General features: G+C 41.0%; 2 protein-coding genes across 5 annotated transcripts; one reads left to right on the plus strand and one right to left on the minus strand.

The window, feature by feature from the left end:
- Positions 1-21,867: 21,867 nt before the first annotated feature.
- Positions 21,868-209,804, plus strand: FBXL7 (F-box and leucine rich repeat protein 7). Of its 4 annotated transcripts, XM_035318059.1 has the most exons (4): positions 21,868-22,242; positions 68,542-68,631; positions 199,535-200,146; positions 206,718-209,804. In XM_035318059.1, the coding sequence occupies exons 1-4, from the start codon at positions 22,206-22,208 to the stop codon at positions 207,452-207,454; spliced, it is 1,476 nt and encodes a 491-aa protein (XP_035173950.1). In that variant the 5' UTR covers positions 21,868-22,205; the 3' UTR covers positions 207,455-209,804. The 4 variants fall into 4 exon arrangements, with proteins under 4 accessions (XP_035173950.1, XP_035173952.1, XP_035173951.1 ...); XM_035318061.1 differs by lacking the exons at positions 21,868-22,242; positions 68,542-68,631 and adding an exon at positions 115,139-115,342; XM_035318060.1 differs by lacking the exons at positions 21,868-22,242; positions 68,542-68,631 and adding an exon at positions 188,778-188,837.
- A 36,373-nt stretch (positions 209,805-246,177) lies between these two features.
- Positions 246,178-275,937, minus strand: MARCHF11 (membrane associated ring-CH-type finger 11). The gene is made up of 5 exons (XM_035316279.1): positions 275,797-275,937; positions 275,617-275,730; positions 274,875-275,030; positions 253,992-254,184; positions 246,178-246,945 (listed from the first exon to the last, which is right to left on the minus strand). Exons 1-5 carry the CDS (start codon positions 275,935-275,937, stop codon positions 246,623-246,625), a joined length of 927 nt encoding a protein of 308 aa, XP_035172170.1. The 3' UTR covers positions 246,178-246,622.
- Between the last annotated feature and the right edge of the window lie 12,421 nt (positions 275,938-288,358).

Genomic DNA, 288,358 nt, shown 5'->3' on the forward strand with positions numbered 1-288,358 from the left:
CGCTGCTCTGCACTGAAGCAGGTGAGTTTCCTGCATTAGCCACACCTCATTCCCTCTGCCCTTGGTTCAAGGTGTTCTCTGCAGCTTTCCCTCCCAGGGTCTGGATGACAGCCTCTCTCTGTACTGCAGCTCCTCGCAGATCAGCCAGTCTCTTGCCCCTCCTAAGGGCAGGAAGAATGGCTGCTTTACTTATGAAGGTGATAGGAATGGAAAGCAGCTTCAGTCTCCCTGTATTACTCCTCTGTGAGAGAGCAGAAGGAGGACTCAAAATTCTTCAACACTACATGGGGGAGCTCTAGGTCTCAAATATTACCCCATGTAGGTAAGAAGAGAACATGCAACTAAAGTGTGTGATGGCCAAACCCATAATTCACCCTGTTAATGCCATTTATTCCGAGCATTGTACTCTTCCCTTTCTCATTTTACCTTCTTCCTGTCCCTCCTTCTGCCAGCTATAAACCACACAGGCAACCTATTTCAGAAGTTTGGCTTTGTCTTTTCATTTAGTGTGTGCCAGAGCTGAAAACGTGGCTTCTTCCAGTGTTTCATTGCCTCAAATACTGTTGTAAAATGACTGAAGCCACAACTGAAGTCAAACAATCCAAGCAATGTATTGGGGCTATTTTCAGTTGTTTTTTTTGTTTGTTTGTTTGTTTGTTTTTGTTTTTGTTTTTTTTCTTTTTTTCAGTTTTGAATCAGCCAAGGCAATCTATCACAAAATATGCTGCAATGGGGATTTTTGATTTGCTTAAAAGTGGCACAGCAGTATCCAAACCAACAAGAGAGGTTGCTTTGAGGGACATCTTGAATTGGGTGGACCACTGCTCAAAAGAGAATTAAAGTTATTAGCAAAATATGGTTTTGAAAGCATATCATTTTCAGTAGTGCTTTTTCCCAGCTCTCTGTTTTCTTGCACTGTAAGGCGTAATGAGAAATAAATATCCTAAAACACAGGCCCATCTACATCTTCAAAAAAGTAACTAATGTGAAAAAACAGTAACCCCAGCTCTGTTTTTTTTTTTTTTTGTGTGTGTGTGTGTTGTTTAAAACCCTACATAAATCAAGAGGAGGCCCGCAAAGGGAAGACTGTTTGGTTTCAGGGACTGGTCTTGATTTTCTGCTTAGGATAATCAAGATCAGGAATCCATCTCTAATTAAAGGCAAACAGAAAATATGCAGGATTTTCACATACATTCTTTTCATACTCGTAGTTTAACATGTTATGTATACAGTATTCTTTTCCTTTAATTCAACTTTCTCAAATTATGTGCAGACAGCTTCAGCTGCAGGGAAAGGTGGGAGTATTTAGGATATTCAGAATTTAACTGTTTCACTCCTACTACAGAAAGATCTGTTTCTTTATCAGAGGTATTCATTGGAAACGTGGCCTCCATTTTCAACAGAAAACCTTAGTGATTCTGGTTTTGCAGTTGTTTTTTTTTTTTTGTTTGTTGGTTGGTTGGTTGGTTTTTGTTTGTTTGTTTGTTTGTTTGTTTGTTTGTTTAGTGAGTAGATCCTAGTGGTCTGACTTCTTTGAAGACAGACATACTTTCAGGTTTAGCAAACATAGTGCTTTTTCCTTGTCCACTTCTGTTGTAGTTCTGGTTCTCTTTCCAGTGATTTTCCATGGAAATGTCATTCAAGGGAATGAAATTGAAGCAGGATGTGGGCTTTGTCACTTTGATGGTGATGTCGTTTCTCACATGTAAGTTTTTCATTAAGAAATTAATATTGGCAGATTGGGTATTACAGTAAACTGAACAAGCTCGAGTATGCGGTAGAACCACATCGTTTTGCATGGCGATGTTCAAGTTCTCCTCTCTCCCTGCACAGTGAAGTCTGGGGTTGATTTACATAAATTCTTAGATTTCTAGCAGCAGCACCCCATAAGTTGAACTATTCCTCATGCTTTTGGCTCCCTTTCTGAGACATATTGCTGACACTTCCATCACTGAGTCAGTATAGCCCCATCAATCAATGTCTAATATATAATTTTTAATCGAGGAAAAGGTTTCTGATGATAGATGTGGTTGCATTTAATTCTGTAGCAACAAGATGGATGAACATTAAAATTTGGCTGCAATAGTTCTACTCTGAGGTTCTCTTCACCTAACACCTGGAGAACCTTTACTCACACAGCTTGATTTTGTCCATTAAATGTGTCTTTCATCATTAAAGCTCTGTGTGTTGAACTGGATGCTGAGGGCCAGCACAGCCTTCCCTGAGGCCAGTTGTCCAGAGTGGTTTAAATCTTAACCTCTTAAGAGAGGCAATGCTCTGGGTAATTTCCAGTCAAGGTAAAAATTCAACATCTCCAGCAAAGCAGCTTCCTCAGGGAAAGAAAAAAGGCATTAAGAACAAATTTTCTTGAGAGAAAGAATGAATGTCTTCCTTCCCTGATGTAAGAATAATAATCACTGCAGCATTTTTTGGTAATGACTATTTATTTCTGTGAGATCTTGGTCCAGTAGTTATAGGCATTCTGTAAATCATTTATATTGGTCTGGGTATTTAGTGGATATGTATTTTTAACAAGTTTATAAGAAAAAAAAAAAAAAAAAAAAAAAAAAAAAGAAAGAAAGAAAGAAAGAAGAGAAACATGCACTGCTCACCTGGTTAGACACCAGTGCATCCTCGGTTCTGCTTTTTCCTTCTCTTCTGTGTGTCTGGGTTCCACCATTTACTCATGAAAACCTGCATGGTAAGAGAAGGCTGAAAATGGAGAACTGGGAGCTAGAACTAAAATAATTCATAAGGACATCACTGCAGGGGGCAATTTGTGAAATAAAATAAGCTGGCTGTTCTTCCAGCAATGCTGGGGAATTGTGCCTCCTCCCCAAGGCCCAGTTCCTTTTGCTGTCTGCCTGTTCCCAGCCCTGCAGCCGTGTGGCACACACCTGTTTGTACTCAGCTTTGCTGAGCTCCTGCAACTCACTCTCACCAGGGTCTGCTCTCTGCTCTGCACTGGGGGCCCCTTTGGTCTGCCCCGTAGTGCTGACCTCGCTGCTACTCCTCCTCTCATTTTTCCACCCTCTCGCCTGCTTCCTTCCAGGCAGCAGGGGCTCCCTGCAGGCTTTGCTTAGAGGTGCTGATGGCGAACAGGGCTGCTTTCAGCTGAGCTCTGCTGCTGTTCTGCTCCTCGCCTGCCCGGGTGGGTGGATGGTTTACCTTTTGGCAGAGTGGGACACAGCAGAGCAGGCTTACAGTGTCACGAGGACCACATCTTGAGCAACCCACAGCTTCTCCTGCAGGGCCAGGAGGGGTTAGGCTGTGCTCACCCACAGGCCAAAACCCCCCAGGGGGTTTGGGCTAAGGGAGGCCACTGAATGTGCCACTGGCTTTGGTGAAAGTAAATGCCAGTTGTGTTTGGCTTTCCAGAGGTGCGTTTTATAGCTTGTGGGTTTGATCGTAATATTCAGGAATATGAAATTAAATTGGAAAACAGGTAGAATTGAGCCTCTGAAGGATTTTTACATCTTAAAACTGACTCTAATCAAGTATCTGGTTTATGTACTTGGAGAAAGAACACCCTCTAACTATTAATGTATTACAGCTTTTACATATAAGGAAACCTATTAATATCTCACTCTTTTTACAGATTTACCATAGTGGAAAAATTTAATCTAAAAATATGTAAGAATCCTTTTTCTACTATAACTTTAAAATTGGCAATGAACAACCACTGTAACTTTGAAGTAGCTATTTTGTATTTTGGAATTGTGGCAGCTTTCCTCTATCAGCTGAAGATTATTTTTATATTGTCTTTTTTCCTGTTTTCACATACTGTAGAATACTGTGAACAGATCAGATTTTTCTGCTTCTGTATTACGAGAAATAGTATTTCATTCAAAGAATAATTTTAAAAAGAGACCTCATATGTTTATCTTATCACTTTCTTTTTCCAGTTTCTTTTCTGTATTTTCTTTCCTTCTTTCCTTCTCTTGTAGTTTTTGACTCTGAGAATGATTTCCGAGCGTCTTAAAACCACTTGTTCCATGATTGTTCCTGTTTTCCAAACAATCATCAGTGGTTTCCTAGGAACTTTGCTGTCCCAGTGCCATTACTGTGTTAATTGCAAGGTTTGGGAATTTCGGTTTGATGTGTACCAATCTGCAGTCCCTCAGTGTGAGGTCGGCCATCTTCTCTTTCCACAACACTCTCAAGTATGCTTACTGCCTCTTGTTTAATCTGGACAATTTGCTTACACAACTGGGATCACAATTTAGTCTTGAGTAGCTAAAGGCTTCATGAAATCAGTCAGAGTCTGCTGCCTATTTCCCAATAAGAAAGAGGTAGTTACACATGAGGACTATACTCCTGAGGACAGGCAAATTTGGTTTTTTTTTGGACATGAGGGCATGCAGGATGTGTGTTGTCCTGTAGAAAGTATCCCCATCCTCTGACCTGCATAAGTGTGAGAAGGAAAGAGATGTTCATGGTGTTTGCAAACTGTCGAGCTTCAGTATGTTGATAAAATAAAGAAAAAATAAAAGCAAACCATGCAATTTTGAGTCATCTGCTAACTGGCTATAAATCTACAGCAGCCAGTTTATCACTTCCACCAAGGCTGCAGCAGTTTCGACAGGCAAGGGAATGCATCTGCCTGTCCCTGTAGCAGAGCCTATAGGCAGGTTAAAAGCTATATGGAAATCAGCAGCATCAGGCTGCAGCCCAAAATGCAAATCCCACATGCTGGGGGACAAATGGGAGCGGTGCCCATGTGCTACACAGGAGGGTCCTGCTGTGGGAAGTTTTTCACTTGGGTGCTGCACCCAGTGCTGGGTGCTGCTCTTTGAGATGCTTACGGACTAAGGGGGGAAATCCAAGACCACTCGTGAGGATGAGGGATCCTGACATTTCTCACAAGGAAGGACCGTACAAAGTGGGGTTTTCTATCTCAAAGGTGGGAAGGCTGAGGAGGAGGTACGATAAGTGAGATCACGTGTGACCACTTCATGTCTGCAGCAGGTAGAGCAAAATATGGCGAGGTGCAGCAAGGAAGCTTCAGGAAAAAAAAATCTCATGACAAGCATATGGACATGCGGGGTAAGTGCATTTCATCACCTGAAGACCTTGGAATTGAACTAAATAACCATGGGTCGGGAACAGTCTATGTATTCCCTGCCTTTCTTAGGTGATCTTCTGGGGCTTTTAACAGCCTTGAGATTTCTGTCAGGAGACAATCTAAGTTCATCCTTTCCTGTATCTGAAGAATATAGAAAGTTTGGTGGGTTTTCTTTCCTTTTTTTTTTTTTTTTTTTCCCTTTTTTTTTTCCCCAAAAAACTTGCAGTGAAATATTAAAGTGTATTCCACATAGTAGGTCAGGCTGATGGTTGGACTTGATGATCTTGAGGGTCTTTTCCAACCTAGACGATTCTACGATTCTGTAATGCAATGGGATGGCCTAAAAACCGTGGTATCTATTTAAGCACCCAGTCCTGCTGCAATTTGTTAACTGGTCAATGTTGTTTTTATATGACATTCTAAATTTTAGAAGAATATTATACATTTCTTATCTAAAGATACACAATCACAATTTTTAGCAACATCTCCAGAAAGGCTTGGAGCAGAGACAGACAATTCTAATAAGAAGAAATGTGTCTCTAGGTGTAGGTGTAGCTTTTCAGGACATGACAGTCCTGAGACAGCTTGTGAGGTCAGTCACTTTGTCTCCACCAACCTATCTGAAATAACGAAGCACTTACAGAGAGCTCTTGACATGCAAGTCTGAATATTTATAGTCCCTTGTGCTTTTCTAACTGTTTCAGTTCAGACTTGTGCTTTTATTTTTCAAGGCAAAAGAGCACACGTACTTCAAATTTACAAGGATGCAATAATAAAGCTGAGTTGTACCACTCTGATAAACACGGTGTGCAAGCGTGCAGGGTTAGGAGCCCTGGGGTATTTGGAGAGCACTGCTTTACTAAACTGCAGGGGCCTCACTGTAGGCTGATAACTCAGGGTGCCAGGTCAGTGGTGAGATATCTTCTTTAAGTGCTAGCCAGAATTTGTTGGCAGGCAGTAGGGAAGTGGATAGAGGACTCAAAGGTCAGATGTTTTTCCAAGTTTGTCACAAGCACGCATTAGGGAACAGCGCTGTGGGGGTGGACAGGGCTGAGACGCTAGATTTAAGCAGGAGACTGGTGCCTGATACCACCATCTTTGCAGACAGGAGGATGGATAAAAGGGCACAAAACTATGATGCTGTTTTTCTTCAAGCTTCTGAAATAATGAAATAACTGTGGGGCTGCCCATAATATATCAGTGTTAACCCTGCTCTGTTCAGTACAGAAACCGGGATGGCACACTTCAATGGTTTTGAGGTGTGTCTGCAAAATGTTATGTAGATTCCTGGCGGTGCAGTTGCAAGCAGGACAGATTTTAACTGCCTCAGCAGGAGGACATAAATACTCTAAATGCTCTACAAAATCAGACCAGTGGGCCATCTCATCCAGTGCACTTTCTCCTCAGCAACACAAATGACTGTAGCTGCTATGTAGTGAGACTGTGCAAACTTAGTCACTTCCTCTGGTTCATTCCCCTTGCGTTCCCCCTGACCCAGCACTGTTGCATTCGAGATGTTTTAGGGTACATTCACCCTGCTTTCTTTCTGTTTATGGACCTACCATCCACAAAATCTGTGGGATCCTTTCTGAATCCAATGACGCCATGTATCTCCACTATCTCCTGGGGCAGCAATTTCCACAAAATGTGCAAGAGGTGTAGTGAGATTTTTCATAAGAGGGACCCCTTAACCTGCCTTTCTGATTCTCTTTCTAGGAAGATTTGGTTCCTGCACCTTGGTCACATCAATATAATAGCTTGGATGCATGGACAAGGGGTGCAGTTTTCCCTCTGCCCCTTAATTTGCACATACTTGTAGACTTTCTGCTGGCTCCTGGTGCACTCCCATCTCTGTGGCAGGAAAGGCTGCTGGTGGAGCAACCACTGAGGCTTTCTGTGGCTCTCCCAGGTCCTCCTTGCAGAAGGATTTAAGCACATGAAGGTTTCTGTTGATAAAAGGTGAGTACAGCCCAAGGCATCCAGTGATTTCCAGGTAGCCCTTAGATGGTGACAGGCTGACTTCATCCATCAAAATGTGAAGTTGGTCTTTCTTCCCCTTGGTACGTGTTGACTCAGAAATGCACCCTGCAGACATTTAGCCATGCTAGATTTTGTATTATGGGAGTGAAAGAAAAGGAAAAAGCCTTTCACCTTGTTAACTGAGAAAATTGAATTTTCTGTGGCTGGCAATACCACGCCTTCTTCATGTCATTTTTGCAATACCTTTCTGACTCTAGCTACACTGTAAACTATGGCCAGAGGTGCATTTTCAAAGCTCACATCTGGAGCTTCTAAACAATTTCTTTATTGAATTTGAGAGTGGTGGTGGTAGCTCACCAGGTACTGCTGCAGCCAGAAAAGAGGTTCAGTCTAGAAGGAAACAGAAAAAAAAACTTGCATTTGGGTGGGTTTTCTTTGTTTGTTTGTTTTTTTCTTCCCTGCAATGAATTTTATTTGATTGATCTGAACAGATTTGTATCTGGGTTTGGGAGAGGCAGGCTCTTTTTTTTTTTTTCTTTTTCTTTTTTTTTGTCATTGTCTGTTGTGTTTATAGTTTCCAAGAAACAGTTGTCAAGAAAGAAAACGATGTATATTAGAATGGTTAGAAGGTTGATCTCTTGGTTTTTTATTATTATTTTAAAAGTATCCTTGAACTTTCATTATGGATTTATGCTTTTTCTCTATAGACAAAAACCTCTCAGGAGCCTGGAGGGTTACAGAAGCTGAGATGAAACATCTTGATTCCTTCAGGTGCAGCAACATATATTTGGGGAATTTTTTAAAGTATTTCTTTAAGTTTGTATGTATTCAGAGGCACACACACACCTTTAAACTGATATATAAAAATTCTAAAAAAAGTATGTGTTTGTCTGCCATACATGCACATCTATTCTTATGCATGTAAACAAAACCACATTTTGTTTAACATACTTGTTGATAACTGCCTAAGGCCGAATGGCTAAAATCCTGATTTGTTGCACCCCTGAAAGCGACTGCTGGGCTGGAAGGGCTGCCCGTGCAGATGACAGCCTTGCTTTGTCTCGGTGGAAATGGTTTGCAGCGTGAGGCATGCCTTCAGACACGCTCTGTACCGTTCCCGCTGCCCCCCACATCCTTCTCCCAGCCTTCCTAAATGCCTGTCCCTAAATGCAACAGGGAGGGATCCCGTGCTGAGGATAAATGCACAGCTCCACCTATTTCCTTTCCACCTTTTGGTTTTACTCCATTTCTGCTCTTCAGGGCTGTTTAAGCATAAGATGCAATGTACTGCACAAACGGCAATTCATCCAACACTGCCTTAAAAGTTAAGGTATTCAGAAGCAAACTTAATGCTTTCTTTTGCTCATGTTCCTACCGGACAAGTCCACGTAAGATGCAGCAAGTTTGAATTGTTGCCATATTGAATAATTTTAATATGTTATTCCAGCGAATCTGCTTTCTCCACTTCTTAAATTCTTCAAACTTATGAGGAGAGTTGGAGAAAACAAGGAAGTGTGTGATATCTGTTGCATTGCTTATTTATGGGCTCATTGTTTATTTTATTTTATTTTATTTTATTTTTACTTGCTCTCTCCTAGTTCCTCACTGAAATAGCAGAAACATCTGTCTCCCTTCATTGAGGAGAATCATTTATGAGTCCCAGATTTACCAACAGTATCAGTTACATCCAGCAAACCTCACTCTTGGTCTTATTAATTACTTTCCATCTGCTTTTCCCTCAGGCATCTTGGTTAGCAGAAAAATGCTGACAATCAACAGTAATGGCTTCTTAAGTTAGTTATTTATTGTCAAGCCTTTTGCAGCTACAGTTTAAATAAATACCTTCTCTCTCCCCCCCCCCCCCATTTTTTAAAAAAGAAAGAATAATCTTTGAATTGTACCTAGCTGAAAAATAAAAAGGTAATAATTCCAGGGGTTGGCTTTCTTTTTAGATGAAAGAAGCCTCATTTGGATGCTGTATTTTCATTCTTGACTCAAGGAGAAGTGGAGCTCCAGAAACTGCTGTGGGAAGCAGTTACTGTGGGCAGAAGGAGATGGTCCTGCTAGGGCTTGGGGGTTTTGCTCATCTTTTTGTGTTGTTGTCAAAGTGAACATTTATATTCTTCTTTTCCCATGACTTTTCCCTCTTTTGGCTAGGTTGCTCCCTTGGTCCCCTACTGGGAAAGCAGCATTGAACTTGCAGTGCTGAAAAGATGATTAATGATAGGCAAAACTGTACACAACGTGCAACTTATTTGGGGGTGGTGGGGGGAGGAGGGTGCAGTGAAAATCCGCATTGGAGAATTCTGGGCAAATGGTGTGTGAAATTGTTGACAAATTGCCCTCATTAAGCTCACTAAGAGAATGCTTTCATGAGAACATTGGCTTGATATCACCATGTACGTTGTAACTTCTACTTGAGATTGCACGTGGTGCTATTCTTATCATTTAAACCCTTGTAGCAGCTTTAATGTCCCGATAAAGCCAACCGCTGTAGCTGTCTTCACTGCTTGCTACATGAGATGTGAAGGAAAATTGCCGAGCAAGACTTCCATGAGTGGTTCTGAATTATTCATTAATTTATTCATTATAATGAACCATTCTGAGCCCAGCCCCCAGAGTTCATAAATGCCAGGAAACTGATTTAGAAATGCCTTAAGTTCCTCAGCCTTTAACTTGATCCCTATCAATGAAAGGGGCTTTTAAAAGATGACAGTCACAGAAGGCTCCATTTTAGAAAATGCAACTTTGGATACTGTTAAGCCTTGCTGGTGGCAGCAAACATTCAGAGGGAAAAATAATAATAATAATAATAATAATTATGATGTTTGATCATCCAGTACATTCATTGGCATTCAAGTAAGGCCAGTGTGCGCTACAGACTTGCCCTACCAAGTTAATTTTGGCCATCAGCCCAGATGTGCCCTGCTGGGCAAATACTGAGGTGCGAAGCCATCACTGGGGGGATTGCACAGACTGCTGAGACCTTCAAAGATGCAGGTGAGGCCATGGGCTAGTGTCAAGGCTTGTGCCACATACAATATGTGTCTGCTACCAGGTTTTATCACAGTAGTAGGGAAAGTATCCACGCAAAAAGAAGTTTGTAGCTAATACGTCTTGCAGCTCCCTGTTATTGAAAAATAATGGCAACTTGCGGGCACGGGAGGACAGGCTGGGGTTGTTGAGGGATGGAGAGAGTCAGGTGGAGTTAGATACCAGTGTGAGCTGTTTACCTTTGATTAAGCTGTTGCTTGAGTTGCTGCAATGGAGTAAGAGATGGTCAACCCTCATTAAAAGGTGATCCATACAAAGAAATGTTGAAAAATCACTGTCCTAAATGAAATGTATACCATACAGAAAATGACTTGAGCACAGACATAGGGCTGTCTTTGTGGTGAAAACTGCTGGTAATTTTGAACAGAAACCATAGGATAGGAAGAAAAATGAGTCATGAATGTATTGTCAACCAATGATCTGCCTGGGGTATAAAGAGATGTAGCTGGTGCTTCTTGGAGGTTTTACTGCAAGGAGACCCTGGCTGGAAAAAACAAACAAACAAACAAACAAACAAACAAACTGCCATACAGGAAGAAGAGGAAAAGCCTGTCATGTGAGTAAGAGAACAGGAGACTGCCTTTCCCTTAACTTTCTCCTCTGTCACAGAGGATGACTTCTCAACTCAAGCTCTTGGTGGGCTCCAGTAACCACCTTTCCTCTCATTATGGCTAGATAAGCATGGGTCCAAGAACAGCTGGGAACTTTGGGAGAGATTTTCCTTTTCTAAATTGGCTTTCCAGTATGGGGAAGGGTGGGCATGATCAAATTACTTTGATCTCCTGTGTTTTGAGCTGCGCTAGAAAGCTGCATCAGCAGCTCCAGGCAGGGAAGGGTTTGTGTGGGTGCTCTGTAGTTGGCATCAGGCAAAGCCTGGGTTGACCTTAGGGTACTTGTGTGAGCTTTAAAGCTCCCTTTGCTGATTTTAAACTGAAATGCCTCATGGAATGGGCATATGATCCTGTTCAACAGTGACACTGAGGATATGAATATAACTATGGTAAGGAAGCTGTTGGGACAAACAGTTGGTGGCATATACATCTGTCTACATTTTAGTCCAAGTAAGTTAAAAATATATATAAATAAGTAAATTTAGATTTGTCAAACTGCCATACAGTGGATTATTGGGTTTATTTTTTTACTTGGGGATGGGTGTGAACACATTTTCCCCACTGCCACAAACTATGCAGTCCAGTTCCCCACATTGAGGAGAATCTCAGATGAGCTCCATCATCCTAGTAGCATGCTTCCCTGAAGATGATTGTCTCCCTTGCTGTAAAAACGTACATATTCTGTGGCTGTGATGTGCTGAGGGTAAAGCCTGGCTGAAAGGTGCATCTGGGATTTGAACTTCTACTGTTTACTAGGCAGGAACTTGAACCCACTAAGCTATTCTTGCAAACAGCTGTACAAACTGTGTCCTCGCTGATCACCCTTCTGTCCAGGAGAGTCTGGAGTGACCTCTCCACTGGTGAATGGTGTCACTGACTATAAAGTGTATTGGCTCTGAAGTGGGTTTTTGAGTCCTTTAGAGAGGCAGTAAATGGATTATCAGCTCTGAGCATCCTGTTACCTCATAAATGGAGTACATAAACTGTGTATCTGATTTCATGTGGGACAGGATTTAATGCTGGTCATATAAAATAATTTTTCTAAGACTGGGACATCCAAGCTTCTTCTCTTTTAGTAGTGATACTAGAAAAAATGACTTAAAAGAACTATAGAAAATCTGCTGGTGACTGCAGCCAAGTGCACCATCTGATAAATTCTAGAATTAGCAGGTTACAAAATCAAGGAGTTATAATAATGACTACATTAACCCATTGTGCTTAGTCCGGGTGTTAAGACTTGGTGGGAAAGAGGTCAGGAAGGAAGAAATAGGAATTGTGAAGAACATGGAGAAACGATTCACATCTGGGCAGGGCCAGAATCTGTATTGAACACGAGGGACAGGTACTTCACAGTCGGTACTGGGAGCCTGTCTTCATGAGCTGCCTCTCCTGGGAGGTGTCCCACAAAATACCATGGATTATGGCTCCAACTGTTCAGCTGTTCATGAAGATGGCTAGCAAACAGGGTAGTAAGAGTGGCTTTTTTGTAGGCATCCCCAAACCTTTGTTTACACAGTCTGAGACTGGAAGGGATATAAAGAAAATCCACAACCTCCATAAGATTGTGCTTCCAAATGCGCTGCAGGATGTGTCGCCCTGCAACAGACCTTGTAGCAGCTTGTTGTGGCTTTGTGGAGCAACAGGTAGTGCTGCCAATGTTGCCAGGGTCTGGAGTTTCTCTGAGCCCTGGCTGACTGAGGGCTCAAGTGCTCCCTATTGTAGTAGACCTTAGCTGCTAATGCCGTGATGGTCCACCACTTCTGCAGAGAATATCTGCTTTAAAGGCATTATAAGCTTGTGGTTTTGGACGAGTTCTTGTGATGTGTATCTTAAGTATCTTGCAGTATGGTGACCTGAGGGAGAAAGTTGAAGTTCACTGTTCCTCCTGTCTTAGAAGCTGCCTTAGGTTAAGATTCTGGCTTGTGTTTGCCCAGCAAAGGGCTGTGGTAGTTTAAGATCCCACTTAAGTCCTGCACTTATCTGCCGTGTTCATCCCTTGCCCCTGAAGCTGGGGTGAAGCAGAAGGGGGGTTTGACCAGGTGCCTGCCATTCCGGTGTGCTCAGACAAACCCGAACTTATTAGTGGTTTAGTGAATACCTGGCACCTTGACCAGACATGGCTGAGGAGTAGTGCTCAGATTTTAAGCCCTGCTGGCAACAGAGCAGTGACTTCTCAGATGGAAGGGGACACGACTTGGGATGTTGAAAATCCAGCACTTACAGAGCAAAATCTACCAGAAGAAATCTGCTAAAAGCCTTCTAAACAATTCATGGCAGTTTTTAGTATGTGACCAGTGGATGCAATGTGCCAGATTTGAAAATGGACTGTGTAAGTTGATGCTACTAATTTTGATATTCCTTTAAGAGGTATAATGTCAGATTTTTACATACAAAGAGAAGACAGTTGGGTGGAAGAAAATATCTAAAGAGAAAATATTCAGGGCCTAAGTGACAGACAACAATTCAATGAAGGATCTACAGTTTTATGTCAGAGGCTCCTGTACCGATTGCTACCGCTGTCTGCTTGATCTATTTGATCTGCCTGTGGGAAAGGGACGAGTTAGGTACTTGATCCCAACTTCTGTAATCTGCCAGTTGAGATGAAGGCCTGCTCTTTACTTCATTCCATCACACCCTGAAGAAAGGACCTACCCTTGCCTGTCACACTCTTTGCACTGTCATCAGGTGTTCCTTTCAGCTCGGATTTGTGGCAATGAAACAGGCAGAGTGCTCCTGGGGCAGTGAGCGGCACGTTGTGCTCTGAAGGGCAGAGTCTCACAAAACAGAAGTATCAATGAAAATAAAATTGAAATAGTAATGCCTCAGCTGTTGGCTCACTTCATGATAAGATCTTTGTAATAGTTTTCTTAACTATGAAGGACATGTGCAAGTGATTTAATATGTATGAGCAAAAATATTTAGAATAATAGATCTGAATGATAGAAATGTAGCAATGACACTTTATTTCCCAGAAGCAATTGGCTGATTTTAATTAAGCCAGAAATTAGCCTGCAAGATGATGGCTCATAAAATGTCTGGAAATATCAACTTCATGCTAATTGTGCTGGCTTTACATGTGGACACTGTCCTTATGGTAAATTTCCAAATTAGTCATGGACACATGGGACAAGGCAGGCTGTTTGCTGGGGGATGAGCACAGGAGGAGGCAGGGGGCCTTTTCGCTGAACCTAGATGCTCTGCGTGCTAGAGCCGCTCTGCTGGAACATTTGCCACAGGCAGAGAAAACGTGCTCTGCTATTACTTGAAAAGCCTCCTAGCAGAGCACACAAACAAGACTGTCCTGTTGTGCAAGGGGAAGCAGACATGCTCTTTGTCCCATTGCACTGGGACAGCTGCCGTCAGTGTCCTCAGCATCCTCTGGCATTCGTACCTTAGCCTTGTTTCAAAAGCTACGTGCTGATGGTTGTGTAGACGCACACTTTTCCTGCGTTGTAGCCCAGTAGTCCAGGTTGCGGTACTGAAAGAGCTTCTTGTTAATGCTTCTTAATTTTTCTAACAGCATCATACTGTTGATAACAAATGAAGTTCTGTGCAGGGAGAGACACTGCTGAGGGAAAATGAGGCATTTTGGCTGCAGGCTGGACAATTCAGGTGCAATGGTTCAGAAAGCTCCAAAATGGAATAAAACTTTCTGAAAGAAACTTGGTGAAACTCCTCTTTGTGTTGCTAAATTGTGCTGCCTCTCTTTATGAAAGGAAGAAGAATTGGGAGGGAGCCCATCAGGGCTGAACTATTCAAGAGCCACTGCCTGTGAATTTTGTTAGGATGTTTTGTATTAACATCAGTCTGAGGCAGAAGAACGGAACTGGGGGTGGTGGATGAGAGAGGCCATGAGAAGAAAATAGTTGCTTCAGGGAACAATGATAAAGCCTGAATACACAGAGAAGTTAGTGGAGATCGGTGCTGAGGAGAAAAATCCTGTGGAAATCCAAGAGGTTACTGTCTACCACCGTGGGAAGGAAGACAGTACAGGAAGGAAGCAGGATGGGAAGTCCAGCAGAGAGGAAGGGAGTTCTGTTGAGTGAGGTATCTTGGGATAAACAGGGCCCGAGAAGCTGAGACTACAGCTAGCTGTGAAGAACAACCTGTGAAATGAGGCACCAGCATGTGTGACCGTGGCACTGTTTGTACCAGAGGCGGACCAAAGTCAAAGTAGAAGGAACTGTGGTTATAGAGATAGTCAGATAAAAGTTGGCTCTGATGTGGCGTCCTTTGTCCAGCAACCCATGTTCCAGCATTACCTGCTGCTTCTTCGGAGAAGGCACAGATCTCTAAAACTAAGCTTTCTCTCTCCCCAGTGTTGATTCCTGTAGGCTGCTTCTAGATGGGGGTTTTCAATCTGTTCAAGTCCCTCTCCAGGGAGTGTCCACAGTGTGTCAGCTCAGGCACAACCCCCCTCACCCTGCCCTGCTTTTGCAGAGAGGAAGCCTGGCCACAGCAGCTGGACAGTGTGCTGCAGCTAGGTTCCCAACGAGGATGGTGTAGACATAGCCATGGCACTCAGAAAATCTTCTGTTGCCATCACTTCTTCTCTTAGTCCAACTAACAGCAGTCTGTTCTGCAGAGCGTAGGTTTCCAGCCCTGCAAATGATTGCTATAGATGCCAATGAGATGAGGCAATGTATCTCCACGAGTTCATTCTTTGCTTAGTTCTTGGAGCTTGCACCAGCCAACCCTGTGTTTCAAACTAAACAAAAAAACCCTACATTAAAATTGCAAGGTCAGACATAAGCTATGAAATGTCAGGATTAATTTTGCCTGTACAGCCCTACTATGTCTCCATTGTGCTTATGCATTATAATGCCATAATTTACATAATCACAAACTGCTTCTGGGAAATGAAGTGGTTTTGCAGTGTTGGCTGTGGTCCCCAGCCTTGTTTGTTGTGGAAGGTGTACTGCAGACAAGGCAGGGGAATTCAGGATGGTGGTTCTGGAGTCGCACACAGTCTTCATTCTTGTGTTTTCTAACACTTCAGACTTAAGAGCTTGACTTTGCAAGCTTGCTATTCTTTTCAACAGATTTTACGGGTAATGTAAAACATGTTTCAGCACAGTCTGAGGTTTATTTATTGCTTTTGTTGTTGGAAGAAGGGAAAAATCAGGTCCAAGTGGGGATTTCCTCCTGTAAAAATGAAAAATCAGCAAAAATATCTTAAAATCTCATCTGGGTTGAAAACTTTTTCAGATTTAAATTAGGTGAACATCTGAAAAGAGCTTCAAATAAAACTAGATCGCTATTTGATAGAACTGCCTGTACTTCATCTGTTCTGTGATTCCATCAGCACCAATCGTACGACAAACTCTCAAGTCCAAAGTGTCCTAGAACTGGAGCAACACCTTGATTTAATGCATTTTAATGAAACCTATCGAAGTCACTGTGGGAGCAGAGCCCTTGCATGGCTGGAGCAGCCTGACCTCATGTGAGGATACGCTGCGAGAGTTACCAGCCAGCAGAGCAGACTCCACCAAAAGCCCTGCCTCTTAAAATACAACCCAGCTATCATTAGAACCTGCAGCTTCCTTGCCATGTAGCTCTCATGTTCACTCAGCTCTGTAGTAAGGCTACTGACAAAACAAATGACACATAATCTCAGGTCATATGGCAATGGGGCCTTAACTTTTATGTGTAACGATGAAGATAAGCTAGCCATGTCTTTCCTTCAGGAGGTAGGTAATATTCATGGATCATTTTGTAGTCAATAAAACAATATGCTTTTGATAATTGCTTTAAGTTGCCAGTAACTTGTTAGTCAAATTTCTTTTGGATTCTTTTTCACTTTAGAGTGCCCAAAAGCAGTCAACACAGATATTATCATGGAGTGTTCACAAAATATATGCAGCCATATGAACACGCTGATGTAAAAGTAGAATTAATTAGAAAAATACTACTTGGCTTCTGCTGTCTTTAAAAAAATACTGATATTTTCATCATTTTATTTAAATACAAAGTGTGAAAATAAATGCTTAAAATGTTTCAAGTGTGAAAAATCAAAGCTTACTACACAAATAGGAAGCTAGTCTTAGAGAAAACTAGTCTTAGTTTTGTTGCTGAAATTTGAAGTCCTGGGATACAAATGCCTTTTCAACTGAAGTTCAACATAAAGCTAGTTGAAAGTAGCTGGAAGTTTTTTTTGTGTGTGTGTTTTTTTTTTTTTTTAACCTTTTTTTCTTTTTCCTTCTTTCCTTCTTTCCTTCTTTCCTTCTTTCTTTCTTTCCTTCTTTCTTTCTTTCTTCCTCTCTCTCTCTCTCTCTCTCTCTTTCTCTCTTTTTGGGGGAGGGGTGGGATTCAAAAAGGAAAACTTAGGCTAAAACTGAAGGAAAAGAAATAAACAAACAAACCACCACAACTATGGCAAAAATTCCAGAGCCAAAGTATTTAATCTTGGAATTGCTGTGATGATGCCTTATGGAAATAGTTCAGTTGCTTTCAAATTTATTTATTTTTCCTTTATTCAGAACCCTTTCTTTGGCTACTTCTTCCAAAATCGCTGTGGTTTTATTCACGGAATAGAAACATGGTGCATCATGAGACATGTAATGCACCACAGAGGGAGGCTCATAATGAATAGAGATGTAATGCAAACACTCTTAGGAAGTATTGTAGCAACACATCCAAATAGAAACATTTTGGCCCATCGCTTTTTTGTTCTTTCTCAGCCCTATTCATTTTTAAATTCCTTGAACTGGGATGGGATACAAGTCTAAGAAAAAGGCATTGATGTCTCCTCATAAAGAAGGAAAATGGCACTATAGGAAGACACATCTCATATAATGATAAATCTTTCCCACTCTTGTAAGAATAGCAATTGATAGTACTCCATCTCTTCCCCTTTTTGATGGTGTGGTGGTTTTACCATGCTAGGCAGTTGAACACCACAACCGCTCTCTCACTCCCCCTCCTCAGATGAGGAGGGGAAGAAGTAAAGGAAAGAACAACTCACGGGTTGAGATAAGGATGATTTAATTAAAGAGAAATATATATATATATATTATTAAGGAAATATTATTATTAATTAAACAATTCAACTAAAGAGAAAAAAGGGAAAGGGGAAGAGGGAGGGGGAAAGGGAATAACAAAACAAAACAAGTAAAGGCTATGTGGAAGTGCAGAGGAAAGAAATTACTCTACTTCCCACAAATGAGTGATGCTTGACCACGTCCTTGAAGCAGGGCCTCAATGCATGTAGCCGGTGTTCGGGAGGAGGACAGACGTTTTCTCAACGAAAGCCCACCCCTCCCCTCTTCTTCCTTTTTCCACCTTTTATTGCTGAGTGTGACATCATATGATATGGAATATCCCTTTGGTTGGTTTAGGTCAGCTGCCCTGCTGATGTTTCTTTCTCACTTTTTGCCCACCCCCTAGGAGGGTCAGAGAGAGTCCTGATGCTGTGCCAGCACTTCTCAGCAGCAGACACAACACTGGTGTGATACCACTGCTGTTCTAGCTACAAGTGCAGAGCGCAGCACTGTATGGGCTGCTGCAGGGAAAGTTAACATCCCAGCCAGACCCAGTACAGGTGGGTACATACTGCTTATATTAAGAGACAACAAACCACAAAGATGTTCTTGTCCTTATGGAAAGTACTTCCTCTCCTTTTGATCGTTGAAAATGTGGCAGAACTGACGTGCTTTCAGATCTTTTGTACCATTTTGAAGGCTAGGGTATCTTAAAGGGTCATTATAAAGACTTTTGCAAAGGAATTATATGTGGCTCAGGGAGATGAGCTCAGTCACAGCCCAGAGACTCCCACCAGTCTGCTGTATTTATGTACAAATATACTGTATTTGTAGTTTGAGCCAAATAAGTAAGCTGTTCACAAACAAGGTATTGACCAACTGGAAGACAAGGATTAAAACAAAACAAAACAAATGGACAAAAAGAAACCAACCACAAAAGAAAAAGGCTACTCGGTAACTTTGTCAAGACAGGGTGAAACACCTCTGAAACCGTTAAAAAAATATATTCTTAGGTCTCATCCACAGGCACCATAATAGCCCTGAGCCCCAAACCATATGCCTATGGATAATAGGCCTCCCAGGCTCCCACAGTGTATCCCAGAAAGAACCAAGTGTTTAGTAAATACTGGATGGCTGTAAGATGACTCAGCCCTAGCTAAGACATGTAGGTCCTCTTTGAACTAGCATTTCCCAACATCTCTGGGAGCTTTTGGGCTTATGAAGCTCCAAGATTGACTGTCCTAAATGCCTAGCGCAAAAGGGTTACCCATTTTCAGTAATATCATCTGTGACAAACACATTTCTGCTGAGAGTTTTATGTCTTTGTACCAAAAGGAGTTCTGTTCTTTACTGCTTCTCCACATGCCCTCCATTTCATTCTCCTCTGGAAACAGTGTAATGGGATGTACAGCAGAAATATTCAGTCCTTTATCTGAAAGCTGCTCCTAAACCAAGATCTCCTAAACCAAGATGTTCTTTCCTTGCTCTCTCTCTCTCTCTCTCTCTCTTTTTTTTTTTTTTTCTTTCCTTTTAGTTCTGGTCATGTCAGAATATTCCTGGGCTTTGTGCCATAAACTTGATGGAGTGGTAATTTGTTTGTCTAATGTCTTTATTCTTTACAGGGCTCCCTTGACAGCTGAACATGTCTCACAAAGCATCATTCCATGCTGTTCTTAAAAATGCTTCTTGACAAAGGGATTCATTTCAACTACGTTGCATCATATTTTGAGTTTGGAGGGAAAAAGCCGTTTCTCCTCACAGCAGCTCTGTTCTTTCTGAATAGCATAACAAATACTTAAGTATAGCTATGAACTTGGGTCTATGTGTGTTTATATATCCTATCAGTCTAAGAAATTTATCTCATATACAAGAAAGGCTGCTGCAACCAGTGTACAACCTTCTGGGAGTTAGAAGAAGGACTTTTGGCCTTCCTGGCCCTATGAACCCTGCAGGAAAGTTTTCAGGTGGTTGACTACCACGGGATGCACAGCACATGACGTGACGTGAGGAGATGAGAGGTTGCCTAGGGAGCAGTTTGCAGTGGCTACTCCCGCCACTGCATTTCAGGATAAGATTAAGCACAGCTGGACTGCACATGGAGCTGGGACACATGCTGGTTTCAGCACAGCTGGGGACTAGCATTGCCCTGCTGCGCCTGCTCAGGGGAGGATGACACAGCAGGCACGGCAGCCGCAGCTGCCCATTGATGACTTGGAGACGATGGCTTGAGTGACAAGGTAGGCTGCTGCTCTGCAGAAAACCATGGCTTTTTTTCTTTAACTCTGCCTGGATGAATCTTTATCAAGTGTTTGGGAGGGCTTTTTCGAACCCTACAAGCCATACTGCAGGGGAAGGAATACTTTGCTGGCAGGCTGTGGGCCCATATGTAGAGCAAACGTTAACTGTGCACCGCTGTCTTTTACTGTTTTACAGATCTGAAGGCAGGTTGCTTCTTCCCCATGGCCTGAACAGGTAACGCTCAAAATGTATGTTCAAAGCAGACACTTGCGCCAAAGCCTGCCTGCCTTGGCACAGGACAAAGTTGGTTTAATATTAGTGGTTAGAAATTAACCTTTGAGTCAAGAAAACTATATATTTAGGCTAATTCAAAGGAAGCTCAGATGTTAATCTAATGAGTCTGGCCCCAGAAGGCATGATTTTCCTAGTCATTCACTGATTTGTGAGAACTGAGGGGTGTGTGTAGGCATCTTGAATCAGGACCAAAACTTCTCTGCAAGAAGCCTTAATGACCTGTATTTGATGGGATTAGAGTATAATTAAAGTTGCCTGATGAATTCTCGGTCATTAGTACTAACAGCACTCATTTCAGCTTCAGGTAATTAGCTCACCTCTTAATGAAAATGCATATTCATATATATATTCAAGTTAAATACCCACAAAACTTCAGGTTTTAGAAACTTTATTCATAGTGCTGTCAGTGTTTATGTTTTAGGCTCTGCAGTTTCATATTCATATTTCATATTAGATGTAGAGCTTAGGGATATGGTTTAGTGGAGGACTTGTTAGTGTTAGGTCAGAGGTTGGACTCGGTGATCTTGGAGGTCTCTTCCAACCTAGACTATTCTGTGATTCTGTGATTCCATTTGCAAATGCTGACAAAGACAGTATTTGCTCAAAATTATCTATACATTATCTATTGTCTAGTGTGTATTGGGATCTGTTTTTGGGTCCCTCACTACAAGAAGGACATTGAGGTCCTAGAGCATATCCAAAGAAGAGCAACAAAGCTGGTGAAGGGTCTAGAGAAGAAGTTTTATGAGGAGTGGCTGAAGGAGCTGGTGTTGTTTAGCCTAGCAAGAAGGAGGCTGAGGGGAGACCTTTTTGCTCTCTACAACTGCAAAGAAGGCTGTATTGGTGTGTGTGGGGGGTCAGTCTCTGCTTCCCAAGCAACAATTGATAGGACAAGAAAATGGCCTCAGGTTGTGCTAGGGGAGGTTTAGGTTGGATATTAGGAAACATTTCTTCGCTGAAAGGGTTGTGAGGCATTGGAACAGGCTGGCTGCCCAGGGAAGTGGTGGAGTCACCGTCCCTGTAAGTATTCAAAAGACACATAGGTGTGGTGCTTAGGGACATCCTTTAGTGGTAGACTTGGCAGTGCTAGGTTAATGGTTGGACCAGATGATCTTAGAAAGCCTTTTCCAACCTAAATGATTCTGTGACATTTAGGAAGATGGGCTCTTTCCCCAGGCCGCGCAGGTTACAGGCACCCCTCTGCTGGGGCTGTGGGCTCCCCTTGCTCTCCCGTCTCGGGTGTGTGACTGCTACGTGGGCTCCCTTACGGTGGCACTAGTGGTGCTGAGCACGCTGGGCACCCTTCATGATGGGCGACGCTCTGTTAGGCACAGTTGGTGGCGGCAGCTGGGACCCCCCAGCAGCCTGTCCCCTTGTGGCTAAAGAGCATGGGAGCGCCAAGAGAGGAGGTTCCCTTTGGTAATTAACGAGCCTGAAGGTGCACGACCAGCGGGAAGGGACCGGGGGTTTAGGGGGGGGTCACCGGGCCTGAACGCCGGGGGCCCACCGGGGCAGCGCTGAGGGAGCTGCCTCAGAGGCCCGGCCCCGGCCTGGAAAAACGGGGAGGCTGGGCCGGGGGGAGGCCGGGCTTCACTTCTTTCCCTCCTCCCTCCCTCCTCTCTCCCTCTCGGCGGCGCTGGGCGCCGGGAGGAGGCGCCTGCCGCTAACAAAAGTCGGCGGCGGGGCTGCCCGTCCTCCCTGCGTCCCTCCCCGGCAGCAACAAGTGGCTGGCGGCGGCTTCCCGGGGGAGGCAGCCGGGCTGCGAGGAGGAGGAGGAGGAGGAGCGGAGCCGACCGAGGCCGGAGGAGCCCCCGCGCACGGCGGCGGGGCCCCGTGGATTACAACTGGAGCCGGCCAGGAGCTGGGGAGCGCCGGGCGGCGCCGCGCCCCTGCCCCTGCCCGCGGTGGCCATGGTGCGCGGCGGGCAGCGGCGGCAGCAGGGCCGGCGGCGGCGGGGGTGGCGGCGGGCATGAAGCCGGCGGGATGGGCGCCAGCAACGGCAAGCAGTACGGCAGCGAGGGTGAGCCGCGGGGAAGGGGCCGGGGCCGCGGGGAGGGGGGGAGTGTTTGTTGCCGAAAAGCCGCCTTTTGTGAGGGCTTGCGACTCGCCCGCGGAGCGCAGGGCTGCTGTGTGGCTGCTTCCTGTCTGAGCAGAGGGGAGAGAAAAGGGGAAAAGGAGCCCCGGGCAGCAGGGGAGGGGGAGTTAATGCGCTCCAGCTGCTAGCCTAGCCCCGTCCTCCCGCGATTCCGCCGGGTTTGGTGCTCGGTATGCGGGGCCCAGCCCGTCCTGCCGGAGGGAAGGAGCCCCTCGGTCTGGCTGCAGTCGCACGGGTATGGATCTCGGCCCATGGCGAAGGAAAAAGGGGCCAGCGGAGGCGGCAGCCCCGCAGCGAGCGCAGGAGGCGCGTCCTCTGCCCCGCGGCGCCCAAGGCTTGCCGCGACCCCCGGCCGTCGTTCGCACGCCTCAGCCCGACGGCATCCGTGGGGCCGTGTGGGGCACGCGTCCTGCCCTCGTGGTGCTCGGGGTCACCGCCTGTCCTGCCCCTGCCGTGCCCCTGCGGCCGTGTGGGGTCACCCACGCGTCCCCCTTCTTGTGAGGGTGGAGCGAGGGGGGCGGCCCGGCGACCTGCTGGGTTCTCCGGGGTCCGGAAGGCGACTGCCAAAGAATACACCTCTCTCACATCCAAAGTATGCGGGGAGGTTGTGGAAAAGGAAAGGAAAATCACCGCTTCTCCAACAGATTCTGCGGTTCCTCTCGCTTGGTGCCAAACGAGCTCTGCTTTCGGAAGAGCTGAACAAGTCAGGAGCTTCAAGCTCAAGGCGTTCTCGCTGTTGCGTGGTTTGGCTCACTTGATGCCAGAATAACCTCTGCGTAAATGGGGTCAGCCTGGAGGCTGCGATCAAAGCCTCTTTGGGCTCCTCCTGAAAGGGGAAATCCTAGGTTGTCCCTGGAGTTGAGTCAGTGTCTTACAGTTCTTGGTTCTGTGCAGAAGTCATTGCTGAGGGGTTTTGGCACGATGACAGGAAGGCACGGCTGTGGCCCTGAGCTTTCTTGTGGATCCATACGAATGCTTGCTTCACAACATTGGGGATTGAAGTGATGGGTTAGGGTTGTCTTCTGCAGCCCTGAGCGAAGTGGAGGAGAGCGTTAGTGTTCTCAGACAGCCCAGTAGTAACTGCAGGGAGGAGGCAGATCGGTGCGACTGGGACGTTCCCAAGTAATTCACCTCTTCCCTCCATTCAGAGTGGAGTGGCGGTCAGCTCCTGGGAAGGCAGACTGCTCCTGGCACAGGTGGCACAGTTGTTTATGCAGCACAGAACATTACCTGAGTTGAAAAATAGTAGGCATTATATTGGTTTAAAACCAACCAACTGGAAAACAAAACAAAACAAACAAAAAAACAACAATGGAAAAACACACCCCACAAACAAAACTGTGGTCCATGTTTTGTTTTTTCAATTCAGGTCTCTTGTTCCACCCATCAGCTTCTGTACAGCATCAGCCACAGTGAGACTTAGAGACAGTGTTGATCACTGCTTTCTTACTCTTGATCACCGCTATCTTTCGGGGTGATGGGGAGGAGAGCAAATCTAAGTCTGATAACAGGAAGCTTTTGTTTTTTGTAAGGTACTCTGTATTCCCAGCTGGGGCTTTTGGTACCTTTACCAACTGAACTACCCAATTGCCATAAAAATTGCTTTTAACAGGATGTGATTGTGATCCCCAGTGGAAGGGTAGCACTGTGCCTACATCCAGTTCTTCTGTGCCCTAAAAGCAACCTGAGTATCAGTGTGTAAGCTGATAAAGTGGCACTTGTAGTTAAGTATGTTACTTTAAGCTTTGTGTGCTTTGTAGACCAATGTATTGCAGTGTGCTGTTTCAGGGACTGAAACCAAGTCTTTAGGGATGGAAGAAGGTACCTTTGCTTAGCTAAAGCTAAATGCTGTCATCTTGCTTACTGCTTGCTGATACCTGAACTGAGATTTCAAGAGGACAACTGAAAGTTATTTTTTAAATGGATGCTTTCTTCTAGTCTTCCCACTTGCAAGACTGTGGAAAATTGGGAACACGTCTGCTCAAGTTCCTTCTAAAATTGAAGATGAGGAGATGCATTATGGCAAGGATAACTCCCACACAAGAAAGCACTAGATAATATTTATTAGTAGGAAATTATGTTTTGCGTGGACTACTACATTTTGTTATGCTTATCAGAACTAGACAGTTTTTCAAAATCACATACATGTAAAATCTCAGGCGGGTATCCAAAGTGTTTGTGACTAATCACATAAGCTACACTATATTTCCTTTTATTTTTTTTATTTTTTTTTCTTGTCCAAGGCTTTATTGAATAGAATTTTATTAGAACCTACAAATTGGCATGCTAAGTAGACAAGAGAGCTGGATGCTTGAATAGTCTAAAATAATTTGTTGTCAGAATCTGAGTAAATAGTTCCTGGCACCTCTGATAAGTATATCTGTTTTCCACAACTTTAATTTTGAGACAGGAGAAAACTGGATCACAGCCAATCTTGAAAGTCAGTAGGATCGCTTCTCTGAAAATTCATGAACTGCAAGTGGGGTATGAACACAACTCTTACTTTCAAAGGGAAAAAAACAAATTGTAGAATACCAAATCTTTATCTACAGGAATTTACCTGGCTTTTAGAGTAAATTATTAAATAAAGTTTATTTTTCTAGTCATCACTTGGTCTTTTCAAACATTTCCTTAAGGGAGATGGCTTATGAGAGCTTGTTTCCCTAGAAAAACACAGGGCTTGAGAGTTTAGGCTTATCGTAGCGTGCGGTAGATCCTGACTAAGTGTTAACGGTTAAAGCCAGTCCTTGTGAGTGTGTCCATCAGTCAGGTTTCAGCGGCATGACTGAAGCCAACAGGTTACTGGAGCAAGAAATCCATTGGAGCAGTTGCAGTTGAGCATGGCTTGCACCTTTGTGAGGGTGCCTGTTGTTGTTCTTTGCTTTCTTGCCCTAGGGGTCAATGCTTCACCTTTCTGTCACTGGTGTAATTCTCCACCTGATTTTTAAGTAAGTGGAGATCTGCTGAGCTTATGTCTGATAGTGGAAGGAGCAGCCTGTTGTAGAAGCTATCGAAATCCGGTTTTTATATTCAAGGATTTCTGTTTAAAATATATTTTTGAGGAGGAGAGTTGCAGCTGAATAAATAAGACATGATTTGTCGCCACAGATGAGGGGGCTGAATTGCACTACCCTTTAACTGCTGCCAAGTCGATTAGACACCTAGGCAGCTGCTGTCTGTACCGTGCTGCTCGCTTTCTGTAACCATTCCGTGCACCTAAATAGCTTTACGTGTGCTCGGTAGGGGTCTGGACTGGAGCCTGGCTGCAGGGCCCAGTGGGGAGCGGCTGAAATCGATCCGCTTTCTTTGCGGAAAGGGCACAGAGCGCTGAGCGTACAACCTGAGACATCTTTGCACCCAAAAAGCGGAGGGGGAAGAATTAAAAACTGCAGGTTTCTGTTTTGTGAGGCAGTTGGGTTTGTGAGATGAGCCAGAAGAGCAGGCTCTGTGTGCCCTTATGTCCAAAGGAAGCCGTGGTGTATGGGTGAAATGTCAGACTTGTGGAATAACGACAACTTTCCAGTTCTTGTCCTCTTCCCAAATGACTGCTGCATTAAGCTCTGAGACTTTGGAACCAGCCAAGTTAAATGCAGTTAAATGGTGTTACAACATGCAGCAAATAAGTGTTCAGACTGTATATAGGGATCTCTTATTAATGAGTCAGCCTTCTACACCGCTGAAGTTGGTCAGTTGTGGCTGCAGTTGGCCACCTCCTGCCCCTTCCCCCTCTAGAGAGGGCTGGTGACAGCCTGCAGCAGGTCTGGTTGACCTGCCACAATGTGTTGTGGAAGACTTGGTGCAAGAAGGAAGGCTGGTGCTGCAAAGAGCAGAGGATGGCAAGGGGAGAAAGAAGAAATGGAGGCAAGGAGATCAATGTCCATCCTCAGTCTGAAGCCTTGCTGACAAACTGGTTACATGCTCATATCCAAGAAGAAAGAAATAATTTGGAAAGACTTAAATGGGAACTTTCTGGGAGTAACTTTAACCCAGTTCTGGTTTTGGAAATGTTCCTTCTCCAAGCTTTTTTTTTTTTTTTCTGAACATTCTCTGTTCTCAAGCTGCTTGGTGGGTGAATTCCTACCTGGATCCAAGTGTCCTGGAGACACAAAGTGCCAGTGCAGAAGCCTGTCACAGGATGTAGCTGCCCCAAAACATGGGCAGCATGCTTCGTGAGGGTGGCTTTCACTGTTGATGCCATGTGAGCTGCCCTGTGGCAGCTGGAGCTTTCTAGGAATTGCATCGCTTGCCAGCCTGTAGCATTGTGGCAAAAGAGGTCAGTCTGTTTGCTCTCTTAAATCCTTCCCTTCAGGAGGAGGAGAATGGTTAAAATCTGCTGCACAGGCCTCTTTGTTGAAGCTGCAGGTGGACACTGTCTCCTTGTGAATGCTACCATTTGGTTTACAAACTAGATTTTTGTTAATTTGGGGCTGGTGAGGGTTCTGACACTTGAGATGTTGCACATATAAATCTTTTACTCCAAAAATCCTGTTATTCAGGACCTATAGGTCTGTTAGGATTTGTTTCCTCGTGCATTGTTAGTAGATTAACCTGACAAAAAATGCACATCAGGTCTGAACAGCAGTATAATGCAGCGGTTTTGTGCTAGAGAAGCTCTATTAGTGATGGGTAGGGTATGTTATTGAAAGAGTGAATTTGTAACAGTTTATCAGATTTTATTGTTGGCTTATGTTGGTTGTTAGAACCTGAAGAGCATCACGGGATATTTTAATGAGGGTAAGGGAATGGAAAAAACAGTAAATCAGTTCGTATTGAATTAATTAACTATGAAATTGTGACCTCCCCTCTGAGGTGTCTTCTCCGTGCACTGCATCTTCAGCAACCAGGGCAGTTTTTGAGCCTGGTATTTAACCTTTTTCCACCCCATGATAACCTTTTTCCACCCCAAGCTCACAGACTGAAGTAAAGAGCTAGTTAGGTGCAGGTTAGGTGCTCAGTGGTTCCTAGGCTGTGCAATTTATTCCTGCTTTGTTTCGATGTCTGAGTTGCAGTTACACACAAACACCTGATGTGAAGTCTAGCACATAGCTCTTAGGGCTGTCCTGCTTTTGCTCTGATCCTTTCTCAGCAGATCTGCTGAGATGCTGATCTTGCTGTTCTTTGATCAGTGTTTTTGTCCCAGCTTAGGTTCTCCTCTCTTACACCTCCCCAGCGTGTGATTGCTGCCATTGAACCCTAACACCCTCCGTAGGACTGCTGTGAATATCACGGTGCTGCTCAGTGGTGCTTCTTGTGTTGTGCTTGCTTGTCTTACTGAGCCTCACTCAGGGCTGGTTCTCGCATTTTTGCCTCTGGCTGTTTTGCTCTTCTGGGATTCAGGGAGTGATGGGTTTTGTCTCTTAACAGCAAGATTTTAACAGGAAAGATAGCCAAATTCAAAATATCAGTCCTGCAAGCAGCACTGATTTTTTTTTTAAATAGCGAATTCCCAGAACTTCTGCTCTGACAGTGGCCAACTGCTGCCAACCTAAAGTAACCTTTGTGAAGGCTGTTTATGATATGATTTTTTTATGCAACTTTCAACTAAGTGATGCAAAAGGATTGTGTTTGTGTTTACTCAGTTTGTCTCCAAAAAGCAAATCCGCTGTAAGCTGCGTGCTCACATTACTGCTTCTTCTCTGGATCCCATGGTGCTGGGATGCCTGCTGCAGTTAACTGAGCTGCTGCCCTGCTTCCAGTTTCTCATAATACAGTATTTTCTTAAACTGGAATTCTGTGTGTGCATGTATATTTATACATGCATGCACAAAAGGTAAAATATTTGTGGTAGATCCAGGCTTTAAAGTTGCTAATGTTACCTGCAGCTTTCTAGAAAGTAACAGCGGCTTGTGTGTGTTATCTCATAAACTGTTGCTCGTTTCTTAAAATCCTTAGAGGAGGAAGGTAGGGTCTTATATCTGTTAAAAATAACAAATAAAAGATAGCCAACTGTACTCTAGGATGGTTGTTTCAGCCCAGTGCAAAAGTTACTGGACACTGTTTCTTTTGTATATTTGCAAAAATAAAAAATATTGTTTGGATGCCAGTGGAAGGCTTGAGCAAACTTTGGAGCTGATCAGCAAAGGTAGCAGGGGCCCAGGATTTGCACATCCTAGTCCTTCTTTACCCACTCCCCACAGGTGAGGAGGGAAAGGAGGGTGCTTTGGTACCACTTTTGTAGTCTTGTCAAGCTTGTCCTTCTGCCAGATTGGACTTATAAAATCCAAGCTGAAGCTGATGCTGTCATATTACTTGTGGAAAAACACTGACATACATCTGAAATTGGCTATGTGCTTTTAAGACTTAAGTTTCTACTCCAAAAATCTCCTCAGAGAACTTAGTTTTTTGGCATTTTCAGTACTTCAGCTACTTGTGGATTCCTTGCTTCTGCTAACAATTCCTAACTAGGAGTTGGTTTGGTTCTTTGTGGGTCTTGTTTATGCTGGGGAAGTGATTGGCAGAAGGCAGGGGATCACACTTGAAGGCTGAAATGAACGAGTGGTTTATTTCTGCTCTTTGTTTTGTAGCAAGTTATGCCTGTACTCTTTAATACAGGATGTGCTTTGTTGCATTAGAGCACCTTTAAGGAGTAAAAACCCTTCAGAGCTTTAAAAGTGGATGGTGGGTTGTCAGTAGAATCTGCTCCTCCTTCATATGAAAATGAAACATGCAACACTTTCTAGGAATAGAGGTGTTCGACGTGTGACTGGATAGATGTGCTATTTAGGGTGAGTGCTGGTAGTACTGCTGTAGGTTACCTCAGGGAAAAAGTTTTTACTTCTGTCTGATGATGTCCTGCACTTCAGCTACCAGTCTACCCGTGTGTCTTTCAGCAAAGATAGCACGTTAAGCACAATTTTACAAGATCTCCTTGGAGGAGCTGAAGCATGGAGGAGGTGCTGTGATCTTGAAGTTACGTGCTGTAGACCATTAAAGAAGTTCCCATTATCCTAGATTGCACCCCTGGTATGCTTGCTGTTGTGGTGTTTGTAGATGTCTGTTCATACAAAGGAGAACTTAGCAGAGACCATGGCCGTTCTTCTGAAGAAGTTAGCAAAGTCTATGTATTGACCAAAGGAAGGGTTGTACTTCCAAGAAACTCTAAAGCAGAAGCAAGCAGAACCTTGTTTTGCTGACTGGAGAAATGCACTCAAGTATCTTCTATAAGGAGGTGTGAAGAAGTGCTGCAGTTGTGGCTGTGCCACATAGGCTGAATTGTAGGAGAGCTTGGAATGTGCGCAGTTTCAAGTAGTGCCCTAAAGGAAGACTTGAGTTGGTTGTGTTTGACTGGATATTGAAAACTTCAGCTTGGTACCAGTAGCCAAGCTCAACAACAGTCATTCCTTAGTAGTGGAATAGGTCTTGCTACCCTACGTAGTTTTGTGACTTCTGCTTTAAACAAGTAAATGGGGAGAAAAACTTGCTGGTTATTTTTTCATGTGTGTTTCCCCTAAGCCACCAAGTTGAAATCTATGTTAAAGGCTGTATTTCCATGCAAATTGATGTTTAACACATGGATCTGTATGTGAACTGGATAAAATTGCAGGGGTCAGCATGGCATTGGAAATTTTTCCTTCCTGTGCTCAGCTAGACTGCTGGCTGAAAATGCAACCCCCGATTTTCTCTCTCCTCCTTTTAAGCAGAGTAATGTCAGTTGTTGTGCTGATCTTAGATGATCTTTGCTCAGTGCCATGAGCTTGTTCTAACACATCTGTTCTGAGAATTGATGTGTGAAAAAACGTAATGGTTATAGCAACTTGCCTTCAGAAAGGGGTGAGGTAGTGACTCTTCTGAGCCCAGGAGTCATGCGGTTAGACTTCTGTTGCCATCATGTCCTTGTTCTAGTAGTGTTCGTGTTAGCATAGTACTTAACCTGGAGCTCAGTGCTGCAAAGCATTATTAGTGGCACGCTGTGGCAGTAAATCCTTCTGAAGAACCTTCTTGGAGTAAAGAGAGAAACAGGAAGCTCTCGTTCATGCTTGTGTTCTGAATCAGGAAATTCCTGTCTACAATGCATAAATTTGTCATATCAACATCTTAAATCACGTGATGCTTCTCTTTCTCAGGGATTTGTGTACAAATGTGTACGCTAGCTGAAGGAATACTATATGGAAGTTTTCTGAAACAGCATGCTAACTTGGAGGTCGGGGTTCTAATAATCTTTCCCAGTGAACGTGTTCTAAAACTTTTCTTCCTCAGTTTCCCTCTTTGTCCCTCCGAGCACACAAACAAAATTTGGAGGTGATATACTATGAAATGGGCAGTCACGAGCTCAGATGCCTTGTTTTAAGAAACAAAAAAAATCAGGAAAAGGTGGAAAAGTTGGTATAGCATCAATGATAGCTAACTAAGAGGAACCCTTTTGATCAAGAGTCAAACAGTCAGGTATGGTGGTGAAAGAAGAACTTGGATCAGGTCTAGTTGTCACATTACACGTGTAGTCTTGCCTGTATGGGGAGCCCACACTTCTTTGGCTTGTGTTGCTGGCTGTACTCTGAAGCAGACTGTTTAAGGCTCTTGTATTTGTTACCAGATTGCATGGTGTATGTGACTGGATGGGATGGAGGGGCTTAAGAGTTTTGTTCTTAAATTGTGCAAAGAATTACTTGAACTAGTATTTCAATTAAATCCTATCCTTGTGAGGCTGTAAAGCTATTGTGAGAGTTGATGAACCGAAAGTGTGTGCATTTGAGGGTTACTTAAAGTGCTCATGAGCGCTTATCATGAAATATGTCATTGCTTTCTCACTGTGCAACAATGGTAGTACTTGATCTAACTCACTGCTGGAGTGCAAGGCTAAAGACAACAGCTGGTTGCCAACAGAAGTACTGAACAGATGATCTTTTCTGTAGTACATAGTAAAAACATATTTCTGCTCTCCATTTTCCATTTGCCTTTTCTCTGACAGTTTATAAGGAAATTGCTTGTGGCATCAACATAACTTTTTTTTCTTAGACTAAGATGATGGAAACAATAAGCTATTGCTGAAATATGTGGTGAAAATTGTTGATATTATACTACTACGACTCATGCTTTTAGAATTTTTGGAACCTCAGGATTTACTAAAAGAGGTATAAATAAAAACCTCAGAGCAGAGAGATCTTGATTCCAGTTAGCAGTGCTAGCATTAAGTTGAAACTAACAATATGCTCTTGTATGTCAAGAAGATCTAGTAGTTGACCTTCCTTCTTGAGTTCATGTTTGATTGTGCTCTTTTGTAGCCAACAAGCTTGAGGGCCCTCATCTGTTTTTTAGCAGGGTTTGAGCACATAGGTGCTCCTGCTGCAGAGCCTCTTGCTGAGGAATTGTTTTCTTGATCTGGATTGTTACAGTGCCAGCGGGGATCAGTACAGGCAGTAAAATTACATTAAGACATTTTCCAATCAACTCCTGGCCATATCTTGATGTACACTTTAAAGCCTGAAGCTCTCAGATTGGAAATAACATCTCTGGAGATGTCTGATCCAACCTTCTGCTTGAAGCAGCGTCAGTTAGAGTGGGCTGCCCAGGACCACATCCAGGCAGATACTGAGCATATCCAAAGCTGGAGAGGTGGAGACGTTACAGTGTCCCTGGGCAGCTCGTGCTCGTGCTCGATCACTGATCGAGAAGGGGGGAGGGCAGGATGTTTTCTTATATTTAAATGGAAGTGCTTGTATTTCAGTTTGTGCCCATTCTGTCTTGTCTGTTCACTCGCTATCACCTGAGAAGAATCTGGTTCAGTTGTCTTTACACCACCATCTCTCTCTCCCAAGTATTTTACACATTGACAAGACCCCTACCTGAGCCTTCTCTTCTCCAGGCTAAAGTGGCCCATGTCTCAGATGCTCCAAACCCTTCATTGCGCTGGAGCAAGTCTCTCCTGTACTGGGAGTCCCAGCGCTCCAGGTGTGGCCTCAGCAGTGCTGAGCAGGGGGGAAGGATCACCTCTTTCCACCTGCTGGCAGTGCTCCCACTAGTGCAGCCTGGGATTCTGCTGGCATTTTTGCTATGAGGACACATTGCTGACTTACGTTCAACTTGGTGTCTACCAGATCCTTCTCTGCCAAGCCACTTTACAGCTGATTATACCTCCCAGGATGCAGGACTCTGCATTTCCTTTTGTTGAACTATGAGGCTCTGTTTGGCCCATTTTTCATCCTGTTGAGGTCTATCTGAATGGCAGCAACCCTTTGGTGTATCGATTGCACCTCCTGGTTTAGTATCATTGCAAACTTTCTGAGGGTGCCTTCTGTCCCATCATCCAGATCACCACTAGTGACTGGGCTCCAGGTGTACTTCATGTTGCTCCTCCTGACAGTTTGAACTTGGCAACATCAGTCATTTTTCAGTCTGTCTTACTGTCCATTTAGGCGGTCTATACTTGATCAGTTTATCTACGAAGATGTTGGGGAAACCAGTTGGCGAGTCTTACATAAAAGTCAGAGGAAAATATATGTGCTGTACACCTCTTGTCTATGGAATCAGTTATTTCACTGTGAAAGTCCATCAGCTTGGTCAGGCATGGATTTCCCTTGTAAATAAATACATGTTCATGACTTCTGATCGCCTTCTTGACTTTAATATCTTTGGAAACAGTTCCAGAAAGCTCTGTCACTTTCCTAGGACTAAGGTGTGGCTGGACAACCTGTGGTCCTCCAGGTTGTTCTCCTTTGCCTTGTTGAAGATAGGGCTGCCTTTTGCTTATGCCCAGTCCTCAAGAACCTTTCCCACTTCTGATGACCTTTCTAAGATAATTAAGAGTGACTTTGCCACAGCATTAGCCAGTTTGATCAGTGCTGAGAGGTGCATCTGGTTAGGTCTCATGGATTTGTGTCTGTTCAGGTTGTTTAAATGTTCCCCAACTCCATCCTCCTCTACTTGTACTGGCTGCTTACATTTACAAAAGGCGCTGCCAGGCTTTCAGAAAGAGCATTCAACTATAGCAAGTCCTGGCAAGCGCTAAGGATGACTCAAAGGAGCTGATCTCTAAAATTGCTCTGTAAACTTGTGTCTGCAGCCGGTTTGGAGGCTTTCAGCTGTAATTTGTTTTTACATGATGAAGGTAAAAAGAAAGCCATCCTTTTCACTGTTAAAAGGAACTTGCACTTCAGACCGACTTTGTTTTCTCTGTGCAGAGAACAGGTAAAGTAGAAAGCTCCTCCTAAGACTTGTGGTAGAATCTGGCTCTGTTTTTGTTGTTGTTTCTGGCAGCATGAATGGCCTTCAGGAAAAGCTGCTTCTAAGTTTTGCCTGTTTTAGAAGTAATGACTAGCCCAGGTTCGTGTGTCTTACTGTCCTAGAAAGCGGAGATCATTGCTTTAATGAAGAAGTTACTTCTGCATTAGTCATGGTAGGAAAAAAATTCTGCAGTTCTCAAGTTCTTCCTAGCCATGACTTCATTGATTCCTGGTAGAAATACTGGACAGTAATTCTGCTGGAGTCAAGATTTGCTTCTCTCCACTTATTCTGGTATTGGATCAAAAAAAAAAAAAAAAGACTGTTTAAATTATGGTGATGTGTAGGTAACTTTTCAAGTTTAGAAGAAGCAGCATGTTTTTCCATAACTGAAATTATGAAATATTTGTCTAAAATTTTCTACTAAAACCAAATGAGCAAAAAGAGTCGTCATGAGAGGATGCAGTTAATTTAGCACTATAAAGTCCTAGGAGATCCTTTTCAGCTTAGCATTTTCCATTTAAACTTGAAGTTGTACACAACACAAAAGAACATGTTTTGGGTATTGGTACTACTTGGCAATGAAATTTGCATTGTGATTTTAGTACCAAAAAGCTACCTTTAGGTTTAGTTCACCACTTGGTATTATCTATTCCTTGAACATTTGTTATTTGTGGGAGGGGAGGTAACATTCCAGTGAGATGGAAGGTTGGATGTCCTATGCCATAATCAAGTCTGTGAAGGTCGTTGGGATCAGAACTGTACTCAGTGTGTGACTTAAGGTTCAGACATGAAAAATGTCACCCTTAAATTCTTTCAAAATAGATTTTCTTTACATTAGTGTGTGTATAGAGTATACAGTGTAGTCTGATGTGAACTTTTCTTTGACACTGTGTAGGCAGCGGCAGAGTATTTTGCTTACGTCTTCATTTCTCTTGGGGAAATTACTACTATTTATTCTTCTGTGGGTGTACGCCTTGTCGTGCTGTTTGGTAGTATTTATGGGGAAACATGAATGCTTGTTGTGGGTATTTCTCTTCTCTTGCCAGGAACCACTGGAACAAAGGTGAATGTGAAACTTCCTCTCTCTCAAACAATTACTGATCTTTCCAGCTTTGACTCTGGTTCCGAGTGGCTGCATGCAAGGGTTTTTCTCACATCTGAGAAAGTACCCAACTGTGAATGGGCTTACAGCTTATCGAGAAGTCAGACAGGAACTGGGAGTTAGCGGAAGGGTTGGTTTCTGCTTGGTTGTATACAAATTTATAGATTTAGGTATTGTGTTTTAATTTAGTGCTTTGGCAGTGATGTCGTTTGCTTCTCACCATGGAAGTCCACAGAATGCCGAGCTGTATTTCTGTTTACAGCAGCTGAGGTGGAATTACTGCCCAGCACCTTAAAACTGAACGTGTTTTGCTAGCTATGGGCCAGCAAGCAAGGTGGAGTGAAACCCCCCTATTGCTTACTGGCATTGAGCACAGGAAGCAATGTTGGCAGCAGAAGGTGGGCAAAAGTGAGTGCCACAGACTTTCTCCTTTCTGGGTTTCCTGCATTCATTTGACAGGCTTCATTTGCTATTAAAAAATTCATGCCTTTCTGTGGATAAGATCTCCTGCTTCCCCTTGCCAACCACCACGTCCTTCACTGAAGTGTAGGGTTTCTTAATTAAGTCCCTACATGAGCAGCAGCATTCCTAGAAAGTGAAGTTCAGCTTCCATAGGATTAGCATCTAAACCAGAACAAGTCTGGTCAGACACAGGAGCCTTTCAAGCAGGAGTGCTGGCAGTTAGTGGCTATGTGGTTTGTCTGTTTGTCCCTTTTAAGCACTGATTAATCCTATCCATGTTTTCCTCGATTTTCTTCCTAATTCAGGTATCAGCACTTGGCTGAAAGTAACGTGGTAGGTAGGACGCAGAGGCTGGTCTTTCTGTGAGCTGAGCCAGTTAATTGGCTTGTTTCTAAGGATAGCCATCCATGGTTTTGAGTGACTATGGGAGGAAATGTAAGACAAATTGTGAAGGATTCTGAAAATTTAGGAGGTACTTTGGAGCCAAGACTGGGTTTTTAACTGTGCACTTGAAGAGGAGAAGAATCCTTACACATCCTTGCTTTAACCCTGTAAATGCTGTCTTGTGGATAGCAAGTGGAGTGTGGACAAAATGTCGATATAACCAGTAGAACTCATTCTTCTAAGCACCTCTTTTGATAGTTAAACAAATCCCATATTTACCAAGGTCTGGAAGTGGTGGCTCTTAGACTTGAGAGACTCTCCAGTGGCTGCTGGCTCATTCTCAGAAGCAACCATTTTGGACATGATGGGTAAAGTCCTTTATTTTCCATGCTAAAGTATTTCAGTGGGTAGTGTTCTCCAGAAATGATGACAACAGTCTAGCACAAAAATCTCTGTAACAAATAGGAGAGACCAAGCTCACTCATTGATATGCAATAATCTAGCCCTGCAGTCCCAGGTGGCTGGTCAGGAAGCCTGTCTAATGTGGCCAGGTAAGGAAGGGCAGGGTGAGTGCAAGGGTGGTGTCCTTGGAGCTCCTTAGTCTTTGACACACATCCTTAACTTGTAGGCAGCACGACCAAATCTAAGCAGTTGTGCTGTGTTGTATTTTTTCAGTCATACCTGACAAATCTGCTTTTGGTCTCTGTGTTTGTAACATGTAGCAATGTTAAAGGTCCAGGATGATTGATGTAAGAGCTCAAAGTTCAAGGAATTCTCATAGTTACTGATTTCTAATCTGCTTTGATTTAGTGTACTCTCCAGAAACTGTAACATAGTATGCAATGATGCTTTGCATTCAACACATCTCAAACTGCTCCTGGAGCCCTCCGCAATTCCTTTTCATCTCTCTTGAGCTTTACTTTTCTACAGAAGCAAAAAATATGCATAGTTTCATCTTAATTGTTTTTGCAGGCGCTATACTTCACCCGGTTGGGATTTGATCTGTTTGGGTTTCTATAGTGTCTAATTAAAAAATCTTTTTGGTTAAAAGCAAGAAGAGCTGTTACATATTTACAGTCCCCATCAATTTGGATGCATGTTCCAATAAAGATGATCGATACCTTAAATCAAATAGGGTTGTAGGAGAACTGGGGACTGGCGTTTTGCTGACAACAGCTGGATGTCAGAACCAAGACTAACAGAACTGTTCCGCCTTCTGTCCCCCACTTTACAAATGGTAGGTACTCTTAAGTTCAAATGAACATGAAGATTACTCTTCCCCAGCATTTATTGTGTTGTAACAATATACGCTGGTCCAGTCAGTTTTTTTTGTAAAGCTTTTTTTCTATAGACTCGACAAAAGGAGCTTTCAAGAAAAAGTTCAATATAATCTCAAGTACAGATTTTAGAGTCTTGTGAGTCTTACAGCTAAAAGCACAGAGAGGTGTGGTTGCAACAAAAAGGGTATGTTTATGTCAAAGGTTCAATTTTTTTCTGGACTACACAAGAGAGGTTCCTGCTAGATTCCTGCTGAACTTAAATTAACAAAAATACTGCTTGGATGAGTGCCTTACAGATAGTTCAGTCTGTTTTACGAGTGAATTATCAAGTGAACCACGATGTTCCTGTTTTTAACTATGCACATGTCTGGATGATAGAAAATGTTGGAAGATTAGCGAATGACATCAAATGTTCTTTGCCACAGCAATTTTGAAGCATAATTTGCTTCAGTTTGAAGAATGGGACCTTATCTCGTGGTATAGCTGAGCCTATTGTGTTTCAAACGAGAGACTGCTTTTTTCAGATGAATGCTTTTTTAAAAAAGGATTTAACTTTTTTTCTTCTGATTCAACCTTCAAGATGGAGCTATGAAAAGATTCAAAAAAAAAAAAAAAAAAAGGTACCTTAACATGCTAATTCTTGAATTTAGGTTTTAAGTTTACCTGCCAGACAGCTAAAGTCCTATCTTAATGATACTGGGAGTAATCTGGATAATACATCTTGGACTTCTGCAAAGCTATGTGACAGAGAACAAAGATACCTGAACAACAACAACAACAACAAAAAATCTCTTTAGGAAACTAACCTTAAAATTTGAAGTTCTAAAAGGTCAATGTATGTAACGATGTTGTGCATTCGCAGCGTATTCTGTTGTTCGTGTTCTGTCCTTTTAGTTTAGTAGTGTAGTATTCATAAGAAATTGCATTCACAAGTTGCTTCAAGCCCCTAGTTCTTCTTAGCCTACCTGCTAAATTAATGTAACTTACAAAATTTGAAGCAATAGACATTCCAGTAAGAATATTAGATGCTTTGGCTTTGAGGAGTTAAGGCTGACAACATGATTTTCAGTGTACTGTGATCAGCTTTGACTTTTGCGATATGAAATGGATGGCTTGTATTTGAAATACTTAATTTAAGTAATGGAACTGCATTGTTATTTTTTATTTTTTTAAAGTAAAATACATTAATATCCTAATAGGGACACCGAAACATACCGAGTCGTGCATTATGGGTATGTGGGGGAGAGACTCAGCACAAGTGATAGAAGAACAAAACGTGTTGAGGAGGCTGGAAACCAGACTCTCAGTACTTTCCTTGAGACTGTCTATCCCACATCAGTTACACAGGAAAGTCATTAAATTCTGGCTGTCTTCTGAAATGCATCAGCTGAGTACTGATAATTCTAGTTGCCAGCAGACCAGAAACCAACTAATTGCGTTTTTCATAAACAGTTTACCATAATGTATTTGGTATTCAGCAGAGAAGGAAAGGAAAAGATATGCCCCCTGACTTTTCTGATGTGAGATTGAGTAACAGAGAAAACATGGCAAAATCTGTGCTTTCCAACAGATGCATTTTTCTTCAACTCTGATGGACTTTATGTAGAGGTGTTTGTCTCCTCACCAGTGTTTCTTGTTTTTTAAACAAGTTGCTTTCACCCTGCACCAAAGCAGGGTGAAAAGAAAGTGCATTAAAAGCTTTAAGAATATCTTTATTAAAAGCAGAATGTGACTTCCATTCCAATGCATACAAACAATGCTAACACTAATTGTTTTGCACTAAGATATGTTAATGCAGTGGATTTAATCAACCCAGTGAACCATGAGAGCCGTGGTCTCTTTATGTAAGCCTATTCTTTTTGGAAGGTTGTGGGTTAAAAATATTTCACTGATGTAATGCGTTCCTTGTTTGCTGCTCTTGTGATGGAGATGAGATGAGACACCAGATGTAATAAGCTGAGTATTCCCCTGGGACTTCTTGGTGGGGTGTCTTGCACTGATGGAAACAGGGATGCTGCATCTGGGCAGTGGCAGAGTAACTCCTGCAACGTGGGGCTGTGTGTACAATCATAGCTCTTGTAAACTTAAACAAATTTGTAGTTCTTCTCCATTTACTGAAGAACTGACTTTCATCTTTCTTTTCCCAATATGTGGAATGAGTTAGAGTAGCTTAGTATTATCTTTCCTGTTTGGTTGTAGTCTGAGAGACCTCAAGGATCTGGCACGTCAGACAGTCCTGAAGTGTTTTTATCTAAGTCGGAAAGAGTTTTATCAGTTTAATTTCTCTCATCTGAACAGATCATATCAGTTGTGAGAGGTAAATGAACTTTTATTATGTTTTTTAGTTACTTTGCCACTTATATGAAGGTTTATTCTGAAGTATAATGGTTTTATGCTTTGATAACATTGTATCAAAGAACAGCATTTGCTGTATCAGAGAACAGCATTTAGGTAGTGACATAAAAACTTTCAAAAAGCTTGTTGTTTTGCTTTTATATATATATATATATATATATACACGCATATATAAAAGCTTGCCACTTTGATTTACTTCCTGTGCTACCTTGATATGTGAACTGCTAAAGCTCTGGAGTTAAGATGAGGTAAGAAAGACATTGTCACTTTTCCAGGTAGGGCTTTGAGTGTTTGAATGATGCTGGAAAGAAAATCATGTAAAGAATCCATGCAGAAGTTCTCAAAGGAATTTAAGTTTGTGTTCTTGGGTCAAATCTGATACTGCTCTTTCAAGACCTGGCTCTCAAATTGTCTGTTTGCAGCTGAAAGCGAATGTCAATCTAAGATTAGTCTGGACTCACCCGACTATATTTTGAGAGCCAGACATCACTGTCTGTCTCTGATTCTCTGATCCCTGGTTTCACTGTTCATTCAGTTGCCTTTTGTGAAGCTAGACAACAGTTCTTCACAGTTCAATGACAGCCTGCAAAGCAAATAAAGCCTTGGCTATGTCCCTGTGTGACGATGGTTGGCCGACTGCAACTGCTGCTTGACTCTGCAGCTCAGGTAGTGTTTTTCTGTTCTGCAGTCTGAAATACACTGTTAATGTGTAACATCCTGAAGTAATACCCCATTTAGACAAAAAGTAATGGCTGGAGCATTTCTCTTTATTGTCTGTGAGAGGCACAAGGAAATAAGAGCGAGCAGCCAGCAAACTCCTCTGAACCAAAGGAAAATTTCAGAGTGTCAGAACTGAGCCTTGCTGTCCATTGGGTCTCTGTTGTATGTTGCTCATAAAGCTAGTGACAGAACTAGGTCCACGCTTCTCCACTTCAGAAAACCAGAGGGGGAAAATGAAGCCTGAAGTTCAGAGCCAGATTATCAAGTAGAAAAGGGAGAAACCTCCCCTTCTCTCCTCCAAAATCTCCCAGCTCTGCAGGTGAGTTCTCAAGGAAGTACCAGATCTATGGGCAAGTCTGCAGGCAGGATTTTCTTCCACTTCCACTTTCACTTAGTAGAGTAAATGATCTTGATTTCCTCTTGTGATAAAGGGTTGAAGATGATAGTGGAAGATGCTCAGGACTGATAAGCCATCTGAATGTGAGGAAATTGATGTAGAATACTGGATGATCTATATTGCCTCAACTAATTGGGAATCTCCAGTTGTGGCAAAAATTCAGCTACTTTTCTGTAAAGATAAATGACCTGCCAGGTTTGTTAAGTTCCCTTGCCTCAAGGCGAAGTTGTTCATATTTTCTGACTTCTGTTTTCTTGCAGCTGAAACTGTTCAGTCTTTAGGTTAAACAGAAGCATGCAAAAAATTTAAAAATTTAAATCTGGGCATTTGGCCATAGTAAACAGATTAGGAGTTGCTGCTTCTCTGAATGTTTAATGACAATAAAATAAATTGTTACTAAGTACTTTATGCCTCATTTGTAGCAAAGTACCACTTTTATCTCAAAGTGTTGTTTGCACATGTGTGGTGTGTAAATGCTACTTAGATTTGAATGCCTCTATTTTTGGTTGACACTAACCTCAAATGGTGGTTGGTTCCTTGGGATTCATTAGCGTGCTTTCTGCTAACCCAAAACATGTACTTGACCTGTGAAAGTGTGCTGCTGCTGCTACAGGGACTACTTGTGTTCTTCTGTAATATGTTGTGGTCTTTTGAGTACTAGCCCTTCAGAGCGATGCTGTTCTGTCGGGGAGACACTCAGTATGTTGTGCTGCTTTGTTTCATTTTTGGAGTTTACTACTCTTTTTTTTTTTTTTTTTTTGCTGTTATCCCAAGAAACATGTATTGACTATGCAGGTGATATTCACATCTCAAGGCTGAGAGCTCAAGGTTTGCATAGAAACTCTGTGTCCATTGATTAGTGTTTTAAATTGAAGTCTTGCTGCAATTGTTGCCGGTGGCAGTGGTAAGAATTTGAAGAAAAGGGCTGCATGGGTGAGATTGCTCTCTGCAAAGACACTTCTGGAAGTACCTTTGCAGAGAGCCTGAGAATGCAATGCACATCAGAATCTAAGCTAGAATATTTGTTAGAGGTATGACTGGTATCTGAAGGAGGAATTTGAGATACATACAAGTGTGCTTTTTTGGTTTGTTCTTAATTGCTCCTTATTTGTATGACTACAGCTAAAGCAGTTAGATGTGTGAAAAGCTTCGGTCATATTTTGTATTTAAATATCGCACGTTGAGATCATGCATTTCCTACAGCTATTAAAAATGTTTGTTTCTGACACCTTGTGGTTGAGCCCCACAGCAGCAGCAACAGGAAAATCTTCATTAGAGAGGAAGAGTCTGTTTTTCCTTGCTGTGTAATGCTGCTTTTCTAGCTCTACTCTAAAAGTGCAGCCTTGTTGTGTCACAGTACGTTAACCTAGTTGCCTATACTATTCCTTTCTCCTTTCAGGAAGAGAAAATTAACTGAAGCTCCATGAATTTGTGTTGAACTATGAAGGACCCTTCTAGGGTTCTGGAAATCCAATTTTATCACGTGTATAGTACATCCCTAACTATGGGATTTATGGACTATAAGAAATAAAGCTGCCCTTTCCAAGCTTTTTATTTTTCCTGCATAAGCATTTTTATTGTTCATCTGTTTTCAATAGCTCTCAATAAGGGATGGGTTTTATAAAACATTTTTACAATAAAAGCTTTGAAGCGTATCATTGCTTGAGTTCATCTTACCCTGAAATAGCTTTTTTCCTCAAATACTTTGCTTGTATCACATGCGACTGCTGTATCTCCAAGCCATGGCTTGGACTTGTTGGGTCCAACTGGGATGACTTTCACTGAGAGTGACTGTCTGCAAGTGTAGCCTCTAGGTGCATGCAGAAGGTGTGCTTTGTTCTTCTGGAAGTCTCTGCTCTGCCTGGTAAAAGCAAGACAGCCTTTAAAACATTAGTGAGACAATCTGCCACGTGACTGAGTCAACAAGGCATAACTGCAAGTCCTCATAGTTTGTTTGGCTTATACTGGGAAAAGGACATTTCTGAATATAGTGTCTAAAGGTTTCTTCGCATCTGGTGAAGTACCCTTGGAGAGTCCTTACATTGCTGGTACAGTTGTTTAAACTGAGATCCCTTGTCCATATAGAAGCTTTGCATAGGAAGAAATGTTGCTAATGGACATCACTACTTCAGCTAAGGTCTCTATGGTTGATCAAGCCTGTGAGTTTCAAATAACTTGTACAGAAATCCTTTATGGACTTGAAACCATTCCAAAGGTTTAAAAGGATTAGGATTGTTGGGTTTATGTATTCTCTTTGGTACGGACAGAAGACAGGCAAATGGACACATTTACTATATGTGATTATTGGCTGAATCTTGCAAAAAGTGGGCTTTGTAGCTTGATAACAGCTCTGATTCAAAGCTGCATAACTTGCATGTGTCTCTGCAATTATCTAATCCTGTTTAGGCTTAGGCTTTCTTTTCCTCAGTACTAGTTTCTGTATGGCGAGTGCTTCCTGCAATACAGGACTGAAAAGGAGTTTTGAGAGGTTCTTTCCCATCACAAGGTAGGATGCTCCGTATCTCAATAAATGTGGTGGTAATGGTTGAACTTTTTCTGTAGGTCAGGTTTCTCTTTAGACCCAATAGGGTCTGTTACTCTCTCCTGGACTGTACTCTTAAAAGAAGAGTGCCAAGTACTCTAAATACTTTAAGTACTTTACTAAGAGCTGAACACTACTAGCATCTGCTGCTCTTCTTCAAGGAGTACTCTTGTTACTGGTCCATTTGTCCATGTTTTGCATTACCTGTCAGGAACAGCTTCTGGTAGTTGGATGTCAGATACCTGCAGGCATGTCAACGTGGCTCTGCCTCCAATCAGGGCAGTCGGTGTTAATACTCCAGCTTGAAGAGAGTAGCTGGTGCCTGGAAGCTCCAACTGTTCTACATGCCCTGGCCCTCCCCACGTCAGATTAGGCAATTGCCTGTAATAGGCAATTCAAGCTGGGGGAAACGCACTTCAGGGAAATGTGTTTCAGAGCAGCATAACCAGAGAGGAAACTTAGTCCTGAGAAATCTTTTTGACCTGCATGTGTTGAATTTTAGGTGTAATGTTGATCTTGTAACTCTGGAAATATAAAATCCATCTTTTGTTTTCTGCTTAGGTATGCCTTCTGTTATTGGGTCTGTGAGCTAAGGCTTGCTCTTGTCATGAGTTTTCTGTTTCTGTTCATATTTTCTTCCAGACCTTCAGGGGATCTGCAGCAGGCGCAGGACCTAGAAGTTAAAGCAGCATGTCTAGGCTGTTGTAATGCCTCTGCTGTTTGAACTAGCAGCAAGTCTATATTAAGTTCTGAAAATAAGTTTTGGCTAGTAATTATGGTTGTCCCTCTTCTTTAATATGGTTTTGCCTGAAGATCAGGAGGTGATATAGGTAACCACACAGAACCCAAGCATTTACATACAAGATGAAGCTCTAGTCTAGTAGTACGTTTTTCTGGAGCACGTCTGTGATGCAGTCAGAATACTTCCAGGGAACTTCTAGTATTCATTACAACAGTTTTCACTTCTACGTGAGTGTCCTATGGTAGCTTTTAATGCAAGAGGTGTTGCAGAGCTCCCAAAGGATATACAGATTGTGTGTTTGTGATAGTACTTAGAATAATAGGCATATAGTAGCCCGGTTATGGGTTAGAAAGGTCTGGTTAAAAAATACTTTCATTTAATGAAGTTCTGACTTGAAAAACAAGTATATAATCTCTTTATGTTAAAAATAAATGAATCTTGACATCCTATAGGTAGGTGGATTTTTGTGGTGAATTTTAGCCTCCCTTTTTTGTAAATGTCTGTTGCTTCAGAGTTAAAATGACAATGTATATAGGAAACTAAAATCTGATATGTCTCATGGGATTAAACTTGAAATTTAGTGTTTGCTACTGTGTCCTATATAGATTCAACTTCGGCATCAGAACAATTTACAATACCATACTGTAGTTATTGTATACAGTGGAAAAACTTTCGAAAGGTCCCCAATTCCTATAAACTTCCATTTGAACATGAAAAGTGCTTTTAAAGTTGGCGCAACTTCACATCTTCCCTGTAAAGTACTTTGTCTGGAAACTGCTTAAAGAGTTCTCATAGGCAAACATGCAGACCTTTTAATGTGTATGAAACACTGCAGTGTTTGTACCCAGATTAGGTGTTATTGTAAAAAGGGGTTATGCTTAAGAAAGTAGCTTAACTTCCATAGCATTTCAGCTATTGTAGCTGTAGGTATTAGAGCTCTTAATGAATATCATGGGAGCTCATGGAATCATGCAATTGTTAGATATGGAATTAAGTGTCTAAGAAGTTCAAGTTCATTTTTATGGGGCTTGACAGTAAATCAGGACCATGAGTCCTCGCTTGACCTTGTGTTCTTGGTGGCAACTGTTATAATTTTTATACTTTTTTTTTTCAAGATGGGATTAAAAAGAGTTTGATAAATGGAGAGGAGACCTAAAAATAGATCTGCCACACTCAGCACCTTAATTCTTTCTTTTCTCTCCAAATACAATCAAAGAGTTTAATGATTGACAGTTCACAAAAGCCTTACAGATTCCTATCTGTAACATTTGTAGTAATGATTGTCATGTTGAACATGATGCTACTGAGTTACATTTTCAAATTTTGGGGTCAACCTGAATATTAGGGAAAGAAATATATAATTATCAAAACCGATGTCAGTGCTTTAAAGAAAAGAAACTCAGCCTTAGTTGGTCTATGTATATCAGGCTTATGTGGCAAGGTTTTGGCAGTGGTGAGCTGCAGGGATGGCCTCTCTGAGCAGAGCCTGGCCTGTGTTAGGTAAGAGCCAGCTCCAGCTGGCTCCAGAATGGACCTGCCCATGACAAGAGCTGAGCCAGGGAGTGACACTGAGTGGGTCTCTGGGAGAGAAGATTTAAGGAAGGGGAAAAAAACCTGCTGGGCAACAGCAGCTGGGAGAGAGGAGTGAGAAAATGGGAGACAACCAGCCTCGCAGACCCCAAGGTGAGTGCAGCAGGAGGGCAGGAGGGGCTCCAGGCAGGCAGCAGCAGTTCCCCTGCGGCCTGCGGAGAGGCCCCTGGTGGAGCAGGCTGTCCCCCTGCAGCCCAGGGGTCCCACACGGAGCAGATCTCCACGCTGCGGCCCATGGAGAGCCCCCGCAGGAGCAGGCCCCGGGCCGGAGCTGCAGCCCATGGAGAGGAGCCCACGCAGGAGCAGGGGTCTGGGGGGAGCTGCCGCCCGTGAGGGACCCGTGCTGGAGCAGTTTGCTCCTGGGGGATGGACCCCATGGTACGGAGCTGTGTGGGAGCAGTTCTTGAAGAGCTGCTGCCTGTGGGCAGCCCCCGCAGGCTCAGTTGGGGAAGGACAGCATCCGTGGGAGGGACCCCACGGGGAGCAGGGGCAGGGAGTGACCAAGAAGGAGTGGTGGAGATGAAGGGTCAGGGACTGACCACAGCCCCCATTCCCTGTTCCGCTGCACCCCTTGTGGGGAAGGCATAGAAGAGGGTGGATAGGGGGAAGGTGTTTTTAGTTTGCTTTTTTTTTTTTTTCCACTGTGGTAGCCAGCTAGTGATAGGCAATAAATTACATTAATCTCCTTATGCTGACCGTTTTACCTGTGACAATAACTGCTGAGTGATCTCCCTGTCCTTATTTCAACCCTAAAGTACTTCTTTTTTCATATTTTCTCCACTCCCTCCTTTGGGGAGGAGGAGTGAGAGCAGTTGCGGTGGAGTTCAGCTGCCCAGCTAGGTGAAACCACCACACCATGTTTAATACCTGCTTCAGAAAAGGCACATGCCTTCCTAATAAGTGTATTTTTGTGCTAGCCAGAACCTGCAGGGTCTCTGCAGCTCTTTGCTGCCTAATCTGTTCCTCCTCTTTCACCAGTAGCCCTTACAAACCTGGTTCCTGGGAAGGGGCATTGGCCTCTGAACATGCAAGTGCTGTAACCTTGACAGTCTGAATCCTCTCAAGTAGTGAGTCCTGCCTTTGGAAATCTTGCCCATTGCAGGCCTTTCAAGGACTTGAACTAAGTGTAAATTTTTATTTCTTTATCTGTGTAACCCTTCATCCCTCTTTCAGAATTCTCTTCCTGCCTAGGGTGGTAATCCTGTTGTAGAGACCCAAGGGTATCTTCATCGTATAGAGCTTTATAGTGGCATTGTGCCAGTAGCCTCACAGGGTGAGGAGCCAATGGTAGCAACCTGCGTGGAGAAGGGAGAAGAAATTAAGTGCTGACAGGAAATAACTGATTCACATCCTTTCTGGTTCTGTGCATTTTTTATTTTTTATTTTTTTTGGAAGCAAGAGGATCAAGCACAGGAGTTTATGTTTAACTCAGACAAGAGACATTATCTTGGCATAGGTGGGTTGTTTCTTCTTGAAAAATAAGACAACTGATTGCATCTACTGCATTAGACTTACCGATGTAGATTTAATTAAATCCTCTGGTACAGCTTCCTGTTGGGGGGAAGAAAAAGGCATTGAAATGAGAATCGTCTTTGAGTGAACAAAAACTTGGATGAATTGAAGAGTATAGTAAGTTCTTTTCAAGGGGGAATTTACACAATGGAGACATTACTAATGATGTTTCCTCGGAGACCTATCTTGACTAATATTTTCACTATTGACTGTGAACTAATGAGTTCTAGCAATTTGTGAATAACAGTGGTGCAATGTTCCTACTGCAAAAGGCCTATACAATACTACAGTAACACTGCACTGTGGAGTAGGAAAGTAGAAATGACATGAATTCAGTGCTACAAAATGCTGAGTTATGCATGGAGACCACCCCCAATAAAACTTTTACTGGGCAGCTCATTGATTGGAGGCAGCTGAGAGGGATCCAGAGTATGTTGCTTGAGTGTAAACTGACCGTGGATTGTCAGCATGGTATAGCTGGAGGCAGGGAAAAGACTACTGTGTATCAGGGAGGTATTTTTGATTAAAAAATAAAATACTAGAGGCTCTCTGAAAGGATCCTATTTAGAGGGCTCAAATGGCAGTTTGATTTAAACCAGAACAGCTGGCACAAAGTGCTATTACATTGCTTGGAGAGAGTGGCAACTCCACCTTCCATGTAGACTTCCTTTAAGACTGTGGTGTGTTTGGGACTGTGAAATGAGAAATGGACCTTGTTTCCCAGAGGCAGAACAAAGCTCAGAGTGGGTGTGCTTATTCTGTGTGTGCTGCTGGGAAGTCATCCTTGGTTCCCATTTGAAATTCATGGGGATGAAAATTAGTCATGGAAAAACAGGTTGAACACAGTTGAACAGTTGAAACAGTTGAAACTAGAAGTCATAATACCCAATTACAAAAATGAAGTTTTAAATTTTACCTTTGGGTAGCAGAAGGAGGGATGCTAAGTTAAAGCAAGAGGTCTTTAAACCATTATCATGGTGCTGACCTTTCTGTATAATCTGAGGAGAAAGTATTTTTTTTGAATAAAAATGCCTAGAAAATCCTAACCATCGTGCTTGCTATTTCATTGTCTTCCTGTTGGGCGTTAAGTTTGTGTGTAGGGAAATGCAGCGGCATGGCTACTGTATGGACCTCTTCTCCTATGAGAAGGAAATCTGGATGGATGTAGACCACCTCTCCCAGTGCTGGCTGTACAGATCACACTTGCCAGAAGTCAGATTCAATACAGTTTTCACTGCTCTTTGAAAATGTGAGTGTCTCTGATAGTCCTGGCCATAGATAACCCCCTGTAGCCTGATTTAGGCACCCAGTTATCTGCAAAGTTACATGCCTGGTAGAGCAGGGCTGCCCCTGAAGTCTGTACTATGCCACAGCAACAGAGCTGTTAAGAGACGTGGGATTAGGCCTCTGCATCTCTTGGTCTGCCCTAACTGTGGGCTTTGCTTCAAAAAACAACTGCTTAATTAAATGTCAGGACTACTGCCAAATTCCAGCATGATGTAACTGAAACATTCTCCACAGGCAAACTCTGACCAGGCAGTCAGTGTTGATTAGAAACCTGATGCGTCCTGGGGATCCTGCTCTCCAGAGGATATTCTTCAATTCAGATGAGGACTGGAAAGGGATGAACAGATGGGGGGAGCAAATGAGCTCTTCTGCAGTACTGAAAGGCTTTCAGTGAGCTGAGTCCTTTTCTCCTGCACGGGCAGGAGGAAAAGTAAGTAGCTATTTGCAAGCACGCAGCTCAATTGTCTGTCAGTTACAGATACTTCTGCATATTTTTACAACGCTGCCACAAAAGCCAGCCGAGTTCAGCATGCTATATCAGTGAAGACTTGTTAGATGAAGAGAGTGACATGACCACCTACTTCATCCCATGATTTTTACAGCTTTTTTTTTTAAAGGAATAAATCGTTGTGGAAGATAACATTTATCATGACCCTGCATTCCTCTGCAGGGATCCTGTTACATGTCACTTGGCTGTTTGTTTTACCCACTGTGGTGGGTACTTGATCAACTTGCAGAGAGGTTTTAATTCTCTGCTGTTCTTTTCAGCAAAGAATTAGAAGATTAACTGTTTGCCCTTACCAGCAAAGAGGAGAAAAAGCTTTTTATGGTCTCTTCCAGAATTGAAACATTGGTTGGGTTGGTTGTTCCTGCTGCTAGATTGCAGGGAAAGAATAAAATTCCACTCTTCCGGATCTTGTTGCTGTGAGTGTGTCAGATGGCTATAGAAAGACAGATTTAAGGAAACAAATAGCATTTAGTACTGCATGACTTAGTAGACATTTGCTTGTCTGCTGGCAGACTGTTTAAGTCAAGGACTTCAGCTGAGAGACTTGAAGGGGGAGGTAGCTTTGAAGAGATTTCATGGGCTCGAAGGGCATCGTGAGAGTGACTGTGCTCTGGGAATGTCACTGGTGAGTAGGTGGACTTGAAGACTGTGGAGAAAGATTTTTGGTTATCATGTTATAATAAACTGAATGAGTCTAAATCAAATAGTGGCGCCCCTCCTTTGTGCACTGTGTCTGGGGATAAATTCTATTGTGTTTATTTTTAATGTGAATAGTGCATGCAGTGTTAGTTCTTACCTTAAGTTCATTTTGGTGGTGTGAAACAATACTTATTTTGGAAATGGAGACTGCCAAAATGCGTAAGGAAGGTTATTCCACACTGCTGTAAATCAGTGGAGTGGGATAATGAATGCTTAGGCTGAGGCTTATCCCTTTGCACGTTTTGCATAGAGAAGGGTCACCATGGTGACAGATCAAGTTTTGCATAATGAATTCCTCAAAAATATTCATTTAAAACCAGATATTAACAGTTGTTATTTGGCTTTTAGGTAAGAAAAATGACAAAGGTGTGATGGTAGTCCTTTCTGGAAGAGGTGTGCTTTTCTTCATGGTCAAACATGATAAGTGTGCCAAAAGGGTGTCTGCTGTCTGGCATTGTCAGCCAGAACTGTGAGACGGCCTGACCTTTCTGTCTGACCCAGTCTGGTGGACGCATGTGCAGTATCCATCTCTTCCTTTATGTGCCAGAGGTATTTTGGCAAAGGATCTTCAATAGTAGTGTACATTTTTAAATGTTGTAGGTATTAGATTCTGAATGTATGCAGTCATTTGTGAATGAACTGGCTTACCAAAGATGTTTGCACCATTAATAGATGCCTGTCTCTAGAGTTTCAGATTTGATGGTAACGCATTCTGAAGCTGGATGTTAGTATTGTGGCTCAAATTACTCTCTTTAACTGAAAATGCAATGGTTTACAGAAGAAGAAGTTATTGCCACATCTTAAGAAGCAACCAGTGAGATAGTTTGCTGTGAGATGTTCACTGACATTGGAAATACAAAGCATGAATTTCAGAGAAGTAATACTGGTGCAGTTGTTGCACTGTAAGACTTTGGTTTTTGAAGAGTTTTAAAAATTGAAATGCTATTACATTTCTCGTTGTTTGTATGCATCTGCATGTGCATGTTTATATGCAGAAATAAAGTCCCTCACTGAGTTTTCAGGTCAGCATTGGTCAAATAGGATTTGCTCTTGGGGTTATCTATGAATCGTTGGATGTGCCATCCTTATGTATTATGTGCTGTGTCTAGTAAAATGGTTGCAGAATCTTTCTAGAAAATGAACAGTGGTGTTTTTGCAGTCTAAAAGCATAATTATTTTCAGTTATTATCCTACAGCAGCTTCCCCTGGTATATTTTGGTTTATTTCAGAGGTACAGTGTGATCATTCCATTAGTACAAACATCTGTTCCACGTTGTTCAAAGCATATTTTTTTTAGAAAACATCGCTTATATAATCTCATCTCTGCTACCCTACATTTTGTGTATTATATTATATTATCCATATATTAATTTATTATATATATGTTATATTATACATAATGTTTTAATATATTAATAAATTTATATATTTCTACTTGTTGTCTGGCAATAGACATAGGATAAGTTTTTCTTGTATTCTTTGCTACTTCTTCCTTCCCCTACAGTCAGTGTGTATGTTTCGAGCAAGTAATATCTAATAAAGCTTGTGCTCTTTGACAAAAGCTATGGTAGACAGTGTAAAACAGCTGTGATGATTTTTTTAAGTATTCTTGCTTTCTCTCAGGTCCTCTGGTAGTGTATTTAAGATGAACATGCAGTTATTGGTTCAAAAAAAAAAAAAAAGGCCTTTTTTTAACGCTACTGAAGTTGGCTTGAGCTAATGTAGAGGATTTTTAATTAATTTATTTTTTTAATTAAGGCTGTCATTTTTTAATTAAGGATGTCAAGATGTCATCTGCTCCATTTGTGTTGCAAGCACTGCTTAAAATCAGCACAGGTAAGGTAATAACTGAAGACAGGGTAATCAAACGTGGACTGCTGCTGCACCAGGACATGGTCAGGGTACTCAGTATGCTCCCTGGACAGAGTTAGTGGGCTTGATTGTCCCAGTCTGATGTAGGGCTGTGGTGGTCTTCCTGCAGCTGTAGGGCTTGTACTTAAAAGTTTTAGAAAGTTTAGAAAAACATTAGCTTCAGACTTTCTTTAGTGAAGGCACTACTTAAGGAAATATTTAGATAATGTTTAAGTGAGAATTTGCTGCTTCACTATTAGCTTCAGTATCTTTTAGAGTTTTGTAGAAGTCAGCTTTAGTAAATGTGTGCTTGTGTTTCGGTATTAATGCATATCCCATTGGCAATTACTCCATGATACATAGGATCACTTTTACAGTTCAGTTCAGTTATGTTTTATCTTGCATACTGGTCAGCTGCTTGAGGAGTATCTTAAAACTTCCTGAAGGCCCTTCCTTTCTCTTTTAGATTGGTGGAGTAGCTCTTAGATTTTTCACCAAATGTAGTGTTGAATAACATGGTGGAGAACCAGGTAAATCAGCAAAACCTCTAATTAAGTTGGACAAGATGTATGGCTCCTTATTGTCACAGTACAGGTGGTTTTTGAAGAGTAAACTTTATGAGGAGTAAGTCAAGTTCTTGGCATAGTATGCAGCATTTCTCAAACTGTAATTTTATAGTAGCATTTAGTTAAAACATATGTTAGAAAAAAAATCGCATGAGCAGTTAACAGCTCTCTTAAATGTAGTTAGCAAAGGATAAGCTGTTCTTTTAAAAGGATATTGTGGAAATGAACACTGGAGCAAGCTTCCTGCACCTGTGTCTCTTTGACATCAGCTATGTTTTGATCTGATGTGCAGGCATGGGCATATGAATTCTGAGATGCAGGTGTTTCCCTCTGGCTCACGTAAACTCTATGCTTCCCTGGAAATTAAACACAGCTTGCTACTACCTACAACTACAAGAGTAGATGCTTACTAATTAAGGAAGTGCTTAGGTATATAAGGTGCCAAATGGCCCTAGACAAGATTTTTTCAAAAAGGAGGGACAGGGAGGAAATGCGCAACTGTAGTTAATTCCCAGGACCTAACTTTACTGCTCTGTGCTCTGCTTTTGAATGCAAAAGTCCTGACTTGCTCTGTCTCCCACCAAAAACTTAAAATTAGCAGTTATGTTATTGAATTTAGTTGCTAGAAGTCATCAGACCAGTTGGAGCAAAGGCAGGAAGATGCAGAATAAATTCTGAATGGCTAAATTGTACAGCATTTCTATTCCGCACTTGAAGTTTGCTATGAGACTGTTTCTTGTCAGTAGGATTGCAGTCGAGGAGTAGAGTACTTCTCACAGAAATGCTTTACCATGGATGACTGCTTTCAGCAGAATTAAACTAACTGGAGAGACTGAAAGAACTGGAAGAAGATGCGTTGTATTTTGTTCAATGATGAAAGTACTCATACTTGGATACTCTGGCCTAACAGGTCTGCCGTAAAAGCTGTTGTGGACTCTGATTCATTTCATTTGTTTCATCAGGTGACGTCTTTCCAAGTCGCAAGGAACAAGGTGCTAACCCGTAAACAGAGCCAACTGGGCCATCTCCCTTCATTGCACTACTTAGGGAGCATAGTCGGTTTCAGGATGATGTGAAAACCACCACAGTGAATAACTGAGTGGCAGATTTTGTAAGGAAAGAACCAGAAGGAACTTGCAGATAACATGCTTGGACTTTAGCCTATAGACCACAGCCTGGTCTGTGCTTTCCATTAGCTTTAGTTATCAAAATGGGACTGTCAACTGGTCTAGTTTCATTGCCATGCTATGAGACCTTTTGATTTTCTTTTTGTTTGTTTTCATAGCATTTTGTCGAGATAATGAACTGTTTCCTCTGTACTTGTTGCTGTTATGTTGCCATAGGCAATTGTACCACTTTATATGCCATCTATGCACTTCTCAACAATTTTCTGTTACTGTAAAGCTCAATGTTTTTTTCCATCTGTTGGGTCACTATAGAGAATACTCTTGATATTTATCTTTGGTGTGGCTTTTGTTCATTTTTTACGAGTACTGCTTAATTAAAACCTGTGTAAGTAGGATCGAGAAGCAGAGACTCACAATGGTGTGTGCGCACTCTGAAATGCTCGGTGTAACCTCAGTAAGACGACGTGAAGATCTGGTGTTGAATAGCACACCCCCCTTCTGTACAGATGAGGTGGGTCTGAGAAGTAACTTGGCAGAAGTTAAATGAATATTGTAGGAATCGGTGGGGGCTGGAGCATGGCCTTGTTGTGCCCTTTCTGGGGCAGGGCCTGGTGTGGGGGCCTGGGCAGGTGGGAGAAGGGAGGCCCGGTGAGGGGATGGGGGGGAAAACAGGGACAGACGGGAGTAACAGTGCCCTCAGGGCTGGGAGGGGAGTGATTTGTCCTGGTATGCTTCATGGTTCCTGAAACCATCCAGTCAATAACATCCTGAGATGGAGACTGTACTGACCTGTGTAATAGTCACCAGCATACCTGCTGTATATAAACTTGGCCAATGCCTTTGGCTTCCATGTGACTTCACAGACTCAATCTACTTCTCGTCATCTCTTTTTTTGTTTTTGCCTTAAACGTAAAAAATCTAGGCTGGTTAAAGTAGAACAGTGTGAGCTGCTCTGGCTGCACTAAACCAAGGTTAAGTAGTTGCTGTCCTTAGCCTTCTTCCAGCTGCTTATCTTGGCTCCAGCTCTAAGTGGCTGTCCAGTTGTTTCTGTTCATTCAACTTCTACTGCTGAAGTTACCCTAGTTTCATTTTTTTTTCTTTCTAATGAGGTGCTAATACTGAATACTACTGAAGGAGTATGATTTTTTTTAAAGCTTGCTTTTTTCATTCCTAAGGACAGAATTATTTCTTGTCCATACTGCCAGAAAGAAAGAAGTGAAGAATGTCTTTTCACAGAAATGCTAGATAAACACTTCTGAAAGTAGTGCCATTCCGAAATTCTTACAGAATTACTTAGCTCAGTCTGAGCTTCATGGATATACTTCAGAAGGGATTTTCTTATCCTCAGGCTATAACCGAACAATCTTTATGTCAGTAGCACATATACTGCTACCTAGTAAGAATGGAAAACTTACCAATGAACAGAACTGAATTACTGATTAATCAACAGGCTAGATGCTAGCTACCTTCATTTTGTCTTAATGTGTCCTTCCCATGTTGAATGCCTGTCTGGGTTATAAATAACTGTGCCCTGGTGAAGGTAATAGGGCAGGCTATAAACTGTCCTTTGTCTTTTTGTTGCTAGACTGTTGGGATACCTTTGAGTAAACTGTGCTCAAAATAGATTAGGAAGTTCTAATGTATTGTGGCTGATACGTTTGCAGTTAACTCTTGGGAGAGTTTCCTTGCCATACTGTGTTCTCTGAAAAGAAGGTTTATGTGGAAAACAGCTGAAAAAATGATAATACTGCAGAGGAAACAAAAATGCTGAATTAGCCCTGGAAGCTGTTATTTCAATGGAGAATTACTGTCCTGTTCATATTATGGGGATAGATGAGCCTCTGTTTTGTTCTGGATAAGCATCTACTCCCAAGTTAGTCCTAGTATTCAGGCAGTGACCACAGCAGCAACTTACATAGCTGTGTTGCATGCAGGCTCTGTACAGAGTTAAGGCCAAAAGATGATTGTTACGCAATTGAAACTGAAGTTTTCAACAGGAATAATGTAATACTTCTATTGTAATAAAATAATCTGTTATAATGCAGTTTTACATTACTGGCAGCTTGCAAACTGTCTTTGATAGACTGATAAACTGATGCTGAATACTTTATTAGTTGAAAATGAGTGTAAAAATAAAATATTCAGGCATGTTCTTTTTAAAAGAATGTTTAAATTTTGTTTGCTAATGTTGCCAGACATTCTGTGGTTATGGCAGACTTAGAGCTTCTTTAGGTTTCTTTTTCCTTTTTCTCTGCATTCTGAAAATTCGAAGTTGATAGTCATATGTATAGTGTGAAGCTTTGAAGTTTGATTCATGATTCATATTGCCACTGGAAGCATTGTCGCTTGTATTCTTACTGTTTTTAATTCAGTTATGCTGATGAGTTGCTTCCTGAACCTAAATGTGGCTTTTAACTTTAGTAAGACTTGATACCACAAAAAAAAATTAAGAGATTTCTTAAGTGTGCTAATCACCTTTTAATTGCCTTTAAGATATCACTTAGTATCACTATACCTTTTTAACAAAACTCTTACTTAGTTTTCAAAATCCCATAATTTTTAAGGTCTCCCTCTACTTGCATTCTACTACTCTACTTACATTCTACTACTTAGCTACTTCCCTTTCCCTCTCTTCCCCTCCCTATGTCCATCAGTGAAGAAAAGCTGGAAGTGACTGTGCTTATCTAAAGCAGTAAAGTGATCCTTGTCTGTTTCTCCTCAGCTGCCAGATTCCTTTGTTCTTCTCTACTGTATTTAAAAAAAAAAAAGTTTGGGGCTTTCACATTGTACTGTGATGTGAAAGCCTTTTGCACTGCTTTTCACTGTATACATTGATGCCAGAATAATTTTTCTGTGCTGTCTTGGTGGAAGGTATTTCACTTCCTTGTCTGTTTTTACCCTGACTTAACCAGCTGTCAACATTGCAATGGCTCCCAAATTTCCAGTTTGAAAGTTAGTTGTTTGGTGTTATTATGTACTATGCCAGAAGAGCCTCTCTGACAGTACCACCACATCAGCTACCTCTAACTGTGGGTTCCTTGTGCTTCCAGGGTATCTGATTTAGCAGTCATGAAGTTATAGGAAGAATCTAATTAGCTTACTGATCAAGTTTAGGGCTAAGATAGAGGGAAAAAAAATATCTATCTAGCTATATATTCAGATTTGCAATTTATGCTATACCTCATTTTTCCATTTTAATGTTGGACCAGGAAATCAAAACACCTTTAGCAAAAGCTTCTGTGAACGCTTTCAGTATGGTATCCAAACTTTGCTAGATTTCAGATGAACATATTGCAAGCTGAAAACAGTACTCGAGGTACAGCCTCACCAGTTATATGTTAATAGTATTATTGTGGAAGATAACAGAATATTTAGTGTTTTCAGTTCTAGACTCCTGAACAGTATGTTACTACCAAATGAAACTCAAACCTGTACCAAATGCCTGATGCATTCTAGTGCAGCAGTAGGTTCTGCAGCTACTAAGAATCTTTGCTGGAGCTCATCCTCTCAGATTTTCTCCAGTCACTGGCATGTTTTTTACAGTAATGTACAAATGAAGTCTGCTGATCTACTCTTGGCATTGAACTAAACAGCTCTTGCCTTTTCTGAATACAAAAGGCCATAATTCCATTGAAAATTGGGGGTGGGAAGGCAACAAACAATCAAATTCAGTGGAGATCTTGGCAATGAAGTGACAGCCTCAGAGATAGTACTATATATATATATATATGTATATATAGTACTATATAGTATATATATATGTAGTTGGATTAAGAGTGAGGTTAGGGTTAGGTGGTGCCTGGGACATGTGTACTAAGGAAGTGTTTTTAAGCAAACTTTAGAACAATATATCATGAGTAAATACCCCTCTCAAAATATTTTGGTGATTGGAAGACAAATTGCACTGAGAAAACCAACACTGAATAAATGAAAGAGCTTCCTACAAATCACTGAATTTTCTTAGAAGGACAAAGTTGTATTTCCCCATTTCAGTGGTGGAACAGAAGGCTACAGAGCAGGACTGGCTTCTAGAGTACAGGCAGCTAACCTGGTGTGGCCGCTGCTGAGGCAGGCCTGGCATCTGATCTGCACCAGGATGAAGGCAGCAACTTGAGGGACACCGAGGAGGGGAAGCAAGTTACTGCATGGAACCAAAAGAGGAGCCCCTGTCTGCCCACTAAGCGTCCACTGCTGGATGGGTACGAGGCTCTGGGTATGTGAAAAGAGGGAAGAAGAGGTATCTGTGCAAGCTTGCCCTCCAGGGTCAGATCAGCCAAGGCCTTGCAGCAAGTGCAGCATCAAGAGCAGTGCCATGAAGAAACGTCAGCAAGTTGCAGACAGTGGTGGCTCCCTCCTCAAGGGAAGGGAGGCTCCCACCTGCAGGCCAGACCCTCCTCACAGAGAAGTCTGCTGTCCCCCTGGGGCTTAGATCAGGAGTGTAACCAGCAAGCTTTTGAGCACAATACAGCCTTTGGACTATTATCCATTCCTCCTCTTTCAAGTGTGTATCAACAGTGTAAGTACAGGAAGCCTTAAGTCTATTAAATGAGATTTCAGGGCCCTGGGAAGACAGCTAGAGGTTTCAGGAGCACAGGTAGTGTTTTTCTCCATCCTCCCAGTAATGGAGAGAGACAGAAGGAAGTGGTCGAGCCCAGGTCATCAATGACTGGCTCCTAGACTGACTTCTCCACCAGAATTTTGTGTTTTATAATCATGGAAGAGTTTTTGAGATGGGCCTAATGGGACCCACCTGTCTCAATGGGGGAAATGTTCTTGGTCTGTAGTCTGGCAAGAGTGGTGAAAAGGGCTTTAAACTAGGATCAGTCAGAGAGGGGGGTACCATTAGGAATCCCAAAGTTATGCCAAGGGAAGGTGCAGCACTGTCTGAGGGTGACAGGGCTAATAGGAGCATCTGTGCTGCTCCAGGGAGCACTGCAGGTTCAGGAGCACGTCTGAAATGCTTGTATACCAGTGCATGCAGTCTGAGGAACAGATGGGATGAACTGGAAGCTTTGGTCCTTTCCCAGAGCTGTGAAATCATTGGTGTTAGTGAGACTTGGTGGGATGAGTCCCATGACTGGAGTGCTGTGGTGGAGGGTGGTTGGCTGGAGGGACAGAACAGGTGAGGTGGATGTATTGTGCTGCATGTAAGGGAGAGATTGCACTGTACTGGGGGTATTAGACTGATTAGACTTACCATTGGGGATGTTGTGGCAGGGAGCCTCTGGGTAATGGTTAATGGGATGGATAGCAAAGCAAATGCTGTCTTGGGTGTGTACTATTGAACACCCACCCAGGATGATGGCACACATGAGCTATTCTATAGGCAACCAGGGGAATTCTTGTGAGTGGTTGTCCTCATCCTTATAGCAGACTTCAGCTTCCCAGACATAAACTGGGAATATCATACTGCCATAACAAGGCTGGGAAATTCCTAAAGCCTGTTGAAGATAACTTCCTGTCACAAGTGCCCAGTGATCCAACTAGGAAAATAGATCTCCTGGACCTGTTGTTTGAGAAAAGGGAAGCTTTTGTGGGAGAGGTGATGGTGGCTGTCTTGGCCACAGTCATCATGGATAACTTGAGTTCAAAATCTTTGGTGGTGTGGTGGCTTTACCTAGCTGGGCAGCTGAACTCCACCACAACCACTCTCTCAACCCCCTCATCAAAGAAAAAGGGGGGAGAAAATATGAAAAGCACTCAAGGGTTGAGAAAAGGACAGGGAGTTCACTCAGCAGTTACTGTCACAAGCAAAACAGGCTCAGCATAGAGAGATTAATGTAATTTATTACCTATCACTATCAGACTAGAGTAGTGAGAAACTAAGAACAAAGAAAAAAAAATCCACCTCCCCTCCCCCATCCACCTTCTTCTGTGTCCTTCCCCTAAGCAGCACAGAGGAACAGGGAATTGGGGCTGTGGTCAATCCCTAATGCTTCGTCTCCACCAGATGGATAAACCATTGCCATCTTCATGGTCACTCCCTGCCTCTGCTCCCCGTGGGGTCCCTCCCACGGGATGCCGTCCTTCCTGAACTGAGCCTGCGGGGGCTGCCCACAGGCAGCAGCTCTTCAAGAACTGCTCCCACACAGCTCCGTACCATGGGGTCCATCCCCCAGGAGCAAACTGCTCCAGCACGGGTCCCTCACGGGCGGCAGCTCCCCCCAGACCCCTGCTCCTGCGTGGGCTCCTCTCCACGGGCTGCAGCTCTGGCCCGGGGCCCGCTCCTGCAGGGGCTCTCCATGGGCCACAGCCTCCTCCAGGCCACATCCACCTGCTCCACCAGGGGCTCCTCCATGGGCTGCAGCGTGGAGATCTGCTCCATGTGGGACCCATGGGCTGCAGGGGGACAGCCTGCTCCACCAGGGGCCTCTCCGCAGGCTGCAGGGGAACTGCTGCTGCCTGCCTGGAGCACCTCCTGCCCTCCTGCTGCACTCACCTTGGGGTCTGCAGGGCTAGTGATCACTCCTTGCTCTCCCAGCTGCTGTGTGACAGCAGTTTATTTCTGGCTTTCCATTATATCTGGAAAATGTCTTTGCTGTGAGCATCGTCAAACACCGGAACACGCTTCCTATCAAGGTGGTTGATACCCAATGCCTTGCAATGTTCCAGGGGTATCTGGAACGTGTTCTCAATAACATGCTTTAACTTTTTGTGAGCCCTGTAGAGGTCAAACAGTTGGACTAGAATATCTTTGAAGGTCTCTTCTAACTGAACTATTCCATAAGTTTTCTACGTTAATACTTATTCATAAAATTAGTGGTGCTATGTGCTATTCATTCCTCTGTGTTGTGAAATACTTTCATAAGTAATGATAGTACATGCTATCTTCAGAAATTATAGCGATTTCAGTATACTTTCCCATTTAATAGTTTTTAGTTAAGAAGTCCCACAGTAAGCATTTCAATTCTCTAAGAAAAGGGTTCAGTATCATCAGTTATATTGGAGAAGCAAAGTCACGGGAGTGAGACAGGTTATTTAAGAAAACTAAATTAAGTGCCCTGCCCCTTTAGATTAGATTACATGAGTCTGCTTAAAGACTTCATTAAATAAAGTCTCTAGCCATTCTGAAATCATAGTAAGTAACTTGGCAGTAAGATGTTCCTTAAGGAATTTGAAACTACAGTCCAAGTAGGCTTCCATCAAGGCCTAGAATCTCCTAGAGCTGGTTAACTGTCTCTATACCAGGAATCCTACTTACGCTTTACATCTTTAATCCACCCTTTCTGAACAGGTTTGCCTTCCTGGCAAATAGGCACCACTGCTAAACACTTCTGAAAAATTGAGTCCAACACATCGGTTTTTATGTAAGTTTTCAAAGCATTTTACAGTGTAGTGGATAAATCATTGCCTTGCTGGATGTAGAACTTCCACAGTTGTATTTATATTAGTTAAACCAATCATTATTTCCCTTGTTATTACAACTTCACCTTGCAAGTGGTTTGTTGAATCTTGTTGTAATGTTGGTTAGAAAAGGCAGTATTAAGAAGCTGTATTTCAAGACTTAGCTATTCTCAATTGGTTGTAAGTGTTGTCCAATTCTTGTATATTTTTTAATGCTCTTTTTGGCCAAATGAATAAAGTACTGCCAGCAGATGCTGTTCACAAGAGTGAACCGAAGAGTGGTTGTATAGAGGTTGTTCAAGGAAAGCTTGCGAAGTGCATGGAGATGAACGATAGGAATTGTGAGCAGAGGATACTGCTTTTTGATTTCTGTTAATACAAGAGGGTTGAATTTGAAAAACAGCTTTTTCATGTCTTCTGATGTGAAAAAACAGTGCAGTGATAGAAATGTTGTGCTTTCTGGTTCTCAAGCGTGTGCTCTGTTGGCTATAAGTAATTTCTTATCTGAAACAGTTGTTTAAATCTGTGGGGTTTTTTTTGACCTTGCTCAGCTTCCAGATGCCCACCCAGCTCCTCTTTTACTCCCCCTAGTCAACAGGACAGGGGGAGAATATGGGATGAAAAAACTCATGGGTGGAGGTAGACTGGAGGAAAAAATCACTGTCATGGGCAAAACAGACTTGACCTGGGGAAGACTGATATATTGTCTGTTAAAATAGAAATTGCAAGTGAGAAACACAGACAAATCCCCCTAATATATGATGGGGGCTGGGTAGCTGGGAAGTGTATTGACAGAAAGAGACCTTGGGGTCCAGGAGGACAGCAGGCTGGACACAAGCCAGCAACGTGCCTGTGTTGCAAAGGGGACTGAAGGTATCCTGGCTGCATTAGGCCAAGTGGTGCCAGCAGGTGGAGGGAGATGATCCTGCCCCTCTGCCCAGCACTGGTGAGGCCATGCCTGGAGCACTGGGTCCAGCCCTGGGCCCCTCAGCACAGAGACATGGACAGACTGGGGGCAGTCCAGTGAAGGGCCATGGCATGATGAAGGGCCTGCAGCATTTCTCCTGTGAGGAGAGGCTGAGAGCTGGGACAGTTCAGACTGGAGAAGAGGTGTGGACTCAAGGTGTGGGGTGGGGAGCGAATCTCATCAGTATGTATAAACCCCTGCAGGCAGGGTGGAAAGAGGACAGAGCCAGGCTCTTCTCAGTGGTGCCCAGTTCCAGGACAAGAGGCAGTGGGCACATGCTGGAACATGGGTGGTACTGTCTGAACACAAGGAAGCACTTCTGTACTGTGAGGGTGACCAAGCAGTGGCACAGGCTGCCCGGAGAGGTTGTGGAGTCCTCCTCCATGGAGATCTTCAAAAGCTGCCTGTACATGGTCCTGGACAACCTGCTCTAGGTGTCCCTGACTGAGAAGGTGGGTTGGATCAGATGACCTTCAGTGGTCCCTTCCAACTTCAGCCATTCGATGAAATAAAACCAACATGTTTCCCCCCAGCTGCCTGGCAGCATTGTGCCCTCCCTTCCCCAGGCTGTCCCTGAGGCGGGGTGCTGCCATCTTGGCTGCTGGGCCCAGCCGTGACCTGCAGTGGGGCCAGCACGGGGCAGCCCTGGCTGTACCCCCAGTACCCTGTCCCACCTGCACCGGGTGTGAATTCCTTGAGGGTACTAAAAATGAGTAAGGTGACAGAGGCTGTACAAGAGATTTTGATATGTGGGTATCTTCAGCTGCCAAATAGTTTGAATTTGATAGAAGTTGTTCTATGCCTTAAGCTAAAGGAACACACTTGTCCACTGAAAAGAAACATTGAACAGATTATTAGATACTTCAACTGCGTGACTTCTCTGACAAGATCATCTCTGCTTTCATATAGCTGCCTCAGCTATGACAAATTAATTACTGTTTCTTTTCTCTGTTGGCTGAGCAGCAAGTAACCAGTTGGCTCTTGTCTTGCTAGCTGGGTGTGTGAATTCTCTGAACTCTAAGCACTTTTTTTTTTTCCTCTGTTACTTGCTTTTCAGTGTATTATTTGACTTTTCACTTGGAGTGTGTTTTGTATTCATTTGCAGTAAATGCAGTTATGTTCTGCATGCATTTGGATGGGATCTTGTAACATACTGTGGCACTTAAAATGTCCAGGAAGACTGAAAAAGCAACAAAAGCAAGACCCAGATCGGCCTACACGGCTTAAGGTGGAGTTCAGTTCTGCAGTGTTTTGGAAATGTTAAACTATGTATTTTATTTCATAGCAGAGTTTTATAGCAAATTTGATGGCCAAATTAATCAGTCCTGGAAGCTGGAGTTTTGACTGAAAGAAAGTGTGTGTGTGTGTGTGTAAATAAATAAATAAATAAAAATTGCATAAAGGTGGTACATCGTAAAATTTTAAGAAATACTGTCTTGAAGTGCCAGTGCTACCAAGTATCTGCAAGCTCTTCAGTTGTCACAATGTATCCTGTTAAACTTTTGGTTTATTTCCTGTCTTGAGGGTTGGAGTTTGTTCAGAATACTGTTTATCACATCCTGACAAATGTTGCCTGGAATGAAATTTGTAACCGGTGTGTGTTTTGTGCTGGCACATGTTTTGATTCAAAAAATCACTTGCTTCTAAGATTCTGGATGGATTTATAAAATAATATTTAACCCATCCTGAAAGCATTTCAGTGAATGACAATGCTTGTAGATGGCTAACCTCAATGTTAGACTGGTGGTAGTCTGCTTGGTGATTAAAAGTTAAGAATGGAAACCAGCCAGTTTTATGGTATATAATTTCCACTGATAGAAATGCAAAGTCCAAGCAGAATGATTGTCTGAAGCGTGTAGTCCAATTCTGCATTTACTTTGGATAAATTAATTGAGGTATTGCATCTTTAAAGGATGCCATATCTCCTTTATTAGTCTAAGTATAAAAGTCCAAGTATTGTAATAAGTTCTTAATTTTCCTTCGGGATACTTAGAAACATACCAGGAATTTCCTATCTCTGGGTGTGCAGATTGTAAAGTGTGCATTTGAAGTTTTGGAGACTTGGATCAGGATAATGTGTTTTGTGGAAATAGTCAATAGGAAAGATTTTTTTATCCTCACATGGTCTCTGATGCTTTGAGGCTTGATGTGTATTTTTGTCCTTTTTTTTCTTTTTTATTTTTTTTCTTTTTTTCCCTCCTTGGATCTCTTCTTGATGTAGTTAACATACATTTGATTAAAAAAAAAAAAAGTTTTGTCTGGAGATGTAAAAGAAAAAGTAATGACTATCTGGTAGAAAAGCCATATACATACGCAATTCCTTGTAGAGTTGAATTTGAATAACACCATTCATCAAGAATTGATGACTTCTCAAGTAAATTCAGGCTTTTCACATCAAGTCATTGCAATACAATACAATGGTTTTTGGAAATTCAAAAAGTTAATGGCTATTATTATTTTAGGCTTTGCTGCATTTTGCTCGTTTTTTCTGGTATTTTTTGTTTTTACATTTTGTTTAACATTTCACGTCAACTTGACAAATTATGGATTTGGCTTTACTTACCATTTAAGTCCAGAGCTAACTCTTTCACTATCTGGTGATGGCAGGTGTGTCATTAGGTTAAAATTTCTTGTCAAGGTCAATGTTACTGTTGTCTTCCCAGGGTAGCTTCTGAGAAGACAGCCAGTCATGTAAGATACAGCGCAAAACCAACAAAGAAACTCCTAAGAGATGGAAACGTGCATCAGGAATCCAAGAGCAGCTAGCTGTGCTGCGAAAAAAAAAAAAAAAAAAAAGAAAAACACCATGGTAAATCTATTCTAAAGAAGAATGAAAGGGATTTACTGCCAGGCCACACCTTTTTCTATCACATAGGTCAATAATTTTAATGTATCTTATGATTTGCATCACATAATTCACTCAGCCTCTGTTTATGCTAGTTGCATGTGCAGTAACAGTGAACAAAAAAAAAAAAAAAAGTAAAAAAAGGTGTCGATAATGCAGTCAGAAACACTGTCCATATTAGGACAGGCTTTGGATATATGCCTTGGGGGAGGGGAGGGGGAAGTGTTTTTCCCAGTCTTGGGCAGTTACAGACTGTACTTCCCTGGATAAGTTTAAATTGCATTGCTTCTGTCCTGATGGACTTGTGGTGGCCTCAACACTTCTCAGCAGTGAGCATGACTGGCAGAATACAAAGTTTGCTTTTCATGAGTTCATGGTTTTTTCCTTTCCAGTGTTTATTAAATGCTTCCATTTGGGTAAGATGCCTTGTGCATGTGAGTCTTACATCCTGCAAGTCTTTAGCATGTAGGACTGAGGTGTTTGGAGAAATACTGCCCCAGTCAGTGTGCTCTTGGAAAAAAATAGTTATGCAAGCAGCTGGGGAAAAACAAACAAACAAACACTTTTTTTATTTTGCAGTAATACTGAAATATGGAATAAGACCAACCAATTCTGTGCATAATCTTCTAGTAATACTTCATTGGATAGTCTGTAGAATTGTTTTGTTTAATAAAAAATTTACTCCAGTGAAACAGAAGATGTAAACACTAGTTAAAAACAAACTAATGTTCTAGTCGATATAGCCACCTGTGATAAAAAAGAAAATGGAACACATTATTTTAATATCATGATTCAAAACGAGACCAGGTAGGTTTAGTAGGGTTACAGGGCTATTAAGCACAGAGATCATCTGTGACTGGAAAAAAAATATATCCTTGGTGACCAAGTGCTGGTGGCATAGTGTTTAGGGGCAGCATCTGTGACATGCTTGCCTTGTTTTAATTTTCCTTCCAGTGGGATCAAAATAAAATGTATAAGAAATAGGATACTAGGTTATACGGCTGGAGTGCTGTTCTTATGACTATTGTAAGGCTTTGGTACTAGTAGATGGAAAAAAAACATACTCTTGTTTCTTCAGAAGCAGGTTAGACATGATTTGAATTGCAACTGTGTAGCTGTATGATTCCTTCTAGGTGTGGTGAAGTCCATGCTACCTTTGCTCCTGTTGTGCATTATGTTATGTTATATGAAAATTGCTTTCTTCCACCCTACCTACCTCCTACCATAGTGGAGTGTGCTTTCTTTTGGGTTGTGATTCGGCTTTGAAATCAAAAACAGTGGAATGCATAAAGGAAATGTCAGACAATCTTAAGTCATGCTAGGGAAACATTTTGCAGGCCATTTTCTCATGAAGAGTCACATAAAGAAAGCAAAGAATCAAAGAGTCTTTGCTTCTGTAATCTTTGCAATATTACTCCCTGTTTGGTCCTACTAGTTGTCACCGTATTAGAACCCCTGTCAGGCTATATTTGCTTGCTAAGACTTTCTCAGGGCAGTTTTGAAGAGATGAACTGATCAGTGCTACGTGACGTGTCAAGTTTTCCTGTGGCACTGGGGAAAGGAGCAGTCTTCACGGTCGGCAGATTGTGCCCTGAGAAGTGCTGCAGAAGAACCCTGCTTCAGATGAGCTCGGCTGGGGGGCTGGGACCTGGGAATCATGCCACTTGCTGAATGCCTGGGAGCATCAGTCCCGTATGCTGAATCATTTGCCTCTTTCCTTTCTTGCCTTGCAACACGCTTCCTGAAAGGAGTATTCAGGCATCAGATACTGCATAGCAAAAAGCTTCTCCATGGAGTCAGGTGCTTTCTGAATTGCCCTTTGCCACACGGCCACGTTGCTGGCTGTTGTTCAGCCTGGTGTCCTCCTGGACTCCCAGGTCTCTTTCTGTCTAGGTGCTTTCTCAACATGTTGTGGTGCATGGGGTTGTTCCTCCCCAGATGCAGTACTTGGCATTTCCTTTTGTTGAATTAACTTCCTGAGGCTCTTCCCAGCACATTTCTCAACTTGTTAAGGTCCCTTGAATGGCAGAGACATCTTGGTGCATGAGCCACAACTGCTTATCTTGTGGCATTTGTGAACTTGCTGAGTATGCATTTTTTCCAACCATCACACTCATTTGTAGAATGGCTGGATGCTGTCACATTAGCTCTTGCATGTGTACGTGAGGCTGCAGCAGCTGTATCTAGGCTATTAGAAGTGAACGGCTTTGTTCTGCTCTACAATAGGGCCTGCTAATCTATTTAAAACACTTGTTGAAAAATTACTAGAAAATGTCTCCTGCTTCGCCTGCCTACCCAAATGGAGTGTTTCAGTGTAGATAGAGAATAGGCTTGGTTGGAGTTTGTGTGTAGTAAGGGAAGACTGAAACTATCACAAAATATTAAAAGTATAGTTGCAGGAAGAACTTGTATACAGTGCAAGCAGTAACTAGAACAGATAGTTCTTCTTAATTTCCAGTTTTATCTTCTCACAAGGAGTTAAAATATTAAAATATTCAAGCAGACTGACATGGTAATTGCCTTGACATATATCTGGTATTTCACAGTTACTACAGAAGTGTGCTCTTGTAAATCTGTTGCTACGGGATGTACTGATGATCAGCACCCTACAGTGGGTAAAACATTTTAGTTGCACTCTTGGAGGCTTACTTGAATGCAGTCTAAATGTAAATATTATTGATGTAAGTGCGGGAGATATGTAGCTGCAGGAAACAATGACTTTGTGAAAATAACCCATGCCACAGATGCCCAGCTAGCAACTATGCTGCTGTTTGGTATCACTGACTTCCTCTTCCCCCGGAATATTTTTTTTTTTTTTCTTTAGAGGAAGTCCTCTTTATTTGCTTTGAGGAAATCATATTTTGAGTTGATTTCTTTGTTCTTTCTTCTCTTTCTGTAAGGAGAGCTGATACTCCTTAGAAGTTTTCCTGCTTTTGCAGCTCTAATGATTGCCAAATGAGCAGTTTCTGGTAGCAGCAAAACCATCTAAATACATATGCCGTAATTAATTATTTGCTTATTGGCTACTGCAGGTGTTCCAAGTTCTCTGGCCTCTCCCTGGGAATTAGCATTTTACACTTATTCTTCTCTTTTCTCATTTGCTTTTCTTCTACCACAAGTCTGGTTGCCTCTAGCTAGAGAGCTATTTCAAGGCAGTCATTTCTAGAAAGACCACAGTGCATTACTCCAACTTGTGCCACAGCTCGCGAGCAATTGAGTGATATCCTAGAGGCACTACTTCTTGGGTTTGCTTGACTTTTCAAAAGAATGTAAAAAGCAGTGAATCACTGAACATGCACTTTTTTCTCTTCACCCCACCCAACTACTAGCTTTAGCCATTCTTTTTTTCACTTCCTTCTGGCCTTTTTAATATCCTTTCACTCTATAATCATCTCTCAAATCTAAGCATGTTAACGTAAGCAACTTTATGTGGAGAATGATTCTCTAGGGTTGGCTGACAGATTAAGTGGCAGTACCTTGGTTGTGAAGCAACCTACGTTTGCACATTCTCCAGTCGTTTCCCATTAAAACTTAAATCCTTGTTCTGTTGTGGCACCTTTAAAAAGCAGACGTCCTCCTTACATCTAAATGTTATGAAAACCAGGCATACTATAACCCAGAACCCCAAGGAATGCTTGATTGAAATAACAGATCAGAAAAGTCTCTTGCTAACGTTCCTGTGATTATAGGTTTACTCAAGTGACAAAAACATGGTGTCAGCTAGCTTTCTGCCTACAGTGTAATTTTGGTTCAAAAACTAACATAGCTCTTAAAGGCTTCACCAAAGCAGCGTGTGTGGGGATAGGTAACTTCTGAAAATGTAACAGCATTCATTACCTTGCCTCTCTCTAGATTTACTTCATATAATGCTTGGAGTGGTTGCTCTGGTTCCTGCTGGGGTAGCAGAGCGTATGTATCCTTCCTAGTAGTAACTGACATCAAGTAGTGTGAGTGAAGGGAAAGAGAAACAAATCATTCTCCGATCCTCAGAGGTAAACAAAAAGACAACTTTGTTTTAGCTCCCCCTGTTCTTTTGCAGCACCTATCTAAGATTTTTTTTGGTATTTTTTCTGTTGTTAATTTCTACTTGGTTTGATACATTACACAGAGAACTGGGGAACCTGATGTAGAAAATGCAACAAAAAAATCTTAGAAAAGAAAATAAGAAAAGACACTTACATTGTCCTGATTTCCAGTTAAGAGGGGCATAAAAGTGGAGGTGAAGAATAGCAACCATAAAAGCGTTGGTTTCAAAATTACTTATTATTTCAAGCAGTGAATGTGATGTAGGAGGAAACAGCAGTTACCTTGCTTTCATTTTCACATGAGTAAATGGCTTGAACAGATTTCTGTTTTATGTGCTGACATGATGTAAACTCCATTAATGCATCCTGAATTTCATCATTAGGGCTGGTAAGGGTCAGTGTCTGTTTCTCCTGATCTATTTCAGAAGTATTTGAATGAATGAGGAAACTGGTTATGAAATTTCTCTTAATGTTGATCAGAAACTTTTTACTTAAAATGAAGCTTTACAAATATGTAATGAGCCCCTCTGCCCCAGGAGGCTGTTTGCAGCCTTAGTATACATAAAGATACACATGCTATAAGCTGCAGGGCAGTTAGCTTCCACCCTCATGTACAAAATGAAAATAAGCTCCTTTAAACTTCTTTTAAAGCTTCCTGGAACTGTTCCAGGTTCTGATCTGGAAGATCTGTCTTCTTCACTGTTGATACTCATGTTTGTTCTTCATCTCTCTCACCCTCTCCACCCCTTTCTTCCTTTGCAGGCAAAGGCAGCTCAAGCATCTCATCCGACGTGAGTTCAAGTACAGATCACACGCCCACCAAAGCCCAGAAGAATGCAGCTACCAGTGAAGGTAGGCATCTGGTACTCGTTATCCAGGTCAGGCCCCCCAGCGTAATCCCGGCTATTTTCAGAAAAGGAATCCCTCCTCTTCCTCCTTGTTCTTTCTGTGTACAGTGCTATCAGCATACTAGAAATGAAAAAAGTTTGTTTCTGCTCCTACCTGCTGTGTTTCCTGGTTTAAGCTTGTGAGAAAGGATTTAAGATACTTCTGCAGAACAGAAGTGTAGAGGGTTTTGACTAATGTTTCATGTTACATTTTCAGCAAAGGCTTTTACACTTCAGATTTGATGTGATCTGATTTTGAATTTACTTCTGAAGAGTGTACTTGATAGAAAGCTTGTTTTGGCATGTGTTCTAGGTTAAAACTCAGCCTCTTACTTTCGTACTATGAACATCATGAAAATGCGAGTTTTTTTTGTACTGAGTTTTCAAAAGGTTAATTATGGACATGAAGAGCTAAGGATGTAATTAGGATGTAATTAGATTAATGCATCTCACCTGCAGTTACAAGAGTATGTGATTACCTGGGTTTAGGTTTTTAATGTCTAGGGGAAGGAGATGTTTTGTGTGTCAGTATTAATGTAACATTGCACTAACTGACCTATGAACAGAGAAATGCTGATCCTTCTGCCTCATTACATATGAGAAGGTGTGCTCTGTTAAATGGAAGCATATTGGCTCTAGTTTTTACAAGAGTGTCTTCAAAGGCTGAGAGGAAATGAGTAAATCAATATGCAGTTCAATGATGTACGCTGAAAGTTTTTTTGTTTTTTGTTTTTTTTTTTTGGTAAATGATGCATTTATACACCATAGCTACTATTTCTACTCAATTCAGTCATAATATATCAGTTGTACTTGGTAATTATCAAATATTAATTATCAAATATATAATTTCTTATGGTTCTGCAATTACAAATTAAGTTACAAACTCTGATTGCTCTCAGTCTGGCTTTATTTCTTATGGTTAGAGGAAACCTTAGGCTTTGAATAGTTCTAGTTTGGCAAGTTTGGCTCTGACTGTAGAACCTGTACAGTGAAAGCAGTTTGTGTAAGTAATAAATGACTGTATAAATCAGAAGAATTTATTGTTAGGCATGCACAATCCTGTATCAGGAAGGAAGATCTGGCACCTGTGAATCATGAGAGATTATGTTCTAGAATCTCTGCTTTTCAGTCTGAACAATAAATTTAGCAATAAATTAATATGGCTAATAAAGATGAGTTGAGTAGTAGAGTTCATGTTTCTCTAAGCCTTAGATCCACAAGTTTGGAGGTACATGAAGGAGGTGAATTGCCAAGATGCCAAGTAAATGTAGGAAATATATAAAAGCATTTTAGCTTTTCTGTATGACAGCCAGAGAAAAAAAGTGTAAAGGAGTAGTGGAAACTTTGACATCAGTCCTTAATAATTGCTTTAAATTTCTGTTTTACTTCAATCAGTAAAACGTGCTTTCCCGCTGTATTTTCAAATCAGGTAATGCAAAATAATCTTTTATTAACCTCTGAGATTTATGTTCTTTATCTAGCCCATTGCAGAGCCAGTGAATACCAATGTTTGCTGTGAAATTCTTACCACTGGTTTGCAGCTGATTAATTCATTAGTGAAGGAGGCTTAAATTTAAATGCAGGCCAGTAGATGCTGTAGTAAAGGTGTGTTCTGAGTTCTCATGCAAATTCAGAAAGAGTTCAGAGCAGTAAAGGTGGGGTGTTTTCATGCTTGGAGGCAATTTCAGATATGAGCCTAATTTTTCTGTGCCCTAGAAGGGTGTAAATAGGAGGGAGAGTATATGACGTTTATTTTGATAGCAGCAGTGGTAGTCCATTTCCTGTGCTACTACTGCTATGCTACCAAGATTTTCTGCTGAGGAGTTAATGTGGATCAGTTTAATATAAGTTGCCTTAATGTGGATTGCTGTTTAATATGTCAGATAGGTGAAATGACTTAACCAGGGAGTGTGAGAGTTCTGTGATGGCAACTGGGAGCAGAGAAGTGGAAGTGGTGGTGGTGGTGGGAGAACAGGGTTTGTATAAACCAGTGCCGTTACTGAAAGGCATGCTTATCAGCCAGTGCATCTGTGGATATTTGTTCCATTTGTTGTTTTTAAATAATGCTGCATCTTTTCCCCATGTGCAGTAGACTTACCCTGTAGGAAAATTGAAGTGAAAGGAGAGACTCACCTTCTGCAAGATGAGCAGAGTTCTGAGCTTACAGGACTGAATGCTTTCATGCAATTCAGTTACAGAGCACTGTCTAGGGACCAGCTCAGAACAGGAGCTGGATTGTTAGACACTGTACAAGCAGCGGCAGTTACGTCTTTTCATTGGGGTGTTTACATAACTTTTTGTAACCATTAGTCAAATTTAGCTTTATAGTGCTTCATGCTCTAATAGTTGCTTGTCATGATACAGTAGTACCTGCCCACCCCAGAGATTAATATGCATGTCTTGCTCTTCAACGTGAGACTGAAGTTCATGCAGCTTTATTGCAGGGACAAAAAAAAAAAATTATTAATTCTGCCCATTGCTTTAACTCTGTAGTGTGAATTCATAGTGCTGTATGCTGTCTAACAAATGATTCATGCCTTTGTGGTGAGATGTGTGTGTCCTAGGTCTGGAGTAGGAAGGACTCTGGTGAACTTTTCTTCACCTTCACTGGCACGTGAAATACTCTTTTAACAAGTTGCAGACAGGTTCCTTGCAACCCTTCAATTTCTAGTGGCGGCTGAATTTCTGGGTGCCCAGCTCTGTGGAGAGCACAGAATTTGTGTGTGAGGCTGAAGGCCTCTGTCTCTTCCTTTCCAGCTTTGCAAACAGACCTAATTCTTTTCAATTCTGCACAGCATGTCTTCTCTTCTGTTTCTTCAAGACAGTTGACACAACATTTGTTGAAGCTGAATCAATGAAAAGCCTTGAAACAACTAGGAAGGAAATCTGTGAGGCTGATCCACATCAGGTCTGTGGCACTCAACGTTAGAGAAGCAGTCATGTAAAATACTTCTCAGGCAGGTATAGATTCCCAAGGACTGCCAAAGGGCAGGGTCCTTCCTTGAAAGAGCAAAACACCTCAGGAACTATCTGGTTCCTAGCAGGTGTTATCTTGCTGTCTGAGCAATCAGATGAACTACACTTTTACTGTTGTCTACTGTACCCATTCTATTTGTGAATTTTCAGTGCTGTGATGTTTCTATACAGGATGAGCTCAAGAAATGAGTAACTGGTGGCTTGAAATGTCTTATGTAGTGTTCCAGTCCTAGGTATGCTGTTGAAGTGGCAGCAGTCAAGTCTTTTGATGGGAATAAGAGATGCAGTTATGGCTAAAATACAGTGCCCTCCTTCACCCTGTAGATTGTGAACATCTGTATATGTGGGGGGTGATACTACGCTTCACAGAGGCAAGATGCATGTCAGGCTATCAAATGTGTCTGGGTGAGCTGCACAGCTTCTACCAGTGAAGAGCTGCCAGCACTTAGCAGCACTATTAGCCAAACCAGTTTCGCTCAGTGATGCATCGGAGATGGCAACAAGTACTCTGTTTCTGTTACCTGGATGAATGTGGATAGTAGCTGGCAGACCACTCAACTTCGTAAATCCAAACTTGAGATACCAGTGATGCATATGAGAAGGATGCAGCAATGAGGCGGAGCTGGCATTCAGTCTGCAGTTAAGTTGCTCTCATTGTGGCTTTTACTTTCTTTATTTCACTGGAGGGGGGAAGGCAAAAAGCAGATGTCTGGTCTCTCTATAAATAACTGAATATGCTATAGGGGAAGTTTGGCTACAGCTTGGCTTGGAAGAAAGCATAGTAGACTGTGGATGTGCATGTATGCTGATGCTTCTGCCCTTTCTCCTTTTCTGAGGATGCAATTTTCTTTAGCTTTGAATATACACTACATTTCACTTATTTTCCAGTTTCAGACATTGTCTGCAATTCTTTACCCCATCAATCAATTACAGTTAGAAACTTGAGAACACATGAGTTTTTGCTACCCCCCGTTGCTGTTCTGGCAAGTGAAAGACTAAATGGATTTTTGTGGGCCATTTAAATGCAATTTGCTAGACACAGTCTCAGCTGGAATATTATTGTTTAAAGCTTGATTTAGAAGATTAGACTGAATGTTTTTGCATTGGTTTACCTTGGTCAGGGAGCTTTCTTCTAACGCTTACTTGCAGCGTGTGGAATGTTACGTCCAGGCTGGATGCTTCATAGTAACTTGACTGTTTTTCAGATTAAAAACAAAAAAAATCAATACTGTTTGCACTTTATGTCTAGATGGCTCTGAAATCCAGAGGTTGCTTTAAATTGAGAGCTCACGTGTGAGCTCCATGTATGAGTTATAATTTACTTGTTAGTTTCTGTAAAATCAAATTGGAGGGTTAGGCTTGAAACACAACACTGTTTTAGCAGAAGTGTTAAGTGCTGAAATACCTTTGAATATAGTCTGTTAATTGTTATTTAGAATTTTGTGGAGATACAGTGAAGTCAGCTGCTGTATTCTGCAGAAATTAAGTTTATATCTGCTTTTATTGATGCTGACTTTTAGGGACTTTGAAAATTTATTTAACTTTTTTTTTTTTTCCATTCAGCATACCCTGAGAACTCCAGAGTCTGTCTTCATTGTACCATGTTCGTGTACCTTAAATGTGCTTGCAAATGACTTAATTTGGAAAACAGGCAAATTAAGAGACTTCATCTTTTTCTGCATTAGTACTGATACGTATATTTAGTGTGGAGACCAAATACATTTGTTTTGGCAGTGCCTTTTTGTATGCATCTCAGCAGAAGAGGTATTTCTTCCAAAGGTTAGATCTTTATTTGCTATGAAAATGCGCTGTCACAGTTCTGATAGTTGTACCCTCCTTTCTGTTTTATTTGAGAAGCAGGCTCAATGGCATGACTGGAATAACTACATGCATTTGGAAACATTCCCTTCATTAAATCACACTTGGGGATCAGTGATGGGAAAATATAGCATTTTGCAAATATTTAATGCCTTAGTTACTCATGTGAGAGTGTTACTGAACACCCTGCGTGGGATGACACGGCTGAAGTCAATCAGGTTATGTTGCTGTGGCCCTCAGCGTCCTTCTCTTGTGGGTTCTTGATACTGAAACTTAAGTGGCTGGTATGTTAGCAAGTCCATCTATGCTATGCAGTTTCTCCTTTGTTGTCTTCCCTAGGCATACACAGTCAGTTCCAGAGGAAAGGATGGCTGTGAATGAGGAAGTATGCTACTCCTAGCAGTGAGGAGTAGCAGTACATTCTGCTGTGTCTGTAATTGCTGAAGGCCTTCAAAAATAATAATAATAATAAAATAATTTTAAAAAATGGTGCAAAGAGTTCCAGCTAGTTGCAAGTTTTCTGAATTTCAGAGCTCTCAGTGAAACTTCTACTCTGAATATAGAATTACAGGTATTCATTCAAGTTTTCTTCTAATTATAGAAATACCAGCTACTTAAGTAGCTGAAACTGGATTTATATTCAGTTTAACAAGAAAAAAAGCACAGTTGGATAAGCTTTTCCAAGAGAAATGAGCCTCTATTCATGTAATAATAGCAAATAAAAAAGCAAATTTATTCTATGAACTGCAAGTGAATTAATGTAATTAATACCTAGTTGAGGAAAGTAAGAATAGAGAATGTTCAGTCATACCATTCCTACTTTGACACCTAAAATATTATTTTGGAGAACTGCAGGGAATAATGGAACAAGCACCTAGTTTTCAAATAATTTTTATGAGCTGTGGAAAGACAGCCCGAGCTTTATCAATGTGTGAAAACTTTCAAAGCAGTAGTTTCACACCCTCACTTATTTTATCTAAGAATGGTAGACATTTTTGTCCCTGGCTTTCGTACTCAGAAGTGTAGGAAATTTGTGGTACCTTTCTTTTCCAAAATAATTTTTATAGAACCTTCTTGTCTAGACAAATTTGAGTTCTCGATCAGAAATCCTTTGTCACTGCTCTATGTGAGAATATATTAAGTAACATTTCTTGAACACAAAGTTTCATTTGGGTTATGTGCCTTTCATGTCATCTTACCAGTGAGGGAAGAAAGTTAGACAAAGTACATGTTACAGGATCTTTTCAGGGAGGATGTCATGCTGTTAATTTCTCTTGGCTTCATAATCATATTATTTCAAAAGGCTGTGTGTCTTTAGATCTCCAAATAACTCTTAATTTATTCAGTGAGTTTAAGGGGATCTTTGTTTTACACAATGATGGACAATATGAAAAAAATGGAAAGATGGAACCAGGTCATTTTGATATTGAATCCTTTTGATATTTCAAGTGGATTCCTGATGGAGAGGCATCTGAGCTTGAAAGTTCCAGTAAGTATGATACTGATGTTATTTCAAAGGGAGGTAAAATCCCAGAGAATCAGTTTATGAATAGACAACTCCTCTGTATTCACGTGGAAAGGTAGCTATGTTCAATACACTGAAGCATTTGAATGTCTTGTGTATTCTCTTTGGATGTTGAACATAAGTTGTGACAAAAGATTTGTTTAAAAGAGGTGCTGTTTTTCACCCAGTTTTTCTTGACTGTCTTTTTGGCAGGAAGAGCTCTTTAGATCTATTCCCATGTCTAATACCTATTAAGAAATCTTCTCCCACTTTGGTTCTTTAATATTTTCCCTTTCATCTTCTCTTTAACGTTAGAAGCTTGCTAATTTAGTATCAGAACTGGGAACCTATCTATATTCTTTCTGGATGCATGTAAGCATATGCGTAATTCCTAGTTCTTTTGATGGCGGTTCTCTCTCTGTTTCTTTCTGTCCTCGTGTCTTTGCAGTGTCTTTGACTGGGAGTTCATGCTCTTGGTTCTCCTGCTGAAGTACTGTCTAAGCAGAGTTTCTGAACAACAAGCCATGTCTGAATTTGATACAAATTCCTGAATTTGCCCCTGCTTGCTTGGAACTGGGCTGAGATTCAGTTGGCTTTGAGTGAACTGTGGCTGTTTTGAGTTGGTAGTGAAACTGGAGACCAGGTAAGCTTCTAGGGTTTTGTGTTACTTTTCTAACTGTGGAGTTTTCTAGAAAAGTGAAATGTTGCATTACTGAATGTGCCAAAACAGAATCATTCAAAGCTAAAAAAACTGGGGAGTAATAAGAGGGGGGTGGGAGACGTGACAGTTAATAAATCCAAAGCTATAAACACTTTGGCAGAATAAACAGAGCTCTCTATTTAAATTCCTTTAACCAACATATCTGAATGCATATGCAAATATAATCACCTCAAGCAGCATGTAGAGGTACAAAGTAGTATAGAGGCTTGTTCTTAGCCTTTATTTTTCATGTTTAACCACATCTTGTTGTACTTCTGCTATCTAAAAGGCAGTGTTCCTGCAAGGCTGTTCTACTAATTATAACAATACCGTAGCAATCGGCATTTAAATCAGAGTTCAAATACAAGGCAGAAGTGGTTGGGGCGTTGGCAAGGTTAAAGCTGCAAATTGAAACCTTACGTTATTCTGGCTAATTTGTACTGAAATGCTATAGCCAAATGTTTAAAACTTGCCCAAACAATACTAGGAACAAATTGGAAAGGTACATAAAATTGCAGTCTTACTTGATCTGCTGCCTGAAATGTGAGACCTACCAGAGCAAATGCACTTACGGTATAGTCAGAGAGAAATGACCCCAATTTAAAAACCTGGCGTTAGCTTTTCCAAAGTAAGGAATGATGCTTGGTAGGAGTGATTACAGTCTACTCAATTACCTGTAAATCTGATTTAAAGGAATCCAAGATCCCAAAGGTAATTCTTTCTGTAAAATTCTGTACCAGCCTACTTGTATACTGCTGTCATGGGGAGTTTTTGACCCAAACTGTTCTTTGTCTGTTATTGTGTATGCTGACCATTTTAAGTAGTTTCCTTCTCTGAAAAGTGAAGTCATCTTGAAGTATCTGATGATTCTCATCAGATACTTTGCTAGTCTAAAAAGCTATCTTTCTTAAATGCTAGACTGTCTCCGAACTGTTTGTAGAGTGAATATATATAACCTAATAATGTGTACTTATAAATATTGGGGCTATCAGTTTTCCAGAATTTATGAACTGATACTAGCAAGTTGCTCCAGGTTAATTCTAGAACTTGACAAAAAGAATGAAATAAAATTGGAACAGCACGTTTTTGCTGTTAACTTGACAATCCCTGTTAAGATTCCAAACTGCAGTTTAAATTTATTACGTAAAATATCCTGCCTCCATTTTCCTGTGTCGTCTTATCTTTTTGTCAGCTTATCAAACGGCTGTATAATTTATATTAAAATAGATTTGCTAAAACTAGAGAAATACCTGCATAGAGTTGCTGACTCATTCTGTTCTTCTCCTCTTGCTGTGTTGTACCATAGTGGCTTTCTCACGTTATTGGTTTGGCATCGCCTTGTTTCTGCCGCTTTCTTCACGTTTCCCTTGAAGCATGTTCTGAGATTGGCTGGTGAAAATGGCAGTTCAAGAACAGATAACGGTAATTTTCATGTTCTTGTTGACTCTGACTGGTGGATCATTATAGCTTCAGGCAATTACAGCAGATTCGGTATAAGCAGAAGTTATGAGCATGAGTATAATCTGGTGATTAGCAGTTTACATATTCATCAAGCTTTAATCAGCTGCAGTTCAACCTTTAACTTCTGTGTTGTTGCGGTGGTATGCCTGTTGCATGGTCAGCAATTGCCCATCTTGGGATTTCTCTCATACTTAAGACTTGGTTTTGTATTTAATTGTGATGATGGATTGGGAGTTTGTATCCCTTGAAGATCAAAGTATAATTGTCATTGTAATGGTTTAAATAAAATATATTTTTTTTCTGATACAGCAAAACGAGTACCTGTGGCAGCTGATAACTATGCTGAGCTGTGAAATTTCTGCTCATCTACTCCGGCATCTAGTCAGTACATGAGGCCTTGCCAGAAGACAAGAAAGATTTCTTTAGAAATACTTGTAAATGCTCCTCTGTAAGATCTGGTAATCTATTTAGAGAACCTAGTTTTGAACTACCCCTCCAGCAAAGTCAAGCCTACCCATGATGTGTTTAGGCTGCCTTACATATGTGAATGCATGATTAGGAAGAAGCTTGATGGCTTTATTGGACGACCGTAACCTGTCATGCTGCTTGTAAGGACTTGGATAAATCATAAATCTGCACTGTAAATTATCACCAGAGTCATGATAGTGAAATTTCAGTTTTTACTGGTGCCTGATTTAACCTATACCTCTTTTGTTTTTACCTAACTTGAAACCAGTTTTTGTATTGTATATAAAAGTGTGAAATGTTCCAGTACTATTGGGTATTTTGTGGGAAGTCTTTTCAGATTCTTCTTCCTCGCTGTGATGTGCTTAATCTGCAGATATTTGTGTTCATGCAGACATGTAAATAGTTATTTATAGCCTACGTATATAATTATTTCCCCTAACTGGCAAGATAAACATTTGTAAGCATTGACAGTTTAGGTTTTTAGATCCAGCTTGAGCAGTCAAAATTTTGTGTGGCACTTGAACCTTAGAAGCAGAGTAATTGTTTACTTGGCACAGGAAAGGACTCTTTCAGCAGTACGTTTGTGGGTGTATGGTGTGTTGTTTTTTTTTTTTTTTTTCCTCAGACCAGGAACAAATGTGATCTAAATGATAAAAGCATATTTGGACTGTAATCAGTTGGCTGTAGTTCAGGAGACTGATTACTTGGTCCTTCTTTACTGTGGTCTGAGATAAACCATTAGCCTGAACTTGGCTTTCTGAAATGACCATGCTCTTTGCTGCTGACCCTTTTGCCATTAAACAAGACTTTAGTCATTGTAATCTCAGCCAAAATTACAGTCCAATCTGTTTTTAACTGTGAATGGACCTTCTCTTTGCTGTTTCAGTAGAGTCAATTTTCAGTGTTTTATTTTTTTTATGCCCTTGTGTCTCAGATACAGTTGTACTGCATGTTTTGTCCTGCCTCACATTTGTGTTTGGAAGGCTTTTGCAATATTAAGCATGTGAATCTGACTGATCAAGTAGACGATTGTGGTGGTTTTATTCGGGTGGGTGGCTGAGCTCCACCACAACCACTCTCTCACTCCCTCTCCTCAAAGAGGAACAGGGAGAAAATACGATGAAAGGGGCTCAAGGGTTGAGATAAGGACAAAGAGATTGCTCAGTAATTATTGTGATGGGCAAAACAGACTCAGCATAGGGAGACAGTAAGATTTATTGCCTATTACTAACGAAGTGAGAAACAAAGGAAAGAAACCAAAAGCACCTTCCCCCCCCCCCCCCCACATCCACCCTCTTCCACCTCCTCCCCCCGAGTGGTGCAGGGGAACAGGGGAATGGGGTTATGGTCAGTCTATAGAACTTCTTCGCCGCCGCTCCTTCTCGGTCACTCTCGTCCCCTGTGCTGTGGGGTCCCTGCCATGGGATGCAGTCCTTGCTGAACTGATCCGGCGTGGGCTGCCCACAGGCAGCAGCTCTTCAAGAACTGCTCCAGATATGGGTCCGTACCACGGGGTCCATCCCTCGGGAGCAAACTGCTCCAACCTGGGTCCCCCACGGCAGCAGCTCCTGCCAGGTCACCTGCTCCTGCGTGGTCTCCTCTCCACGGGCTGCAGGTCCAGCCTGGAATCTGCTCCAGCAGCGATCTTCCACAGGCCGCAGTCTCCATCAGTGTACGTCCACTTGCTCCACAGTGGTCTCCTCCCCGGGCTGCAGCGTGGAACCCTGCTCCACCGTGGTACTCCATGGGCTGCAGGGGGACAGCCTGCTTCACCATGGGCCTCACCACAGGCCTCAGGGGACTTCTGCTCCGGCGCCTGGAGCACCTCTCCCCCTCCTTCTTCACTGACCTTGGCGCCTGCAAGGCTGTTCCTCACTCCTCTCACTCTCCCAGCTGCTGTGTGGTGCAGCGTTTTTTTTTCCCTGTCTTAAATATGCTCTCACAGAGGCGCAAAACAACATCACTTCTTGGCTCAGCTCTGGTCAGCAGTGGGGCCCTTACCAAACATGGGGCAGCTTCTAGATCCTTCTCACAGAAGCCACCCCTATGGCCCCTGCTACCAAAACCTTGCCACGTAAACCCACTACAATCTACTCCTCGCCTCTGTGAAAAGCAAATTTAAGAATAATGACAATATTCTCTCACTTTACAATCATCACAATCTTCACAAACTTGACTTACATCAAAAAGGAAAAAGAATTCCCCACACCAAAATAAACATATCATCACAATACCGACAAGGTGGACAATTTACACACATACCACCCCTCGTCCCTTCACCACACTAACATGAAATATATTCCTTCACAATTACTGCTTTCTTAGATTCTTCAGTTTTTACATTCATAACAATCATCCAGTCCATTGCCCGTCACGATAATTATTAGTGTGCTATCTCCTCGTCCTTATCGCAACCCTTGAGCCCCTTTCATTGTATTTTCTCCCTGTTCCTCTTTAAGGAGGGGGAGTGAGAGAGCGGTTGTGGTGGAGCTCGGCCTCCCACCCGAGGAAAACCACCACAACGATGTATCTGGTTTTAACGGGAGATTAGTCTGGATCTAATCAAAATTCACTACACTGAATCTGCTTTGACAGCTTCTTATTAAAGAATTGGTGTCATTAGGTGTCAATTGGTGCTGTTGCTTTGTCAGCCCACTTGACTAATCTATGTTGGGGGAAAAAAATTATTTAGAGGAATATTTGTTTTTGCTGATGTGGCATTGGATGGGTGATAAATTCACTGGTGTCCTTCAATATTTAATAAAGACAATTTCTATCAGTGTCTAATCGAGGAAGACAGATTCCCACAGCATTCCATGAAATCTAAATATTTTGCTGGGCTATGTTAGGAATATGTCATCGCTGATGAAATTGTATCTGAATCAAAGTAAGAGCACTGCCATTCAGTTGCTGAGTTCAGGCTCTACAAATCACATTTAATGGCTATTTGGAATGAGGGATAATTGGTCCTTTTTTCAACCTGTGTTAATGATTTCATACACTGATTTATTAATTTTGTACGCTTTTTTCTTAAAGAATGTGCATGTGTGTTGTGGGGAGGAAGGAGAATTGAAACACTCAAAACCTGACATTTTAACTAATATTCCTGTTTTACTTTGATACCAGACTTTTGAAGAGTATTATTCCTTAGGAGGAGACTAGGCGGCTACAAAAGTAAACATCATGCAATTCTGCTGTAAGAAGCTAATAAAGTATTTATCATGGCTACTTATAGATGCCCAGTGTTTGTCTGCTATTTTGAAACAATGCGTAAACTTAAAACGAAACAAACCAACTCAGAACTCATGACACCTCATGTCTTGATTTATGTTATTGGTTATTTTAGGTCTGATTTGAACACATGGCAAATGAGAAGCACAGGGATGTCCTCTCAAATTTGCTGATAAATTAGTGCCCAGATAATTCTTGTAACTCTGCTATTCTTTATGCATGCTTCAGTTCAGAATTCTATGTGGCTCTATGCTGCTTCAGTTCTGCACCTGCTAGTTTCATTGAAATTGGAAAAAATAATTCTAGAGTAACTCCTTACTTATTCCTGTCTAAGCCAGAAATATTTTCCTCAGAATAAGATGAGCAGAGAAGGACAATATGCTGTGAACTCTTTTCCTTTAATATTTATGAGCTCTAAATTAGAGCAACCCAATTTAAGTGTGTTATATACTATGCTATTTAGGAAAGAATACAAAACAGTAGCTTAAAATATTGGTCTGATTAGGGATGAGGGGGAAAGGGAATGTAGTAGGGGACTGCAAGCAGTAACGCTAGTTAGGTGGAAGAAACTGAAAAGCGGAATATATTAGCTGTGAAGTTATTAAAAAAAATAAGTGGTTAAAAGTATGACTACTCAAACTTTTGTATCCTACTGTCTATTGCTCAATATGATGTATTATGCTTATAAACTAAGCAGGCTGATATTGCTGAAAGGATAAATTGTTTCCTTTGGGCCCATTTGTAGAAATTGTGTCCCCTTGTCTGAATGGTTAATCAATTTAGGTCAGAGAAACAAGCATTTTGTAGTGGATGGGTTAGTTAACCATACATGCAATCCTTGTGAACCTCTGGCATTTAGTGATTCCTGGAAAAACTGATGTATCACGTTTCTTCAGTAACTGGATAGTCTTCATTAATCCAAAATATAAATTATAAACTATGTGAAGCTTCCTGATTTTTACCCTGAGATTGAGATTGAGTGTGGTTCTAAAAAACAGTTTACATATCTGTCTTAATATTGCTTATCATTCTGGATTGAATTCCTTTTAATCTCAACAAATTTGAGAATTAAGTGTCTAAGTTACTAATTTCAAGTCCTAATAGAAGCCATGATTCTTCAATATTTTGAAAGAGTTCCTTCAATGTTTAAGAAGGGTGTTGTGTAATCTCATGGATACGTTCCATTGGTAAGTTTCCATAAAAATTGAACTATTTAACTGCTTGAGCCTTCCTTGTAAGAACTCATTTGCACAAGGGTAGGGGTCTCATGGATGAAAAGTACACCCATCCTTTTATGAAGTCGTCACTGGACTGGTCAAAAAGTTACTCCTTTGTTAAAAGGATGTATAAAAATAATATCCCTAGAGGCTGTGTGTAATGTTTTATTACTAATTGTACAGAAATAAAATAGCTGGAGCATCACCGCAAATCTAAGGCCTGTTTCTCAGCTTCTAACAGCCTCAGGACCAAGGTCACCTTTGGTATGAAAGGAGTGCTGTCAGTGATACCAATTTCCATTTGGGTGCTGATGGATTTCTCTATAGCAAGAAAAATGTGTGTATTTTAGGTGCTTTTTGTGTATGGTTTTGTTTATTTAAGTTCACGTTCATTAGCTTGTGTTAAACTAAATTCAAGATCTGGATGAGCTTCAGTTCTTCCCATCTGTGAGTGTTTTGGAATGTTCAAAGAGCTTGGTATGGGAGGATGCTCAACTGAAAACACTTTGACAGTCCTCACCCCTACATACTGTATTGCAGCAGTGTGCAGTATGTGATGGGTGAGAAGCTCAGCATGAGCCAGAAATGTGCACTTACAGCCCAGAAAGCCAACCATCTCCTGGGCTGTATCAGAAGTGTGGCCAGCAGAACAAGGGAGATGATTCTCCCCCTCTGCTCTGCTCTTGTGAGACCCCATCTGGAGCCCTGCGTTCAGCTCTGGGGCCCTCAGCACAAGGACATGGACCTATTAGAGTGAGTCTAGAGGAGGGCCACAAGGATGATCAAGGGGCTGAAGAAACTCTCCTATTAAGATAATCATAGAATATCCCAAGTTGGAAGGGACTCATAAGGATCATTGAGTCCAACTCGCTGGTCACTAAAGAGAACAGACTGATGCCTGCCCCTCCACTCCCCCTTGTGAGGAAGCTGTAGGCCACGATGAGGTCAAGCTGAGGGAGTTGGAGTTGTTCAGCCTGGAGAAGAGAAAGCTGCGGGGAGACCTTATAGCAGCCTTCCAGTACCTAAAGGGGGGCTACAGGAAAGATGGGGAGGGACTCTGTTTCAGGGAGTGCAGTGATAGAACAAGGGGGAATTAATTTAAATTAAGAGGGTAGGTTTAGATTAGATATTAGGAAGAAATTCTGTACTCGGGGTGGTGAGGCAGCAGAACAGCTTGCCCATAGAAGCTGTGGATGCTTTGAGCAACCTCGTCTGGTGGGAGGTGTTCCTGCCTGGGGGGGGCGGTTGGGGGTGAGGTTGGAATCAGGTCATCCCTAGGTCCCCTCCAACCCAAACCATGCAGTGATTCTGTGGTATGTGCTTGCTCATTAGAAAGTTTAAGACTTTTCCTTTGTTGGTTCTTGAAAATAAAACAGCAATTCTATTCTGATTTTGAGTATGTTTTAATGAGTAGCATGTCTTAGATATCAACTGAGATAATTTGTTTCTCCTTGGACAGTAGTTGCTGTTTCTATTCTGACTTGGTGTTGTGGGCACCCTTCTGTTCTGTGAACAGATTTGCTTAGCTCAGGATTAAATCTTCTACCAGGCTCAGAAATCCTTGGCCTGTGGACTGTTTTGTTGTTTTAGTGGCTTCCTCTTTGGTACGTCATGTCTGTGATAACTTCATCCCAATGAAGAGCACCCCCAGATTTGCCTGGGCATCCTATGCAGCACTCTGAAAGTGTACCGTGATGCCTTTGCTCACCCAGTCAGATACGTTTAGGATGACTCATCTTAATGCAGATGTGTGGATTAGCTGAAGCTTTTGGAGCTTCAGGTATTCTGGTCAAAGGCGTTCCTGTTTAACATCTGGAAGCGGTAGAAAAATCAGCATTTTTTGTTTTTCCTCAAGGAAAGAATTGTAGGTTAACGGAACAAGGCCAGAGAAAACCAGCTGCTTCTTAACTCTGTCACACCATCTTGTAAGTCATCTGGTCTTAAGTAACCATACTATGGTAGTCTTCACATACAAGTATTTGAACCAAAACAAAGGTAATGAAGTACTCAGTGAAAAAGGTTTAAGGGGGGGAGGGGGGGGAGGGTGAAGGGGCTTATCTATAGGCAAAGAAATACATGGTTTAATTCTTGGTGTTTGAAGGTTACATTTTTTATATCGGGCCTGTATAAAATACTGTGTAGGAAACTTACACTCTAATTTGTTACTTTTTTTTGAATCTGATAATTCCTTTCATGTCTAACTTTTGTTCTTGAATTGAACGGTCATACTTAGCTTTAGTATTAAGCTTGCGACTAATGAGTGGACTACGATTTTTTTGTTTGTTTGTTTGTTTTTGTTTTTGCCATTTCTGCCCCTCCATAGTTTGGTACCATATCAGAAGTACCAAATAGAATTTTATTTTGGGGAGAGAAGGGACTACTCGAACTAAAGGCATTAGATTCAGACTGGGAAAATGAAACTGAAGCCAAAAGATAACACAAAAGGTAGCAAGCTATAAGCTAAATACAAAGCTTCTGTGCTGTATAGTACTGGAAAGGTAGGTGTAGTTTCAGATTTCATATGTAGGAGTAACAAACTGCTAAGGAAGTGATAACAGACATTAAGGCAAATGAAGGCCATTGTGTTCCACCCTGGTGTCCCTTTATAGAAAGGTTCTGGTGGAAGCAACAACATAATCTCTATAAAGTCTAGTTGGAGGCCAGTAACGCGTGGAATACCCCAGTGGTCAATACTGGGTCCAGTCCTGTTTAGCATCTTCATTAATGACCTGGATGATGGAGGTAGAGTACACCTCAGTAAATGCGTGGACAACACAAAACTTGGGGGAGCAGCTGACTCACTAGAGGTGATCCTTCCCGTCTACTCAGCACTGATAAGGCTATGCCTGGAGTACTGTGTCCAGTTCTGGGCCCCACACACAGTAAGAGAGAGACTAAGATGTACTGGAAAGACTCCAGCAAAGGGCCATAAAGGTGAGTAAGTGGCTAGAGCACCTCCCGTGAGGAAAGGCTGAGAGCTGGGACAGTTCAGACTGGAGAAAAGGAGGCTTGGGGGGGGGAATCTCACCCATGTCTATAAATTGCTGAAGGGAAGGTGGAAACAGGACAGAGCCAGGCTCTTCTTAGTGGTGCCCAGTGCCAGAAAAGAGGCAATGGGCACATGCTGGAACATGGGAGGTGCCGTATGAAGACCTGAAAGACTGGGAGAGTGACCAAGCAGGGGCACAGGCTGCCCAGAAAGGTTGTGGAATCCTGCTCCATGGAGATCTTCAAAAGCTGCCTGGACATGGTCCTGGACAACCTGCTCTAGGTGGCCCTGACTGAGCAGGTGGGTTGGACCAGATGACCTCCAGAGGGCCCTTCCAACCTAAAACCATTATATGAAACTAGTATCAGTGGTCTAATAAAAGGAACCTTATCTATTCTAGGTGAGTGGCAATCTGGAAATGCTGGAAGACTAGTAGCTTATTGAAACAATGATAGCTTGTGGTGATGAATAATTAGGAGTTTATACTCCTTGAAGAATCCTTATGCACTGTGCTGCCCTTGGAGCAAGGTCATTCTTTGTCAAGATAGTTGGACTGTTTTGCCCTAGGCTATAATTGCTTTCTTTATGCATTGGTTGGAGCTTACAACTGTAGGTATGTACCACTGCACTTAGTGTCAGAAGCTTGCCTGTCCTTAAAGATGGTCTGTTACAGACTTTGGGAAACATTCTTACTCTACCAAGTGTTTTAAATGCTAAGGTTATGACAGTATTTGCCAAAAAACACATCCTGAGTATTTGAATCAGTTCAGCAAACATTTCAGCTATGAAAAATGACATGCTTGAGTAAAAAAGAAAGTCCTGTTGTGTACTTGGAATGCAATAGAAGCTGCTTTCTGTTGTGCATAGAGCATTACTGGTTCAGTATTACACATGCTATAGCTTCTTCATGAAGACACTGATGGAGTAAAAGTTGAGACTGAAACTTGTCGTGTGTCACAGAAGTTTACACTGGGAGCAGCACAGTTTTTAGTTTAATTCCTATTTCTCTCATTGAAGAAAATGGTTTATATATTCTTTAATCTAGCATGCTGCTCAAATACACAAGTCAGTCCAGTTAAATCCTTTTATTTCTGTCTGCTTTTATGTGGCCACAATACCTCTTTTCATGGCTTTTATCATGTTTTACCATCATTCTGGCAAGCTTTGGACAACACTAGTAACCAAAATGCTAACAACTCCATTGGATGATGGGAAGACTGCAGGTTTATAGACCTGTATGTCTTCCTCCTCTTTCTCTGTTTCAGGCTCCAAACTTGTTTTGCTGGGTGCTGTGTTTTCTTAGCCACATGGACAATATTAGATCCCATCCCTCTTATGTTTAGCTCCTGAAAGTGTCTTACCATTCCTTCTTCCTGCATCAGTCTTTCACTTTCTGAATGTGGGATGAGGATGTGCTCCCTGCCAGCTTATTGTTTTCGTGAATATGCTGGCCAGGCTGAAATGATATACATCATATTACATGCTTGCTGCCAAATTTCAGTCATATATATATTGCTCAAGCTGCAAACCTCCAAAGCAAACACAGAGAGGAAATCAAAATTAAATTAATCCTCTCCAAGGATGTATAAAGTATGGTTGCGCTGAGGTTTACAAGTTGAGGGTGAGAGGGACCATTGGTTGTGTGTGTGTCAGAAGCCACTGGTATGCGCAGCCCCTTTCTATTGCATTGGTTCTCTGGGCTGGAACTGCTGAGCATTAAGACCTTAAGGTTCTTCTTTTAATGATAGCTAGACAAATGACTTCACAAAAACTTAGTTAACTGTAGAACCATGGGGCATTTTTGGCAGTTTGTATTCAATTACAGGATTAAAGACAAATGAGTCACCATTTTCTCAGGAGTCCCCAGAGCAGTGTGTTCATGTAGTCAAAGCATCTTAGCTGAGACCGAGGAAAGCTCTGGAGGCTTCACTTGTGGACATGATACCACAGTGAGACTGGAGACCTACTTGCTGCTGTTCTTGTTTGAGAGGGCTGGTTTAGGGACAGTGACTAGTTAATGTTGTACAGCCATTTTCCTTCTTAATGCTGGGTTTGAGCTGGCCAGCAGGAGGATTCAGTGTCTCTTGAAGACTTTGAGGCCAGCTGGACTTTTGTCCCTCAGCTGGCATGAGGGACAGAGGCGTGGAGTAGTGGCCCATGGCTTTCCTTGAAACACTCATAGGCTGTACTTGGCCTATTGATATGTGGAAAACACAGGAGAAAAGAGTGAGAAGTGGTTGCCTGCAGGAGACAAAAACTAAATGGAATTGCATGACAGAATTTTGTGCAATTGCAAAGTAGACTTGAATGCCATTTCAACCAGAAAATAAATGCTTATCTAGTTTTTCTGGAGTTATAGGCTTTGAATTTTTTTATAATCTCACCTGAAACTAATTGACATTCCATACAAACGCATTTCAAAAAACAACAACAACAACAAAAACAAGTAATGGCACTCAGAATGTAATGGATTTTTAATCTAGTTCAACAAGCAGAAAGATTTTTTTATCTAAAAGCTTTGTAGGGCTTCAGGATTGTAAACATCCTCAGTGATCATCATGATTTACCTGCAGCCTGCTCCAAAGATCATTACATTATTAGAAGTGGTTAAACTGTTGTCTTGGATCATTTAAATGTCTGGTAGAATTTCTTTGAGAAGCAAAGCTGTAACCGAGTAGCTTGATCTCAGTTGTTCTGCAGGAAACACTTTGAAAATGAATGTACCTGAAGTAAATGAGTTCAGGAGTTGCAAATGTTCCTTGTTTATTCTGCTAATACAGAGGAAAGCGCAGTCTTGCAATATTACATTACTGAGACTTTGCTGTTTATTCCTTGTTGCTTGAGATGAGGCTTGCAGAGGAGTAGTTAAGCTTTTCCTGAAGAGCTCTTGTGGTGGGGAGTTACCAGTCTGTTGTCCTTCTGCAAAGTGCCCCATCTTTTGTAAGCTTTATCTTTGTGCAAGACCTGTGTGACTAACACCTACTGATGGACAAACAATTTTCCATGGCTTTCCTACTTTATATTTCAATTTAGGTTACTAGTGCAACTCAGACACTATTAATTAAGCATCTTGTGTAGACCTAGAGGGAAGAATGTAAGAATTATTGCCCGTACTTCTCGATGACTGTACAACAAGTCACTGCTTGCCAAAACAGTTAACAGAGTTGAAGTAATGTACTGTGAATGTCAACTTGTTGATCTGCAGACCTCAACGTTTTTCCATGGAGTATAGAGTCCAACTGTGAATTTAAGCGTGCTGACAATAGGTCAGATTTTTTGTTATTGTTGTTTTTGACATCATTGATACTCAAAGTCCTGAAGCCCTGTCATTTCCAAATCAGGGAGAAAGTTCTGATGCAATGAGATCCCTGCTGAAAATGGAGTTACTTTGGTTAAAATCAGGTAACTTGCATATCGTACCAGCCATCCCTTGAAGTCATCATGTATCATTTCAGTCCCTTTGTGGTGTGGGAAAGAAGCAGGACAGTTACCTGTCATAGCAGCAGATATTTTTATTTATTTATTTATTTTGTAAACTTCTTTAAAATCTATAATGTTAATGACTTATCTAATTATAGTCTTGTCCTATATGTAATAAACTTATTTCTAATTTGAGTAAACATGTATTAAGGATACCTTGGTTTGACACTCAAAGGCTCTGACACAAGTTGGAAGCTCCAACTTAAACTGTAATATTCAGCAAAAGATTGGAGCACAAGAATGACTTTGAGCAGGTGGTCTACTTGATAATTTAGCTGTGTCACAGGGGAGAAAATACACCAGCAAGGATGTAGTGTGTCTTGGAGCAGTACTTAAACATGCTCAATAGGTTTGGCAAAGTTGTTTTAGGAACTGTGTGAGGGCAAGAATAACACCTTCTTTAAAGGTCTGTAAACTAATCAGCAAAATTATTACAAGACAAAGTCACTAGAGAAATTTTAAGAAGAAAAATGTCATGCCTGTGAGCAACGCTTCCTCATTTTTTTTCTGTATTTTTGTGCTTCTCACTTTGCCAATACGAATGTCTACCAAAGTAGACTGGTTTGTAGGAGTCACATTCAGGCCACAGTATAAAAAAAAAAAAAAAAAAAAGGCAACTGTGTGTCTTTAGGTAGCTTACTTTTCATAAGTATTTCATTAAATCAATGCCAGTTGGTCATGATTAAAATCTTTATTCGTGACACTTGATTTTGATTTACTGAAACATCTGAGAATAAAATTGAAGCTGATTTTTTTTTCACATTATATGCTATAAATAATTTAGAATTCATATATTTATCTCTATATTATGGATATATATAAAATGTGTGTGTGACTGGAAACTCTTTAGTTCTGTATGAATCTATAGCAAATGCCTATTTTGGACAGTTGTAGTAAAACCCTTAAACTGTGGAAAATAAACATATTTTCCTTTTATGTCCTTAGCAGAAAACAATTCAGAGGCATTATTTGTGTGTTATGAAAACCTATTTTTGTGGAAAAAGTTCATACCTAGCCAACATTGTTCTCCTATGTCACGTGGCATAACCTGAAAAGTAGTCTTTTGAGTCTTCAGATTTCAAATTTTTTTTCATGTCCACCTTCCTCTTTGGTACTGCATACATAGAACCATAGCGAGAAAATCGTCAACAGTATTGAATTGCATTACTTTTTCCTCTTTTCCTCCCTGTTTTATTTTAGAGGCCAACTTAATTCTCCATCTAGGTAGACTTGATAAATGGAATTGTTCCAACTCTTGTGTGTGAAAACAAGGCAGGGATAGACTAGAGGGTTGAAAATCTGCCAAAACAAACTTGAGTGGAATAGCTTAGTTCGTCCAGTGTTGCACTTTCTAACACCATGGGGCTTTTTAGAGGTATTTCCGTTCTCAGATATATGTGGTCCATTGGGTGTCACAAGAGGCAAGTACCTTTGTAATGAATGAATTCCATGTCCTGCAGCACGTAGGTGGGATTTCAGTCATCCTGGTAAGGAAGAAGGGGCACAGCTAGGCACAGGTATACACTTTGACACCTTAGAAGCTTGCCTGTATTAAAAGTAAAAACTGCAATATAGGTGGCAACAAGCACTACAGGGTTTTAAGAAAAGCAAATGTAAATGACACTGTTTCACACTGGCATTTCAAATGCCTTCCTTCAGCTTGCAAAGTGCTAAGATAAAATATACAACCTTCTCGTATGACTGAGTTTGAGTGCTTTGCATTTTAAGGGACGTGCTTACTTTTAAGAAGCATCTTAGTGGTTGATATGAGCATATACCATTAGAATTGTAATGATTAAAGTAAATGTAAGGGAAAATAACAAGAATGAACAGAAGCCCCCCAAAACTGAGATAATTGTAAGACCTGTATTTATTTAGTCTATGATAAGTTGCAAAAAAAGAGGAAACAAGTGTGCGTTTTAGTACAGAAAAGGTTATTGCAAAGGAGAAAGGATTAAGATCTATTCACGCTTGCTATGGATAAGATAATTAGATCTGAAAGGAATAATTAGATTTAATACTAGATCAAACTTTCCTATATATGTTGAACTAGATTGTGGCACGTTCTGGTGTGTCTGCTGGAGATGTGAAGGAAAGATTGGCCTAGATATGTGGGATTTCCACTCTTGTAGCAAATACTGCTGTGAAGTAGATGATGATGAAAAGGGACTACTAAAGACCTTTGCATCTCCTCCTCTTATCTGCTGTCCTATCAGGCTTGTTCACAAATGAACTTTTTTCTTATGGTAGTGCTAATTGTAATCTGTAAATTGAACATTACACTCTTAATTCATAAACTGTGATTGCTCATACTGCGGGTTCTGTTGGGCTATGTAGAAGATGACATCCTTCCAGCTTTACTACAGAATTTTGGATTTTCCCTTTGGAGAATACCAGCCTAAAGAAAAAAGAGATGTAAGTTGCCTCACGGGCTGGAAAGCATCACTGTTTTCCAGCCATCTCTGAAAAGGAGGCTGAACAGTTATCTGAAAGGGGAAGAAAAATGAGAACAAAAGGTTAAATAGTAAGATTTCTTGTCTGGTCAGGAAGAGTGCAATAGGGTAGAAAACCTCCAAATTATATGGTGGGTTTTCTAAGTGTCTCATGTTTGTAAATGGCTATAGAAAACACTGGCTCGCTCTCATTGCAGTCTGCTGCCCTCCACCACGGTAGGTGACGACTGCTCTTTTTGAATCTCTGCTTGCTTGAATAGCAGAGGTTTGTGTAGTGGATCAGAAGGTGATCAACGCTTGTTGAAACAAGCAAATTTTAATGCAAGACTGCAACTTAAACTTTTATATTAGTCTTCTTTAAAAATAAATTTAGAAGTTATATACCACAAGTTCAAATGACAGCCATGGCTTTGAACCCCAGCACTCAAAAATTTGCAAATTCTGTAAAACTTCAACTTACTCTTGTCATATCTATATATTCTAACAATCTGTATTTCAGAGCTTTTCTGCCTTGGTTGGTATTAAGACCAATGGTCAATCAAGAAGCTGCTGGTTGTGTTTTTTTCTTCCTTTTTTTTTTTTTTTTTTTTTAAGTTATTCTAACTGTGGTACCAGTACTTCATGTGTAGTCCTCCTGGCATATTTTGGATAGTATTTGCCTTTCTTTCCATTGTATCAAGAGAGCTTTGTGTGCTCGTGTCCAGACATGCAGGGCTTGCTTTTTCAAAGAAAATCACATTGTTTGAAGCACAGATCCTTTGGCCAAAGTTTAGCATCATGTCTGGAAATCAGACTGCGTACTGGGCACCCAGAAAATGGGAAACATGTAATTTGTGAGGTTGGTGTTATGGCAGCACTCTTCAGCTATCTAAAGTGAATAGCAGAGTTAAACCCAAGCTTCTGGCATCTGAATTCAACTCCCAGCTTTGCTTCAGACTGATTCATGTTGCCTGATTTCTGCAACTTTTCCCAGTTTTCAGTGTTACAGGCTTAGATTTTGAACCAAATCTTAACATAGATTTAAATATATATTTTGTGTTTGTTAAATGCTACATCTAAAGATTTTCTGGGGGTGACCTCTCTGTCTACCATAAATCATAGGAGTTCCTGATTGACCATTAGATGCTAGCATGTGCGAATGCATTCTTATGCTGTTGTGCCCGAACTAGAAACAAAGTGTATCTGTAAGCTTCATGGCCGTCTTCCTTCTAGTCAGCTCTCATTCCCATAAACCTAGGATCCCGTTTACTGTGACCTCTTTGGGTAACAGAAGGGAATGAGTTTGTAGTTTGCCTTGCTGCTGAATTGAGGCCAAGTAGTGACTAATGAACATAGCAGATGTTTCTACTTTTGAAGGCTTTTTTGGAAAGAACTTTATTAGCCAATTTATCCTTCCTCCCAGGAGATAATGGGACAGCAGTGTAGCTAAGGTCTGACAATTCATTACATAAGAGAAGAAAATATTAATGTTGACCCTTGCTGTGTTGATGGTAGGATTTGCATCTAACCTTCTGCACTTTTTGCTCAAGCACATCCAAGTAGAGTTTTTTTAAAACTTTCAGCTACTGTGCTACATTGTGATGTCAGGCACATTTTTAAGCAGTTTGGGATATAATGAGTCAAATCTTTTTCACTTGCACTTATGTGCAAATCCAGAGTAACTCCATTGACTTAATAGAGTAACTTCAGGTATTCATTCATCTCACTGTGAGATTTTAACCTGACCTCTTACCAAACAAACAACACTGTTTGATTTGGTTTGCCATTGGGATAGGAGGGGTGTGGATCTGGAACGTTACAGCAAGTTCCTTCTCTCCATTTTGTTGATGAGTTCTCAAGGGCATTCATCTGTAGCTAATTAGGTTAAGCATGAGAGAGGACTGCTGTTGTGAAGTTTCTTACCAGAAAGTGCAGCTTTTGTAGGCAACTTTATTTCTGAAGTTTTTTCTACATTAGTGAACGTTCTCATACCCTCTCTACCTGGCAGGAAGGTAAAGCTAGCAGCTCTGAGGACCACAACCAGAGGAGGTGGTTGTGTTTGCATTAGTCATCTTCAGTAGTCATGTAAATTATGTGAGAAGAGAAATTATTACATGAAAGAGAAAATGCAAGCATGGAGATATCTGTAAAGTCTACATTCTTTGCAACTCTTCTCCCGGGCCTCCATCTCTGGGTGAAAGGAAGTTTTCTCCATGGTACCTTGTCTTCTGGGCCCAGGGAGCTGAGTAGTGGCTTCTGCAGACAGAGCGGGGTGTTGCGTGGATGCCTTTTGCTCATTGTGTGTCTCCATTCCCACAGTGCCAGGCACCCAGCTCTTATTCGAGACACTTCAGCTCCCTCATCCTGCCCCTAAGAGTTAAGGATGCAAAGATATTTTGAGCACCACATGTTGGTGGTCTGTATGCATCAAGAAGTTATGACCTTGCAGATTGATTTCCTTTGATCGAGCACTGTTCCATTATTCAGGAAATATATTTAACTACAAAGGGCAAAGTCAAGAATGATGTAATCATCATGGAACCATTAATCAGTACAGTCACTGTGCTTTTCCAGGTGGAAAATGGTAACAACACGTAGTTATTCTTGCATCTGCATACAATATACACAATAAATTATGCACAAAATCAAACATCTCAATGAGCAACGTTATTCGGGGCATGCTTCCAGAAGCCAGAAAAAATGAACCCACTTGATAAGCAGGTAGTTGCATCAGTTCTACTGATTGCTTGCAGATTTCTGCTGAGACAGGCAGATTTAGAGCAGTGTGGGTTCATAAACCAGCTTGCTGTCTTGAGCCATCCAGTTAATGTGAGAACGGCCTGCTTGGAAAGCCCTTTTCTGTACATGTGTACATTTTAATCCCTGTAGTTTGCTCATTTCACCTATAAGGTTCAGGAAGTGGTAAACTTAAAGGTCAGTAACTTTTCAGTGCTGGTATCTCAGAGATTCAGCACTTCCCATGCTGAGATTAATATAGGAACGGGAACTTCCTTTTGAACAGCACAATTTAAACAACAGGCTTCTATGTGTGGAGTGCTGTTTTGGAGGAAAAAGGCTGTTCCTTATGGTCAGTGAAATCAGATTTAGTCTATATAACCTACCCCCCTCTCTGTGAGGTGGTACATGTTTCAAGTCAGCTGGAAAAAGCAATGAATTCCAAGTGCTCTCGTGCTAAACAGCAAGGGTTGCTCTGGTTTTGTAACCGGCCATGCGTCCTCCTGCAGTAACATCCCTGTCATGATGTGTGTGCACAGACTGCTCACATACACACTGGGGGCTAGAGTCCTTCCTAGATGGGAATTCAGGAGTTTCCAACCTACATCATTGTTCTTCTGTATGAAGTGGAAGTTTCTTACTTTGTGGTGTTGACAAGTACCCCGCTCAGGCTTGGGGAAGGGCAGAGACAGCCCTTTCAGTCTTCTGATTCTGTGGCAGGATGCTCTGGCTCTGAGCAGGAGAGAGGAAGAGCAGAACCAGATCGGGCGAAACCCAAATCTGGTGTTTCAGTCTGCGGTCACAGTAAATAGAGGAGAGGCTGTTTCAGTTTAATACCCAGTACTCCAGGATTGTGCATGCACAGTATATTTAAAGGTGGGATTTTTTTCCCTTGTTTTTAAGCTTGCTTTATTCCAGAGTGTGGCAGCTGCTTAGAGGTGGTCTGACAGTAAGATTTAACTGTGGTGCTTCTTTCTTTTCTTTCGTACATCGGACTGAGTGTTTATATCTTTTGCTAAACTATGATTCTGAGCACCTCCAGTCTGATGTGGTGCTTATTTTATGAGCTGGTGTATGTATGGGGCATGTAGTGATAACTCAGCATAAAGAGCTTTTGAGTTGCTGCTGTTCTTGTGTGGCTTTGGTCTGTTTCATGCAACTTAAGCTGGGAAAGGAGGCTCCTGATGCTGTTTTAATATTTCACTTGTCATCTTGTTAGATGTTTTCATGAGGTTGTAAGTGTACTGGAAGACAAGAAGAAGCTTAAAGATGAGTTCTGAAGTTGTTTAGCTGAGCTTGGAATATCTTTCTTGGAGCAAGACGGGGAAGGAGAGAAAAGTAGAAAAAAGGCAACAACTGAAGGGGGGAAAAGCTGGATGGGTTTTACAACCATAAATGGTAAAAGTAACCTTGCTCCGCTGCCAGCGAGCAGAACGATGGAATAAGGTTTTGATTTACAGGAACAGCTCAGCGAGGGCCTTGTAGAGTGCTTCATGCCTGCTATAAAAATGTGATTAGCTATAAAATGAGAGATTTAACAAGAGAATTTTAGCATCGGCAACAGTGCTGTTTTGCTCCGATTGCGGATGCCTGCTTTTAGAGTTCTGGGAACACAGGCTAGTTAGAAAACTTTGTATTTTCCAAAGAGAGAATGTGGATTGTTTTTGATTTATTACCTGAACATGTTAAATGTGGTTCCTTGCCCATTCATCGTGAGTTCTTTAAAATTAAGCACCGTTTATCCTTGTAATTATTTCTTCAGGTAATTGTCTCCCAGGAGCTAGGCTTTACAGTAAGCTGCGTAAAGACATACAGGTAGGTGTGAGATGCTTTCCCTTAATGCCAGTGTTCTGTCATGTTGTTTTATAACCTGTACGGACTCTCCCTAACTGTATATTACAGATTTGTTCAAGAAGGTAAATTTGACAGCTTGAAGTTCATGTGGTCAATTGACCACTGAAACTTCACAGCTGTGGATAGCAAAAGCCCCTCCCCAGTTTGTTGTTCTCCAGTCCTGGAGTGAAGGAAGCTCAAAGCTCAGTTTTTCAGAAGTCATTTGCTCATGAGCTTTCTGTTATCTCCAAATGTGCCTCATGTTTTTTTGGGGGGTGGAGGAGGGACAGTCTTTTTGGATGCCCATTGTGCTTCCTTGTGGGGACTCCACTGGAGGAAAGGGAAGAGAGCAAATGGGAATTCATATTTAGCTGAAAAGTGAAGTATCAATTTGATTGTGAAGAGTTAGCTGTCCTTGTTAAAAGCTGAGGCCATATGTTTCCTTTAAAGGACTCGCTGCTCTTATTCAAAAACAGGAGAAGGGGGTTGCAGTAACGTACCACTGCACAACTTTAAACAAATACTGACATCATCTATCACTCTTAAACCAAGTTAATCCTCGTTCATCATTAGTTTTCCTTGCATCTCCATAACACTGCTGCTGTTTCACATAATTCAGAAGCAGTCATTTTAAGACTAAACACATACCTGAGAACATGCAAGAAACAGGGTTAAATCATTGATGCCATTACTTTACATTAAACTAGGAAGCAACTCAAAAATGGGGAAACACCAGTGTAATATAATGTATATGTGCCTATAAACTTCTGGGCTTCTTAAGATACCATTCTTACTTTTAAATCAAATGAAAGCTTTCTTTGCTAATGAAAAATATCAAAAAAGTTTTTGTTTTTTTTTTTATCTTCGGTTTTTGTATGGATTGTCTGAAAACCGTTGTTTGTTGTATCCTGATAAGAAATTAAAACAAAGCTTTGGTTTCTGTGCTCAGAGGTGTCAAAATTACACAGCTGCACTGTAGGTTTTAATATGCCATGTGTAAAATCAAAATTGCAATATCCTTTTAAGTGTATAGCTCTGAAAGCTAATAAGTACACTAATACTTTACAATTTAACACAGTTTGTGCAACTGTGAATATGGTTCTGCCAGTATTTCAATACTAAACTTGTCATTTCACGGTATTCAAACTGCAAAGTGGTAGAAGTATTTACTCAATTGAAAAAAAAAAAAAGTTTCATACCATGCTCAAGAAGTAAATGTAGAGAACCTGAATGTTTAAAACTTCAGAGTGTTTTCACTATAAAGTCACTAAGCAACACTTTTTCAAATCACTAAATAATATTACCTAACTGAAAAGATTAATACAGATCCCTGTATTGGGAAAGTCTTGATTTTTCTATAGTATTGTAATTGATGTACAATCTCTTTGGGAAAAATAATTGCTAAGATTTCTTAAAAGAAAAAAAATCTTTTTATGCCAATATAGATATGTGTTAATCATTAGTACCATGATACACCACAAAACTGTTGTATTGTAGCAAGTCTGTGGCTCTCCAGGTATGCCTACATCAGGGTTGTAGAGTTCAATTTGATATTTTTTTTTTTCCAAAAAACTAAGTTTAGGTTCTCTCTTTGTATGATATGTAAATTCTTAATATTTAAGCTTAAGATAATAATAATAATGAAATAAGCCCAAAGATGCATAACTACTTGTTGAGTAACACCATCTGTTTTCTGCTTGATCATTAACACAAGCAACATGGGGGAGTGGGAGGGGACAAAAAAAGGATGAAGGTTGGAAGAGACCTCCAAGATCACCAAGTCCAACCTCTGACCTAACACTAACAAGTCCTCCACTAAGCCATATCACTAAGCTCTACATCTAAACGTCTTTTAAAGACCTCCAGGGATGGTGACTCAACCACTTCCCTGGGCAGCCCATTTCAATGCCTAACAACCCTTTCAGTAAAGAAGTCCTTCCTAATATCCAACCTAAACCTCCCCTGGTGCAACTTTAGCCCATTCCCCCTCATTCTGCCACCAGGCATGTGGGAGAATAGACCAACCCCCACCTCGCTACAGCCTCCTTTAAGGTACCTGTGGAGTGCAATAAGGTTGCCCCTGAACCTCCTCTTCTCAAGGCTGAACAGTCCCAACTCCCTCAGCCGCTCCTCATAAGACTTGTTCTCCAGACCCCTCACCGGCTTCGTAGCCCTTCTCTGGACATGCTCCAGCACCTCCATGTCCTTCTTGTAGCGAGGGGCCCAAAGCTGAACACAGTACTCGAGGTGCGGCCTCACCAGAGCCAAGTACAGGGGGACAATCACTTCCCTAGCCCTGCTGACCACCCTGTTTCTGATACAAGCCAGGATGCTGCTGGCCTTCTTGGCCACCTGAGCACACTGCTGGCTTGTATTCAGCCAACTATCAACCACTACTCCCAGGTCCTTCTCTGACAGGCAGCTTTCTAACCACACATCTCCCAGCCTGTAGCGCTGTTTGGGGTTGTTGTGCCCCAGGTGCAGGACCCGGCACTTGGCCTTGTTGAACTTCATACCGTTGGCCTCAGCCCATCGGTCCAGCCTATCCAGATCCTCCTGCAGAGCCTTCCTACCCTCGAGCAGATCGACACACGCACCTAACTTGGTGTTGTCTGCAAACTTACTGAGGGTGCGCTGGATCCCCTCATAAAGATATTAAAGAGAAATGGTCATAATGCTGAGCCCTGGGGGACTCCACTAGTGACCGACCTCCAGGTGGATTTGACTCCATGCACCACGACTCTTTGGGCCTTGCTACCCAGCCAGTTTTTAAGCCAATGAAGTGTACGCCAGCCAGTCCAAGCCATGAGCAGCTAGTTTCTCGAGGAGAATGCTGTGGGAAATGCTGTCCAAAGCCTTACTGAAGTCAAGGAGACCACGTCCACAGCCTTTCCCTGATCCACTAAGCGTGTCATTTTGTCGTAGAAGGAGATCAGGTTCATCAAGCAGGACCTGCCCTTCATAAACCCATGCTGACTGGGCCTGATCGCCTGCTTGCCCTGCAACTGCCGCATGATGACACCCAAGATAATCTGCTCCATGAGCTTCCCTGGCACTGAAGTCAAGCTAACAGGCCTATAGTTTCCCGGGTCTGCCCTCTGGCCCTTCTTGTAGATGGGTGTCACATTTGCTAGCTGCCAGTCAGCTGAGGAGTCCTTTCTTTGTCAGATAAGAAGGGAGCAAGGGAAGCTCTCTTCCCTTTTTAGCAGGAGAGGTTTTAATTTAATTTAATTTAACCCCCAGGAAAAATGAGAAGTGATGAATTAGAACTATGCATGCTCTTAATGCACTTTACAAATCTATATTACACTTTAAGCATGTGGTATCATTCTCAAAATGTTTTAAGTATTTTAGCATGCTTCTTCAAAGTGCAACAAATCATGTTTTGAGCAGAAGCTCAATCCATAGTGCTAAATAGGTGGATGATAAATAAATGAGGGAAATTCATGGAAAAAAACAAGCACATGATTAAACCCTAATATAGAATATTTATATATACTGTGTTGCCTTGGTGCAGCTACAGTATTTTCCGCTTCCTGGTTAAAACTGTTAAATTTGAATGTTCATAAGGAAAGCTTACAAATATTGTTTTTGTCCCTTACATTATTTCATACCACTATGCAGCAGGTTACTTAACAGTAGCATAAAAATGAAAGGATTAGTGCTTACATCAGTAAAACGACATCATGAGTTAAATTCTAAGTGGGACTGCTAAGACAAACATCTTTTTATCTATGCAAAGAACACCTACTTAATTTTTTTTTTTTCTCACTAATCAGCGTAGTCTAAGGGGAAGTCAATGTTACTTAAACTATTACAGCAGCAGAATAATCCTAAACTGCCTGAACCAGCAATTCTGTGTACTGAGACTCACATCTACGTGGTTTAGCTATGACATTATTTTTTAGACACCAACGTACAACTGAAAGAGCAGCCCCAAAGCATTTGTCAAAACACAAAGGTGCAAAGCATAAGACAAGCTCAGTTTATCACTAACACCAGTGAATAAAATAAGTCATGCTTTATACTTGATAAGAAAACAGTCAGCTAATCAGAATATAACCTTATCTGCACGTCAGCATCCATCTTAGAGTCGATCAGGTAATTATTATTATTATCGCAATATCACTTCTTTATTGAGTAGGATTGAGATTGAAGCATACATTTATGGAAATTTCTACTCTAGCATTGAGGAAGTGATGGCATGGCTTACAATCTCAACTAATTGTTCACAGTGCAAGATTCAGCCCTGATACTGATGACTGCATTTTCATTTAATGTAAGTGAAGACCGGGAAAAAAACCATTTACTTAAAGAGGCAAAGGTACAACAGAGAAGACACAAAATCATTTTACTCTACACAGATAAGTCATCTTTAGACCTTACACCACGAATACCACAGAATATAGTACAACTGTATGTTTCTCAGTCCTGGAGACTGAAATGAACAAAGCTGACTCAGAGCAATAATAAATCTGAAGTACAGGTGTCAGGCTTTGAATTTCTTAGCAGTTTTTCAGTCTTGTCTATAAGAAATGTAAAAGTGAGTAGATGTGCTTTTTAACTTTGGGGGAAAGGTTTACACACTGGAACTGAAATGAGAGACCAGAACAAGAACACAGATGATCACGTTCATGGTTGCATAAATCACACCTACAAGATAGCAAGGAGTCACTTTGTGCAACAGGGACAATGACTGTTCTTTTCAAGGCAGTTCCTCATTTAAAGGCAAAATGAAAAGTAGAATTTTCACCACACATGCTTAATATGTTATATAGATTCCTCAAGTGCATTAAAGGCATAGATATTCATTTTTCGATGCTGTCAGGATCTGAAAAAAGTAAGGATGGCTGGTGAGGGGGGTGGGGGGGTGGGGACTTTTTTTTTTTTTCTTTAAGAATCGGGCCCCTTACGCATTTTCCAGTCTGAGAGAGTCCCATTGGTAAGTAGCAGTCACTGCCTCACTTACAGCTAAGGAACTTGCACTTCTTTAGAGTATGATCTTTACTTTTCTGTATGGGTTTATGAGGAAGTGGTAAAGGCACTCACAGCACCTTATTTGCAGGCACAGGGCTCTTGGCTCACTGTAAAGTACAGAATTGCTGTTGCAGGCTTAATGAAACCTGGTTGATAATATGAGGGTCAGCTGTCCTGTTGGAGCGTCCCATTTTATGGTTATGTGACAGGGTGGGTTATAGTCCATCAGTATTGCTCTCTACTTGAAGATGTTTCTCTGCTGATGTGTGTGTAAGTGCACCACTGTAGTGGTGCCACAAAACATATGGCTAGATGCCCACTGGCAAACCTGCTGTGCCGTTTAGTATGCTGGGAAAGCAAAGGAGTGATAATCGTCTTCAGGACTCAGCAATATGAAGCCAAAGAGGATGGAGATGCTTCTGCTGAGCTCCAAAGCCCTACAGAGAATTTGTTACAGTACAGAGTGGAGGAGGCTTGAATGAAATTCTCCTCAAGTCCTGCTTTTACCCTAACCCAGTTGGGATGCATCCTCTGCCTAGTAACCTGCTTGTAAATACATTGGAATGAATTCCACTGTGCCCTGGGTAGAGTACTTAGGGTGGGGAAGACTGTTACTGTGTAAAAACTACTGAGTTGTTCCACATGTTGGATTTCCTTCCCCTTTTCATTCACATCACCACCAAATGTCTTCTATGGCAATCGCACCCTTGCTTTCAGGTATTTAGGCTTGGCTCAGAGAAGGAAAATGTAACATTCTTTTCTCTGTCTTCATGTATTTGCCTGTATTTTTCTCTCCCTTAAATCTCAGGTGCTTATAGTACTTGGTTGTGTCCTTCTGGATCCTTAAAACTCCAAACTTTATTTATTCTTGTCTGCATTCCATTTTATACCCATAGAAATTAATTTAATTTCCTGTGCATACCTACCCCCTTTTTTCCCTCAATCTACAACTTTCTGCTGTTTCTCATTATCCTTTGCTGTGAGCTTTTGTGAAAATTTATGAAGTTGAGGGGGTTTAATCCCCTTAAATATTTTTCCCCTCCATTCCCCTCTCCCAACTAGCACAACCTTTCTTTAACAGACATTTAAACAGTTAACTGTGATCTAACATTCAAGACAAATATTTTATTTATTTATTTATTTATTTATGACTTTTAAAGTCAAAGCTTAGTTACTGCTGATGCTTGAGCAGAGGGAGTCTTTTCCCTATGGTGTTTTTGTTTTTTGCCTCTCTTTCTTCAACATTGCTCCATTTGTACAGGAATTTGTGAAGCTAGGTAGAGACAATGTCGCAATGAAAGGACAAACATTGTGTTACCTCACCATCACTGTTTTCTTTTGCAGGTGGCAGTTTTGTGGGATTGTATGGGGTACCTCAGGGAAAAAAAAAAAAATAAAATTCTTACCAAGTTCTATAACATAATTTAATTTTTGGTTCACTTCTTTTAATTTCCTGGTTAGTTAGGCATCTTCCACTTGAAGTCGCACCACTGTCATAGCCACAGTAGCAAGTTTAATGTCTGTAGCTGTCCTGCCTCCTGCAGTGATGCATCCTTGTGCCAGCTGTGGAATGAGCTGACATCCAGTTGTGAGTATGTTTCCTCTTTTGGGGACCCCTTGTTAAAGGTATGATTTTGAAATGGGCATGCTTCTAGAATGGAAGGTCATCAGGCCTTTCTTAATTAAGAATATAAAAGGAAGTGATTGTGGTTAAGCTTTTGAAAAGCTATTTTGTTTGTAGACTAAATCCATGAATCTAGTTAATGGCCTCATGAGTAACCCAGGTTAATTGTAATCAATATTGGGAATACACCAAAGGCCAAAAAAGCAGAGGGAGTATTAGTGTTTTATTTTAAAAAGATAGGGGTTGGAATTCATTCTCTGAAAGTAACACTACTGTCTCCACTTAAGTCTTTCTAAATTTCCTGATAGACAAATGGGTTTTTACCACTATTAAGTCCTTCAGAAGATTAAAATGTATTTATGAATAGGTAGGTGGAAGACAGGCTTAAGGATCCAAACCACAACACTGCCTACATTTTAATTGTGATCTTTCAAACATTTGAGTCACCCTCTGAACTATTTTATTTTTTTTCAGGTTGAAATTATGAGGGTCTCCTGAGCATAATAGCAGCAGAGGTATTTTGTATTTGATAGGTGGAATCTTAAGCCTGGTGGCTGTAGAAACGGACGATGCTTCTGGAGCAATTTCAGTGAATATTGTTCCTTGTAACTAATTCACTACCAAAAGCTTTGGGGCACTGCTTGATACCTGCCTTGAAGAATTAAGGACACAGTTAGAAATTTCCAGCTGTAGAATACATGCAAGCTGTAGAATACATCCAAGCCCCTGTTTGGTTTGCATGCAGAATTGATCGTTCTCACAGAATGTGCATCTGCGTTCCTGTGCACTGTGTAGTATCAGCCCAGTATGAAGAGCTTGAGGCTTCCACAACAGCAGCTCCTTGGTGGACGAACTCCCAGCTAGAGCAGCATGGCAGCTATATTTAGATGCAGGTTTTATTCAAAGATGTGCCTTAGCACAGGATTTAGCACAGGATTTTATTCAAAGGATGTGCCTTAGCAGGTAGAACGTCTGAAAAGTATGTCAACAGCATGGCTGCAAAATGACCATGAAAACATCTTGTTTGATGTTTCAAGAAGACAAAATGATTTGACTGTGAAGTAACTTCAACCAAACCTGAAGTGCTTCAGCTATACCACTGGAAAATACACTGTTGTGCTACAGAAGCTTATCTTGATCACACTTACAGAGCAGCTCCTGCCATCAAGTTGTTTGCTGCTTATCCTGTATCTGTAGAGCAGTTTCCAAAAACACAGCCCAGTATTTGAAGTCTGGTTCTGCGGTGGGTAGCTGGGTTAGTACATTGAAGCCTTTACTGTTGTTCATGTTTGTTACATTTTGGAGGGAGTGGATGTAGCTAGAAGCACAAGACGGTACTTCCAAACTAGGTTTACCCATAATTTGAACTAAGAATGTTGATAATTAACAGACAGTGAGTTACAGTTCAATATTCTGTACTTTTGTTCTATCTGATGATCTGTGCTGGCAGTATCCCATGAAGTAGACTGTGGTCTACTGTGGATTTCAAATAGGTGTGTGAGTTACAGATTGCAGCTAGTGTCATGGCTGGATAAGGACTCTAGAAACAGACGGTACAGCTCACCTGGGGCACAACAACCCCAAGCAGTGCTACAGGCTGAGAGAGGAGTGGTTAGAAAGCTGCCTGTCAGAGAAGGACCTGGGAGTAGTGGTTGATAGTTGGCTGAATACGAGCCAGCACTGTGCTCAGGTGGCCAAGAAAGCCAACAGCATCCTGGCTTGTATCAGAAACAGGGTGGTCAGCAGGCCTAGGGAAGTGATTGTCCCCCTGTACTTGGCTCTGATGAGGCCGCACCTCGAGTGCTGTGTTCAGCTTTGGGCCCCTCGCTACAAGAAGGACATGGAGGTGCTCGAATGAGTCCAGAGAAGGCCAATGAAGCTGGTGAGGGGTCTGGAGAACAAGTCTTATGAGGAGTGGCTGAGGGAGCTGGGATTGTTCAGCCTGGAGAAGAGGAGGCTCAGGGGTGACCTTATTGCACTCCACAGGTACCTGAAAGGAGGCTGTAGCGAGGTGGGGGTTGGTCTGTTCTCCCACATGCCTGGTGACAGGACGAGGGTGAATGGGCTAAAGATGTGCCAGGGGAGGTTTAGGTTGGATATTAGGAAGAACTTCTTTACTGAACGGGTTGTTAGTCACTGGAATAGGCTGCCCAGGGAAGTGGTTGAGTCACCATCCCTGGAGGTCTTTAAAAGGCGTTCAGATGTAGAGCTTAGGGATATGGTTTAGTGGAGGACTTGTTAGTGTTAGGTCAGAGGTTGGACTGGGTGATCTTGGAGGTCTCTCTGCCAACCAAATGATTCTGTGATTCAGTGAAGAAGGGTGTGTCGGTGTCTGAAGAATCTACTTTATAAAACTTCATTCTTTGAAGAATTATTTTGAGTAAAGCCAAGTGTAAAAATGTAGTTCTCTTGGGAACAGTAACTCTTGAGTTCTTGGTCAGCTCTGATTACACATGATGCTCTTCTTACAGCTTCCTTCATGAAGGATGTGCTTACTGTTTTAGCCTGAAATCCGGTAGGGAAAAAAAATCTGATAGAACCTGATAAAGAGTGTACTGTAGTTACTAGTTTAGAGACGTTACTTTTCCTGTTGTTAACCTGAAATAATATATATTCTTGAAAAGGAGCACTTTTTGATTATGTAGGCTGATACTTGAATTCAGTTTGCTGTCATTCAGTTCAGTCAATTTAAGAAAATCAAATTTAAGTCCCACCAACAGTTCTAAAAGTAGTCTCTGTGTTGTGGCAAAATGCCGAGGAGAGAGGAGGGAGCTCTATTTAATGTAATCTCCTGACAATTTATTTTCCCTTGATATTAACTAATCTGTGTTTTATCATCTGTGTTTTATCATCTGTGCTCAACCTAACAATGCTTCCATCCTTTGAGCCTTTCTTGCAGTATATGTTGTCCATGTTATTCAAGAATTTCAGTATTAGGCTAGGCAATCCTTTCAAACTGAATGGGGTTCAGTACATTTACATCTGTGTGGTCACAGGACTTCTGAACAAAGATTTGGCTTATTTTAGGTAATCTTTGTATGATTTCTGCTTGGTGGTAGCTTTGGGACCAGCAGTGGAGGACAGCCGGTATAAAACCGAACTACTCTTTGCAGAATTCAGCCTTTAAGAACATTTAGGGCAAAGATGGTTCATGGAGAAACTAGCCTCTGATTTGTGACAATTATTAAAAAACAGTCTGAAAACTGCTACTACTCAATAAATAAGATTTTGAAAGATTGGTCATGCTCCTATCCCAAGTGTGGGAGTGAAGTGCTTTTTCTATCCTAAGATTAGCAGAGCACAACTGCAGTGCCAAATGTGAACTGTATTTATTAGTGGTGCTTTTGGAAAAAGCATAAATGCTTTGAAGAGCTGCTTCCCTGTAAATGTGTCGTCTTACACATTTTCCTCTTTGCAGATGGTTGTTGGCAAGAGGGGGGGGGTAGGGGGGGGGAGAACACCAACAAGCACCACCACCACCAAAAAAAACAAACAAACAAAACAAAACACAAAATAATAGTTCAGAGCCTTGGTGATAATCAGAAGTTTCTAATTTGTTAATGTTTTCTCATTTAGAAATTATTGCTTTCAGCTGTGAAAATAATAGGTTTCTTCTTGCAGAGAAAAAGAAGAGGGAGGGAGGATGCATTTGAGTGTTTAAAATAAATATCAGTACTGTTTTGCAAACATGGAAGGATAATGACTCTTGTTTTAAGATCACACAGGGATTCCGTAAATATTGCCTGCATCTGTGGATGAATTATTTCATTAGATCAGGTCAGAGAAGCCCTGTTTGAAAATGGAGCTCATAATGTTAATGCTGAAGCTGTGCTGAAGCCCTTTTAATGAAACCTATATACAAAGAAAATACCTTAGGGGCTGTATGTAAACAGAAGCCTCAAATAAAATTATTTTATTGGTTGCACTGACATAATCTAGCAGCGATAATTATCTCCGTGCTGGCTAGCTGCAGAGTGCTTTGTAATATTTGCTGTGTTTGAGTGGGAACCACCAACCTATTGTAAGATGGGATGTTTCAAAACACTGCCATTCAGTTTTAATTCATGGTACCTTCTCTCTGTGGCAAGAACAATTGGTCTTTAGGCTTTTCTCCAAGTATAGTCAAATATTTTATAGAACTTTGTCTCAACGTAGCGAGACTTGGCAATCTGAGTTGGAGTCTTCAGCAAGCATGCAGTACGGGGTAGCCGGACAATAAAGGTTCTTGCTGGCATGCCGCTCTCTGACCATTTGAGTGTTATCAAAGGAGAAAAACAAACCTTTGTGTAAAGAGGCTACATGAGAGGCCACATGTGCCACCCAGGGAAGATTTTAGGCCTTTGAATGTTTTTTTTTTTTTTTTTTTTTTTTTTCTGTTTTTAAGAGCAAAGGTCAGAGTACCACTTGTGTGGTTTCTTCAGTTTCCCCCTCACCCTCAGGAATGGGTCAAATTCAGCCTGAGATCTGCGGGTGTGCTGCTCTGAGCAGCAGCATTACCTGCTGGTCCTCCGTCACGTGGACCTTAGTCTGGAGAAGAGGAAGCTGAGGGGAGAGACCTCATTGCTCTCTACAACTACCTGAAAGGAGGCTGCAGCGAGGAGAGTGCCGGTAGGTTTTCTCAGGTGACAACTGATAGGACATGAGGAAATGACCTCAAGTTGTGCCAGGGGTGGGTTAGATTGGATATAGGGGAGAATTTCTTCTTGGGAAGGGTTGGTGAGGCATTGGAACACGCTGCCTGGGGAAGTGGTGGAGTTGCCATCCCTGGAGGTGTTTGAGACATGTGGACGTGGCACTGAGGGACATGATTTAGTGGTGGCCTTGGTAGTGTTAGATGATGGTTGGACTTGTTGATCTTAAGGTCTTTTCCAAGCTACATGATTCTCTGATCCCCATCCTATTTGGGAGGACCAGCTGCTAGTGAGAAGGTCCAGCATTAGGGTGGTTTTGATATTGTTTCAGGCAGCAAGGATCGACACGTGTTGGTGCGGGGGCTGTTTTGAACCAAAACACATTGTCATTAGGCTGTCTGCCAGTTCCTGGGTGGTGGCAGTAGCAGCTTTGCTTAAAGGAAGACCATCATTCACTTTCCAAAGATAACTTAAGTCTCATGTCAAAGGATGGCTTAGTGAAAGTACTGCATGCAAGGTGTTTTAATCAGACATGTGCTAACGGTTTTTTATTGTACTAGTCAAAGGAACAATTTCTGGTGGAAACCTATTTACTAGCATTTAGCCAATGAGTAATGCTTTCAGTGGGGTTGCAGAAGTACTGCTTTGGAGCACAACATTAGCTTACGTGGCCTTTCCTGGAGATGATGTACAATAAAATCTGAATGCAGTTTGATGCTCAGGCAGGTTTATTTTTCTGAGCTGACTGTTTGAAAACCTTAAACCTGTGCATGTGATAACAGAATGAAGAATTCTCAGCATGGTTTCTCTTTTTAGAAACTCAAATAAAATGTTATATGAGAATGGTTCTGTAAACAGCAGTACTTCAAAAAATGTTAGTGTAGGTAATGCCTTCCACATGCTGGAAGGAGAGGGGAAAAAGACATGTTCTTTCCTGCACGTTAAATTATAAGGAGTCCAGTTTTCAATTTTGGGGCTTACATTCCTTGTATAACTGAATTGGAGAAATGGTGAAAACTATGGCTTTTTTGTTGTTGTTTGTATTAATTATTTCTTTAAAACAGCAGCTCAAATTTAGCCCAGACTGGCGCTGGCCAAAAGCTGCAAGTGGCTGCTCCCCCCACAGCACCCAGCCCAAAAGAAGCATGCTCGCCTTTGGCTCGACTTCAGCCTCAGCAAGCGCAGTGATTGAACATGGTTCCTCTCTCAGGATGGAAGGAAAGTAAACTTGAGATACTGCTCCTGTTGTGTTCTGCTGTGCTCGAAGACTTGCAGTAAGGTGGTAGCAACTACTAATTAACCTACTGACATTGCCTAGGAATGAAGTGTCTGTTTACACCATCAGTTTAAAAGGGTGAATGATAACATCTGTGGTTGCTACAGCTTTACCAGAACAAAATTTATACCTATTAATATTACTATGAAAATATCCTTCAATCATTATCCTATTTGCATTATTTCACTGTTTTCTGTGCTCTAGCTCATGAGACACAATCAGTTGCTTTCAGTTTTCCTCTGATTTCTTTTGGACTAGTTTGTTTTGAAAAGTAAGCAGGCAGCAATAATTAAGCTGTTACATTGTCAGCTTCAGTTGTGTTTTCCATTGAGATTAGATTCAGATCCATGGGTGTTATTAAGGAAGGAGGAAACGTGCATGCCAGGAAAATGTAAAATTTTGAGCAGCTCTGACATGGAACAATAATCTATTCTGCACTTACGTCTTTCCTAGAGGAGATCAAGAGATTTGACAGAACAGTAGGTTCTTGGAGTCAAGTGCTTTGTGTTCTGGAAGCCATTAGCTCTCTCTGAAATCTCTTTTCAGATAATATTCCTAATGAAAAGGATGAGACATTCGCGTGGTGCCTTACAAACTAAAACCTGCAGTTTGTCTCTGGGGTTTTAGTTCAACTTGGAGTCTAAGTTTTGAGGAAATTTTTTATTCTTTGAAAAATCTCATTTATTCAGTAGTGGACATCCTAATTAACATTGCACATATGAATTGAGGATGTTTTTCATGGTGGAGCCTTGCTTTGAGGGATCTTTGAAATATTGGAGTAAAAATGTGTCATTATTTGGGTGCAGATTGAAGTGGTAATTGCAGATGACAGCTAACGATGGCTCTAGTACTTGAACCACGGGAAAGCAGCATGATTAACTTGAAACTGCTGAAGTGACAGAGTGTAATGGAGTGCTCATATGCATCAAATCGACTGTTATGTTCAGTGAGTGTAGGGTGAAAAACAAAGACTTCTGGTGGTACAGAACCACTTTGCAAAAATGTCTACATGGCAACCCATCTGCACGCCAGGTTTCAAAACAAACCTCTGAAGAGTCCCAACTCAAACTCAGGGCTTTACCTATGGCTTTTAAAGTCATGGCTTAGTTTTGCAACTAGAAAAATGTTTTACTTTAAATAAACACATCTTAATGGATAAAATACTGTACAGGAAATGTTTGATGCAGCGTTGCTTGGTTTGGAACCTGTTTTTATCCTTTAAGTATGGTGCTAAGCAAGCATTATTTGTTTTTTAAAAGTTCAGCAGCAACTTTTAAGTTTGGATTATTATCACTGACATACTTCTCTTAAGCATAGCATAGCGGGTGTGATTTTTCTGAATACGACAGCGGAGACTGGTGCAGTATTAGCTTAATGAGAAAGGAATCTTGCAGCTTTTCAAAGCAGAAGAAATAATTGAAAATTTGGTATACTAATAAGCTAAATTCTTATTTTGGATGAAGATTAAAATAATTTAAATGCATTATTCTCTTTCAACAAGTCCTCAGCTGAACGTGACATTGTAATGTCAAAAACATTGCTTGTCTGCATTCCAGCTACTGGTGCGACACAAGTCTTGTTCTTGGTGGCGGTGGTGGAAGTGTTCAAGATGTGGGTCCATGGGCTTGGTAGGAGGTTCCTCAATGCAGTGTCTTAAGTTATCCTTGTCTGTAAATGTGGAGGTTCAGAAACGGGAAGTGTTCTGAAATGATTGAGATTTTTTTGGCAGAGTTAGCTGTTATGGAAATGTGTAGAGAAGTTAGTGGCTGTCGCTTTTGTTTTTCTGAGATCATGAGGAATTGTGAGCTCCTGACAGGGCTCTAGTTTCACACCTCCAACTTGCAAAAGATGTTCAGTGTTTTTCAGAAGACACGAAGCCTATGGAGTCCTGGTATGTGGGGTTCAGCCCTACTTGGACTGAAACATGCCAGCAAACTGAGTGGGTACAGTCAGTGTTGATTCTGACAAAACCGAAGCAAAAGTTTTTGTGTTAATGTGGAGACCTAGGTTACAAAATGTGCACCAGCAGCATGATGCTCTCTGGCCCTTTATAATCTGCCTGAGAAAATGCACATTTTGGTTCTTCAGGTTGAGAGTGCCTACCTGCTCAAAAGCTGGCAGATAACTTTTTTTTTTTTCCAGTAGCACAGTGGGCAGACTATTGGCTGATCACCAGTATATGAAGTTATTTGGTTCTGTTTTGTCCAAACTATGTCAGTTTAACTCTGGGCTTCCAAAAAGCATTGCTTTGATGTGAGAGCAGAGTTTACCCCTTGAGTGATGGCACTCACTGTGCAGGAATTAAAGTGTACCTAAACATAGGCTACTGTACGAGATAAATATTATATGGGAATCATGAGTAATAAACACAGTAGTGCTGAGGAAAAGTACTGTTAGGCAGACTTATTAAAGAGATTTATTCTTTCTAGTACATGACATTTTTGTTTCTCGTGAAGGTGAATGACGTGTCTCAGTAATGAGCAGTGATTTATTTAACAATGAAATATAACATTCTCAGAGGCATTACAGTCAAAATGTGATCACAAGAGGAGTATTCCATGTGCATAACTTTGTTAATCCAGGAATTTCCCATTGAAATGCTGGTTTATTGGTCTCCTGGAGGCATCTGATACCTAAAAGAATATTTCATATGTTTCATTTCGGACTCGAAAAAGCACTGATCAGTGTTAGCCTTTTTCAGTATACCGTATCTGATGTTCCAGGTGAAGCACAGCTTTCTGTGAACAATTATGTTTGTATTCATCAGCCAATGCAATTTGTTTTGCATGTGGCTGACCATGCATTGTCAGCATATATTTCTATATGTAGGCTATGGATTGACTGATGGGCAGAAATTGAAGGAAGTGAATGTAATGTAGTGACATCAAGTATTCTTTTCCAGTCTTTCTCCACTTTATGGAGGTACCAAAAATGAAATAAATAGCACATAATGATTTTCTTTTTTTCCAAGAGTTGAATACTGATTGAAGTATTTTGAAGTTACCTTTGAGAGGCTCGTTGTTATGGCTAACTTTCTCGTGGCTACTAGGAGGCTTCAAAGAGAACCACACTATCAAGAAAATGAGGAGTAAATTAAGCACATCCTTTCTGTAATTTGAACAGCATGAACATTACAGGAATTGCTGGAAAAATGGGGGGGAAAAAAGTGTAATACAGTAATTCAACGCAGCACTTAAGTGTGAATCATCGGATGAGCAATTGATAATGTGAGAAGCTGCTCCATCTAAAGGCTATCCACAAAACTTGCTTTAAAAAAAATCCAGAGGGATTCAGACAGTCAAACAAAGTGAGTATGATGTTAGCAAAGTAGCTTTCTAGTTATCTAGGATTGCTTAAATAGCACTAATCTATTTTTTTTGCATTTGTATTTCCAGGTATTACTCTACATTGTATGGTCATGCCAATTTTTGGAATATTGGTGGATCAGTGGATTTTTATGATGCTTACTCGAAACAAGTTATCACACTTTCAAGTGATGCAGCCTATGTGCAAGCCTGAATTGTACTCATTAATAACATGAATTTTAATGATCTCTTAAGCTATGTATAATTGAACTTTATAAGTAATAAAAAGCAGCTAATAAAAATGTTAGCAATTTTAAAAAGTTAATTTAAAAGCAACTATTGCAACTGCAGCCTGTTTTCAACAAACAAAATGTAGTGACCTGCTCTAAATATAGACCTGGATTTAAATTAGAAGTTAGATATTCTGGGTGTATTTCTGAATAACTATCTGTAGGAAACAATATTAAAGTTTTGAGGAAAAAAGTCTTCTGATTCTAGCAGGCTTTTTTCCATAGTCTCCCTATAGAGCTCGTGATGTACATTTGAGCATTTAATTGATCCTCTTTGTGACTAGCCTGTTGTTACAGCCAGGGAACACAGGGCAGTACTACGCAATCCCCTTTTGGTGTTCTTGGGAAGGCGGTAATGCTTCTGCTTGTGTTTACAGAGAATTATTACTGAAAGCAGTCTTCCTGGTTCGTGGAGACTGGCCTCGCACAGGCTTGGTAATACTTGGGCTTCTCAAGTGCCTTGTATAAAAGCCTTGCCGCTGTCTTGGAAAGAAGAGGTGTTTTTTCAGTGTTGATTTGGACATGAGTGGGATATTCTAAATTAGTCCCTCACAGGGTGAGAGAGAGATTTGTTTCCAAGTTCTTCCCAACTTGAGGAAGAGTAGATTTGGCAAGGCTGCCCGAAGGCAGGGATATTTTGCATAAGTCAGGAGGGAATATGAAGGAAGACTACATTTCTGACATTGTTCAATAGATGTGGGATTTGACGGAGATGGGATGCTTGTGGGCTAAACGTGACTGAAGTCTGGAATCTCCAAACAAGTCCAAAAGTGGCCCTGGGGAGGATATTGTGAAAGAAATACCCATATGGTGGCAGCATGCACACTGGGATGTTACCTTACGCAGATAATCTAAACCTCAGCTTTGGGGTGAGTTACTTCGTGGTGAAAACTCACTTCTTGTTTGAAAAAGAGACAGTGACAGGAATGCTGAAGGGGTACCATAAGATCACAGATTTGATGGAACAGCTAATGAACAATCTGGAAGTGGTTGAGATGGAACTGTTTAAGAGCCTTGAAAGAAAAAATAAAACTATAAATCATCTGAGGAGAAAAGCATTCAAAATGGGCATAAACAAAGTAGATCGTAATTCTCAGTGAATATGTTTGCCTCACACACAGTATTAAAATCCAGCACTTAGCATTGATTTAGAACAGGCTTGTTGCAGTATAATCGGATTTTTATGACCTAACAAATATTTGTATGATCAATGGTTTCCTTCCATTGAAATATTACTCTGCAGTATTGCCTACTCAGGCTATTCAGCAAGAAGTGCAACTGAATGAAAACCAAAGCCCAGGCCCTTTCTTTACCCTGGTAAAAGAACCAAGAAGTAAATGGACTCTTACGGTGTTAGTACATTTCCATTTGAATGTGTTTAGATTCGGCATCCATTAGCCTTGACATTACATTTCAAAGTACTCGATTCATTCATCTATGCCAAAAGTTAAGTCCCTTACATATGTTTGTAAAATCTGAGCATCACTTAAAATTTTTTGCCCATGTTAGTTAACTGTTACAAAAGCATCTTTATAAGCATTAAGCTTGCAATTAGTCTGTTTACAAAGTCTTGATGATAATAATTCACCTGATTATTTAATGACCTTAGATTGCTTCAAAAATCCTCACCTAAATGTGCTGCTCCTGTATGGAGTTAACTTGTGTGTTTAAAAAAACATAAAGCGCCTATTGTTCTCAAGGACAGAAATATTGTTCATTCCAACCCCCAGTGCACCTATTTTTCTTTATCCTAGGAAAACTTTTCTCTGACTTTTAACCCATTAAATGCTAAATCTGGTACAACGAGGCAGACCAGCCTAAAAACACAGAAGGCAAACTGGAAGGAAGGAAGATTTCCACTTTTTTTTTTCTTTCTTTCTTTTTTTTTTTAACCCCCATGGCACTTCAGTGAGTTCATAGCTGCTAACCAAGAGAGGACTCAGATTGCTGTGTGAGGTCATCTGGTTCTGTACTAGTGCATGCAGTTTTAAATCTGGTTCAGGTGAGGCTGGTCAACTTCTATGGCTGGTAAATTCTGCTCTTCTATGGCAGCACAGTTGCAATGAAATCTTCTCAAGGTCTGTACTAATGTTGCTGTATGAGATGGGGCGTGGAGCTGCGGGACAGGGTGGGTGAAATCAAAATAAATTGCAAGTGTCCGTGTTTCTTACCCAAGTGGCATGGAAGATGAATTTTGTCCCTGATGAACCTCTGGGTTTTTACTCAACCCATGCTTCAGGAAGGCTCGCTCTTAGTATGCTGCTACTAGCTAAAATTCAGCTGTGTTTTGTGTTGCAGAGCTGTTGAATATAGTCAGCGAAAGGGGGAAGAAGGGGAGACTGAATTTGTTTAATTGGCAATGACTTTTTCTGGCACAATAGCACACTCTTGATGATGCTATTTATGGATGCCTATTGCCAGAAATAATAGTCATGTCAAATTATACTTCATGGTTGAGAAAAATTCTCTCCAGCATGTTACCATATTTAAGCTATTTCTTCACTCTGCTGTTATGTGTTGTTTTAAAACCCATTGGTGAATCTTCACAAGTCTTTTTCTTGTTCTGTGTTTTCTTTCACTCTTTTAGGAAAAAAAAAAAAAAAGTTTAATTCAATATTGGAAAGTTGTTTCTGGCAAATGTTTAAGAAAAGAAAAAAGAAAAAAAGTAACTTTGCGGCTGTTTGTTTTTTATATCCACAATGCTTTCTCCTTCTCAGACATCAGTTATGCACACTGCAACTCTCTAATTCTCCCACTAGTCAGCTACTGTTCTGTTTGTCATATGAACAGTTTTTTCTGACTTGTAGCACGCACTTTTATGGAAAGAAGAGAGTGGTGCTTTGCCACCCAAAACAATTGCAGATTTCAAGTCTTGAAGTACAGAACTGTGTCTGCATTTCCAAGTTTCTTGTCTGGTGGCAGTATTCAGCTGGCATCAGTGTCAACCAGCATCTTCTGTGCTATTCAAGTGTCCATGTATGATGCTTTGCATTAAATGTAATTACTGGTTTTTCATTCAAATCTTGCAGGTGAAAAAATTTGATTGGGGGCTCCATGTGTGTGTGAGTGGTTGTTTTTTCTTGTTGTTGTTTGTTTGTTTGTTGTTTTAAAGAATATCAGTTACAGATATTCTGAGTTACTATGGATTTTTTTAAGGGAATTAAAATCCTTATGTACCTTTCTAGTCGTCTTCCTGGGGATATCTATTACAAATGTATAAGTCTGTGAGGAAATTAGTTTTCTAGCAGTCAACACTACCAACTGGAAGCAGCTGTCCTGTTTTTCTATGTCTGCAGCTGACTGTCTTGGGTAACCAGATGATTTTTGTATTCTCACCTGTTGTGCATTTAAAAGCTCTGGCTGAACTGCTAACTCTAGCCTTCTTTTTCCCTCAAAATTTGGCCATATGTGGTCATCAAATCATAGCGGTCAGCTGCTGAGACCAATTAAGTCATTTAGCTGTTCAGGTCTGAAATAAATTAAGCAGCATGAAGCAAGGCCAACCTCCCCTACGCAGTTGTCAGACTCGCATCTCTTTCCAGAAGAGAGACATGTTATTTGCTTACATAGTACATCAAATGGCAAGTATGCTTGGGTTTCTGTGCTTGCCTTGGAACAGTTGCGGTCTTGGAAGGGCTGGAAGAGCAGTGAGAGCCAAGTGAATTACCCAGAACTCCATGGGACTCATTTTTGCAATCCATCTAGGAACTGGAAATCAGATCTGTAAGGCAAGAGAAGCCTTCAGTGCAAGACAGGACTCTAGAGGAACAATGCTATACCATGGCAATAAAGCTACCCACAGCATTTCTTACTTACAGTACGAATTTGATTCCTGACAATTATTTTTTTTTTTGACTAATGGGGGTGTAATCCTGGATCATTAGGATATCCAGATATAGATGCCTAGTGGCAGATTACCCCTATCTAGCTGAAAACATGTTAATAGAAAGTCATTCATGTGCAGGGGCCGACTTACCCTCTTTGTTTGAAGCAGAGCAGCTGTCTGGAAATGTGCAACTCATTGCCATATGAAGTGAGGGAAAGATTTTTTTTTTTCTTTTGCTTTACTGTATTCTACACCTTTTGTATTATTATTATTATTATTGTAGGTGCAATGGGGAGCTGCTTCTAAGCTTGTTTGTTCAGTGTTTGTGTGGGGTTTTCTAAGAACAGTTCTGCATCATGTTTTCCAGAAAAATGGCACTGTCTCTGCAGTAATTGTATCATGTTATTCTTTGTTCCTTTCTACATTAAAAACATTAATACATCTTAAAAAAAAAAAAAAGGGCAATAATTCCTTACAGCAATATTACATGCAAGCGTAGACCAAATGATCATATGAGCATAAGATATCATTCCAGCATTTATTTTTGTGTCATACAAAATTTGGTCACAAATGTAACAAGATAAGCACATTTTTTCCTCTGTTTTGTGTCTGGGGAGGGGAAAAAAGATAAACTTAAGAAATCTTTAATCTGTAGTGTAGTTAACATCTCCCTAGCAGTTCATATTTATGCATCACAAGGAAGTAATTTGACGGGATAAAATAGTAAAATAAAATGGTTAGAAATATGGTGGAGCTGTATTTAAGGCCCTTTCAAACATGCTGCTAGTGTTTCATACGGCCCTTTCTCTTGTGGCAGCAATATTTCAAATGAGTGTGCTCTTGCTGATAACTGCAACTTCCTGGTGGCAATTGTTTGAAAATTAGCATCATTCACTATCCAACTTCATTTAACATCCAAGTGGAAAGATAGCAGCTCCACAAATCTGATGATAAAATATTATAGGAAAGCAGGCTGGGATGTAAGTAGATAAATGAAGGATTTAAATTTGCTAAACAATTTGCAGATGCTAGAGGCACAGGGGATTAAAATGAGAACAGCAAACTGAACACTGTAACAAGTATGTTCACTGTGGGCCAAGTTTGCAGAGGCCTCTACTTGGCATCTTATATGCTATTTGGTTACTTCCACCCACAACTGACTTGTTGAAGCAAAATTGGAGCCACAAAAAATAAAATGTGAAGTCCTCCTACCATAATGTGCAGAGGCAAATAGTGCCTGTACCCATAAATCAGGTGTTTAAGTATATGCAGTAACTTGAATCTGCAAATGATTGAAAGCTTCCCTATCCCTCCCATGTGATAGAAGTAATGCTTTTAGAATGTTTTTATGCGAAGAGTAAGCAGCTCTAAAATAAAGGCACCTTGTCACCTTTCAGAAGAGCTAAATGTTATTTCAGAAGTGCAGCTTTACAGTATTAAGCTTGAATGCAGTAGTGGCAAAAAAAAAAAAAAAATGCCATTCTCACCTGCACTGAAAAGTGTTATTCTGGTCCTATTCCAGAAGAAATATCTGGAAACTGGCTTTCAGAGTCCAGATTTCTAAAAATAATTTTGGGGTTCTATGAACTGCCAGTGGGTATGTGCTAACTGTTGTGTTGGAACAGTGCTAGCTATTTGAATTTCTATGAATTCGTATTGTCCGGTATGGTAAGTAGAAACCTTCCCAACATTTGAGACATACTGACACCCAGGGGACAAAATGCATTTATATTAGCAGTATCTCAGGACTTGCAATAGAACTGACTTACTAATGAGAGATTTTTTTGGCTGGAGATATCAGACTCATGCTAAAGCATTTTAATTTGTTGAGGCATCTTTCTAGGAGATCAGGGACAGCTGGAGTATTCCAAAAGTGAGTAATTATTTAGAGAGCTTCCAAATTGTAGTGGTTGGTCAAAGATTCCACATGATGGAGGTGGAAAATCGGTGGATTTAGGAATCATTAGGAAGTCTTTGATCTGTATCTTCTTCCCCACCTCTACATCCAGTAAAAATAAAACATTCTGTCCCCAAAGGCAATGCTTTCACTGTGAGAGTAAGATTTTTCACACTTATTTTCTGCTTTAGAAGAGCATAATATATCAACAAATGCTATCGTAAAGGTTTGTTATTGTATATATGTCATAAGAATCAAAGAAGCATACAGTAGTGCAGTAGGACGATACCAGGAAATAAATGCCTTCAGTCTGTTTTAGTCTCTTCCTGACTAGTTTGGCTGACTTCTTATGTGTTTGTAGGTAGCTTTCAGTGTAGACTTGGCCTTAGTGACTTGGTAATTATATGTGCTGTAGGTATCTTTGGTTAATAGATGTTGTAATACTTGTGGTATGAAGTTTGTTACAGAGAGCAAGCATCTTGAGGGACTGAGACCTCAACATTCAGTAGTTGGCAGAATGAAGAAGTACTGAGTAAAGTCCAGTGCATGGGTGAGGTGTGTGCCAGGCATTGATGAACACAAATTGTAGAGAGATCTCTTAATATTTCTGCTGATAGTAACCCACTTGATAGAGCTAGCTGTAATGCTGCACAGAGGTTGGAATCCAGTTGGACGGGACAGGCCTCAGACCTCTTTTTTGTTCTAGCAGAGATGTTTCATTCTTTTTGTACAAAATATTTGTAACAATTTTAGTATTGGGCAATAGTACGAATGATTTTATGTTATGAGGCACTCTTGAGCTTCTTAGTCATAGACCTTTCTGTAAAATTTGTGTGGTATTTCTTTCATTGGGTTGAATATGAGTTGTTCATGCTGGGAAAATTTTGTGTACACATAGTTATTGTAGGTCTCTGCTAGCAGATCCGTCGTGTTTGGGTGCAGCAGTAACTCTGTAGTGGTGTTTCCCTATAAAAGGGGATAGCATGGAAAGGCTTAATGAAGCCAAGGTAGATGTCATCTGTTTTCTCCCATTGTTTACAAATGCAGTTTTTCAGTCACTGATGGCAGTTAGGTGGGTCAGACATGATTTACCCTTGGTAAAGCTGTGCTCCTATATTGTGCCCAGACAGGGGTTCCAGAGGGACCCATGTGAACTCTGAAATTGGTCCCACTTCTGCGACGGGAGAGGTGATGTGAGTGGGAGTTGGATAGGCCCAGCTCAGGAAGTTAGGTACTTGCAGGGTGATTATTCTGCTGCAGTTTCTCGTACCAAGGGCGTTGACATGCAAAGATTTTCATTGACAAACCTGAAAACTCTGTGCATTTTCCTGCCTAATGGTGCTAATACAGCTAATATGCTGTAGGACTGAATACTAAGCAAATTGTTTTGACGCAAAGCATCGCCCTGGTACCAGACCGATGGCTGACTGAAGCATTCAGCGGAGTGTCACATTAAAGATGATTTGTGGGGTGCAAGAAATAGTCTTGTGATGAACTTTCAAAACAACTACTGAATTGGCCAATGGTTTCCTAACTGCCAAGTAGGTGCTAAATATCTGGAAGAGGTGTTCCCGCCACCTTTGAGGAATCAAGCATCAAGAATTTCCCCAGCAGTCTCTCCAGTGCTGTTACTTAGTGCTTGGCATTCCCAGCTTTGTTCACCCTTCCTGCTGTCTGCTTCCTTGCATGGGGGCTGCTGTTTCTCTGCGCAGGCCTCCAGGCTTGACACTGCTCCTGCCAAGCTCCCTCTACATTCCCTCGTGGCTTTGTTCCAGCAGCAGGAAAAGGGGCTCTTCCATTGGCACCCTTGTGTTTGAAATGCAGCACAAGCGCCTGGAAATGACAGACTTCAGTGCCCTGTAACCCCCTGTCCCCAGCTGAGTGTATCAGCTGTGTTGTCCCCACTTGGCTGCTGCCCAGCACGCCTCCATGCGTGGCTCTCCAGCAAAGCTGATGCCCCTAGCGCCCCACCAGCCCTCCTGCCTTTGCCCTTCTGCGCTCTGGGATCCGCAGGGCCCAGGCCAGTTTTCACCATGGTGCTCATGTGCCCTGAAATGGTACTTGATGTTTGTCCAGCAGAGTTGAGTGACTGACTTAATCTGACTTATCTACAGGCCATGCTGAGTCTGTTGTTGTATTTTAAACGTATATATAGTGTTCTCTTCCTTGTATCTGTATTTATATATGCTTTTGATTGCTCTTGGCTGGTATGCGCAGCTGCCTAGACACCACAGTTTTAACAGTTTCTGCTGTGGTTTATACAGACTGACGTATCCAGGCAAGGAATGTAAGCCACAGAAAGCTGAAGATGAAACCAAGCAGGGACTATTAAACTGGTAGCAGTGAACAACTTCACTGCAGTTTAGAATAGTATTTAATTTATGGAGGCTTAAGTTACATTGTTCCGTTTTTCACTTGACACTCCAGCAGCTAAAGAGAAGTCCTCTGCAAGCATGTAAAGCTGTAAATCTAGAGACCCAACTCTTCCTGCCCCGAGCTTGCATTGCGATTGCATGTGCCTGTACCATTTTGCTGCAATAGACGTGGTACGTTCCCAAAGGCTTGCTCCACTTCTGCTTTTCTTCTAAGTTCTGCATTCAGCTGAGCAATTTAAGTCTGTATTTAATTGACCGAGAGAGTCAAGTTTCTTTATTGCGAGGGGAGAGCTCTTCTCTGTGTTCAGTGTCTAATCTCTTTCTAATATATCTAGTAAACTTTTATAAAAGCAAACTTTTGTCTTTTGTCATCAGGATGAGAGACAGTACAGGTTTAGAAAATGTGGCATTTTAATACAGTAAGGAAATAGAGTTGCTAGTTGGGATCAAAATTTGATGTAAAGATAGTTCACACTATAGGACTACTCCAAAAAGGAATACTTTCATTTGATTATCAGAATTTTGAATTGATTCCCATCAATTTAAACGTTTTCTATTTTGTCTTTTAACACTGCTTTTGCTAATACCCGATACAAAAGAAAGCACTCATTTCACAATGAAAAAATATTTACCTCTGAAAGTCTTCCGCCATTCTACTGCCTTCTTCCTAAAATTGGGCAAATGGCTGACCATTATTCCAAAAGACACTTGTTTCAAGAGAACTACATCTCAACAAAGTGCTTCCCCTGAAGGTTTTCCAAACATTTTTCTGTATAACTGAGTTAGCAGTTGCACCTGTTAACAAACTGCCCTGAGCATATCTCAGAATTGGGACCAATGTTGTTAGGGATGGAAAAAATACTTGTTAGTGTCTCTTTACTTGCAGAGTGATCTGGGAGTGATCTGGGATTTTAGCAACCTTTTGACTGGCTTTTGTATAGATCCATTTTCTGGAGATGTATTAACTGTATGTGGAGGGGAAAAGGTTATGCAGAATAATTCTTCAATTCTTTTGCTCTTTAGCAGTGATACTTGGTTCTTTATTCTTTAGATGTGTTTTTTTTTTTTTTTTTTCTGCACATAGTGAAGAAATAACACTTATGCGGCTAAAAAAGGTTTGCAAGTCACTTCATTGTGTTAATGTCATGCTGACAATTGTAGTAAAGGTGGGCAAGGGTTTTATTGGCTTTTTCTGGAGGAGAACAAAGAATTCAAAAGGATGACTGGGGATACTTGGGCCAATTGCTCTGCTTTATGCAATCCCTTTCATTAACTTGTTGAGTCCTTCTTGAAAGTACGTCTCCTCCCCTCCATTTCTGTGGGAAATTATTTCAAAGTTTTATTTCTCTAAGGATCCAGAATATTTCTTTCATTCAAAGCCTAAAATTGTTCAGGGCAAAAATGCCCATTTGTTCTTAAGCAATACCCTTTAGTAAAAACAGTTCTTCTCTTGCTGTTGTATCTTAGTTTTTGGGCTGCTCCTAAATGATTTTCATCTGTAGTTCTTTCTGAATAGCATCCTTTACCTTTCCTGTGGGGGGAGGGGTGTGTTTTTATATATATATATATATATATATATGTACATATATATATAGATGAACATTTTACTAGATGTTTTAATCTTTTTAATCAAGGTCTAACTAAATTGACTTACGGCAGTTTCTGCTTATCACTTTGCTTCTTGACCTGTCATCAGTACTTCCTTTGGTGCTTTCATAGTCTCTAACAGCACCCCCTTGTATTCTAAGGTACCTGGGTGTCACTTTTCAAGGAAATCAGTGGTCCCTTCTTACAGACTTCCTTCCCTCCAGAGCACTTCTCATGTGGGATAACTTCTTGAGTTCAAGCACTTGGAATGTTGATCCAGCCCTCCTCCTACTCTATTAGCTGTCTTTAAGTAGTTCTTAATATGTCATTGTTTGCTACTCTTCAAACTGAGTGCTTTCCTTCCAGGCCAGTTTATGACATATCACTTTTCCTTGGGTGGCTGTAGGAGCTTGTTGGCTCTAGTGTGGATGGAACATCACCTTCCGAGGAACCTGTATGGCCAGTTTTGGGAGCCAGTGCAGATTCACTGGGATTTTCAGTAGTCCTTCCATATGCTAGACATAAATGTGACATCAGATGTTTCAAACAACATATTCAACGAATACTCACTTCCAATAATACTGAATTAATCAGAAAAATTATGACTAGCTGAAGTTGTGAAGCTCATTCTGGATTATTTGCATTCCCAACTACAAGCTGGGAGTCTTCAGTGCTGGAGTTTAAGACGAGTCTCACCTTTTTCAAGCATCTCGAGAAACTTATGATGGGCAGTATGATGTGTATCTTAAGTGAAATGTTATTGCAGCTTTTAACTATGGATTCACCTATGTCTTTTGCCTCTAATGGAAAATAAGGAGCAGTGTTTAACTTCCATTAGAGTTCATCTTAAAAGGCTTTCCTCTTCAATCCTTTACCTACCAACCTGAGAATACTTTTTCCTGTTAGTTTTGTTGGATCATAGAATCATAGAATGGCTTGGGTTGGAAGGGACCTCAAGGATCATCTAGTTCCAACCCCCCCACCATAGGCAGGGATGCCACACACTAGATCATGTTGCTCAGGGCTTCATCTAACCCAGTCTTGAATGCCTCCAGGGATGGGCATCCACAACCTCTCTGGGCAACCTGTTCCAGTGCCTCACCACTCTCTGAATGAAAAATTTCCTTCTAACCTCGAATCTAAATTTCCCATCTTTTAATTTAAAACCATTTCCCCTTGTCCTATCATTATCTACCTGAGTAAAGAGTCATTCTCCATCCTTTTTATAAGACCCCTTTAAGTATTGAAAGGCTGCAATGAGGTCACCCTGGAGCCTTCTCTTCTGTAGGCTGAATAGCCCCAGCTCTCCCATCCTGTCTTCATAGAAGAGGTGCTCCAACCCCTTGATCATCTTTGTGGCCCTCCTCTAGACCTGCTTTAACAGCTCCACATCCTTCTTGTGCTGGAGGCTCCAGACTTGGACACATTACTCCAAGTGGGGCCTCACCAGGGCAGAGTAGAGGGGGACAATCACCTCCCTGTACCTGCTGGCCACTCCTCTCGTAATGCAGCCCAAAACGCAGTTGGCCTTCTGGGTTGCAAGCACACACTGCTGGCTCATGTTAAGCTTTTCATCCATCAGAACCCCCAAGTCCTTCTCTGAAGGGCTGCTCTCAGTGAGTTCTTCTCCCAGTCTGTACTCATGTCCGGGTTTTTCCCAGCCCAGGTGCAGCACCCTGCATTTAGACTTGTTGAACCTCATTAGGTTCGCATGGGCCCACTTCTCCAGCCTGTCCAGATCCCTTTGGATGGCATCTCTTCCCTCTGTTTAATCAATTGCACCACTCAGTTTGGTGTCATCTGCAAACTTGCTGAGGGTGCACTTGATCCCACTGTCTATGTCACTGATGAAGATATTAAACAGTACTGGTCTCCTGAGGTATACCACACATCACCATCCTCCACTTGGACATAGGTCCATTGACCACCACTCTCTGGGTATGACCTTCAAGCCAATTCATTACCCACTGAATGGTCCAACCATCAAATCCATATCTTTCCAATTTGGAGACCAGAATGTCATGTGGGACTGTCCAAAGCCTTATAGAAGTCCAGGTAGATGACATTGGTTGGTCTTCCTTTGTCTCAACTGACACAGTCACTCCGTCGCAGAAAGCCACCAGATTGGTCAGGCATGATTTACCCTTGGTAAAGCCATGCTGGCTGTCATGAGTCACTTCCTTGTCTTGCATAATAATCTTGGATAATATGAAGTCATAATCTTGGATAATATGATGTCAAGTTTACAACTTTACCACTGTAACCCTTAAGCATCATTAAGGTACTACCAAACAAATTAGGCTAATCCTTTTAAAGGTATATTTTTGTTAGAATATCAGAAAACACATTAGACTGCTCTGTTTGGCCCTGTTTTGAGCAAGGACTTGGACTAGATGATCTCCTGAGATCCCCTCCAAACTCAACCATCCTGTGATCTGAACGCATGGCTAAATAATACTATTTTCCTTAGAAATAAATATATTTGCTTTTCTTTTTTTTTCCTGTATCTGTTGACTTTTAGAAGTATTCAGATGCCTTACTTCTAACTGATACTTCAGATGTCCAAGTAGAAACCCTTGCTTGCATTTCTTCACAGATTATTTCTATGAGAAAATTAGCTATGTGCTTCTAATTTTAAAATGTACTTGGTGATTTTCTGGTATACTGTTATGGATTTGTACCTGTCTGGTTTTATCCACTCTATAAAGGCTGCTCTTATTGTACGGGCAGCTCTCCTAGTGTCCTCTGAAATGAAAGCCAAGGACAAGAGAGGTTTTTGGAGGACTGGGTTGCTCAAAGTTCTAAAGACAGCAATTGTATGATTGCTTTATCGAGGAGGGAAAAAAGGGGGTGGGGGAAATATATCAGTCTTATTTTGTTATTGTTTTGATAAAAGGTACCATTTTACCAAAAATCAAGTAGTAACTTATGTTGAAATGATGTCTGCAGATTATGCAGTGCTACTTCCCGCTCAAATCAGGTTCAACTACATCAGCTTGCTCCAAAGATGAAGATTTCACAACTACATCAGCTTGCTCCAAAGATGAAGATTTCACACCTAGTCCAGTACCTGACCACCGTCAAGGTGGCAGGGAAAAAGCATAATTCCTTCTCTATTTGAAATGTTGTTTGCTACTTGTACCCTTTGCATCTCATTCTGTCACCATACACCTTTGAAGACTGTCTGCATCTCTTCTTGAGTCTCCCTGGGGATAGCTGAAGGGAGCGGGATGCCGTTCCCTTGGCCTTGCTCATTCAGAGAGGCCCAAGCCACCTGTCTCAGTCTGCCCTTGTAGGCCCTGTGCTCCATCTGCCTCACCTGAAGGTCCTCCTGGCTTTTCATTGCAGCTTGGTCATATCCTCCCTGCCCAGTCCTCCTGGTGGGCTCAGGTGAGAGCTGGCCATGGTGGAGGAGTGTTATTCCTGTTCCAGCTCCAGTGTCCGTGGGCAACCACTTTTGCTGCAAGGGTGCACCTCTGACTGGTGTTGAACTGGTTGTGCATGGGGCTGCCCAGGTCCTCTTCTGCACAGCTGTGGCCTTGGCCACGGTTGATACCCATTGTGCAGGACCTGCTGTTTGCCCCTGATGGGATTTATGATGGGATTTGATGGGATTTATGTTGCCCTCCCCACTCCCCCCCCCTTTTTTTTTTTGCCTGTCAAGGTCCTTCTGAATACCAGCCCAACCCCCAGAGTGCTGACTGCCCTGTCCTGACCACAGATTTGTTGACAGTGCTTTCGGTCCCATCATCCAAGTCCTTAGTGAAGATGTTAAACAGTACTGATCTCAATATTGACCCTTGAGAGTTTTAATCTTAAATTATTTAACTGGCTTAAACTGAGGAATTGATATGCTCCATGTAAGTACCGATGAAGCATAAGATGAATATAAATTGAGTGACTAAACTGCATTACACCATCAGTCAGAGCCAGCTGGTTGCCAACATATCACATTTTTAGTGACATCGCAGCAATGAGTGTTTATAAGGAGTGAACAAAAGGCATTTCCTGTCCATCCACGGCTTAGAGGAATCACTTAAGCTGTGGCAGGTGCTGGTTTATGTTTGCTCTTCCATCAGATGAATTGTGACGTTTCCTTCTAACTTTCTAAGCAAGTATGAAATTGCTTAGGCAGCGTATGATAGGGCACTGTGTGCCTGAGGATGTTCCTTGCTCTTTGCTGCCTTCTGGGGAAATGAAGGAAACTGTTCTCTCCCACCCTGCCCAGCCATTTTTCCTTCCCTTGGAAACAACACACTTGCACACACAGTACTTCTAAATGTTCGACAATAACATTTTGCAAAAGATACCAAGCCAAGTTATTCAAAGTTGCTTAGAGGACTGAGATGGCAGTGTTCAGCACAAAAAGTAATGCATGATTTTAAAATGCAGTTAAGTGAGTAAGCTACGCTTGTTCTCTAAGTTCTGTAACAGAAAATCCCACTGCCCATCTCCATTAATTCCTTATACTATCTTCAAGCTTAATACTTGGATTTACACAAAAATGCAAATTCTCACAGCGTTCAGTCTGGAGATTTGGTGGTTTAGCCCTGTCGAGGCTTAAACCTCAATGCCAACTATGCCTATTTGAGCAATGCTCCTGTAATGACCCTAGTGAAACCTAGGCAATTCCGTTCCAACTTGAAGTAAACTAGATCAATTTAGTGACTGTTGGTGGCCTATTTAAGGCTATGGTGTGCTGTCTCTGGGAGATACGTATAGTTTAAAAGCAAGCTAATGTAACATCTGAACAAGGATATGCCTGTGCTCACACCAAAAAGTGGTTCTGGGCAAGCTGTGCTGAGTTTGGTTTGATATGCCCAAGTAGTTCCAGGGCGTATAAGCCAATAGGACAATCAAAGCAAGATTTTTTTTCACATCACCTCAACCACAGTTTCATATGATAGAATTAGCTTACTTAAAGTTTAGATGGCTGAATAAGTACTTCAGTTAGTGTAAGAGAAATGTGATGGTAGGTATCTGAATAAAAATTAAAATTGGTAATACACAATACTCAGTTGTCTTCATGTGCATTGCCTCAGCGGTAGTTGTATTTTATTTTTGATTTTAGAAAGGCTAAATATTTTTGTCGTCCAAATTTTTGTCAGACTTCTATAAAACTAGATAATGTCGCTGCTTTGAATGACAATTGTATAGGGCTTGGAATGGGCAGAAAGTGTCAGTGATGCATTTTAGAAACAAACATGATAGGTAACACTTGCAGTAGACTTGGTAGTTCTGTTGTAAAAATTTAATACAGCTCAGTGTACTAAAGTTGGAAGCAAATGACTTTGAGCGCTCTAGAAAGGAAAGGTGTGTCAAACTTTATGGCAGTTTAAAAGCAGCACCCATAATTTGTTAGGCCTGATGAGCTGGAAACAACCTCCACTAAACTGGTCTTTAGTGTTTTGATTCTGCATGTATGGATTTATTTGCTAATATTTGCTAAAAGCATCTCATTTACCTGTTGCAAGAAGTTTAATAATATTAAATGCATATTAAATAATATTAAACATATAATAATAAATAATAGACCAGAATTAATGGCTTTTATGGGAACTTTGCAAAGATGTGCCAGCTAGTCTCAAGTCCAATTTGAGAGCTAACATCATCCAAAAAGCTGCTTATTTTTGGCTCATACCAAAACTGAATTTTCCCCTTTCCATGGCTTGCTCCTCATGCATTTCTCAGAAGAAGCTGGGAGATGAGCAGAGATGTCACAAGACAATGTAAAGTGCACAACTGCTGATCATGAAAGCAGGGAAACAGGATTGGTTTGTACGCAGTTATACATATCCTTCAAAGTGCTGGAACCAAAAGCTGTCCCCTTTTGCTCAGTGTTTTGGGCAGGTACAGCAGAAGGTGCACACAGAGAGGACTGAGATGTTATGAGAAGTAATGTATTGCGTTGATGTTGGAAAGAACATGATTCTTCAATTTCCACTCCCTTGCTTCAGTGCACTGCCGAGTAATATGTAGCATTAATTTTTTAAGTAGGTAATTTCCTTTTCTCTCCTTTTAAAAATAATTGTAGCAGTGTGTGCAGCAAAATTACTACTGTTTTCTGTCTAGGGTTGAGATGGAAAATGGCAGTGACATACCACAGCTGTCCAGCACAGTGGCAGCAAGAATTACTTGTGTGTAAGTGGGAGTTGTGTTATATGGGAACTGTTTTCTACATCGGAAATAGCTTGAATTGTCTGGGATGTGCATGCAAACGCTCACTTTTCTAGACAGTGAACCCAGCTGACTTTGTAGTAAATTAGTAGCCTGGCTCAGGTTGTATTTAGGTACAACTGGCTTACTGCCTGTGTGAGAGCCCTGTAACTCTTATTGTAACTCAATTTGTGTGCATGCGCTCAGCCGTACAAGTTCCTACTACTTCTCTCATCAGTGTGAAGCTTGCACAAGGCTTCATGAAACTTTGCTTCATGAAACTTTGAACCTTGTTCAAAGGCAAGCTTATAGGCTGTTAATTTCAAGTAAAGAAGCTGTCAACTTTTCTGCAAATATCATGCATTTTTTTATATCTGTCCACTTAAAGGAAATTGATATTTTTTTCTCAATTCTATTGAAATACCAGGTGGTTTTACTCCTGGTAGTGAGAACCGGGGAACTTGTCCTTGAGATGTACTTTTTTGCTACTGATTTTCCTGAGCATGGCGTGAGAACATTCTCTGACTAGAGGAATATTACAATGTTTTTTTAAAAATGAATCATTAGCTGTCTTATTTGGGGTTTTGTTTTCAGCCTTTTTCTTAACAGACATCTTGCAGTATAAAGACAAGAACTCCAGATGTTAGTTCCCAGTACACTGGGGAAATTCAGATGACTAATCAAGCAACTGATGAAAATATGGACTCTTTGTAGCACTGTAAGAAAAGATGAATTCTTGTCATACATAATGCATTTACTTGATAAACAAAAGAAGCTTTTCCTAATTCTGAAAGTCTTTTCTGTTTTGAAATCTGGTGCATCCTTTCCCTGATGTGAACATCCTTTGTGCTGGCAGGGCAATTGTTACCATCTTTTACATTTCTTAGGAAGACAGGAGAAACTGATGCTTCTGGGAGACAAGGTTGTGATCAGCTAAGTAGGAGGATGACAGAAGAATTACCAAATACCTATGTCACTATATTTCCGAATATAGCAGAGAAATTTCTGGGGAGATGATGGAAGAGGGCAGTGATCTGTTATAGTTCAGAGGAAAGCTTGTCCCAACAGTATGGTAGTTTTGGGGTGTTTTATCAACTAATCGTGTGAAATTACACTGTCCTGTTCAAGAGAATTGTTTGGAAAAGGTGGGGTTGGATGAAGGTGAAGAATAAACTCTTGATGTCAAGGCAACACTTGGCAGCTGGCCACTATATTTAATGTTTTATTTCCTTCATGACCTATTGTTGTCAGCCTTGGACCTCAGTTTGAGCTCCTAGACTCTGGCAGCAGCAAGATTAAGAAACTACTATATTGTTTAAAAGTCTCTACATTGATAAGTACAGCAGTCTTCAGTGTAGCTTTCTAGCAAGATTTTCAACCAAAAGCCAACATAACAAACTCGAACAAAAATACTTCATTGTTTCACTCCTTGATGCTACAAGAGCATAAAACTTCCAGTGGATTTCAGATTTATATTTCAGGGTTAAAAATCCCTGACTTGTCCTAAGTGCTGCTTATTCATGTCAAAGGTTGTTTAATAAATTCTGATAAAGATCTTGTTGATTGCTGGAAATTAATATGTTCCTTTTCAAAAGCTATGGTGTAGGGATTATTTAATCTTGCATGTAATATAAGTGTAATTCTTCTTCATTTACCCTGAAAAAATAGTGATGTATCGGCTTTGTTACTTTGGTGAAGTTGCAGCATTCAATTGCTTCAACATAGCTGAGAGCAGAACTCGGATAGCAGCAGCTGATGGCACTGTTTAAAGGCAGAAATTCCTTGGATTTTTAGCAGGACTTCTTTTTTGACACATTTTGGTCAACAATTGGAGAAGGGTTGGAGTTAGTAAACACGGGTGTTAAAGGTGTTAAAGGCATATATCACATTTGGGGGGGTGGGAGAAATTTTCACCAAGCATGATTGTCTTCAATATCTTCTAAAAGCAGAGAGGAATGTTTGAAGAATCATTTTAAAATAAATAAATAAAATGAGGTGTCATTACTATGTTTTGTGACCAGGGCTGGAAAGTGCTGAAGGCCTGGTGTTGTTATTAGTGCTCCAATCTTACAGTAAGTTAGGTTGGCAAAGCTCTTGAATGCTCCTAGCCTTCTGCTAAAAAATTCAGCAAAATAGACCTCTTCAGTAATGAAGCATTAGTCTTCTGACCTCCCTCCCCCTTCATTCTTATTTTCATAGAATCATAGAATATCCCGAGTTGGAAGGGACCCATAAGGATCAAGTCCAACTCCTGGCACTGCACAGGTCCACCCAAAATTTAGACCATGTGACTAAGTGCACAGTCCAATCGCTTCTTAAATTCAGACAGGCTCGGTGAAGTGACTACTTCACTGGGGAGCCTGTTCCAGTGTGCGACCACCCTCTCGGTGAAGAACCTCTTCCTGATGTCTAGTCTAAACTTCCCCTGCCTCAGCTTCACCCCGTTCCTGCAGGTCCTATCACTGGTGTTTATGGAGAATGGGTCACCTGCCTCTCCACACCTCCTCGCGAGGAAGTTGTAGACCGCGATGAGGTCCCCCCTCAGCCTCCTCTTCTCTAGGCTGAACAGGCCCAGTGACCTCAGCCGCTCTTCATACGTCATCCCCTCCAGGCCCTTCACCATCTTCGTCGCCCTCCTCTGGACTCTCTCCAGCAGTTTAATGTCCTTGTTGTACTGTGGTGCCCAGAACTGCACACAGTACTCAAGGTGAGGCCGCACCAGTGCAGAGTAGAGCAGGGACAATCACTTCCCTCAACCGACTAGCAATGCCGTGCTTGATGCACCCCTGAATTGCTGATGCACCCTGCTGAATTGCACTTCATTGCACTGTTGTGCACTATTCTTCTGAACTGATTTATTTATTTGTTTATTTTTCCTCATCTGGTTCCTTCCTGCTATGGACTGTGTGGTTATGGAATGCTGTAATTTAATGAAGTTGTGAATTCACTTGCTTTGCAGCTGTGACATTCTTTCACTAGCAGACAGTGCATCTCAATTGTTTCACCATAGGCACAGGATCTGAAGTGATGGAAATCCTGTTGCTGAAGCACACCTGTTTTGGATCCCATCTGGCACTCCCTTGTTGGGCTATTGGCACCTGGTGTGTTTTCAGCAACATGCTGCAGCTTCTCAGCCATCATCGGAGTATGGACAGCCAGCTCTCTGCTGTGTGGGTGTTAGGAACAAGAGGGGCTGTGCTACTGCTGCAGTCAGGAAAAGCCTGCCACCTACAAAGCCATGAGACTGCAGTCTTGTGCTCATCTTCTGTAATGTAACTCCCACTGACAGGACCTAATTGCCTTAGATAATTAGGGGTTGGATGTAGTAAGCCTTTTTGACAGTTTGCAAACACTTTGCTATACCAAGCAAGAAACCTCCATTCTGAGATGATGCTAAATGCACTGGCTGTCAAAGTAAATGGTTGCAGAGAAGTCATGAGAGGATCATATCTAGTATTACAGGGAACGTGATCTGACAGGGAGTAATATCAGGCCATCAGTTTAGGTACTTGGGGCCTGGAGAGATTTCATGAAGAAAACAACACAAAAGCTCTGCTTCAGTCAAAAGCGATCCTTGCAGAATCCCAGCTGGTTACATGGTAACTTGGGAGGATCAGTATGGTCCTGGTTTGCCCTGTGCCATTAAACTGTTAAAGGCTGTAAAGTTTCTCATTGTTGGTAAGAAGTTTGTTGTTCTTGTTTTTTCATGGTGCACCTCTTGTTTTTATAGCTCTTTAATGGAGAGGTACTGTGTCTCCTAGTCTGTTTCCATAGAAACATCCAATTAGAGTAATTTGAAGAGATTGAGACACAGCTGCCAAAACTCCTAAAGAGGAAGGAGGAGGGGGAAGGAAAAAGGGAGAAGATTTGGGTTGGCAACATGTAAGCAACATTGCTTGCCTATTGCCAGCTAGCACTCGTCTATACATTCATATCTCACTGTACATCTTGCACCCATTTGGTTTGAGCTACATCTGTAATGCATTTTAAAAATATAATTGAGTCTGGTGCTCAGCACCAGATGCTAATGCTTGGAATGTGAGAATTTTTTGTTGTTGCATTGCTTCTTTCATATGTTTTTTATCAGGCAGGGGCCAAGGCATTGAGACCAAAAGGGGAGGGGAGAAGAATTGAGGCATCTTCCTTTAGCCAACACATCATGTATGTACACCAGGATATTTTTCTGTCCTTGCTTTGACACAGAACAGGGTAGCCTAGGTACCTGTGATCTTATGAATCTCAAACCATTTATAAAGGGAAAAAATAAAAATAATGTATTCCACTGAGTCTGGTTTTGGTAGTTGAACAGTTTGGTGATCTGCCTGTCTTCTTTCAGCTAGCCAGAGGCAGTCAAGAATTGAATCTTACTAGAAAAGGAGAATGGAAATGAAGCTGAGAGAATTAGGTGTATTTTTCCTGTAGGCATGAAATCTAATGTTTGTGTATTAAAAAATTTATTAAAAAATTTACCCCTACCACAAGGCTCATTTCGCTGTTCAGATGTGAAACTGTGTTCCTGCCTTACACATTGTAAGACTACGAAAATTTAAATCTATTGTGGGATGTTAGGCTATGCTCATACACGTAGAAATCTCAACTTCACTGTGATTGTATCTCACATACACTATTCCCGTGCTTCCTCAGCGTGATGGCACTCTTTGAGTACTGTCGTTACTAAAGGAACATCTAGACTATCCAGAAGACTCCTCGCTTTACTTCCTGACTGTAGTTCTGCCTTCTGAAAGTCAAAGCTATTCAAACAAAGAACAATAAAAAACAACTCAAACTCTAAGGCCCCTTCCCAAAACCCCACTTTTTTTCAGAGGATGCTTTGGCACAGGAATGTGTTAGAAATTTGGCCTCCTTTAGGGAAGAAAGTTGCAGATGCCAGCTAGTATTTGAGGTATTTTCCTGCTCAGACCCTCAGCAAGATAATCACGATGGATGCTCTGGGCCTCTTGAGCAGAGGCATTCTTCCAGCCTCCTCTGTAGGCCACAGCAGGCTACTTCAGGCATAATCCCATTTCATCTACAAGTGCTGCCCTGTGCTCAGCTGAGACCAATGTGGTCTAGTAGCTTTCCTTCTGCTTCTGAGAAGCTGTGTACAGCTGTATTGACAAAAGTTGGCACAGTGATATGTCATCGTTCCTGTGGGAGTGATTGATGGCAGCCCCCTTAGATGCACAAAGAGGAGAGAGCTTTGCGACCTGTATGTTGGAATGTTTAAACCAAGCTGAGTCTTCTTGGATGCTTCTCCCTACAGCTAAGCCTTCACAAGAATGAGATGACTTGGGCAATGTTTTCAAAACCTTTAAAACTTTTTTAAAATTCTCTCTCGCTGCTCAGGGAGTTCTGAAGCTCATGAGGGAGCCTTAGGGAGAGATGGAGGCAGTTGTTTTATGGCTCTCAACACTGTTGTTGACTTAGCACATGTTAAATACAATTTATGTGTATTTTGTTTTGCTCAGCTGGTGGAGAATAAGGGTGGTTCCTGGCATAAGATAGAGTGGGGAGAAGAATGCAGAATTCTCAGTGGAAAAGTGACTTTGTTCTGTGTTTGTTTCCTTACAGAAAAATGGACGCTAGGTTGCCCAAGAGCAGCACCTTTCCATAGCATCCTGAGGCATACTCAGGAAGCTGTGGGCAGAGCAACTGCCTCACTGCTGCCTTATTATTGCCTGGTGTATTATTGCTCATTTGGCCACTCTGACAGGCTGCTGTGTTCATTAATATATTAGATCCAACAGATCCGTCCTAACTGATAAAGCTGTAGTGACTAGGACCTTCAGGAAATGCTTTGTGGATTGCTGAAACTTCACAGCCACTTTCATTACACAAAGTAAAAGGAGTATAGCTTAACATTTGAGGTTCAGTTAATTAAAATGGAAATCTTACAGTAAACTCCTGTGATTACCTTCTGCAAATGAAGTACATGTTACATTTAGTCTCATGGGAAGAAAGAATGATCTGTGATCTTCCTCAATGTAGGATTGCAATAAAGGTAGTACTTTGTTTTGCTGTCTCTGATCTTCATTTGGATTGAATAATAGGCAGTTTGTGATTAAGGTGTTACTGCCTTTTTGCTGTAGAAAAGATGAAGATGGGTCTCTTTTTTTTTTTTTTTTCCTGTTTAGGTCTTCATTCAGATTTTCCACAGAACGGAGTTTCTCAACATTATTTTGGTAGAATGAACAGTCTACAAAAATCATAAGCAAACAACCACTCCCTGAGAAACAAACCCAAAGCCCCCTAAAAAAAAACAAGCAAACAAACAAAAACCCCCTTCATTTAAAAACATCTGCAAGAAACATGGAATGAATTGACAAACTTAAAATCTTCTCTTAAAGGAGACTGACAGTATCATGTTTAGCACCACATGTTTATATAAATGTGGATGTGCATGCATATAGGCCTCTTATTAGCCAGCAGCTCTGATTAATATTGAGCACTTGAGTGAAGTGTTGACTAGTGTGTGTAGTTAATTAGATGTAAGCATCTAATGGACCACTGTCAACAGTTGCTTCCTATTAAATGGTTATCTCTATTACAGAGACATGTTGCTGCAGTTCTCTTTCACTGCCAGAGTTAGAATATATGTATTAAAGCTCTGTTTGTTGATTACATTTTGGGTGAGCTTTGCTAAATGCTACCTCATTGGAGGGAAGTTGTTGGTGTAAAGTTTGTTTCAGCTGTTTCCGCCAAGAATTACTGCTAATACCAAATGTAGTTTTGGCAAAAGATGCATTTTCCTAATGCATCAAAGTTCAGGCTGCACAGAGAGAGACTGAAATCCTACCAGCCTGAGCAAAATAATTTCATCTTTAACAAATACTTAAAAAAAATATATATATATATATATATGTACATTTAGCATGGACAATCAGTATGATTTAGCATTAGAAAAGCTTTTTAAAGGAATTTCCATGTACTCAGTTTTTTGTGGTACTCTTTAAGTACTTGTAAAGTAAATTTACAGGAAAAGTGTAATTTCAGGTCTTGATGCTGCACTTGTGGTGGACGTGTGAAATTTTATCTGGTTGAACTACAAGAAACAACTTGCAAAAACATAAGTCTGACACAAGAAACAACCAATTAAATCATAAAAAAGCAAAGTACCTGCTATGAATAGGCCTTTCTATAAATGCTACTGTTCTGTTTGTGTGATGTGTATTTTTCATACCACGTACACATTTTTCCACATGTAGATCTTTATGTCTTTGCATGTGTACTGCTTAAGCCATATAGCACAAACTGCCTGCTTCTTCCTTTTTATCGGTAAGGGCTTTGCCAATATCAGTCTTCCAAGTTTGCTGTTTTCTTTCCTGTTATTCTGATTAATTACAGCTCTGCTGGTGTTGTTTTTTTGTTGTTGGTGGTGTTTTTTGTGTATGTTTTTGTTTGTTTGTTTGTTTTTGTTTTTAACAGCATTTGTTGCTGCTGTTTTCATAATGGAAGGTTTATACTCTAAAATTAATTGTTAGATGATTTTATTTGGTAGCAGTGATTCTATGCAAACTTCCCACACAATTTTGGGAAGCCCCAAAAAACCTTATGGTGTTTTACTTATTAACTTTCTCTGCTTGTATGGCTGAAGCATTCTTTCTGTGTGTGTGTGTATTATGAAATGTGTTCTTTTGTTATAAAATAGGCAAATTTTTAGTAATATATTTAAACAAAAAGACTGCTTTATAATTTATACTAATGATTTTTTAGTCTTCAGTTATCAGTGAATTCCCAGATTAGGTGTAGCACAAGGTGTAGCACTAAGGACAAGTGAGGAAAGCAGCAGGAGCCAGACTCTGAGTTCCAACTTTGAACTCATTTTCAGCATCTGGTTTTAGGATTTGATCCCAGTGAAATTTCATGATGTCCTGCTTCCAAGGCTGGCTTTCAAATACTGTTTGTGATGGTTTTCCTCTACTCTCATTGACTTGACTGAGAATACCCTTAAGCCTTCTCTGAATCTTAAGTTGTATGAGTAAATAAATTATGGACAGGATTTCTAGGACAGGAGGCTTGAGCTCGTTGTAGCCATTTTTGTACCATATACATACCTGACTTATCTCTAGAATGATCACATCATCTAGCACATACCCATTATTTGCTTACTGTGGGAAAAAAAAGAAATAGCAAAATGTGTGCTAAGTAATTGCAGATACAGTCCTATACACCAGCAATAAAACCAGAAACATAATAGTGAAAAGCATGAAGTTTAAAACAGTCTAGAATGGCTTTTTGAAGGGAAGTTTGTGGATTGTCTGTTTTTGAAGTCCTTTCTTTGTCCTCAAAACATTTTTTGCAGGTGCTGGAAAAGACATTGAGCTTGTTCGATGAGTGACGGTTGTTATTTAAAAGAGTCACGTGTTAGAAAAGCAGGCGCCACTAAACAAGAAGACTTGACAGTTCCATCTGTAATGTTTTTGCTGGCAAAGTAAACCAGCTATCGTTCCAAGGTCTGTACAACGCATGCTGCAAACCTCTAACACTGGAAAGAACTTGAGAGTTTAATGTGTTCTGGCTTCACGTTACATAAACAGGGGTCCCCACGGCCCTATATTGATTGGGCTTGTGTTCCACCACTGGTTTTGTGGGTATATGCTAGCCCATAAAATCACATTCTTGTTTTTGCCTGCCAACTCTCTCCTATTGCTTTGTCTATTAGGCTGCAGTGGTAAGTGCTACAGCTGGTGTGCTGAGGGATCCAGTGCAGAACAGTCAGACCACTAAATCTCAGGCTGATGAGCCTAGGAGAAACCCCTTGCAATCTGATAGTACAATTAAATGTATGTCATGAATTGTCACAATTACTTTCCGCTATTTTGAGGACGACTGCGTATCCTCTGGTATCAGCATAAGCTAATATTGCAAGTACTACAAATACTTTGCAGCACATATCTAACAGTGTAACCTAATAAAAGGACTACTGTTTGTAACTCAGAGGTAGTCAGATGGGAAGAAGATGATCCCAGAGTGAAAGATCACATTTAATATACTCCAGTTGCTTCATCTGTCTTCTTCCTTACCATTCAACTCTTGGTTTTTAGTAAAACTTATTGTTGTCCGTGCACGTGAGTGTGAAACATGAAGTTACAGTGAAATCAGGAAGCCAATCCAGCTTTCTTAAGTGGTTGACATTTGACTGTACAGCAGGATTTAGGAAGTCATCAAACTTCTAGGAATTCAATTTTCTTCTGTAGCAAGCAGCAGTTAAACTGACTTTATCCTTGTGCAAAGACTATATCTTCCATTGTCATCTTATACAATTACATAGTGCCTGCAGTCTTTGCTAAAATGCTAACTTAAAATAAGTGTCTGACACCTCTGTAGTGAAGGGCTGCAAACTGGCATCCTTAGACTCAGCGCTGGATTTGTGTGCCCTGCTGCTGCCTCCTGTCACCTCTCTAGAAGAGCGGCATAAAAACTTTGCTTAGCTTTGGGCTGGTTTGCCATGCCTTCCTGACATACGTACTGAGTTCTTGCATTTTGTTCCCAGTTTCCCTTTCAGATGATTCAGCTGCAGAGCTTCCAGTGATGTATTGTGCCTTGGTGCTGTAGCTGTCCTGCAGCCATTTCCAGTAGCTTGTGCCCATCTGGATAGATAGTTGTGATTTTGAGGATCAGGCTACACTTTTATAGAAGGGTTAAAATTTAGTAGAGAGTGAACGAGTGAGGAAAAAGTGTCTTCATTAAACTTCCCTGACTGTCACCAGTGTCCATGCAAGCAAGGTACTGCTAGCTCTAGTTTCACTGCTAAGGAGTAAATGACAATGAGCTTATTTTTCTTAGGCAATGAAGTCATCCTCTCGCCTTCAGCTGTTGTGATATATAAGTTGTTATGACTAGCATTCTTATTTCTCAGTAGACGTCTTTGTGCCAGTGTCATTAGGACTTCATCCCAAAATAATCAGTTCTCTGCCTTCTCAGTGTAAATGGGAAAAACGCACCAGCTGGCAGATACGTGTTTTGTTTTTTTTTTTTTTTTTTTTTGTTTTTTTTTGTTTGGGGGGGGTATTTTTTTTTCCTATCTGTAGCTTCTGTCCTTGCAATCCATTCCTTGTGCTCTGTCTTCACAAAACTGCCATTTGCTGTGCTTTATGGAGGTAATGATTACCTGACCAAATTATACAAAATGTGGCAAGATTCCCTGTCACGATAAGCAAAGACTTAGCAGGGCCACTAATGCACGAGTGATATGAACAGCACTAGAGTGAGATGATGCCCATGCAAAACAGTACCAAGAAAATGTTACCTGAGGGCAAAAGGCAGCTGCTGAGTCCTGGAGCCTATTGGTAAAACAATTGCTTATGTAAAATGTAGAAATATAAATAATGGAGTCATTTAAAATTAAACTAGAGGGAGTGTTTCCTGCATATTTTTTGCATTCTGGACTTCAAATAGGATGATCTTATAATGAAAAGCCTTTCATTCAGTGACTGTTACAAGTTTCATGACAACAAACAGTTGAGAGGCTGAGAACCAGCGGGCATCCATCCAGTTGTGTTCTTTGAGTTTGAGAATTGCTTTTATTTTGCATATAGCATTCAGGTGTGCATTACTATAACTGAACTTCATAACATTAGTCTATGTAAAGTTTAATTGCAATATTAATTCTTTCAGAGTGGGCATATAGGGGAAGCTGTGCAGATGTTTCTTAGGACATCTTACTACATCAAGTACTTACAAAAACGCTGTTTGCTCTCCAGTTACTTTTCTTGCCAAGCACTGTATTACAAAAGTCATCACTCTAAGGAAAAGGTACTCTAATATTATTTGAGAAAAAGGATGTTCCAGTGTTTTGAGTTCATTTTCCAGTGAGATCCCTATAACCGTTCCTCAGGTTCATAAATTCTGCCGTGTCATTAGAGGGAACACTGCATAAGGAATAAGTAACCATTTTGCCAAGTTAGCTTTCAACTATCTGAGGAAATACTTTCTTTCATCCATTTCTTACTGCAGCACTTACTTTCACAGGACCTAAAAGCAGCAAACATACTGGGAGCCCTGTTGTGGAAGGTGTTGGTTAATATAAGTGGTAGGGTGTTTCCCCAAATGGTTTTTATTTCAGATGGTGAAGGTGATGAGGGGAAACAAAAATATTGACAGCTAAACCTTCATTACGTATAGTTTTCTTACTGATGAGCACAGCTTCTCCAAAGATCCTGCCTTTTGGTTGTAGATTTCCTTGTAGTGACTCCTGCTACTTCCTGCCTTTATAACTAAATTAATAAATAAATTTATAAAATACTTTTAAAGTAATAATTTTACTGTAATGTGACTTTACATGATTTTTAAGAGTTGTGTCATTTTTGGACACTAGTCACCTGAAATTCTTTCTGGACTGACCATTTTGCATGTAGTTTTAACATGCGCTCTTTTGTTTCTTCACATGCATCCTGATGTCTAAGGTGCGGTAGGTAATGTCTAATGTAATGCTGTTAATTCCTTAAATGTGTATTGCTTAGAAAATAAATGGAAGTTACGTTTGAAATCAAAAGCATTATGCAATTTCCATAATTATCACGTTTTAGCACTTCTTTAAAGGTGCTTGCATGCTACTGGTATGTGGTTTGTGTACCACCAGATCAGTAGTGCATTTTAAATTAGATATTATTTAGTAGCTGAACATCAACAATACAAGAGGTAAATGTTCCACAAGGCTCTTGTATAGGAGGAGTACTACATTGGACAAGGGAAAGAAGTCAGATGTGAAGAAAAAACTAGTTCCTTTCTAGTTTTTATTCCTTTTTTTTTTTATTTTTTACTGAGACAGTGACTGAAGCATGGAGTTCTAAGAAAAAAAATCAGTCTGAGATTGAATTATATCTCTTATAGAACTGTACTGACTTTCAGGCTGGGTGCTAGGGAAAGGTTCTTTACCAAGGGGGTGGTCAAGCACTGGGACAGGCTCCCCAGGGCAGTGGTCATGGCACCGAGCCTGCTGGAGTTCAAGAAACGTTTGCACAACGCTCTCAGACACATGGTCTGATTTTTGGGTGGTCCTATGTGGAGCCAGGAGTTAGACTCAGTGTTCCATGTGGGCCCCTTCCAACTCGGGATATTCTATGATTCTGTGATTCTATTAATTTAGGATGAGTTTTCTCCTCCCCAGCACATGAATAAGAGACTAACTTGGATCACAAGCACCTGAGCTGTCAAGTTACAGCAGTGTGAGTCTTGACAGGCTGGAGAAATGAGCAGAGGAGAACCTCTTGTAATTCAACAGTGGCAAGTGCAGGGTCCTGCACCTGGGGAGGAATAGCCCGATGCAGTGATATGGGCTGGGGGCTGGCCTGCTGGAGTGCAGCTCTGTGGAGAAGGAACTGGGGGTCCTGTTGTCCTGGTGGACAGCAGGTTAACCATTAGCCAGCACTATGTCCTCATGGACAAAAAGGCCAAGGGTATCTTGGCTGCTTTAGGAAGAGTGCCGCCAGCAGGTGGGGGGAGGTGATCCTGCCCCTCTGCCCAGCACTGGTGAGGCCATGCCTGGAGTGCTGGGTCCAGTGCTGGACCCCGCAGTACAATAGAGGCACAGAGCTCCTGGAGCGAGTCCAGCAAAGGGCTGCTCAAATGGTTAAGGACATCTGTCAGATGAGGAAAGACTGAGGGAGCTGTGCCTGTTCTGCCTAGAGGAGGAGGCTTAGGAGGGATCTGATCCATAAGTTTCTGAAGGGAGGTTGTCTAGAGGATGAGGCCAGACTCTTCTCACTGGTGCCCAGCAGTTGGACAGGAAGCAATAGGCACAAACTACAGCACAGGATGCTCTGTCTGAACATGAGAAAAAGCTTCTTGACTGTGAGGGTGGCTGAGCACTGGGAAGAGTTGTACAGAGTTTGTGAATCTCCTTCCCTGGAGATAGTCAAAAGCCAGCTGGACACAATCCTGGATAATATGCTCTAGGGGACTCTGCTTGAGCAGGGAGGTTGGACTAGATGATCTCCAGGGGTCCTTCCAACCCCAGTCATTCTGTGATTCTGTTTTCATAGAATATTTGGGGTTGTTGCTGGCTATGTAATCTGTGTGGCTTTGCTGAACATAATGTGCTTAAACTGATTGGCCACCATGTGCAAAACAGATCATGCCTGAAAGGAGCATCTCTTCACCTAGAAGTAGCAGATGCGTTTTTCAGCAAAAGGTTGTAATTGTGCATAACTTCACTGCTAAGCTCTGTGTGTACTTTACTTCTACAAAGTGGATGTGAAGGACTTCTAGAAGCACTTTGCAGCCCTGCCACTACATTTGGTCTGTTAGTTGCTCCATAGTTGCAGAATTGAAAAGTTCTCTGAGGTGGAGGCAATCTAATTCTCCCTTTATTTATATATATAAATATATATATATATATATATATTATATATATATAATATTTCTCCAAGGTGGCACAATTTGTTCTTACGACCAACGACATAAAAATTCATAGCTGTTTAAGAGACTCAGACCTACTGAAAACACACAATTCAAGCACAGCTTATTATCGTGATATCTGGCAGCATGGCTGTGTGAAGCAGCTAACTGAAAGCCTTTGATGCCATCAGTCCCTGGAGTGCTGCAGAGAGCAGACACAGCCGTCAACCAGCTGAAAATCTGCACAGTGACTGGTGCTGCACGCCCAGCAGGCTCTAATTAGATCCTAACCAGCCAGAAACACTTCTAGAAAAGTCTCTCTGTCTCTGGAATGATACTTCTGCCTTGGCTTGTGAAGTAATTTTGTTATGTGGGTATCCTTTGTAGTGACTAGGTGACCTGGACGCTGGCCATTGTAAGCTGAAACTCGCTCGGAGGTGCCAACAGGGCAGGGCTGCGTTTTGGAACCTGGGGAGTAACCTACTCCGTGTCTCAGAGCCTCCTTCCTACTCAACCACATAAAGTGAGGATAAATATTAAAAGTGTCAAACATTACGGCTGTAGGTTGGTGTTCTCATTTCTCCTAAGAATATTTGCAGTAAGAATAATTAATCATTTAAGCAGTCAAAACTGACAGCTGTTGTTTGATGGAGGAAATCACACAAGGAAAGAAAAATTGGCAAGAGGTTGTGGGAATACTGAAGTGGCCTTCTGCATTGTTCGAAGTGACAATTTTGTTCATTGTTTCCCTTGGACCCTCCTTTATCTTCTCACTAGTCAGCTGGTTAGCTTTGTGCCTGCAAGGTTTCAGAAAGGTTGGGACACAGGGCTGTGCGATGATCACACAATTGTGCGCTGGGCTTCGGCTCCTGTATTCTTGCCATAGAACAAAAAGGCTATTGTTTCCAGCCTAATAATGAAGCAGGAAAAAATCACAAAGGTCTTTCCTCTAGATAGAAGGTCGGCTTAGCTGCAAGCGGGAGAGAGCTATGAAGATTTTGTTCTGGAAATGGCTTCACCAGTTTGCATTTTCATTCCCCTGTCTTTTATCAACGCCTACAGAATATACTCCATAATACAACTGCAAAGTCAGGTAGGATAGATTTCTGACTGTGGGCTGATGTTATGACTAGTGTAGCACTGGAAACTTTCATTATTATTATTATTATTATTATTCAGGCTTAGATTTTTTAGAATCTTTAAATCCTAGTGGAGGAGCAACCAGATCTTGTGCGGGCACTCCCGTCTGACTGAGGAGGCTTCAGACACTTGGTAGGAGCAGCATACCTCAGTAAGAAAACACTTAGGGACTTGCTGAGGAATAAGAAGTAGTACATAATTGTCCTTTCTGGGAGACACGTTCTGCTGAAGTATACTAGGCTATGAAGCCACGTCTAGGAAAATCCACTCCTGAAAAGTTTATATATAACAAAATATCTAAAAGGTCATATATAACTTGGGATGGGTTAGCAAAGTTCTGAAAAGAGTGGCTGGACCTGATTTTTTTCATTTGTTGTGAGACCTACACACTCCTTCCTCCCCCAAGTCTGTTTCAGAGGGGCCCTATGACAGGCTTGAGTATTGGAGAGGTGTCATTTGTGGCATGACAGCTTCTAGGGCCACCTCCAGACTGCGGGATGTGGCTCCGCTTGGAGGAGGAGAAGACGGATGCAGGAACTTTCTACTCTGTTAGAATGACAAAGGCAAGACATTAATATTTCTGGTTCTGTGATTTTTTTAATTTTTTTTTTTTGCATGTGGACTAATGAACCTTGCCTGCAGTAGTGCTGAGCTGGCCTTTAGTTTCCTTTGATAGCATTTACCAGGAGACTGCTTATAATTTGTGACTGATGCTGCCGCCACAAAAAGACACTTTGACCATGACATGCTCTTATGCCAGTGGGAATTCAACACGCTTTAGCTGACTAAAGAAGGCACCTGAGTTCTTGCTCTGTGTGCTTTACTGGAGAATTTCTAGTGCTTTCACTTGAACTTTGATATAGTTCTGAGCCAGAACAGTGTAGTATTTTGTTCTTCTTACACCAACAGGAACTCCCAAACAGGTTTTACCTTTGAGAGTTTGTAAGTGATTCTGTACGGGTTGACCACACTGAAACAAAAAAGATCATGCTTAGACTAAGAGTTTATTGCTTGTAAAATGACAAAGAAAGCCAACAAACTTGAAGAGCTGCTGTGTACTTTGAGTATTGCCGTGGAAATCTTCTCCAGTTTTGGGTTGCTTAGTCTCTATTGTGAGAAAACAGAGCATTTTCTTTCCATTGTTCACGCAGTTTGTTTTGATAAACAGTTGTGTGATTAAGGGCTCTGGAGCTGAACACTAATGACTGAAAAACCTCGTGGCTTCACTGTATGTATGCATGTAACAAAGCATGTTTATTGATGCACAGTTTCAAATCGCTAGACAAGCAGTTGTTTCACAGTGAGAAAGTGAAGCAAGCAGTTGAACAAAAACCCTGCTGTCATTTGGCAGCACAATCGTGAGCAAAACCTGTAGTTATGTTAGAGACCACTAATGTTTGGTATGCTGTTGGCAAACTGTGCATTTTATTTGTGATGGCAGATCCCCAACTATCTGTGTGCTGCAGCAACAGTTGTAGCCAAAATTCGCAAACACACTTCTGCCTTAAAGCACTTTCTCTCTTTTTATACATGGACAGTTTAGGGTAGGAGCTGTTGGGTTTATGCCTCTTCTTGTCCCATCATATTCCCTTCCTAGCTCAGTTTATAATTCCCTGGACTTTTGTGTGCAAATAACAGACATTGAAACTGCTGCATTGTTTTAGTCTTAATCAAGTATTGTTGTTTTTATTTTGGGGCCAGGTTTGGGTTTTTTTAAAGTGTTTTCCCAGCATTTCTGCTCTTTTGGAAAGATTTTAAGAGCCATTAGTGACCTGTGATAGCAGCAGTTCTATAAAATGCTGACCTCAATTTTACTTTTTTTTTGCTTTTTGCATTTCTAAGGTAGCTGGAGTCTTGAAAGTCACGCAAACAGCACTGGAAGTTTGAAAGTGTTAAAACTGAAATCCTATAATTATCTTCCTTAGATGGTAGAAAATAAAATCCTGTTACATATATATATATTATAGCTTTTCATATTATAGTAATATTTTCATATATATTATATATGAAATACTATAATATATAATATTATTATAATATTTTCATATTATAATAATATTATATATTATAGTATTTCATAGGGTATAAAGAGCAAAGACCCCAATTCTGGTAAACTTACTTAAATGCGGTAGTAGTGGGTGTTTTTGTCTCTCTCTCCTTGTACTTGAAAGGAACTGTGTATGGGGAGCTGAAAACAAACATCAGTCTGGTCTCCAGTCCTAACTAGAAATTTGTCCTAGGAAAAGAAAATCCCAATTCCTCCAAACTGTTTTTATGGGATCTGTACTTCAGTCAAGCTCTAAGAAATTAAGTGGCTAGTTCAGTTTCCACATTATCTGTACAAATTTGTGTTTTTTTTCATATCGTTGTGACTCAAGTCAAACAAAACTAGGTATTTCTGGCTTCTGCTTCTGTGTTGTAATTGTGGTCAGAATGCAAGAAAATCTTGGGAGTGGCAAGCCTGCAAAGATAAACGCTGCCAAGTTCCTCACAGCCTTGATTTGAGCTGCATGTGTACGCTGGTGATTGAGATAAGTACAAGCTGTCCTGTGATGCTCATAGGAGCGGAGGGAGGTGCTGCTTTGAGCATGTAACACTTTCTCGTTGCAGGATTCTTTTTTCATGACTTTTTCCATGGAAAATTCTGGTTTAGGAGAGAAAATCAGAAACATGTACTATAGGAAGGGAAAAAAACGGTCTCATTGTCAATAACCATACGCTGGAAAGCAGTTGCATGTAGAAATCCTTCCCTAGGTGCTGTTCTAAAGTTGACAGTCATCTTTTGAATCTATTGTCTCGCAGTGTGTTGTGTAAAGTAGCATCTTACTAGAAATCAGTTGGCCACCTTCCCATGCGTCTATTTATTGAAGCACTTTACACCACCCCTTAACCATATAGCTCCAATGCAGTGTTCCCAGATAGCCGGCCCTATCTCGCTTCATTGTGTCTTGGCTTAAATAGGAGAAATTCTCTGGGGGCAGAGCCTGTGTGTTTACCTATTGCACTGAGAAGAGGTGCCACATTATAACATAAATACCTGCATCAGGAGGTGGGTATGGCTGGATAGCTTAGAGGGCAGAGGAAACTTTCAGTGAAGGAGTTTTTTCTGTTTGCTTGCTGTGTTTGAGTGGGATCAGAAGATACTAAGAGCTCTCCTGAAAAATGTGATCTTCAAATTAGTAAGGTGTAGCTTGATTTCTCTAGCTAGCTGGTCATTTTTGGTTTGCAGACTGAAACTGCTGCAGATAATCATTTGTGGCTTTAGAAAGCAGTGGTCCTCCAGAAATAATTGAAAATTGCTGGGCTGAACTCCCAGTGCTTCCAGGCTACTGCGGGGTAGCTGGTGGTGGAGAGGCAGATCCTGACTGAGCAGGCTTCCAGAAGACAGGCTTTGTGGTTTTAGCTCAGGTAGCAGAAACTGGTGTTCAAATGGAGTAGTGGTGCTTTATGTAGCCTTATCTTTCATCAGACCAGGACAGACTTGTTGCCATTTTAACAAATTCATTTAGGACTTTGTGTTGCTACTTAGTGCAGGCTTGGCAAAGCATCAGACAAAATGGCCCTTCTGTTCTTCCTAGACTATTGTCCTTTCCCTCTAATCGTCCCCAAAGTCTGACACAGGATCCCACTTCTCTTTTGCTTCTTCTGTCACTCCTTTCCCAAAAACCAAACCAAACAAACAAACAAAAAAGCCCTGACCACTAGCCCACCACATCTGATTATTTTGTGGGCATGATATTCTGTTACACTGCTGCATTCCCTGAGACGGAATCACTTTGGAAAATGCACGTGGTTTAATCATCCACTTTTTTCAAGACTATTGATCTTAGATAACAATAAAGCGTGTATTTTATGGGACTATAATTTGCACCAGCTTGTACTCTTATGTAGAAAAGCTGTGTGTAGTTTTTCACTGCTGCTGGATGTGCTCTTTCCATTCCTAAACCCTCATAGAGTCTTCTGTCCACCTCTCATGGGTGGAGAAAACACCCTGTCCTCCTTGGCATTCGCAGCTACTGCAGCTACTTACCACATTGTGTGCATGAAGAGAAGTAGATGCAAGATAACCCTTAGAAAAAAAAATAAAATAAAAAATTAATTAACATCTCTGAGCAGTTTTCAGCTGAGGAATAACTTTCTTTGCTCCATGGAAACAGCATTCCTCACTAACTCCATTATATCTGCAAACTTGTTGAGTTCTTCAAAAGGCCCAAGCCTGTGAGGTGCTTGATGCTGTGAATTGGTATTGAAGTGGTGAGTTACAGCAGGTGTTGCTTGCTTGCAGGAGGCATTAGAGATCCTAGTCAATGAGGGCAGGAGATGTTGGTGTATTTATTAAGTTAGTTAACAGTGTTCATGTAACTGTGGCATGTTAAATGCAAGTTTTAAGCAAAGTGGGAATTGGATTAATTGTTCTCTAATCAGAAGTCTGTTATGGGAGGGAGAGAGGAAGGAAAAAGGCTCTTCTGTTGATTCAGTAGCAGCAAGATATGCTGTTAGCATAACTTGTTATAAAAGCATGGCAGTTAGATCTTGCAGATCATAGAAGATAAGGCCACAGAAGTCAGATCCTGTATTTTTCTGTGAGAGTGGAAATATGGTTGTATCTTTCTTAGCTGTACATAGAGCTTGCTAAATCATGTTAGCTAAATGTACATTGTTTACTGAGTTTACATTGTTGAGTTTACGTTGTTGAGTTTATCAACTTAGCGCACTGCTTAAACTCGGTAAATGAGTTTATCAATATATTTTAAGTGGCAGCTTCTAGCAGGTAGGATGGAAGTAAATGGAAATAAAATGGGTTTGTGGTGAAGAATATGGACTTTATGTAGTGTTAGGTGAGTGTGGGAGTGATTAGGTGAGTTTTGGGCATTGGTGGCAAAATTTGTGGGGAGTTCTCAGCTTTCTCTCAAACTTCAAAAGGTGCATAATACATCTGCTCCTAAATGAGAAGTTCTCCAATGTGTTCAAAACTTCAGTTTTCTGGGAAGTTTGGGATGTGTTTAAGCTTGGCCCAGGTCTTCCTGAAGAGTTACAACGATGTAGGGTTTGGGTTTTTGTTTGTTTTTAATTTTTGTTTTCTTTTTTCTTAAGCCCTGAGTAAGAAAGGTTCCATGAACATACTGATTGACAGAGAAGTCAGGTGATTGACACAGATCTACTGTTTATAGCAGGCAGTGAGTTAAGCTGCTTGTAAATAGCGTTTCCATTGCTCTCTCCTGTCTGTGGTGGCAGAGATTGACAGAGCTAATGAATTCAAAGGCACCTGTGTAATCCAGTTTCATACTGCTAGAATCCATGTTCCCGTTTCTGTTTATCTAGGGATATTTTTAAACTGTATACATGTATGTATGTTTAAAATAAGCACTACCTACATGCACATTGTATATGTTTAATTGCACATGCTTTCAAAATTCACTATGACTTGTCAGTGGAACTGGAGAGGGAAGAGAGCAGATGGTTTGCACTGAGGTGCCTCTTGCCTTCTGGATGAGCTTAACAAGTACAAGATTTAGATGCAGAGTTACAGTGCTTGATCCTAGAGGTTAGCACAAAGGCATGGCCATAGGTAAATCCAAGCATCTTTATTCTAAGAGAGTATCTGCGTTGCTGGACTGAGCTCTCCTTTTTCCATTCCTGTTAGTCACTTGAAATTTTATAAGGGAGTACAACTTAAGTTGCCTAACTTTTTCAGACATGGATGTCAACGACACTATTCTGCCAATTGACACTGAGAATGTTTCTGAGGAGAGAATTTCTTTTCTTTGGAAAATGCTGACTTGTTGGAATCAAAGCTTTTTAATAGGAATGTGTGTGTCTACAGAAGTGGGGGTACTATCTGATTTTGAAGTAGCCAGGAGCTCAATTAGTAAGGGTATTTGTCTGAGACATGGGACATGTGCACCCAAATCTGACCTCTCTTTGAGTAAGGCAAATCCCAGTCTTCAGGAAAACATCTTTGAAGGGACATGTCTTTATCCTAGTGTTAAGTAGATCAATATTCAGTTGCATAAGTAGCTTGCTAAGGGAAAAAGGTTGTACAGCCAGTTCTAGCATCTAAAGAAAAAAAAAATAGGAAAATTTGTTTTTCCAAGTGATTTTCACTTTGGTAAAATTTCTCTTGTAGGTCCTTTAAGACTCTGTAAAGAACTGTAACTGTAACCTGCTATCTCTAAGTGAAAGGCTGATATTGTTTCATTTAGAGATACACTCTAATTCCAGCTGTTTCATCTCCTTTGAGGTTGTGCTCTGTTGCTGGATTTGAAAGTAGAGATGTTTTGCTGTACTAAATACGTAACCTTTTTCCCCCAATTTCTATAGTGGATGTAAAAATTAAGGCATGCTGAACAGAAAGGTTCTACCAGCTTGTGGCCAACATGCTCTTTTCATAAAGCAATTAAATGACTTGGAGGAGGAAATGGGTTTGCTTACAATATTGAAAGCCCTTTCCATATCTGTGAACTGTCTCACTATAAATGAGCTGTAAGCACGGTTGATTAAGTGTTAGTTGAAGTTAATGACAGCAGAAAGAAAAAAAGCAGGTTTGGAGGAGGCCATGTACAGGCTTCACCTTCAGCCTGCCTTATGCTTTTGCCTTGGTGTTATGTAAACAGCTTCACTATTTTACCACAACTACCTGATCCGTTCCTGTGCTCTCTATTTGTCATGCCATTATCAGCTGCTCAAAACTGAAGTGACAGCTCTAAGATGTAGAGTGTGTTTTGAACATAGGTGTTGTTCTGTGACTCCATCAGCAGTGGCATTGCCCAGGGGACCGTGTTGAAAAATAGGACTCGTCTATATGAAGTGCCAAGCACATGTCATGGGGAAAGAAGCAAAAAAAGCGAGTGACGGTTTGTTTCCTTTTTTTCCTCCAGTCCACTGGAGAGTCAGGTCGGTGTTCACAACTTAACACTGTTCAAGAGCTTACCTCTCTCGCTCCCTTTTCCCTTCTAAGGGAGTTACAGGTTTTTGTCTGCGTGGCTGAAAAAGATCCCTTGGAGTTCACTCTTGGCTATACAGAATAGCTAAAAGCTGAGACTACACTTGTCTCTTCTCCTGACCAACCTGGTAAGCAAGAATTTAAGAAAAGCTAAGATCACTGACTGCTCAGAGGTGACTGGGATTCCCCAGGGGATGCTGTCCTCCTTGCAGTTCTTTTTGCTGTTTCATGGCCCACCGAACCACAAAGACAAAAATACCTTTTGTTTGCTCCCACTGATGGAGACACAGGCCTCTGAAGTATTTATGTGCTGCTGGAAGCAGTGTTTGCTAATAGCACAGGTTCTTGTGAGAAAAATCTCAATTTTCTTCAGATGGGATCTTCTGTGAAGCATATTTTATTCGCGATTGCAAGGGCGGGCATCCTGTCAATAAGGAGTGCATTTTAGTAAACAAATCATAACCTTTTATTCCCTATTACCTAATGCCTGATCACCTCCCCTGTTTCCCCATTGGCTGAGTACTACGGGTTCACAAGCTACTCAACGCTCCTCTGTACCATATATGTACAATATTTCTTTTTTTCAACCCTTCAATTTCTCCTTTCTTATGTTTTGAGAACTTGTGATCTTTGTTTTACTGTTCTCACACTGCTCATCCTCTTTTTCTCAAGCTTCTACCTTATTTTGGAACAGTGAGGCCTTCTACTGTCCACTTAGCTACTTAGCATTTCTCCTTATTATGACTACACAACTACCTTGGAATAAAAAAAAAATAATTCTCTTCTGTAAAACCACAACTTTGTTTCTCACATTCTCAAAGTTAAGCTGTTTGCCTGTTGTAGAAGTCTATTTTTATAGAAATGTCCATTACAGGTAATAATCAACATTAATAACTTTTCATCCCATTGAGAAGCTCCCAAGCAGGGTAAGCATATGAAGGGCTGGATTAAAGAATTTGATTTAATGCTTAATGCTTAAGCGGAAAGGCTTTAGTTTCTTAGCAGATAATTCATAAACTCCTGTCACCCCCTGCAGGCATGGTCTGTCAATTTTCATTAAGATTAAAAACTTAGGCATTGTTAAATGAGTTTCTTCTCAGCAAGAACTTCTCATACCTACCATCAAATAGGTGTATCCCAAGCAGTGATAGCGGCAAATGAAACTGAGGAGGGCTAGGACTTTTTGGCATTGTGAGAAGTTGTATGTGTGCAACATTCTGCTTGTGGGGAAGGGGCAAGCCTCAGCCATGGATTTGGATAGTTAGGATTCTGACCTGTGTACTCCACTGTATCAGCTGTGGGGTTGATGAAATACCCACTGAATTGCCTCCACTTAAAGGCGTCTGAATTTATCATGTGGGATAGAAATTCATTAGCTTTAATTCAGATATAGTTCTGATTCCTTTAGAATTTACTTTTGCTTAAGGGAGTAAGAATGTACAAAAAGAACCAAGAACCTGATTTAATGGCATTTACCATACTAATGAATGCTTTTGTCCCAGAAGCTATGCTCAGAAATTGGAAGGCCGCTGTTGTTTTGTTTAATTTGAATGACAGCAAAACAGGAGTGAGTGGAGGGCTTATCAATGTAGATGTTGCAAACCAGGTCATAAAGAAAACCTTAAGCATAAGAAACTGCAGTTTCCCTGTGAGGCTGGCCATCGTTCTGTGGTAAGTCTCAGACTGTCTTAGAGCTAGCACTTCTTGTTCAAGGGAACAAGGCTCTCTTTGGGTAGACACCAGTTTTCATAAAGAAGGTTTTTAATGAACTCAGTCTTTTTTTTTTCTTCTGAAATACATTTTGTAGTATGAAGGAGACCATAGGTTTCTGTGACTACTTTGTGATTAAGGTGGATTAACCTCAGTTTGTGCTGTCGTGCTGCCTGTCAGGTGCTTGGCAATTCTGTGTTTCCTCAGAAGCAGAGGTTATACCCTACTGCCCAACTTTCCATTGCTATTCCCAGTACTTGTGCGGTACTGATTACCACAGAAGTACTGTGAAACGCAGCAAAGCACATGTTCAGTGGCATGTTCATAAAAATAGCAGCCATACAACATCTCCTGATATTGTCACATTATTCAAGTAGATTCTGCATATTCAGATGATGGCCTAGATGGTCCCAGAAAGCTTTTTGAAGCTGACCTGACAAACATCGACACATTTAAATGCATTTCTTACTGTGACTCTTAAATTAATTTGAAACTCACAATTTGAAGTTTACATGCAGAAGCACTACTACTAATGGTAATGCTAAACTTGACTGAAAAAGAGCTATTACATTCTTGTATTTGCATCATGAGAGTATGACAACAATATAGTTGTATGACCCAAGAACTTGTGCGTCAGCTTCTACAAAACTAGGAGAAGATCCAGAGAAAAGGGTTTTGGGTAAAATTTCATCCAAAACTAGCTCATCTTTACTACAGTTCAGGTCCTTACTTTTTCTTGTGAGTACCTATCATAGCTGTTAACTATTTTGTATTAGTTGTGCTTCATTCTGTAGTTTTGAAAAAGCGCCACCAAAAGCTTATGCCATTTGATTTTGATTCAGTATTCAGTACAGTCACTATTTTTCAAAATTTGTTTTTAAAAATGCTACGCATAAAATTCTAAAGAATAAGTATTTGGGTAGGGTTGGGGTTGGATTTTTTGTTTGTGTTTGGGCTGGTTTGTTTTGGGGGCTTTTTTTTTTTTTTCTTTTGTGTTATTTTCTTTTGTTCTTGCTTGTTTGTTTTGAGTGGTGGTGGTTTTGTTTTGCTATTATTGTTGGTGGTGGTGGTGGGTTTTTTAGATTTATTCCAGAATTTTCATACATACTTTACCCAACCCTTGGTAAAACTGTAGAATTGTACAGAAGGATCTAACGGTAAAGGGGCAGCAGGAGTACAGCTGGAAACAGTATTAATAGCAGACTCATTAATCAGTTCCCAGGAAGGAGATTCTTGCTATCTAAGGCTCTTTGAGCAACATAAAGTTATCAACTTCTTTTTCAGTCACAGTGAGACCACTCAGTATTCTTAAATCTGCCCAGTAAATTGATTGCATATACTCAGTTAAGCGGTAATTGTGTTGGATAGGAACAAAACTCAAAGCAAGAAACTTTGAGTCAGGTCTGGACTGACTCTTTCAGACAAGGAGGATGACTGAACATCTGCGTGGGTAGGGTTATTTTTAATGTTTTGGAAATAGTTTAATTATAAACATGTTTACATTTGACCTACTAGGCTGAGTAAATTCTTTCTTCATTAGTCTTAACTTGAGAAGATGAGCTTCTCTGTTTAGATATTAAATGAACTGGGACAAATGAGACCAAATTGCTTTTCCTAAATGTTTATGGACTGTAATAGTGTGTGTTGTCATCTCAGAGCATCACCTGCACTTTTTGTCAGTTGGAGATTCCTTTCTCTTAAGTGTTTCTTAGTATCTTCAAATTGATGATTTTGTTCTTGCTTTGAATCTTTTATGCTAAATGCTAGGGATCTAAGCGATATTTTTCAGTTGTATTGTGCTTCCAATAGTCTTATAAGACCTTTTTTCATTTTAATTTTTTTTCTTCATCCTCATAATTTATTCCCTTCTCTGAAAAGCCTGTGAAAGTTCTGGCAATTTTTAATTAATTTCTTTGGTCAGTTCTTCTGTCTTAACACTCTGCATCGTTTATGTTTGATATCCATCCGCTTTGCAACATACCCATTATTTCCCAACTGGAAGAGCACTTTTGTTATCACTCCTTCCAAGCTCTCTGGAGTTCCCACCATGCACGTTGCAGGGGAAAATGTGGTTACTTTACAAATTAGGCTTCTAAGATTTTTCATTTAGCTTACAGGTGGGGAAGGGAGGCATAATTTTGAAGCATGTGTGGTGGAAATTTCATGGCCACTCTGCCTTCATAAGGTAATTCTGAGATTGCTGTTGTTGCTATTTTTTAAGCTAATCAATGAGATGGGAAGCAGGTGCTATAAGAGTGCTGATGAAACATGGAGTCATTTGTCTTTAGCCTATAGGCTCTTGTTCACCCTATAACAAAAGTTGTGATGACTTGTGTCACAAGTTGTATATCATATCTGTTGGCTACACTGTATACTGACCAATTGCTGGTAGAAAGATGGTCAGAATGTGGAGGAAGCTTGAGAAATATTTTGCTTGCTTGAGAAATAGGCACAAAAATACAGGAATAGAGACCTAATATTTGTTGGATGACTCAGCAGTGAACTGGTGGCAGAAATACCACTGAGCAATTTCCATTTGGAAACTGTTGTAAACTGCCCTCTGATTCCTTGTGAAGTCAGATTACATGAGGTCATGGTTGCTTTATAGGGGCTTCTTGATGGATTTCTTCTTCAAAGTTCTTGAGTAAGTGCTAACACACAAAACAGAGAAGCTGGCTGAGGAGAGCTCTTGTGTTTTCCTCTTCAGTAAGAGTGAAAATCCTGTCGCTCCCGCTACTAATTGGATACCTAACTGCCCCTTCATTTACATTACATCACAGCATCTTCCTCTTGATGATGTAAGACGAATGAGTACGCCACTCAAGTGGGTAACAAAGAAGCAAAATGTACTGTTGGAACATGCATTTGTCTAATGAATTGTCTTAAGTTTAATGTGTGTGAATTAGCTGCTCTGTGTAAAGTTAATCCTTTCCAAGCTTGCTAATTTGAAGTGCCCATTACCCATATATGACTGGACATCTTGAATTCCCATTTAGGAACGAACATTTGCAAGGTTAATCTGTCTCCTTGCATGTAATGTTTTCGAGGTAATGTCCAAGTCTTCATAGGTACATTATCCAACTTAAGAGTTGCATTTTAGCTGAGAGTTGTTTTCATCTGAGATACCTACAACTGGCACATTTTGCTGAACTGAATGACTGTCAGCAAGAGAAACAATTAAAGTTGTATACATCAGTGGCCTGCAGTGGGCCGTAACACAAATCAAGAGTACATGGCTCAGCTGCCAAACTGCATGAGCAGCATCAAGGAAGAGAAAGCTTTCAGTTGACTAATCTCTACTGACTTAGGGAAAATGTAGCTTGCTCCTGGCTGTTTGGTTTTCAGAATGTCGCAAAAGCCCTGCCAAGGTTGTTTTTTGCTTGCTCTGTTCCAGACAACGTTGTGTGACTGGCGTTCTCTTGCCACTGTTACCCAAGTTCAGTTATCATAGAAGAAGAAAATTAGCCATAAAATTGTAAAAACAATTGCTAACTCCACAAAGTTCAGATTTCTTGACTGTGCTTTTGGTTCATGTCTGCTAATTTGTTAAGGTCTACTTGTGTTTTAGGTGAAAGGTTCCCAGAACATATGAAAACATGCTAGGAAATAATGGCAAGAGTAAGACTTTTCCACTTGCAAATAAGCATGTTGGCGACTCTTGTTGTACACATGGGTTTAAATACAAAACAGTTTTAAGTTGCACTAATTCCCTATATATGAAGTATAATGAAACTTAAGTGAAAACAAAACCCTGCTGCTGTTTGTTTTGTTTAGATATTGGCAAAGTTTGAAGCATGCTTTTTCTTCTTCCTTTCATAACTATTTCAATAAAGCGCAGACAAAATTAACTAAGAATTACTCTGTCCTCTTTTGTAAGTGAAAACAGGCATCTCTGCTGTCTTGTTAAGGTAAGCACAGTATTAGCATGCTACGGAATATTTTGTTCATACTATGAAACTCTTCTTTTTTGCGACCTTATTTTTGAGGAGTTGAGCGTGGAAGAGTGTTTTTTGGTTTGGTTTGATTTGTTTGTTTTAGGAGAAAGAATTTTGCTTTAGGAAGAACAACTAAAGTAAGTGTTAAAAGTCTCCAAAGGTAGCATATGCATGGCCTGATATCTCCAAAGTTAGGGTGTGGTATCAGCATCATTCACCTCTTTTGTCTTCTATGTCCTACTCTGTCTTGAAATCACCATTCTGACAGAAGGGGAAAAATTGATCTACACTACACACCAACAGAACTTCACAGCCTATGAATTAAAGAATGGAAGATCTTCAGGTGTTGAAAATCACTCGTCATTATTTAGCTTGTAGTACGGTGTATTCATGATACCTTTTATGTTCCTTCATATACCATGTCTAGTTAGCCTGAGCCCTCTGAGCTGGGCCCTGTCTGCTTTAACAGCATGTTAAAAATAATTCTTTGCAATGCCAGTACCTCAGATAACATTCTTTCAACTTCTTTCAGAGCTGTACATTGGCAATTAAGGTATGTCTTTGGTTAAATTTTTTGAGGAAGAAGCTCTTGGTTAAATCAGAAGCCACTTCCTTGAAACTTAACTTAATGGAGTGTCTTCATAGGTGTCTCAAGGTGCTAAGTCTTCTTATGAGCTTGAAAATACTGTCCTTTTAACTGTAGACACTTTTTTTCTCTACTACATAAATATTTTGAATTGCCAGCATTATTTTTTCTGCCTGAATTTTCTCACAGCATTTTATTTCTGTATTCATCACCCTTATGTCTGCCACCTTACACTTTTGAAGTTGCAAGTAACTTTTTCCATGAATGTTTTATTTTTGTTATTGTAGTGAGTAAGAGGATATAAAAACAAGGTACATTCACTGCAACTGCAGGAGCCTAATCTGAAACCAGATGCTGTGCTGGAATAGAGCAGTGAAGAATCAGGCCCAAAATAATGATTGATTGTAATTTATTGTAAACATGGGATTTTTTTCCAAGCAGCAATTTTTTTGGATGAAAAGTACCCAGAATGTCTGAATTGACTCTAACATTACAGCCATCCAAAACATTCATAATAAAATCCAAACCAGCTCAAACATACTTGGTTTTTAGTGTTTCATTATAAACCCTAAACTCAGCCAAGGTTAGCAAGCCTCTGAAAATCTGGCCAGAACCGTGAGGGAATCTAAGAATGAGAGAATCTAGGTCAGTTTATTCTTTGTGGATGGAAACATGTAAAATTTGATGGTTTTACGTGGTTTCAGCTTTTTAGCCAGGCAAAAATTCAAAGTTGAATTAAGCTCCAAGTGAGTAATGTAGCTAAAACGAGTGTGGCCTGCTTCCTACACTTCACTTGCGTGGTCCAACCCCTTGTCCGAGGTGACTCAGGTTCTGGTGTCTTGCACCAGACCCATGGAGGAGAGGGCGATGGCTCATCACTAATCTTGGATATGGCACAAAAGAAATCTGTCATTACAGTCTTTATTTGGCCTTCTGGGGCATTATTTCAGAGCGCTAAGGCAGAGAACTAAGGGCAGATTTTCCAGGAGAGGAGGGTGAGTCAACTCTCCTGCTAACACCGTGGTCTGTCACGGTATGTGTCCAGCACAGTGTTTTCATGTATCCTGATGGAGAGGTCTTAGAGAGAGAATGTGCCCAATACATATGCTGAGCTGTGATCTGGGAAGAGGCCTGTTCCTAGCGGACCTAGCGGAACATTTGATGTCAGAAAATGTGAGATTTGGTAGTGTTTCTTGTAGTCTTCATCTGCAAGTGTTAGGAATGCATTAATGAGCAGGTAAATATGTTCCTAGAAAGACTATACTCTGGTGATATAGGGCTCCTTCAGTGCTGACAGCCAGCTCAAAGCTTACTCAAAGCTAAGACAGGCTTAAGAGTGGAAGGCCCAGGTGGAAAGGGTGCCGCCCACATCTTGCTCCTTACCTCTTTGGTCCTCTCCTGCATGAATATGGTGCCATAGGATTTCTACATGCAGTGGAGGCATCTGTGTGGGTACCAAACCCTTCTCTTCACTGTTGTTGAGGACATGTTGTGGGCTGTGTTGCAGGAGTCTTCCACACAGAAAAAAAAATATTTTATGGCAACTCCTTAGTAACAACTGATAAATCTTTACTTTTTAAGAGCTTCTATTGTAGCTGTACTGAGTATCAAGGAGGACTTAGAAGTTTCACAACACCAAAAATCATGATTATGAAAGCAGTCTTTCACTGGGATCTGGACATAAAACCAGAATCTTGTATCATAAATTACCAGACTAGCAGGCAATTCAAAGTGCCAGTTACATACAGAATTACTTTGGGTGCTGTCAGATATTAGTGCTAAAATTGCTCTGTTGACTCATCCAGCAGAAACTCATAACAGATTTTTTTGGGTTGGTTGGTATTGTATGTGTGAGGGGGATGTTTGTTTCTTCTTCTTGCAGGTTTCCTTTGGTACGTTTGAAGCAAACTCATCTTCAGTGCTTCTTCCAGTAGCAGTGGTTGTAGACGCCTAAACAAACATCTGGATAGAAAATGTAGGAAGTAAAAATGAGGTGTGATTGCAAGACAACCTGGGAAGGCTGTTTTATCACATAAATATAAATATTCTACATAATGAGAATGGTGTTTTTACCTTTTCTATAAATACAGAAGGGAGAGGAATGGGACACGACAGTATTAGAAAGGCAAAGTGTAAGAAATGAAAAGTACCCAAGGCAGTGATTGATATTTGTGAGCTGTGTCTCCATTTTTTAGGAGCTCATGTGTAGCTGTAAGAATGGGTGAAACAAAAATCAAATTCTGTAGACAATTTATAAAGGGAAGAATGTACTATATCTGCTTTGCTTGAAAACTAATTCAAACTTAAAGCAGCTACCTGCAGGATTCAATTCTGTGTAGTGAAGATTAAAATGATTTTAATAAGGCCATTTACATCTAATTGGGATTGGCATATAAGGCAAAAATATGAGAAAAAGGAGTAATAAAGAGGCTAAATAGCCAAGCACTCGTTGACCTTCAGAAAAAGGAAAAGAGTGGACTTTGGTTCAGACCCTTCAGTTCGTTTCTTTTAGTCGCTGCTAAGAGGTTGCTGCTTTATAGAGGGAAAGGCTGGGAAGATGCAGATGAGAAGTCACCTGGGATGTCCCAGCCTGCCTCCTACACAGCCTCCCCTCCCTGTGCAACCGAAAAAAAAAAGCAAAATTTCTTGGTTTGCCTGCTGAGCCCCAGCTGTCCCCAGCTGAGCACATGCAGCCTTCCCTTCGGTTAGTGATTATAATTTTCGTAAAAAGCATTTCAGAAAATCTCAGCGGGAGCTTGAGGACGTGCTTTGGTTGAACTGTGCTGCTCGCTGCACGCCTGTGTCGGGGCGGGGTGTGTTGCCAGTCCAGTACTGTTGGCTCCCTCTTGTGTCTGACCTGGGAGTGAATGAGGGAACTCGAGCCTTTGTTGGGTCTGGCGCTGGGGAGTTTCTCTGGGCAGGTTTCAGTGCCTCTCAGAAGCAGTGAGAGACTTTTCTGCATCTAAAACCTTCCTGAACGTTTTCCCTGGTTGTCCTGCAAGCTTTAATTTGCAGGGGGCATGGACGTAGACAGAATAGTGCTAACAGACAGAAGGTGCTAACACTGTGTTTCAGGTACGGGCGGTCATTTGAGTTCAGGCAGGTTTCAGTGCAGGACAGTAATCTTCTGGGGAGTGTTCTGGTCAATGCTGGTTCTCCGCAAGCAAATCGGCCTTCCCCTGCTCCGTCATCTGAATATTTCTGCATTTCAGTGTTTTCAGTGTTTTCCATGTATATCTGTGTTAGATTAGGTTGCTGCTTACATTTCTCATGGTGTTTTTAGTACATCCCCAAAGCTTTAATTTCTAGAATTACACAGCTGATAAGGCTGCAATTGCAATAGAACGTATAGTTGCACAGTCAGCAGTTAGATCTCCTTCAGATTTTTCTGATGAAACAGCACCTTCAGCTATTGTTCAGTGGCCAGTATTTGCTTTCTTAGTTTTGTTGCTTGCTTCTTCTTCTTCTTCTTCTTTTTTTTAAACTACACAAATATTATCATATTAGCCTTCCTCGTTTTATATCCCCCATCCCATCCCCCCATTTCCATTCACTTCAGTTAATGCTAAATCAAAGGGAAAGGTCTCTGGGATTACTGTGTACTTAGGATGTACAACTGCCTTGTTTTTGTTTGTTTGTTTGTTTGTTTTTCTTCTCTAGCAAGTTATCACAAATAGTTTTGTTGCTAATGTAGATCCTGTACTTCAGGATATTCAGCCATCTGATCTCTATTGTTAAAGGCTCAATTTTTGCAAGTGCCTCTTAGTGGCCTGGCATGGGTTTTCTCCTATTACAGCAAGATGAGAATCTTTGCTCTTGCTAGCACATGGTCCCCAGGCTGTTCCAAGGCACTTTTTTCATATGTGACTAAACTAGATCATCAAATATTTAATGAGTAGATTACACTGTCTTTGTTCTTAAAATGAAGGATTAAAACCACTTTGTTCATATGGTTTTAGAAACAGTTTTCCTCGTGACTGAAGAACTTGTATGGTTAAAGAGAGTTAAAGGAAAAGTTGCATTAGTTGCTACAGGGCTTTTAACTTTTTTTTTGTATGCCAGTTACGATGTAGTTGATAAATATGAGTAGTTTTTATTTATTTATTTTTTCCCTGTGGTTTTCAGAACTTTTTTAAAAATACAAAAGACATTAAATATTTAATATAACTGTAGTCATTGCAATTACCGCAGGTTAACTGCAGGCTTGATCATGAAAATAATGAATTGAAAACATGGAGACCTTTGTCCTCAGTGGTTTAAGATTCAGTGACCTACAGACATACTGATCTTTCTGTGGGCTACCCTTTATTTTAGTTTAAATCTGGAGTCCATTCCCTGCAGTTCCTGTGTTTTGTTGCATCAGCACACCTGCTTGCTGAAGAACTCCATGCAGGCTCCTGATTGCACTGGGGCAAGTCAGTGACTGCTGCTCACAGTTCCTAAACTTGTTTGAAATGCCTGGTCTCCTGAAACAAATCCAAAGCTGGCGGGAGCTACAGAGAAGAGGAAGGTTTAGGGCAGACATGTACTCCTCTTGCCTATATCAGAAATATGGATGTATTTCTGATCTGCATCAAATGCAGCTATTGCTGCGGGGCCTGGACTATCCCCAGGACACGTCTGTAGATACCAACACCAAAAGTTTCATGGGTTAGGCAGCAGGGCACCCAAATGCAGCAGAAGCTTTTCATTAGTTTTTATTTTATTTTTTTCCTCAATGTAGTAGTAGCACCAAGGAAAGAAAGAACGTCACCTCAGTTTCTTTAACGCTTCACGTTTTGCCTCCCTGACAGCCGAATTAGGGATCCAGCTGAAATTCTTCCATCTCATTCCAGCTGGCCAGCATCCGCTTGGAGCAGAACCACAGGTCCGCCAATTGTCTGATTTCGGAAACTCTTGATCCTCTAGGGACTTTAGGAGACAACTGCTTAATGATTTTAAATTATTTTGGATGTGCATTCATTTGCAAGAGAACCAGCTGATTAACCTCTAGAACCCATGCAGTCAGATACATTTCAGCTTGGATAATGCGCAGGTGTGCAGTGGAAGTGTGACTAGGTTCACTGGGATGAGCAGAAGTAATTACTGCTGCTGAGCTGGATGAGCCAGGAGACCTCCTGATCCTGGCAGGAAGCAAACCACACGTTCCTCTACAGCACTGCTCACAGTGATCAACCCATTCACTGACGGTGATGGTGTTCCTTTTGAAACTGAGGTGCAGGAGGTGCTGGTGCTTTTCTACATTGCAGTTTAGTTTGGGAAGCAAATGAAAATACACTTCCCACAACACTGATAAATGCACGTTGAGCCATATTTGCCTCCCAGAGAAGAGTTTGTTTTGAAAAGTCTTCATGTTTTTTGTTGATCTGTGCTCTAATGCATTGTCAGAATCAGAAAAAAAAAAAAAATAATAATCAAAAGCCTCCGAAAAAAAACTCTTCAGGTGCCTTTCCATAGAGAATATGCTTACATTTTGTTCAAATATGGAACAAAAAAAAGTCCTTCCAAGCTTAAGTTTGAATTCTTAAAACCTTGCTTTTGTTTTACCACAAATATTTCTAGTACATGGAGTTTGGTATTTTAAAAGTTGCCATGATTAAATAATTAGCACCATTATATCTTCCAAGGACAGGTGCTTATGCCTGGCTCCTAAGGAAAATCTAAATATACATATATTCCAAGTAAATTCTGACTCATCACCCAGGCTTTTGATAGTGTAGCTTGGCTAGGCAGTTAAATGGCTTGTCTAGCATTACAAAGTGGGCTTTGTCAGAGCTGGGATTAGAACGAATGTTTCTGGCTTTTTGCTCACAGTGTTTAAAACCATCAAAGTAAATCTTGACACCTTTGACCTTGGTTAATAATTTTCTTATGTCAGTAAGTGCTTAATGTAGCAGTCTGCTGGGCAATAGTAGGGAAACATCCATTGTGTTTTTCCCTAATTTTGGTTTTCACGGCACAATGGTTTTTTTCTTACATGGCTCAACAGTAACACATACTGTCTCACACTTTGGTACATACAAGTGCTGTGGTAAAGGAATAGTGTAGGTTTTAACAGCATGTTTTTTTAATATATATTACAAGCTGCAATGCGTACGTCTTAATTTCACAAATTAGGCTGTGTTGTTTTTTCTTTTCTCTCACTCACTTGTAGAAGCCTTACATCATTTTAAGGTGGACAGTTGTTAAAGAATTGCTCTCCCTTTTGCAGACAGGGTTGTGCTGTACAGCTTTCTTTGATACAGAACACAGCTTTTGGAGCTCTTACACATATAATCAGCAGGGATATGTTTCCCCCAGCTCTTTCCTGAGCAGAAAGTTGCCAGATTATACCATGACCTTTTTTTTTTTTTTTTTTTTCCTTTTTAAAGTTTGTATTCTTCAAACTGTCCATCAGATTCTGAATTGGTGAAGTGATTTCCACATGCAGATGGTTCGTGCCTTCATAAATGGGTCCGCTCTTCCCCTCTGGATTCCTAAAGCAAACAAAGCTGTCAGCCAGCGGTGCTCTCAGCCTCTCCAGCCTGTCCAGACCTCTCCTGCTTGGCGCTGTGCTGGCAGGGAATGGACCTTGCAGGGCTCATCCTGGCTTCATGTGACTCCAGTGGAGTCTCCTCACGGCCCCCATAGTCACAGACGGCTTCAAGCACAGACAGGCCGAGCAAAGCAGTCACCATCTCCTCTCCTCTCCTATGTGCTGCACTAGAGCCTGGGGCCGGCCACTTTTCGGAGCCACCGGCCCCTAGGCATGCTTTCTATCGGCAGCGAGGCTGCCCTCCCCGCCAGGGAGGCGGCTCATGTGCCGCACACATGTCGCGGCGTCTCACGCCGTGGAGGAGCAGGGCTGGGAAGCCTGCGCTCGGGCCCGTCGCTGGCCGGCAGCTTGAAGGAAGAGATCAAAGCAGAAAAGCAGATTCCTTTTCTGTGGGTTAGCCTCCAGATGGTGATTTTGGATGGCACCGGGTGAGCGCACGGTACATAAGCAGCAGGCGAAGCTCTCCAGATACTCCAGAACTGCAGCGTGGTGATTGCAGCGGGGAAGGCAGTGCTTGGCGAGAGCAGATGAGAAGCACGCTGGCAGCTGAGCCCCTGTGCAGGGGAGGTTTGGGCTCCCGGAGCCAAGGGCTCCAGATACTACTGAACTGTAATATGAATTATGAGAATTAAATTTCATTTTTTGGAACATTTAGAAAGTGAAGTGATTAAGTTCTATGGGAGATGCTCTTCTTGTGTGCTAGCTCTTGCGTTAGGCAGGTTAATGATCATATATTGTTTTTTAGTTTGGTTGGTTTCTTTCCTCCTCTTCAGCATTCCTCTTTCATTTTTTGTACTTACTCAGGGATATTGCTTAAGTGGTTGCAAAGATGGTGGCAGAATAATTTTTCTTAAAAAGTTGAAGCCAAATTTCTGCATAACAGTAATTATTTCCAGACCTAACCAGTGGTGATTCCAAAAGAATAATAATCTCTTTAAAGATGTTGCAAAATATCTTTCAAGCTTCTGTGAAGTTAGTCATTTATTTCACCAGAAGGAACTGTCATGAGTGCATTTTCTTCCATATATGTATGTAGATGTTTTTTAGAACCCTACATATCAGCTAAAAAGTTGATGGAGGAAATCAATCTCAACATTTGATAAGTTGTTCCAGAGCTTCATTGGACTTGATGTTTAAGATAAAAATTAAAAAACAAACAAACAAACAAAAACACTTTATTTCTAATAAGAATGTCTACTGCAGTTTCCAGATGTTATACCTAATCATATGCTTTATATCCAAATCTGAGCAGGCCTCTGTCAAATCTGTTTTTTCCTAGTAGCATTTACAAACAGCAACCCTGAACCTTTTTTGTAAGATAAATATCTTGAGCTGCTTAAATTTCCTGGTCTGATGAAAAATGTTATAGTCATTCTTGTGGCTCTTTTTGATCTCTCCAGTTTTTCCATATTATTTGTGTTGTGGACAGCAGAACAGCGTGATATGCTAGCAGAGGTTGCCTCACGGCCAAGTAGGGGCAGTATCATCTTCCTGCTTGGCATTTCCTTAACCGCGTACCAAACCGCAACTCTGCTGTGGTTACTCATGGAAGATGGTAATATTGGATTATGTACTTTTTCCACGGTACTGAGGAATAAAAATCTAGTATCTTTGCAATTGCCTTCTGGCTGAACAGAGGAACCCTGAACTGGAATCTGTAACAGATGCTTTTCTTGTCTGTGTTGTGCTGAAAGGGCTATCTGCAGTGCACCCGTATGGTGTTGTTTTCCATGGGCATCACAAGAGGGGCATTGGGATACATGAAAGGCAGTGTAGTTTGACTCCTGATGAGGACCGCTTGTAACAGCTGCCACCTAGGCTGATGAAAGGGACTAGGAACTTCCATAGTTAAAATTGGTATTTTTCCTGTGCTGACAAGGCAAGCTCTAGGATGAGCTATGGAGACTGTGGATTTGGGCGGTGGGGAGATGGGATGTAGAGAGTTAAATAGACAAGCAGAACCTGATTGCATCTCATCTTGTGTGTCAGAGTGTATGCTGATATGTATGATGTTTCCATTTCCCAGCTGGACTTCTTTGGACACCACTTGATTTCTCCTATTCCTGTTAGAAATCTTGTTGATTTTGATCGCCTGGCATGGGTGGTGTCTCAACACTCACTTTCTGTACTGCAGGGACTTCAGAACAAAGGTAAACCTGGCAGTGCAGAGCAGAGGTGCCTGAGATGGATCAAGGGCAGAGCCTTGACAATATCTCAGTTGGGTCCAGTAGGATCTGCAGCACCTCCAAAGTGGGTTATATTAGCTTTGCCATGTAGGAACCGCCTCTCCGGCTGTCACAGTACAATCCACTGTCTTCTGACATACGTGGATCTTACCTCACTGCATAGGCTTAACATCTAGAAATGTGGAAATCCTGACAATTGCTAACAAGTGAAGCAAACACTTGGAGCACAATAGAGCAAGAAAATAGATGAATGAGGGAGAAAGAATTGGAAGAATCTTTTTTTTTTCTTTTCTTTTTACGTAAACCACTGGTTTTTAAACCATTGTTTTTTAAGAGGTTAAATGAAACCAAGCAATCACATAGTGTATTAAATGTACATATATATTTATTTATTGCATATTTGGGATAAAGTGCCTCTCCCTAAGGGGTTTAATATCTTTCTTACCGCAGACTTATTTGACAGTTCAGTCACACTTTGGCCTTGGTCTGATCAGTGTGGTTAGCCAAGAGCATCACCAGTCTGGAGGACATCACTGATATTTGATGCCTTTATAAACCGTCTGGGGGCTGTGAAAGGAAATACAAACGAGAGAAGTTTCTAGTGTAGATACAAGCACAGAAAATAGCCCACATTCCTTAAAGACCTTGTCCAGGATGAATCATTAGTATTGCTTAAGTAAATCACATGGCGGAGAGGAGGGCCTGCCCAGCAGCTTGAAGTACTTTGACTTATGGACGGAAAACAACTAAAGGTGACAGTTGGCAGACAAAGGTGAGGATGCTGCTGGCTTGGAGGGCAGCACTGAGCTGCCTCTTCCTGATGCAGCTTTGGCAGGCATCCCGCTTTGCAGTGGGCAGCGCACTTCAAGTTTCACAGGCAGGATTTGTGAGGAGAGGTGATTTATTTTTTGGCCCAAATAATATAATATAATGGGTGGGGGGAAGATAAGCTTTTGGATGCACAAGCCCTTCTGTAGATCCAAAATAGCTGCAGCCGTCTTCACAGCTCGTTAACAGTTTAACAAGTGTTTGGAGTGTAGCTGGGCTGCTTGGTCCAACCACCTGACACAGCAGCGATCAGTGAGCGTAGAGCAGGAGGCCAGGTGGACAGATGCTGTGTTCTTATGGAAAATGGCATGACCTGAAACTTACATGGCCTCTGGATAGTGGAGAGGCTAGCTGAGAGGAGCGAGGGACTTGTAAATACCCTAAAACCAATATTCCTGTTGAGTCCATAATTTTGTTTATTTTATGTTTTGGAATCCAGTAGAACCTATATGAATTTTAGTTTCCAGATTCTCTTCTGAAGGGATTTTACACATTTCTTTAAAGGATCCAGACCGAGTGAACGTGTGTGTGTTTTTTCTCTCTGGTAACTGGATATTTCTGCCCTTTATCAACTATGAATTGACTCAGGCATCAACTGGAAGCTGTTTCCTACCCACAGAGCTTCCCTGAGAGTGTTTTGTCCACCAGATGACATGTATTGCATATTGGGATGCACAAGCCTTGGCTCCCGTTGTGTTGCTGATTGTGTTGCAAGGGGGATTTACCACCATGATTGTGGAAATGTGTTGGAAAAATGTGTTAGACCAAGCATGGTTTAGTTCCTTTTGGCTCATAGAACTTAGAACTCATAGAACTTAAAAGCGTTAATCCATTTCTGATATTGTATGAATTTAGCTAGTTGCAGGCTTGTTTAAAAGTGTAAATAGAGAGGGGGGAAGGTTTCTGGGGAAACCTTTCTTTGAGGCCAGTATGGGTTGTGGTTGCAGTTTTACTTAGCTGAGGTGATCTGGCTGCATGTCTCCACTTTGCCACTCGGGGGTGAAATGTGGAGTACGGTTCTCGTCTGCCCTCACTTCTTTGACTTGTTCAGCGGCCCTGCAGGGACCGTACCTGTGCTTTGGCATGGAGAGATACGAGCAAAATGTTTAGACTCTGTCCTCATTCTCTCATGTTATTCATGTGAATAAGACCAGAACCTTGTTCCTGCATTGTGCTTTTTTTTGTAAGTTGAGCTACAAACTTTAGTCTTGCGAACAGTCTTCCAGCTCTCCATATTCGTTAAGTCTTCATTTTATGAAGACATAAATGGATGAACTAACTGATACGACAGTATTGCACTGTGGGGCTGAAAAACAAATCCATCAATCCCACCTCTGTGCTATAGATAAAATTATTATATTATAAATTATAGCATTAAACTGTATTAACTTATTGCAAAAACTAAGTTTTCTCCTGTATTCTGTTCAGTTCTTTGTAGTTAAGTTATGGAGGGGCTTTATCAAGCCACTGCCAGCTGAGGAGCCCCCAGCTATGGTAGCTTCTGCCTGTCCAGCAGATGACTGCCATTTCAACCAGCACCTGCAGCAGCATGAATGAAAAATACACCAGGAGCAGAACTCGGGTGTGAGGGCTGTGTAGCCTCTGTGCAAGGCTGCACAAATGGCTGCACGGTGACATCCCACAGGAAAAATATTGACAACTACTTGAGCATTTCTTGTTGTCGCAGCACTACTGTAAAGAAACACACTTCAGGTATTTTGCCATGCCATTCCGTTGCATTGACCAAGAGAAATTTTGCTAGGAGAATGGATGCAATGGACCCCTCTTCACAGCATCAGGCAGAAAGGGCAACTGCTTTATTCTGTAGCGTCTCTAAGAAAAGCTGGTGAGATGCCCAGTCAGTAGCAGGATAAAAGTGGACTGAGGAAGGCCTCCCTCAGGGGTGTAGTTTGGTATGTCCTGTGCCTTGGGAAGGGGTCTGGGAGCCTTCAGATCTAGTTTCTCGGGACTCTCATTGCCTTATTTTCTCAATAGTTTGGCCAAAGCATTTGGGCAATTTTTGACCTTGGGACAAGTTTTGTACTGAATATGTGCCTGGTTTTAGTTACAGTATTAAATGAATGCATCTGTGTTATCTGCTTATGTGTCCAATCCGAAAAGTTCATACAATGGACCCATTTATAGGGCAGTAAAGATTATTTGGAAGTATTATGAAGCTTCATTCTGGAACCCATCCAGCTGTGTGGAACATGTGCTTACTAAATAAGATTGGATTTAAGCATGTTGTACTTAAGTTTTTTGTGCACGTTTTCCATGATATCTTTTAATCCTACTGAGGCAATTGGGATTTTATATCCTGTGTTTTGAGAAACACAATTTATAAATAGTTAAAATAATTTGAATTAATCCTGTTGTAAACTGTCATTTTCTTTGCAGTCAAATTCACAATGGGAGCATGTTTTGTAATAAAATAGCAAGGAGGTGTGTGGGAAGAAAAGTTTATAAATATTGAAAAACAAAGGCAGCAGAAACAATTGCTTCTAATGCTCATCGAAACTCACTAAACAGTTGAATTCATCTGTGAGCATCAAGTATAGTGTCTGGGGTAGTTGTATGGCAAGAGCAGTGAGTACTTAAAACATTTCTCCCCATGGAGAGTTTGCAGTGGTTCCATACTGTTCATTTAAAAGACATTTGTTTGGGAACCAAAGTGTATTGTTTCATACATCTTACAAGTCTGCAGAGGCTGAGAGTGGTGCAGAACCTATACCTTCATCTCTTTTCCATTGTCTGGATATTCTGTTTTTGAAAGCAAAGGTTAAGCACTGGAAATGCTTTGCCAGACCTCTGTAAGTACCTTCACGCTGCACTTTCACTGTCATGAAGCTAACTGCTCATAGGTCTTTTAGTTGATTTGTGCGTCTGTTCTTGTATCTGTTTTCTTTCTTGCTGCATATATCCCGATTTCAATATGCCTCACTGGTGTTGAAGGTGCAGTGGCTGTCATGCTTTGTCCAAGTTCATGGCAAGCAAAAAATTACTTACCATGTCTCTCTACAGTAAACTTTGGGTTAGCTTGTGGCCCCTACCAGAAAACTCCCCAGCGTATGAGGTGGTGGGGAGCATGACACCTCTCAACACTTCTGAGGGCTGCTCTTGGCCTCTTAAAACTGTCCTCATTTTGGCTGCAGCACAGCACATCCCTCCAGGGGTTCGATTATCCATTTCTTCTGGCATGAGAGAGAAGAGACTGCGGTGCTGCCTTCCTGAAACGTGAGCTATAGCCAAACTTCTGAGAGGAAGGACTCAACTGTGAGAGTCGTGCAGTGCTGTGACACCACAATGAGATGCTCTTACAGCTCGAGCATTTCGGCAGTCTAGTGAGTTATGCGGCTCCACTTGGAGTCGCATCAACCCAGCTGACAGGGTGGAACCTCCCGCCTCTGGCTTGGCATTGAAAAAAGTGTACCTTGTAACTCCGTCCTCTGGTGGTGTGACAGGTCTGCAGTCTCCAGAAGAGCAGAAACAAGCTGTTAATCAAGGGCAGCTGCTGTTTTGGTCTGTGAACTTTAAAAGTGTTCTGCAAGCAGTGAGAAACGCACATTTTACCTTGTGAAATAATCTGTTCTTCTGAGTTTCTGTTAAATGCTTCAGAGCTGTGTTCTGTAAGAATAATTGCTTTGCTCCTTAATGCTTCTGACTTTGGGGAGCATTTTTGTCTACACGCATGCCCAAGTAATGCCATTGCAGTTCCTTCACCTTGACACATAGTTTCTCAAGTCTGCATTGTCTTAAGAGAATGTGATTCTGTTAAATTGTTGGAAGAGGAATGAGCAATGGAAATGGACATCCCTCTTGTCCAGAATCTCAACAGATTGGAGGAATTTCTCAAGAACTGGTCATGTTTTTCTTTCCAGAGTGCATGAAAGGGTTGGTTTTGTGCCTGTGGGTGATGTAGTATACTTCAGAGATGAGCCCATCCATATAGTACTGCATATGCAAGGTTTGTCTTTTACAACTACAGTAGCATGTAGAGGAAGAGGATGCAATTGATTTGCATTCTTTCCTACCTTTAGTGGTACGATATATATTACAAGTCATTAAAAAATTAAATAGTTGCTATAACTGGCTGAAATGTACACATTTTATAGCCACCACATCTTTTCATTTCCATAGCATAAGTACTGATTTTATGGCAGGTTCTTGGGTGTAATTATACCAAAGTCAGTCTGTACCATTGTTTTTCAATGTTATCAGAAATGGTGGTCAGACAACAGTGTAACATTCGGTCATAACAAAGTTATATTTCTGGGAAGCTTCTTATACTTCATGATTTCGTGACATTCTATAGGACTGCAAAGACTTACTTACTTACTGTGTTTTGGAAAAATCCTAAGCATGCAAAATCTGAGTATCTTGTTCCTAAGCTGTATGTATGGTGCTTATGTTCAGCATCGACTTAGCAGGGACAGGTGGTTTTTTGTTGTTGTTGTTGTTTTTTCTTTTTTTTTTCTGTTTTTACAGCAACATTGACTTCAAATTGCACGTGTGGATCACAGACTGCTGTTTTTCTTGAGACACTTCAGCTACTTGCAGTTGAAAGTCAAGCAGATTTTTTTTTCCCACGATATGGTTGAAATGTGACAATGATAGAGCAGATTATGCTGGCATCCTCATTCTCTTTCCTATGTCACATTGCAGAAACTCAAGCAACTGTCGATGGCAAGTCTGGGTGTAGTGTCTTGAACAGAACATTTAGAACTGGTCACTCCCAAAACTCTGAGTGCTTACATTAAGTATGGAAAGTTTGGCTCCACGCAGAATTTCCAAATGGGCAAGAGATGTGTTCCTGGGAAAGAGATGTAAATAGCATCCCTGAAAAAGTTAACGATGCGCTAACCTAGCATATAAAGTTTGTGGAGTTGCCTTTAAATATGCTAAAGACATTATGGCTTGAGAAAGAAATTAGTGTCTGGCAAATTATAGGTTTGCATGTAAAGAACAATAGTGTCTTAAAACATGAAGTAGACTTATGGGAAAATCCAGGCTGTGCACATTTTTGTGCTGCAATCGCTGTGATGAGGGCAGAGTGAAAATGCCCTGGAGCATTTCTGGAAACTTCAAGTGGAAAGATGAGGAGTAAGTGAAGAGGAGGATAGTGCAGAGGAATACAGTGTAGGGAGTTATTGAGACCTATACAGAACAAGCAAACATGAGAGCTACAATCAACTTCTATCACAACTATTTTCTTGCTGTCATTTGATAGAATATGGGCCAAATTCTCATCTCAGAGTAGTGTGAATCTGAAATTGCTATTAACCCAATTTTCAGAATGGCTTTCTGGACAAATTCTAGTCTTTCACCTCTTATGTTAGTATCTTTGTTTCTCAGATATGGAATCTTAGAGCAAGCAAAGAGGAATGCTTTTCTTGGTCAAGAAAAATTTTCCTGGACAGAGAAGAGTGAAGGCATTGTTCCAGTTTCCATCAGAATCTGACGCTTTCATTGGTATTTTTTATCTTATTTGGGGCATGAAATATTCCAAGAAGCAATTGGACAAACTGATTAAAAATTGCAAATGAAACACCTGATTTTTGTGGTAGAGTCTGATTAAGAATTATTGGTCTTATAATAAAGTTTACTGTTTGACAGACGCTATTAAAGGTAAAATTGAATTTTCACTATAAACTTTATATGATAATGTTTATTAACGTTGCTTTCCCTAGAGTCACTTACATGTTGTTAAAGTAAAATGCATTAAAATTTAAATACTGGTCTGGCTGGGTTAAGACCGTTATATGTTCAGGTCCTTTCCTTTCGTCATTACATTTTTATGAAGATCAAAAGTTTCTGTATTGGAGTGAAGGCCTGCATTCAGGAAAACTTTATAGTCACATCAAATCAGAGTGAAAATGGAATCGTTTTGCCACTCTTTAGTACAAGCAGTGCTTCAGAATGCTGTGCAGTATGAACGTAAACTTGAGTAATTTTGGAAGAAGTTGTAAGTATAAATACTGAGTTCCAGATTAAATAATGTTTTACATTAGCAGTGAGTGGGTCTTGTGCAAATATTAAAATAATAGTAATAATAATAAAATTAAATATTTCTAAGTAATTCTAGCCTATTGCATAAAGATTGAGTCTGAATTCTTTGAAAACCAATCAGGTCAACCAACGCAATACCTAAACTCCGAGCTGTTTATAAGTTTGTAACCTCAAGTCCCTGGTTTTTGTATTTAAGAAAAAAAGGGAAAAACAAACAAACAAACAACAACAACAACAAAATGCTTTTTAATTCTTTGCTCTCCTCAACCTTAATCTCCTGAATCTTTTATAGTTGCAGGTTTTAATATAACATGACTTGGTCAGTGAAACATCTTTCTTGTCGTTGCAATGTGCTTCCCGTCCAGCTACCTAGTAGAGGCTTACATGCATTGAATGCTTAACTTCTTCAGTAGCCAAAGTACACCTTTTGATGGTAAAACCTAAAATTTTAAGTATGTCTCTTGAAAGACTTTTAAAAAACAGTGTTCTTTTCAACACCACCTCTTCCTGCAAAGAGGCACATAAGAGAGTCAAACCTGGTTTTGCATGCACAAGTGTTTCAGTCTGATGCAGCTGTTTCACTTTGAATCCAGTATTTTAGGCTACACACTTTTTACTTTTGTTTTCCTCCTCTTTGTTTGTGACAAGGAAAAGGTTTTCCAGCATGAGGGTGCGTTAGGGGGAGACGGGGGAAGGACAGGACGAGACACTTCTTTTTCATAATTGGCTCATAATTTGACTTCTACAGTTTGTAGAAGCGTTAACAATGTTTTACCATGTGAGCTGGCAAGTGTCTGTTTTTTTCTTTAGCATTTTTGTTTCTCTGATCAGTTTGGTACTGTTTCCTTCCTGAATGTGCAAAGGTGATGGAGGCTATAAAAACCTGTTAGCATAAAGAACTGGGAATATAAGACAGTGATACAGATCTGTTTTCAAGCTTTGTATCTGGGGGGTTTCAAAGGTGGGCAGGAACACATTTCCCTCCAGTTGTGAATCACTTACTCTCTTCAGACCTGGGGTCAGAGAAGAAAGAAAATGTATAAATGCTAAACAAGAGGAAAGGGCTTTGCCTGAGCTGGGAGAAACTACTGGAGGAGAGTCTGAGAGAAGTTCAATGACCTCCCTGCGGCTCAAGAGAAATGACGGAGTCTCTGGGTGAGATGGGGCTGCTTTTTCGGGTAGCAGTCAGCTGAGTAAAGGGCAACAGCAAAAGGGTTAGGGGGCTTCAGGGAGCGCGGAGCAGTATGTAACATATGCACGGCTTTTTATCCTTTGTTCTGAGTGACTGATGCTTGCTGATGAAGTTATTATTATGGTTTGCATCCATAATTGAAGAGATTAGGTGGTGCTGTGCTCTATTACCATAGATAGTAGGGGAAAAAAAAGCTATGATAAGCATGTATTTATCCAAGTTCTGAAGCAAGTGTCTTACAGTTAATAGAAAAATAAGAAATACTGTAGAAAACACTGCAAAAGATTAGGGCAATGTGCAAAACCTTCTTAAGGTAAGATCTTTCAAAATGCATACTGCTCAGGTAGAGGAGGGGATGGAAATCAGAAGGTAGGGCTGAGCAGGGTTTTGCTGGTAAGCACACCAGTAGAGTTAGTCTCTTGCATAAATGTTTACACTCAATGATCAGGTGGACGCTAAACAGTACAACAGCAGTCTTTCAGAAAGAAGTAACAGACATAGCATGAAGCTCAGAAGATGAAGGTAATCAAATTAAGGAGAGTGAGCTACAGACTAAATAGTTTACTATTTTTAAATAACCATGCAGAATAAAGATAGCCATTGCAGGGATGAGGCTCAAAGCAAGCAATGATGTAGAGATGAGTGCAAACTTACCTATATCGATCTTTTTTTTTTTTTTTTTTTTTTTTTTTCCCTTTAACTAAGTAACATCAGGTAAACCTGTGCAGTTCTTCTCTGTGGTATCACAGAATCATAGAATGGTTTGGGTCAGAAGACCGGGTAGCCTCACTCTCATGAGATGCAACCCTTACGAGCTCTGGTGCTAAACCCGCCCGTACACCATGCACAGCAAGGTTGTACTTGTGGTTGATTCTGGTGTACAGGCTCTTGGAGCCCTGGTTTAAAGTCCAAGTTATTCGTGTTTTGTTGTAGACAGTGTAAAAGCCACCTGTGATTCCTTATGTATCTGTTCCCTACAGCATCCTTAAGCAACAACAACAAAACCCAACTATAATAAAATTGTTAGATGATACCTCTTCCTTTTCAAATAGCCTAGAGGAAACCTGGTTCTAAGCTAATTTATTTATTTGACTCTTCGTTGTTCCTTGTGTACAGCAGATCATTTCAGAAACAGTAACAGTATTGAAAAACATGTCTTAAAATATGGAAACTGAACTCCAGTGAACTCTGTGCATTATGTGTTTTGTTTTGCTGCTTTTTCATTAAGTTGCTCTCTCTACCTTCTTCCTCTAACCAAACCCTTTGAAAACACCTTGGTGGAGTTTCCTTGTTTTATCAATTACAAAGCTGCTATGTTCTCAGCACTCCTGTTAAAATAATGTTTTTGATAGGGTTGCACATAATTGCACCAGTGACCTTTCTGCACTGGTAAAATTAGGGCAGTCTTGAAGGTCAGCATGAACAATTCACTGAATCAGCTTCGCTTACAACTGACTTCTCCCTTCCTGGCATTAAAACCCTTGACAGGCGTGCGCTCCCTGCGCCCTCGGCTCACCCTCAGCCGCTTACACTGCTCAGCAGTGGTCCAGCTCCACGCCAGAGCAGCGCTTGCATCTGTGGGACAGCAAAAGCTGCTTTCTGCTGCACTGCTTAGGGCTGCTCGGTGTAACTGCACAGGACTGAGAGGGCACTGTAACATGAGCACACTGCAGGAAGATGATTGGTGCTTCGGCGGGGCAGTATTTGTGTGTGCAGTACAGCTAAATGCAGTACAGCCAACTGCAGCTCCCTGGGAGCCCATCCAGAGCCCTGGGACATCTCTGATCACCGCAGGAGCACGTGCCTGTGCCTGGGTGCGGAGATAGCGAAGGAAATGAAATATGTTCTGTGGAAATGTCACTGCACACTTACTCTGTAAATGGTCTGTGCAGAAATGGCACAAGTGTGGCTTAGGCTGCCTGATAACTCTGTCTGCAGTCCCAAAGCAGATGCAAGGACTTTACTAGGTCACTCTTCCTTCCCACACCAGTGCCCTTTTCCTTTTCTCAGGTGACAACAGCAGCTTTTGCTGCTTCATTCTCTGGAAATTAATTGCTTTTTCCACATCAGGTTTTCCCAGGCTGGGGCTTCTAAATGCGAGCTTCTTAAGTAAGCTTGTTCCTCAGTTTTTTCTGCCTCTTGTGCCCTGCAGAAACAAGCTATATTTCTTGTGCGTTGTGTTGGTTTTTTTTCTTTGAAATTAATAAGCAATAACTTTTAGATCACGTTAGTATTTAAACATTTAGTATTGTCTTTAGTATTAAACATTTAGTATTGTCTTTTCTTGGCACATACCTACTACAGTTCTCTTTACTCATTTTGAGATTTGGATGGCTGGGAAAATATTCTCCTTTCCTCTTTGACTGGATTGTAATAAAAGCAGTGTCAAACCAACCATTTTCTGGATGTTTTTTTTTCTTGCAGGGCCTTGAGGAAATAGAATTTCTATTGTTTCCACCAGAGTTCTGGTATAGCACTGCAGGTGGTCAGGAATGAATCACAACTCTCCTGTGTGCTTTCTACAGGTGGTCTTTGGCTGAAACTTAAAATCTTTAACCAGAAAGCTCCATCAGCTTTGAAGAACTTCTCTGAAGAGCTGACGGATTGGTCTAAGAATTATTCTCCCACTTCTCTCATCTTCAGGAAGGCCTTAACACACTGGTGCTAGCAAGCCAAAGGTGTCCCTGCCTCTTGTCTATATGTGCCATTCTTCTGAGTCACATCACTAGCTTCTGTGCTACCTCGCTCTGCCTTCCTTTTGTGCCACTGTCGGAAAATGCCCATCTCCTGCTGTGCTTTCTTCTCTTACCTTCAGACGTTTATTAGGAAGCCTAATATTTACCAGCGTAAGCAATTGACCGCACAATATTTTTTTTTTTTTAGTTCTAAATGCCGTGTTGCCTGTTTACAGCTTAACCTTTCTTTGACCTGCTTCACAGCTTACTTTCTTGACTTATGGCCCTCACCAGTTTTTCTCCACCATTTGGCTCCAGCTGTTCTTATAAAAAGGGACATTTAATTGCCTCTTCTGGTCAGCCTTAGGGCTTGAGGGGACTCATCAGTTTTTATCATGTTTGCAGTACTCTATAGAAGAGATAACAAATCTTTACACTTGGCAGTATAATGTGTTTTCAGCCATGCATTTATTGGAAGTGCTTACATGGCATTCTTGCACGATTTAAAAACCATGTGAGAGGGGAAGGAGTGAGATGTAAAACAGTGATGGATCTGAGCAAGATGTACAAGCAGTATGAATAGGATAGGAGGACAGGTGTTGGGTCTTGTTCTGCAAGTGTTTCCATCATCCAACTACAGCTTGTGTGAAGTCTCATCTCACTGCCATCTGTTCTGAGCCTGTCGATGGTTAATTTGGTTTAATTCCTCTGTTCTCTAGTGCAAGAGAATAAACACTGTACAGCTCTTCAGTGCTGCTTGTGACTGTACAGCGCTTCATCATAGTCTTTGTCAATTGTCTCTTTATCCGACTGAAGAATGTGTAATTTTTTTTTAATGCAGAAGCTGTTCCTTGCCTTTGATTGTCCTCAGTGTGCTTCTCTGGACCATTTCAGCTTACACTAATTGTTGTGAGGGGAAAGGACAAGAACTGCACATGGTACTGACTTGTACTGTCACTCTGAAAATTGATTTTTTCTTTTCCTGCTTTTTTATTCCTTTGCTGGCGTTTTGGTTTTGCATTTTTTGTTTGTCTGAGAGAGCGTTTGCTTGGAACTACAGTATGTAGTATGCCAAGATCATTTTCCTGAGCAGCAATTGTCAGCTCAGGCTGTGTCACTCTTTATGGAAAATTATGTATTTCTGTGTGCATGCTTGTAAGTTTATTCAAAATGAATTTTGTTTGTATCTACATCAAATTGCTTGTCAATGTAATGTCCAGTAACAGAGTACGATTAAGATTTTTCTGCAGTCTCTCAGACTAAACCCTTACCTTTATCTCCTTGAATAGCTTAGTATCAAATGTCATTTTCATTATTTTCCCATTAAATACATTGTCTAGATTACTTATGAGCATATTGAACAGTCTGGATCCTTCCTTTAATGGCAAGTCCTACTCTGTTCCTTATCCTCATAAATAAAAACTCTGTCTCAGAGATCTTCCTACTTCTTCTTGTGGCTGCTCAGTTTCTTTCAGGACCTTTTCAGGAAGACTGAACATCTTCTGGACATTCAAGTGGGCTATATCCACCAGATCCTTCTTTGTCTTTAATACTTTTACTTGTTGCGGCTGCTAGCTGCAGAGGTTTTGTTTGCCAGATTGCAAGTAACCCTAAATTTTCCATATTTTGCCCTTCTGTGTCCAGAGCTCTGGCTGGAAGACCAGTTCATACTGCTCAGTAACAGGGCAGTTTCTCTTCTTTGTCCGTGGTTGGTGGAACTTGCATAAAGCCCGCTCTGAAGCTGGATAGCTTAAAATCTGCAGAAGGAGATGCTGGTCTCCTGCACTTCGCGGTCCAGCAGGATTGTTTAAAGCAGTATCAGTGGGAATGGTTCCAGGTTAGTCTCTGCAGCACAAAAGACCTACTGTGAGCCAGATCTGTGTCCAAGATGTATTCACATTATGCAAGTATTTCCTGTTCAAGATGACTATTAATCAAGCCAGACAACTCTTTTACAGCAAAAGCTTTCTATAAAATTATGTTCAGGACATGGCGTAAAGTTACTCCATAAAAACAGTTGTTGATGTTTAAAAACAAAAAACAAAAACCACAAAAACATAAATTGAGGACTAGGGGAGTAAAAAGACTGCTTCTGGAAAGTAGAATGGCATTTAGTTCTTGCATGATCTCATCTTTATGCTTTTCAGGATTAATATTTCATATTTCTACTGAAAAAAGACTGCAATCATTTAGCCTTGGAAAACAGGTTCTGTAAAAAGGATAACATGGATTTTATTTCAGAGGTTTCTTGTGAGAATGGAAGTTATCCTGTGTCATAGAAGATAAGCTTGTGTATTATGCTTTGACAAGGCTATCAGAAAGTCCCATTACAAGATCTCTGCTAATCGTCTTGCATTTGGACATACAAACTGAATTAAAGAACGTCACTAACTTTTGGCTTACGGAGGGCAAAAAAGTACTTGCAGCCTGCAAGCAACTGGTGTTTTCCTCTCTCTGCCTTAAAACATTGGATTTTGGGGAATAAGAGTCTCCTAGGCAATGGGTAACTGCCATGGGGAAAACAAAACCACCACTGAGCTGTAGTTAAAGTCATGAGTTTTCCTTGTCATTTAATTAAGAGTCCCCTTATAATATATATAAATATAACATATTAATGCAGCGATAGTATGTATTGATATATATAAATATAAATAGGTACAAATATGTTTCACTTTCGAGGTATCTTCTCATCAGGCTTTGTTGATCAGAACAGCTGCAGCTTTCCTGTAAGACTTTTTCCATGCTCCAGTGGCTGGTGGATGTGCAGTGGGTCTGTGCACCAACCGCCTTTCTTTGCACCCCCAGCCCGATACTCCCCTCTGCTGATGTGGTTCTACAGTGCACGTGTGGAAACAGCTTTTTTCCAAGATGATGATGGCTCAGCTCCTCTGGATCTGCCCCATCTTCCTCTCTTAGAAGGACCCCTGCTGAGTTTCACACTTAAAAATACGGTGGAAGGTTTCCACTTCCCAGAGCATCTCATTAAAGCACAGCTTTGGTCATTGCTGGCTGCAAGGTTTGCGGCTGAGGAAGCGGGGTCCCATTGCACAGGACACCTTTCCTGCTGCTGCTGCTGTTGGACAGGCAGCTAAGCTTGCCTTTTCTTTACAGAGATGGTTTCAAAGGCTCGGTTTGGGTGTTGCCTTGTGTAGCAGAGGGCGTGTGATGCAAGCTCTGGAGAGGAAGGAAGAGCAGCATTCCTCAGGGTTGGCTGCAGGCCACAGGGCTGTTCAGGTCTAAAGGATCCTTGGAATTATAGGAACAACACAGCGGATATCTAGGATCATCCTTCTGAACCTGTTAAAGGAAATCCATCTATGCTAGGTACTTGACAACTCACTGGGAAGCATAGTCAGTCAGCCAAGTGCACTGCTTGCAGACCTCAAATATGTTTTATGTTGGCAGTATTAATTCTGAGTAGAGAGCAGTGTTACAAAGATATATTTTATTCTTTTGGAAGTTATTTTCATGCAACCTCTAGGGATAGCATGCTCTTTTTAATCCCCCAGCAGTGAATTTTCACTCTTCGTCTTGTCTGCACAGACAGTAGAAGGGCCAGGCAAACATTCAGTCCTCGCCCTGCCCTAGTGCACAGGGACAGTGAGGTACATCTTCACTGATTTACAGAATGAATTTTTAAACAAAACCAGCCCGACTTTATAATGAACTTTATAGAGGTATAAAAGCAAAAACTTTATCTATTCCTCCAAATAACTCCCTTGCCCAGGTTTCATTTGAGCTGGAACAGGGCTTTATCTCTCCCCTCTGCTACTCCCCCATCCTGTGGTTATGGCTGAGATTTCCTCTCATTAAGGGAATTTCAGATGGAGCCCACCCTCAAATAAAAATCCAAACATTTTGCTTCCCTTTGGGCAAAGGAGGCAGGGAGGCATTTAAAATACAGGAGACAGACAAATAGCCTTTCTAAACAAACAAAGGATAATTGCTCTCATAAATGTGGGTCCTCATAATTTAAGAGCAATAGTTTATATACTTGGTAAGCCTTATAAACAGAGAGGGGAGACAAGGGCCATGGTTGTGTTCAATAAAAGCCCCAACTCAACAAGGCCCTTGATTGTTAAGTTGTGTGTTTGGCAAGCCTCCGCCAAGTTTACTTGCTAGCAGCGCTTTGCCGTGTGTGTTTATAGCAGCATGAAGCAGCAAACTCTGGGAGATGCTCTACAGAAAGCCATGGTAATGGGTGGTGGTGCTGAGAGAGGAGGCAGAGGCACAAACAAACCCTCCTGCGGATGGTAAATCTCTGTTACTACATACAGCTCCATGCTTTGGATTTTGCAGGTGTAAGGCTCATATACAAAAGTTAAATTTAGTGTGTGTTTACAGTACAATATATAAAAAACTTAAATGTGTCATGTTTGGCCAGATGGTGGAAACCAGTAGTAAAAGCTATGAGTTGGCCTTCTCACCACAGGTCCGGGACACTAGATAACTCCGTGGTTTAGGTCAGTTTGCCTGTTTCGATTTCTCATCTTTTAAAAATGGCATTTAGTCTTTCTTGATAAGGTTTTGAAACAGGTCACGAGTGTGTGTTAACAAAGTCTGTGCAAGAGGAAGACTGTTCATGAGTATTGAATTACTAGCAGGATCTTCATATCACGTCTGATCTTGGATGTATTTGGCCATGCAGGTGAACAAAGCTGGAGCTGAAAATCTCCCGTACATCAAATAACAAGCCTTAGGGTTCCCGGGTTTTTCTGAGTTGCTTGCATGCTGCATAGTTTTACATGTTCTATGGTGTGTCCAGAGGGCTATATTTTAAGTGTGCTAGCATCTCTAACATCATGCTTTTGAGAAGTTTGTGCTGTATTATTGTCCTGGTTTCAGTATGGAATATACCATCAGACATCATGCTGAACAATATATAGGGGTGGCTAGCTGGGGTGGGGGGCCGGCTGCTCAGGGATAGGCTGGGCATCGGCCAGTGGGTGGTGAGCAATTGCATTGTGCATCACTTGTTTCGTACACACATTATTATTAGTAGTACTATTATTATTATTATCATTATTATTATGTTCCTGTCTTAATAAACTGTCTTTATCTCAACTCACAGGCTTCACTTTCCTGTTTCTCTCCCCCATCCCAGAGAGGGAAGGGGGAGGGTGAGCGAACGGCTGTGTGGTGTTTAGCTGCCAGCTGGGTTAAACCACAACAATTATGCATCAGCTTCTTTCCCAAGCATCTACAAACTGCTTTTTTTCCTTCAAACTAAAGCACTTTATATCTGTATATTCAGATTTTAGCTGCTGCAACTACTGCTCCTGATAGTAGGCAAGTTATGCCCAGCTCCACCTGCACTGGTTTTACTGCTGGTGTTGGGAAACAACAGATTGCATCTCAGCAGCAGCTGAATGATAAGAATAGGTGCATAGAGATGCAGAGAGAAAGAGGCATAGCAGGCTGAGCACAAGTGTTAAATGTGTTGTTAACTGTGGTTTCCAATATGTCATATTCTGCCTAGCCTTGAGGAGATAGCTGACACAGTCAGGTTGGTGGGACCCATGTAGTCACACCTATGGCACTCTGGTGAGAAAAAAATCTTTCTTCAGCTCTGTGAGCCTCGCTTGCCTTGGCACCGTGGCACCAGAATGCACAATTGCAAGGAAACAGATCTCTTCTGAGCCCAGCCTGTGCTTCCTATCTGAGGGCAGCTCCTCAGGCTGCCGAGTGACTATTGGTTTCACTGATTGGATGTGATTGAAGTAAGCTGCCAAAGCTGTGGTGGGGAATGCATGAGGCAATAAATACTGTGGAGGACTTAAAGATGACTGATACCATTTAGATGCCCATCAGCTGGCTTTGAGAGCATAGATTTCTCAAAGTACAGTGGTGCTACTTTGTTCCTCCCATGTTACAAGGAGCATATAAGTGCTAGCTGCAGAAGAGGCCACTCCATCCTGCTGGGTGCTTTGGGAGACCCTCAGCGCTGGCTGCTGCAGTTGGAGAATGCTGATGTGAGTGAGTTGGTGGGGAGCATGCCAAGCTGTGGAAGTGTCCTGATCAGCTGTCAAAAGAAGACAGGCAACTTATTTTCTCCAAGTGCTGAATCTGTCAGATGTGGAAGCGTCAGGTCTCTTACCTAAGTTCTCAGCCACCCTGACTCATAAAATTATGCCTGAATGTCCAAGTACATGCTGGGGTAAGTCTTTGCAACATAGATGAGGAATGTCGATGCAGTGTTTCTTTTGGATACAGCCTTGTGAAAGAAGCAGAATATGAATTTATATCAAGGTTGCCAAGACAGCCAACAACATCTGAATTCCTTATAGGTTAGTGTAATAGTCACAGCAGCTTACTGTAAAATATACAATTAAGTATAAACTGAATTTCCTAATCCATTTTGCATTGGATAAAACATAAGAATAAACGTCTGGCTTAGTCCTCTGGCTCCACTTGTCATTATCTGTAAGACATTTTTGACATTGTATTGTGCAGTGGAGTTGTGAGTTCGGACAGAGGGATTACAAAAGGGAAATGAATGAAATGGCAGCACTTTTATACCTTCGTACTGAAGCCAGCTCATTGTGTGTTATCCTCAGAAACCACTATGCTTTCCATAATTTGGGAATCTGGCTGGGATGTTAACTTTCCCTGCAGCAGCCCATACAGTGCTGCGCTCTGCACTTGTAGCTAGAACAGCAGTGGTATCACACCAGTGTTGTGTCTGCTGCTGAGAAGTGCTGGCACAGCATCAGGACTCTCTCTGACCCTCCTAGGGGGTGGGCAAAAAGTGAGAAAGAAACATCAGCAGGGCAGCTGACCTAAACCAACCAAAGGGATATTCCATACCATATGATGTCACACTCAGCAATAAAAGGTGGAAAAAGGAAGAAGAGGGGAGGGGTGGGCTCTCGTTGCGAAAACGTCTGTCCTCCTCCCGAACACTGGCTACGTGCGTTGAGGCCCTGCTTCAAGGATGTGGTCAAGCATTGCTCATTTGTGGGAAGTAGAGAGTAATTTCTTTCCTCTGCACTTCCACATAGCCTTTACTTGTTTTGTTTAGTTATTCCCTTTCCCCCTCCCTTTTCCCCTTTCCCTTTTTTCCCTTTAGTTGAATTGTTTAATTAATAATATTTCCTTAATAATATATATATATATATATTTCCCCTTTTTAATTAAATCATCCTTATCTCAACCCGTGAGTTGTTCTTTCCTTTACTTCTTCCCCTCCTCATCTGAGGAGGGGGAGTGAGAGAGCGGTTGTGGTGTTCAACTGCCTAGCACGGTAAAACCACCACAGGAACATGTCCCATTTCTGCAGCATGTCTTCCATAACAGTAGCTGAGCTGTCTGCAGTTGTCCCCGGCTCTAGGTGAGGACCAGATGCTACCTGAGATCATTTTTAGTTTCTTGGTCCTTGGCTTGTGCTGCCCTGATGAAAGGGGAGATTAATATTGGAGAATTCAGTTAAAACATGGGTAGGAACCTGGAAAAGATGGTGGCATAGTTAGTTGCCTGGCTGAGTTGGAAGGAGCTGCGCTGGACACACCCTGGAAGCTGTTCTGTTCATGGTGTAAATTTACAGTTACAATATTTCTGTACTTGGAGTCTCCTAAAAGTTTTACAGGGATCTGTTTTTCAGGCAGTGCTGCGGAAAAGTGTCTCCTTTTCATTTTACATGAAACCTATGTAAGTGCCCCTTGTTGTAAAGATTTATCAAATTCTTGTCAGAAAAATATTCTGTGGCTTATCTAATTAATTTTTTATTCATTTTACCATAATAAGCTAAATTAAACCTAAAGCTTCAAATTGTCATTCACAGTGTACCTCTGGTTCATTTTCTTTTATAATTCTACAAAGAAACTTTTCTATTGTAGCATGCCAATTCTTGATCATAAGTATTTTGAGACACACACACAAAAAAAAAAAAGAGAGAGAAGAGATAAAGCTAACAGGGCAAAATCATTCTGTTGAAATTGAGATTGGAATATCCTCATAAGGAGTTTGACACCTCTCCCTAGCAAGATACTTAAATATATCTAGTTGTCTTAAATTTGGTTTTCTAGTCATAGTAGTTATATAATATTAAGTTTTCCCTGGTGCACACTTCTATAAGCTTTTCATTCAGTCATAGCACCTCTGTGGCTTCCAGTACTTTCTATACTTAGTAAGAAAACTCAGAACCACTGTTTTATTACTGGCCATCTGTAATTGTAGTGATCTGCCTATAAATACAGCCAAATATAGCTTTATATGGAAATAATATACACAGATGTCTGGAGAGATAGTTGGATTATACCAAGGTTGTGATTCTCTGCTGGAGAGCCGGACTGTGCAGCCACTGCAGTGCTTGCATTAATAAACTGCTTTCATCCTAATTTCAGTTTAAAATACACGAAATGAGTAAAGACATGAAGTTAATCAGCAGTCAGTGAACTCTGCATCAGGGATCAGCACCAATAATATCACCTGAAATAACTGACTCTGCCTCAGTTGTTCCCCAGATACTGCTGCGCTTGCATGAAGCTTGTTACACTCGGTACAGAAGGCTCCATCACGCCACCAGTGAGTGCTGTAGATACCAAGAGTAACGAAGAGAAACAACCAACTGGCCAAGGTGTGCCAGGACCAGGGCTCAGTCCCAAGGCAGGCATCACACCTTTGTTCCGGAAGAAGGAAAAGCTCAGGTCCATGCCCAATAATCAGCCCTCGGAGTAGGGGCACTGTGCACCTCTCTGATACCTTTTCTTGTTGTGTGGTTTTCAAATGGCTTCTGGCTATTTTATAATGCAGAAGATCACTTGGGAACATAGGCTTCTCTCCTTCAGTGTTTATGAAATAGAGCTTTCTAAATCAATGGAGGCCATTCACTGTAAAAGCTTTGTGAGTCAAATATCACTTCAGAAACATGCATTTGTCACCTCATCTCAGTGAAATTAAAGCCTCATGAGGTATTTTCACTGAAAAGGCAGGATGGTTGAGATATGTTGTTTTTGTTTTTTTTTTTTCAATACAGGGAAAGCTCCCTATGAGCTGAATAGACTGTCTGAGCAGCGACCTTGCTTGCTGCTGGTGCAGGCCCTGAGGCAGGCACCCTCCTGTGAGGTGTGAACTACTTTCATGCTAGGGTTTGATGCAGTTAAACCACAACCTGATGCTGTGCTGGCAGAATTCAAATACTACAAAACCTATGTGCAGAGAAGTTCTGTGACCAATGATTGCTTGTTTTCCAACTCCTGGTTGAGGTACAGTCATCTGATTTCAGCAGGTGGTGAACAGAAGGCCCATTTCATGTGGTACAGAGATGCTTCTGTGTAGAGTTTAACTCATGAGATTGCTCTTAAGAGCACAAAATTCAGTTGGAAGGAATTCTGTACTTCAGAGACCTCTGTAAGATACAAGCTGCCATCAGCGCTCCTGTCGGTAAAAACATCCTCCTTCAGAAGGAGTAGCGCCCCTGCCACCGCCATCTCCTTCCATGTCTCGTGTCAGAACAGTGAAGCCAGAGTGAACAAGAGAGATGGCTTCTGGTATAGACATCCTTACCCACAAACTAGAGAGTAATGAGGAGCTGGCAACAGATTTTGCTTTCTTCCAAACTAGATAAAACTAAATAGTGAAAGACTATATTTTTGTAGTAGTTCTGGAATGGCTACACATATATTGTCCTGAACTATGTGTAGTACCAGTATAATCACTGCCTTGTCTATGGCTCGCACATTCTGTAAATGGAATTAAAATGAAAGAACAAGTAGATAATCACTGTGACTTTTTATCTGCTCGTAGTAGCTTAGTGGACCAGTGTTAGCAGTCTCATTTCTTAAATCAGCATTTCTCATACTGACACTTTCACAGTGACATGTTACTATACATGGTGCACGCTATAAATAGTCACTAATCCAGCATGAGTGGAGTGTAGCTCAGCATAATGAATTGAGGGGAATACTTTCCAGGCAATTACTGATGTTAGCAGAAGACTCTCTGCCACAAACAGAACGGAGAGTGTGAACCAAGGCAGGAGTGCTTCAGAGTTGGTGTGGGTGGGGGCATCGTGATCATTTGAAATGCTGACTGCTGTAACCTTATGGTAGTCACTGGTAGCGCAGGGGACTCTGCACATCTTAGGAAGTACTCAGCATCCAGATACTGCAGTATCAGCCTCTTTACTTGTAAATCCAGTGAGCTGGAAAATGTGAAGTCACTGTGGGTCTCAAACATTTCCTAATATAAACTCTTTCAACCTCCTCATTAGAAGTTTTAAAATGTGCCTGACTGATCTCTTTTTGTTGGCTGTGCTCCATGTTTCCAAATTATACTGAAAAAATGCTAGAAATACATTTTTTATATGATTTCTTCATTGTGCAAGTCTTGAAGTCTTTTGCAACTGAGAAGATGAAGTCATTACTGTAGTTGTCCTGAAACTTCAGTACCTAGTGCAACTGTAGCACAGTATCAAATGCCTTACATAGAACCTGAGGCTCATTACATACACCTTAATTTACATCACACATCCTGTAAACACAACCCTGTCATCACTTTGCTGCTTAAATGTAATAGTGCTGTGTCAGTAGGGCACTGTTTTGCTCTCTCCACAGCTGAACAGAGTGCAATTTTCACCTGTGGTTTGTGTCAATCAGCATGTCTTCTGAAGTCTCTCTCACAGGAAGAGTGCTGTTTGAACTGAGGGAGCCTCTCTTAGAATTTCCTGGGACTTCAGTACAAATTTAGCAGTTTAAGTAGTCCTTGTCCACAAGCTTAAAATAATCCATCCAACTAAGAAGTCTTTAGCCTCAGCTCTACCTTTACCACAAAGGGATGAAGATGGAGAATATAATACTTCCTCTGCACTGAGGGAGATTAACAATTATATGTGCTACTCGGGAATCACAGAACGGATGCCAGTATATGCTGTCTTTCAAACTAAAGTTATAAGTTATCTTCAGTGTATTCATCATATAATAGGAAAAAAAGTTCTTGAGGAACTTTTGCTGAAGTTCAGCAGTCATGTAAGCCCCCATAAGCAGGGCTTAATGTACTTTTGTGGATCATGTACATTGCAGTGAACTTCATCCTCTTTTAAAATGGAGATTGATCAGTATAGAATGAATCATAAGTGCAAAATCTGTAAAAGTATGTGCTGAAGTGACCTTGAAAAAGTTGTGCATCCCTGTACCAACCTGATGGAAAAGTAGCAGAGGTTCACTTCTAAAAATAAGCATTGATTACGGTCTGTTATTTTGCCTTATTTTTCATGCACCTTGCCAGCAGCATGCACTAAATTCTTTCAGTGGAGTTTTACTAATTTATTTTAGAAAGGCAAGGATGACTGATATCAGGGCTTAAAGATGGTAAAGGGTGGAAAGGTTCTTGGGTCACCTTGTCTAAACAGCAACTTAAAGCAGAATTTTCTTCGTAGATGAGTTCTTCTTTTGTCTTCTTAATCATACTGTTTCGTAGGAAGTTCAAGATGTCAATCCCAAACGCCACTCCAGGCAGCCTATTCTTTGACCTAACTGTGTATTTTATGGTAATTTTTAGCTCTCAACTATAGTGTTTTCTCTTAGTCTCAAACTTTGCTACTGCTCCTTTTTACATGCCACCTGAAGTACAGTAACTATTCCATCACCTCTGTCTCTTATCTGAATACATTGTAGGTAATGGTATTTATTAGCATGCCATTTTCAATCTTCAGCTGCACAGGTCAAGGTTATCTAACCTCTTCATGTGATGTTTATGAATTAACACATTTATTGTTTTATTTTCATAAGGTTTGGATCTGTTTTAATGAAGTATATTTTGTTCCTCTGTGTGAGGCCTCAAAGAGAAGAGGCTACATGAGTTCAATTGAACTGGCAATCTCAAACTAGTTGAGGTTGGAAGGAATCTCTGGAGTCAAAGCAGGGTCAAATAGAGCATGTTGCCCAGGAAACTCTCTAGTCAGGTTTTGGGTATCTATAAGGATGGAGACTCCGTGCCTCTGTGGGCACTCTGATGCAGTGCTTGACCACTCCTGCCATAAAATAAAATAAAATAAAAAATCTTCATTTAAATGAGAATTTCTTGTATTTCTATGTCCCCTATCTCTTGTCCAAGAAGAGTCCGGCTCCATCGTCTTTGCACCCTCCCTTCAGGTATTTATACGCAATGATGAGATGCCCTCGAGCCTTCTCTTCTCCAAGCTAAAAGTTTCAGCTCTCTCAGCCTCTTCTTGCCAGATACTCAAGTCCTTTAATTATCCTTGTGAACCTTCACTGGACTCTCATGAGTAGCTCCGTATCTCTGCTGGGGAGCCCAGAACTAGACCCAGCACTTCTTGGGTGGCCTCACCAGTGCTGAGCAGAGGGCCAGGATCACCTCCTTCACCTGCTGGCAGTGCTCCACCTAATGCAGCCCAGGAAGCTTTTAGTCTTCTTTCTCACAAGAGAAAGCCATTGCTGGCTCATGTTCAACTTGTTTTCCACCACAACCCCCAAATCCTTTTTTATCAAGCTGCTTTCAAGCCCATCAGCCCCCAGGCAGTGCTGGTACGTGGGTTTATTCCTCCCCAGGTGCAGAATTTTTTGTGTTGCTTCGTTGAACTTCATGAGGTTCCTGTCAGCCCATTTCTTGGCCTGTCAAGGTCCATCTGGGTGGCAGCACATCTATCAGGTGTATCAGCCATTGCTCCCAACCTTGTGTCATCACAAACTTGCTGAGGGTGCACTCTGTCCCATTATCCAGGTCATTAATGAAGAGGTTATACGGTATTGGTCCCAGTATACCAGTAGTGACTGGCATCTGTTTGGACTTTGTCTCATTGATGACAACCCCTTTGAACCCAGCAGTTCAGCCAGTTTTCAGTCCTCCTTACTGTTCACTTCTAGTCTGTTCATCAACAGTGTTTTGATGAGGAAGTTATGGGAGACGATGTCTATGTAATGTTGAGTTGTTTGTTTTTGTTTTGTTTTCTTTTTTCTTTTTAATGAAGGGGATTTTTTACTTATAGGTCACTAAACTTATGTTCAAGTCAACCTGATATTTTTGGTCAGATGTGGGACTACTACTGGAAGTTTTGAGATAGACTAGTTTTTCAGTGAATTTTCACAAAAAGATACCCATACTTTATACAGGTATCAAGATCCATGGTTGAGCTCTAGGGAATTCTCTAGTTTGGAGGAAAATACCACAGAACAAGTACCCTTTAGCTAGTTCTCACTAATGGCTGTGTTATCAGCTGACAATATTTACCTGCTTGAGCTATAACATATACCAATGAAAGTGATCATTTATTTTCTCATTAACAAAAGGTATTTTTGAACAGGAAGATTAGGCACCAGTTAAGTTTGGAGCTTGAGAGTTACTGTAATGAAATACTTTTAATGAAATATTAAAGTTATTTCGCAGAATCCCCAAATGGCTGAGGTTGGAAGGGACCTCTGAAGGTTAACTGGTCCAAGCCCCCTGCTCAGGCTGGGCCACCCGAAGCTGCTTGCCCAGGATCTTGTCTAGATGACTTTTGAAGAGTTCCAAGGATGGAGGCTTCACAACCTTTCTGGGCAACCTGTGCCAGTGCTCCATCACCTGCACAGCACGGAAGTGCTTCCTGGTATTCAGAGCAAACCTCCTGGGTTCCAGTTTGTGCCCACTGCCTCTTGTCCTGGCACTGGGCACCAATGAACAGAGCCTGGGTCTGTCCTCTTTGCACCCTCCCTTCAAGTATTTATTACAAGTTGATGAGGTTCCTCAGCATGGTTCTTTTCTGGGGGCTTTTAAAAAGAAAGTAGATATCTAAGATGTCTCTATAAACTGGTCGTATTAAATCTGATGATAAATGTGAAAGCCGGAAGTCAGCGATGGTGGTTGATACAGTTAGGTTAATATGAAAAGTAGAGGCTGAAGGATTTAAATAATGCCTTTTTTTTTTTTTTTCTAGAGTTCTTGCTTTGAATAACAACTGCTTCAGTGATTGTGCAGATGTAAACATCAGGGGTTTTTCCCCATATTGATTTTGATTTAATGATGTCAAAACAAAAACAATCAGTGAACAGTTTTGTTTGTCTCATTTCAGTAAATTGAAATTAAATTGAAAACGAATAATTGCAGTCAGTTAATATTTTATGCAAAATGAGGCAATTATTATGGCTTCTAGTACACTGGGAAGTTATTGAAGTTGCCATAAATACGGAGTGCAGAATTCTTGATTTATTTACATGTATGTACATCTGATACTCCTCAAATGTCAGAGTACCATATGCTGTTGCATATAAATAGCAATCTACAATTTATACATCACAAGTCACAGACACAGCAAGTGGGAACTCAGACAGCAGGGCTGGGTTTAGAGGATGGCTAATGCACTGCTCTCTCAGTTGTAAGTACCATCTGTTTTGACATAGTCTGGGACTGCATCGCGCTGGTGGTCAGGAATCCACGCAACTTAGCGCACTTGGGCTGCAGCCAGCTACTTTTTCTAGTAGGAGAAAGCTGCCAGTGGCCGTGTCTCTTTCCCAGCTTAACTCCCGAATTTCCCATAAACAAAATGTTAATCCCTGTGGTTCTGAATAAGCACTATTTGCATGCTCGGTGCATCACTGTATGAATATTGCATGTGTGTGCAACAGAAGAGAGGACTGCTGACTATCATTTTAGTACTTTTATGATGTGAAATGTCTTTTATAAAAAATCCTAAGTTTGTCTGTCTTTGGCAGAGAGGTGTTGGATAAGTTAGTGCTGGTATCCTGGGTTTCTGCTTTAGAGACCTACATTTCTTTTCTTTCCTCCCCTCCAGAGCATTTTTGTCACTAAGGTCACAGAGCCGATGTTTTGGGGAACTGGCTTTGGCCAGCTCTTCGCTGAATCTATTCCTTTGTCCATAAATATAGTGGTAGCATTGTGGATTTGTAAGAAACATAAAACGGGATTAAGTGGAGCTTTCTACCATTCCCCTGAAAAGCCCTGGAGACCAGCTTTGCTTTCTCAGTTTGGCCATATGTCAAAAGGGAGAGGGATGCGGCCCTAGAAACGAGGTATTTGCCCACAAAATGGGAGAATGCTTGCCAGGATGCTGGCAGGTGTTTTTGAAGGAATCTCATTTGTAGGAAAGAAAATAAACTTTGGAAACCAAAGTATAAACGGATCTGAGCTGATCAGGGTCAGGTGTTTCGGGTCAGCCTTCTGTTACACTCTGCACAACTCAGATGATTTTCTGCAATCCGTGGCCATACTGCAGACCTAGTCTGGGCTCTCGGTGGAACCCCTTCAAAAGCATTATCCTGAATGTAAACACTGCCTCAGATTCCTAAAATGCTCATCACCTCCGTGTAATTCTCCTACAGGATTCAAAAGACTTCACCTGAATAAGGTCACCTTGGAGTGAGCAATACCATATCCAACAACTAATCCAGCAGTTTTTACAGGAGAGGGCTGTGGTCTCTTTTCCATCAGCAGCATTTTTCATTCTTGTTTTATTACCACTCCCTTAACGGATAACCCAGCTGGAAGAAGCATGCGGAGGTGGAGTGGAAGAGAGGAGGTGTCCCTGTTCATTGCACTGCACTGGAGGGTTGAGGCTTCATCTGCTTTAGCATCAGTGTCCCTCATCTGGGACACAGGGTGGCTTTGTAGGTGCCTAACATGAGAATGCAGTGAGAACTGAGCTGAACGAAGCCGAGTTGGGATTTGCTTTGCTTTTCCTCCCTCCCCCCCTCCCTCCCTCTCTCTCTCTCTCTCTCTCTCTTTCCCCTTTAAATCTAGAGACCTCTTCTCGTGTTGTGTACAATTCTGTCCCATAATTTGGAGGGTTGTCTCTTCACAGATTATCAGTTAAGCCTATGTTTACAAAGCCTGAATTTATTTTAGGGAGGACGTTTGGACTATTATAAATTACATTGATTTAATGAATCTTTAGCATTGAAACTTGAATGTTAAGAGAGGAACACAAATTTGTGGTTTTAAATATATTGCTACTGTTCCATCTTGTGTTTACCCTTTTGTTTATCATGTACTTCTGCAGCTTTGGAGGTCAAATCATGAATCCCCTATTTTAGTCCATCATTTCTGAGCGTCATGCATTTTTAAAATGCAAGTATTTGATTGTGACAAGCAATGTTCTGTTCCGCAAAGAATTAACTTTTGGTGGATATGCTGCAAACAGTCATTCTTGGGGCATTATTTGTCTGCTGTAGATTTGGTTACCAACTGTGATTGCAAGTCATCTTGATTTGTCAACGAAGTGAGGGTATCTTTCTATTGTCAGCTGTTCCCCAAGGAAAGCATTCCTCTGGTTTGTATATTATTTTCCACTTAGAGCAATGCACATCTTACAGAACTAAATTTCAAGTTCTGCAGGTCTGCTTAGTTTTAATCCATGTGAGCAACTTGAAGTTTTTTGAAAATCTTTCTCACCCATAAATTAACATACAGCAACTTGGCTTGAAGTTGCTCTGTAAAAATGGAAACTGATAAATCCTTTATTCTAAATGTTCCCATTTTTGAGAAGTGAAGTATTAGAACAGCTACAACTGCCTGGAACAGCTGACTGGATTTCTGCATTTTGAAGTTGGGAGTCACGAGGCATTAGTTCAAGTTTTCCATGTAAATTGCAAAGGTCTGTTTGTATCAACAGGAACTTAATGTCAGCATATTGTTCAAAAGCAGAGTAGGATCTGTTTACCCTGGCTCAGTGTCACTCCAAGTGATTGGCTCTGGCCACATCTTTGTAGTTTGGGAGCCAGTATTGAATAATACTATATTCATGTAAAGCAGGTTTGAAATGAAAAGTGAAGATCAATACATAACACAGTGGAACACAGAAATGTAAATGTTGCCTGGTCAGGCAATCAGATAAATGTTTTACCTTACAAAATCTTGACCTTGGAGTTGTTCAAACATCTCAGACTAACTCAAAGGAAAGACAGAGCATGGTTGCAAACCTGTTTCATTGAACCAGGCTGTCCCCTGGATGATTTGGGAAGGTGTTTTGTATTCACCAGGCTGGAGTTGTAGGTTAAGTATGCCTGCCTAAAGACTTGTCAGGTGGAGAGAGAGAGGATGGTAGGCTTTTCAGTGTGACTGTGAAGTTAAGCAAACTTGCCATCTTTTTGCTGCCTAATTTTATCCTAAACCTTTGTAGCCTGGGATTTTGTAAATGCCTATTTCCGCTTTAATCACAGTTGTATTTTGCATATCTAAAAGCAATGCATTTAACAGCAAAGAACTGGATCTCTGTTGATGTGTTAATCCTGAAAATGGGGAACAATGAAACATGACATGTCCAGTCCATTGATAATACAGTACTGAGAACCTAGCAGGAAACAGGATGCGTCTCCTCCAAGTGGTGTGGGTTATGTTGGGAAGTGGTAACTCTGGGTCGGGAGGAGATGGATGGTGGGTACTTCTTTGCTGGCCAGTGGGCTCACCTGTGTTTTGCAGGTCAGACACTCAATTTTGAAACAACTCTCCTCTTAGTCCTTGCTTACCATCTTTAGTTACCACCACAGGTGTATGAACACAGTTACTTTCGGGTGAAACTAAGGCAAAAAATATGCTCCTCAGAACACCTGAAATACCAGAGACAACACCTACTTAGCAGTCAGGTTTGGGGATGAAATCAGATGTCTGAAAACTAGCATCCACTTCTCAGGCCCATGGCTGTCAGGTTCTCAGCAGTTACAGTTTTGTTCCGTAAATCTCCTCTTCTTCGGATGCACTGCTTGCTAATGTAGATACAAACTGACTGTGCTGGAGGAGTGTCCTGGCATACAGCAAGGAGTCGGGAAAGTATCTGACCTTAAGGGGTTTAAGACGAGCTTGTTCTTAAGCATGTATGGAATTCATTTTGGGGTTAGATATTTACTGACCGTGGAAAAAACATACCATCCCATCTATCACTGTGCTATTTCCCAGAAATGACACACTGACAAACCCTTTTGTGAGAACTGATGTGCTAGTATCATTGGTGGCACCAAAGGCAAAATTAAGATACTCTGACTTGAGAAATTAAAATGATGAATTAATACAATGAAAATTAATATGATGAAAGATTACTTTTTCATTTTTTTTTTCCTCTCAATCTTCATATTTTTTGGCTCTGTTCAAAACCATGGGGATAAATTTAATTGTTGCCAAGTGGCAAGGGACAAAGTCAATAGGTGGCAAATTAGTTACAGCTTTCAACAAATACATTGTAAGGAAGAATTATTTGCTGAATAAAACTGTAATGATTATTTCACTTGCAGTGCTGTTTGACTTTAAGTATCTAGTGTGAATATGCCAGGAATGCAAGATCAGGTCTCTAAAGGTATTTAGAGGAGTTTATGGACTAAAGAAAACTGGAGCTCAACATCGACGGAAAGTTACACCAGTACAATCCAAGGTGTAAAATGTCACACAGAAACTACTATGAGGTGGCTTCACATCTAAGTTAACATATTCCTCTTCCAAGTGGCTTTGTAACACTGTCTTTAGTCTTGTACAATAGGTACAAATTCTTACTACATTCTGGGGGAGGTTTTTAAAAACTAGAAAGGGTTATTTTAAGTTCCATGGAACCATTCCTTCCAGGAGCATGTGGATGCAATTACTTCATGAGCTCCAATGCTGCTTGTTTTTACACTGAAAAATTGAGCTTTGTCACAGGTCTTTGCTCTCGAAAAGAGAGTTGCATGACCTACGAGTTCTCACAGGATAAGAAGTAAGTTTTCAACTTTGCTGAAGTTTTTTTGCTCCCTTCATCTTACTTACGTTTTCAGGCTGATTTTCTGTGTTAGTGAGGATAAATAGCCTGATGAGAGGGAAACAGGAGATATAACCTGTCTCAGGGTTATTTAGACTTTTGCATGTCTGTGCTGGAAATGAGCCAGGAAACAATGCCGACTAAGTGAAATCATCATAAGATGGCCACCAAAGGGGAATTGCATATTGCATAGGTATCGCTGCATATTTGTTGATTGTGATGGTGTTTCAAAGAGAGCCCTGTAGGGACCTGCCCTGCCATACCTTACAGTTTTCTCTAATAATTTGCTCGGTTTTCTATCCCTCTCCAGAAGCCATCTGTATGAATTAAATTGACACACAAAACTGGAGGGACGGGTTAAAATTTATGACACTGAACATGTAGTATATTTGGAAAACTGAAAATGAGCACAATTTGAGATGGTTGCTGTAGACTTAAAATGCTCTTGAAAATACTAAAGATTAAGGGAAGAGAAAAAGTACCACTCTCAAAAGAGACAGGTGTGGGGAAGATGAACAGAGTATATAGAAGAAAGTAACTGGCCAGGCAGCTATATGACACGTGGGAATCTGGGCAATGCATTGAATCACAAACTGAATGCATCATCCTTCTGAGACTGTTAAAATCTGGAAGGTTGACAATGTGATTTCCAAGAAATATAGGAGGGAAGGACTCTGCTGTAGCCACCACTGAGGTTGACTTGGAGTGCTGTGGTCAGTTCGGAGCACTGGGCTTTAGGAGATGGACACACAGGCTGGAAAAGTCTAAAGGAGAAACAAGGAGACACTGCGAATGGTAGTGATGTGACTGGGAGGAAAGGACTGAAGTCTGAGCAAGTACCCGCCAGAAACCCTTGCTGAATGAGTGGAGATCTCTCCTTGTTCTCAAGCACTAGGAGAAGGGAAGAAACAGCTTCTTGTATGAGTTGGGTAATAGGAAAAACTTAGAAACTTGATAAGGTGACAACACTGGAACAGGCACCTCAATGAGTTGAGTTATAGCTTTCCCTGGAAATTAAGAACAGGGCAGACATGTACATCAGAGACAGTTTAAGTGTTCTTGGAGAGAGACCTTAAGAGAGCTAATCCAGCCCTGCTTCTCGCTCTGTACATTTTCAGTCATAAAAAGTTGCAAAATCACATTGGTATCTCTGCTGAGCAACCCTTGCTAGCGGGCTTGACTGCTGCAGCATTGCGCGAGGTCATGCAGTGAGTTTTGTCCCAGCTGCCTCTTCACTATCATGGGCTCTCCGAGCCCTCCTGGCCTCTGGTGCTGGGACGACGTGAGGTCAGTGGTGCCTCAGCCTGAGAGAAATGCATGAGGACATTTTGGATGTGGAAGACACTCTTTTGTAGGTGCCTGTTTTTCTGGGACTTTGCTATGTCCAGGGCCCTGGAGCACAAACGCCCCTGTTGCATCGTGCTGTGTTAGCTGCATGCTTTGATTTCATCCTCAAAGTGCACACCGACGTGTTTGGCATCAGTCTGTCACATTCAGGAGTCTCCTGTTGAACCAGCTCATAGTGTTCCTGCTGCAGGTCGCTTCTGTTCCCGTTTCTACAGCTTCAACAGCCACGATAGGCTCCCACTCTCCACACACTCAGTAAAACAAGCACTTTTGGCATGGGCAAGGGTGATGGTATCATAGTAAAAACGTGAAGTCTATACCAACGTTGCACTTAGTAAAATAGCTAATATTTATGCACAGTTTTTATTGGTGAAGAGAATATGTGTTGTGTCTGTACTATGCTTAAATGTTTTTTTTGCACACATTATTTTGCATCTAATGATGTGATAAAAATGCCAATTTCTTTTCAGTTTTCTCAGCTATACTGACTCTTCAGAGCCTAAACAGAGCCTACTGAAAGTTTCATTTTACTTTAGTAAGGCTGAGGAGCTCAGTATAGAACTCACTTCACAACAGGTGCACACAGCTCCCTAGTGAAAGGTGCAGTTACATGGAGTCACACTGTAGACACAGGCAGTGGTTCAATCTCAAAAAGTTCACGTTGGGATCTGGACATCAGGTGTCCTGTGTTAGTGTCCACTGCTGGTCTAACAAAAGCACAACATTGTTTTCTTTCTCTGGTTCTGAAACCAAAGACTGTGTGTTGCTGTCAAGGCCAGAATGCACAAAGACGTAATCTTGGTTTGACTCATATACAGGTAAGGCTCCTTTTCCCCAGATGTACATACACATTGGGAAACCCCCAACTGGAAAAAAAAAAAAAGGGAAAAAAAAAAAATAATAAAACTAAAAACCCCCAACTTTGAAATAAACCAGATTCCTAATGGAATAAGAGAACTCCCTCCAGTGCATTTTCTCCCTCTGTGTCAGCTTTTATAGTTCTGTTTTTGGCACGCGTCTTTTGAGATTTCTTTAAAGATTGTTAAGAAATTTTCTCTTACATCAACAAACAGTTTTCAGAGCCTGAACAAAGCCATAATAAAAAGCATCTTGCAGAAAGGCATTGGTAATCAGGGAGGAAAAGGGGTAGAAGAGGTTGCAGGGAGGGAAGCACAGGGCTGCTTTGTACATTTTTTTTAGTTTTGAAGATCACGAAAATGTAAAGCTGCATTTTGGGCTTTAAAACAGTTGTTGTTTTCGGGAAAAGATGTATATAGTATGTGTCTGGAACGACTGTACTGAGAACTGCAATCAGTTTGCAGTTGCAGGATGGTGTTTATTGATGACATACGGTCAATGGGTTGCCCTGTCTTGGCCTGGCTCCGTCTGTTAGCTGGCGCTCAGCAAATGGTGAAGAACAAAATTTGAATGAAAGTCTTAGAAGCTCGGATATGCAGGAAGTCCCTCCCAACAATACTTGAAAAGCCTGGAAAATGTACAATAGACCAAGTGTTTCGCTGAAGTTTTAAATGCTAGCAAAAACTTTCCAAGTTTTTACTGGCAAAAACCTCCTGAACTCACCTGCTATTTTTTCTTTTCCCCTCAGGGGTGTACGATGAGCAGTAAGTGGGAATACCTCTGTAAGGAGTTCAGCTAAGCTACTGGCAAAATTCCTGCCTAGGAGCATACTGTGTTACAGACTCAGCAGACCACTAATGCTCCCTCACCTCTCTTGTTTGAACATAATGACAATGCTATTTCAGGGGAAAAAAAGAAAAAGGGGTGGGGGAGAAGGTGCATGCATACACATGTGTGTGTATCCCTTTGGAAGTCCATGTCCTGAAGGTGAGGGGAACAAATTTCACGTGGAGCACCTTCAGGATTAGAGGTAAAGGAAATACAGGATGCACATCTGGAACAGCTATATTAATGAGAGAATTAGGAGAGCATGAAGCAAGCACGGAGTGTTACCGTAAAACAGAAGGTCACATTTTTTTAGCTCTAGGTCTAAGTTAAAAACCACGTTTTAGTAATGTATTATGCATCCAGAATGTCTAAGGCATTGACTATGCACAGTTAGCAAAGGAGTGAGGAAGGAATGCTATTTTTTGGTCCAAAAGGGATGAAGATTAGCCATATTAGCTTGATGCTTTGATCACAGGGGGGAGCATCATGGAGCATTAAAAGCTTTTTTATACTTAAGTGTAAGCATAGGGAAGAATGTGACCCTGTAGAGATCTTTTAGTGTTTTCAACAATCACAGATTAAAATGTATGTTTTCAAGTTGTGCTGGGAGACTGTCTTACAGGAAGTAATCACATTCTCACAGTAGTAGAAATTGTTTATATCAAACATTAAAAATGAAACTTTTTGATTTTGATTTTTCATCTATTTTGCTGTGTAGAAACAAGTGTTTCTCATGTGGGTTTTTATTGGTTTGTTTCTCCTTTTTGTACTGGTTTAAGAAAAAAACAACAATAACTCAACAATAACAACAACAAAACAATAAAATAAACCCCAAAGCAAATGAAAAAGTAAAAAGGAAGGCAGAGGAATTCACAGTACCAAATATATGTAGCAGTAGGAAGTACATCCAACACTTGAAAAAAAAAATAATGCATGTTCTTTTATATTAGAAGCTTCTTTGTCTTACAATGTGAAGAAAAGAACAAAAAGTAAAGGCTCCAGATCTGCCACATTTTATGCACATGTTTAACTTCAGGCATTGTCATTGGTGGTGTTGTGAGGGAGGTCAAACATATGGTAAGTGCTTGCAAGAATTAATCTAGGGGACTGTTGCCTAAGTGGTCTGTGGAGTCAGTACTTGTCTGCAGGAGCCTGGCTGCTGCTGGTGGTTTTTTTTTCCTCTACAGCTGTAAATCTCATTTTTAAAATACCAAAGTATACTAGGCACTTTCCAAATAACACTCCTCCATGCAATTATTTGCTGTAGCTGCCAGGGGGGTATTAGGAGGTCTCAAAGGGGAGCAGATTGTCTGCAAAACCCACTCTGTGTTAAGATATGGTTCTTGCTCAGAAATTTACAAATCCCTGGGTTAGATACACACAGCCGTAGAATAGACTCAAAAGCCTTGAAGAAAAAATGTTTTTCCTGTCACTAGCTGAAATACTGAGTTTCTGTCTAAGTGAAACAAGACACAGAAAAGGAAGAGGGAAGAAGCTGTGTAGTGTGGGTTGTTTTTTGTTTTTGTTTTTGTTTTTTTCACAGAGTGAGATGATAATTTTGATCTGTCTTTACCTGAACCAGGTGGTCTTGGGCAAACTGATGGACTTTGTGTCTTGGTTTATCCACCTAAGGAGTTGTGCATCTCTCCTTTGCAGACCCACTGTGACAATGCAACCCTTTGTTTGCTGCTGTTGCAGCTAGTGAGGTGAGACCATGCCTGTGCTGGACTAAGTAAAAGCCAAATGGGGAAATTAATGTGTAAAGCACTGATCCAGTTCATCTAAAAATTAGTTTATTTGAAAACTCTGCCTAAACCCAGATTTGTGTAGGTTTGTTGAATGCACTCTTGGGTGTGCCCTGCTTAACCCATTTCTATTTAGCCACAGTTACAAAGCTGTAGAGCTGGTCTTACTGAAGAAGATGGCTTTGCATGCTTCCCTGAAATGTTTGAACACTGAAGAGATGGCAGAAGATGCAGCATTGAGGAAATCTTGATGCTGTGAAACCACTGTTCTTACTCCATTCTTGGTACCTGTTATTCTGCTGGGAGCTGCATTTTGGTCCCTGTGTTCATCTGGGCAGTGCTTTTCTTTGTAAAGCATTTCTGTTGTGATCAGTATGGAGAGGGCAGAGAAGGAATGAGTGAGCTGTGCCAGCATCCATCCATCTCACACGGTGGTTGCATTTTGTGTAGCATCCTGCTGAAATGTCCTAGGGTCTCGAAACGTATCACCCACGGCACTTATTTGACAGTCAGAAATACCTCCTAGTTCTCTTTGGTCTGTGACTTTCTGTCGCACTGCATAGCTGAAGAGCTGGGAGCAGAAGTGGAAATGACTCTTAGGCAGCAATGTCAGCAGAAAGGAAAAACTGTTGAAATAAACTTTCATCAAAGGCAAGCTTTCTTAGCAGCAGATGCCCTTTATTTCTGTGCCTGCAAGATGGTAAGGAAATAGCAAATAGTTTTGTGTGTTTTTTGGGTTGACGGCTTTCAACCTGGCAGTAGCACTAGGAAAAAGATGGTGTAAACATTGTGCAGCGGTTCTGTAACAAATTTCCAGGCATGCTGTTTCCTTGCCACTTAATTTTCAGGGCTTGCTTTTTGAAATCCAATGGGAGTTCCTTTATCCCGTTGTGCCTTTGTGCCCATGCAAGAAGCAGCACAGCCAAACCCCTCAAGAGCCAGTTGCCAGGCTCACGGTTGAACTGCTGAGCCCCCGTTTGCGTGCAGGAGAAATGAGCTTCTTTAACGACACAACGAAGATGCTTGCATGTGGTTGTGCTTTTCCCATCTGCCCAGGTGTGCTGAGCAAAGCAGCGTTTGCCTTCTGCCCTTTTCTCTGGCTTGTCCCTGGATGCCTGGAAGAGCAGAGAGACAAAGGACCGCAGTGTTCCCCCCTGGGCAGCTCCCAGGTGCTGCTGAGGTTATTGCAGTTACTCCCCACCGAACAAGCCTCTGATTCAAATGTTCTCGTTTCCTGTGATGTTTAGTTGAGGGTGTAAAGATGTAAAATCCCTGGCGTTGTTCTGTCTTATCCTCTTCGCTGCAGGGCTCTGACCCACAGCCCGCCCTTTGTTAGTGCAGCTTGTCACTGCCATGTGGCAGCACCAGGGTGGATGGGACAGTGTTTTCAGAGCGTGCTTGGAGATAGCTCTGGGAGCGTGTGTTCCCACTCTACCTGCTAAAAATGGCTGCTTCACCCCCCTGCAAAAACCCCGCAGCCCATCTCTGAGCAACGAGCTGGTGGGATAGGCCCGGCAGCCACCCACCACTTACTGATCCCTGTGTTTTGTCTTCCAGACTCCGACCTGAGCATGCGGACGCTCAGCACGCCCAGTCCAGCATTGATATTTCCACCGAATACCCAGGGTTTCCAGAATGGCCGAGGCTCATCTACTTCGTCATCCTCAGTCACTGGGGAGACTGTTGCCATGGTCCACTCGCCACCTCCCACCCGCCTCACTCATCCCCTCATCCGGCTGGCGTCCAAGCACCAGAAGGAACAGGCCAACGTAGACCGGCTGCCCGATCACTCCATGATCCAGATCTTCTCCTTCCTGCCCACCAACCAGCTGTGCCGCTGTGCCCGCGTGTGCCGCCGCTGGTATAATCTCGCCTGGGACCCACGGCTCTGGAGGACTATACGCCTGACCGGCGAGACAATCAACGTAGACAGGGCTCTTAAAGTGCTGACCCGGAGGCTTTGTCAGGATACACCCAACGTATGTCTCATGTTGGAGACGGTAATTGTTAGTGGCTGCAGGCGGCTCACAGACAGAGGACTCTACACCATTGCCCAGTGCTGCCCAGAACTGAGGAGGCTGGAGGTGTCCGGCTGTTACAACATCTCCAACGAGGCGGTCTTCGATGTCGTGTCACTGTGTCCGAACCTGGAACACCTGGATGTGTCAGGTAACAGGAAATATTTAAATACAGACATCAAAACGCCTCCTCCTAGTCAACCCCCTGCTCCCCAACACAGCACACTTTCCCTTTCTGCACTGTTTTTCGAGGTAGGAGTGCTCATCTCCTACCACCGTGCTGGTGTGCCAGGCACCGCATCAAGTTCCAGTGCCCCAGATGCCAGTAGCACCAGTGGAGTGGACTGGCCCCCTCTGATGGAGACCAGCTGACAGAGATGACCCCTTCAAACAGCAGGAGTACTCCTTATAGGTGTTTGCATACAGCAGCCTTATGGGGGTCCATGTTGCAGTCTGTAGTATGTGGCATGGTAAAGGCTAGCTATTGGAGCAAGAGCAAAAGTTTTAAAATCTTTTGTATATATATATATATATATATATATACACATATAGATGTAATTTGTCTGTAGATTATATCATCTCTACATATGTATATCATCTGTATGTATGATGTGTATATCTAATCTGGTGAGTGACTTGAGCAGGAGCTCCGAATCAGTCCTAGGCTTTTGTCTAGGTAAAAATATCAAATGTCATCCCTAGCTAGACCCTTCAGGGTCCTCTTGCTTCCATTCCTATTTTAACCAGATGTAGCTAGCTGTGACTTTTTTTTTTTTAATAGTGTATACACTTGCTTAGTGACTTTCTCCTTTTTCTTTCACCACAGTTTCAATATATCACTGCAGCTGTTTAGATCAGCTGAAATGTTTTAGACAATTTTTCCCAGATGTGTCTGTGGATAGAAGAAGATTTTTTTTTTTCCCAAGGTCAGCCACATCCTTTTTCCTCTCTGTCAATACACAGACATTCAATTTAAAGGATGCACCAAAGCAGAGCACCAGAGTAAATCTAATGTTCGCTACTTATTTTGTGATATCACCTTGTTATCAGTCTAATAATAGTCTGTTTGTAATAATCAGCTAGACCAGATTTGCCATTGCAGAGGTATTGATGACTACACAACAAAGCAGGGCAAAGCAGGGATAGGAAGCAATGCTGTTGAGTCATTTGTGCCCAGATATGCTGATTTTTCCAAGACTGCCCAGCTGGTGCACACTGATTTACTTATGGGTTGTTGGTTTCCTTCCCTCCCTCCCTCCCTCCCTCCCTCCCTTTCTCCCTCCCTCCTTCCTTCCTTCTTTCCTTCCTTCTCTCTCCCCTCCTCCCCTCCTCCCTTTCTTCCTTTTTTATTAACTGAATTGTCCAATTCTTTCACCTAGTGTTTCCTAGGATGGCAGAATGTCACGGATAGCAATAAAACAAACAGCAACAAATCAGAATTACTCACTTTTTTGTTAACACTATCCGCAGTTGACAGGTGATTAGGAATTCTGTCCCAGGGAATCTATTCACAGTGACATTACTTATTGTCAGTCCATACAGACATCAGCTGCGGGTCGCTACAACATATTCAGTTTAAAGTGTGTCCAATATCAGGAGTAAATGCCTCTATGATTTAGACCTGGAGCTACATATCACTTAGAAGACTGGCTGTATCCTGTGCACATTTATGCTTTTCTTACTTTCATCTTCTCGGGTGGTATGGAGAATTGACTAGCTCAAAATATTCTGGGCCTGGAGATGCAGGAAACATAGACTTGCTGAGCTGAGGGTGAACTGCTTCGGCACACCGGTGTGTTAGCTGACACAGCGTGGACTCAGAGCCTTTCCATGGGAGTGGCTGAAACTGTTGAGGTCCACAGCTTCTACTGCAAGGTTATTTTTGCAAAAACAGGGGAAAAGAAAAGATGAGCCCAAGTCTCAAATATGCTCTGTTTGGAGGTTTGTCTGTGTGGTTCCCCCAAGCCTGTTACTTTCAGACCTCGAAGACGGTGACTGTCCCTCAGGGATAGCTGGTTTAGCCCAAAGGGGGGGGGGGGGCGGGAAGCCAGGGAAGGGGACATGGGGGTGGTGTAAAACACCTGTCTTCCTCAAGTTTTGTCTCAGAGTGGAATAGGAAAGTAATTTTAATCTCACATTTTTCTTGAACAAGCTCCTTCCTTTTTGGAACAAACGGGAGAGAAATCCTGGTTTTGAACAGTCTCAGAGGTCAGGGTGCTTGGGGTCAGACACAGCTTTTGCAGCATGTGCCTGCATGTGAATTGGGGAGAGTGAATCTCTGTGGTCTTGTTTTGAGCCTGCATTTTTTGTTCAGGATGCGGGTAATTTTTGAGAATGTTTTGGAAGCAGGATTCCATTTTCCACTCCTTCTGTCCGGCTGAAATAAAATATATAAAGATGTTTTTTTTTTTACTTCTTCTGGAACATGTTGCCCAGGGGAACTGTGGATATCCCATCCCTGGAAGTGTTCAAGGCCAGGCTGGATGGGGCTACGGGCAACCTGGTCTAGTGGGGGGTGTCCCTGCCTATGGCAGGGGGTTGGAACTGTGTGATCTCTAAAGCCTCTTCTAACCCAAACCATTCTGTGATTATTTTCTGTGGGACATTCTTTTTTTAAGGGGTGTTGTGCACTTTGTCAGGATATTGCAGTGATGATCCAAGAGTAACGTTTTTCTTCACATGCTTCACACACAATGCTGTAACTTGGTGGCAGAGGGAGGGGAAATGAACCCTTCTAATCAAACTGAACACTGTCTGATGGGGTTAGGAGTGACCTCCGTTGTAGCAAAGCCCACAGTGGTGAATACACCACGGCAGTGTACGCAGATGAAGGGTGAGTCTGACCTATCTTCATAGAACGTGTGCCAATGATTGCATTACCTTCACAAGACTTGGCTCCTATGGAGACTGATCTGTGTATAATGCCGACCTCTCCATTTAAAAAAAATATGTTATCCACAAGAACTTGTTTAATCCTTTCAATTATGCCCCATTTTTTTCTTCCTTGCTGGAAGGGCAGAATACCCCCTCTGTCAGCACATTGATCTTTAGTGAGGAACTCCTCTTGGAGTCTCACCAAAAAGGCACCTCTGCTCAATAACAAATTGCAGAATTGACAGGGAAAAGGCATCTTACAGCACCTGGAAAAGCCAGGTCCAGCAGATATTCTGTGAAGAGGGGAACAAATTTGAGGAAGAAAAAAAAGTGTAATTGGTTTAGTGAACATCAAGGACCAAAGCAAGAGAAAGCCTTGCCTGAGCATATAGTGATGCTGTTGGGCAGATTTAAAGTGCTTCTTAAAGCCTCACCTTGTCAGTCTCTGGGGATGTTTCCTATAAAGTGAATTTTCTTGCTCTCATTCTTTTCTCTTCTCTCCATTTTGTCAAAGAGAAGAGGTGATCCCTGAGCTTACAAACAAATTGGGAAAAGCAATCCATGCATCTGTGGTTGTAAGTCGTCATACAACCACAGGGTTGTAAGATCAGGGCCGCAGATTTTACCAGTCTGCACTGTGGTGTGAAGGCAATTGCTGAAAACACTTACCCTCCTTGCTGGGCCCTGCCTCAGACTGTGTCAGCGCTGCCACTTGGGTGCTGAGTGTTAAATAGAAGATAGGACAGGGAAGGCCAGAAAAAAAACTGGGGAGGGGAAAAGAAAAAAAAAAAAAAAAAAAGAGAAGAAAAAGGAAAAAAAAAAAAAAAAAGCAACACTTGAAAAAGAAGGAAAAACACTTGTTTTCATACCTGAGTGTCTTATGAAAAGAATTCCAACAAGGCTTCAAACAGCAATTTTGACTGCTGTACAGACAGATTCTCCCTGGACTTGTTTGAAATGGGGTTGCGCTCTAGGACCTTGCATAAATTTGAGGCTAAAATGAGATCTCATGTGAAAAGATTGCTTCTGTAATCAAGTCCAGGGAGTAATTAGGACTAGGCTTTCATCTTAATGTTCAAGTAAATCTCAGCACTGAAGTGGTTTGCTGATCTGGTTTCACACTGAGCAAGAAAAATTAGGTACTTGTGCTGGGGTATAATGCCGTCCTTGCAGCTAGTTGGTTAAAACCCAGTTTACATCTAGTTGAATCCCTCTCCTCCTTGGATGGTTACTTGGCAGCAATAACGTACCAAAACCTTTAATGTCAGAACCAGACGTTCGTATTAATTTTCAGAGCTCTCCACAATGCAAGTTCTGTCACTCTCAGCAGCCACTTTGTGGGCAAGTCGGAGATATCTCTAGAAGCTGGTTGAGCTTGACTGCAAGTTATTATCTAACATGCCTGCCAACAATTTTTTAATCTGTTTGGAAGTTTCATCTCCCATTTAAAAATCAGTTATACTTCCTTTATGGAAAATCCTGCTGCAAGAGCTTTGTTTTTACATTTTTTATTATTTAGGACAGAAAAATTGTTACAGACCCAGAAACCTGTCATTTTGGCTAAAAATCAGCCAGTTGTATATCGACATGGACTCTTTTTCTGGTGGAACCATTTTGAATACCCTTCCCCTGAAATATTTTACATTGTGGCCAAAGTAACTAGACAAGACGATGCTGAGCTTATCAAAACAGTGATCACACTCTTCTGTACTGTGACTCCAACCCTGCTGAGAGACTTCTGACCTATTCACTTTTTAATTGTCGTCATTACAGCGCTCCCCTTTCTTGGATCCACAGCAGAAAGAATGTTCTCCTCTGCCTCATCAACCCTTCATTCTCACTTAACCACATTGTAAAACTGAATTCTGGTCAGCATGTGAAATATCCGGACTGATTCCTTAATCCAACAGCCTCTCTCTGCTAGCACAATAGCAACAGCTATATCAGATCCAACAGATTTATGCCTAGGTGCCAGTTTTTTCTGTGAAAACCCAACTCAAGGATGAGGACTCGAGTTGTGCATTTTGCTTCACCTACTCCAAAGAGCATGGTAGGGGTGAAATTTTAAACCATTAATACTGAATTGTACTGCTTCCCTTTAGTAAAAACACTTTGTATTTTTGAGAGTGTATATAGTATTTATTTGAAGGCAAACGTATTTCCAAAAATTGCACCATAGCATAGATGGATCTACAACCGAGTCTGGAGAGGAATTTGCTGCATTCAGTTTTAAGAAGACATTGTCCTGTGAACAAAGTGCTTTCCCTCAAGGTCCCAGAGCTTCTGCATGACCTGTGGACAATTTGCCAGTTTCATTTTGTGAGGCCTAAGTTAAACTTAAATCTGTTCAAATAAATTTGAAGATTTGAAGTCTAAATTAAAACTCCAGCTGCAAATTCAAGTGGTGAATGTAGAAATCTAATTCGTAGGTTGTAAGCTATCCATATCTCATGCTTCTTAGGGCATTTGTGTGGGCCTTCTGGATTATCTGAAGGATTTTCCTTTTTTTTTTTTTTTTTTTTTTTTTTTTTTGTGAAGCATATTCAAACATTCCAGTAAGCCTCTGAATAAGAGGCTGTTATATCAAGTGGTATGGGTTTGGGTCATCCAAGTTTTTGAGGTGGACTTTATACAAAGATTGGCGTGCTCTTTTTTTTCCAGACTACAGGATTTGTGCAGCGTTTATGATCCATACAGGTCAAAGGTTGTCATCCTAACCTTTCTGGCTTTTCATGGCTCGGTTCATTGCTGTTGGGGCCAGTGTTTTAGCAACACAGAAAATTTCCTTCTATGCCTACCTGAGGGCACCTCTTTAGGCGTAAGCTGCAGAATTTTCCTGGGTAGGCATTTATGGCTGAAACTGTTGGGCCTTGATCACTCTTAGGTCAGCCTTCCCACTTCATCCTCGCAGCTGTTTCTAGCCATGCTAATGCAATGTACCCAGCTGAACCGGACACAGATAAGAATTTCCCTTCAGGAGCCCTGAGACTACAGTTTGCAACGGAGCAGAAACCGCACTTGCCAAAAAAGCTTTCATTCACCACCATGCACAGAGTGGAGATCAAAAATGTAGGAAGTCTGTGACTGTGGTTTTCTCTTTAATCTAGCTTTTTCTCTTTGCTTGCAAGGTCTGGTGTTTCTCCTCTAGTCTAGTTACAGCCATTCATGGCCAGACTTTCTCACTTGAAATAGTCCTTTTCTGTGTCTGTCCTTGTCCTCCCATGCCCTTACAAGTCTGTAGGCTCCTGCTGATTCTCCCCATTCTCCTTAGGTTACCCAAATCTCCACCCTTCTGCAAACACATCGTCTTGCCATGGTTTTGCATCATTCCCACATTGCAGGCTTGGGGCTGGATTCACATCTGCTCCCCAAATGCTTTTTGGAGGGTGGGTGGGGTTTTCCTTCTCTTTTATAATGGGGTTTGATGGTGAAAGAGCCTCTGATGTTGGTTTACAAACTCAGCCAGTCAGCAATGAGACTGCCTTGGATCAAAAAACTGCATGGTTGTCATGTAATGCCATTTTCTCAAATTGTCACAGAGTTTCTGTTGCAGTAATAGACCGTAGAGTGTCCCTAGGTAAACCTAGGGCCATTATTTTATATTTGGGATGTGGACAAAATTGGTCTGTGGCTTTGCTGGTGTTCAAAATCCCAAAGCAAACTCACTCCGATGGATTTTATTATTTCCCCTGGTGCACATCACAGCAAACCCAGACTAGTCAGTCAGGACGTATCTGCTCTCGCAACGTGAAGCTATCTTCAGCACATAATGTCATGGCCACCTTTCTGGTCTTACTGTCCGAGTCGTTTTCACTGCTTGCTTAAATTGACTGTGTTTTTCCCCTTAGGCTGCTCCAAGGTAACATGCATCAGTTTGACTCGCGAAGCCTCCATCAAGCTGTCTCCCTTGCACGGGAAGCAGATCTCCATCCGCTACTTGGACATGACAGACTGCTTTGTCCTGGAGGACGAAGGCCTGCACACCATCGCCGCGCACTGCACTCAGCTGACCCACCTGTACCTGCGCCGCTGTGTCCGCATCACCGACGAGGGTCTCCGCTACCTGATGATTTACTGCACGTCCATTAAGGAACTGAGCGTGAGCGACTGCCGCTTTGTCAGTGACTTCGGCATGCGGGAGATTGCCAAACTGGAGTCGCGCCTGCGATACCTTAGCATCGCTCACTGTGGCCGGATCACCGACGTGGGCATCCGTTACATAGCCAAATACTGCAGCAAGCTGCGCTACCTCAACGCGCGGGGCTGCGAGGGCATCACGGACCACGGTGTGGAGTACCTCGCCAAAAATTGCACAAAACTCAAATCGCTAGATATTGGCAAGTGCCCTCTGGTCTCAGACACCGGCCTGGAGTTTCTAGCCCTCAACTGCTTCAACCTGAAGCGCCTGAGCCTGAAATCATGTGAGAGCATCACTGGGCAAGGCCTACAGATTGTAGCCGCCAACTGTTTTGACCTGCAGATGTTGAATGTGCAGGACTGCGATGTTTCTGTGGATGCTCTGCGATTTGTAAAACGACATTGCAAGCGCTGTATTATAGAGCACACCAACCCTGCCTTCTTCTGAAAGGATATCACACACCCGTTGTTGCAATGCAGTATTAAAAACACTGATGTATAAACACATGCTCCCATATTCAGTAATGCTGTTTTTTCTATAGCCCACGGGAGTCAGCTTTTCTTGTATGTTGTTGGTGGGGGGGGGTTCTAGAGGACTATTTTGTTTGCTTTTTGTATGATCACTTTTTAAGGTGCGGTGGGTCTCCGTCGAGAGGCTGCCTTAAATGCAAAAGCAGTGAGTGCTCAGCATCCCTATTGGGGTGCCATTTCTATAACAGCCGCAATCTTGTCCCAGGCTAAAGCAGCTACCTCCAAAGGAAATAGCACGTAATCCTCCTTTGGAAAGGCTACCAAGCTGTGTCAAATACATCTGAATTCCAGCTGTGCTCTTGAAGCTGACTATGCAATATGTGTCTGTATTCCCCAACTTCTTCCAACATGGCTGATAAAGCATCCCCTTATCTCCAAGTAGTTTTTCCTTGGTAGCCAATCATTGTAATCCCTCAGGAAATACTGGGTGATGTTCTTAAATACACTTCACAGAGGCAGAATAAGACCTGATGGTCACTGCCAAGCACTCTGCAGAGTGAACCTGGAGACTGTGCCCAGGCATGGTTTCTCCTGGAAAGCTGACTTCCAGGTCACTCGTGCATCATCACTACTTGCCTTCAACTCTAGATTTGCCTCTCCTGCATGTGCAGTACCACCCTCTGGTAGCAGACAGGGGCTCCAGGGTCTGATAAGCAGTGACTTTTTCACATTAGTGAAGGAAAATAGAGAGATTGATGGCCTGGAAAAGGGAAAAGCCAGCAAATCTACCTGAGAAGCCACTGTAATTCTGCAGCAGGCTGAGGTAGTGCTGTAGTACACCAGGGACCCTGAGGTGCTGTGCAGAGCTTTGCACAAGGCAGTCCCAATCTCTGCACTGTGCTGCTGCCACCAGAAAGTCTGCCTTTATTCCTTCATGGTACCTCTTCAGCAGCCACGGCACCACTGCAGCTGACGTTCCCTGAGCAAACCAGGCACGTGCGTTGAGGTGTGTTCAATACGTGCCTTAGTACACGTGGAAACCTGACCCTTTTCTGTGGCCTTACAGTTTAACAGATAGACGGCTGATCTCGAGACTTCAAAGGCATTAGCCTGACTTTAGATAAAAACCTGGGGGGAGAAGGGCTTAGAATGTTGCTCACATCATAGATTTAAATTTTGTGAATACTCGTCTGTGCATGTTCCCATAAGCTGGACAAATGGCTTCTGTTCAACAAGGCATCACAGTGCCAGCTTTGCCCTGTGACACTGGAAGCCCGCTGTACTCTCATGGTCGCTCTTGCTTGTGCAAGAGCACATGTGGCTAGGAGCTTCCCCCATCTGCTGCCTCCTTCCCCAGAGCATGCGGTCATTTCATGGTTACTTTCTTCACAGTTTTCTGGCAGCCGTTTCTCTGCATTTTCACATGTAATGCTCAGATCTGAAAGCCAGACATGTTAGGGGTGATGATATTTTCAGGCAGGCCCCCTGTGCGTGACTGACAGGTGAATTCATACGTTCAGCTCAAATGCTATAAACGTCTTGGTAGAGAACATAAGAAGGGAAGCACCGTGTCTGGTTTTCATAAGCAGTAGTTCCATCATCTCCAGACAACACTAATAAAATCATTGATATGAAGTGAAAATCCATATGCTCACGAAAAATACATAATTGCTGAGGAAATACTTGTAGCAATGCTCTCTCAGATTACAAAAAAGCAGTGCTTTGGACATGTCCCTGCAGAGGGAACTTGTCCTTCTTGTGCAAAGAGTCCTGTAATGTATCTATGTTCCTCCAATTTTGAGTTTCTTAACTTATGAGATGTCATCACCTCTGAATTATGAATAAGGTTGTCCTAAAGCAAGGAGGGCCAAGGAAAATGAATTTGTCATTGCTACTATTACTGGCCAGTGGCTAGCAGGGGGTGATATCATCCTTTGAGCAGTTAACATCACTTTAGTTTTCCTTTCTGTATTTTTAAAATTAGAGATTCTTCTCCGGCATTACAGCATATTTATCCGAGCCAGCTATACTCTCTGTTTATCCTTTATCTGAAAATGGCCCCCAAAATAGTAAAGGTTAAGCCCATTCCTGTGGATGGTGGGATTTTGAGCCATTTGCACTCATTAAATATAAGGCCTCATTAGTAACACTTAACTTTTTAATAATAATTAAAAAAAAAAAAAAGCTACTTTTCTGGCTAAGCTAAATTCAGTGAATAGTGCTACATGGTTTTAAAGGTTTCTAATGTTTAAATTGGCCTGTACTGTACAAATCTCACTATAAAGCCTTAATTTGCTACCAAGAAATAAAGCAATATATTGGTAACTGATGAGCATGCATCGTCATTTGCACTATTTGATTAACTTCAGGGAAGCAGTCACTGCATCAAGCCTGTCGGAGTTTAAGAAGCATTTGGACTGTGCACTTAGTCACACGGTCTGAATTTTTGGGTTGACCTGTGTGGTGCCAGGAGCTGGACTCAGTGATCCTTGTGGGTCCCTTCCAGCTCGGGATATTCTATGATTCTGTGAACTTCTTGTGAAAATGAAAAGATTAACTACTTGTAAAACTTTGTTTTATTGAAACCAGGCAGGTGAACGAGCACGTCATCAAGTAAGTGGATGACTATTAAAAAAAAAAAAAAAAAAAAAAAAAAAAACTTTTATAGACCTTGCCTATCTGTCTCTTTAAAATTTGATTTTCCTCATGTGGTTCTTCTTGATCCTGAAACATGATCAGTAACGGGAAGTGTAAGTAGAAGAAAAAAACAGCATATAAAAAGCACACGTATAAAATGTTCAGGAGGGCCTCTGCACTGTTCTAAAAGCAAGTTGACATACTTGATGTGAATATTAAAATGGAATGACTGCAAGGGTAGAGCACTTAGTGCAATGTTTCCTGTGAATGTTCTAAAAATCCCACTCTGGGGTGGCACTACTGGAGCATGAATAGAGGTTGTTTTTTTTAAGCCAGACATTTCTAAGTATATAGTCTTACATAGTCTGATTTGCTACTCTGAGATTGCTACTTATTTCAAGAAAAATTGAATTTAACTTGATATGACTTGATACTTAACTTATGACTTAACTTGATATTTACTTGATATGATATGGCTTCCTTGTTTTGACTTTTAACCTTTTTCAATGTCTGCTTGCAAAATGACATGAACAGAAAAGAAACTAAAATAATGCACATGGAGCTGAGTTTGCTGGAAAGGTTGCAACACGTGAGTGATGTGTCTTCGTTCCAGTTTGGGGTTGGCAAAGACTAAATTTCCTAAGCGAAAGCATTGTTGATTCTTGAACTATAAAATTCACGCTCAGGCACTGAGGCTTCTTCTGCTCTGCCATAACATGTAGTGATCTCGTCAAAGCAAGCAACCATGAATCACATCAGTCATTCTGGCATGTTGTTTATGACTCTCAAATAACTTGTGTCGTGTAGAAAGAGGTCTCTTAGAAAAGGCACATCAGAGTCACCATACACTGTGATTACAGCCAGAGCTATGTATCTAGACATTTATTCTTCTCATTCCCTTGGTTTTCATAAAAAGTGGAAGTATGTTTTCCCTGTGGTAATGGATTGAGATTGATGTGAAGTGCAGCACTTTTGTCTTTTTGAATTATGCTCAACCCATGTTTGGCTTTCTACAAAATCTGAAACAGCTTCTGTTGGTTGTCTTGGATTCAAAACCTTGGTCCAGGCTGCAACCTTTCAGTAGTGGTTTCTGAAAACTTGTAGCCTTTGAACTGGAAAACTAAAAAGCTAGTAAAAAAACTAATTTTAGCACTAGGCTTGAAGCAGGTCCAAAGTCTCATTAAAAAGAAATATAGTGACCATTTGGACTGCAGGCTGGCTGCCCCATCACTACCAGTGTTAGTTAAAAGGGGAAAAATCCTATGGCAGCAAGCTCCTCTTCCCCAGAAAAGTAACCCGCCTTTAGGTTTTTGTAGTTTTCTCAGTTTAGCTGTTCAGGCTGAAACTTCCCATGCTGGGCTTTGAAAATGTTAGTTGAAATGGTTCATCTGGTTCTGTAAATAAAGCTAGGAGGAAATGTCTTTTTGCTCATGTTAAACTCTTGGTGACCTTTCAATTGGAGACGGTTCATTGCTCTCCATCTCCTTGACGTCCTTCGGCGTGAAAGTGTGAGCCTTGCCAGGAGGTCAGCTCTGGGACAAGGACGCATCTCACTAATCTCCCCATTAAAATTCACCCAAATTTAGCTACATTGCATGTCTTCAAACATATCAAACTCCATAATCAGAAGAGGGGCATGGTTGGCTCTTTCTGAGCTTGTAGTCTAGCGAGGCTGAGATTTGGCAAAGCTAGGAGGTGTTTATCACTCTGGCAGTGTGAAGGAGGAAACAACCTGAATTATGTGGAAGCTGCCTGGAAAGTCAGGGCAGGGTTGAAAGATGAGTTTTGGAGAATTGGGCAAGAAGAGGGATGAAGGAAATTTCCTAGGCAGGGGACTAGGACTGAGATGAAAAGAGATTGAATGATTTTCAGTAAAGAAAATGGAGATGGGTTAAGAGATCTGGGTTTGTATGACTTGTTGGACAGAGGGATTTGGGCCAGAGAAAATGTGAGTCAAGTACCGAAGAATGAAGTTTGGGGCAGGAGCAGAAACATGAAGAAAATTGCCTGAACATTATGTAAATACAGTACACTCTCTCCAGGGAAGGCTCAGAGAAGGGCTGGCAAACTCTTTCTGTTGGTATGTCTCAAATTTGAAACAGTCTTTCAAAAACTAAATAGTAATTTTGGATTTAATTCATCCAATATCTACTCTTTCTTAATATTTTATGAAGCCAGAAAAACTTTATAGGCAAACCTTTTGCCTTTGCAAATGCATTTTGGGTTCTGCAACATTGTCAATCCCAGTGTCTTGTTGCTGCCTTTATGCCTTTGTGCAAGGTCTTCCACTGAGAATAACATGGCAAGGCAGATTTTTAACTTCAGTGCTTCCTTTTGCATTGTATTTCAGCAACACCAGCTGTTCTGCTTTGCCAAGGTGCAGGCGTCAGTGTGGAGTCAATTCCTGTCCTTTTGATGACTGTTATAGGGCAAAATAATAATAGGTTCAAGTTACTGCCAGGCAGTAGACATCAGAATTCAAATTTAGCTTAACAAAATACATTTATCTGAACTGCATTGCTGCGTACTATTAAACAGATTAAATCAAATTTCTCCATAAAACCATTGCAGGATGTTTATTTTCATGTACCCCTGCTGTATAGCTGTATGCTTCAGAGCAGGTTTTTCCTCTATTTCTGTTTTCTGTAAGAACTGGACAGAAATATCAGGTCATTTCTTCCCTTGTCCTCTGGATGATCATGGAGGCGTGTATTAGATTTACACTAGTTAATGGAAATCTTTTCCAAGTAGGCTCTGATAATACAAGTTAAAAAAAAATATTATGAGTGCAACGATCCAGTTGGCCATAGATATGTCAAATTAAGCCATTATAAATATAAAAGTTACTAAGCAGACACCAGAGAGAGAACCAGAGAGACCAGAAGGAGGGATCTTGTTCTAAAAAAAGAAGAAAGGAAAAGAAAAAAAAAAATCAAAAAGAAAAAAGAAAGGAAAAAGAAAAAGAAAAGAAAAGAAAGAAAAAAAAAAAAAAAAAAAAAAAAAAAAAAAAAAAAAAAAAAAAAAAACATCTTGTATAAATGTCCCTGATACTTTTAATGCAGAACAGAAACCTTAACCCTTGTTTCTAGGACTAATGATACTGTGTTCTTTGGTTTAGAATGGATTAGTTTTCCTTTGTTGTTTTTTTTTTTAAAGAAACATGCTGTAGTCTCAAGCTCACATGAATGGTAAAGATGGAAAAAGTCATCTCAAAAAGATGAGAGAAGGGAAAGAGGAATTTATGCCAAAAGGAATGAACATTTTTAACAGTTTAATGTTGCATTATCCATTTTTGATGGTTCCTAAAATATTTTTTTAAAATCAAGTAAATGGCCATTCTTGAGAAGTTTCCATTACATCTTGAATATCCTTCATTTATATAATTGCCTCAGCAGATAGATATATCTGATTTTTAGAAGGCCCGATTTTCTAGCTACAATGAATAATAACTTATGTTTTATACTTTTTTTCCTTTATTGAGTGTTTTCTCATTTTTATCACTTGTCTCATATAAAAAGTATATCCTAAGCCTTTATCAGGCTAATAAAATAGATTATAGAATATTTTGATATTTTAATCATGATTTGTATTTATTTTACACCCAATTTTTTCTGTTTTTCTGATCACAGTGTATTGTGTACTTTGAAAATACTTTGAGGAAAACAGCTTTTTATTTCTGGTCTTGAATTACGCTGAGGCTTTTGGAAGTGATGAACTCTTGCTTGCAGATTAGTAACCTGAAATGTCTGTCCTTAACTGGTCTTATTTCCTGCTGCTGGCTCTGTGTCCCTAGAGCCCAACACCGAGTTAAGTTTCCCACTTGTATCCCCTGCACTCTGCTCTGTCTGTAGAGACGTGCAGTGAAGGTGGAATCCCAGAGGGCCTGTGCTGCTGAAAGGTTCTAGAGACGCATACAAGCCCACCCTCAGTCTGCCAGGACAGGAAAAAAATATGTATCTTGTCCTAAGCCTTCCTTGCACTGTGGAAATAAAACAGGTGGGGAAAGTTCCTTTTGCTTGTTTTCTACTTGTGTTAGTCATAGCCTGATACCTCTCAATTTCTTTTGAAGTTGCTTATCAGAAGTACATCTACCCACAGAATGCCATCATGCTCCTGCATTAAGATGAAGGCATGAATAATGCTCTTTTAAATTCAGAGTTGCACTAAAGGAGAAAAAGGGCATGGCCATTAGGAAGGCAAATCTTGATGGACTTCACTAAAAAAGCAAATTTTTACTTGTACGGATTTTTTTTTTCAGCACATGCAGTGAGCTGTCATGTTTTTGAACACCCCCGTCCCACTCTGGAATCCATGGCTTGATACAAGACAGAATTACTGAAAACTTCAGTATGGCAAAAGATTAGAATGAGTTATTTCATGTAGTAAGCAGTGCAATTGCTATGAAATAGTAAGATTCTCCTGAAAAAAAAAAAAAAAAAAAAAAAAAAAAAAAAAAAGTAGGTATTTATTTTCATAATCTTCTGCAGCTTCTGAAATTAGAAGTTCATAGAGAACTCTGTTTTTCTGGGTTTATAACTGGGAAATGCTTCACCAACAGCTATTATGGGGACAGGGAGGTTATCACTTTTCACCTGTGCTTGTAGGGGTATCGGAGACTGACCAGGCTGGTGGCAGGAGGCAGGATCTGCCAGTAGGTCCTATGGGTAGGGAACTGCTGGTCACCACTCACCACCTGGCGTGCCCAGTGCTTGTCCCTGTGCTGAGTGTGAGGAGTAATCAGGAGGGCAGAATGGGCAAGGGAGGAGATGTGGGGGAGCAGGACAGGCTGTGTATTCACTGCACAAAGACGAAGAAATCCTTAGCTGTGCGAAGTGGGAATCATACTGTATATCTCATGAGTCTGCAGAGTGGCTAGCTGCATTTCAGCATTTAAAGAGAATTGCCTAACACAATACATATGCTACATTCAACAGTTAGCAGAGCTCAGATGTCCTGTGCAACTGGCTGCTGGGGGCCTGAAAATGCCCAGCCACAGCAGTGTGAGTACATTATAGTGATTCATTCCTTGACTGAATGAAGCTTCTGCTTTATTGGAGATAAATTACAGGCATAAGCTCTAATTTGAACACCAGCTCTGATGAAGACGCAGAGCTGTGACCTTTTCTCCATGTTCTTTCCTTTCCTCTTCTGGCCTTAGAGACTAATCCGAGCTCCTGCAAGAGTCTGAGGTATTCTACCTCTGTGGACATGGATAATACAAGTGGTGAATGGATCAATGCTAACACGATGAGTAAGACCATTTGCTTGGCAGGCAGTCCAGGTGATGGACTGAGGTGACTGACTGCAAGTTAGTGACCATTCAGTAGCCAAATCTTGCACACATCCCACAGTGGAGTCAGAAAGTACATGCATGAATGTCAGTAAATATGATGCTTGCCCATGTTTGTTCTTATTGTGATATAAAACTACAGGATGAATCGGGCAGAGAGGTGGGTCTGCATAAATAATTAAAGTTCTTTGCCACAGTGGAATAGCAGAAAATCAGGTGCACATCTATCATGAGCCACAACAGCTTTCACTGATTCCAGTATTAAGATTGAGCTCCTGGTGAGTTTTTATAAAATTGCATGTCATCACTCAGTGACACTGCTGTGGCAGGGCTGGCAGGGCTCTTGCTCTCTGGTGTTGTATTTCTGTGCCCACAGAGCAGAGGAATGATCCAAACTTATTTTCTCCATTCTTATTTTCTGCCCTCCCAAGTGACAGGCAAGCTTTTGTGTTCTGCATTTAAATCTCCATCCACCCAGCCCCAATCCTACACCTTTCCCCTCACGAGCTGACACTGGCGGGCGGGTGGGGGTGGGCATGGCAGGGCTCTCAGCAGGTTCAGGCCAGGATGTATCTCAGCTGCTGCCCCCTCCCCGCTCATGCTGAAAGCTTCTCTTGCTGCTGCAACCTGAAGCCTCACCAGCATTCCCTCTGAAGTGTGGCTGCCTCTCCATTTTCTTTTCCTTGGAATACACTCACCGCAGTAACCTCCCTTTTTCACGCTGGCAGCAGAGGAGCAGTGCCACTGTGATGTGAACCACTGCATTTCCCAGAGCCCAGAAGGAAGAGAAAGCTCATGATTTGGAGTATGACATTAGCAGGAGAGATGTGCAGCTGTGGAAGGGAAGCAGCAGAGAGGCACTTCATCCGTCAGGACAGTGAGGAGCGTCCTGACAGTGCAACTGCCTGAAACTGCCTGGGATGCAATGAAAATATGGAGAGGACGATGCAATAGAATGTGCTTTCCACCATCAAGGCATTTGCATGGTTACATGTGCAGAGGGACCTAGAGTCCTAAAGCAAGAAGACCACTCCCGTCAGCAAGAAGGGAGAAGGAATGCAGTCCTTCCCAGTGGAGCTGGGTCTGATGGTGAGGGAAGCTCTGGCCCTCCTGCCCTGGTCCATGCCGGGTCTCAGGTGCTTGTCAGGTGTTGGACAGATGGGGACACTTAAATGTCATTTGTTGGATACTGTTGCAAATGAGAGGTAAAGCTGCTTGGTGTGGTATGGCTGAATGAGGGGTCCTCGCTGCTGGGCCTATCAGCTCTGTCTTAGGGTAAGGAGAAAGAGGAAAGAAAAGGTGACAGAGATTCATCTGGAAAATGCTCATTTTGCAGGACTGTCTGGATGGGTCTGATTTTCTCCCATTTATGTTGTGCAGAGACAGCTCAGAAGCATCAAAGCGAGATGTGAGAAGGCAGAGGCAACCATGTTGTGATAACCTGAGCTTGAAATGGCTTGCACTGGAGCTACCAAACCTGACAGAAAGTCTCCCTGCTGCAGCAGCAGCCTCAACTTCAATCGTAGGTGGCGTCTTGGTGTTTCCATATCCCCAGAAGCTGAAGTAAATTGTTCAAAGCATGGACTTTTCAAGGCCTAGCCACTACCTGGGTGTAACAAGGGAGGAGAACCTTGTAGCTGTGACAGGAGAGCTGCGCTAAGCATTAGTCAAAGGGGGAGTAGTGCCTATCAGGAGAGCCTGGGTGAGGTGCCATAGGTTTCCTGACTGGCAGTAAGGATACAAAACAAAGAATTTGGAGACGTTGTTGAAGTTGAAAGAGGGACCCATGCTAAGACGCTCCAAGCACTCCAGCTTTGTGTTACTGCATATGCATGGTGCTGCTGCTAATATAATAAACTATATAATATAATCGACTATATAATATACTCGACTAGCAAACCCCCTAGAATACACCATTGCCTTGGCAAGATTTTTGCCCTCTTTGTGTGACTGAAAATTAATATGAAATTTGCAAGACTTGGCATCTTATTTATTTGAGCAAAGTCCACAGTGACCTAGGTTTCAGCAAGAGGCAGCAGGCTTTTACAATGAAACTACATTTATATTTCTTATGCCAGCCAGGACAGTGATGCTGTTTCTCTTATACCTCAAATGCACTTTTATATGTAGAAACAGATGAGGCTTTCTCTGTGTGGACTGTCTGGAAATGTTCTGGACATGAAGTAAGTGAGCCCTTTACCTGTGTTGTACTGAGTTCTAGCACCTTCTAACTTCTGGTTGTCTTTGACAAACAACCAGTTTGTTTCCTTGTCAACAGCTCCATGTCCAGCCTGCAGTCCTGCAAATTTTCAGTGGTACCATCCAAGGAGCACGGTGCACAATACAAGTTCAAGATGCAGTGACCTTTTGTGACCGAAAACTTGACACCCTCCCCATTCATATACCCGTTCCATGTCTGCCTTCAGGAAAATGCATCTTCCTTTGACATGCTGCATCCGCACTAATATGAGGACTAGTACTTGGTTCTAATGGTTTTAGCTAAATCATCAGAAACATGAATATTATGCGGCTATAAATTCAAGCAAATCTCATCTGCCCGAACAGCAGCTTGACTCCCTTGTATACAAAATCTCATACAGTTCAAATGCTCTTTTCTTTGTAATGCACAAGATGGGGTGGTTTTGTTTTCTGTTTTGTTCTTTTCCTATTAGAGTTGCTTGCTATTTACAGTCTGTAGGTAAAATTCATTCAAAAACATTATGAGGCTGGCTAATCTTTAAATCAGAATGGTGTCTGATTTCTGAACATTGGTTTTCTTTTTGTAAGGCAAATTCATGAAGGAACAAGAAGGCTTTGCATCCCGCAGAGTTCATAAACCTCTGGCAGGTTAAATTGGAGAGTAGGATTATCTGGCCTCCCCTTCCACTGCTAAAAAATGTAAAAGAAAAATAATAATAATAATAATAGTAAGAAAAAGCAAGGGGAAATTGCATCAAAACTTCCAATAAAGAGAGTAAAAGAATTCAGGGCTGAAAGTTGTGCTGCCAATGGTAATGTGTGAATGTGTGATCTTGTACTTAAAAAATATTTACTCCCTTATGACTCAGCTGTGCTGCAGTGAATCTGGAGGGTAAATTAAAAGCTATCATGAAGATTATATGTAGTGGGTACATGGGTAAATGTGACAATATGGAAGAATAAAAAGAACTTTCTTGCAAGAAATCCTCTCAATGAGTCTCCCCCAAATATATGGGGGTGACCTGACAGGGCACTGTGAAGTCTGGCAGCTGCCTGGGTGAGCCAGGCAGGGCCCACCAGGAGCAGGACACCAGGGGTACCAGGACAGCCCCAGTGCCTTGCTGGGGCTGAGCCAAGGCCAGGCCTGGCTGTGGGCTTGCGGGTGGGCCCAGCTGGGCAGGGTCCATGGCTGGGCAGGGAAGGGCTGTGGGAAGCTGGAGCCCAGCCCTGCTGCGGCTTCAGTGGGGCGGGGGATGGTGGCCTTGGGGCTGCCATGGGGTCTGGGCCTGGGCAGGGACAGGAGGGGCTGGCAGTGCCCTTGGGCCGTGACAGGAGGCACCTGAATCAGCCTACTTGGATTTTCAATAAGACTTTTAATGAGGTGACTCAGCAAAGGCTCTAGGGAACTTGGGATAAGAGGGAAAGCCCTTTCATGGACAGATAATTAGACAAAAGGCTAAAACAAACAAAGAGAATTTAGGCATAAGTTCTGATAAGCTGTGATAACTGAAAGTTATCGCAATGGGGAGAGGTCACCAGCCTTCCAACATATTCATAAATATGCTGGAAAAGGGACTGATTAGTGAGGAGATGCATCTTTTTGACAATGGTTGTAGTAGAGATAAGCATCAGCAGTGCAAAAACTTCCTAGGTGAGTGACTGAATGATTAAATGGCAGATTAAACACAGTGTGAATGGAGGGTGCCACACTGCAAAAACAACTCCCCTCACTTTGTAAGGATGCTGTTGGACAATTCTGGCAGGATCAAGGTCTTGAGGTGCTGACAGAAAACATCCACACAATGCTCAGCAGCAGTCAAAAAACAGGTGAAGTATCAGGATTTGTTCAGAAAGAACAGGCGACAAAGCAGGGTATCACTATGTCCCTCTGCCTGGCTCAGCCACATCTCAGGTGCGCTGTGTCCCATCTGTGAAGGGGATGCACCAGAGCTGAAAAAGGTTCGAGGATGGCTTCTGCATGTAGCATCACAGTGTGGGCTGGAGAACAGATAACTGGGGAGGATATGACAGATATGACAAAGGTCACTGAATCACACACAGCCAAAGGGATGAAAGGGACTGAATATTTGCCATGACTTCTAGGGGGCATCACAGGAAGCCAGCAGGTTGTGTATTCAAAGCAAATTAAAGTAGTTTATTGCCTGCCATTTGTTAAGGCCTTGGACTCTTGCCATAGGATGTTGTGGATGCTTAATGTTCACATCAGTTCAAGAAAAGACTGGACAAGTTCATGGAGGAGAAGTCTACGTGCAGCTATTAAATAAAACAGACAACCTCTGGCTCAGGAAATGCCTGCGGCACAAAGTGTTGGAAGCTGGCAGACTATTCTGGGAAAATATGCTTGCTCTATTCTTACCCTTCTCTCCAGGCATCTGTTTTTTGGCTACTGTCAGACAGACCATTCAGCTACATGGACCTTTTGTCAGCATCTGTTTTCATATTTTGGTATTGTCTCAGTCTATCCTTGATGCAGAACACACGCTTATTTCTTGGTCACCATGCTGTTAGTCAGAGTTGCTCAAGGTCCTTCAAATTAAATATTTTTGGCACCCTCTTTTCCAAGAGCTAACATCCTCCTCTACTGACTGTCATGGAAATATGCACTTGAAATTTTCCTAGGACTTGGGTAAGCTGTGTATTTCGGCCCTAATGCTACAGGACTACGACAAAAGTATCTCTGTATTTGGATCAATAAGGATACCAGTACGTTATGTCCTGTCATTACATTTCTGGCTTAAGGTTTCTGTATGTTTTTCCCCTGTGCATGTCATGTTCTTTGTAACTCTTACCTACTAGTCCCTGAATAAAGAGGAAGCTGAGTTGGGCTTTTGGATTGTCTCTAATGGGGGCTCCAGCATGTGGAGATCTGTTTTTTCAATGCCATTTGCAGAATTGATGGTCATCTGCAAGGTTCCCAAAGTGGAGCCAGGGACAGGGGGTACTTTCAAGCTAAGGTCTGTCTTTAAAGCCATTGGAAATACACTCTGTAAACATGTAGTTACAGAAAATTCATGTCAAATCATAGCTAAAATAGACGAGACAGACAAAGGGCAAGAAAATTACAAGCAGACAAGGTGATCTGACAAATATGAATGTAAAAGAAATTGACTATACATTCTGTGTCCCAGCCAATGTTGTAATGATTTCCAGTGCATAAGCCATGACAACACCTACAGCTTTATGGAGGAGCCCTGCTACCTTTTCAGATGCAAAGCTGTGATAATGCACTAAAATATCAGTGATGCGTTTTAGTTTTCAGTTTCATAGCCCCCAGCTATTTATCAAGGAACCTGATAGAGTGAAAGACTACTTGTTTCCAAGCTCAAGACAAATGTAATGGAGACATAACCCTTCTCCATAGCTTAAGAGCCCATGTGAGTAAGTCAACAAAGCCATTGAAAATGTCTTAGACTTTGCCTTCCCCCTTCTCCAACAAAGAAGTCTCTTGTGGCAAATCTGGTGTGAGCTGGCAAATATGTCCCTGCTCACACCCCGGCCCAGAAGAGAGGTCGGCTGAAGCATTTTGTACCCTGCTGGACTCGCGCAAGTTGGAAAGTGAGACTGGGGAAGAAGTGAGACTGGGGAAGCTGGTCACAAAGACACACTGCTTTTTCAGGTCTTGCTCACTCCTGTCACCTACAAGGAGAACTTGGGATCCCTTGAAGTGTTCAATTTATTTAAGATGGCTGTGCTGTATCTTTGTAATTGACACCAGAATTTGCCTGCAGCCTCTGCTCAGACAAAGAAGTTTAAGCATCTCTGCTTTCCTGTATCAGTTTTTAAAAGCAGCACTCAGTTGCTCTGCTAATTTCAGACATAAGAGGCCAAATAAGGGCACATAACTGCTCCATCAGGTATTTAGCAGTATTAAACAATTGGCTCTGGTGCTTAACAATAAAACCTAATCCCAGATACCTGGAAGCCAGGACATGGCCAGTGAACACAAATTTGGTACAAATTGCTAGCACCAAGTGGCAGTTCATGGCTATATGATTCCCACACTTGCCTGAAGGAGGCGGAGATGCTGTCCAAATCAGCAACATAAAGTTACTCCTCTGCTTCTTAAAAACCTTTTGCCTACTACTGGCCCTGGGCCCACACAAATACCCAAACATAGCAAGGAATATAAACTCACAAGGGTCTCAGCTTTCATAATATGACTAAGTTGTTTTGATTTAAGAGTGCTTTTCTTGCCAAGATTGGAAAAAATGAGTCCATTCTCTTCACGGCTGGATGTCAAAGTACACCAAGGTTTTCAGACAAATGCCCCAAATGCTCTCACTTAAATGAAAGACTGGACCAAGACTGGAGTGTTGGAGAACTTAACTCTTTCTTTAATATTGTTTTTAGGAAACATGGAGAAAAAATAGGGAAGGAAAGACCATTATCAACTGAAGTTAAAATACATGTAAGAAGATAGGGAACGGATGTCTTTTTTATCATTCTGTTCTGAGGCCAAAATACACATTCATTTGTTCAGGGTGCTGTTCTGTAGGGCGCAGAGTATTGGCAACACTTGAAAGCAAAGGAGGAGGATGGACAATAATATAACAATACAGTGGGGTCACGTCCTTGCTCTGAGGATGGCTGAGATCACCCATACTTTAAGATGAGAGAGAGAGAGAGGAAAAAAAGTGCATACAGAATTAGTGTGCTGATCTTAGGCTACTGCAACACTATTTGAAATGCTCCTGTACTTCACTTAATGTTCTCCACAGAAGTACCTACACCATTGCAATACTTTAATACAATTTGCCCTGTAATGTACAGTGTACAGATAAAATGTATAAGCAGCAGTACTGATGCTTAAATATACCCTGTGTCTTCTCCAGGGTCATCATTAAGAACTCTGTGCTATGTAATCTCAGCCTGTACTTCTTTTCTATTTTTTTTTTTTTTTTTAATAAGGTGTTCTTCCTGCAATGCCCTTACAGCTTAATATAAACATAGGCTCATATTGCAGGAGCTCACAGCAGTGTGGAGCAGCAGTCTGCAGGGAGATCTGTCACTCTGAAGGAATCCACACATTTTTGGATCCCTAGCACATCTGTAGGCCTGTATTTATTCCCTATCAGAGCTGGCATTTCAGGAAAAGCATTAGACCAAGGGTTCAATTTATCTGTCAAAACAGGGGTATTCATTGCCATTACAGATGCGGTAGGTTGTCCAAGACATCCGCGAAGACTGGCAGGGCTGAGGCAGACCCTGAGGAAGATTTGTGCCCTTTTGCTTTGGCAGACGGAGGCCAGGTGCCTCAACTCAATGGCTTGAGCTTTCCTTATCTTGACAAACGCGCTTCCGAAAGTTACAGGAAAGATCTTTGTGGGTTATGTCAGGCAGGCTGTTCACTGGGCCACAAACACACATGCAGAAAAGCCACAAATGACTGGCTAGGCAGGCAAGTACAGAGATGACTGCCATATGAGCATATGGTCACTTTGGAAAGCTGGCTGCCACAACTTTTATGCAAATATTTACTCTTAGAGAAAGGATGGTTCAGGCTTCCTTTTCAAAAACAAAATGTTTCTGACGTTTTAAAGAAAAGAAAAAAAAAAAAAAAAAAAAAGTCAGACATCTTAGCTCCTGCTGGAGGTCTGTAGACCCCTCTCTGGGATTTGAGTGAAGGAGTCATCTGAAACCATAGCACTGGCTCCATCCCCAGCTGAAGGGGAGGGGATGTTGAGTCATAGTCTAGGAATCGCTGAGGATATCCTAACACCTAAAATAGCTGCGAGGATACAGCTCTGCTCTGTTTTAGGTTCTGTCATTTAGCTGCTGAAGAAACAGCGTCTCACGTTGAGCCCCAGAGGTACTGGAGGGGACGCAGAGCTGGTTGCACCTTGCAGTTAGGCTCAGGCTCCTTTGCAGCACTGCACAGGAGATACTTTCTATCTTGCTATGCATTTCTGAGGGTGGTACAAGGGATGGGGTGTCGAGCTGGGGCTGACGAGAAGCAAGACCTGCAGGGCTTAAGCCCCAGAGCTTTGTGTGAGAGCAGTCCTAATTCAGCGTGGGGAGCTGGGGACCTCCATGGGGCCAGTGCCAGGAGGGCTCCACGTCCCCTTCTTCCTCTCATCCCTCTTGACATCGTGGGTGTGAGTGGCGAGCAGAGGAGAGGAGGGCTGAAGACCTGAAGCCGAGTTTGTGAGGCAGGGATCAGCAGCACAGGCTCTGGTGCTGAGGGGCCTCTGCTGCCTGCTGCTGCAGAAAGCCTGGCTGCAGCACACCGGGGTGCTTTGGGTGTCGCAAGAGTTGCCCAGGTTGCTTTGCCTGCAGGATGTTCTGCGAGGTAATAGCAACACGCGCTGCTGCCTGTTTTTCAGGACTAAATAATCTGCTATTAAACAGTCACCTTGTTCTGTTTATTTGTTCCCTAGATTTTTTTTTTTTTTTTTCTTTTCCTCATTTTCCTTTCCTGCTTCTGCAGTGGCTTTCACATCCTGCGTACTTATTTTTTATTTAAAATCAGCATACTTTCATTCCACCAAGCAGATGCTCTGAAGGTCTCACAGAAATCTTTGATGTTCTTTATTTTTTCCCTCAGCAGGCCAAGCTGGGAAAATGTAACCATAAAGCATTAACTACATGTATAAAAGAGGATCAATGGCCTTGCTTTCCATGATTTCAGACTATTAAATGCTGAAAACTACCCACTAAGTGGTATTATTTTCAGTAGCTAAACAGTCGATAGATTCTTCACAAGTAAAGGCTGTTTTATGTGGAAAAAAAATGGTGGCTGATGATAGCATGAAATTAATTCACTTCTGTTTTGAGCATGTTATCCTGCAAAGCAGTCATCCTGATTCATTACCCAAGGTGAATGATTCGTGTGAAAACGATATATGTTTGCGCTGAATTGTGGTGCTTGTGATACATTGAAAGCAATATTAGTTATAGTTGCTAAGCAATGACACATTAAATAAAAAGGAAAAGAAAAAGAATGGAAAAGAAAAAGAAAAAGAAAAAGGTAGGGATGCCTTTTGTATCCTCATAATATACAGGAAGATTATCTGGTTTTACTTTGTTAGTAGGAAGTATTAATGCATTTATTCTGCAGAGGAAGTTTTCCATCTCTCTTTTTCCAGCCTTTTTAATAAGATTAAGCCCTCCTAATGAATAAGAAGATCAAATTTCTATTTCACTTAAGTAGTCGAAATTACCCTAAGTAAAGCCACGTATTGTCACAGCAGTGTTAGATTAAAAGCTGTGGCTCCTATAACAGTCCATTCTCACACTGGGCAATTTAAATCATCAGGAAAAATCATGTCACTCATTATAAGATACCTTATGTTTAAGATACCAGCTTGCACAAATGCAAAATAGAACACATATAATAAGTATTCTGGTTGCATAGCTCCTAAGTGTTCATGACAATTTGAAAAATTCTACCATTTTTCTGAAAAAATTCTGAAAGATTCTACTGTTTGCGTTTCTTTCACCTTGCAAAGCTGATCTGCGGGATTCTGCTACCTGCATCTTGCTGAGATGAAAACACCTTTTATGAGAGCAAAGGACACTTCTTCGGGTGTCTGGAAACAGTGGTCCTTGGGCTGGTCCTTGCAGTCTGAACAACCTTTCCTCTACGGAAGATTTGTTGGCATGCAGCAATTCATTTGAATTCTTCATTTCTCAGAGAAAAGGAGCATGTTGGATTTGTCAGATACACACAGATATAGGTAACTCGAGATGAGGTAGGTTCACTTCCAATCGATGAAAAGTTGCTATTTCTCTATCATGAATAACTGAATATTTTTGTTGTATTGTGTAAAGTCTTAAGGCTGTGGGGACTCATGCTTCATTGCTCACCCAGTGTGAAAGCAGCATATTCGGTACGTGCATTTATCGTCATCAGTTATCCAAGTAGCAGCCTCAGTTAGTGTCACAATGCTTGATTTTCCTGGAATGCTGTTGTATTTCCTTATAGCCTGACCAGATTCAAAATACAGAGGACTCCGTCATACTGAGGCATGTAGTTATTTCTTGGCCTACTATTATTGATAACATCTGTCTTGTTATTATAATCTAGTTCTCTGCTACACTGGAAGCCAAGAAATGTGGTGCTTTGGGATCAAAACTATTGCTGGTTGTATTATTGAAAAAAAAAAAACTTTTTTTTTCTTTTTTTTTTCTTTTTTTAAGATGGAACTATTTAAATCTCCATGAATTGTGAAATGAGATCAATTGCACTGACGCAGAACCAAAGTATTTTCAAAACAATTTTAGAACTGTTTTTAATATTGGCCTCCTTAAATCTTGGGTTGGATACAACCTGTGTTACATTCCCTTCCTCCCAACCTGCCCCACCTCCTTCCAAAAATGCTTCAGTTTACTGTTTGAACAAAAACACTTAAAAACAACTCAATGGGATGACAGAAACTTCCAAATAAAACATTTGGAGTTCATCAACATGTATCATTTCACTGGTTTTAGCGTGATTCATTTGGATGTATGGTTGCACTCTGGGAACACTTTTTAAATTGTTTTCTCCTAGTTCAGGATAAAACAAAATTTGAAACCTACAGTGCTTTACAGGAAAATGGCATTTGCAGATTTGCCTTGGCTCTTTCCAGGAGACATAGCTTTACCACTCTCCATTCCTCTTGTGTAGATGGCAGCCTGTAAGGCATAACTCACCTGTGCAAGTATTTGAACATCTATAAATGAGTCTTACAGAAAGGTCAATGGCTAATCGTCCTGATGGGCAGAAGCAACGCTAAGAAATTGGATCAAAGCTCTGTAAGGTTCTACAGGTTCCTGTAGACCGTAATCCTTTCCTGGCAAAACCCATGGTTACTTGACAACTCTGCTTACATACATTTAATATCTTTTCAGCTCCCACTGTGATCCTGATCCCCTACCAGGTCAGCAGCGAGCTGTGGGGCTCAGTCTGCGCTTTCCAACTACCCTGGCTTCTCCTGGAATTTGCTAATAAAACCAGCTCATTTAATATAAATCTCCCGGAGTGAAAAATCACAATCTGATAAGACCGACAGCAGGAACAGCTGAAGCCTGGCTCTGCCTTGGCTGCTGGAGCCGTCCAGCGAGCCTCCTCTGGGGCTGCGCGGCTGCTGCGCTGGGCAAGAGCTCCGCCTAAGGGAAAAGGACTGAAGTCCTCCCCGAGGCAATGCCACGGTTTGGTACAAAGAGGGGAAAAAGTCCCCAGGGTTTCTCCTTCTCCAGGTTTCTCGCGAATGGCTGTGTGGCTGACATGCAGTGCCTGGTAAACCCACACAGAAAATGGGCCGCGTGAATCCTGTGCTAGTTCCCAGCAAAGAAAGCCATGTGCTGCTGAGTGGGGGTACTGACGGGTAGGGACTTGTTTTCTCTTATGTTGAGTTGCTGCAGTTTTAGGGGTTGCCTGGAACCGAAACCAGTAAGGGCTGCCCGAGCATTTCATGCAAACTGGGAACGCTCCTGTACGTGGCTCTGTGTGTGTGTGTGTGCACCCGTGTGCTGCTCCAACTCCGCCTGGATTCCCTCTCTTTATTTTTTAGCATCTGCTGTTGTACCTGTCAGGAGGACTCTTGCTCGTGCCCCTTGCCTAAATCTCTTCAAAGCCATCAGGCAGCAACAGCAGCTGGCATTCCTCAACAGTCCTGGAGAGGGGCTGAGTGGTGATGCTCCTGGAAACACCTAGCAGGATGAGTGATTTCTCACAGCTCTTCCTCATGATAATCAGGCAGACAGTTACCTATTCATTTTTTTATTATCATTATAATTACCTAATGTAATTTGTCTGTGAGCTGTCATCTTCTGAATTTAGGTAGGGCTAGATGCAATGTCTTGGTTTAGCAAGGGAGAAAAGTGCCTCACTGACTGCTGGGGTCTGCTCTGCCCTTGTGAAAATGGTGGTGATTTATTTCTGTGACAGAGATCTCCTCTCCAAAGATGTTGTCTATTATTTCTGTCATCAGTTAGTGAAGTTTCCTGCGACCATGCTGGATAGGCCTAATGGCATTTTTTTTGTTGTTATTTCCAAGGTCCAAGCTCAGTTACATGTTAATAAAAGAGGAGGTTTTATTCAAGGTCCTCACACATGGAACTGCATTTTGCAGTCTGGGCTTTGCAGGATATCCATGAGGCTTGTGAAAATAATTCCTTTGGGCCTTGGAGGCTACGTATCTGTAACAGTCATCTCATCACATGAGAATCCTCCCATAGCTTGGTAAATAGCTTAGCATGAACCCAAGGCCCAGTGGCTCTGGATGAAACACGACCACCACTGTAAACTTGTTCTGTCTGGGGCTGTGTATGTTTTCTGCAGAAGAAACAAAAATAAACTAACAAGGAAGGAAATATCCTTGTAGCCACAGGCAAAACAAAAACAAACAAACAAAAACAAACAGAGCTAGCAAGATCAATTCAATACATGCAGGGTGCTCAATTTTCAAAACACACCCTCTCTTACCCAGGGCTGTGCCAGCTGAGAAAGGTCAGCCACTAGGCAGATGCCAAATCAGCTGTGAAGTCAGCAGCTTGCTCCCTTCCCCTGTCCCCTTGCTGGGAGCTGTGCTGCTCTTCTTCCTCACAGGTGCTTTCTCCAGCCTGGTGATGCTGCCAGCACTTTGTCAGCCATGGAGCAGAACCCCAGCAGCCTGTGGAGGAGCTGAGATGTGTTTGGCTTCCAGGCGTGCACCAAAGGTCTCAGCACATGGTTTGTTCCTACCCAGGTGTTTCTCTGAGTGTGCTGGTTGCTCACACAGGGGCTGGATGTTGAACCTGGGCTTCCCAAGTCTTTGTTTCACAAGGATTTTTCTTCCATTTCTATACCATAATGGTGTTGCTGATACTGAAAAGAGTTGGTAAGAAGTCATGGTTAAGGCAGAAAACTGGTATCTTTTTGTGTGAAGGATTAGAAGGAAGCTTTTGTGCCTTAACACCATTCCTTTTAACTCTGGGGATTACTACAGCTGACCAAAAGGTGTCTCCTAGTTATTAGCCACATCCAATTCCCCTTGACTTTTAATAAGGAAAGGTTTATTTGTGATGTAGTATGTCAGTTTCTGAATTGCACAGTATATTCCTCTCTGTTGTAAGCTTTGTTGAGACTCACAAGAGGTAGGAAAGACTGTAACTGCTATCCCTCTGTACAGATGACTGCTTGTGTTGTGAAACATCTGCGCTATTGCTGTGAGCAGCGGTCACTGCACCATTTCCCCTGCGTGTTCCCGAAGTAAACATTTCCATAATAGGTATCACAAAAGTTCCCTAGGGAAGAAAGCCCTGTATTGTATGTAATACAGGAAGGTTTCCTTTGCTTGCTTTCAGTACTGCTAACTTTTCGTCCTTGCAGTGGTCTGATTAATTGCCCTGCTTTTATCGTGATGAGCATTACCATTAGGCTGGCCAGCTGTCAAGCAAAGCTCAATCACAGCAGAGGAGCATTAACTGCCTTGTGATGGGCAGCATTTGTTTATTATTTTTTTTTTTTACCTCTGCCTCACATTTCTACACAGTCATCCCAGGAAGGTGTAAGGCCCAGATCTCCCTGCCCTGCTTATACTGAAAACGCCTTCTTGTGCAGCTAATTGCACTGCTTTAATTAACCTAACTTGAACAGGGCACCACACAACAGCAGAATCGAATGGATGTTCTTTTTTTAAGAATAAATTATAGGCAATTTAGGTAGTGGAATTGCTTATGCACCCAATATTCAATTACATCTGGCTCTAGAGGAGAAAACACTTATCAAACAAATTGGATATCACTTTGCACATGGCTATTGATGTGCTGCAGGGCTGTGGGGAGAGGGAGCAGGCAGCCAGTTCCTTGGAGGTGTTTGTATCAGTACTCATCGCTCTGTTCTTCACGTGGAGAGCATAGACAAACCTGTCATTTGTATGTGACATCTGAAAAGGATCAAAACTTTCTTCCTCCTCTATTTTTTGGTGGGGGAGAACAAACACTTTGTCTCAACTGAGATAATCCTGCTGTGATGTGAGAGTCTAAATCCCAGACATTCAGCTCCTTTTCAGCTCCTCCAGTTTCAGCTCCTTTACCGAGCAGCAGCCCGGCACACATGTGCTTTATTTTACTTTATGGACCAGCTCATCTGATGCTGCTTCATTTGGCTGTTTCTAGGATTGCTCTCCTTGCCGGTAGCGATCTAGTTCTTCTTTTCAAACAAAGCGGCTCAGGAATGCAGGGGATATTGTAGTTCACTGAGGTTAGATTTTATTCAGGTATCAGGGATAAACAAATTTGTGCAAACACAGTGGGATCTCAGTCCAGATTTCATGAAAACTCCATGATCATCAAGTAACCCGACTCGTTGCTGGACTGCAAAGACTGAACTTTGGCTTGGAAGTAATGTCAGCAAAGGGAGTTCCTTTGTGGGAGCTTACCCATTCCCCTATTATCTGTAGTGAGGCTCATATTTATGTTACATAGTCCTCAAATGTCAATTTAAAGCAGCTGACCTCTGGGGTAAAGGAAGGAAGGCAGCAGCACATCTAGGCCTCTGACACTGTTGTCTCTTGCTGTGTGCTAGTTTCTCTCTTCTACTGAAACTCAAGCTGTGCAGGGGCAGCTCTGAGCACTGCCCATGAAAGAACAGACTTTCAATACCAGAGGAACATTTATGATTTTGGTCTAATAATTTTGACTTCTAGATAATTAATGTAAGTAGGTTGAAATAGCCTAAAAGTACCATATGTTTGATGTAGCACAAGTATTTTACTGTCCCAATGTGGCTGGCATACAGAAGGATGGACTTTTACAGAAGTTGCTAAGACCTGCTGAGCTCATTGCAACAGGGACAACTGATGCTCTCTTTGACAATTGGAGCTGGTTGACGTGGTTTTTACCAGGGACAACAGAAAGGAGCATTTTCTGGGTTAAATAAGCTACAACTGTGTCCTGCTTATCACTACCAAAAGTCATTTTCCTTTTTCACCCGTGCCACCATTATGACCTCCTAGGTTCATTTGTTTTAATCCTTTAGCTTCTTCCAACAACAGCAGTCCACCATTAACTGGTGGTTTGGCAGTGCACACAGAGAAATTTGGAGTACAATGATTTTGTCTCCTTTTCGGCATGTTCAGAAGCAGAGAGTGGCTCTAAACTCGGGTATCCATGGCTGAATTACTGTATTAGTCCTCTTCAAATAAACCTTTCATTTAAATACCCTGTGATTTCATAAAGGCTCTTGGAGGTGTGGGGGGGAAGTATCTCCTATGCAATATTTCTCTCTTCTGCTCTAACTTCTCCTTTAAATAACAGCCTGCAGTTCACTGGCATTAATCTGTGGACTTCTGAACTCCAGAAAAGAACAACAAAAAAAGTTATTTTTCCAGATACTATCAAGGTTTATTTATCTATCTTGCTAACCCTGCAGGAAATAAAGTTATTGTTCTCATAGTGTATCTTTTAACTCATTGCAAATATTGTGCCATAAAGCCGCTAGAACAGGTAGAAGTATTTGCATCAAAGCTCTGATTTCCACTCATATGGGTGCAGACCTTGTGAAAGTAATCCATTGGCACATCCCTTCCTCCAGTGTGTCCATAATCCCTCCCCAAAGTATTTGTTTTTAATTTATATATCAGTAAGTGAGAATGGTTTCTCTTTTACGCAAGCAGAAAAATACTTGATCATAACACACTTTGCTCTGTGGGTTGTAGTACTCAGTGCTGTGGGTTAAAATAGTGTTACTGCTTGCTTTTGTGTTCCTGAGCAGCATCACACACTTTAGTTTTGCAGAAGAAGCTTCTACAAGAGGATGAAAGGTTGCAGAGTGGAGCCAAAGTGCTAATGTTTCTATGATTAATAATCACCTACTGCCTGTTCCACATTACCAAATTCTACTGAAAATAATGACGTACCTTCAGCATAATGAATTTCCCCTAGCTCATCTGAAAATCTCTTTATCTGGATTTTTTGGCCGTCCTCCACTTTGGCTAAGTAAAATTGTTTTGTCATCGGGAAACCACTTGAGATTCAAGTTGAACAGGACGAAAGGAAAAAACAAAAATCCCAAAGAGCAAATGACGGCTCAGTTTGAAAGATGCTTCTTGTAAGCACAGAGGCCCAGGCTAGTAAAAGCTAAAATGCTACAGGCTCTTAAATTTCTGTGTAAAATCTGGATGACTGTTTTTCAGAAACACTTATTTTGATTTATAAATAAGGCTCTATAAAAATGCCTATACTTATAGGCATATGTATATAAAATTTACCTTACCAAAGTTGGCTTCAAAATCACAACCACTGGCTTCGTATCTTCTTTTTAAGACTTTGTATACAGCTACAGTTACCGTAGAGATAACAGGGGAATAACTTCATCTTAGGCAGTTTTTAGGTTTGAATATAAGGTCTTGTGTTGACCCTAGCAGTCTAGAAGCTTGAGATTCTAGCCAAAACTCCATTGCCAAGCCATCCTATGAGCTCAGACACCTGGCACGTATGGCTTTGCATTTCTCTGCCTCCATTTCTGAGACACGTGGGAGAGCAGCCGTGAACGCTCACGTATCTTCATAATTTTGCTTATTGAATTAATTGAATTCCAGCAAGCATCAAATATTAGATCCCTGTTTAGTAAAAGTGCAATACTATCCCAGGGCTTTGGAGTGCGGGTGCTGCTAAATTACATTGTTAGATTCAGGTAGGCTTTAAAAAGCCCTACTGGAGAGCAGAGGCCCCTTGTGATATGCTATGTATGCACAGTGAGGAAGCTGTATTTTCAAATAAGTCTAAGAATCTGAAATTTAATCAAAGTACATAAAGGGTGAGGGGGATTCAAGCATAGAGAAGCAAAGTGAGTAAAAAGTCGTCAGCCAAGCTGGGATGAAAGCCTCTGTTCCTGTTTGCCAGTGTCCCTTCCCATCAATAGCTTTGTTTTCCCTGCACTGCCTTGACCACTTACCAGCAGAACTGAAGAGACTTTGGGCTTTATTTGTGATCTTCTTCTTAATGATTCACATTCTCAGCATACTTGTTTTGTTGTTAGTTTGTAAATACTCAATTACAAACCTTACTGGAAACTTAAGAATGCAACTATATATACTTTAAAGAGTCATCAGGTGATGGGCATCAAATAATCTTTGAATATGAATGAAAAGTATATCTGAAATAAATTGCAACCAAAACGAATGAAAACCAGAAAAGGCATCCTTGTATTTTTCCAAGGAAAGGCTGGCACTGATAAAAATCCCCCTTCCCCTCAATAAATTTCTGCTTTCTTTCAGCTGATTCAAATTTAAAGTGGTGGAAGTTTCTGAGTTCAGGTGAGGATCATTCCAAGTGTCTATTTTAAACCATCTACTGTCAACGTATTTTTCACTCAGGCGCTGCTTTTAGAAGTGGTTTCCAGCTCTGTGGTGTTGACATCTGGGAATCTTTATAACAATTTCTATAAATACCCAGAATCAATAATGTGGCTCCTCTGGGTAATGTTCTTATCTAGAAAGATATGTAGGAAATATTATTCACCATGTGGTTAGCACACGTTCCTCAGTTTCAAATAAATTGTAGGTAAAGAAACCATCAGAAGACAAAAATTGAATTACAACTTGTCTAGAAGATGAATCGCCCTGCCTTCCAAAGGATTTATTTTTTCATATAAGAAGAGGAAACAAAGAAAATAGGAAAGGAGAGGGGGAAGTCAATACAAAATGCAACTATAAAGGACTGAGAATCTTTCAAGTTTGGAAGCTTCCTCATGTGGGCTGCCTTATATCCTACTCAAAAGAAATGGATGTCCCATTGATATGAAAAAAACTGTGTTTTACAGGTAACTCTGTGTTTTAATAAGTACTACAGGTTGGAGAGCTAGGGCCAGACAGCAAGTCAGGTTTGTAACCTGATTCTTCTTTGAAAACCTCACCTCAAAATGAATTTCTGGTTTATAAAGGGGTGTGATTTGGTAACTTGCATTTGTTTGCTGTGGGAAAATCTTTTATAGTGGAATGCTTAGCAAAGCTTCATTTCCTTTCTGGTATACTCACAGAGACAAGCAAGAGCTTTATACAGTGTGAAGGTAGCAGTGAATTGAAAAATCCTTAAAAAAATTATTTTGCAATAAACAAATAGTTACAAAGATTTTTCATGACACATAGACTTGTTTTTTGTGGCTGATTACTGGCAGTGGCACTATTTGCACACATCCTCTTTATGGTCTCGCGACCTCCAGAGCAAAAAGGGAAAGCTTTGCAGCATGTTCAAGACTTGTCAGTTTAAGAAAGAATTGAATCCCAACCTCCTATGGCATGGAGGAGTGCACTGATGATGGAGCTGCTGGATGCCTCGTCCTTCTCTGTGTTTCCTGTTGTGCTCAATCTGGCAGAGAGACTTTGAGAGTATTTGATGCAGCCAGCCCAATATGGGAGGGAGAGAGAGGAACAGCAACCTGCAGTTTGTGGTGGGAATTACGTGTAAGCTTTGCTGTGTTGTTTGTTATGTGTGATGAGATCTGTGCAACTCTCAGCATGTTCAGCAGCAGTGGGACCTCCCTGCCAAAGACCAAAGTGACTCACATCCCTTGCATGATGGCTGTACAGAAATGTTTTAGACTGGTATTAAAATGACAGAAGGACTTGGGCCAGGCAGCTCCCTGCCATCCAGGGCAGGTGAGGAGGGGAAGGTGAATGGCTGTGGAAGAGTACTCAGGGGCCATAAGCTGCCATGCTAAAATCTGCTATCTCAGATGTGTTGGGTAGAGCAGTGCCCGTAGGCCAGGGGCGCCATGTCCGGGATGAATCTGAGTAACAGAAGGGTTAAAATAGGCTGAGGGAAGGAAAGGGGAAAGCTGGTTGTTAGCAAGTTGTTTGTGGGCAGTAGTGGAGAAATAAGAAGAGGAGAAATGTAATGACAATACACTAGAAACAGAGAAAGAAAGAGTCGTAAAAAATAACGTGATGTATAAAGTGCAATGTATGCAGAGAGAAAGTCAAAGTTAGTTCTTAGAATCAAAATTGCAACCTCAGATCATAGCTGGTGCCCCCACAAAGAAAGATCATTAATTACAGTGTAAACAAATAGACCCTGTTAAAGTGAGAGCTGCTTTGAATGCCAAGGCTGAATGAAAGGTCAGGAGATACTTGGTTTGAGCCCACGGTTCTCCTGATCCTCCTTACACACAAGCCACCCTCAGGAGACCCAGTGGCCACTTCTGCTCTCATGCACAGTGTAAAGCCCTTCCACCCCTTTAGGGTCAGGAAGGACATTTCCCCAGGTCTCAGGCCAGGTTTTTCACCGTCCTTTGTGCCATGGAGCACCCACTGCCTACCACCACCACTTGGGCCCACCTTGTTCAAACCACCTCCTGCACAGGTGGGCTCCTCATGCACTGCTCCCATCTCTCCTCTCCATACCTCCCATGGCTGCCTAGGAATAATTTTATTTTTTATTTTTTTTAAATCTATTTTACCTCAGTAACACTTAATTTGATTTGAGCTGTATCAGTTAAGGTTCTACTCATTCTACAAGATTTGCACTGTCAACATAGAACAGCGTCACAGCTTAGACATGAGTGCAGCCAGTGGTGCCAAAATGTATGTCCTTGCAAATGTTACCACTGGGGGTGGAGGAAGCTGCTGAAGCTTTCCTTCACTTAAGGTAAGAGCTATTAAAAATGCCAGGAGAATTAATTTATTGCGTTTCGTGCCCAGAGAGAAGGACGGGAGCACCGTGTACCCACGTGCTGTAAGGGCAGTGGCATGGAGCTCCTCGGGAGAACCTCTCCAATCTCACTGCAGGTAGAGAGGAGCTGAGCCCAATGTTAAGAGGTAGGTAGGTAGGGTGTCAAGCAGGGCTGTCTGCTAGGTTCATCAGGATCTGCCCCCTTCATCCCTTTTCCTGGTAATCAAGAAGCCTCAAACAATGGAAGAATTCATGTCCTCCCATGGGTCGCTGGAAGAGGCTTGTTTCTGCCTTCTTGCACATTTTTCATTCAATAAAGGAGGAGTGGAAGATATATTAAATTTTCCATTTCAGACAGCTGGAGGATGTCTTCTAAGGGAAACAATTCCTGCACGCAGGAATGCCTTTTGCTCTTGCCAGGATTTTCTCCATGGGGGTAAAATTTCCCCTGGACTCAAGAGCGGAAGCGGTCAGTGAGTGGTAAAAGACACTACGTGTGTGTGTGTGTGTGTATACATACGTATATAGCTATGCTCAGTACCCAGAGGTCTCTCAGTTTGGCAACTGACAATTCCACATGTTTCGGCATTTTGGAGCCCTCTAAGCTGGCATGCTGATGAGGCACTGGGAGGGAGAAAAAACGTAATGGGTCAGGGGGTTAGTAGGACAGCACTGGGCCCAGACACTGTGCCTGCAGTAAGCTGTGGCTGAGACCTGATGCCAGGCCCATATTCTGACACCACACTGAGCGTGCCATTCATGCTGTGCTCAGCACTGGCTGATGCTTTCCCCACCCAGAAGTGGTAGGAAGGGCAGGCAGTGTCCGAGACCCACAAATGCGTGTCTGTGGAGGACGTCTGTGATGGCCTGCAAGCAGGTTGAAGGGGAATATCTGATGAAAGCTGTTTCGCCACCTGTTTCCTCTTGGGACTAATCCCAGTCTAGTGCAGCCTTGTTTGAGGTGGCATCTGCTAGGATTACTTCAGGTCTCCCCGCGGTTCCCTGCCTCTCCCTTTCTGCACAGAGACTTGTTTCCAGGTGGGCATTTGGCAGGTGCTGCCTGTGTTTTCTGGAAAGCTGTGCTAGAAGAGGTGAAGCTTTTTTCCTGCTGTAGAGAGCCAGCCAAGGAGGCTGCAGATGTCTGAAGCTGACATGAGGTGCACCGGCAGCAGAGGGGAGGCCTGAGCATGGAGGCAGCAAAGGAAGGTTTGGGCACCCCCAGGTTTGGGCTGGGGGACGGGTGGTGGTGCAGCAGCAGGAGTCTGGGGCATTGCCCTGTGTCAGAGTCACTAAAAGGAGGTGAGAAGCAGTCATCCACTGCCAGAGAGCATAGCCTGTCCTTCCTGCAAGGCGATGGTGAGAACGGATCCAGCAAAGTCCCCAGGGCTGGGCTTTACATGTAGGCAGCATCATCCTCAAGGAGAGTTTTTGGGTTCACAGACCACGGCAGTAAAAGCATGCAGCACTCGAGCCATCGCAACTCTGCTGTGCTGCTGAAGGGCAGTGTGTAATAAAGACCCAGGGCAGTGAAGTAAACAGCTTCAGAAACAGAGACAGAAAGTCTCCAGAAAAAAAAAAAAATGTTACAAGTAGCTTTCCTTTTTCCTTCTGCTGTGGCCACTGTATTTTTCCACCATGGAGCAAGATGGGGTGTATTGATGGAAAGGGAAGGGCAGAATAAGACATGGCAAACAAATTAGGGGCTATTCTGCTAAATTGTGTAATGGATCGTCAATTTTTGTGTGCAGATGAGAGGAGAGCTGCTGGACTCCAATGGCTTTTGGAGGTCAGGATGTGTCTCAGCTCTTGAGGTTGAGGTGGCATGAGCAAAGTCCATGTCTTTGGGGAAGGGTGGGCAGCTCCTGACTTGCAGGTCCTTAACTGCAGCTTTTAGCCAACCTGGCTGACTCTTGGGAAGGGTCCGTCTGAGCTCTGCCCCTTCCAGCAACAAGGTGAAGGCTCAAGATCTGAATGCTTGTTTTACCTAAATGGTGAAACTAAATGGAGTGTAAAGCTGTTTTATTGTGCAAAGTATAAACCAATGTGTGTAAGGCACAATGTGTCTCTATTTTTTTCGGGTGATGGATTAGAAAGTGTCACACACACAAAAAGAATTTGGGAAGAAGACAGGAAAACTAACTTATCCTTATGAATGACTGGAAAGAGTGGATCAGTCATTAAGGGTTGTTACTTAATATGGGATTGTGTTTGCATATAAAAAAGGGTGGGGGAGGAGTTAATTGACAAGCAATATGAGGCATACTTTTCTCCATGGGAATAAATGGGTGTTTTATTAAATATGTAAACCCCAAATTAATGTCCTATGAAGGTGGTAAACACTTAATGTGAAGATAAGTGTTGAGCAGGTCTCCTGGAAACTCTTGTTTCATGGGCAAATGCCAAATTGTCATTAGTTGCAAACTGGAATGTTGATTAATTACTGTAATGTCCCGGAGAGAGCGATAGCCCAGATGTGTTTCACTGGAACAAACACCCCGCCCCGTGCACGCTGAATGTGAGGCGCTGGCTTGAAATGTGTTGTGAGTATCTGCCCATGTACAGTGAAGTTTCCATTTCAAAGTGTAAAAGCTTCTGTAGATTCTTTTCTGAAGTTCATTAATACAAGCTGAATCTCCGTGGGACAAGGAACAGCAAAGTCTAACAAGAAACGCTACCCAGATGGAGCCAGGCTGTGTCTGGATGATAGATTTCTCTGTCTAATGGCATCAGAGACTTACTGCACAGGTTGGGAAGCTGTATGTGAGTGGACAAAACACCTTCTGTCAACATTATTTGGACATCTTCTGAATCAAATTGTTTTCTTTATAAGAGAGATGAAAGAGTTACATTCAGGGATGCTCCCTGATAGGACGAATGCAGCTGGTGCTGAATTTTTGTTCTTACATAGGACTCTAGCTATTACTCATTTTGACTGGCTGCATTACTGAAAAGAAAAAGAAAAAAAAAGAAAAAAAAAAAAAAAAAAAAAAAAAAGACCACATCTGTGACCTGCTGCAGGCACGCAGGTGAGGAGTTACAAGAGCCCCTTGCCTGCAATGGAGAGCAGAGTCAGAGGCAGTCACGGAGCCCACTGAGGCTTCCCAAGGACTGGGTCAGTTCCCAGGGGGCTACCAGAAAGTGCTGCCTTAGGTAAAGTCGTGCTGCAAGGGCGTGGGAAGGGGGACACCACTCACGTCTCGTTCTCGTTTGTCTCCCACAGCAGCATCCAGTTTTCCCTTCTTTAAAGACTTGGCTGCTCCTGTTCAACATGTTGAATTCCAGCAAAGCCTGGATGAAGAGCATGCGGTAACTTTGATATGCTCCCTTGGAAAAAACAAGTTCCCTGGTTTTGGCTGCATTTTCCATTCCTCTTATTTCAAATCCGGCGAGGCAAATGATGCAAAGAAGGGAGGGGAAAAGTGATTTATTTTTATTTTTATTTTTTATTTTTTTTCTTGGCAAACAGCGGTAGCAAGACCTAGAAAATGTGACCTATGGACTAATGTTATTCAACATAATTTTTGCTTTCACCAGTTTGACTGTTTCTCTTCCAGCCTCCTGTGTAGGATCAAGTGAGGTTTGGGGCCAGGAAGGGAGTCTGAAACCTGGAGGAAGTTCTGGCCACCAAGAAAACACTGTCTGAGCCCCTTCTATTCACCTTAACTCTTCTGTGGCAGTGACCGTGGTGGCATTTCTGGTCTCTGCCCATGGCTAGGTCTGAGCCCTGGTGCTCAGACAGCACCAACAGGTATGCCAGCGTGGACCTGACCCAACGCAGCTTGCTTGGACTGTTGTTGAAACAGGTTCTGTGTTTGGCTCCAGTCGGCTGCTTCACACTGAGTATGTCATTTTGAGGCTTTTACATGTTCAGCTGATACAATGTTCAGCTGATATCGTCTTTTATCCTTCAAAGGACAACCCTTCAAGCTGCTAGTCTTCTGAGCTAAGGGAGCGAATGGAAACAGGTTGGGGTCAACTTTGGCTAGAGTTAGTATGGGTTGAGATCCAGGGAAAAGGAGAGGTTCAGTCTGTCAGGTAAGAACACGTTAAGTAGGAGGCTGATCATGGGTTTCTACATGCCTGGAGGATAGCTGAGTGGCCACAGCAGGAAAAAATTATGCTACTGACTGCTCTTTTTCCATTATCTGTGGGTGATCTTTGAAAGGTATTTATGCTTCTCAGGGGCCTGTCTCCCAGTGTTTCCTTTTTATTTTATTTTTTTGCCATGTGATTAGTTTTAATATATGCATCACCTTTAACTCAGATTGTGGTTGCATTCTGCAGCATGTCATAAATCTCTCTTAAATCCAGGAGAACAGTCAGTATCCAACGGATGAATTTCTGAATGTGGAAAGATCGGAAACCTAATCTTTGATTTTAAGAAAGTGAAATACAAGTCTTACCCGTTTTTAAAGATTTCTCTGATATCCCCTCCAAGGTAGTAATTCAGCCCTAAAGATGGCTTTATTTCCTAGATAATAGCTGAGAGGTAATTCTAAAAAATGGCAGCTCAACAGGGATTTTGAAATTGTTACAGGGCATATGAAAATTAATTATTTTATGTAAGGCAAACAAAAAAGATGAAATGGTGTAAAGAGTACCTTCATTTCTCTCCAGAAAACTTCCTAACAGTTCATATTTTTCAAGCATTAGAAAATTTTCATGTTTGTTAAAACATAATTATTGGAGTCAGAGGTCTGACAGATGCTAGCTAAATTTTCAAATTTACTCCTGTAGAAATCTTGAGTTATCTTTAAAATACCTGTCAAGATTTTAGAGGGTACTTTTATATGATTCTTATTCTATGACTTTTTTTGGTGAAAAGATTACTTTTCTTCATATAGTAGCACCAGCTTATTTTGTCCTGTGCTGCCCTAGGATTTTTTTATTTTATTTTATATTTTGAGGTAGATCTCAATATTGGTAATCATTCCATGGATATGTCATTTACAGAATAGAGCTGTGATAAGCTAACATATTCTGTAGATAACAACATTATCCAGCACCTAGTATTAAAAGTTAACAAAATATCAGCAACCAAATTGCATATATTCTTTTCTCAAAGTTGCTATTGCAGTCTAGTCCAAGCTGCAATGCAGTTCTCCAGTACCTCATGCCATTTTGCTTAGTAATCATGTTGGTTTCAATGGCACCGTGTGAAGTGAGTCAAAAAAATTATGTGAAACAGTCGTGGCTTGGTCTGGAGTATAACCAGAGCTCAGTGAGCATGCTTCCTATTTAATCTCAGTGCTGGTGGAATTGCTGCCGTTTGACGTCTGCACCAGAGCAGGCTAATGCTGATGGTACGCAGCTTTGAGGAGGGAATATGTTAAAAGGTTTACTTTGAATATTGCATAACTTGCTTTAACAAAGAATTGAATTTTAAAAGAAAAGACTGAGAATTCAGGGATTTACTTGGTACAGCTCCTATCAGATTAGTTTTCTCTGGTCAGAATACTGTTTATGAAACAACTTTATTTCATATAATTGTTTCTATATTTTTAAAGTAAAAATGAGCTTTTTATTGGTTTTATTGCTGATGTTCAAGAAGTGTTCTTGTATGTGTCTAATCCAGGGACCTCTGCTGAATTTGACTCCCTAAACTATATGCCCCTAATAGTAATCTGACTGTTATAAAACCTTTTTTTTTTTTTTTTTTTTTTTTTTTTTTTTTTACTATAACCATTTAAAAATCTCTTATGTGTAGCAGTGACTGGAAATGACCATATTCTTGAGAGCCTTGGACGACTGTGCTTCACCACTTACATTTTTTGGATGGTCACCTTTAGTTTAAGCAGAAAACACTGTTATTATTCAATGAGCCAAATCTGATTCCTTCTCACTTTAAAGTTGATAAGAATGCATGGGCATTTCTAGCAGAAGTCTTGCTGTTTCTAGTGTGTCCCAACAGAAACTCAAAAGTTGCCCTTACACTGACAGTGGTTCGTTGTTGTTCTGCCAGTGGGGACCACTGCAAGGCAAATGGAAAACTGACTTTGATGAGGTGGGTGGTGCAAAACCTTCAGTTTGTACTACACCTTGGTTCTCTTCCACTTGCAGTTTCAATATTCAGATGGGATAGTGACTGAAATACATGCTGTATATGAGGTTTATTTCCAGTGTTGTTACTCTGGAGCATGGTCCTGGCAGGGCTCTCTGGAACTTCAGGCAAGACCTCACCCAACTCTGTAATCTGGTTCTGTGGTTGTATGAAAAAGTATTTCTCAGTGCCCTTTAAATGATTTTTTTCATAAGTTGATTAATTTCATATAATTTCAGTTCAGATGAGACTTGAAATTCTTCAGAAGGGGGGATGCGTGCATTTGGTCTTACATAGAAATGAGCATAGAAAGGGAATGGAATGAATTCCAGTCTTCTGCTACCACAAGTGATAACATCTTAATTACCTTCATAAACTCATCCAGCTCCCTCTGAAACAGATCAGATGTTTTGTTGTCACTGTTTTTATTGGGATGCTCTTCCAGTAACTCACTGTGGCACTGTCAGAAAACACAGACAGGGAGAAAGAGGAGGGGGAATGCCCGTGGTGTTAAGGAGCAGCTGGGATGTGCAGAGCTGTCCAGTGGTGTGGACAAGGTTTTGGTGAGAGCTCGTGGGTCAGACCCAACAGGAGGGCAGGGAGGGAGGCAGTGTGTGGGGGGCATTACCAAACTCAAGGTCTGGGTGAGGAGTGGATGAAGCCTTCTTTAAACCCCTCAAGGAAGTCAGAGGATGGCAGAGCCTGGCACTCCTGGGCTCTGTGAACCCCCCCGTCACCTGCTGGAAGGGCAGCACGGCCGGGCACATGCGGTCCTTGAGACTTCTGGGTGGGTCAGGGGCAACTTCTTGACAGAGCCTGGCTGGGCCACTGAAGGACCTGCTGTCCCTGTCGATGTGGTCCATGTCAGCCTGGGCCATGGTGACCGTGAAATACTGAAGGTGACAATCCTGAGTGGAGGGAGGAGAATCGCAGAGCCCAGGCGTGGGGCGTCAGGCAAGCAGCCTGTGTCTTGTCCAGGGAGCAGGTGGCTGGGATTCCACGGGATCAGCTCTGAAGGGCAAAGGAGATGAGGGAAGCTGCCAGGTCTGTATGGACCACATCCTGCAGATGGAAGAATGGTCCGTCCTGATGCCCAGGGAAACAAGCAGACAAAAGCCAAAGCCTGGCTTGGCTCATGGTGCAGCTGTGCTGCAAAAAGGCCACGTTCACGAGGTGGAAGCAGGGCCAGGCTACAAAGGAGGGCTTTAGAAATACTGCCTGGGCATGCAGGGATGGGATTAGGAAACCCAAAGCTCATCTTGAACTGGCAGGGACATCAAGGGGCAAGACAAAGTGCTTCAGTATCTACGTGGGCAGTAAAAGGCCAAACAAGGAAATGCAGGCTCGCTGCTTACTGGGGTGGGTGATTTTGTGGCAGTGGACACAGAGAAGGCTGAGGTCCTTAATGCCTTCTTTGACCCAGTCTTCACCACCAAGGTCTCACAAGCCTTGGGGCTTAGTGAAAGGGCTAAAGGAGGAGAGGAACAGCTGACAATGGATGTAGCCTGAGGCAGGGATTATGTGCAAGAACTCATGGAGATCAGAGAGGTCCCTGATGGCTGGACAGAGCAGCAAATGTCACATCTATCTTTGAGAACAGTGCAGAGGACAACACAGGAACCTAAAGGCTGGTTCTCTTCATTTTTGTCCCTGGAGAAATTATGGAGCGAGTCCTCTTACAGCCCATTTCTGGTCCCATGCAGGAAAAGGAAGGTTACTGGGAACAGTGAACATGGCTTTACCAAGGGTAAATTATGCCTGAACCACCTGTTTGCCTTCTGTGTTTGAAAGACTGCATTTGTGGTTGAGGGGAAAGTAGTGGATATAATTTGCCTCAATCCCAGCAAGGTTTTCAACACTGTCTGCCACAATAGTCTTCTTTCAATCAGGACATTATGCTCTGAATTGGTGGACAATTTGATAGTTGGTTGGATGTTCAGGTCCAGAAGGTGGTGGTTAATGGGACATAAGCTGCTTGTAGGCCAATTATAAGTGGAATAAATCAGGAGTCTGTGACGGACCCTGTCCCATGTGGCATCTTTATCAGAGACCTGCAAGAGGTGACAGACACTGCTGTTCTCAAGTTTGCAGATGACTCCCAATTGCAGTGGCACACAATCAGGTCAGGCCGGCTGTACAGAGGGGCCAAGCCTGGCCAGAGGTATAAATCAGCAAGAACTTTGTGAAATTAATCAAGGGCAAATATCAAGTGCAGCTGCTGGCTAGGAAGCTCTGTTGTAAGGGCTGGAGCCCAGCTGGGAGCATTTCTGTGGTAAGGCAGAGAAGCTGAGTATGAGCCAGCAGCATGCCCTGGCTGCAGGGATGGCCAACACTGCCCTGGGCAACCCAAGTACAGGAAAGACGTAAAGTAACTGGAGCAAGTTCATCAGAAGGCCCTGAAGCTGTCTGAAGGCTGGAGTACTTGCCCTGTGAGGGAAGGCTGAGGTCTCATTCAGCCAGCAGAAGAGACAGCTTCAGGGGAAGTAATGGGCCTGGGAGCTGTCTGCTGAGCCCTAGGATCCCCAGAGCAACCTGGTCTGACCTCAGAGCTTACCCTGGAGATTGGACTGGTTGTCCTCCCATAGGCACTTCAACTTGCATTGTTGTCTGTGATTCATTCTAATGAATATTTTAAAACTACCTTGAAATTACAGCCGAATTTATTCACAATCTATTTGTGTCCTTGGGTTCTTGTGCTTCCTAGACTTGTTCTTTGCTTAAAATTTTATTTCACAATGTAATAACTCAGAATAATAACATTCTGCCTCAACATTTGGTAAACCAAACAAGCCACACTCTTCTAATTTCGTCATGTGAAATACAGTCCCTGTTCCTTTTGCATCCCCCTCTCTGCACATGTTCTGATTTGAATTCATTTGTCTTGCATGTAGGTGATTACAGCACTGCAGTACTGTACAAATCCAAATACAAGGTCAATGGAGAAATATTTGTATCCTGCACTAGCTACACTTGCTACTGAAAACATTCTGCAGTATAATCCAGTCATAGATTATTTTTTTTTTTTATTTTTTTTTTTCAACTGTGCCCTGCCCATAGTAACCCTGTGGCTGTTTATCATTTCCTGATCTCACTTTCTGTATACAGAAATACGTAAGCTCAGACTTAAACAAAATTAATGTGCCACAGAAATGACTAATGATGACAAATAGCGCTATTAAAAAGGTTTTTCTGGTATTTGCCCTAAACATTTTTCTAACTCACTAATTTTTATTACTCTTAGTCGAATCATTTTCCCTCAGAAGCTAAGTGTTATGGACACGAGTCTTTCAAACATTTGTAGGCAGAAATCTTCTCTTGTCTTAAATTAGATCTATTGATCTTTTCTGGTGAGTCATTTTCATCCGGCACCCTAATTATCTGAATGTGAATGGAAAAGATCTCTATATAACAAAACATTTTCATATACTTTTGTTTTTAGGATAGTGTAAAAAGACACGTTTGCCTTAAATCTCACAGATTGTGGGTACCTAAAAGGTGTGAGACAACCTTCTAAGTATATTGAGCAAGGAATTCATTATTTGCCTTGTACTAACAGTGCTTTTGAGATACTCCGATTTCTACTTGGTCATGTGAAACTGTAGTCCTTCTGGGAAATAGGACGTTATTTAAGTGGTAATTAAGAATAATTAATTTATAGTGATACAGCAAGTTTCCCCAGTCATAGCTTCTCTTATCTTGTTTCTCCACAAATTCCTCCTTTGGGAAATTTTTGAAAGTTACTATGGAAGGGATAGTCCAGGTACTGCACAAAACATGTCTAGAACTAGTCACCCATTGGTTACAATATATTTTGGAACGCAAAAACGTTTAACTCTGCATGGGCTGTGGAAGCCCAGCAGTGCCCGTGGGTGTGCTGGCCCCACCACACGGCCCAGCAGCCAAGATGGCGGCGCCTCGCCTCAGGGACAGCCTGGGGAAGGGCGAGGCAGAGAGGGGCTGTGAGGGCCGGCCCCAGCCACATGCCCTGCACAGGAGTAAGGAGGCAGAGGAGTGGGGAATGGAGGGGTGCAGCAGGGGCTGGGAAGGACAGGTGGGTGGGTGGATGATGTTTTAGTTTTTAGCTTTGTTTCTTACGTTGCAACCCTATTTCAGCTGGCAATAAAAGCAGTTACTTTTCCCCAAGTTGAGTATGTTTTGCCCGTGATGGTAATGGGAAAGTGATCTCCCTGTCTGTCTTGACCCACGAGCATGTCTCACCTTATTTTCTCCCCATCATACAGAAGAGGAGCAGTGAGGGGGCAGCCACCCAGCATCAACCCACCACAAACTGTTGCAAGCAAGCCAGGGTTGTTGATCTTCAGTAAACTTAATTATTCACTTGGAAATTATTTCAATTTCTACTTGATTGAATGATGCTAGAATTTCTGCCATGAAACAAAAACAGAAGCAAACTCCATGGCACTGAATAGCTATCATGATAAAAGTGAATACTGACTTATTTTTAATATCCTCTTGTTACCTGGCAAAATTAAGGCTCTACATTTATTCTACTTCATTTTCAATTAGGATTTATTATTTCAGCAGTTGCAATGCAAAGTTGCAATCTCCTCTTTATTTTAAAGAATATGGGTGGACAATGTCTTATCATTAGAAGACTACTGGAAGCTCACATGCTGCTGAATGCAGCACCACTGCTTGGAAGACAGTGTTATGTCTGTGCACAGGCACAGCTCCAGCAGTCTGCAGATCTTGGAGTCTTGAGAGGAAATGAAAGATTCTTCCCCTGTCTGTGTCACACTCATATCTGATACCAACATCCCCGTGGGAGAGATAAAAGAAGAGTATGTATCTTCCCTAACGTTTTTAGAATACCTGCTGGACTTACCACTTAAAAGCATGGACAATATACCCCTTACTTAATTTCATCAACCTGAACCGAAACAAAATAAAGACATTTTAAAAAAGCATGCTTGATTTCTGTCAACATTTTTTTTTCTTTTTGAAAGGAGGTTGTTCAGTTTAATCCTCATGAAAGTGGGAAAAATAACAATAGTGGGTTAAAGCCAAAATTTAAGAAAATACATTTAAATATATATATATATTTACTTAAAAATTACTTTCTTTAGCATTCAAAGACCTAAGAGCTAAACTATATCATATACACCTCAGGTAACAAATTGACAAAAGATTTAATAAATCAAGACTATATAAAAAGCAAGAGGGTTTGTTGTTGTTGTTGGTTTTTTTTTTCAGAAAAAAATGTATTTGTGATTTAGCTGATCATATAAAAAGCATTAATTTTTTAAAAAAATGTGTATTTTTTTCAAGTGTTAATGGTTTCACCATTCATTGTAGCTACATTCCAAAGCCCTGTAACATCAGGGCACATTATCCTTATCTGTGTAGCACAGTGAGTGTAATCATTACACTGAGGTCACTCTCATCACTACTTCCCCAGAGCCGTTATCCTCTGATGAATCTTCCTGAGGCCTCATGCGGTTGAATAGATGTAACAATACGTAGCCACACTGAAATCTTGGTGAGGTTAACTGTGTTGGGTGAACTAAATTTCTGTTTCTAAATGCAGTCAGTGGTAACCACAATGTCCTTCCTGCTGAGGATTCGCCTCGATTGCTCTCTTCTATATCTGTAGCTTTATCATAATTTAACACATCCCAGTGTAGATTCACAGCCCTCCAGCGCTTAAACACTCGATAGACAGATGCACCTTCATGTACAATAAGTCCTGAAATTAAGAAAAGAAAGCATTAGTTCTTACAAAATGTCACTGGATATCATTTCGAGAGCAAATAAAGATGTAACTTCATAATACCATATTGTAATGAATCTGGCAACTGCCAGAATCCATTAAATTGCTTGTAACTCTGATAATTCAAATAAATTATACATATGCAATATAATATTCATGTGTTTAAGATTAGGGAAGGGAGCATGCATGTATTTAGTGTCCTTGTATATTTATAGTGATTTTAAACCCTTCCATTATATACTTAACCAAAATTCAAAATTTACACTATCTTCCTAGTCATTATAATTAGGAAATACAATTATTGTGAATAGAAGCTCAACATGACCAATACTGGAATTATCTGAGCATGCCTAACTGAAAAATATATCTAGATTTAAGTAAACCAATATAATTTAACCCAACCAGCAGATTTGTAAAGTGATTGTTAATGCTGGTGTTATTCTTGTTCACAGTAAGTCCTATTTATTGAGATTTTTACTGGTTTAAGTAGATCTTTAAGTCAGACCTTCTGTGATAGTCTTACATTTGTTCAACAGTGGTTTTTAGAATTCAATACAAATTCAACTGTTTTCACAGTCTTATTTCAATTTGGGAACACGGAAGAGTTACAACAACCTTGAACAGCTGCAAGAGTAATGACTTTCTTGCTTCAGTAGAGCAAGAAGAAATTACATGTTATGATTAACAATGATGAGCATGGCAGGGATGATGGGCTTTCTTCTTTTGCTTCAAAATTCAGTAGACAAAAATCAAGAATCACACTTTTTGTTGAGATCCAGGAATTCTTTTAGAAGGTCCTTTCAAGGACAATATAATCTATCTGGGGTCCTAAATAGACCAATCTGCGTCTGAGCTTCCATGTAGCTAGTATGTACTGTAAGCATGCAAGCAATTTGCTTGCTTAAATGAAATTCTTAATTTTTTCATAGGTATGCATATATTCTTTTTTTTAAAAAATATTTATATGCACATTCTTTGTGCATAAGTGATTTAAATATGTATTTACTCAGGAAATTCATGGAGCTTCAGCCTTATTGGGTTTTTCCTCTGTTCCTCAGCAGGCCTGGCAACCTGTATGGTTCTGAGCAATGTCATATGCTCGCTCTGACTCTCTGCTTTGAGAGGAGAGCAGTCTGCCTACCCAAACACATTTATAAATTAATAGTCCAGAGTTTTTTCTGCCTAAAATTTTCCTGTATGTTGCAAAAATCTGTATTATCATCTGTGGTGTCATAGACTACAGTTCTTTATCTCAAGAGATTGTATATTACCTGTTCCTACACAACAAAATCATGATTTAAGCATCTGAGTCTCACAATGGGGCTAACTGATACCAGAAAAGAGCCCTTCAAAGAAAGATGATACAAGCAGAAAGGATGATAACAAAATGTGTATGAAGAGCAAACTGCAGATTCAAGTGCAATGATTTGCAGTGCCTATCCTAATACATTTTTAAAGAGCATTACATTGAAAGGTGGATAAACACAAAGATGCAGAAAGACATGATTTCAGATGTAGTAGTCCTCCAAGCCTTTCAAGTCACCTAGAATTTATTGAAGAATCTGATACAGGCTAAATGACCTTTGATCACATACAAAATCTGCAAACCAAATAAGCCATGGTTTTATTGTTGTGATAAAGATTCCTTTTTTTTTTTTTTTTTTTTTTTTTTTACTTCTGATGGATTTCCTTTGGAATGGTAAGAGCATAACTGTAACTGTAACTTCCCCCTACCTGTCCCTAGATCATACTATTTTTCAGTCCAATCCTCCTCAAGATTGTGATGAAGCAAAATTGAGGGAACCTATTTACCCCAATCTAAGGATTTCTGATACCTGCCTACTCTGCCCTGGAACCCAAACAATGCATTTCAGAACACAGAAGGAAGCAATTGAGGAAGGATCATTGAGACACTTAAAAGTTTAAGAAGTATCGCCCCAGAATTACGACAGAAAAGTCATAGGTCTGTTGCTTTAAAAACTTTTTTCCTTTTTTTTGAGATTTTTTTTTGAGTTTGGAGTTTTTCAGGATTTACTGAAATTATATTTTCAGATTTTTCTCAACAATGGTAAAGAAGAGAAATTGTCTTTAAAATGGAAGCTGTTGTTCACATAGGCTCTAAAAGAGCTAAGGAACAAAGGATCAAATATTGCAAGGATTGAAACAAAGCAGTCAGATTTGGCAATGCTGAAGGTGGAAAAAATACGCTTTCACTACTTGTCTCTTCAAAAACTTACTTTCCTATCTCATAAAACTGGCAAAAGAATGCCAGGACTTGTTTGTCTCTTTTGAAAGATACTTTCAGGGGAAAACAAAAACAAAAAGCAAACTCTTCACTAAAAGTTCTGAGAGCATATACAAGAGGAAACCTGTGTAAGGTTTAAATGCTGGATGTGATATTCCAGTTACAGAGAAGTTCTGATGCTCAGAATATATGCAGTTAGTTAAAAAAGTAAAGGTGTAAGATACTGGAAAAAATCTTTTTCTTAAGAGTTCCACAACAAGGAATGCGGTAGAAGAGAAAAAAATTATACATCCTTGAGTTATACTAACTTGTTCCAAATACCATGGCTTCAATAGCACAGAGGACACATTTGTGGAAATGTCCTAGAGGAAAAAAATACAGATCAGCAGAATACCTTGTTTGACCTATACGTTCCCAAGAGGAAGTGTTAGAATTTGGTGCTGTTAGCTGTTCTGATGTACGGTCCAAGTAACATCTGCAAGGGACCAAGTCTGTGGGATGAGAGACCTGGCAAAATGTGCTAAGTAAGGCTCTAAGAAGGCTTTACCTCCACGATTTATTTCTAAAATTCAGCAATTGTGATGGGAGCCAGACAACAGGATTATGGGGACATAATTTTTGTTCTTTTATTGCAAAGTACTATGAAATTCTTTCTTTTGCTCTGTCCAACGTGTTTCATATCCCAAGTCACAGGAACACTTGAGCTTTTTCATACTGAATGTCTGTATAAGAAGGGCACATCTTTGTTCAGGGGTGTCATTATGTTTCGTTGCTTTAGTTATCACACTAATTTCTCTTATAGTGTTTTAGGAATGGTACTCCCAGAAGCATAAAAAACTTTTATTGGGGAATGAAAAACACTTTAGAAATAACTTCAACTATTGGACAAAAATGCCAGAGTCCACAAATGCAACAACAACAACAAAAAGCAATAAACTGGTTAAAACGTTAAAATGAAACATCTACTCTAACATATATTAATTACAAAGAACTTCTGCCTGTACATATTTACAACTAAGTGAGTTAGTTACACTAGTGTTGCAAGATATTTGGGGCAGTCAGGGAAAAAGAGGCTTGAAAGAGGACTGTTTCATTGGCTAAAGAAAAGTAGTCCAAGAAAAAGTGGAAGCAGAAAAAGGAGTGGGAGGCCAATAAGGAGTAGGATAACAAAACAGGAGTGGAGGCCATACAAAGAAACTAAAGCTGAGAAAAAGTGAAGGGTGAGAGGCTGAAAAAGGTAGGAGGCCAAAACGGAGTGGGAGGTTGACAAAAACATAGATGCTGAGAAAAAAAAATGGAATATGGAGGGGGTGGAAACTCAAAACATGTTAGGATGAAAAAAAAAAAAAGGATAGGAGGCTGACAAAAATGCAGAGGTTTAAAAAAATTGAGGTCAAAAAGTGGTTGGAGGCATAAAAGGGGAGAGGGGACAGAAAGAATTGGGAGGCTGAAAAAGGGTGTGGGGCCAAAAAGCGTTAGGAGGCCAAAAAAGGCTGCGGAAACTGAGAAAAAAAAAGGCAGGACTAAGAAAACATAAATCTTGAGAAAGAGTTAATAGTGAACAAACAAACAAAAAAAAAAAAAAAAAAAAGCTGAAATAAACTGGAGGCCAAAGAGAGGTGAGAGGGTGAAAAAAAGTAGAGGCTGAAATTGGCTGAGAGTCTGAAAAAAATGGAGTCTGGGAAAAAGTGGAAGCTGAAAGTAAGCGGAGGACAAAAAGGGATGGGAGGACCCAAAGGGATGGGAGACTCAAAAAAAGTGGAGGTTCAAAAGGAGAATAATTGGAAGCCACAAAACACTGGGAGGCAAAATTCAGTGTGAGAAAAAGTGGAGCCTGAAGCAGTGTGGGAGGATAAGAGAAAAGTACTAGGAGAAACAGAGTGGGAGGCTGAGAAAAAGATAGGTTCTGAGAAGTGGAAATCAAGTGTATGGGGCTGATAAAGTTGGACTTTGAGAATAAGAGGATGCTGAAATAGGATTTAAGACTGAAAAGTGTTGTAAGGCTGAGAAAAACATTAATTAATTAAGAGGTTGAGGCTAAAAAAGGGCAAGAGGAAAATAAAAGGTGGGAGACCGAGAAAAAAAAAAACGCTAAGAAAAAAAAGTTGATTGTGTAAAGTGTTGTGAATATGTCATTACCTTTGGGCAAACAACTTTTTAAATGATGACAACAAAATATATTCAAAAAATAGAGCTATTTAGATTTCAAGTGACCAAAAAATTGCATATTGTTAATGCAAAGCTATACTATAAGGAGATGCAGCTGAAGGCAGCTGGAGTAAACTTGGTTGTACCAGTCATTCACTTGTCTTGGAATGGGTGCTGCACAAACAAATCGCTATATATGCACAGATTTTGATTGAAATAAACAGATTCTAGTGGGAGTATAGATGTCCACTCATTGCAGATTCTTTGTAAGACTAAGCTTGAACTGAGAGAATGTCATGGATGACTCAATACAAATGAGAGCAGAGGACATACGAAGTAAGAACTGTGTCTGGCCATAACCATTGTGCAATGCTAAAAGCATATGTTAATGCCTTTTGGAAGTCATTAGCGTAAGTGACAGCATTGTGTTTTTATATAATTCATGATTAATAATTAACCTATTAGATAACTTTATTCAAAGATTTTAAATTAAAACTATCCGTCTAAAATCCTTCATTTATTGATGAAATAAAAAGATAAAATTGAATATATTAATAAATATTTTCAAGAGTTACAAGAATTCTTGGTTTTACAAGCATGCAGAATGCAGATTACTTTAAATTATATGCAGATTGAGTAGGCTGAATGAATCTGAATTATCAGAATTTTACAATTACCAAGCTGCCGCTTTCTGAATTTCCAGATACAATTAACTGTTAAGTCATATCAGCACTGAACTTCATTTGAACAGTGTTCAAATATGTTGACTTATAGTCAGTTTCAGTGGAAGTGATGTAAAAGTTTGCATTTATTTCTTTATGATAGGACTGTAAAAGATGCATTTAGGTCCTCTCAGGCAGGTCAGTTTATCTGGTGGATGAAGACAGCTATGCATCCACTGTGCTCCTGCATGGTGCCTGTTAGCTAGATGCTCTGCAGCTGTCTGAGGTACATGCTAGCTTGGTAGCTTCCTGGCCAGAGGTGGCTTGAGCCTGGCTGACTTAAAGGGCAGCCACCTAGCTTATGTACCAATCTACCACAGGCACACCTTACTATAGTTTACTTCTGTAGATAAATTCAGTAATATTTCTGCTCATCCACAGACATTCTCAACTGATTTTTAGATTGATTTAATTCAGGTGTTTTAATAGCCAATGAAATGGAAAGACATGAAAATCATTTAAAATAACTGGTTACTCCAATTGGCTGATGCATACCAAAGTAGATTTTGAAAATCAGAATCTATGTGAAAAAACAGAATTCTATATGAATGAAAAGCTTAGCATACCTGAAGCATATTTTCTTTACACTTGGAGTTTTGCTTTCTTTTTTACAAATACAAAAACCTCAGAAATTAAGTGCTCAGCAGGAAAAAACAGTATTTGAGAATCAACATGTAGCAGAAGGACATGTAACTGCGTTTTGTTTGTTTGTTTGTTTTCAATTAAAATTTGAGCACCCATCCAAACCAATGTTATATGGATCTTCTCTATCTGAGAAGATCCAGGTTCACAGAAGAAACTCTGTGTCAGAAAATATTCCAGAGTGGGCTTCTCATAAAAATTACAAAACAAATAGAAATGGTGATCCAACTGAAATATAAATATTCTTACAGTAATGAGATGGTGTCAATAAAAGATAATATGGCTTTATGGTTGGAGCAAAAGCCTTGATATTAGGAATCACTCTGTCTCTTCGCACCTTATTGAGTTGAATTCAGCCGCCTCTTTCATTGTTCCCATATAAGAGATTGGATAACATCAACCTTTATCGTTCAGAAATCTAAAAGCTAGCATCATGTAGCATTTTACTTCTGCATTTTCTTGGAACTGCAATTCTAAGAATGTGGTTTAGTGTTTACTCCAAGTTACTAAACTCTCTCTGCAATTAATTGTATCTATTAGCAATCAGTTCAAAGTTGTTTTACAAAATACATAAAGATTCCTATTTAAATATTTCTGGGTCAGTATATTATCAGAGAATTCAAAACTGGTCAAAATACTTTGCAGTAAATTGTAATTTCCTTTCTAACATTTTTGCTAAAGCTAAATGATGTGAGACTTTTCAATAGTGTAGCAAATTGTTATAGTCAGTAGTATCATGTGTTTCCTAACTGTTTTTATGATGTACAAAGAACTCAAACCTGTCTTCTCCATTCTTTTCTATTGCTAGCACAGCACCCTATGTAAGTCCATGCAAATTAATTTTGGACACGCAGTTTGATGACATCCTCAAGGGCTTTTCTGGTCCTTCACGGAGGTACAATCTAATACAAAGTTGCATCAGTAGAAAATTTGATAGCAGATAATTTTACTAATTCTCTTAATAATGTCATTGTTATTTTCACCTGTTTAGCTTTCTGAACTTTGTTAGTTTTCTGTATTTTCAAGTAGTTGAAACTGATGCTGTTCTCACCATTAAGATGCTTTGATCAATCTGAGGGTAAAGTGTCTTTGGTTCTTTTCTCTTTGCAGTATTTGTAACACTGTAAAAAGCAGTATTTGCTGAAGGCACCAACTGAGAATAGATCTGCAAAGAACTGGAGTGATTGATTAGAGTGACCAATTAGAAAAATAGATAGCCACAGTCTTAAACCACAGTCTGTGCTGTTTAAAGTTTTTGAGCTTACCTATGCATACTAGATCCATAAAACCATACATTCCATAGCAGATTTGAAAAAGGATGTCCTTTCTTTGCCATACTGCATAGGGGCTGAAGGCTGACCATAGAAGCCAAGTCACACTTGCTACTAAGAACAGAGATCCTAGGATTACAGCAACCATCTGCACTTTCTCAACCAGTGTTATAGTAATGCTTTGCCACTAAAAGAGAAACAAAGTTGTATAAGATAAAAATGTTATTATTTTCTGATTGTACATTCAATGCCACTTTTTCTTCCTGAAATCAGAAGTTATTTTTAAATTTAAACAGATCTTCATAGATTTTTACTAATATTCTTGACACTGACATTTTATATATATTTTTTTTCTACCTATTTTACTTTTAGTTAAAGTAAAACTAATAGTTGCTTCCCCATCCCCTCCAGCATCACTAACATCACCATCTAGTTGTGAACTTCAGAAGAGTTATTAGTTTTATTTTTGTTATGAACACATAAACAAAAGAAAACAAGAATACTCCTAGAAATTGAATTCAGTCTTTCATATTTGTAAACTAGTGAACAGAATAAAATCAATGTTGGGAAGACAACCTTGAGCTGGTTTTATGTTAGCGTAATAAGTTGGAAGTGGCACATTTCCTTTCCATTCCACTCCCCTCAAATTTTAAAGCCATTTTCCACTTTCCTGCTGCTCATCAAGGAAGCTCTTGGCTATCTCCAGGCATGCCAAGGTAGCTGGGGTTCTCAGCAAAAACCCATGCTAACAGTACAAAGAGACACCCCCAGCCTAGTATGTAGGCAACCTTAAGTCTGAGGAAGAGCCCTTAATATAGGTAGCATGCACATTTCTTTCCAGTGCACCTTAATCATGCCTGTCTTTCCTGGGAAGGCTGTATCCTCTGTGTGTCAGGTGACTCGCATTTATGTTAAAAGATTTAAATATAAAGAGTATGCTTACTGAATTCTGTCAAGATAAGAACAGAAATAAATTGTTAAAACAAAGAGTCACTAGACCAAAATACTGCATAATAAAAAAAGCATTCTAGCTTTCCCTTAATATATATGGTCTTTTTTGGCCTACTCCTTGTCTGAATTAGTTTGGTAGACTCCACACTGTAGACCCATCAACTATTCCAGAGCTAGAGGGCAGAATTTTTAGATTGACATATTTATTGTTCCTAATTTTGAACATATCTGCCCACTTCAAGGGTTGCAATAGGGAACAGGTGGAGATAGAGCTACTGAACTTATTACCTCTTTTCCCATCTAGTAATGATTTTTCCTTTCTCTGCTACTTTATAAAACCTTTCTTTTTTAACCAGCAGTTGGGTACCCAGTAGTGTATGATCATAAGATGCTAGAATAATTCAAGTTGCAATGGGCTGTGAGAGGTCTCTTGCTGTTTAACACACAGTCAGTGATGAGATCAGCCCAGGTTGCTCAGGGCTTGGAAACTTCCAAGTATGGAGACAGCTCAATGTCTCTGAGCAATCTGTTCCACTTCTTGACCGTCCTTAGGTCAAAAAAACTTTTTTCTTATATCCAGTCTGACTCACCACTTCAGCTCTCTTTCTCCCATCAACTACCACTAGGAAGAGCCTGGGTGAGCAATGTGTACCTCTGTTCTTTCATTTCTTTCAGCTTTTCTCATTGACTTTTTTAGCTGTTGCCTAATTTGCACATCTGGTCCTTACCTCTTCTTGCAGCCTTCTGAATATAACAGTACAAAAAGATAGCCATACAACAGTCTGTGAAGTATGTATCTTGAAATACTATCCATTTATAATTAACTTATTAAACACATATTAACCGTCTTATTAAACTTAAAGGTTGAAATGGGACTATTCATATTCAATAACGTATTTTTTACAGTAGAGCAACTATGGATACTCATTTTCTTTGCTAGGATTTTTTTTTTTTTTTTAATAAGGTCAAGGAAGGTCAATTACAACTGATGCATGACAGAATGGAGTGAGCTTCTCATGACTCAGATATTACTTGTATATGGGACTTAAATGTCAGGACTGAAATTCATAGAGCTCTCATAGGGGTATGTTCAACAAAACTATTTTTAATTTCTCAGCTAAAGCCACATAGTGTAACCTGGCAGAAAACTGTCAAAAATGCTATTGGTTATGAATCTTTTTCTATCTTCTTTCATTATTAGTTTGAGACAAACCCATAATATATTTGCTCAGAATGCCTGAAATCAAAGTATATTTACATAAAGTAAAATTTAGTTATATGCATTAACTGTTATGCAAAATGTTAAACTGTCAAATTCATGGGAGAAGCTGACAATAAACTGAAAAAAAAGGTTCTATCACTAAAATAAATAGCAGATCTTTGACAGTGCAATTTCCTGAGCTCACTTCACTTCAGCTTATTTTGATTTTTTTATTTTTTTTCTTAGGTTACTCATAATTATTTTTCAAAGATAGCACTGAACAGAAGGAAAAGTCCTCCAAACATTCGGGATGAGTAACATAGAGTGCAGTTTAGATACAAAGCCCGCTCTTTATTTTGGTATTGTCTGGCATACAATTTCTATTCCTGTCACCCATTCCCAACCAGAATCAACCACTCCTATCACCTTTTTTTTAAAATTATTTTTAATTTTTATTTTTCGCATGAAAAGGTCTCAAAAGGATCTCAGTAGGGCATCTGTTGACTTTGCCAAACTTTTTCTTTATAGAAAATTTGACCTTGAAAAGTCCTAAGAGACATAGACATGACCCTAGCATGTTCTCAGTAATGCATTCTAGTTATTTTGCTATTCTCCTGATAAGATTAATTGTCTGACAAGAATCTAAGTAACTGAATCCCTCAACCTGTATAAACTCAGTAATTCCAAAGATTCAGCATATTAGCATGCTACCAACCAGGAAGGTGAGCCACCCCAGTTACTGAGAAAATGCACAAGCCTTCCAGAGATTGTAGTTCCTAACTACTTTGCCTTTAAAAATCACAGAACATTTAAAAATCAAATCAAATCAAAACAAAACAAAAACAAACAAACAAACAAACAAAAACAACAAAAACAAAACAAAACAAAACAAAACAAAACAAAACAAACAAAAAAAAACAAAAACAACAACAACAAAAAAAAGCAAGAACCTCAAAAAGGACTTGGATGTTTTCTTCTTAGCCACTTTGCCCTTTGTGGTATCTGCTGCCTTTTTTCTGTACAAAAGAAACTGTACTCTTCCACCTTCCTCAATATGAAGGTCAGCAGTTACCAAGTAATTATATATTTTATAAAAGTTATGTTCCTATTGTTCTTATTAGTATAAGTTAGTTAAATTAATTGGTGAGATTCCACAGTAAAAGGGGGAGAAGGATTGTGTGTCTAAGTTACAGGGTATTCAAGAAGTCCAGAGAGTTTTATGCAAAACTAGTAACTCATCTCCTAGCACTAGGCAGCCTGCCATAAGAATCCAACACCGTAACAGTTGGACGGATTGGTGTTAAGCTCTAACATGCCATCAGGTTGGGGAACTTGGTTAGTGTGTATGTCCCTTCTTAGTGCAACTGGCAAGACTGCGCATGTTCCTAATGGCTAACTTACCAGAATTGAAACTTCCTTCCCCCGGCCCCGAAACAATTTTGGTTCAGAAACTTATTCTGAGGCTGTCTCTTGGGAAATACATGCCTTCATTTTTTTCCCCTTAACTTTGCCTGAGTTGGGTATGAATTATAAAGAGCAAGCAGATCAGACTGAGGCATACGTATCTTTCACGTAGTGAAGAAGGTATTCTATAGTTACAAGGCTATTCATATGTAAATAAGTACAAAAGATTTAGGTCTTTAAGTAGACATAGACAATATTAGCCATCAGGCAATGAGGGCAATTACTTGGGACTGTATTGTTTGGTGGCATTGCACTTCAGGACACGATTACTGAAGAACAAACAGCAGCTGTGATTAAAATGCTCTCTACTGTCTGTATTCTCATGCAAAGTTCAGCTAATATGTGTGACTATACACTCTGACAAACACTTAAGAACAGAAGACTTTTTCTAAGACTTAGATTCTGTTTATAGTACCAAAAGCCATTTAAGCTTTATTTGATTTCTTACAAACTTTCACCTTACTGCGTGCCCTGTTATAATCATGTCACCTTTTAGTGTTAAAATTACTGCTTTCAATAAAGTGGTCACAAAAGTAATGTACTAAAAATAAATCAGTGATAGTTAATGTTGAGAAACTGCATTTAGAATGTAACAGTCCAAATTATTTAACATTTCAGATTGAATGATTGTGTCATTAGTAGTATGCCATAATTTAAATCCATTATTTCCATAAAAGTATTTCTCATTTTCTTCATATAACTTGCCTTATAACTCTTAATTGCTCAAGATTATGACTTCCTAATTCATTTTTGTCATTTGCTGACTATACATTCTGTAATCAATAAGAGTTCTTTTATCTAAATTTGACCCAATCAGAAAAGATTTATACAGCCTTTTAGTGTCCGGTTCTATAAAGTACAATAAATAATATAACAATAAATTTGCTTAAAAATAAAAAATAAACTTTAAATATTTTGTATCTGAACAACTACAATGATACTTTTTCAAAGACAGATTCATAAAAAAATCCTTTAAATTTCTGTGAAATAGGATCCCATTTCATGCTCCTTCCCACCAAATCTGTAATGTTACAATGTATCATGCCATTCCTCTTGCCCATTAAAAGAACATATTTTTTTTACCTTAATATATAGTAAAAACTTTCCTTGAAGATGGTGCTTTCATAAACAAAATAAAAGTCATGCTTCTGGTTTTAATACAACGTTATTTTTTTTTGTCCTTTTGGAACTTCCTACACTTTCACTTTTACTGACACTTTATTATGTTTGACTTTTAATCTTTTATTTACCATTGCTCTTTCTTTCATGAGTCATTCAGAAGTCTGATACACTAATGGCACCCTATAGTTTTGTTTCTGGCCCGCTAAACTTTTTTTCCCCTTTTCTTCTGAATGCATGCTCTGTCAAGGAGAATTACTGCATAATTTCTTATTTTTTAGGCAGAGACTTCCAGAAGTTGAAAGAAACATACTGCTTTGAAAGGCTAATTGTTAAAAAATAAAATTAATACAGTTATATGCATCATATGCATATATGCTCCTTGCATATATGTATGTTATGTATGCTCCTTACTAACATAAAGATGGACATAATATTCAAAGATTTGCCATCTTTGTGAAAAATCATTATTAACCTATTTTTTTAATGATGCCTTGTTAAAGCCCATTGATTATTATAAAACATGTAGCTTAAAATCACTGATTAAGAATGAAATTGCACTTAGAATACTTTATAGGAAAAATGCCTGCAGTGAAACTACAGGTTGTCTTACATCCTTAATAAAGAACGTATGAAAATTGCTTATCACTCCCTGCATGAGATGACAGAGAGTAGCTCGCCTACTGAGTTGGTAGTTCCAACTCAGGAAGACCAGCAGCAGATGATGAGACAGAAGACATCCCTGGAAGTGTTCAAGGCCAGGCTGAATGGGGTCTTGAGCAACCTGAAGGTGTCGGTGCCCATGGCAGGGGAGTTGGAACAAGGTAATCTTTAAGGTCCCTTCCAACCCAAAGTATTCTGTGATCCTATAAAGATACATAAGGTTTATCCCATGCTTCTTAGGGGTAACAAAATCTTTTGCAAATGTATGCCTTTACCATGTTTTAAATTTGTGACTCAGCGCACAGTTTTTCAAGCATGTCATCATAAGCAATGGGCCACATTCACTTTCTTTAAATCCATATCAATCGAGAAATCAATGTGACTACTAAGGTTCTGGGTCCAGAACAAATAAAAAGTCATTATAAAAACGTATCTCCTTTAAAAATGTAGTAAGAAGTAGCATATATATGAACACTTGTTCATGATCAACCTTGTCATGTTGGTGTAATGCTAAATAAAATATAGAAGTACACTAGAGGAACTGGTCTTGACTTGGTTGCTACCAGCTATCTACTCTATCTCTTCCATATATGCTGCACAGTTGCAATCACAGTAGCAAAAGTAACAAACGGAAATGTTCACATGCTTCAACTGCCTCAGTCTGTAATCCAAATAAATTGCTTAAATTGAGGAACTGTTGGGAATTACAACCTCATTTTATTTTATGGAATCTGCTCACATTAGACTCTGATTCCCTCTAGTCAGTCTGGAAGGTGCATTTAATATAAAATTAATTAAAAATAGCTGGCAGTGAACAAACCTGATGGTGACCCATTATAACAAAGCATGGTTTATCCAAAGATGTATCAATTATATGACTTCAAAAAGTTGTTATAGATTGGTCTACTTGCACTGGCTGCTAGAATCTGATAGCTTTGACAGGAAAAAATTCTTAAACAGTCATTCATTATGTATAACAGGACTTGCAATCTGTTTATGACTAAAACTTAAGCAAAAGAATTCAATGATTTAGGTCCAATAAACCATTTTTAAAGTGCTAGTAGTCTAGATAATCAGATAATTAATTTTTCTAAAGTGTTTTGCAGTACACACAGAACACCATCTGCGTGATTTAATATGTAGAGATATTGTCAAGCTATTGACCAACCTAGATAGAAAATGCATAGGCACATACAGGCAAACATTTGAAATGCCATTTTTGGCAATAGGCTTCTATTTCTATGTCCTTTTTAAAAATAACTGATGCCACAAAAATTGCTGTTCACCTTTAATGCTTACCTATTTTGATAAATTATTAAGACAAAGTGCCTCTAGTCATAATTTCCATTATATTTTCTTTCTGTGTATCAGATAGATTGTGAATACAGATAATTTGGCTTGTAACTTCTCAGTCTGCTTGGAAGGCTATACCAGTACTTTACTTGGGACATTCTGAAGGCATAGCATTCGCTGAAGAGGTACAGTCCATCCATGCAGCACACATGCAATTTAGCTGGTAGTCCCTTGAAGCTGATAGCTCCTAGAAATGTTGGCTTATTGCATATACCTGATTGAATAGAACATCTGCCCTTCCACTGGATGCATCTCAGATTTCTGAGTGCCCAGAAGCCTGGAAATCCTGGAAATCTACTTCTTGGACACAAAATGACAGTATCAAAAAGAGTTCTGGAGATGCATTTTCCTTCTCTCTAAACCTGTTGAGCTAAAACTACTCAATACTTTTAACAGGAGAAAATATGCTGACCATGTGGATAATATCACACAACTCAAAAAATGTGTAAAAAATTGCTCAGCACAGAGGGACAGAACAAGCCTCTCTCACAAAAACACCCTGACCACCTGTCAGTGTACAAAGGAATCATCTGCTCTTGACCATTTTTGATGTCTTCTTGTCTATCTTATAGTATTCAAGTATTAATCCCATTTACTGAAACTCCCATGTCATCTACTAACTGGATTTTCCAAAACTGTTGATTAATCTGTCTTTTTAACACTATGAATAATTATATCATTTTTACAACCTCTACAAGATGAAAGATAAGGGGTTTATGTGAGAATATTCTACACCCTAATGGTTGGTGCATTCCCTTTAGGTAGGCCTTGATTCAAATCTGTTTTTCTCCTGAGCTAAAGCAAGATTTAAAATTCTTAATAAACGATATTTGCATGGTATTCAGAATATGCAATAGTACAATTCTTCAAAGTCATTTACTGGAACATTTTCGGTCCACATACTGGACACACAGATACATCCTGAAACAAATAGAGAGAAAATGAAATTGATTCCTGTATAGGAATCACCTCTATAGAGATGTGTAGGGACATGAATTTAGTACCACATAAAGCTTCAGGACCTTTCTCGGACACTGGTCTACCTCAGTGGTTCTGGATACTGAAAAAGAGGCCATTGAAAGGTTTTTCCTGAAAAAGCACCATACAAATGATGTCAAGGTGGAAGAAATGCTATATAATGGGAAACTCAGAGTTCAGAGTTCTGAGTTTACTGGAAGAACACTGAAAGAGGGCTTTTCTATGGCACTGTACTATGAAAGAGTTAAAAATGCTAAGCATTAATGTATTTTTCCAATCTAGGCTGAACACGCAATGATGATTAGATGATAGAGCCCAAAAACATAGAGGTACAACAAAATCAATTGGAAAAACATGTTTAAGAAGTTTTGTTTAAAGTTAACAACATTTTACTGCTTTCTACTATTTGCTTCTAATCTGACTGAATCTATATCAATATCAATCCATATCATCCTCATCTATTGCCACTGGATTCCTTTGTATCCTACTGAAACATTATTCAGCTGAGAATCAGGCCCTTCACAATATTTCTCGCAAAAAGCAACTCCTTACCATCAATTAGGCACCGGATCTGAAGTACCTTTATTGTCCAGTCTTATTCCTATCGCTATATGGCAATGATGTGTTTTGGTAGTGAAGGGTATCTCACAAGAAAACATTTGAGTACAAATATTGACCTTGTACCTTTTGGTCCTAACCAAAACTAATTCACAGAATAGGATGAGAATTTTCATAGAAACCTTGGAAAATCTGGAAGATGCAGCATAAGGGAAGACACAATCCTGTTTTCAAGTGCTTCCTTGTGAGATATAAAACAAGGAAACTTCGGATTTTGAGGGCAAGATGAAAGAAACATGTACTTAGTTCAGAGCTAGGGTTGTTGCCTTGCCTAATCGCCAAGCAAGATACATGTATCTTGGGTGAGGGCTAAAAGGCAGGATGATAAAAATACCAAGGTATTATCAACTAGCATGTAATCATGGAGAAGACAATCCTGGATTCTGGCTTGAACAAAATCTGTTAGAACCTGCTCTAAAACTCAATTAGAATGCAATCTACTAGATTAGCAAGTCAATTAGATTGATTCTATAATCAGTTACACTAGCAATAAATCTTCATTTGAAGACAATTTTTATAATTATAAAAAATTCATAATTATAAAATTTAGATTGTGTAAATATGGTAAACAGCATAATGCTTGAAAATTTGGCCTAATGGAAGAATTAACTTATTTATTATGATGCTTTTTGTTTTATATATTATGTAAGATGTGCAATAATTAAAACTTGATATAAAGAGATACACAATACATTTATGATTATACATATTAATATAATGTATTATTGTATATTTATTAATAGTAATATGTTAAATTTTAACTTATTCAATATAAGAATTTAATAAACAGCAAAATTTTAAAAATCAGTTGCCTTAGTAAGCTTTTACAGATATTGCTACATAATCACTGCTACAAGCTAGTAGATGCTGCTGTTTGAATTTGTAAACAATCTTTTTTCTAGTATTTTGGGATAGCCACTGAAAATATACAGCTTTCTGACATTATATTATGCATCAGCATTCATAGCACTACAAGAAACAATGGTTATATTATCAAAAACTGTAATATCCATTCATATTGTTGTGCTTGGAAGTCCTTAAACTATAAATTGTTCTTAGCTTAATGGTGCTTATATGACTCATACACAGCCCATGTAACATCTCTTCCAGTACAAATACGGACATAAAAATACCCTTGGTTTCTCTCAAATCAAGAAGCACCTAAAAAAAGAAGGATAAGCACATGCTGTACATACAGAAAACACATATCAAAGAACTACTTACTGTTCTGCAAATTATTTTTCAAATTATTACATTTTCTAGACCGCAGTGCCTTCTTTAAATTCAATAATCACATATGACGGAGGTGTCAGTCTTCTTTTCATATCAGCAACTGTCAAATTGCTCTGTCTTAAAGTCAGCACTGTTTCCAGTTTCCTTAAAAATATTAACAATAGGATCTGAGTGCTGATGACAATAGTTTAGGGTGCTCTTGGAAAAACACCATAATGATCCTACAGGAAGTCCTGAGGCAACTTGTTGTTCACTTGGTAAATTTATCTACATAGGATGGTGCTCTCTGATTTACCTCTCTGGAATGTATAGAAACAGACAAGAAAAATCTTCAATTTACCCTTGATATTCAAAGCTTGTAAGCAACTCATCCCTATAAGCACTGATGAAGCATGTCAGATGGAAATCTGGCCATTTCCTTAGTCAGGAACATTAGTGGAATTTATTTTATGGCATGGGTGATAGCCACAGAAAACCATAAAACCTATATGAAAAAGGCATTCAGAGGTTCAGACAACTAAATCATAGAGGTATTAAGAACTACTTAGGTCTCTTTCAACTACTGCTACTCTGATAAAAACAACTCTGAAGTAGAGAATACTGACTATGGCCTAATATCCCCAAAACCTGTATGAAAAAGTCAGGAAAATGGCCAGTATTCTGACACCAGCACCAGACAGCTTCTGCAATGTAGTGAAAAGGACCATTTCTGCCATACTGGCCTTAACTCGCACAGGATTCTAAGGGAGAAAAGAGACTGGAAGAAGGAATTAATCCTTCTTCTGGTTTCTCCACTAGGTGGACTAGAAGTGATTGTGCAGCCCTAACACTGTAAGAAAAAGGTTGATTTTTTTGTGTGTCCATGTATGACTATGAAAACAAACCTTCCAGCTTCCACCTAAAAGCTGTTCCACCTAGAACAGCTTTTAGAATGTCAGTTTTGAATGCCTACTCATGGCCAACCAAAGTGAAGCAGCTCAGTCTCTCAGTGAAGATTCTGAGTCCAGATACAGAATTCTCCAGCAAGCAGCTAAGCAAATGATACTTGGGATCTCTTACCACCCTGCATAAATGATGAATGCTGCAGACAGACAAAGCAGTAGCACCATGGCCTATCAGTACATACAGAATTTTTCTGAAAGTGTTTTTCTTGATTAATGAAAATAAATACAAGAGATGCAAATTAATTGCCCCTTTGGAAAAATGCAAATCCCCACATTAATTTGAGCTTGTAAAGGAAGTTATTTAACTTTCTAAAGTCCTTTTCCTTTTCATATCATAAAACAAAATCTACAAAATCCTTTTCCCTGAAAGAGAATTAGGCATTTGATTACTAGAGGAAAAAAAAGGCAGTTAAAATCCTGCTGCAGGAGATTTCCGTCCCAAGAATCTTCCTGACTTCTGTCAGAATCCTGGAAAAGGGGCAGTCAGCATAGTGACTGAGGGGAGTAGAGAAACAGTGGAGTGACAAATTCAGTGTCATAGCCAAGGGATTCACATGTAAGAGGCAACGATGGCTCAGTACTTAATCTGGCCAATTCATTAGCAAAGTTAGGGAAGGATGAAAAAGTGGGAGACAGTGACACTGGGACAAAGACAATATTCACAATTCAGATATGTTAATTCAAGGTCAGACACACAGCACCATGGAAATACTAGGTGATTTTTAAGTAAACAGACCTGATTTTTGTACCTCTGAACCCAAAAGACGAGAGGAATCTCTTCAAGGTTATTATGAGGAGCTAGTTTGTGAGAGTTGTGCAATGAAGACAAAGATTCCCTTGTGTCAAGTAAACACTAAAACATCTGCAAGCAACTGAAATACAGATTACATCTATTCTGAAATAATCTGGTCTAGAAGACTGAAGTTCTTAGATCTCATAGGTCCTAATTGCTGTGGCTATGTTTACAGCAAACGTATCAGTGAGATCTACAAAAGTATGAATGGAAGGCCCAGTAGGTAGATGAGCTTCTGAAACCCCCACAGCCATAAACTCTTCCCAGGGAATCCACAATTTTAAAACACATTCAAATACCTGGTAATCATATCAACTCTTATTGATGTAAAATCTCTGAAGTAGATGTATTCCCTGAGAATCATCAACTATTCTACATTTTTCTCAATCTGTTACTCCAAGCCATAGAAAAGAAAGACTGAAGTAAAGGAATTTGAAATCCCTAAGAAGCGTATGATGGTCCCTCTCCTTACACTGAGCAGTGGATGACATGAAAACCTTCCCCTTAAGTTTGACAAAAAGCAGACAGTACTTAATCAAATTACTATTTCATACAAACTTTCAGAAAGCAATGACACGATCACAATACTCTGTAAATGCTGTTTGAAGAGAAAGTGACCCTCTTTATTAAATCTCATGTGAACTTTAAGATGATTTTAAATTACTATTTTAATGATGATTTTAAGTCATCATTGTACATTTCAATATAGGCAAAGTGTCCTTTTTGGAAAGTGACGTTAAATGATTGGAGCTTCCAATGATTCTTGAGGCCACTAAAGAAGAGGTTATGTGGAAGACAGTGCTAGAAGTGCAGGAAAAGACTGCATGTTTAAGACTCCAATATTCTATTCATGTTATTCTGACAGGAGCCAGAGAGCAACTGAGGTATGCTGATTCCTCCAAGCAAAATATGTCAGACTGCTTTCCTCCTATGAAACAGCTTCCCTGAAATTAAGATGCTTAAGCTTGTCACCCATGGAGGAATACAATGTGCAAGGAGTAACCACAAGGTATAGTAGACTGTAAATTTCAGACTGCTCAGATCATAGCCATTAGAGATATATAAAGTGTCCCATTAAGAAGTAGATTCTCCCAGTCTGTTCTTCCTTGGTGAGCAGAGGGAAGTTCCTTAGCATGAAAGAAGAGAAGGCATACTAAAGTATGCTCTCATTTTCTCAGGGTACAGTTTCCTGGATGCCAATGTTATGGATCTTCACAGAATCACAGAATGGCCAAAGTTGGAAGGGACCTCTGAAAATCTAGTCCAACCCCCCTGCCAAGCAGGATCACCTAGAGCACACTGCGCAGGATGGCATCCAGGTGGGTTTTGAATAACTCCACAGAAGAAGACTCCACAACCTCTCTAGGCAACCTGTGCCAGTGTTCTGTCACCCTCACAGGAAAGAAGTGCCCCCTCATATTGAACCGCAACCTCCTATGCTTCAGTTTGTGCCCACTGTCTCTCATACTCTCTCTGGGAACAACTGAAAAGAGACTGGCTCCATCCTCAGTTATTTATCCACATGAATGAAGCCTCCCCTTAGTTTTCTCTTTCCAGGCTAAACAGGCTCAGTTCTCTCAGCCTGTCCTCGTACAACAGGTGCTCCAGTCCTCTAATCATCTTGCCTTTTTCAATATTCTTGTAGTGCTTAGAAGTCTCTTCTTCCAGTGTTAGCAGAATAGCTACATACACATGAAGCTAGTAAGTGATACCATCTTGATGGTAAGGTTCATGACAGTCTGAAACTATTGAGAAATTACTTTCAGCATAAAAGATCAGAAATGAGCTCAGAATATGGCCTTCTTCCAATAATATAGTTTGTGTGGGTATCAGTACAGCGTACTCCTGTACTGGGCATACGCTTGTCACAGAAATGGCAAAGTTTAATAGTGCCCTGGAGGGAAGACACTGCCAGAAAAATATATAAAAACATAGGAAAAAAACTAGTAAGGGAAAGAAAACAGCATGTGGATAAAACTGGAAGACTTGTTCTCTACTGGCTTCGTTGAAATGTAAACAAAAGTGACAGCAGTGAAGACTTCAGCACAACTGACAAACATTCAAAAATGAGAAGCAGTATAAGGAAGTTTTGAAACAAAGTCAATAAAGACAACTTTCTTCAGCAAATTTCTGTTGTGGAAAAAAACTACAGTAGCATTTCAAGGTTGACACAGCAGACGTTGCAGAGAACCCAGGGGAGGTCTTGACAGGTTTTGCCCAGGACAGGCTACTTATACCACTAAATAAGCATGAACTAAGGTATCACAGACAAGAGGTATAAAAGAAGTACACTGTAATTTATTAACATATTTCCTCATCAAGAAGTAGAAGAAGCCTGCTGAAACCATCAGTCAGAAATTGGTTGTAACATTTTTTCACTAATGCCTGTTGATGGGAATTAAAGACTCGAATGATCAGGATTTGGGACGTGAGAAAAAAGACAAAAGATTGTTTTTGAAAAACTTAAATCTTTCATCGCTAAATAAATTTCATCAGTTGTACACTAGAATAACAAGCTATTTGGGAATTCTAGGAAAAAAAAAGCAAAAAACAGTAATTCAGAGATTCCTGAACACAGCTCCACACCATATATTAAGTCTTACATTGTTTACTTAGCTATCCTAATCACCTAAAATGGCAGTAGCTATTTATATGCAGGTAAGCAGATTCCCATTCACACTGCCCCTAACATTTGGAAATATTTTTCTAATTAAATCTGTTGAAAAGATGTAATTTATGCTTATAATTGCCGTAGTAACTTTTATTCAAGGTACTTCCTCTATAAAACTACCTAGCACCATGTCTCATGCTCTACATTCTGCCCCATGAAAACTGTGGTATCAAGGAATCCACTATTTTCCCTAGAAATAGTTTGCTCACTATTTAATACACCATACATATATATATTACCACTAGATCAGGGTGACACCTGTAATTAGAACTTTATTTTCAAGTACAGTTTGCAGTTTACATTGTGTTAACTGCTGTATCACACTATGCAAGCATTCAAACTGCCCTGAGCACAATTCACACATTTTACAAACTAAAACAAGAAAACAATTCCTTTTTTAATAAGCTATTGAAAAAACAAGAGTAACATTGAAGGGGAACACACCCCCACAGCTTGGATGCAATTCCGTTTTTAAAAAATGTTTTACTTATTTTGTGTACGTACTTGATTGCTATAACACGGACTTCAGAATAACAACAGAACTGGCTAAGTGAACTAGATTTGGTAAGCCTTAACTCACTATCCACACGTTAGTACAAAATTGTTCTTTATGCTATAATCACCACTTCTTTGCCTAATCTATTTTTTACTGCCAATCCCCTATCTTAAATAGACAGATGTAAGCACCAGAGTGGCTTGTCTAGCTCCCTGCATGCCGTAGCTAGTGCTCCAACAAGAATGACAGATGTCCTGAGTTCTATCAGTTAAGATGCCAACTATGACCAAATGTTCCATCTAGCAAAGCATGAGCATACACAGAATCAGGAAAGCTGATCTCAGGAGTTTGCTGGTGGCACTACAACCATTCTAGCAAAATCCCAAATATTAATTACACCTTCTGGATCAACACTTCAATCTTCAGCCATTCCAACCAGCAAAAAAAGCATATTTTTGCACCACAAACCTTTAAAATCCTTCCTAAACTAGGAATATGCAAGTTTCTGAGATCAATCATAGGTTTCAAATATTTGATTTAGCATTTTTTGGCAGTTCTGACCTAAATCTGCCCTCTTCTTCACTCTCAGCTCTCTCATTCACTCTCTTCACTCTCTAGAATAAATCAACCTCCTTCCCCTATTCTAAACTTCTATTTTCTATTCATTTAACCACTTTCAACTTCAGCCTCTCCTTTCATTTTCAGTTCTTGTCTCTCTTTATCATTTCCCATGTTCCTTCCTGATGACTTCAGCTCCCATGCAGGTGGCCACTCTGACCTCTTAGATGAGTATCATTTCTCTTCATCAGACTTAGAAACATGGTTCAGTGTTCATAGTCAACAAACAGCCATTTACTGCTTTGATGATTAGCTTTTCTCCTAGGCATATATATTAAGTATTTTATTATTAATTCTTTATTCCTATCCAACCTACCCAACCTTTATTCTTACCCTACCCCTTCCTACTGTGGTATCACTGTAATAGAATCAGTCCATTTACTCACATACTCTTTGTCACTATCTGACTTTCAGATCTGGTATTAATGGTATTGATGATCAGCAGCTTCCAACCAGCACACATCAGTGAAACTGCTCAGAGGGTATCAAATGAAAAGGTCTAGCTAGTCTAGTAACTTCTCCCTAGAAGTGGTTAAAAGTAGATGCTTAGGAAGAGTGTGAGAAGTACAACTACTATGTCTATGTTCATGAATGACAAATCTCTGTTTCAGACCTCTCTTCTCTGTCAAAGCTAAAATAATCACCTACCACTTTTTGAATGGATCTTCCTATACGTTAAACTTCATGAAAATCTCAAGATTTTCATGTTCCAGCCTTTCTCAAGCACAATGGATTATTAGTTCTCCAACTTGTGAATCTGTTCTGTAACCTTAACTTTAAATACCTATTTGGATCTTTCTGTTCACAATATTTCTAAAACTTGCAGGTGCTTTCTATATGACATATCTAAAAATATCCATATATAAAAAATTAATTTCTTATTATCATTTTTATCTTAGGTCTCAATTGCTGTAATACGGCTTTTAAGCTCTTGACAAATGTAATTTTCTCAGCAACTATGAGACTGCTTTAGATATGATTTTTTAGTTCGCTACTTTGAACCTATTACTGCCATTCTATCACCCCTATGTTGGTTCCTCTCTTCCCCATCATATCAAATAAAAAGATCTGATTTTTCACCTACTGACAGAATCATTATCTTCTTGTCTTCCAATGACTACTCAGACATTGAATCTCTGTTCAGTTCATGATACTATCCCATCCATGTATTTTATTTTCTAAGAGCCCTTCCTTACTACCTTCACATTCAAAAGGTGCCTACAAAGCCTCACTACTTTCTTTTCAAGCAGCATCTTAAGACTCATCTTATTAGAAATGCCAAAACCACAACAATATTTAAATATCATTACTGTAGAGGGACTACTGCATATTTGAAAAGTTTTATATATCCCACAGATTTATCTATTATTTTAACTTCTTTAAGTTAACTAGCCCAAGATTGGGACTATCCTTTTTGTTCTTCTCATGTGCTGACATAGTGAGTATCATGGTGTATCCTCCTGGATACAGAGTAATAGCAGCAATATTAGCAGATTATTGTTAGAACATAGTGTAGTTTGAAAAGCACAATTGGAGATTTGAGCCCTCTCCCTTTCCCTTAGTTAACACCTTATGAAAAACAAATGCTTCATCCAGCTGAGCAGAATCATTAGAGATAACTTTTACTACATATCTATTCTATCTACTACACTTTTTTTTCTGGACACTGGCTTCCGGATTGAAGTACCTGAAGACCTTGGTAACTTTTACTTTTTTAATATAAAGCACACACATCTACCTATATCTGCTACAAATTCTTTCATCTAATTGCTGTTCCTCAGATGAGTGAGGACGATTCACATTAGCAAGACTTGAAAAATTGAACATGTAATTCATGAGAACTGTTGAACACAGGATTTTTCATGCTGTATACCTCAAATGTTAATAATCACAATTTGGGCCACTGAAAACTACGGAACTCATGAGTCATGTTGCTGCTTAAGTGACTACATACTTGCTTAAGTAATAGTAACTACCACCTTCATTTTTGGGGGGGTGTCTATATTCAAAAATCAGACCTAACAAATAGGAATTTACATTTTAAAATAATTGTTTATTGTTTTCAAAAATGAATAAATGTTGCATTACCATGCAATTAGCTTTTAAATTAACCTTTAAATTAAATTAGATTTACTGTATCACTTCTGCAGTGAGTTCAGTTCACCAAAAGTACCAGAACATAATGTGTTCATGAATACAAATGCAGGGTATATTAAACATCTCACATAATAGTATTTCACGATAGAGTGCAGTAATGGTCTACAAAAAGTCCATTCTCTAAATGCATTAATTACTAAGTTCTATAGAAATTATGTTTTTAGCACCAATGTATATTATCTCAACCTTTGCATGACTCTGTTCCAATTTTAAACATTATTTCTGAATCATACAAGGGAATTACCATTCTGCAATATGCACTCACGTTTAACTGCAACTCTAGTGAACTAATTTAGTAACAGCTTAATAAGTATACAGCTCCAATAAAAATAAAGCAATCTGTTTATATTTCCTTTAGGAAGGAAATCCTTAGAAATTATAACACTTAACAAAACAACATCAACAATATTTCTGCTTGTGCTTTATTTCTGCTTGTTAATCTAAAATGTAATTCTAAGTGGTTTAATGTCCAAGGCAGACATTTAAGGTTTCTCCCTTCTTTTTAAGCTGTCTCACAAAATATCTAAAATTCCCCGCCTGAAACAATATTTGTTCCATCTCTTCTAATTACTTTTTATTTTTACAACTTATTTCTTAATGTAACCTTGCCTATTACTGGACCAAATTCCACTCTGCTGTAAGAAGCAAGTCCAGCAACATGAATATGTGTTTTCATTAATGAATTAGTCCAAGGGTAAATCCATCTCTTCAATATGATCCTGAAAAAAATGGATCAAATTGCATTTCTCTGTAAAACATCACATCAAATGTCACCCATTTGTTTGTGTGCTCATCTTATGCTGTTATCCCATTGGTTAATTTAATTATGTTTTATGTTTTATTTCTGTATTAACATTCTGTGTGTTTCCAGGATTGGGTTCTTAAAATTGAATTAACTAATAGTTGCTGAAATGTACAAAGCGACTCTGGAAAAAAATCTACTGGAATAATCACTTACCATAGTGAATTTTATTCCTTGAATGTACTGCCTCCAAAGAGGCCCCCATTGGGATCATCTTCCCTGCCATAAGGCAGCAGAAACCATGGAAAATGTTACATACTAAATGGAAGATTCACATTTATTCCAGTGTTCTGGAAGAACATGTAGAAAATTCTATTTCTTAACTCCTTAAGCATTGTACCATTCCATAAATAGCTGAGGTAAGAGGAAACCTGAGGAGCTGGTGTAAATCTGCACGGACAATTTAGTTAAGAAAAAGTTTCTTTGGTAGATATCAACCTTTTTATTTCTTTGACACCGCCTACGCAGGTCTAATCTATAAAAGACTGGTAGAGACAATTCTGAGGATATGGACTGAGACAGACTACTAGCTGCAGAGACAGCAAACAACTCCTGTCCAAGTATTTTATCTAATGTAATGCAGGAGGTCTTGCTTGCTTCAGAACTTTTATCTACATTCACTGATTCAATGATGATGTTGTAAACCACGTTTATATTGAAATGGTCTAACCCTTAGCTTAAATCTGTTTGAAAAGTTACCTTAAAAAAGGCTTCTGTGTAGTTAAGCAAATGATCCAGAACCTGGCCAAAAATTTAAACTAGATCACCTGTTAAAAATGGCCCATACAATTACAGTCATTAATGTGGGAGTGGAGTCAGGACATATTAAGATTGATCACCATTAACAAAATACAGAGATGACTGCAGTATTGAGGGCTCCTTTTAGATTCTCTAACTCCAAGAGGAATATTTAGTCTGGGAGTACGAGAAAGTGTCCCTCCAAAGAGATGTGAAAGAGAGTGTCAGGAATTTGATTCTAGGAAGGTAGTATAACTTATCCAAGTAGGCAACTCCATGAAATTTTTTTATATCCTATCTTGTCAAGAATTTAAAAAGGTAATTTCTATAAGAAAATAAAGATAGGGTTAAGAATAAGACAAATATTTTTATAAGCTACTGAAGGAGAAACCTTAATCTATTTCCCTCCCTGCTCACAAAAAAAAAATAAATAATAATAATCTGCTGTAAGTAGTGAAGAGAATGACATTATCTTTTGGTTCTTCAGTTTGCATATACTTCACATGTAGCTTGGCCAAACATCAGTCACCCTCTGAAACCTTCTCCTTTTTTTTTTGTCTTTCACAGTGTGAATAGTTGTTCTTCAAACTGGAGCTTAATTCTGTTGTCTACAGGTAGGTGTCTAACCATGCTTCATATGTACTGTGGTACCCACTTGGCCTCCAGTGGCTGTTCCAGAGTCTCTTCTAAGTTGTGTCACATCTGATATTTTGGCTACCTTCGGGCATCTCAAATTGTACTAGTTGGTGGCTTGCAGGGAACTGTGCCATGCCCTTGCCATTAAACTACTATTTTCAGGGACTGTCATTGCAAACAATTTATAATGATATAACCCTTGCTAGGAAAATGATATAATTGCTGTGGATAAACAGGAAATACAGATTTTTAAAAGATTAAAAAAAGCCAAAAGGATCAAACAGAATCTCACGCTGAGCCACCAAACTACCCAATAAAGTCTATGTAGAAACAGAATCTACGACCTTCAGTTTCTGGAGGCTTTTGTAAATCCACAACTTTTTTACCTCACAGAGGTTCTACACAGAAGTTCCATCCAGGAGAGCTCATCAAAAATTCCCTTTGCGGATTCATTAAGGAAAATCTTGAAGTCACAACTGGCTCTGAAAGTACTTGCACCTAATATTAACAGCTGTAAGCAAATTCCAGCTATCCTACATCCAAGGAACGCTTATCATTGACACACAACTGCTACTGCCATCCAAGCATGTCTTTTCTATTAATGTCCTGTCAAACTCAGGTGCAAAACAATGATCCAAGTGCTTTGGCCCTCAGGAGCTTCAACATCTCTGAGCTCATAGGATCAAAACCAAAAGAACGCTACAATTATCTTACTAAATGTGTTCCTCAGATGTATGAAATACAGTTTCTAGGGTGGAATTTTAAGTCTCTAAAGGATTCTGATATGCAAAGTGGTATTAAGGTTTCCCTAACAGATCTCATCTGAGTTTTCCCTCCCCTCCCCCTGAACATGCAACCACTATTGTATTGTAACTTCCACCTGCATGCTGTGATGCTGATAAAAGGGAGCTGTGAAAAACATTACTGCACATTTCAGCTTCGGAATCAGACATCAGTGGACAAATATTGAACACCGTTCTGCTACTCTGGATTGTGCCAGGACTGAAACGCCACCTCCTTTTATATTTGTGGACCCCATGCTTGAAGAATGAATGAAATGAACCTTTGACTGAGTCTTTACTGAACTATAAAAATGTTTTTAAGGTATAGAAAAAGAAGCAGGGAGATCCAAGTTTTTCTGCCACGTCTCAGTATGACTTATCTAATTACAGGGTTTAGCAACCTCTGAAGAGTATTCCTCTGGCAAGACAAAAGCTAGAACGTACCATAATCAAATGACTGCATGTTTTAGTATGTAACTGCTCTTAAAACCTAACTCAAGTGGGTGCAGGTGCAACCTGGTGAAGTATATATGGTTTTCCACTGCATTTTCCAAAAACCTAGAAATAAAAGCAAGTACTATTTTGTGTTTAAAAATAAAAAAAAAAATAAAAAATACTGCAAAAGGCATATTCTTAAAAACAAACAAATATGTAAGTTACCTGGCAAGGCTTCTTCATTTTAATTGCTATAACATGGTATCTGTAGCAGCAGAGTTCACAGGTCCACGACCCTCTTTCACTTATCCACTTCAACAGGCAAAGTTGATGTGTGTATCGTACCGACCCATCGCAGCGGCAAGGATTTAACAGTTCGCCCTGAAAAGGCAACAAAAAGCATTAATTTTAAGGAAATATTTTATGTATATGTATATTCAATACCAAAATATTTACAGGTCTGTAACTGCGCACTGGTCTTGATTTCAATCCATGAAATACTAAACATGTATTTTTGGCTACAATAATGCTCAAAAACTAAACTGTCTCAAAAAACACGTAAGTGCTCCTAGTGATAGAAAGCCAGATAACTCTCTACGCAGGCATGTGAACGTATGTGGGAAAAAAAAAAAAAAAAAAAAAAAAAAGCAGATTACCGCGCATCATCCAACAGCAGCAGCAGCACTTTCGGGCACCTCAAACGGTACCGAGCGCGGTCTGATGCATTTCTCCAGCAGTGACAGTGATCACTAGGAAAGAAATGGATGTCGTCACGGAGAACTGTGAGCCCCCTCGAGCGGGGCTTTATGCTGTTCAGCCAGCCGGCTGCCTGACAGGACCTAAGATAACGTAGCCGAACGCTTCCCCCAGCAGCTCCTATGTTCCTTCGTGCGGTGCGGCGGCGCCGAGCCCTGTCCCTGGTGCTGACCGCCGCCCGCCCGCCCGCTGCCACCGCGTCCCGCCTCACCTGCTCGGGGCCCTGGAAGCAGATCTTGCAGATGGGGCCGGCCCCGCCGGGCTGGCTGCCGCTGCCGCTCTCGCTGCTGCACACCGAGCGGGTCTCGGGCTTGTCGCCCGCCGCCGCCGCCGAGCCGCAGCCACTCTCCGAGCCGCCCCTCCGGCCCTCGGCGGCGCTGGGGGAGCGGCCGCCGCCGGGGCTCTCCGGCTCCGCCGGGGGATCGCCGCTCGCCTCCCCTGCCCCGGCGGCGGGCGGCAGCTCCGGCGGGGCGCCGTGCTCCCGGGGCGGCTCGGCGGGGCGGAGGGCGCCGCTCCCCGCCGCGCGGCTCATGCCGGGGCTGGGGAGGCGAGAGGAGACTCGGGGGGGGGAGAGCGGCGAGGGCGCCCGGCGACCGCCAAGGTGACCCCCTGCCGCCGGCGTGTGCGGGTGTGTGTGTGTGAGGGTGTGTGAGGGGCTGCGGGTGTGTGCGGGGGTGCGGGGGCTGCGGGGCGGGCAGGCAGGGCGGGAGGGACGGGAGGGAGGCAGGGAGGGGTGGAGGCGCCGCTCCGCCGCGGGTCCCGCCGCCAACCGCCGCCCCCCAGCGCCCGCAGACCGTTACCGGGGGGCCGAGCCAACCGCCGCAACCGCCGCGGCGCCGCCCCCCCCCCCCCCCCCCCCCCCCACCCCCCCCCCCCCGCCCCAAGCCCCTCGTGTTCGACCCCCCTTTCCCGCCGTGTGGCGAGCTGTCGGCCGCGGTCGCCCTCTGGTCGCCCGCCGCTGGCCGCGGGACTCCTGAGGGGGCGCTGACCGGCCCCGTGGCTCTAGCGGCCTCCCGCCGCTAATGGCTGGGCTGGGAAGAGCTCGGGAACGTTCAACAGTTGTCCGCGGGGTTCGCCTCGTCCTCTGTGGCTGGCTTTTTTTTTTTTTCTTTTATTTTGATTTCTTTCCCAAATTCATTACATCACCGCGTTTCCAAAATTAAATCTGCTAAAAGTATCACGATCAAATATCTCATCAAAAAAAAAAAAAATCGGGGTGGGGAACAACAACCACACTGGGTAGAAATTCTTCCAACTTCAGCTGGGCGGGGGGTTGCTGAAGGAAAGCATGTGTGAATTTCAGCAGCAAACTTAACACCAATGAGCGTTTCAGCTCGTGAAGAAAAGCAGCAACTGTCTGCATGGGGAAAGCAAAAGCCCGCAGAAGACAATTGTGAAGCCATATGCTCTCCTATAGCCAAATTTAGACTCCATGGGTGATGAGCTCACCGGGCCTTACAGCCTTCACTGGCTGCTCCGTATTTACTACCGAGCTGAGGGAGCGCTGAGCGGCCCCAGGGTTTTGTCAGTAGCGGGTTTATTGATGTGGATGTTTTATTAGGAGGCCGAAGCAGTGCTCCAAGCCAAAACGGCACTCTTCGCTCGGTGACCATGTGGGGTCAGACTTTCTGGAGAGGCTGGAGACCAGCTCAGGCAAAATGCAGTCTGCAGGGACCATGCAGTCGTGTGTTGCAGGGGAGTGAGATTCAAACTAATTGGGGCCGGCCACAGCTTAAGCCCTCTCAGTCCTCCTACAGCCTGTGTCTGCAATGGAGGGCGTGTGGTAGGTACACTGATGCCAAAGAACACGACACCTGTTTACAGCTTTGCTCTAAAAAAAGGCGCATATTCAGAGGCTGCCTTTGTGAAAAAAAAAAACAGGTATCATTATAGCTTTTCTTGTCATACACTCGTTCCTCTCCTCATGAAAATGCTTGTTCTGATGGCTCTATATTAGCTAAGCCAACGCCGGCCATTGAGCTTGAGCTAGGGCAAGGTACCCCAACCCTTAAATTGCTTTTGTTCTGATGTGGTTGTTAAGTAGGTAAGTAACATGGCTTTGTCCAGATCTGGTGACGTAAAAGAAAAATATCGCATTGACGGTGACATTTTGATGAACTGCGGATGCTGTGGAGTTAGGAACTTCTACATTTAACTTTCTCACAGCCAAGTCATACCAGAGAGACTAAAGGGCGATGGAGACAGTGTTAACCAAATTGATTAATTCTGAAGAAAGAAGGGGCAATCACAAACAGTGAAGAAACAAGAAATCTCAGAACAGATGAGTCCGGAGTGCTCAGTAAAAGAGAAGCAGGAGGAAAAGACAGGGAAACTAAGGTAATGAGAAATGAATGCTAAAAAGTTACTCATCTGCATGAGAGAAAAATAGAATGCCTTTGCTATTTGTTATATGCGGTGTTTTATACAATTTTTCATTCCCTTTGTATGTCATGACAAATTCAGTAAATAACACAGCTTTTGGAAAGGATGTAAAGAGAAGATAAAAATGTCAGCGCAGAAATGAAATGACTTCTTAATATCAGAATAAGAAAGAAAGATCTGGCTATAGAGAACAATACACTGTGTTAAGAAGGTCATTTTTTTCTCTTAATCTTGCCCAAAATATGTGTGCAAGGTGACTCTTACAAGTAAAAGGGAAAACATCCAATATGAACTGGAAGAACAATTCTTTCACATATATGTAATTAATTTGGAGAGTTGACGGTGAGTGGGTATTTCACAGACAAGGGTTTTAATACATCACCTGTTTGCCTGCCTTTCAACAGCTACTGTTACACCAACTAAAAACTGCAGAGGCTATTGATCCCCATGTTTCAGAGTATATTAGCATTATTCAGCGTGCCAGGGGTGGGAGGAGATGCCAACAAAAGAGCAGAAGGGGTGAAGAACATTATATAACACATCCTCCAACCAAAGTAACATTCAGCCTTCTGCTGAGTGAGAGATGGGGACAAGAGCCAAAAACAACGCTTGAAACAGAAAGAAGAAAAATTTAAGCAGAAAGGGTGTTCAGCTTCGTAACAGCAGTAGTGTAGGTGGTTGGGAGAAGGAGGAAAAGAAGCTGAAAACAGGAAGAATTAATTTGTGATTAAGGCAGTGAGCTGCATCTCACGGGGTATATGCGCAAGCACAGCTTTGCCACGCACTCCTTGAACAGCCTGGAGCAAGTGACCTCAAGTGGGCACCACTGGCAGCCCACAGCATGCCCTGCCTGGTGGACATCTCTCGTGGGGGCAGCAGGATGCCTCCGCTGGCACCAGATCCCTGCATGTTGGTGTGTCACCCTTGGTCTCTCGCCATCTTGTTCTGTGCACATGCCTGAAGCAATAATGCTTGTGCCCTCTGTTCTCATTCCCACCTCTTCCATTAAAACTTGTAATATTTTACTGGCAAAATCGGGCTGCATTTGTATAGTCGTGATCTTGGCCGGAGCATCCAAGAGTTATAGCAACACAAATAATAAGGAACAATGACATGGTTAAAAATAATGGCAAAGTAATAAGACTAAGGGACAGGGAAATTAATTGCTTTTTCAGCAGGCAATGGAAAAGGCAGAAATACAGCCCCCAAGGGAATGAAAGTTGCCTCTTCTCTATCTTGGTTGCACAGGAATAATAGATGTAGGTAACAAACTACTAGGAAGATATTATATTGGAAGCACTGTGCTACTGCACAATTAGGAAACAACTCCTGCTTTTCCTTTTGCTCAAAAACTCCCTGATACATCACCCTGTACTGTAAATACAGTAACAGAACAGCTCTTTTATGGGTTTGTTCCATTTTGCGACTTCCTGCATCTCTAAGGAAAACAATATAATATAGTCTTGAAATATTAACAAGGGAGTAAAGAGAGCAGTTACTGGTATATTAGATGTGAAACAAAATACCAACAAGATAGGAATTTAAATCTATTTAAATACTAATACAGAACAATTACAATACAATTTACTAAATAACATGTATATGTCTGTTTCAGAGTAAAGTTCTCCACAGGTGTTGGGCATCACCTGTAACAAAAATAAAGCATTTTGACTATAAGCAAATGCTTCAGTTTAATTTGAAATGTGCTTTACATGTTTCAATCAAGATATAATGTGCTTCTGAGTAATATCCCCATCTGTTAAACTTCCACGTTCTGCTTTACAATACTAAAATATCTGTGCAGATGGTTAATAGCAATGCTAGCGACTGTATTATTTGATTGTTCGCTGAATGTGACTTTTGTTATGAACACATGCTCTTCCCACAGTTGAAGCTTCTACAGTTCTGTCAAGCAATTAAAATCTCATGTATACAGAAACCTATTGTCCCATGAAAATCGTTGTTTTTACATTGCTCTCTTGCTTTTTTGGAAACATGTACTCAGGTTCCTATCCAACCCAGCGTTGCTCCACATGGATAGATCTCCAAATACCAAGGCTTCCAGGCGGAGCATCTACTCATACTCCTTCCTCAAACCTCCACAGGAATTTCCCATTGGCGTCGGGGCCCTGAGCGCATCCCCGCTGCAGGAGGGACGGCTCCTGGGGCTCAGGGAGCTGCAGGCTGTCCCTTCATTCCTTCGGTGGCCGAGAGCAGGGCACTCACAGGTCTCACCATTGGGGAGCCACAGCAGGACCAGCCTCAGCCATGGGAGCTGCTCTTGAGCTGAACCTCTGCCCTTCGGCCCCCACCTGACTCACAGCTCCCTGCCTTCTGAGCACACACATCCACTATTTTTTTTATATGCTTTCAGAACCTGGCATGGCTGATGATACCAAAGTTTCAATTTTTTATTGTGATGTAACTTTTCCTCTTGGAGTAGTCTCATACCATACATAATTACTGTTTTATTTATTGAATTCCTGCCTTATTTGCCAGTATGCTGTTTTTCTTCAGAGCTACTAATTTATTTTTAAAACATTTGGTAGCATCTATGATTAGTTTTTCTCCACCATGAAATATAGTTTCCTGTGAAATACAGTTTTCCTTTTGATCTTTAACTATTTGGAAGTTGTTGTTGTTGCTTTTAATCTTTATTTTATTTTATTTTATTTTATTTTATTTTATTTTATTTTTTAAATGTTGTTAAGACAGAAAAAAAAAAAAAAGGCTCAACATGGCTTCCAGAATGAGGTAATCATTGTTTAGAAATAAAATTAGATCCTTGGTTTATTTTGGAAATGATCAGCTGTCAGAGATTCATGGATTCTAGAGGATGACATCACTGAGTTCAGTTTATTGAAGCAGAAATGACAGAATGTCAATTAGCTTTTCCATTACATGTTATATGAACAAAAGCGAGGCCAAAGTGAATTTATTTTTGTATCAGCTGTAGAGATCACTTTTTATCTGTTTACAAAGAAAAGAAAAATAAACTTGTGTGTGTATCTGTATGTGTGTAAGCATTTTCTTTGGATTTGCTTATCTATAAGCATCAGAATGTCTGTAATATGTAGTACAGGCAACCTTGACTCTTGAAAAGTAGTGGTGAGACAACAAAAACAATGCCTCACCTCCCCAAATCCTTACCCATTGGTTTTTAGTCCATTCTGTACACTGCCAGTGTATGTCTGGTAACTTAAAAAACTGCAAGCTGTCCAACACTTGTAGTAAGGCAGTAAAATTTGGCTTCTGCCACCGAACCTCCTAGGGACACCACCATGATCTGGAACCCAGAGTGGTGGGCACCTCAGTTCACAGAAGGCAGGAGACAGAACTTGCCCTAGGTAGTTGCAGGCAAGAAGGAAACACAAGGGCGAGTGGCAAGGTGGAGCATTCCACACTTACATCATGGTATCAAAACTGACATCAGATACTCACTTAGTAAGCATGGAGTTAATTCTTCATAATCCAAACCACAGGAGGCAGCTAAGTGTTTACTTTGCTGAAATATTTTTGTTATATATGTGGCAGAAGAAAAAGGACATGCATCCAGATTTGAGATGCTCATTCCTGGCCGAGGAAGCATTGGTCTGGTTGTTCCATATAACACAGGCTGTTTCATCTCTCAGAGCTCAGACTCATTCTGGAAGTAAAAATACAAGCCCCAGTAATTTGGACTAAAGACCAGATCTTCTCTCTGTGATGTAAAGCAGTTGTAAACCTCTCTGTGTGGTCTGAGTCACAGAAGGTGTCCTAGCTATGATGAATCAGTGCAGCTTGCAGGATTACCCAGTCTGGTAAGTGTTTTTTTCAGAAACTGCATGGCAAAAATGCAGACTGCCAGGTTTGCCTCTGCTGAGAGTTTCTCATCTCTACTGAAAGTGACCTGTGGAAGTTATCAGTTATCTGCTACGTATCTGCTGGAAAATAAAAAAAAAAAAAAAAAAAAAAGAGACCAGTTCCCAGAGATAGGAAACTTTGCCTCCTAGGGATGCCAAGACATTAATGTCAGCTGATAGAAGAACTGGAGACAGAATTTGTAATTTCAAGGTTTCAGCTTGAATGTGGTTTACTGTGAAATAATCTTTTGTACTCTCTATCATGCCACCCACCAGCCCTCTCAAAAATAATAAAAAATGACTATTTCATGAAATTGTCTGTGTGTATCAGGAGACAAAATTCTGCTTGTGATAAATTTGTAAGAAAATATACAGCAGTCACCACAGACCATGCTGGATTAGATTAGGAAAGCGTTACATCACTGAAGAGGGTCTTCTAGTCCTTATAAAACCCACTGTACTTGCCAGTTAAATTATCTTGTTTCAGACAGTTACATAAACCAGAAGAAGTGACATCTTTTATGCTTCTTAAAGGGGAAACAGTAAACACTCCACTCCTGCTGATCGCACAGTCTTGCCAGATGACTACCTTATCTAAACGAGATAACGAGATGTTGGCTAAATCTGATTGTTTGTTTATTTATTTATTTATTTATTTGTCTTTGTTTTCTTCCTCTGAAGACACTTGCAAAAAATGTGAAGTAATACAGGGGCATATCACCTGATGTGGAAAAAGAAAGGAAATGGTTATTTTTGGTGGAAGCTGCTGAGTCTTTAATCAAGGTCTGTGGCCTGAAATCTATAGGAAAAGAAATGTAGGATTTCATGTGCATCAGTGGTCAGTCCTGGAAGCGAGTGTTGAACAGGGGTTTATGCACAGAAATAAAGGATAATTTTGAGGAAGGATTCTTTATTTATGACACTGCGATACTTTGCAAGAAAGCTAGGACAGGACAAGGACAGAAAATGGAATCATGGAGGTGCCTATTGGTGGTGGTAATGCAGAGTTGGAAATTTTACAAACGCAAAGAGAGAATTCCTCCCTAGAGACTGTATGTAATAATTATCCACCTGCTGCAAGGCTTTGGTGCATCCTCTAGTATTGAACTCTCCTGATTGTGGTTGTTCTCAGGGCTGGATCAGAGAAGCAGAAGTCCATTGTCCAGAGGGACCACGTGGATTGTGTGCAGAGTTATAATTGCCTATACCCATTTATCTAACTTGCAAGTTATCATTTTTCAGTTTGGAAATCACTGTCAACAAATCAGCTATTCCCCTCTGCCTCCTGCTGCATGAGTACTTGCTACAGACTCTACAGATATGCAGACAAATGTGGACCTTTATGACATTCTGTGAAACTCCCAGGAAAGAAGAAATCATTAAGAAAAGGAGATTTGTATATAAGACTGCTGGGTCCTTTTTATAGAAGTGGTATTTTATGAATTTTCCTTCATATATTTTGAAGGGAATATATTTTGATTCCTTCATATATTATGAAGGAATATTTTCATAAACTATGCCAATGATGTGATGAGAAGATTATGTCATGATAATATTGATGGTTTTGCAATGCTTTTGGACTTTAAAACTAGTATTAACCGAGCAGTAACACCCAGAGCTGGCACGTGGCAAGATTTGCCATCTTTCACTGAACTTCTTTCATTCATGTACGGCCAGCATGCTGAGGGTGAAGCACCAACCCATTGGATACCCACTTCTTTCACTGCACTTGTCTCTTTCAGTACAGGAAGGCAAGCTAGGGATGAGTGTCCTCGCCAGCAGACAGAGCTTCACACTCAGAGTCTGCAAGGTTGCTGCAAAGAAAAATGGGACAAAACATGTCAGAGAGCTGCAGAACTAACGTTTCATTAACTGCCCCTCCCTGTGTGTTGTCCAGCCTGAACAGGAACGTGGAATAGAATAAAATCTCTTCCAGAGATAAAGGCATGTGTTAAGCACATATGTACACCTTTTGAAGCACAGATGCAGGAAAAGGATAGTCTGCAGGTTAGTCCTGCAACCAGTTTGAAAATTCACTGACTGCTACAACTGCAAAAATAAATTGTGTCTAATACTGGACTTTGGGAGACTCTGGGACAGAAATAGCTGCAGATCGATTGGTAGACACTTTGGTGAAAAGTGTGCTCATCTGGACTCAGTGTCCTTTGGACACACACTACCGTTGCATTCCTCTGAGACACAGCTTGCAGATGGGCCACAGGACCTATAGAAACCTGTACCCTTCCAGGGCAGTAATTGGAGATCCAACAGGATGCCTAAGCACATTTGAAATGCCATCAAACACGCATGTGCTTGCAGCTAATTAAACCCTAAATCAATCATCTCTAGAGAAATAGAAGTGAGGCAAAGTCAGACTGCACTTAAATGCTTCTCAAACTATTTCTCTAGCCTCCTTGAAAACTGAAGCGTTGCCACTCCCACTTCTGTTTCGCTGAGTTCCCTTTCTCTCTGTCACTTAATGTTCTGGGGTGCTGACGGTAGATAAAGAGGTTCGTGGACAATGCTAAACTGGATGAACAAATCCTGGATAAAACTTTAAAACATTCTTAGACTAAGCCTATTGCTAATAAAGAACCTACTGTTAGTGAACTTGACCCTTGTTCTCCTGGTAACAAGTACTTATCTCTGAAACAAGTAAACGAAACAGCAAGCAATTACCTTCTTCTGTACATTTGATTACTAATTTCTTACCAGAACAATAAAAAACTAGTCACTTCTCTCCCAGTCCTCATATTATAATTTCAATTCCGCTGCCAAAGCCTGTCTGGCTTCTTCTTTGTATATCTGATGTGCAGCTGTGGTAGGAAGCCACAAATAGCAGCACAGCATCTTCAAGAGCTGTGCTGCCAAGGGTAAAAGGACCCTGCAGGGCAGCTGTTCTCAGGGAGCCATCCTAAGTGTTTGGAAAGTAGCAAATCACGTTGCGATGAGAAAGCAAGAGAATCAACCAGAAAACTGTTCTTTTTCCAACTTTTCCTATTCCGGGAAAAGAAAGTAGCTTTCTCACTGGTTTTAAAGGCAGCCATACGCTGCTCTAGCTATGTTATGTATGTATGTAGGCACAAGGCAGTATGGAAGTATTATACCATATATTGCTGTTTATTTTTATACCTGCTGCAATAGATGGGGGATACTTACAAAGCAAGCAATCTGCTGGATGCCTTAGCATTAACTACAGGTTTGCAGTGGGGATGGACATGTGGCATTTGTTTAACTGAAGAACATTATTCTCTCAAAGGAAGGGAGGCATCCTTGAGGTATACATACTTAAAACTAATTACCATCCCTTATTGAATTAGAATGCTTAAATATGTGTGGGGGGCTGTGTCTGTCCTCAGGTGAAATAGGGCCACCTTTACAAAGCTTACATGACTGGCTCTGAGCCTTTCATATTCTGCATGTTCCAGAGCCTCCTGTCTCTTTTCAGCCAAAATGCTTGACACACAGTGCTACTGGAAAGATAAGTCTGCGTGTTTAATTAAAAACTGAAGAAAGATGTTTGAATATGTAACTTAAATTTCATCCCTTTATCTATTTTCTTCTCATAGATGCTACTCCTGACAGCACTGCCTCCTTTGAAATTGATCTGCCCTTGTTTATTTGTAATAAGCATTCCCAGCTCTCTCGGTAATATTGCAATGAATCTTTCAGAGAGTGGAGTGAGATGGATGATTTAGTCCAGAGTACATTTTAATACCCAATATTTTTTATCTTTTTATGCCTGGGTCATGTTCACCTGAATAACAGGGAAAACGAGTTTTAGCATCTTTAATAAAAATGTCACCTTGGGATTCTATACCCAATTTGCAATAATTGACAATTACAATAGCTGATACAGAAGTGAGAAGTTACCAGCTAACCTTAATTAGCACTTTTAAGCTCCAGATCCTGGAAACTGTGTTTACAAGTACAGCTAATTGATCCTTCTCTCTGTATGTGCCTTATCTCCCCATGTACTTATACGCTCACCTGTAACTTTGATATCAAATGAAAAATATTGTACATACACTCCTTTATGATTGCACACCATTATTGACTTTTTAATCAAAATTGATATTGGATTCTGAAAAAAAAAAACATTATGAAAAATAAAGCATAGAAATCTGTAAGGAATTCCAGGGCAAGTATACAAACAGAAGCATATGGTATCTTCAAATACTCATAGGAATGTAGGTTTCAACAAGCTGGGAAGGGTCAGGAGTCTAAATGTTGAGATGTCCTCCTTCTGGCAGTGGCCTTTAATTATTTAATTATTTCCTGGAAATATCTTTCCAGGAAAGAATACACAGATTATTTCCATATTTGGCCAAGTCTTTCTGGGTAAAAATGTATGTTCAAATGATAGTCATGTAGGTGATCTGTTTGTGCCCTAAAGCACTAGGTTTGCTTTCTCCTAGGTCACTCTAGTAGGAGTTTGCTCTTCTTTTGTTCTCTACCACACTCCTTTAATATCATCATTATACTTAGGAGAAAAGTCAATCCATAAAATGAGATTCCTTTAGCTAAGTGCTTCCCCATGCTATCCGTCTATTTATTTATTTAAACTTTTAATTTTCATAAATACACTGACTTCATGATAGGACATATAAAATTCTAGTGACAGAGTTTAATTACTGCACTTGTTTCTCAAGGGATCTTCACTATAAGCTGTATCACTAGCCTTAACTAATAGCTAGTAGGGTTCCTGTTGCAGGGTAACAGCCTGCAGCTGCAACATAGAGAAATGTGCAGTACTAAATACCGCTATCTAAATATGCTATATGCAGCAAATAGCAGTATCCAACAGTGGTGAGTATTTGCATGCAGATGTTGACATTAATCTCAAGTACTAGTTCATTTCACTGTACTTGAACTTATTGTATTTGCACCTATATAGAAAAACAAATCCGGTCAGGAAACAGTATGTTGTTTAAATAATCCTTTCAAGCTGAGGAATTTCTGGAGGTGGCCAGCTGGAGAGAAGATTGTTCAAATCAATAAATTAGAGGTGGTCTCAGCCATCTTGGCACTCTTCACTTTTGATACTTTTACACTTACTGTCAAAATAGACTTTGTGAAGACATTTTCATTTGTCTGAGGGAAAATAAATGACAAATCTCATTTTGACCCCAATAATACTTTCAAACTGTTAACAGGGACATGGACGATGTTCAAGAATATGCTGTACTTAAGACCTTGTAGACTACAGCATATCCTGTCAAGCCTAATAGCCAAATATCTGCATATATCTGCTCAGCTATCAGGAGGGGCCTTACAATAAGAACTTAATGGAGTGAAACATTTGCCCTTCTATATCTAACATGCCTTTCTTGTTCAATTGAAACAGTTCTCTCACAGTCCTTTGCCTGTGACTTCACAATTCATTTTTATACAAATGAATGGGGTCTTTGCAGTATAAACTGTAGAGCATGGCCACGCTAATATAGATGACACAGCTGCTGAGTGTCTCTTGCATTTACATTTCATATATCAGCAAGGGATGTAGAAAAATGTGCAAGAAAATTACTGGAAATTTCAAAATTAAACTTTTATGTCCATTAGAGCTGTTCTTTAAGGGTTTTGTTTGTTTGTTTGTTGATTTAGCTGGTAGAGTTACAGGATTTGTGATCCGCATATTTGTATCTTATGATGTCTTATTAGAATTACTATGAGAGCTACCATGATTTCTTTCTTTATACAGATATTTGGAATCCAAAAGTCCAGCCATTCTACCTAGCTAGTAGTTCATCCAGAAACTGAGATGAAAACATAGCACTTCTGGAAGGGTGCCAGAGAACAGCACTGAGTTAAGGAAGAATGAGATAAGAACGTAAAGAATGGGTGCTATGCTGGCCATGGAGAAGGACTGGGGGAACTGAACTGGAGAAGGACTGGAAGAAGGACTTCATACCCACTAACAAAGGTCCTAAAGGAGTCCTGACACTCAGATGTCCAGAGTTCTGGTTGTCAGTTTTGATGATGATGCCTATGCAAGTATGAGAGCCTTGTTACTACAAGCCCCTCTGCAAATGTGTAGCTGAGACTGGTGAACTTTGCAGCTCACTGCTTCCTCACACCCTAGTTCAGCTACCACAAGCGCAGCCTGGTCAGAGTCTGGAATTCCCTCTAGCTCCCCAGGAGAGGCAACTCCACCAGCTGCCACTGGGCAGACACTGACCTTACCCACTGTACATTTTCCGCTCCACAGCAGGAGAAACAAGCTTTAAATGAAAATAAGAATAGCATCACACTGCTGATTTTGCTTGTCTTCTGGTTTTGATATGTTTTACAGGTTGCATTTTGTTACTTTAAAAGCACAACTCATTACTGTTTGCAGTCAGCTGCTTTGACTGCCTTGTTTTTTTTTTTCCTTTCCTTCCAGAAATTATACAAGGAACACAAAACTGTGATTGCTTTTCACTTATAATTATAGCAAATCTTCTGTCCCCCCTCCTCCCCCGTCCTCCCCCCCAGAAAAAAAAATAAAAAAATAAAAAAATAAAGTCATTATCCTCTTTGGCAAATACTGGAAAACAGCAAATACAAGCAAATACTACAAGAGCTGATTATGCAGCATGTGATGTAATTGAATAAGCAAGCAGAGAGGCTAACATAATATATGAGATTTCACTCAAGTAGAGATTAGTACTCTCACTGTCTGAGAAGTTCAAAAATGCAGCAGAGAGAATAAGATATCAAGAGTATCATTTTCTAGGGCAAAGCACATAC

Source organism: Oxyura jamaicensis, chromosome 2 (assembly GCF_011077185.1).
Source record: "Oxyura jamaicensis isolate SHBP4307 breed ruddy duck chromosome 2, BPBGC_Ojam_1.0, whole genome shotgun sequence".
NCBI classification, from domain to species: Eukaryota; Metazoa; Chordata; class Aves; order Anseriformes; family Anatidae; genus Oxyura; species Oxyura jamaicensis.

Excerpts from the sequence above, each read along its gene's own strand:
- MARCHF11 (XM_035316279.1), bottom strand. The coding sequence starts at position 275,937 with ATGAGCCGCGCGGCGGGGAGCGGCGCCCTCCGCCCCGCCGAGCCGCCC. Across the intron at positions 275,731-275,796 it reads AGCCGGAGAGCCCCGGCGGC|GCGGCGGGCGACAAGCCCGA; the intron begins GGCCGCTCCCCC and ends GGCTCGGCGGCG. Across the intron at positions 275,031-275,616 it reads GCTTCCAGGGCCCCGAGCAG|GGCGAACTGTTAAATCCTTG; the intron begins GTGAGGCGGGAC and ends TTGCCTTTTCAG.
- FBXL7 (XM_035318059.1), top strand. The coding sequence starts at position 22,206 with ATGGGCGCCAGCAACGGCAAGCAGTACGGCAGCGAGG. Across the intron at positions 22,243-68,541 it reads CAAGCAGTACGGCAGCGAGG|GCAAAGGCAGCTCAAGCATC; the intron begins GTGAGCCGCGGG and ends CTTCCTTTGCAG. Across the intron at positions 200,147-206,717 it reads GGAACACCTGGATGTGTCAG|GCTGCTCCAAGGTAACATGC; the intron begins GTAACAGGAAAT and ends TTTTCCCCTTAG.